The following is a 254,686-nucleotide window of genomic DNA, read 5'->3' as shown; positions in this document are numbered from 1 at the left end:
TTCCATTTGCATCTGAATGAAAATAAGCAGTCATTTAAAATACAGCCTATAGAACAGAGAAGAGTAATTGTGACAGTAATTGGAGGAAATATTTTTAATGAAGCATTACATGTAGAGACAAGTTGTTTGAAGAAGCCTATCACTGGAAATTCGGTATCGCCTTCTTGCAGGCTTCTTAAAGGTTAGGATTTATTAAACTATTTTCCAACAGAATCTAAGGAGAAACAAATGGTTTTCAACCATAACAACTAAAGTAATCACGAATAAGACCTCAAGTTACGTTGGATGATGGCTCTCGCTCTGAAGGCTGCTGCAAACACAATCTTATTCCAAAGCTGTTGCTTGTTTCTAAGAGATCAGGTCACACTGTTGAGTCCCCCAATTTATTTAAATCTGTTATTTTATTTCAAGTGCTAATTGTCTCTCACAACAAACAGAGACTCCTCTCAGCTGCAATTATTGGCACTACAATAGATAAACAGGGAAGCCTGAATGCGGAGCCGGAAGAGTTGCCTTGGTTACAAACCTGCGATGCTTTTGGTTATTACAGTTCTAGCCACGTTTTGAAATTTCCTAAAACACCCCAAGAGCAAAGTGTTGCATTATTTTTTTTTTCTTCTTTGTGGCCCATCTGAGTTAGTTTTAATCAATATGGAGGCCTAGTCTTACATGGGTATTTGTACGAGGCCTCTTCAATAAATAACCATACAAAACAAAGCTTTCATTTAGAACATTTGGATATATGTGTTCATCAACTTTCAGAATAATGAGAAGGAATCAGAATTATTGTTTCATGCTAGAGAAGCATATTATTATCTTTGCTGTATCCACAATTATACAATGCAGCCATTACACTGCATTATCCTCTCATCTCTCTCTTTTTAAAAGCAAAGAGAAAAATAAATCACCTTAGAGCCCATCACTGTTCAAGTCCCTAAACTGTATTTTCCCTCTTGAGTGCAGATTGGGTAGGGCTAGTGGGGCAGGCCAAAAGGTCTCTGCTAGTAATTGTTTTGTTTTCATGCTTCCCATTTATTTAAGAAATTGAGTTTTTTGGGGGTTTTTTTTGCGGTACGCGGGCCTCACTCTTGTGGCCTCTCCCGTTGCGGAGCACAGGCTCCGGACGCGCAGGCTCAGCGGCCATGGCTCACGGGCCCAGCCGCTCCACGGCATGTGGGATCTTCCCGGACCGGGGCACGAACCCATGTCCCCTGCATTGGCAGGTGGACTCTCAACCACTGCGCCACCAGGGAAGCCCCAAGAAATTGAGATTCTAAAAGTTAGGATGATTATTCGGATAATGATCTATTCATATAACTAACGGCTTAAAAAGCACATAAGAAAATCCATGCTGTCCTTCCTAGCTAGCTCATACTAGGTCCAATGGACCTCCTGTCCATTGTTGTTTAGCAGTCTGTATTAGTGGCTAGTATGAGCTCTCCCTTTGCTCATGCATGAATCTTGGTTACAGGAGGTATTTTTGTTTATTTCCAAAATATCAAGTGAGCCACCAGATGACTTACCTTTCACCCACCTCAATAAAGATATTCAGAAGTACAAATGACAACTACCACTTATTAAGGACTTAATACATGTTAAACCTTGTACTAGAACTTTTAACAAATGTATTATCTAATCATTACAAACATCCTATCACGCAGAAATTATTATCCTTATTTATAGATAAGGAAACTAAAGCTCACAATATGACTGAAAGAGATTTTTTTTTTAATCCAAAAATGTTTTTACTAACAGTGTAAACTGGAATGCTTTAGAGTCGGGATACTGGGCTAAAATCCTAGCTCTGCCGCTTGGGGCTGTGTGATTATTTCCAAGTTACTTAACTCATATCTGTCATAGACATTTTTATCTATAAAGTGGGTAAAATAAGAGAAATAGGGTTCTGCTGAGAACTAAGTGAGTTAATACATGTAAAGCCCTTAAAACATTGCCAGGAACATTGTAATTATCCAATGTTACCTCTTTAAATATTTGGAATATTGTATAATTTCCCAAGGTGATGATGTTTTAATGTTTCAATTATATTACTATCGTTATTTCTTATATGTACAATAAGTTTAATCATTTTTATCAGAGTCACTGAAGATTACAAAGTATCAGCGTGGGTATAAAGTATTTCTACACCGTGCTTAGCTGGATAAGCAATACAGATTTTAAATATAAGTGTATATTATTGTTTTGTTATTTATAGATTTACTACTATTTACCACTAGCTTTAACCTTTCTTTGTTACTATTATTATCTAGAGGCATCAAAGCTGATACTGTACAAAACTGTCACAAGGATGCCTTTCTATTCCGCTGTCCATCCTCCTGTAATTTCATTCATGCTCTCCTCTAATACCACCAGAATCTATCTATTTAGGTTTTCTTCTCCATCAAAACCTGTTTTAAAATCTTTCCATTCATAATGGTTATTAAACTACTATCTCCCAGATGTAAATCCATCCCTCTATATTATGAGATGTTAAGACTAGGACTTGGCAAAACTGTTTATCCTTTGTCTGTTACGCATAACCAATAGAGGGCAGGAGAGAGAGAGACAGGAGAGATGGAACATGGACTTGCTTTTTATATGCCAGGTGTTCATGTGTTGCCGGCAATAGCCTAGTGGACCCAGTCCCCAGCCTTCTTCATCACTCCCAGATACCTGAGAGGTGAAGCTGGGAAGTTCTCCCACTCAAGTTTCTGAGTCCTGCATCCATGGGGCCACTGCTCTGACTTCTATGTACCAGATGCTGCTAGACAGCTACCCGTACCAAGAAGTCTGAATTCCAACTCTGCATGGCCTCCTCCCTAAGCTTGTAGATTTAGATAACTCCAACCTTTTCCTTTTGTTCCTAAGGGGACTACTTCCTACAATTACTATCTTGGTGTAACATAAACATTCACCCTTTGCGTTTTCATTCTTCCAACATTTGCTTAAGCAATTCTTTATCTTAAACTTTATTGAAATACCTAATGCGGTTTCTAATTTCCTGTCTGGACGCTAACTGACCCCAAAATGCTATAAATAACTATTCAAAATGTTATATTCTTGGAAGTTTTGGAAATATATCAAGAAGGAAGAGAGAAGAAGAATTTTAGGTATCTATCAGTAGGTAGTAAAGACTTTTGTGGGGTTAGAAAAAGAGACGTTTTCCCTGCCTCTCTCCCCAAATAATTATACTCTACCAAGGCAGCCAGTTCTGCCCACAGGCAGGAGAAATTCTCTTACTTGGGGGAGAATCAGACTTTTTGTTCTGTTCAAGCCTTCAAACTATTGAATGAGACCCACCCATAGTAGGGACGGCAATCTGCTTTATTCAGTCTACCAATATAAATGTTAATCTCATCCAAAAACATCCTCATAGAAATACCCAGAATAATGTTTCACCAAATACCTGGGCACCCCATGAACCAGTCAAGTTGATACATAAGGTTAACTATCACATTTGCTAACAAAATAAGTGACTAGTTGAGATTTCATTGACAGTCAACTCAAATAGCTGTAACTGAGGAACTTTGAGGTAATTCAGTGTTCATCAGAGCTTCCTCCTTCCATCCTGCCCCTGTTTTGTGAACTGCATGTGTCTTTCCTGTTTGGGATTTTTGCCCTGTCGGCCAGAGCTTCCTGTATCTTTCTTGGCCGCTGGGATGGCTCTTCAGTCCTTGGGCCTCTATGGACCATGAGTGCAAGTCAGTACCAAAGCACTGAGAAAACGTATAAGGAACCAAGAAATATCTTGGGAAGAATGGACTAAATAAGGAGGTATAAGGCCCCCCAGGTTATCTTAAAAAATTATCTATATTTTCTTTTAAATGGACAGTGAATTTTAAATGTGTATGATCTTTTCCTAAGAGCTATACTAATCCAGTTAGGGTACTTCTCGAAAAAAATTAGACCAGGAATCAGCAAGATGGACTTCCTCTTCATTAGGAGTTTTTGATGATTCTTCCCTTTGTTAATTATGTCAACAGCAAGTAAAACACAGGGTCTAGTAGCACACGAAATTTTAAATTATTCAGAGACTGATTATATGGCTTGGGAATTACTGTATCTCTTTTCATATCTCACACTTCCCACAGCCATTAGCATCTCCAATAAGAGTGTGTATTTGAGGACTGAAATTCATAAAACGGGATCTTTTCAATCTGAAAGAGATTTTTAAAGGCTAACCATGCCTACTCCCTAACTATGCAGTGAGCCAATTGTCTTAAGAAGGGAAGGTAAATTGCCAAGGCATGTGAATAAATTAGTGGAAGGGATTAAAATTAGGCAATTTGTTACTTGTAAACTGACTTGCTTACACCTCTAAGGTGCTTCAAGAGAAGACTATGACAATAGAAATGAGAGTAAGGAATATGAAAGGATTTTAATTTTCTGTCTTACTCCTTCTTCTATGGAAAATTGGAAATTGACTTTAATGGATTGCTTCTGCTCCTGGAAGAGACATGTAACGTGTCCTAATCCAGGGTCTCAGACCTAACATATATGTATGGGGGTGTGTGTGTGGTGTATAATTTATTTATGTTTATATTTATATATATAAAATACAAAATTATACTATATATCTATAATACATAATATTTGTGTAATATATTATACACACACACACACTGTTGTTCTTTATCTTTGAAAATGCTAATGTCAACAGTTTTATTTTCCTTGCTTATGGTTACTGCGGAAAAGACTGAAGAATCCCCAGCTGGCCTGCCACACAGACACTTGTATAAAACGGCCTTTTCAGAGCAGTGATGTCCCTTGACTCCAGCACTGTCACTGACTGAAGCCGATGTCACTTAGTCTGTTTTCAACCACAGTGCCTGCAACACCCAGCAAGCCAGCAGGCCCATAACGGGGGCTTCCCAGGAAGGCTGTAGGAACCGGTAACATAACCTCTCAATTCACCCTGGCCATGCCTGTTATGCTTCAGATGTGCTCAAGGACAAGAAAATGAAAGAAGGAACAGAGAATAGGGCAGGAGGTCCACAATGAAGATATTTGTGCTTCTAAGAAGAGTTGGAAATTAACACTGCAATAGATGCACTGAATCTGAGTGGCTTTCTTTCCAGGTACAAGTATTAAAAATCATTACCCTGATTAAAATTTGTCCATGGCTACCCATAGCCTCCAAGCAGAATGCTGAACAAGGCCCTTTGTGATTTTTACCTCTGACAATTTATCCAATCATTTCTCACTGCATTTGCCCAGCACTACCCTCCTACCTCAAAACCCTGAATTGTGTAACAGAATGATACTTCAACACTTGCCATACCTTTCACCTTCCCATACATTTGCACGTGCTAATACCTTTGTCTGGGACATTATTTTACTCTCCATCACTTGCTACTCCAGCCTGCCATTCCCACCTCCAATACTCTCTCTGGCAGGAAGCCTTCCTCCCGCTGCTTTGTTGTGGGGGGTCTGCAGTAGCCAGTCTTTACAGTGGCCACCGATTATAGGACCTCCTGCTGTTCACACTCATGCGGTCTCCTCCTAAATTAAGTAAGCTTGACCTGTGTAACCTATAGGAATTGTCGAATGTGTGATTTTTTTATTGAAATATAGTTGATTTACAATGTTGTATTAATTTCTGCTGTACAGCAAAGTGACTCAGATATATATACATATATGTATATATATATGTATATATATACATTCTTTGTTTTAAATATTCTTTTCCGTTATGGTTTATCAAAGGATACTGATCCCTGTGCTATACAATAGGGTCTTGTTGTTCAGTCATTCTATATATAAAAGCTAACCCCAACCTCCAGTCCATCCCTCCCCCAGCCACCCCTCCTTGGCAACCCCAAGTCTGTTCTCTATGTCCATGAGTCTGTTTCTGTTTTGCAGATAGGTTCATTGTGTCATAGTTTAGATTCCACGTATAAGTGACATCATATGGTATTTGTCTTTCTCTTTCTGACTTACTTCACTTAGTATGATAATCTCTAATTGCATCCATGTTTCTGCAAATGGCATCATTTCCTTCTTTTTTACGGCTGAGTCAAATATGTGACTTTTGAGGCTATGTCATAATAAAAATAGTAAATCCTACCTTGCTTTCTCTTCTATCATTTACTCTGGGAGAAGCCCAGAAATCATTCAGTCAGCTCTATGGAGAGGTCAGTATGGTGAGGCCTTATGCCAACAGCTAGTATCAACTTGGCCACCAAGCAAGTGAGTCATCTTAGAAGTAGATCCCACAGCCCCAGTTGAGCTTTTAAGCGACTGCAGCCCTGGCTGACACCTTGACTGTAACCTCATGAGAGATCCCAAGACAGAATCATCCAGCTAAGCCACTCCCAAATTCCTGACGCATAGAAGCTCTGTAAGATAATAAATAGTTACTGTTGTTTTAAGCCTCTGTGTTCTGGAATATTCTATGCAGCGATATAATCGGGGTCTCTCACCTATGCCTATACATTCCCATAGTACCTTGTGATTCCCTCCATCAAAGCCTATTTCCCATTGTTTACTTGTCTGTCTTTCCCACTTAGCCTGAGGGCATCTTGAGAGAGGAGACAGCAATGCATGCTTTGATTTATAGAGTGTCAATGGTTCATCAAAGGGCAATTCCTGATAATTGTACAGGTTATGCAAGCACTCAAAGATGCCGCCAATGTCCGGGCGCGGAAATTCAGCCCTTGCTCACCCGGCAAGTGGAATGTCCTGCTGAGGGCTGCAGCCATGGGGGAGAGAGGAACTTTTTCCTTTGTACTCACTAAATCTTATCAAAGGGCCACCACTCTAATTCATCCACTGTGTCAGTCGGGGTCCATTCAGGACACAGAAACCATATATACTGTGAACAGGGAAAGTTTAATACACAGAATAATTAACTACCATAGAGGATTGGAGTAACAGGTTAGCTATCAAGGGTAAAGAGAAGTCGAAACAATACAGAGATCACTGATGTAGGCATCAGCTACTACCTCGACGACTGAGGCAAAGCACCCAAATAAGGAATGAACCTGGAAGAAAGACCCCTGTCCACCAGCGCTGACATACAGACTTTGCTGGAGAGAGCACTGCGGGGGTCCACGAAATGGCAGAGAAGTCTGCTGAGGCGCAGCCAGAGCAGACCTTGCTGGAAAGCCACCCTTTGGAGAAGTGGAGGGAGACACCGATGGGGAGGTGACTTACTGCCAGAAGAGAGCACACACCCGAACCGGGGCTTTCTCCTCCGTGTCTCTCTAGCACCCTCCACTGACAGGCTTAATTTAGTGCCAGCTGGGAAGGAAGAAATGTGCCAGAGTCGTTAGCAGGGCGAGGAAGAGTGGCTCCGTGGCTGAGAGGCCATAGATTGATAACTGGAACATCCAGCTAGACAGCAGCCTTCTTCTAACTTGTCCACCCATAGGGATGCCTTTTTCAGACTCTCATGAAGGCACTCTATGGCCCTAGTGGTTTTTGAAAGAGTCGTGGAAATATGCTTTGGGGTACCTGGCGTTCAAAGGTTGCTCTTAGTCTGGTTTGCTCTTAGCAACTGTTCTGCCCAGGTGGCTGCCTCTTGGAGAAAATCTGTGGGAGTGTAATATCTTAGTTATTTTCTATTGACCACGCCTTCAAACTGAACTTAGTAACCTCTTGGCACTCCTGCATGTCTCACGTCAGACTGAACTGACCTATGTGGCAACTGGTTCCCTATCCTAGTGGCTTCCTTTCCAACGACACAGCAGCCTGTGCTCTCTGAGCTTTGATGTCAACAGGACACCTGGACACCTTGTTATTACAAATGTAGACCTTGCAACTGACCTCATGTACATCAAGTAAGTGTGACAGACGAAAGGCGAAACCCTTCCCCATGCGGAATCTGTTGAGGATACAGGACTTCCGTCATTTTGAACCTGACTGGTTCTTAAAAGCAGTTTGGCTTATAACATCTGTCAGGAAAGGGTAATGTTTTGTGACATCAAATCACAATTGTACCTCCACTAATAAGGACATTATAGTAATTGATACCTGCCTAGATCTACACAGCATGAAACTATGGCTTGTCATTTCTTCCTATTTGTATTACTTTTCTCTAAAATGAAATAATAGCATTACTATAAACATCTAGCAGTCTGTTTATCCTGCTGATCTCAAGAAATACACTAATTATATGTTGAAGGAAAGGTTCTCTTTCTAATGTATTTAGGGCAGAATAAATGTCAGTTAGTTCAGTCAAAATTTATGGAGTCTGGCGAAGTTACAAAGAAAGAAGAAGAGATTATATCCTTGCCCAAAAGTAACGCACAATCTAATATTTCCTGTCATGGCTTTCTGTTGGATTCTGTATACTGCACTTTTTTTTTTACATTATTTCCCCTCTTTTCTATGATACTTTGATATTAAATGAAAGCAGAAAACTGGAGAGCTGCACCATTGACTATCCGGATTTTATGAAGCATTACTATCAACAACCATCTCCTTTATTTTAAGATATATATATCCCCATTTACTAAAGAAACTCAGAACAGGTAAACAGTTGGAAAGTAAACTTAAATCTAGTTCTATTAAAATGTCTTTGACAAGCAATTCTTTATATGATAAAAAAGTGTCACACAAAACAAATTTATACACAAGCTTTAAGTGTTTTGCTATATTTCTTGGAGAAACAGAGGAAAAAATAAGATTTGCAAGCAAATAAGATATAGTGGGCCTAATAACCATTACTTTTAAGAAAAGAAACACAGGCAGCTACTGTAAATCAAACTTACTCATCAATAATATCTTTCCACAGAATCTAGAGAATAAGCTTGGTTAGTACTAATCCAAAGATGTAGAAATGATGTCATTGAGAGAGGAAAGGGGTCAGAAGTATAATGATGATAATAAAAATGATAATTAATGCTAACATTCCCTGAACTCTTTCGCTGAGCCAGGCACCGTTCTAAGCCTCTAGATGGTATATTAGTCAGGGGTCTCCAGACAAAATAGAACCAATCTGTTTCTCTAGAGAACCCTGAAACAGGTATAGGTATAGATATAGATATATATTGATTGATACAGATATAAATACATATACAGAGGGAATTATTATATATATTATTTAATATAATAAATCTTTCTCCATGGGGCGGGGAGAGAGATTGATTATAGGAATTGGCTCAAGTGATTATGGAGGCTGAACAGTGTCATGCCCTGTTCTCTGCAAGCTGGAGACTTAGAAAAGCTAGGGTATAATTCAGTCCAAGGCCAAAGGCCTGAGAACCGGAAGTGCTGATGTTCAAAGGCAAGAGAAGATGGATGTCTCAGCTCAAGCAGAGTGAATGTGTCCTTCCTCCACCTTTCTGTTTTACTCGGGCCCTTAAGGGATGGGATGATGCCCCCCTCACATTGATTAGGACTTTCTTCTTTACTCAGTCTACCAATTCAAAGCTAGTCTCTTCCAGAAACACCCTACAAACACATGCAAGAATGATGTTTTACCTGCTATCTGGGCATCCCTTAGCCCAGCCAAGTTGACGTCAATCTGATAATGACTGACATCATTATCAGTCAACCTGACTCCCCCTTTAATCACGCTGCTCCACTGCATATTTCCCCAAATGAAAACAGAGACACACACACTAACACACATTCACATACTTATGGAAGAACACAAGATTTCCATTGGTTTTAACCTACAAAATATAGAACCCACTGTTGCCATAAGGTTTACTGAATAAATGGGAAGAAAAAGAAAACAAACATTTAAGGGACTCTGATCTGCCGAGCACCATGATGGGTGATTTGACATATACTATCTTGTTAAAAACCACATAGCTGTGCCGCCCGGCTTGTGGGATCTTAGTTCCCCCACTAGGGATCGAACCCGTGCCATCGGCAGTGAAAGCACGGAGTCCTAACCACTGGACCACCAGGGAATTCCTGGCATCTTTGTTTTTACCCTCTGTCAATCCTGCCTTCTAATGACAGTACCAGTGTTGGGGGGATACAAAAGGTGTTTTGGAAGCCCACGAATGAACATGTGTTTCGGTGTAGCAATTCAGAGTGGTTCGGGGTGAAGCAGAACAGAATCCCCTCAAAGAAGAGTCAGAGTTTTCTTTAGAATCATTTGCTTGTATATAATAGGAACTCACTCAAGCATGGTTAAGAAAATACAAAAAGAGGCTTGGTAGAAAGCCATAGGGGTCTCCCATGGAACTCAATGTCAAGAAGGACATCCAGGTCTCTTGCAGACAAGAACTGGGGAGTAAAAATGCTGCTAGAGTTTGCTCTTTCCTTCTCACCAAGGGTTCCTCTCATTCCCACTGCTCTCTTCAGTGATTCTCCTTGTCAGCCTCCTGGCCTCGTCTCCTTGCTCAGGTGCCTCTGGGCCACCCCAACCCTAAGATAAGCCCAGCAGTCTTGGGAGAAAGAAAATACTGGGCCTGTTCCAGCCTTTATAGCCAATTATCTATGACCTGAGAGGTCAGAGTCATAAAGTATAAATGTGAGACTGTAATGGCTCACCTGGGGCTAAGAAGTGTATGGGGGAGAGGGGAGCTCAAGGTTCTGCAGACAAATTAACCAACACCTATTTTTCATCAATATTCGAAGAAGGTTGCTGCTACTCTACTTCCCAAGGGAATGAGTAAGATAGTTGGTCTCTGTGTGCCTCAATTTCCTCATCTGTGAAATAGGGATAGTAAATATTTTTGTGTGAGGATTATGTGATTACATTTGCATGACATGCTTAGGATAGAATACACTTTACCTATTATTATTAACGTCTGTTGTTATTGTCTGCGTCAACTCCTAACACCTGTAAGTTCACTAACCAAGAGACTCAATACCATTCAGCACACTCTTTATTTTACTGGATAATTTCTCCTTTCCTATGTGAAATATCTAGTGTTACATAGATTTGGGGGTGAAAATACTGAAAGATTCCAGAATAAGAGGAATGGGAAGTTGAACTCTTTTAAAAACACATCATTTTAAGTCACTCACTCTTCTACACTCTTTAGGCATCAATGAAAATATTGGTGGTTGATAAACAATGGAAAGCTTTTGGGTTCCAAGGAGGAACATATAGAAAAATGAGTCTTGGGCAGTGGTCCTTAGGGCAGTTGGAACTACTGTAATGGAACTGGCCAGTCAGTTAGTTCCAGCAACCAATTTCACTGGCTTTTTCCATTTAATTGACTGGTAGCTTGACCACTGTTCAGGCATTATTGAACAAAGCAAAACAGAGTGACCCATTAAAATAGATCGCAATGAAAGGAACAGGGCTCTGCTGAGAGGTGGTTTTAAATAAGCTGCCCCATTTTGAATAGCAGAGGCTTTCCTTTCAAATCTTCCTTATTCAGAGTTATTTTGTGATTTCTGGTATAGATATAATTTTGGCACTCTTCTCTGTCCCCAGAAACAATCTCCCCTCCATTTCTGTGTAACACAGTTGACAATTATTCTAATTCTAGTCAGTCCCTTAATTCTTATTCTTTCTCTGAAACCTGACATTATACTCTGTTTTAAGAATTTAGATAACTTCCTGGTTTGTCCTATAAAAGGGAAAACTGCTTCTTTTTTTTTTTTCTTTCACTAGATTGGTGTCTCTACACCCCACCTCCCTGTATTAACTTATCATTCACTTTGTACTGCCTTCTCACTGTCAAAAAAAAAAGCAACTCCTTTTTTTTTTAGTCTTTTCCCTCTGTACTGTCACTTCAGATTCACAGTTGCTAAGTGTTCCAGGAGCCCACCAGAGGGACTTTCTAGTGGCGTGATCTGCAAACTTTGAAATAACACCCACCAGCAGAAGCACCATATGCTATGGAGTTACACAGTAAACTGACAGGAACATCTCATTTGTCATTTGAAATTCAGAAAATGTCAGCAATTTTCATACCCCGCAATTGCCTAAATGCCTCTCTGGTTAGCAAGGAGTAACGTTTGCTATAAATGCACGTGAAAACGTGAAATTTTATATTGTGCTTCTAGAGGAATAATAATAGCAAAGCCAGGATTAAGACTTACACAGCTCGATGAGCATATGGACAGACATATCAAATTTCCGCACTCACTTTATATCTTATGTGTGCATCTCTAGGTGAATGGTTTTGTACGTAAGGTTTATGACATTTGGACTCTTCACATTCTATAACATTGGTGATTCAAATGTGCCTTTTTATGACAAAATGTAATACCAAAGAATATTTTTTAATCCATTAAAGGCAAATTTAACGTAAAACACAAGCTGTCCCCTTTGTAATTAAGCTGAATTTGCATCCAGCTGCACTTAGCCAACAACAGACACAAGAGAGAAAACTACTTGGCAATTCTTCCTAATTAAAGGATATTAATTACTGCTAAATACCATACACTTTCTATGTCATAAAAGTTCATCTAAATCAATGTTATTATGGTACTAAAGAAATTAATAATGATTTCAAGTCTGGTAAGTGTGGTCAAACTGCCCATTAGTTCATACTTTTAAATGACTTCACAATGAAATATCTGAACTGGTTTCATATAAAGGCCAGAACGTCCATGGCCTCACACATTTAGCACATCTTTTATGTATTAATTATAGTACCTGGTGCTGTCTCTTCTTCATGCCTGATATTGATGATGCAATAGAAGCAGAAGCAGAGACTGTGTGAAGAGGAAGAATGAAACACAGTAAGACTAGGTGTTTCCTTCACTCTGAATTTGCCTTAGGCCAGCCTCACCTCTCTGGAGTAGAGGATGTTAGACGGCGTTCTCCACCATCTCCATGACCAATAGATCATGACCAGTAGGAACAGGGAAACTCACATTTACCGAGTCTCACAAGTTTTCTCATTTGATAAAACTGTCCTTCGGGGTAAGCATAAATATCCCTTTTTGCATATGAGCGTTTTAGTGCTCAGAAGTGGAAGTTGCCAAGTTTATACAATTATTAGCTGGCAGTGTTAAAGTCCAGGCTCTCTGACCTCAATTCACAGGTTCTTTCCACTAAATCATGCTCCCTGTTATGTAAAGGAAATCGGAAAACCTCATTTTGTTTTATGAGCCAATACTCTTCCTCCCCTTATCACCTGGTCACAAGTCCTGCTGTTTATTTGAATTTTGGCTCAAAAGGTGTCTCGTTAGGAAAGAACTCCAGACTTGTCTCTGCTCTGATGGAGTGACCTGGGAACGTCACTTTGTGCGTTTCAGCCTCAATGTCCTCACCTACAGAAAGACTAATGACCCTAAGTCTCTCCTAAGATTGTGGTGATGATCAAAGGTATTGAGAAAGAAGGTGTTTAGAAAAATATAAAGTGCAGTAAAGGTCAGGTACTTCGGTCAAGTGCTACACAGGAGGATGAATAGAGAGGGAGAGCAATTTGGACACTTTATAATGCATAATTGATAATCCACTCTTTATAATCCACTAATGGTTATGGGCAGGCAATTGCATAGCTGAGTTATTACAGTACTGAACTCTTGGGAATGTGAACTCAGGAATCAGACAGCCCAGAGTTCAAATCCAGGCTCCTCCAATTTCTGTTGGTTTGAGCTTAAGTATGTTACTTAACTTCTCAAACCATCACTATCTCGTCTGAAAAACAAAAAAATAAAGTACTGTCTTGTAACCAGGCCCGACTTCTTGGATACGTAACCTGAGTAGTTAGTTACACAGGACCCTGTGCTCAGCAGGGGCCCGCACTTGGTTTAATGCTCTGATGTCACTAACTTGAAATTAGTAATAATTTTCTGTTTTAGCTTGCGTTTTGTAAGTGCAGTCCAAGGTGACAATGGAGCGTGCCCGTGGGCAGAGGAGACACGCACAATGTGTGTGCTATTCAATGTGTGTGAATGCCCTGCTCCCCCACTGGTGTACCACAGTCAGGATCCCAGTGAGCACAGAATTCCAGTGGACCCACCACACATGAGAGTTCAGTGAGATTCAAAGCAAGTACACGGTGAGCATATTATGTCTATGACTGACTAAAAGTGGCAGTACTGACAGCCTGAGAGGGTATTCTTACTCTTCGAACCAGAACTTGTTTGAAATAAAAAGAAAGAATGTGTACTCTGGAGTCAGACTGCCTATGTCTAGGTAAAAATCCATGCTCTTCCTCTTTGTAGCTGTGTGATCTTGGTCCGGTCACTTAACTGTTCTGAGCCTCGGAAAATAACAGGCAGACATCACACGGTTGTTGTAGAGAATCAGTGAGTCACGTGTAGAATAAAGCCTATAGAACATGTAAATGCTCATTACATTTTTGCAACTATTAATTTCATTGTTGTTTTTGTTGTTGGAATACAGAGAAGAAATTAATTCAATCTTGGAGAAATCGAGAAAGGCTTTACAAGCTCTAATTTGAAAAGATGTGTGCACCTCAACGTTCATTGCAGCACTATTTACGATAGCCAAGACATGGAAGCAACCTAACTGTCCATCGACAGATGAATGGATAAAGAAGATGTGGTATATATATACAATGGAATATCACTCAACCATAAAAAAAGAATAAAATAATGTAATTTGCAGCAACATGAATGGACCTAGAGATTATCATACTAAGTGAAGTAAGTCACACAGAGAAAGACAAATATCATATGATATCATTTATATGTGGAATCTACAAAACCGTACAACTGAACTTATTTACAAAACGGAAACTGACTCATGGACATGGAAAACAAACTAATAGTTACCAAAGGGGAAAGAGTGGGGGGAGGGATAAATTGGGAGTATGGGATAAACAGATGCACACTACTTTATATAAAATAGATAAGCAACAAGGATTTACTGTATAGCATAGGGAACTAATTCAATATCTTGTAATAAACAATAATGGAAAAGAATTGAAAAAAGAAATATATACATATATATGCATAACTGAATCACTTTGCTGTACACCTGAAACTAACACAATATTATAAATCGACTATACTTCAATAAAAAAAAGGCTTTATAGAGGAAATAACATTTGAGCTGTCCCTTGTGAACTTCACGTTCATAAAGTTAGTAGAAATGAAAAGGCAGCTACATAGATGGCTTGAAAGGAAGGGCCTACACCATTCACTCACTGTCATGGGCCAGCCACATTCATCAGAGCCCTCTGGAAAGTTTCAAACAACTTCTGTGAAACTGTTTAGGCTAGCATGCTCTTCTCTTTACATGTTGATTTATGCTCTCAGGAAGACCCTTGTAAGAAAAAATAAAACTCTTTAAAAACACATAGCTGTCAGAAACAATCCGAGGTTCCCTCACTGGAAGCCTGCGTAAGAGAACCTCTCAGCAGAACACAATCCGAGGTTCCCTCCTGGAAGCCTGCGTAAGAGAACCTCTCAGCAGAACACAATCCGAGGTTCCCTCCTGGAAGCCTGCGTAAGAGAACCTCTCAGCAGAATACAATCCGAGGTTCCTTCCTGGAAGCCTGCGTAAGAGAACCTCTTACCAGAACACAATCCGAGGTTCCCTCCTGGAAGCCTGCATAAGAGAACCTCTCAGCAGAACACAGTTGCTTCTTAATGTGCAGGCACACACAGGGATCAATCAGCCCTTTCCTGCAGCTCTGGTCTGTTCATTTTATATACTTGCCCAGTCTGACAAGAAATCCAGGGAAGGGCTAAGGAGTGTTGTCAGCATAAAGATGGGAGGAAAGTGATGTACTAGGCTAATAAAAGGACTCACAAACGTCCCTGAAGTCATAAATCCTTCTCGCGGCTTTTAAAATCTGTTTCCTTTGTAGGATTGCGATGATGGAGCTTTGACAGCGTGCCCTTTCCATCCTCTCCCCTGCATGTCAGGAACCCCGAGCTCAGTGTGTAGAGAGAAAACAGAATGCAATACAACTTCCTGCCTTCACTGTTCTCTCCCTCCTTGTGGGTCTGTGGCAGCCTTGCTGATGAAGACAAGGCCCCTGCTGCCCGGGCTCCCCGACCCTCTCCTGCCTAGGCTGCCCTGCCCTGCCCTGCCCTCCCATAAATTCTCAGAGTTGCCCCTTTCCCACACATGCTCGGAGAACTATCTGATTTTCTGAGGCATTAGCCAAAACCCTGGCACTAGGATCTTAGTGTTTTTATTAATTAGGTGGTTTTCTTTTGGTTTTATGTCAGCTTCTTCAGGGGAAGCTGGCGTGAGAAATATTGCAAACCACGCACTGGATTTTGACGTACCCCAACATAGGATCCAGGATCCCACAAAGAGGTCATCTTTGCGCGTGAGCAGTGACCACAGTGTTGAAAACAAGTCAGAAAGAGGATGTGACTGGTGGCTGACCTATGAGCTGGAGGGACTCAGGCAGTCAGAGGCTTCTCACCCTCCTGTCCTGGGAATGCACTCGGTACATTCTGCCCCCCGTTCCTATAGCTGGGGCCATTTCAAGGACGCAACCTTGAGAGAGTGAAGTGGTGTTGAGACCGCCTGGACAGTACATGTGACTGAACCCCACTAAGGCCTCTATGTAAACTCCTAAGATTCTGGCCGGTGAGGGCAGAGATCTACTCATCTTGCAGCTGCCCGAAACAAGCCTGGTTGTAAGTGCCCTTGCTTGTGAAAGCTGCCACCTACCAGTCTGGACGGGGTCTGCCTCTTTCTTTTTTCTCTCCTTACCCTCCATGTCCAGGTTCAGATTTCCTCCCAGGAGACTCCTAAGACTGTGAACCAACACACAGACATAGTCAGTTTCCTCATTTCTATATTTGGGATAATTTGCTTTCCTGCACTTGGAAAATATAACTTGTGTTCCTATCAATTCAGGCAAAATGTAATGAGGAATATAAGTTGATAAATGCCACTATAAAAATGTACTATCCTCTATGACAAAGCGAGAGAGAGGCATGGACATATATATATACACTACCAAACGTAAGGTAGATAGCTAGTGGGAAGCAGCCACATAGCACAGGGAGATCAGCTCGGTGCCTTGTGATCGCCTGGAGGGGTGGGATAGGGAGGGTGGGAGGGAGGGAGCCGCAAGAGGGAAGAGGTATGGGAACATACGTATATGTATAACTGATTCACTTTGTTATAAAGCAGAAACTAACACACCATTGTAAAGCAATTATACCCCAATAAAGATGTTAAAAAAAAAAAAGTACTATCCTAAAGAAAACATTAATGTATTTTTATTGTCGGCGTTTTTATTTACTGTTACATAACTTTTCCTTCTACAGTGTAAATATTTCAAAGTTGCTGGAGATAGGAACAGAAGAGCCCTCCACGCAATAAAGATATTTAAAACAAAACCAATAGAAATTTAGCCTTCTGAAATAAATCTAAATGAGTTTTCCCTTCAACCAACTATGGCAAGCCGTGTGTTTATTCCAACTCTACGTCGGTACCCAAAATATTTGTGAGTGCGTGGTTCGCTATGTCACATTTTCCTCCATCAAGAGACAAGGCCCAGCAGCGTGGGTCCCAGGAAGATGCGGAGCAGAGCCTGAGCTGACCCAACTTTAGTGGGAGCAATAGATGAGCCCACGCTGCCATGCAGGCAGCATCCCCTAGGCTATGGGGAGGGATTCAATGCAGCCCTCAGAGCCACGGGACAACACTAGTCTCTCCACTTTACAGCCACTTTTCAACCTTTATTTTCCTTATGCAGCTTGAGCTGACATGTCATTCCCTACATGTCTGTCGTTGATACCAAATGACCGCAGGCCCTTTTAACAAATTAATTTTGCCCTTAGATGATGAGGGTCACTGCCACCGAGTCTTTAGCCACCGTTCCGGGGATGATGGACGCATTGGGTGTGTAGTCATGTGTCCTGGGGGTGGGCGGGAGAATTGTTCCTGGAGTCAGGCTAGACAAAGAGGGTTTCCACCTAGAGCTGCCCATAGCGCCTTAGGCACAAGACAGGTCAAGAGCGTGGTCAGGGAAAGGAGTGAAGGTTACAGCTAAGATTGTGGGCTCACTGTCGTGTCTAAATTACAAAATGAGATGCAAATGTGAGATTAAGTAATAAATTCAAAAACTAGGAGGATCAGAACTGGGTGGGGATGTGGAGTTAGAAGAGACCAGAATAAGGAGTCTGAGACTTAAAAGCAGTCAAATGGCAAGAAAGTATTTGAGGCATACTTTCTTAAGGAGCCACAGGATCCTGAAGACATTCAAAAGAATGCTCCGGAGGCTTTGAAGTCAATTCCGAAATAGCAATTCCAACAATGTTTTTATCAGTGACAAAGTGACATTGAAATAAGTGTATAAATATCCCGAGATGCCTACTTTGACGGAAAAAAGCACCATATTTGGGTGTGTGAATTCTGGCATATTTGTTAAACATCAGACATATCCCTTCAGAGTGACTCTTTAAATATGCAGTATTTTCAGATACAGGAAAAACCAACCTGGAACACTGGTGTGTTTTATTTTTTTATTGCTAGATGGCCTATCCTTTTCTTTGTTGTTTTTCTCAAAACACAGAGTCTTCGTATTTGAAAATATTTATGTGTATGCAAGAGGATAAGAGATTTCTGCGTATCGTTCCTTGAAAGTTTTGTTTCCTGCATTATTGCATTCTCACATATCTTTTTCCATGGGGCAGAATGACTGTTTTTCTTTACAAATCCATGGGGGCTCTACATGGCATGCCTCATGATAACTTTCTAGTTCTGAAAAGATTTAGGGGGAAACGATATTAACTTTACATGAGCAGATGAAGCGACGTGACTTTATTTGAAACCTTTATCAGTCTGACCCCCTGAGGAGAGGTACCTTGGTTTGCTAGGTTGTGGTACGTCTAATGACATATCTGATGACTGTGATTCAAGTTACAGCCTGCGTTTCTCCAGTTCGCTTTGAGATTTGGGCTAAGTCACTTCGCCTTCTGGAAATTTTGGTTTCTTCTCCCAGTGCTTCCCATCCATTTCACAAAGATTTTGTGAATATCAACATCAAAAGACTTTGAATTCTCCTAAAGAAAGGAAGGCCTCCAAGTATGGAGCCACAAGTAATCTGAAAAGCACCATTTCATGATTATCATATAAATAATCAGGGGGATTTTACCAAGAGAACAGTCACTTTGTACTAAATCTAGCTAAATAATGGAAAAAAAAATGCATGGAAGAGACAGAAACTTACATACGTCCTCAAGGTGTATATACAATAACACTTTGACTGGGGTGGGAATAAAAGTGAATCGATAGGCAAACTGCTTGTAGGAGGTATTTTACACAGCTGATGCGTGTGATTTTACATTATTGTCATCCTCGTTTGAGGACATCAGATTAGCGCAGAAGACAAAAATCTGACAAAATACTTAACGTCATTAGTCACCAGAGAAACGTAAATTAAACCACCATGAGATAACGACACATCCAGTAGAATGGATAAAAGCAAAAAGATAACGTCACCAAAGTTGGTAAAGACGTGAAGCCATCAGAACACAAAGAAGCTGCTGGTGGGTGTTAACTGGTATGTGACTCCTTTGGAAATGGGTGCGGCACTTTCTTATAAAGTTAAACACAGTCTACACAACGACCCCACAATTCCATTTCTTAGGTATTTACCTAATAAAAATGAAAACATATATCCACAAAAGGACCTAACACAAGGATGTTCATAGCAAATTGACTCATAATAGTCCTAAACTGGGAATAACCCAAACGCCTCTGCACAGGTGAATAAGCTGTGGTATGGTTATACAATTGAAAACTACTCAGCAGATAAAGAGGAGAAAACTCCTGATACGGCAACAATATGGATACATCTCATAGATATTATCTTGCGTGAAAGAAACCAGATAATGGAATGTGTCAGCTTGGCAATAACTATTCTGCTATTATATCCACAAACATTCTGTCCCATTTCCAGTCATAAAACGTATTTATTGTCACACACACACACATACAGATTGTAGCATGTAACAATGTAGAATCATTACATTAAGATTAAATCCATAAAAGTAATTTTAAAACTTTTGAGTGCTTTCTCTATGCCAGGCACTATGGTAGTTGTTTAATATGCATTGTATCATTTAATGGGTAAGGTACTATTATCACCATTTTATAGACAAGGAAACTGCGGCTTAGAGAGGGCAATGAAGTCACACAATAAAAATGAAGAGCTGGGACTCAAAATCACATCAATCTCAGTCCAAAACCTGTAGAAAAACCAGTGCCATCAGCTGGCCCTCCACTGTTTAGTACTAGCCTTGTATTTACAGAAATACAGAACCTAGTCTATCAGCCCTTATTAACCATGGTGACTTATCACGTTGTGAGAGAGAGAAAATGAGTCATGAAATGTAGACTGTCTACTGATAAATTTGTACATTTATCAGGATGTACTAGTCACAAAGAAAGAGAAAGTCCCACCCAATCTGGAAACAAAGAACACAGGTCACTGGCAAGAAAAGGTTCTGAAAGTGATGGCATAAGAGAATTGACTGTGGGAGTCAAATACAGCAACTGGATGCCACCCATGGGTTGCCGGTTTCTAGGTTGCATCCACCTACCTTAGTTCCTGGCCTTCTGCCTCCGCTGAGGTCACAGCTACATCAAATCATCTTCATTCTCACACCACACAGCTGAGTCAAACCATCTTTGTTCCCACATGGCATTCAAAGACTCAGACTTCGGTTCCTCTAGGAATTAAGGCAAGGTACAAGAAGCATTTAAATAGCCTCACCTCCATTCTTCCCACAACATACATACAAATGCATACATACATGCATATATACATATATATGTACGTACACACATATGGACATAAGTACATAAATCCATGTATACTTAGAGGGGCTTCATATTAGACATTCTTCCATGTACTCTGATGCTGACCAATGGGACTTTCCAAGTCCCTTGGCTGACCCCCATATCCTAGGATCTGGTGGCCCAGGGGCAACCACTGGCGTCCACCGTACAGCCTTGGGAGAAGCTCCCCTTGCCCTATGTATCAGGTCTCAGGAATGGGTTGCCACTTTGATTCCCCCCGCTTCCTTCTGCTCTTCCTGGTCCCCCTTCTTTGGTGACTAAAGCCTTATTTCTTAGCCTCATATAGTGGTTCAAGCCTTGCTATATACATGGGGAACCCCTAATTAGCCACGTTTTTCTGCCCACCTGGCCATAAAACCCCACAAACTAGGTTCCCTTCTATGGGTCTCTGTGCATGGAATGTACTCTTCTTTCGAGAGCAGTGGTGTTCTGGTTATGTTTTAAAATGGATTCTCCTAGGAAAACACCCTGATTTATAGTGTTTATCAACTCCTGTGGTATAAATACTTCCACCATGAACAAATTCAAGCCACCAACATGGTCTCAGTTGTCATAAAGTTGGGACAAAATAAACAGCAGCACTTAATATACAGTATTTCTACTATTCAGATACAACAGAATAAAGAACCTCAGGAGTATCAGTGATAGTAAAATGCTGTAAATAAACTGGGGAGGAATAAGTATTGAGGGTTTATTAACTTTATTTACAATATAATTTATTGGTTTTGGTAAGGTCATATAATTTAATTTTCTTACAATGGCTCTGCTTAACAACCTGCTTTCAAAAAACTCCTGAAATTTAAACAACTGACTCTCACAAGGAAATGCTAACTGGCTCCAGCACACCACTGCTTGAGGACACGGGTCCCCTTGTTACTCGTTACTGTTAAGTCCTACACTAGGGCACATGTAGGCATTTGGTAAACCTGTTACAATCAAAGAATTAAAGGAATACACTTCTAACACACTAAAAGGAGGCTTCTGTTTGATACGCTCTTTGGAAGTTGTATTAATAAACATTTCACATAAATAAATATTACAACTGAACATTTATTCACTCCATAAATATTCAGTGAGTAGCTACCACGTGCCTTACACTGTTCCAGAAGCTGGGATGGCAAGAGTGAACAAGACAGGGAGTGGCCAAGATGGCAGAGCAGAAAGAACCTGAGCTCACCGTCTCCCATGGGCACATCAAAATTACAACTATTTACAGAGGAACTACTGATGAGAAAAACCAGAAGACTAGCAGAAAAGATCTTCTACAACTAAAGACATAAAGAAGGAACCACACGGGGCTTCCCTGGTGGCGGAGTGGTTGAGAGTCCACCCGCCAATGCAGGGGACACGGGTTCGTGCCCCGGTCCGGGAAGATCCCACATGCTGCGGAGCGGCTGGGCGCGTGAGCCATGGCCCCTGAGCCTGTGCTCCGCAATGACGGGTGAGGCCACAACAGTGAGAGGCCCGCGTACCGCCAAAAAAAAAAAAAAAAAAAAAAGAAGGAACCACAACTAGACAGGTAGGAGGGGCAGAGCTGCAGTATAATCAAGACCCATACTCCCAGGTAGGCAACCTACACATGAGAGGATAATTACAATTGCAGAGGTTCGCCCCAAGGAGTGAGGGGTCTGAGCTCCACATCGGCTCCCCAGCCTACACGTCCTACACTGGGAAGACAAGCTGCCACAACATTTGGCTTTGAAGGCCAGCGGGGCTTTTGCGAGAACACGAGGGTTGTGGGAAATAGAGGCTCCATTCTTAAAGGGTGCACACAAAATCTCACACGCTCTGGGACTCAGGGCAGAAGCAGGAATTTGAAAGGATTATGGGTCAGATCCACCTGCTGATCTTGGAGAGCCTCCTGGAGAGGCAGGAGGTGACTGCAGCTCCCCCTGGGAAGACAGACACTGGCAATAGCCATTTTGGGAGCTCATTCTACCACGGGGACACTGGCAAGCACCACTTTGGAATCCTTCCTCCGGTTTATGAGCACTGGAACCTGGCCCTGTCCACCAGCCTATTGGCACTAGTACTGGGATGACTCAGGCCAAGCAACTAGCTGGGTGGAGACACAGCCCCACCTACCAGCAGGTCTGCTGCCGTAAGGCCCTCTGAGCCCACAGTCACCCTGGGACCCGGCCCTGTCCACCAGAGGGCCCAAAACCCAGACCTGTACTTCAGTGGGCCAGCACTAGCCACGGGACCAGCCTCTCCCACGAATGGGGATGCACCAGCCTCAAGTCATCCCCGGCCCAAGCCCCATCCACGAGAGGTTCAAAACACCAACTCCAGGACCCCCACGGCCCTGAAGCCAGAGACCCCAGGACGTACCAGTGAGCCAGCACAAGCCCAAGAATCTGGCCTCACCCACCAGTGGGTGGGCACCAGCTCCAGGACCACCACAGCCCTGCAGCCTGCCACACCGGGACCCAGAGCACACGCCAGCAGGCCGGCACCAGCTACAGGACAGCACGACCCCTCAGCCGGTCGCGCTGGGATCCGGCCGCACTCACCAGCAGGCTGATACCAGCCTTGGGACGCGCCGGATCCCACAGCCAGTAGCCTCATGACCCAACCCTGTCCACCAGTGTCGGACAGGCTGGCAGCCTCTGCACAAGGCAGCGCCTGGCAACCAACCGAACCGGGGGGCCTGCTACACCTACCAGGCTGCCCACAGTAGTCAGGCTGTCATACAGAAGGACCCACACAACCCAAATAACGGGCACCCCTAGAGCATACAGCTCTGGTGACCAGAGGGGACTGTGCTGCTGGGACATAAAGGACATCTCCTCCAAAAGGCCGCTTCTCCAAGGTCAGTAAATGTAACCAAGCTACCAGGTACACAGAAATAAAAACAGCAATGAAGAATACAATAACTGAAATGAAAAATGCACAAGAAGGAATTAACAGTAGACGAGATGATACAGAGGAACAGGTCAATGAGCTGTGCAAATCACTAAACAGAAAAAAAGAATAAGAAGAAATGAGGAGAGTTTGAGACCTCTGAGACAACATCAAGCATACTAACATTTGCATTAAAAGAGTCCCAGAAGGAGAAGAGAGAGAGAAAGGGGGCAGAGAACATATTCGAAGGCATAATCGCTGAAAACTTCCCAAACCTAGGAAAGGAAACAGACATCCAGGTCCAGAAAGCACAGAGAGTCCTAAACAGGATCAACCCAAAGAGAAACAAACCAAGACACGGTGTAATTAAAGTGGCAGAAATGAAGGATAAAGAGAGAATATCAAAAGCAGCAAGGGAAAAGAAACAAGTTACATACAAGGGGACTCCCATAAGGCTATCTGCTGACTTCTCAACAGAACATCCTCAGGCCAGAAGGGAGTGTCATGATATATTTAAAGTGATGAAAGGGAAAGACCTAGAATACCCTGCAAGGCTTTCATTCAGGTTTGATAGAGAGATCAAAAGTTTTATAGACAAGGAAAAGCTAAAAGAGTTCAGTATCACCAAACCAGCTTTACAAGAAATGTTAAAGGGACTTGTATAAGCAGCAAAAAAAGGCCACACCTATAAACATGAAAATTATGAAATTTATGAAAATTATGAAAGGAGAAATCGCATTGGTGAAGGCAAACATATTACTAGTAAAGGTAATAAATCAGCCATGTATAAAGCTAATAGGAGGGTTAAAGGACAAGAGTAAAAAAATCATCTGTATCCAGAATGAGTAGCTGAGAGATACACAGAACAGAAAGATTTAAAATATGACGTCAAAACAGTAAAGTTGGTGGGGAAGGAGTAAAAATGCAGGGTTATTAAAATCGTTTGAACTTAAGAAATCAGTAACTTAAAATAATCAGATAGACAGATACGTACATTGTGGGGAATATAGTCATGACTATGTCATATCTTTGTATGACGACATATGTTAACTAGACTTACTGTGGTGATCATTTTGAAATGTATAGAAATGTCGCATCACTACGTTGTGTAACAGGAAGTGACACAGTGTTGTAGGTCAATTATTCTTCAAAAACAAACAAACAAACTCACAGAAAAAGAGATCATATTTGTGGTTACCAAAGGTGGGTGGCAGGATGAGGGGGAACTGGATGAAGGTGGTCAAAAGGTACAGACTTCCAGCTATAAGATAAATAACTGCTAGGGATGTAACGTACATAATAAATATAATTAACACGGTTGTATGTTATATATGAAAGTTGTCAAGATAGTAAATCCTGAGTTCCCATCACAAGAAAAACAATTTTTTTCCTGTTTCTTTAATTTTGTATCCATATGAGATTACGGATGTTCACTAAATTTACTGTGGTAATCATTTCATGATGTAGGTAAGTCAAATCATTAGGCTGCACACCTTACACTTAGTGCTGTATGTCAATTATATCTCAATAAAACTGGAAGAAAAAAAAAAAGAGTGAACCAGACAGACAGGTACCTGCTCTCAAGAAGCTTAATTCCAGTGGAACAGCAATAAATATTTCAGCAAGTTTCCCTTTTCCTTTCCTACTATAATCCTCCTCCCTCCCCTCCTAACCAGAGAAGCTCTAGTGAGCTCAGGGGGCAGCTCTCTTCCATTTCATTTCAGTCTTTGTTAGTTTCCTTCTTTCTCCCTCCCACGACATCCATCCCATCCTATCTGACTCCAGTCCGGATAATTTATAACCTCTTACCTCTTCACTGCGTTTTTATTTTTCTCTTTCCAAACTTTTCAAGATATGTTCCTTTTATTGCCAAAACTCTCTTTAGGAAAGGAAACTAACAATTACTGAACATATTCTGTATACCAGGCACTTCTGTACCTCATTTAATTCTCATCATAGGTCAGATGATGTATTATTACCCCCATTCTTAGATGAGAAAACTGAACTTCTTTTTAATCTTTAAAGGTAGGGGACTTCCATGGTGGTCCAGTGGTTAAGACTCCATGCTCCCAATGCCAGGGGCCCAGGTTCGATCCCTGGTCAGGGAATTAGATCCCACATGCCGCAACGAAAAAGATCCCGCATGCTGCAACTAAAAGATCCCGCATACTGCAACTAACACCTGACACAGCCAAATAAATATTTTTTTTTAATCTTTAAAGGTAGGATTTAAGGCCAGATCTGACTGACTGCCAAGTTCACATTCTTTTCTTTACACAAACTTCCTCTTAGCTCTCCTATAATAACTCTACTAGATTATATATGTGTTTAGGTGTTCCTGCCATCTTATATTAGCTTATCCTTTAGATTATAAGCTTTAAAAGTATAAAAGAGTATTGTTCCTGTATGACCTAGAATAATGGGAGTTTAACAAATCTGGTTAACAGATTTTATGATGATGTTTTATTTATTGCTTTGCTTATAAAAGTAATACATGATCAACATTAAAAGATGAAAACCTAATACAATCACAAAGAAGAAAATAAATCATACAGGATCCCACTGCCCCAGGATATCCAATTATGGCTATTTTGTTATTTCCATGTTTTTTTCATTACGTATAGGCTTTGGAAGTATAACTGGCATCATACTGTACATATCCTTTCATATTGTTTTTTAATTGGATTTTTTATACTTGGCATCATTTCCCCATGCCATTTAATATTCTCCTACAATGATGATATTCTGCTATAGTTATCTAATCATTTTCCTATTATTGTTCCTTAAGATTTTTATTATAAATAGTGCTTGATGAACATTTTTATAGATATATTTGTGTATATCCTATTTTCCTAAAACTAAACTCCTGTATATGAAATTGCAACTCTTTGTGACTTTGTGTGTTATCAAATTGGCTTCCTATGAAATTGTGCCAACTCACCCTTCTACTAGCAGTAGATGGAGTGCCCAATTACCTACATGCTTGGCAGTGTTTGGTATTATTATGTTCATTGTTAATCATTAACAGGCTGATAAATAGAAAGCGATATGTCTTCTGTTTGCAGTTTCTTGGCTGAGTGAGTTTGAACAACTTTTCATAAATTTAGCCACCTACGATTTGCAAAATACCTATTTATGCCTTTTGCCTACTTTTCTGCTAGGATGTATTGTTTATTGCTTGGTAAGCTTTTTATATATCAAAGCTTTGATTCTTTTTTCCTTCTTGTGTTGCAAATGTTTTTTCTAGTTTCATTTACTTAAAAGAACTTTATTTTTAAATAGTTATAGACACTCAAGAAGTTGTAAAATATAGTACAGAGTTCCTGTGAACCCTTCATCAAGTTTCCTGCATTGATAACATCTTACTTTAACTGTAGTACATTACCAAAACCAAGAAATTAACACTGCAACAAAATAGTTAAAGAGATTTAACATTGGTACAAAGCAGTTAAACAGACTATAGACTTATATGGATTTCTTCATTTGTTTTACAGTCTATTAATGGAAATTTGAATGATAAATTTTAATGCATTCATTCTTTTTTTTCCTTTTTTTGCAGTACGCGGGCCTCTCACTGTTGTGGCCTCTCCGGTTGCGGAGCACAGGCTCCAGACGCGCAGGCTCAGCGGCCATGGCTCATGGGCCCAGCTGCTCCGCGGCATGTGGGATCTTCCCGGACCGGGGCAAGAACCCGTGTCCCCTGCGTCAGCAGGCGGACTCTCAACCACTGCGCCACCAGGGAAGCCCTAGAACACCTTGTCTAACAAGACCTGCCTTCAAGGGAAACTGGTTAACGAAAGCCTAACTTACTCAGGTATCATCAGAGCCTAACTGACCTGGGGAAGGGAAATATCCAACTCCAGCCCACCCTAGCCACCCTATGCCACCTAAGGTGGGGTGGAGGGGAATAAAACCTGAGAAACACTTGTGAAGTTCACAGTCCAGAGGCACAGGCTCACTAAAAGACTGAGACCCAACCACAGGACTACAGAACACTTCCCCTACCCACACTTCACCACACAACTAAAGGTCTACTTACAACAGTTCCCTTTACCTGGTACAGCACGTCTAGCTATCAAGAAAAAATGACAAGGCATACCAAAATGCAAAAAACACAATTTGAAGAAACAGATCAAACATCAGAACCAGACATGGCAGGGATGTTGGAATTATCAGATGGGGAATTTAAAACAGCTGTGATTAATATGGTAAGCGCACTGTAGATAAAGTAGAGAGCATGCAACAACAGATAGGCGATGTAAGCAGAGAGACGGAAATCCTAAGAAAGAACCAAAATGAAGTGCTAGATACAAAAAAACACTGTAACAGAAATAATGTCTTTGATGGACTTATTAATAGACTGGACGTGAATGAATAAGGAACCTGTGAGTTAAACAATATATCAATACTACCCTTGAAAACCAAAAAGCAAAGAAAACAAAGTCTGAATAAAACAGAATGAAATATCCAAGGACTGTGGGACAACTATAAAGGTGTACAATATTCATAATGGAAATGCCAGAGAAGAAAGAAACAGAAGAAATATTTTAAACAATGACTGAGAATTTCCTCAAATTATTATCAGGCCCCAAACCATAGGTCCAGGAAGCTCTGAAAACACCAAACAGGATAAATGCCAGAAAGACTACATCTAGGCATATCATTTCCAAACTACGGGAAATCAAAGATAAAAAATCCTGAAAGAAACCAAAGGGAAAAAAATCTTACTTATAGAGGCACAAAGATAAAAATTACATCTTTCTTCATTCTTGAGGTTACTAGTAGCCCATTATATTTATGTACCATAATTTTATGAATTCCTTATTGTTGGATTATTGTTGGAGATTCTTGGGGAAATACTAAATGGGCTTGAAAATTCTGGTGCCAAACATGCGAGCTTTCTTTTCTTCTTTTGGGAACAAATCTAATATTGTCAAGGATCACTATGCTCTTACACTAAGAAATCTGTAGGTTTGCACTGTTGGAAAATGAGTCACTGCTGTGAATCCTTTGATTAGAACCTGTGTACTTTATGAACTATGTTTCTTTTTTAAACATATATATACGAAGTTTTATGAGAAACTCACATTTTTATATCCTTAATATGTCAACAGGAAGATGTAAAAGAATTTTATTGTAGAATTTTATTTAATCACAGGAAAGGTAGCCCAGTCAAATCTGCAAATGTACAGCTGTGTGGCCATGGACGATTCTCATTCACTGCTATGTTCCCTCAGCCTCCGGGGGAACAATGTCCGCTCTGGGTGTCTGGACCCTTTGGACTTTTAAATCTCTCACCTTGAGGGAGACGGCTGAACACAGTGCAAGTAAGTGTGGGATATTATTTGGGTGCTGACTCTGATGGAAAACAAAGGGTACATGAGATCCTTTAATCAGCCTCTACCTCTTGAAATGCTGAACTCTCGATCTCATTATAATTAAAATAATCAAGGCTCAGTGTGGCCCGGGAAGTGGAGTGATTTCCAAAACTTGTAGAACCTAAAACATGAGCATTTAGGTCATTTTCTATTTTTTTTAAAGTATTGTAAACAATACTACAACAAATATTAAGACATAGTATTTATATCTTTAATATTTGTTCAGTTATTTCCTTAAGGATAAATTGCTGAAAGTGGGATTCCTAAGCCAAAAAGTATGCTTATTTACAGTCTTTTGGTACATATTGCCAAAACACCCTATTTAAAGGCCATACTAATTCATATTCCTACCAGTGGAACACTCATTTCCTACATCTTTACCAACACTGGGCATGGCCATTCTTTGTAACTTTTGAAGAATTAAATATCTGATATGAACCAGATCATGTTGCACCCCTACTTTAAAACCTCCAAAGGTTCTCTTTCGTGCATAGGACACATCCTCAAACTTGGTCTTAAAAATTATTGAGGGCCCCATACAGCTTTTGTTTGTGTGAATTATGTTTATTAATATTTGCTGTATTATAAATTGATATATTATTGTAAGTTAATATAAACAAAAATTTTAATTTTTTATTTAATTCATTAAAAATGATAAATCCATCACATGTTAACATAACATTTTAATGAAAGTATTTTTAAAAAAACGCTAGTGAGATACGTGGCATTGCTTTACATTTTTGCAAATCTCTTTAATTCCTGGCTTAAAAGAAGATGTTCTATTATAGTAGGAGCTGAAGTCTCATATCTACTTTGAGACTCATATCTACTTTAGTCTCATAACTATTCAATTTGTTGCAATATTGCACATCCTGTAGCCTCTGGAAAACTCCCCTGTACACTCATGAGAAAATGAGAGTGAAAAAAGTAAACAATGTCTTAGTGTTATTATGAATGTAGTTTTGGGCCCCCCCTGAAATGTTCTTAGAGACCTTAGCGGTCTCCAGACCATACTTTGAGAACCATAAAATGCAAAGGATAAAGGCTAACTCTTTAGCGTGCCATGAGAGTCCTTTCTTCATTCAACCTTAACCTTTCCTCGATGATCCTCTGTTGTGCTCATTCCTGCAGCCAGACAGAATTCTGACATTATGCATTTTCAGTTCTATATGCTTTCACATGTATTATTCAATTCCAAGAATGCCTGTCTCTGGTGGCTATACTGGGATTTGAGGGAGCTCAATAAATTATAACCTTGTCCAAGTTCTGAATAAACTGAGAGACAAAACAAAAAAGCAAACAGAGAGAACCAAGTTACCACCTTTATTACCAATGCAGCTGATTTTGAAGAGTGTAATTTACTAGATGGCGACAGTGGGCTTTCCCATATTCCACCCCCAGAACTTTACAGACCCACCAGCCAGAGACACATGGTGCTAGACAACAGCAGCTCTTCCCATATAGAGCCCCCTGCTCCATTATTATATGCTGAGAATGGAGAAAGGGCTCACTCCCAAGAGGAGAGGAGGAATGACTGGAGCTACAGTCAAATCCCCAGTTCCTTATCCAATAACCAACAATCAGGTAAATCACTCCATGTTTGCTGAAGAGGGATGACTCGGACGAGAAACCACAAGTGGTAGGCTAGCGGCTTACTTTTATACAAAAGAAAACAGGAATGGGGCTGAAGAGTATCTCCCACCCCACCTACACATACACACACACACACACACACCACAAAAACATTCTCTACCTATAAAATCCCTAGTCATACTCAAACATTACTTATTGTATGAAGCTTTATGTAACTTCCTGACATAGTCTCCCCTCTGCTTACATAACATTTTGTACATATAAATAAATTCAACAAGTGATAGTAAGACCATAACAGGCAAGGGACAAAGGATACAAATACAAATAAGGTACTACTTCTGCTTTCAAAAACTTAGGGAAACAGTATCTACAACAGCAGCTCCAATATAGCTCTCAGATTTTTATCCCCTACGTTCATTCTGTCGACAAATTTGGAAGCACGAAACACACAGGCATCCTTTTTCTATGGAATAATTTAGGCATGTCATCGCAGCATCTGAAATCTGTCTACATCATTTGACCCTCGCAAATCTGTACTTGACTTTCACGATGCCCCTGAAATCTTTCCAAACTACTCTCATTTCCTATCAAGATCGAGCCACACCAGTGCCACCAGTAATTATCCACCAAACCTAACAATTCATTTTTTGTCCTTCCCATTTCCCTAGTAATTTTATACTCGGATGGATGCCTTTGTGTGTTTGTGGGTTTTGAATTTATAGCTATAATGGTAGAAACCTGCAGTAACACAGCTCATTATATAAGGATTCAGAAACAACATGGGCCACATCCCAGATCTAAGACCCAGCAGTAAATATAATAAAAGCCTGATATAACATGTTTAACCTATAAGGAGGGCACTGTTTCTGTCCCTGAACAGCTCATTATAGAGATTCTACTGCCTTGCTATTCCTCCCCGACCCCATGGCAGCTTGCAGACTGCTTGAGAGCACTATCATTGGCTGGATGGTTAGATTAAATGACCTTTGTGGGTCTGTTTTTATCCCCTGAAATTCTATAATTCTAGTGAGTTTCCTTTCCTTGGAAGTATGGCACAAAGTTAACATTTTACCAAAGTGCCTGGTACATACTCTGTCACTGTAGTTAAAAGTACAAAGCAGAAACTAACACACCATTGTAAAGCAATTATACTCCAATAAAGATGTTAAAAAAAAAAGTACGGATGCTGGAGCCAAGAGTAACTGGCCTCCCATTCCAGCTCTGTGTGCGCCCTTAAAACAAATCACTTCATTTCTCTATGCCTCCATCAGCTAACTCATCTATACAATGATGAACGTAATCACACCTAACTCATAGGCATACTGTGAGGATCAAATAGTTCATACATGTAAAGCACTTTAGAATAGTGCCTACCACATACTAAGTGTACAATCAACTGTCAATTACTAGTCCGTACCAGCGAATACGTGTTCAAAGAATTCTACAATTCCATGAATTCCCAGTAACTTAAAATATACATTTATTAGGCACTCGGGAAATGCTGGAGAGCGATCTTGGGTCTGAATTTTATAGATTTATCCGAATCCTTCTAAATGCCTGTCTCATTAAAATGAAAAGGTTTTAAATTAGAAAGGCAGTTAGTCTTTTTTGAAAACGAATTCTCAGCATATATACCAGGCATATACATACTGAATCTACCAATAAAATCCTATTATAAGACCATGTTTGCATAATTCTTTTATATTATATTAAAAATACACACATCCATTTTTTTTAGAGTAGAATCAAGCATCTACAAAACTGTACTAGCTCTTCTTCACAAAATCTTGCTGTAGGTGTATCAAATGTTCTAATCAGTCCACCAGGTACAGACACTGGCTGCAGTTTAAAAGACATGATCGAAGAGCATATTAAATAGTTCCATAAAATATGGAAAGTGAAGCTAACTTTCAACCACGGAACGGCTAAAGCAGTGGGTAAACCTGGCACGTTTGCTCTTAAGTCATTTTAAAAGCATTAAAACATATTTCAAAGATTTCAAACATGCAATTATTTTTGCTGCCACTCAAAACATGAAATAAACACTGCTTTAAAAAGATACGTGCTTTTTTAACCCATCAAAACAAACAACTTTGAGTAAAAATTGCTTTCCCAAACTATTTTTCATACATTTGCAACTCATCCAGACAGTTTTAAGTCTGAAATTACAGAAACCGTTGGTAAAATGGATCATTGTTACAAAAAATTAAAATGCATTAAACTCAGGGTGTGGACCTTCTATGATAAACTCCCCTAAAAATATGTATCATGCATTTACTTTGGAATTCCAATCACTAGCCAAGCTGTACTTTTGTCTACCTAATGGTACTGATTTTTTTCAACTTATCTTGTGGATCAGCCTTATTTTATAATCATACCTTCCCTGTATTTATCCAAAGTGATAACTATCTTTTAAATTAATTTAACAAATAAATCTGGAGCACCTACTCTCTGTAAGGTACTTTGTTGGGTATTGTACGGGGTTTAAAGCCAGCTGCAACAGTGTTACCCCTGAGGGTTCCCACTCAGGGTGGGCAGAAAGGCAATGCTGACAAATAGACTGAATTCAAGACAATCTGCTCTGTCCCTGTCACTTTACAAGTTCCAGGCCATGGGTCACCATGAGGAAGGGAGAATCCACAGGCTAACCACACTTCTGTCCTAGACCATCCCTGCTTGACCTGTTTGCCGCACACCCCCAATTTCTTATTCCGTGACCTCTTACTTTAAAATCTGGCTCCCTATACCCACCCTAGGCTTGTGTGTTTGGTGACACACATTTAGAGCCTCTTTGCTCAGGTTTCTCTCCACTCTCAAGTCCCAGATTTGCAAAACTCCAGGTAAGAGACCTGCCAGTTCTGCTTTGTCCCTCCGGATCTACAGAGGATTGGTTCCCAGACCCCCGCAGAATACCAAAATCCGAGGATATTCAAGCCCCTTATGTAAAATGGTGTCGTGTTTGCATATAACCTACACACACCCTCCCGTATACTTTAAATCAGCCCTAGACTACTTATAATACTGAATACAATGTAAATGCTATGTAAATACAGGTATACCTCAGGTACCGTGGGTTCAGTTCCAGACCACCACAATAAAGCAAACACTGCAGTAAAGTGGACCACAAACATTTTTGGTTACCCATTGCATGTAAGTTATATTTACACCACACCGTTTATTAAGTGTGCAGTAATAGCATTAAGTCTAATATGGGGATATATGTATATGTATAGCTGATTCACTTTGTTATAAAGCAGAAACTGACACACCACTGTAAAGCAACAGTACTCCAATAAAGATGTTTATAAATAAATAAATAAATAAAAATACAACGTACATGCCTTAATTTAAAAATATTTTATTGCCAAACAATGCTAACCATCATCTGAGCCTTCAGCGAATCTTAATCTTTCTCTGGTGGAGGGTTTGAAATATTGCAAGAATTACCAAAATGTGACACAGAGACCCAAAGTGAGCAAAGGTTGTTGGAAAAATGGTGCCGATAGACTCTCTTGATACAGGGTTGCCACAAACCTTCAATTTGTGAAAAACACAGTATCTTTGAAGCACAATAAAGTGAAGTGTAATAAAACAAGGTATGCCTGTAGTTGCCAGTGCATGGCAAATTCAAGTTTTGCTTTTGGGAACTTTCTGGTACTTTTTTTCCTAACATTTTTGATCCACAGTTGGTTGAATCCAGGGAGGCAGAAGCCCTGGACACAGAGGACCAACTGTACTTAGCCTAGACCCCTCCCCACCCCTTACTTCTCCCTCCCCGCAAAACCTGCCTGCCATAAAAGGAAAAATAAAAAAACACACAAGGCAATAATTTTATTATAAGAATGATAGAAACCAGCCATTACAGTAGGTCATAAGAGTGAGACATGGCTTCTGATTTTGAATCTTCTGATGTTGCTTAGTGATGGTTTTCAAGGATCCCAGTAGGAGAAACTGGAGCAGAAGGGGCATGTTTATACTCAAAAAAATCAGATTTGTATTTACCAAAATAGTATATTTTCACACATGTGATCTTCCACCTTTTTTTGTAGTGTCATCACGGTAACAGAGAACTAGAGCTCTTTGAATGGCTTCTACATGCCAGGCACTTTCCAAGTTCAGATTCATTATTCCCCTCCATCTTCTGATGGGGAAGACGTTTCATCTAAGGGTGAGATAGTGAATAATACTAGATGCCTCAGGTGCTACAACTTCAACTCCCATTTCTTAGCACCTTCAGTTTTAGAGTTCAGATTTCAGAGTGAACCAGAATTTGTATTCATCCCAAACACAATTAACAACTCTTCCTCTTCAAATGTAATAGTCATATATAAATTTCAAATCCTTGGCCTCAGACAAAGGCAGCAGGTCAAAGAAGGTGGCATATCCATCCATAACTTCTATGGATCAACAGGGGCAGGTGCACAAACTGTCAGCAGGAGTTTTCCTGGACCCAGTTTGGCATAAAGAAAGCAGAGGAGGGCTTCCCTGGTGGCGTAGAGGTTGAGTCCGCCTGCCGATGCGGGGGACGCGGGTTCGTGCCCCGATCCGGGAAGATCCCACATGCCGCGGAGCGGCTGGGCCCGTGAGCCGTGGCCGCTGAGCCTGCGCGTCCAGAGCCTGTGCTCCGCAACGGGAGAGGTCACAACAGTGAGAGGTCCGCGTACCGCAAAAAAAAAAAAAAAAAAAATGGAAGACAGATATGTCCCAGGAAAAGATGTTTCCATACAGCAGATAAAAATTTGGGCCAAACATATTGCCATAAACTTAAAAACAAAGAAAAAGACCAAAATAAAGCTACCGTATCTATAAAGCAAGAGATCATATCAAATATACAAGATCTCAGGGAAGATGCGGCAAGATGACAGGAAGTGAAATGTGATTTGGCGGAGCCCAGGAAACAAATATTTCACCGGCAGCAACCAGATTCTGCTAAAAACGTGGAAAGAAACAAGAACGTCAGAAATGGAAAAAGAAGAAGTAGAAAATTCAAAGAAGTAGAAAAAAAGGAATCCAAAAGAATTAGAAAAAAATAATAGTGAGACAGGACTATTAAAAAGGTCTTAACATATGCAATAACTGGTATCCTGAAGAATAGGTAAAAACACAACAAGACAGGAAAAAAGTTAAAGATATACTTCAGAGTAACTTTCCAGAAATGTCACAAATCTACAGACTGAGAGGGCATGCTGAACCCTAGGAAAAACTGACACAAAACATTCAACACTGAATCACATTTTAGTAAAGTTACTGGAATTGAAAAGAAAAAAAAAAACAAACTTGTGCACTGAGGCAAAAAGTTTGAGTCGGAATGTTACTTTCTACAGCAATGTTTAACGCCAGAAGACATTGGAGCAGTGGTACAAAGTCCTCGGGGATATTAAAGCACATGATTTAAGAACTGTGCACAGTCAAATAGTCATGAAAGAGTAATGAAAATGAACATTTTTGAACTCGCAAAACTCAGGGAATATACCCCAAACCCTTCCTGAAGAAACTACTACAAGCCAAACTTTGAAGAGCCCAGATAAATGGAATACTGGTCCTAAGTACTGACCTCATTTAACTGTAGGACTAAAACTAAAACAATTTTGGCGATTATGGTCACAGAACAGAATTTAAATGTTATAAATGCTAATGATGTAGAAATAATACAGCAAAGGTCTGGAGGGGAAGAGGACAGATGGTGGGTGGTAATGTCAACGTGATGATTTTCTCGTCTGGTAGAGCAGAGGACTGAAAGATTATTGAAGCTGATAAATCACGTAATAGACCTGTAAGTACATCTCAAAGTCTAAAGAATATGATATGAAAAATTATGTAATCATCAAGAATCAGGTGACTTTGGGAGAAAGTGGAAAAAACTAATTTTACCATTACTCATGTCAGGAAGTCAACAGACAGCTGTCTAAAGAAATACAAGTTTAAGTATTTGCGGGGAGGGGCACTGTCATATATTGCTGGTGAGAAAGGACATCATAGGACATCTTTAGACCTGTTGTATGGGACCAACAGATAAGGGGCAACTTTGCAGAGTTTAGCTTTAGGGACTGGCTGGAAGTGAAAAAACAGTTGAGGAGAATGAGTCCTTCCCTACCACAAACCATCTCTCCAGTACCAACTTGTTATACTGTAGTTGACAACTATCATGACTAGTGACCATCCGACATCTTTGGAATACTATGTGCCACTTCTCCACATAAAGGCCAAAGTCGCTTTCCCAGTTTCCTTTACAGCTAGAACAGGCATGTGACTGAGGCTCCAACCATCAGACACAACCACACCAGAGTTTGACAACCAGGAGAGCATCTTTGGCCACTGGGATAAATGAGGGTCTCAGCTTTCAGGGGTGGCAAAGGCAGAGGTTCTGGGTTCAAGTGCCCAGAGGTGGTAGGAGTGAGCCTCCACTGGAGCGGTTCTAAAGTATGTCTTGGGTGTTATTCCAAGCTGGCTGTCTCTGTGCCTATCTGGCCTTCCTAGATATTCTGAAAGGTACTCAGTATGCTTTAAAAATACTTACTTTCTGGGCTTCCATGGTGGCACAGTGGTTAAGAATCCACCTGCCAATGCAGGGAACATGGGTTCGAGCCCTGGTCCGGGAAGATCCCACGTGCCACGGAGCAACTAAGCCCGTGTGCCACAACTACTGAGCCTGCACTCTAGAGCCTGCAAGCCACAACTACTGAAGCCCACGTGCTTAGAGCCCGTGCTCTGCAACAAGAGAAGCCACCGCAATGAGAAACCCACGCACCGCAACGAAGAGTAGCCCCTGCTCGCCGCAACTAGAGAAAAGCCCGCGCGCAGCAACAAAGACCCAACGCAGCCAAAAATAACATAAATAAAATAAATAAATACAATTAAAAAAAACCAAAACCTTACTTTCTGCTCAATCTAGGTAGCAGGGAGTTCTGTTATTTACAACTAAGAACAATGCCTGACTATGTATAGTACTGGCAGAACACACATTTGAAAAACAAAACAAACAAACAAGAAAAACCCAAAAACAAAAAAATTTAAAACACCCATTAACCTTGAAAAGACCAAGGACCTAATGTTTTCATTAGCTCCCAGTCTAGAGATCACGTATACACAGTAACTTCACACTAAGATACCAAGTATCTGTGATATGTCCCTCTCCTAGAACATTATATCTGTTTTAAATATAAGTTAAAGAACGGGCTCTGTTAAAATAGGTCTTGGTTTTAAGTGCAGGTATACGAGAAGCATCAAAAGTTAAAGCATTCCTAAGAGGTAAAATCAAATACCGCTGAATCTTACTATCTAGACTTGCTGAAATCCTTTGGAAGAGTTCATGGATGATGATTCTAAACTCATCTAAAAAGTTTAATGCTAATCTCCAAAGCTTGCTTTTAAGCCCAAAGTGTGATCAAGTTCACTGTCTACTGTGAAAGGATTAAGGAATAATGTTACTTCCATTGTTCCCTCTCTTGTTCTTGGCTATGAAAAGCAATCAAATATACACATTTATCCTGGAGTTTCATGATAAAGAAGGGCTGCTGCTGGTGGACTTTACCACTGAACGGATACAGTTACTTTGGAATCTAGGAGCTGCATACAATGGTTCTCAAAGTGGGGTTCCTGAATCAGAGCATCGACATCTCCTGGGAATTTCTGGAAAATGAAAATTTTACTGAATTGGAAGCTCTGGGGGTGGCGCCCAGAATTCTGTGTTATAAACTCTCCTGGTATTTCTTTTCTACGCTGAAGTTTGAGAACCACTTTCTTTGGCAGCACTACTAAACCACCCCAATCAAAGGAGAACTTACTTCTGAGGATGGAATAGCAAGATGTACCTTCTCAATTACACATTTCAGAGCATTAAAGGAGTTCTTCCCTAGAACTAGCTTAACTTCACATGTAGCATAAACTCATTTCTTCTTCATTGAGGGGATACAGGACTCTTGCTTACTAAGATCCCATAGGGAAGTTTCTTTTCCCGGGGACTGTTAGACATCAAGTACCCTTCAATCTTCTCCTCAGGCTAAATAACCTCAGTCCCTTTTACCTTTATTTAAGACTTTTTAAAAACTCATCATCCTTGTCAAGCTAGAGTAAAACATAACCTCATTTGACTGTTCAGTTTAATTGAAACACGTTTTCTATCACGGAAATTAACTCCAAAAAACCTAGGTTTCTTATATTCTACCTATGTTTTACAGTATGAGATGTACTTCTTAAAATAAAAAATCAAATTTTAGGTCTCTCCTTTCTACATATTCTGATTCCTCCTCTTCACCCCGTTCCTCTTCCTAAAAAAAGTTTTAGTTCATCGTAAGGTCACTAAGTATTTCATATATATTGGATTAAACATTCTAATCCTCATTTGCCCCATTAAATAAGAACTGACCAGATGGACATTCCTCTCTCTCTCCTGAGCAGGGTTTAGTTAATTAAAAATGATTATTTTTACTATGTATTTTATATATCAGCCAGATGTTACCTGCGGTCATTTCTGGAAAGGATCATTTGGTGGTGGTTATAAAATATATATTTTCCTTTGGGAAGCAAGACTCTTGAGCACGATCAGGAAAACAAATGGAGAAATGGATTTCACCTCACACCTTTTTCCTAGTGCCAAAATGGGCATAACGTTTCATTTCCTTTGAAAGTAGGATCTATTCAAATTCTTTCTTCTTCTGACTCTGCATCCTGGTCCTATTTATGTTGTGTCAAAAAAGGATCAAGTTGATGGAAGAAAAATTCGTGTTGGTTTTGTCTGTACTAGAAGTGTAAGTTGACTTTTCCAAAGAAACTGATTTGGTTTAAGACATATGTGTGTGACACAGCCACTGTTCTGCTCAATTAGGACGGAGACTCCATTGTGTCACTGTGAGGCTGCCCTTCCAGACAGATATTATAACAGTTCCTGTTTTTGCACAGGTCTCCTTAGAAGCTACAGTTCATGCAAACTAATTTGCCTATATTTCCCATTAGTGCTGGAACAATCCAGAATGAGGCAAAGATACTGTAATTACAAAATTGTTTTGTGATTACACTAGTCATTTCTCTCCATTGGTAGACCAACTAGAATTCAAATAAGTGCTCCCTCTTTTTTCTTAAAAACAAAACAAACAAAAATAACCCGCCAAGGGACTTCCCTGGTGGCGCAGTGGTTAGGAATCCGCCTGCCAATGCAGGGGACACGGGTTCGAGCCCTGGTCTGGGAAGATCTCACATGCCGTGGAGCAACTAAGCCCGTGCGACACGACTACTGAGCCTGCGCTCTGGAGCCCGTGAGCCACGGCTACTGAGCCCACGTGCTACAACTGCTGAAGCCCACGCACCTAGAGCCTGAGCTCCGCAACAAGAGAAGCCACTGCAACGAGAAGCACACGCACCGCAACGAAGAACAGCCCTCACTCGCTGCAACTAGAGAAAGCCCGCGCGCAGCAACAAAGACCCAACGCAGCCAAAAATAAATAAAATTTAAAAAATAATAACTCACAAAGCAACATTCAACTCTCTTTAAAAAAACAAAAAAAAGTCAATTCTTGAGATCCCCCCAAATTGTGAAAGTCTAACAGATTAAATTAACCAGACTATCGGTTAGATTTAGATGGTTGGTCTTCTCCAAGACACCATTTAGAAGATGACTAGAGACAAAAGTTGAGTCTTGAAAGTCTGAAATTCACATGACAACAAACATAATATTTGGTTTGGCACAGTGTATGAGCAAGTAAGACGCTTTTAATTCCAAAGCCTTGGCTCTGTCCTGTGAAATATGTCACGGCATGAGGTGGATCTAAGTTCTGGGCTCGGCTCTGACTTTCTGTGTGACCTTGCATAAGTGACATCCCCACTTTGAGTTTCTTTTCTCATGAAAACGTACAACTAGATATTCTCTAAAGTCTCTTTAGACCCCTAAACTATATGATTGGTTGTTTAAACACATCTTTAAGGCTTAAATATGCCTATTGAACAACTGCAGTAATTTCCGTGAGACGGGCTGGGGGTTGCTTTCATTAACTTAGAAGCTTTAAACACAGCACAGGGTGACTCATCTCCTGACTGTATAAAGCATCTGGTCCCCGTGTCCTGAAGTATCCAAATCGGCTTGTAGTGAATCATGGTCACCTCAGAAATGACCTCTTCCTCTTATGTTTTCATGGCAACCAACACTTACTACTGTCTTTCTGTTAAAGTCATCTGTGTTACATTTGATTTCGAGAGCCAAGTAAGGGGCAGACATTCCTGGTGAAGTGTCTGATAGTCCTTGGAATAAACTGTCCTCCCAAATATATGATTACTTACCTTTAGATCAGGCCATGTTCATCAGCCTCTAATAGGTCTCAGGGGCTCACTGGTCTTAATTCCCTGCGTGAATCTGTAATTGTCCGCAGGGGTCAATTTCAGTGGACGCCGCATATAAATCAGAACTGAAGATAATGATGCCTGTTCACTTGATCAACTGAAATGACCAGCTGGGTTTAATGGGAGGAAAACAGAAACCCCTGTGAAATTGGAATAGCTTCAAAGGTGATGGAATGTAATTACTTTTCTGAAAAGTTTCTTCTCCAAAGGTGACTGGCCATTGTGCTGGTGGGCACGTGGACCAGCATGTTATGAAGGTGGAAACGGCATTCAGAGCCGCTGACCACATCCAAAGGCCTGAGTCAAAAGTTCGCTTTCTGCTAGGGTGTGAGGGGAAAGCAGAATATCTTTTCTGCTCTTATTTTTAATCATTTCACTCACAGAGAGGTGCTCTGAGGGATGTGCCTAATTGACTACTGAGAGGCAAATTCTAATTTAGACTGCTGCAAAAGTGTTTTCTCTTTAGAGCCATGTACCATTTTCTTGGATGTGTTATCATTATCTTTAGGGTAAGAAAAATTGAACTCTGAGTGAATCTTGATATCATCTGCATCAACCCCTTTATTTTACAGATGAAGAAACTGAGGTCCAGAGATGTGAATAGACTGGACTAATGTCACAAAGCTAGAAAGAGGAAGAGGCTGGGCTAGAATTCAGCAGATGAGAAGATGAAACCAAAACCAACTCCTCAGTCCAGAGTTTTCCATTTATGAGTAGCTGGAGACTTGTTCAGGGAGGAAGAAAAAGATGCTCTCCGTGAAAATCACCATTTAAGAAAACTTAAGTTCTATAATGTGGGAGAGGTGCTAGCAAGCCAAAAAGGTGGAGGTGGGCAGTTGAGAGAGACAGTAAAGGAACTGGTAGCCCACAAAGCAGATGACCGTTCCCCATAGCTGACCGGGGGCTCTGTCTATGGGTCTTTGGGTGCCAGGGGACAGTTTTACGTACCTGGGGCGACTGCACAGACTCAGGAGCCAGACTGCCTGCCTCGGCTTGATTCTTGACTCTGCTAATTCTGAGCTCTGTGACCTTTGGCAAGTTGCTTAAGCTCTCTGTGCCTCAGTCCCTCATCTGTATAAAAGGATGATAACATCAGTACTGACTGTTGTGAGGATTAAAAACGTTACTGTACTAATCTTACTGTAACAGAGATTAAATAAGGGTGAAATAAATTGATATACATAAGGAGCTTAGCACATACTAAGTGCTGTTAGTGTCTGCTGTTTCTTCCCTATTCACTCTATCAGAGAAAGTTTCAGAATACAGACATAAGTTGTATGTGTTAATAATGTACTGAGGTGCTTTATCTGAGATAAATACCCAAGGACTCTACTAGAAAGTCATTGATAAAATCTCTTTATATGTTTAATGGATTAACTTTTCAATATGTATTACTACAATTGAAAGGTTTTTTAAAAATAAACAACTACAGGAATTTTTTTAATTAAAGAATTCAATGATATCCATAGTTTCACATAACAATGACAGAAATTTCATTAGCAAAACAATTAGTAGAAGGGCGTATCTGCTGCAAAAATTAAAGACGGATTTTCAGGGCAGGAAATTAGTGCCGAGTAAGTGAATCTTGAAGTCAGTGAGAAAACAAGAGCGGTTCAGGGGTGCTGCATTTTCTTTTGCTACAGCGTGGTTCCTGGGCAAGTCAACCTTTTGCTTCCTTAGAAGTTAATGTTGTCAAAGCTGTCATTAACAACTTACTCAGAGTTCTTAAGAGAACTCCTTCACAAAACTAACAATGGAGATCTTCTAGTAATCAAGACCATTTCAGACACGGCTGAAACGGGGACCATGTGTGTACACACCATGTGTGTGCCTGGCTTTTCCCTTTCATTCTTTGAGTTAAATTCAATGGAAATTTTAAGGGAAAAAAGTCAGTTACCTATTCCCTCATTTTTTTAATGAAATAGTTTTAGCAATCACGCAGAAAAATAGTAAAGGACTTTTCTGGAATTCGTCGCTGATTTAAGACATGGGAAGATCATGATAAGCTGCATATCTTCCAGTCACGTGATGGTAAATCTGTGGGGAAAGCAGAGTTTAATTAGTCATTAATTATTATATTACTATACATATCAATTAATAATTGCAGTATTACATAATAATTTTAGTTAACATTTCATTATAAAGCCCCACCTTATGTGCTCAGCAGAATCTCCATCCAACCTATTGAGGTGGAGGTTTGCTTGGAAGAAGGCAGAGGCTGTGTACAACGAGGTCATCAGATGAGTTTCCATCTCCAGTTCTCACAACCCAATAAGTGCCTTTTAATTTCTTTCTCAAAAATACTTGTCAGTTTGTTCCAAGGACAACGGGTTGCTCCTCACCTGCCTCTCGATGTCCACAAGCAGAGTGCTGGCACCTATTCGAAAGAGTTCTGGCTTCAGCCACTCATCCCCTAGCTCCTCCTTTATGAGAGAGAGCCATGCAAGGGAGTCCTTTGCGCTGCGGATGCCTCCTGCCGGCTTAAAGCCTACCTAAAAGGGGAGGTGGGAAAGAGAGCAATGCTTAGCATTGTTATTGGGTTGCTTTAAAAACTGGTCCTGTGTTAATACGGGGTCTCCATCCTCTCTTTTCTAAAGCCTATTTCGCGTGTCCCCCCCCCCCCCGCCTCCCCCCAGCCCCCACAAAAGACCTTAGAGCACTGACTCATGCCCATTTACACTACAAAACGACTTTTCCAAGATTAATGGGAAGAATGTCACTGCCTCTGAGACACTAATGAGAGTTAATAACCCTCATTAACATTTCACTTACTGGAAAGTCATAAACCTCAACCATCTAGACCATAGCTGTGAACCTGGGATAAACAAGAGAGGTGTCAATAAACAGGAAAACATATCACAAAAGCCCATTCATTCTCCGTTTCTACCAGGAGGCCAGAAGAAATGTACACCTTTCAGCCCTCCATCCTGAGCTGCAAAAGAGACATATGTGGGTTTAAAACAAGAGGAGAGACTCAGTGAGGCCACACTGAACAAATTAGCAGCAACCAGCAAGGAGAGGTGACAGTTACTTTAATCAACTTAACTGCAGGGACTCTTTTTCTAAGCTGTAAGTAGACCAAGTTACGTAGAGCAGCCAAACAGTTAAAAAAGCACAGGTGAAAAAGACGGTGTAGGGGACCCTTACACTTCAGTAGTCTATGAAGGTGACCACAAAACGGCACAATTCGGCCAATATCTGATGTTTGCAAATGATGTCCCCGGGTCCATTCGAAAATGATAAACGTGTCCTATATACAGTAAAACCTGCTTATTTGGATATGCTTGTCTCAAGAACTTGACTATCCGGTACAGTAAACACCCAAAGCCCAAGAACTAAAGCTCATGCCTTCGACCACTCAGAGTTTGGCTGCTCTGACAGGTGGCACCAGCAGGGGGCGATTGCTAACAGAATGCCAGAGAAGGGACACGATAAATGAATGGTCCCATTATCAACCTGTAAAAAATGATTAAACAGAAGCCTTGATTAAATAGAGTCGGGAGACCAGAAGCGGGGGTTCTAACTCCTGGATAACAGAGCCTGACAGGAAGAAGAAAGACTCCTTTTCTGCAAAGGACCCAGCCAATGAAAAGACCCGGACTCCTTGCTTAGTATACGCTGTCTTCCTTTTCCTCTCTATAAAGCACACTTCTTTCCTTGCCCTGCAGGGACTTGCATGTGGCTCGCCATGGTGGCTGATCTCAAATAAGCCCAGCTTTGGCGGAGAAATAGCTAGCGGTCTACTTGCTTTAGGTCAGCAAACCCAACCCAGAAACTCCTGATAACCTGGACTCCGCCACGTCCCTCACATCACATCCAGTGACCCACCAAGTCAAGTCCCTCCGATCCCACCCTCTGAACTCGTCTATCTCCACACGTACTTTCCTCTCTACTCTCCCTTCCACTGTTTTAGTTTAGACTCTCGTCAGCCCTCACTGGAACATCGGGAGAAGCCTCCTAACCGGTTTCCCTGCCTCGGACACACGTCACGCAGCTAAGCAACAGCCGTACAGAGATTCGAACCATATCTGCCTATCGCTCTGGAGCCCAAGTGACCCTGTAAGAGTGAGGGGAGGGACTTCCCTGGTGGTGCAGTGGTTAAGAATCCGCCTGCCAATGCAGGGGACATGGGTTTGATCCCTGGTCCGGGAAGATCCCACATGCTGCGGAGCAACTAAGCCCGTGTGCCACAACTACTGAGCCTGCGCTCTAGAGCCCGCGAGCCACAACTACTGAAGCCTGCGTGCCTGGAGCCTGTGCTCTGCAACAAGAGAAACCACCGCCATGAGAATCCCATGCACCGCAGCGAAGAGTAGCCCCCGCTCGCCGCAACTAGAGAAAGCCTGCATGCAGCAACGAAGACCCAATGCAGCCAAAAATTAAATAAATAATAAAATAAAATAAAATGATATTTCTTCAAAAGAACAATTAAAAAAAAAAAGAGTGAGGGGAGGTGTGGGGAGTAGGGGGAGATAGGTAGAGTCAGGTTATTTATTGAGATGAGGCAAAAAAAAGAATAAATTTTAGCTCATATTAGCATACACGTTAATCACAGGAGCATTTTCTGTCAATTAGGCAGTGCTGCATATAGATTTTTCTATACAATTCAGTTGTGTCAGCAAATCTATTTGGCAATGTTTCGAAAGACAGTTTCTAGCCTAAGTTTATCCTTTTTTTTTTTTAAGGGAGAGAATATGGAAAACATAAATCTGCAGTGAAATCAGCTATGAAATATCAAGCCTCTGCTTCTCAGGAGTGACACTAATCATGGTCTGGAAGGCGGCCTGTCACATTTTAAAACACCCCTTAAATCAATGATGTGGAAGCTTCACAGTCTAAGGGCTGCCCGGGCAGCTTGTCAACAATCCAAAAAAATGCCCCTGATTTGCAGATAGACACAGGTCCTATGTGAAATCAAATGTGATCAAGATGAATATGAATTGACTTGTACCTGTTTCTCAATAAAACCAGGATGAACTTTATTTATTAGCTGAGGAAAGGAGGGATACAATTAAAAAGAAAGTAATGAAAGACAGCAAAATGTTCCTCCCTCACTACCCTGATCTAGAACACTGAACACTTAAAACTTTTATTGAAATTCTTGTGTGAGGGCTCTTTTGAGAAGGGGCATGTTCACTTTTGTATCCCTAGCACTTAACATAGGTTAACATAGCACACAGGTAACGACTCAATGAATGTTTACTGAAAACAAAACAGGACTTGGGCCCCCACTGGAGAATCTTAGCCCCAACTATGGAGCTTATGAAACGTAGAGATGCCTGAACTGATCCAGGACTGCCGGGGTGAGGACCCAGGCATCTGGAAGTATAAAAAGCTTCCCATCTATTGGGATGTTCTTTGGCTGAGAGTCAGAACCACTGATCTAGTGAGTGGTGGTGGTCTCATTTGGGGGGCCCAAAGCTGGAGTTCTCGTTCTTACAGCTTTTCTTATATTTTTTTTTTTTTTTTTTTAATTTGGACCATTGCAGAAAGGCTACCAAGTAGAGGTTACTCAAGTTGGGTTAACTTTCACATGTAGGTCACCGTGTAGGTATTTATCCTATTTGTACTCTTCTAAGTATGAAGGTATTCTGAAGGAGCAAATGCTGCAAGGAGTTCCTTTCCTCTCAAACCCAGGTACCTTCTTAAAAAGGTCTCCGATTCCAAAATAAACTGAAATACAGTCACATATAAAGTCATCACAACCAGCTGGCAAAGGATTAAAGTTCTTTTTTTGGGTTTCTATTCAGCAGAAATCAAGAGATTGGTTTTAAAAGATGCCTTTCAGGAAGGGAAAGTCTCATTTAAAAATAAAAATTACCTTTCTCGCCAATGATGTTAAAAAAAAAAATCCTTTGAGATAATTTGCAGCTAAACAAGCAACTTGAAGTGAAAAGGAAAATCCAAACTCATCTAAAAAAAAAAAACACCTCATACGCACTTTTCCTTTCAAATTCATGTTTCAAAAATATGTATTATTTTTTGAAAAGCGAGCATATACCCTCCTCAGCTTAACAGTCTTCCAAAGAGCACCTCCAGCTGCCATAAAACGCAAAAGTGGATATTTAATTCAAGAGCTATATAACGTCTAGCTACCTTTTCCCTGCTGTTTCACAGCATTTCATTATTTTGTTTAATAAGTTCATCTCCTCGAGAATTTTCTCTTCACCTCATATTATTAAAAGTAATAAGTTTTTCTGGACCGGGGGTTTCCCAACAGAAAAACCAATTTATGTGTGTCCTTCAATAATGACAGGAAAAGATTATTTCCCATTATATTGCATACTTTTCATATCACCACCACAGCTTATCATTCAATAAATGTTACTCTGCAATTCTTTCCATTCCTCAAGAAGTTTAATTTCTGCATTAACCTGTTTTCTCTGGCCAACGCCTTACCAGAAAGTTTCTGTGTTGCAGCAGAACTAGTTCGTTAAGGAACCCATTTAGGAATCTCTCGTCAGTGATAAAACTGTCTTCGGTTAATAAAAGGACACAAAGTGAGTTTACACCTTGATCACACATCCTAACGCCCACACTCATACTCACTTTCTGTGAATCGCACAGTTTCCCCCCGAATGTATTCTTTGGTAGTGAAACGTAAATTAGATGTTTATCTTAATACAGGTAACGCACTCACACCATCTGCCTATAATGCCTATAAAGACAGTTATCACGGCTGTGACGAGTATTGTAAATAACATTATCTTTACTCCAAAGAAAGATTTGCTGGCAATAATATACCTTGTTTCCAGTTTTCCAGAAGAAATCCCTAATGGCCCGTAGCATGACTATAGCTACTGGGAAGGTGGCATTTACTGTTTCTTTTCCAGTAGAGGTCTTAATAAAATCTGATCCTAAAACAAAAGGAAGAAAAAAACTCCATGTTAATTAAAAAACTTATTTTTTATACTTTTGAGTCAGTGGAAGAAACGAGTTGTGTAAATTCTTTTTCCTGAGGAGCACGACTTTATTTTTCATCAATTATTTGAAAAACTAAAACCAAATCTCTCTTTAAAATCATTCTGTCCACATTTTTTTCCCCTGACCATACGATGGATTAAATTAGGCACCAAATGGATTCTCACTGATCCCTGGAGCTCTTGTCTCTATATTTCCATATCAGCAATTAAAACCAAGTTGGTTTATTTAACGCAAAACTGAGAGGAATAGAAACAATTTCATGCCCTGTGCTTAGCATCATATATCATAACATTTTACGACAAAACCGGAGGGCCTACTCATATTCTTACATGTGATAGAAAGTACACAGTACAGCTGTGACAACACAAGGAGAACCACCATTAGCTGATTCCTACTGCATTGTTCGTTAACGAAAGCTCTGCCTTCCAACCAGATTGTGACTTTCATGAAAGACACCATGCATTTTCAACTTGCAAATATTTTAAACACTTCCTGTCTCTCAAATGTATCTTAAACCTATTGATGTAGGTTTCTGCTGAATAGAAACCCAAAACAAAATAGCACAAGGAGACAAAGAGAGGATAATAGTTAAGAGTCACTGAGTGCTGTGCACTATGCACTATTCTATGTGCTTTGTAAGTACTGACTCAATCGATCCTCACAATAACTGTATAAGTACTAATATGATCCCCATTTTTAAAGAGGAAATTAAGGCACAGAAGTGTAAAGTAACTTGCCTGAGGTCACACAGGGCAGGGGGTAGGTAGAATTCTAACCAAAGCAATATAGCTTAACCCATGTGCTATAGAGTCTCTAAGAAACTTACTGAGGGTCACACAGTCAAGACAGCCAAACACAGACTCCATCCTTCAGGTGGTGAACCATCCTCACAATGCTCTGTGCAGACCACAGATCAGCAGCACAGGCACTACCAGGGAACGTGTTTAAAACGTAGACTCTCAGACTTCCCTGGTGGTGTAGTGGTTAAGAATCCACCTGCCAATGCAGGGGACACAGGTTCAATCCCCGGTCCAGGAAGATCCCACATGCCGCGGAGTGACTAAGCCCGTGCGCCACAACTACTGAGCCCACGTGCCACAACTACTGAAGCCTGCGTGCCTAGAGCCCATGCTCGGCAACGAGAAGGCACCGCTATGAGAAGCCCGTGCACTGCATCGACGAGTAGCCCTCGCTCACCGCAACTAGAGAAAGCCCGCGCACAACAACGAAGACCCATCGCAGCCAAAACTTAATAAGTAAATTAAATAAATTATTTTTAAAAGTTTGTTTAAAAAATAAATAAAACATAGACTCTCAGGCCCTACACCAGACCAACTGAATCATAATCTGAATAGAAACAAGGTTCCTAGGTGATTCCTGGGCCAGTGCATGGCCCTTGCGCACAAAATCTGTGGAACCCTACATAAGACTAATCTCTGAGATTCTCCCAGGTCTGTCAAAGAAATGTTCAAAAGAAGTGGAGACAAGAAGTGGCCAAAACTTTCCCCTCTGGTTTCAACTGCAAAAGACACGCCCAGGACTACCTTGTGGATAGAAAGGTTCAAATCAGCACGCCTTCAGCAAGCACACTGTGTGAAAGGCACAGTGGGAAATATAAACACAAAGCATTCAAGCCCTTTCCCTCAAAAGCATACATGCTATGAGCAGGTATAGAGGAAACATAAATCCTGCGTAATCACTTGGTGAGTCAGAAGTCAGGAGATCTGGATTCCCCCTCTGCCAGATACTGTATTTACCTTGCAAATTCCATCGCCTAACCTTTCTCATTTATAAAACATGTCTGGAAATTCTTACTTGCTTCATAGTGTTATACAAAGAATCAAAAGAGACAATCTCTGTGAAAAGACTGTGAAAACTGTCAAGTGTTAAACAAACAGAAATGGAGCGAAGACCTAGGTAGGGTTGCAATCTGTGTAAGAACCACAGGAATTCTGATCTATCCAAGCAGGTCACTGGAAGCCTTCTTTCCTTTGGGCCTGTAGGCCCGTTTGGGGAAATGGAGATGTGCCTGTCATGCCTGCATTCATTCAAGAAGTGTTCACTGAGCGCTTACTATGTGCTGGATTCTGTTCTACATGCTGGGAACAGATCATGACACAAAACCAAGTTCTTGCCATTGTGACTAGATTCTCTAGAAGAAAAAGACAATAAACAAAGAACTACATAACAAAGGCCAGGTGGAGTGAAGTGTGGTGAAGAAAAATAATGCAACATAATGAGAAAGAGAGTGACAGATTTGGGGAGAGGTAGCTGTATTTAAATAGTCACCATAAAGGCATCTCTGATGAGTAAAATTCAGAGACTGATGAAGGGAATCTGTGAAAAGAGCACCACAAGCAGGGAAACAGCAAGTGTGAAGGCCCTGAGGTAGGCATGTGCTAAGGTGATGAATGAGTGAATAAATGGGACTCCACGACCAACGCCTGGCCCCTACAACATAAGAAATAACAAGCAAAGAGAAGAAATGAAAGCCCGCAAACAGATGTAAGAGGTGAGAGGAACATTACTAAAAAATTCACACTGCAACCATGATGTGTTTTCCTAACAGGTGACACTGTCTTCTGGTTCACTAGAAGGCTTTTGGGTACAACACTGGATCTATTTGAATCCTTCTAAGCATCTCAGAAGAGAAGATTATTAAGACAGAAGACCAAGGCCATATTTAGAGGCCTAAAAAAAAGGTACGGTCACTTAAAAATCACACCATCTAAAGTTAACCAAAAGAGCCAAACTCCCTTACGGAGGAGACTGTCTTCCTAGTACACCTAGAAGAAAACACCTACCGTGGTAGCAATAGCAGCCCAGGAGCTGTAATGGTGGCCTACACATTGTTTGTGCCCCTTTCTTGACTGTATTGTTTGAAGACAGGTGCTATACCTTTCTTGTGCACTTCTGTATCCCCAGACCGTGACACACATGAGAAGCTTAATAAATTTTGGGTGGGTGGATGGGTGGGTAGCCACAGTTACCAATAAAAAGCAAATGATAATATTTTCCATGTTTAACTGACTAATGGGGAAAAGGAAGACAGTTTGGGGTTTCATTCCAGTCCCAGTAACAAAATTGGGCAGATGGCTTAGAAGAAAATATCATTTTATTTATTTATTTTAAGTTCAGAACAGATTCAGATCTACAGCAACATTACGAGGACATTACAGAGAGTTCCATATACCCCACACTCAGTTTCCCCTATTATTAGCAACTTATATCAGTATGGTACATTTGTTATAATTAATGAACCTATATTGATGTATTATTAAAACCGAAATAATATTTTATTTAGATAAATAATACTTTATTTAGATTTCCTTAGTTTTACTCAGGATCCAATTTCATCCAGGATACTATATTTGTCATGTCCCCATAGGTTCCTCCTGGCTGTGACAGCTTCTTAGACTTTCCTTATTTTGATGACCTTGACAATTTTAAGGAGTGCTTGTCAGGTATTTCATAAAATTTCTGTCAACTGGCATTGTCTGACATTTTCTCATGATTACACTGGGGTTACATGTTTTTTGGGGAAGAAAACCACAGAGGTAATGTGCCATTCTCATCACATCACATCAAGGGTACATATTAACAATATCACTTCCCACTGTTGAAGTTGACCTTGAACACTGGTGTAGGTGGTATTTGCTAGGTTTCTCCAGTGAAAAGTCACTCCTTTCCTCCTATTTTCCATACTGTACTCTTTGGAAAGAAGTCCTTAGTGTGTATCCCACACTTTAGGAATGGGAGCTGCAAGCCACTTCCTTCAGGGAGGTGGATATTTTTGCATGAGAGACTTGTCTCTTCTCCATTTATTCATTTATTTATAATCATTTATTTATATGAATATAGACTCAAAGATATTTATTCTTTACTTGGGTTTATCATCCAATATTACTTAATTTATTTTGTTGCCCAAATGGCTCTAGGTTTGGCCATTGGGAGTTCTTTCAGTTGCTTCCTGTTTTCCTTTGACACACCACCATAATGTGGATTTTTTGTTTTTTTAAGCACTTACTTTCTGGTACTACCAGATGCTCCAGGCTCATCTTATATGTTTTCCACCCCAGTCCAAGAATAAGCCATTTCTCCAAAGAGCCCTGGTTCCTTTTATTGGAAAATAGTGTTCGAAACTAAGATCTTGGTGGTAGGTGCTCATTGCTATTGCTAGGGATCTTGCTTTTAGGCCTTCTCAGCTGACTGAGCAAGGAAAAATGTGTGTGTATATTCTAACCCATTGATATATACATATATATTTACAATTCCATATTTAACTATCTACGTCTATATTGAACTAAAGACGAGTTATACTGATGTCTCCAACTCTGACCCATTACAAGGATTGTTCTAGGCCTCTCCCCTTGCTTATCTGTAAACTCCCACCCCAACAGTGAGAACCTGGCACCCACCATCCATGATCCATTTATTTAATTGTGCACATCCAGTATGCATGTATCGTGTTCTCTGAATTGTTAACCACACCATTAAGGAAAACCACTGCATCAACGACTGTCTAGTGCTAACGTGCAGTTTCACTGGCCTCTAAGCTTTATAGACTAAATTCATTTACAAAGATATGTAGCTCAGCACCTTTTCTCCCACCTCCTTCAGTGAGGCTGTTTTGTACATTTGTAATATAGTTTGATTCTTTGGCCACACTGTGCATTCCATCCTGGAATCCCCTGACCCCCTAAATGGCTGTATTCATTTGCATACATTAAGGTTCACTCGTAGTGAATCTTCTAGTGGTTTTGAAAAATGTACAGTGTTATATATCCATCTTTACAGTACCATACAGAATACTTCCACCACTCTAAAAAATCCCCTATGCTTCACATTTTCATTTCCCCCTTGCTCCAGCAATCACTGAACTTTTTACTAACTCAACAGTTTTGCCTTTTCCAGAATGTTATATAATTGGAATCACGCAGCCTTTCAGACTGGCTTCTTTCACTTAGCAACATGCACTTAACATTCACTTCTGTCTTTTCCTGGCTCATTTCTTTTTATCGATAAATAGTACTCCATTACATAACTGTTCCACCATTTGTTAATCTATTCACCTACTAAAGGCTATCTTGGTTGCTTCAGTTTTGGGCAAATACGAATAAAGTTGCTATAAACATTCATATGCAGGTTTTTGTGTGGGCATAAATTTTCAAATCAGTTGGGTAAATAACTAGGGGGGAAATTGCTAGATTTTACAGTAAGACCATATTTAGCTTTGAAAAAAGCTACCAGATTATCTTTCAATGTAGCTACACCATTTTGCATTCCCAACAGTAACAAATGAGAGTTCCTGTTGCTCTACATCTTCAGTAACAATTGGTGGTGTCAATTTTTGAACTTTAGGCAATCTAACGGGTATGCGTACAGGTCAAGTACAGATTATATTTTGTTAGATTAGATTATACCAACTATGTCAATTATGAATTACTATTGTAAATGGTAGTTTTCTTAAATTTCAAATTCTGTTTGCCCATTACAGTAAATAGGAAAGAAACAGACTTTTGTATATTAATCTTGTATCATGAAACCTTGGTAAACTCACTTAGTAAATTCAGGAGTTTGTTGTTTTGGAGAGATTTTCTCCATAGACAGGGAGGTCATCTACAGAGAAAAACAGTTTTATGTCTTTCTTTCTGTATTAATATCTTGTGGCTGTGGTAACTAATTATAACAAACTTGGTAGCTTAGAGAAAAAGAAATTTATTCTCTCACCGTTCTGGAGGCCAGAAGTCCAAAATCAAGGTGTGAGTATGACTGCCCTCCCTGTGGAGGCTCTCAGGAGAACATGTTCCTTGTCTCTGCAACTTCTTATGGCTGCCAGCATTCCTTGGCTGCATCACTCTAATCTCTGTCTCCACCTGCACATTGCCTTTCCTTCTGTGTGTGAGCTTAATATTCCTTTGCCTCTCTCTTATAAGGACGTATGTGGTGGCATTTTGAGTCTACTCGGATAAGCCGGAATAATAGCTTCATTTCAAAATCCTTAATTAAACACATCTGCAAAGGCTCTTTTTTTTCCCCAAAAAAAAAGGTAATATTCACAGGTTCTGGGGATTAGGATGTAAACCTATCTATGGGAGCCATTAGCAGTCTACCACACTTCCCAATCTTTATACATTGTATTTCCTTTTCTTGTCTTATTGCACCAGCTAGGACTTCCAGTAAAATGTTGAGTAGGAGTGGTGAGAAAGAACATCCTTCCCTGTTCTTAGAGGGGTCTTAGGGGAAAAGCATCCAGTTTCCCAGCATATTAGCTAAAGTCTGTTTGTAGGTATGTTTTATCAAGCTGAGGCAGTTCCCTCTATTCCTAGTTTGCTGAGAGATTTTATTATGAATAGGTGTTGGAATCTGTCAAATGCCAAACTTGTACCAATTGATATTGGCATACATTTTTTTCTTTTTTAGCTTGATATGGCGGATTACATTACATTGAACCAGCCTTGCATATCTGGAGTAAATCCCAGTTGGCTGTGGTATATTGTTCTTTTTATACATTGGGCTCATTTTGCTACTATGTTATTGAGGATTTTCACATCTATGTTCATGAGTAACAATTATCTATAGTTTTTCTTTCTTGTAATGTCTTTATCTAGTTTTAGTGCTAGGGTAATGATAGTCTCACAGAGTGAGTGCTCTCTCTTCTATTTTCTGGAAGAGACTGTGGAGAATTGGTATTATTTTCCTCCTTAAATGTTTGGTAGAATTCATCAGTTAAACCATCTAGAGCTAGTACTTTCCTTTTTGGAAGGTTTTAATTATTTTTCTTTAATAATTTATTAAAGTATTAAATATCATTATATTATTAAATAAATAAGCAAATTTATTATGTTATAACACTCTATAATTAAAACATTTTATAAAATAAATAAAATTAAAATAATATCATTAACAGACATAGGCCTATTCAGGCTATTTCTCTCTGTGGGAGTTTTGGTTGTTCGTATCTTTCAGGAAATTGATCCCTGTAACCTACATTATCAAACTGTGGGCAAAGAGTTGTTCATAGTATTCCTTTATTATTCTTTTAACGATCATAGGAACAGTTATGATCTCTCGTTTCTGATATTAGTATTCTCTCTTTGATTCTTTGGTTATTCTGACTAGAAGTTTATCAATTTGATTGATCTTTCCAAAGAACCAGCTTTTAGGGTTTTAAAATTTTCTCTATTGTTTTTGTTTTCAATTTCATTTAATTTCTGCTCTAATTTTGATTTCTGTTGTTCTGCTTGCCTGAGACATAAATTATGGTTCTTTCTCTATGTCCTAAGGTAGAAGCTGAGATTACTGATTTTTGATCATTCTTCTTTTCTAATATATGCATCTGTTATAAATTTCCTTCTAAGCTCTGCTTTTGCACAATTTCACAAATTTTGATGAGTTGTATTTTAATTTTCATTTAATTCAAAAGAAATTTTTAAAATTTTTCTTGAGAATGTCTTGAACTATGTATTATTTAGAAGTATGTTGTTTAATTTCCAACTATTTGGGAGATTTTCAGCTGTCTTTCTGTTATTGATTCCTAGTTTAGTTCCACTTCAGTCCAAGAACATACTTTGTATGGTGTCTATTCTTTTAAACATTGAAGTGTGTTTTAAGAGCCAGGATGTGTCCTTTCTTGGTGAATGTTCCATTAGAACTTGAAAATATGTATTCTGCTGCTGTTGGACCGAGTTCTCTATAAACATCAATTTGATTATGTTGATTAATAAGGCTACTCAGGTCAACTACATCCTAGCTGATACTTCTGCTTTCTTGAGCTATCAACTACTGAAAGAGGAGTCTTGAATTCCAGCTATAATAGCAGATTTGTCTATTTCTCTTTTCAGTTCTACCAGATTCTGCCTCATATTTTGATGCTCTGTTGTTAGGTGCATACATGTTTAGGATTGTTTAGGATGTCTTCTTGGAGAAATGAGCCCTTTATTATTATGCAATGTCCTTCTTTGTCCAACCCCTGAAAATGTTCCTTTTTCTGAAGTCTGCTTTGTCTGAAATTAATACCCCTACTTCTGCTTTACTCTGATGTTAGCATGGTGTATCTTTCTCCATCTCTTTACTCTGAACCTTCAAAGTCTTTATATTTAAAATGGCTTTCTTACAGATGACATATAATAGGGTCTTACTTTTTATAATTAATTATACCTTTTTCTATTTGTTGTATTTTTTATTAATTGTTACACCTTTTTCTACCTTCTCTGGTTTTAACTGAGCATTTTATATGATTCCATTTTATCTCCTCTCAGCATATCAATTATACTTCTTTTGTATACTTCTTTAGAGTTTTCAATATATATTTTTAACTAATCTACCTTCAAATAACACTATATTGCTACACAAGTACTGCAGTTACCTTTCAACCAAGTATTCCTAATTTCTCCCTCCTATCCCCTATAACACTGCTGTAAAATTCATCTTCACTTATCCATATGGTATAATCTTTAAACAGTTATCTTTTAGATCAACTGAGAAAGAAACATAATTTCTTTTTGTTCTTCACTTATCCGACAGCCTTCCTTTTTAATGTAAATCAGAGTTTCTGACCTATATAATTCTCCTCCTTCCAGAAGAACATTTTAACATTTCTTATAGGGCAGATCTGCTGGCAATGATTTCCCTCAGTTTTTAATATGTCTAAGCCCTTCACTTTTGAAGGGTAATTTCACTGAATATAGATTTTTAGGTTGGTGGGGTTTTTCCTTTGATACTTTAACTATTTCACTCTACTTGCTTCTTGCCGACACGGTTTCCAATGAGAAGTCCACTGGAATTGTTTTCTTTTCCTTTTCTCTGGCTCTTTTCTGAAATTTTCTATTTGTCTTTGGTTTTCTTCAGTTTGAATATTATATATCTAGATGTAGTGTTTTTTGTTTCTGTTTGTCTGTTTGTTTTTGATATTTATTCTGCTAAGTGTTTGAGCTTCCTGGATCTGCAGCTTGGTATCAGTCATTAATTTTGGAAAATTCTTGGCTATTATTACTTCAAATATGCTGTCTACTCAATTTTCTCTTTCTTCAAGTATTTCGGGTACATGTGCCACACATTTTGAAATTGTTCCACAGTTTTTGAATGTTCTGTTTTTTTTTCATCCATTCTTCTCTTCACATTTCAATTTAGGAGATTTCTTTTAACCTATCTTCATAGTCACTGATTCTTTCCACAGCCCTATCCAGTCTACTGATAAGGCATTCTTCACTTCTGTTTCAGTGTTTTTGATTTCTAGCATTTCCTTTTGAGTTTTTCTTAGGGTTTCCATCTCTCTGTTTATATTACGTATCATTCCTTCATGTTGTCTACTTTTCCCATTCAAATCATTAACATATTAGTCATAGTTACTTTAAATTTCTCTTTCTGATAATTCTAACATATCTGTCATATCTGACTGGTTCTGTTGTTTGTTTGTCTCTATAGATTCTGTTTTTTCTTGCCTTTTAGCATCTCTTGTAATTTTCCCTTTTTAAAATATATTTTTTTAAGTTTATTGATTTATTTACTTATTTATTTTTGGCTGCACTGGGTCTTCATTGCTGCGTGCAGGCTTTCTCTAGTTGCGGTGAGCAGGGGCTACTCTTTGTCTCAGTGTGCTGGCTTCTCATTGTGGTGGCTTCTCTTGTTGCGGAGCACGGCTCTAGGCACGCGGGCTTCAGTGGTTGTGGCATGCGGGCTCAGCAGTTGTGGCTCGTGGGCTCTAGAATGCAGGCTCAGTAGTTGTGGTGCACGGGCTTAGTTGCTCCACAGCATGTGGGACCTTCCTGGACCAGGGCTCGAACCAGTGTCCCCATGCAGGCGGATTCTTAACCACTGCGCCGCTGGGGAAGTCCTTCTCTTGTAATTTTCTGTTGAATGCCAGTCGTGACATCAGGTAATAGGAATTGAGATAGATAGGACTTCAGTGTGAGATTTTATGTTAATCTGGCTAAGAGTTGGGCTGTGTTTAATGTCTGTTGTAGCCACAGGTATTGGAGACTTCAAGTCCTATAACATCCTGGTTTTTGTCTCTCATGTTTACTTTAGGCTTCCTAAGTCTTCCTACTTAGAGACAGTCTATGTCTTTTAGCTCTGTCAGCCGTAATCCACTGGATTACTGGAGCCCTATTGCTGTGATGATAGTGTATGGGAGAGAGGAAGTATTTTATAGTCTTATTAAATTTTAGTCTTCAAGTGGGCCTTTGTCCTTGGGCTGTAACCTTCATAAGTATGTCTTGGCTTTTCTCCCCTACTTTGGTGAGGTAGGAAGACTAGAGTGAAATGCCCTCCCAGGTAGGATAAGGTTCTAATAAAGTCTTTTGCCCTGGAAAGTGGACCTTTGACAGGTTGAATGCTCTGGGCATATTTCATAATGATTATCTTCCCCTTCCCCTGCCACAGCCAAGAGAGGATCTTTCTTGGCTCTTCACTGTGAGAACCTGGGGTTCCTGGAGGGAAAAGCCACAAAAGTGTGGGGGCCACATGCAGCCTCCAGCACTTTGTCAAAATTACCGTGTAAGTGTTCCTACCAGTTTATGGCTCTAGCAGGTAAGCAGATCTCAGCTGTGACCCTCAGGATCTTCCTGTCTCTACAGATTTCAAGGTGGCAGTTTGCCCTGTGACTTAAGCTCCTTAATGGGTCTGAGAAAAGTCACTGATTTTCAGTTTACTTGGCTTTTTCTTGCTCCAAGGACAGTTATGACAGTTTCCAAGCTCTTCACATGCCAAAGCTGATACCAGAAGTCCTTAAATTTTAATGCAAGAAGTCCTTAAATCCATATGGAAATCACATATGGATAAAGATACAAATTATATACAGTATTTACAGTGTTTTGGACAGACGCCAAGTAAGTATTATAGTCAACAAGAAATGGAAAGGTTCAGATTCACTTTAGCAAAAACAAGGGAAGGTTTCATAGAACGGGGAATTTAGGAAAGACCTTGAAGGAGAGATAAAATGTGAAGATGAGAGAGCAGATGGAAGAAAACCACCATTAGAAGAAACACCAAAAGCATAGAAAGTGCAAGACACATCCCAACAATAATAAATGGATGCATCTAAGGAATCTCTGTGAGGGACAGGGAGCAGAGAGACAGGGAGTGGTGATATATGGGGTGTGTGTGTCAATGCGTGTCTTAAAAACTGACTGTAAAAATCCGTTGATCACCTGAGATCAGTGTTTAAGATACTAAACTGGGTGTCTGTGCTGGAGAGGTTGAGGAAGGACAATTGAGAATCAGAGACCACATAAGAGATTCAAATAGCAGGGAGGTAGGCACCCCTGGCTATCTCTTTAAATCCAGGAATAAGGCCGAGCTTTAATTACACAAAATGCTTTAGAAAGTACACTCGTATTTTACAACTGTCAAAAGAACAATGGATTTTCCAGTGGGACTAGATAGGCACACACTTTGTTTTACTTATTTTAATATTGCTTCCCTTGCCCCCTCTGCTAAAACAAAATTACCTTAGAGAAATAAATGCTAGATTTCGAATTACCAACACCACAGAGCACCACAGATTCTCCTCAGAGCTCATGTAAATCCAACATTAAACCAAGCTCACCTCTGCTCAGCCTGGGGAAAAAAACCTTATGAGAATATGAGAAAATATCTCACAATTAAAATAGCTGTCCATATAAATGTTCTTTCATCAGTGCCCATAATTTCAATGAAATAACTAAACTAGGAGATGAAAGGCCTGAAAAGTCAAAAGTAACACATTAAATAGACTAGTATTCAAATGTGATTGGTTGAAATTAAAATTAATAATAAATTTACAGTATGATATTATATTGTATTTTTTTATTTTCCAAATTTGAAATCTCTAGCACAAGACTTTTTTCGTGGTCTAAAGCAACTCAAAGCTTTTCTAAGGCCTATAATTGCAAGTCTCCATGGTACAGTTTCATTAAAAACTTTCATTAAGCAACAGCTGCCCTTGTATACGGTCTTCTAATCAATTCGGTCAAACAGAATGACTTCTAATCAGCTGTTGATAAAAATAGAAGATGAAATTCTAATTCTAATAGATTAACCACAAACTCAAGACAGTCTTCAAAATCCATCTAGCTCTATTCTCCAGTGGATTTAATGACTATTCAGCAACTCATTACTAAATAGAACAAGATGAACATTTTCCAGTTCATTAAAGAAATGTACTATGTATTTTTGCATTGTCCTCATGATTCGTTACAGGGAGTCTTAATTACAAGATAATGGATAATGGTTATTAAATGCAGACTGCAGTAATGAAGCTCTATTCATTTGCGAACCTCAGAGACTGCAAAGAGAAGAAAATAAAATTACCAGCTTCAAAAGATTAACGGATCAAATTATTATTCAATTTTGAAAATCTCATTCAGACTTCACAGAAACAAGAAGAGATTAAAAACTAGTATTAAGACCAAAGTAGTACATTAAAAAAAATAATATCTTAAGGCTATTACTGCCTAATAAGCTTCAGATGTGATTATTAGAAAAACATACAGCTAACAATGGGAAAACATACATTTTTATTTCCTGAACAAATCTTACTTATGAGATAGGAAGTAACTGGTAGGGTCTTAAAGGGTGTCTTGGTGAACATGGAAGATATATGCTACTAGGCTACAAAAGAACAGCACAATGGAAGGTATTATGAACATTTTATACCTCACTAATGAAAAAGAGGATTTAAACTCAACTGTCGCTTGAGAGAGCTTGTCATTAAGCAGAATTCATGCCAACCCTATAATAAGAGTTTCTGGGCACATTATTCATTAGCACCATGTTTTCTATTGCTCTGTAAGAAACCACCAATTCAAGTCAGCAAGCGAGTTTTGTATGGTAATTCTGACAGTAATTTATACTTGCAATCTGCAATGGGACACTTTAAAAAAAAACAAATGTACTGTACAGAAATATGAAGCCCCCAATTAAAACCATATTCTTAGATATTATATTCTTTCACTCATCGTAGGCTTGAAAATAATTTGGGGTGAGATAAAAAGACCCAGTCTATGGCTGAAGAACTGGCCAGAGGAAGGATGGAAGCAGAGGCCCCTGTGGAGATATCAACATGGTGCTTCCGCTCAGTCTGGAAGTACAGCACAAAGCCATCCTTATGTGATCCAGGGATACTGGCTAATCTTGTGAAAAGTGGCGGAAACGTTTTCCAGAAGAAAGACGAAAGCCTAAGAAGGAAAGAAAAAAATAGAAACACAAGCTCTCTCAGTTCTTTCCTTCAATCTGAAGAGTGAGCTCTGGAAATACTTCTCATTTGGTCCAGTCCATCAAGTGAAAAAAGCAACAGAGCATCACAGTTAAGCAGTAAGGCATGTTCAAGCAGAAGGGCAATCAGAAAGCAACCACAATCTCAGAGTTGGAAAATATCTCAAATACCCTAAAGGTAAGATTGGCTCATGATAACCACATTCCTTGCAGTTGCCTTCCTCTCAATAAAAACAAAAATGTGGCCATTTAAAACAATGCAGAACAGCATGATTCAAATGAAATGCAAGGTGGGAACTGACTATATAATCCTTGGTAATTGACAATAATGTCCCTAGGAGAATATTCTAAACAATTATGGTAACCATACAAAGATATATGGTAGAATGGCTTGACACAAACAAGAGTCCTTGAGCTATGTCTAATATGCCCGAAGTTTCCTTTCACTTCTAAAACTTAGGTTACTTGAAATGAGTTTTAGAACTAGAATAATGCTGGAGATGAGTAACCAATCAATGCAAATAACATCTATTTTATAGTGGATTTAAATTGTGTAATTTTTCAAACAACTCTAAATAGGTTTTTTTTCCAATTTGATAAAAGGATTATTTAACTCAGATGTTTATAAGACCATATTGTCAGCATTTTGGGCCAAGATGGGAAATGGGAAACAGCAGAATATCTCCTAAACCAACCTCTAAACCTCCTCCAATTCTACTACCGTATTAATGCTCCTGAGGATGTATCCACATACAGTCCAGAGTTCAGAAATGGGCTTCCTAAAACCACGCTGTCCTTCCTAGTTTTCACCACTCTCTTTCCTTCTCCCTCTTTTGAGTAAAGTTATCAAGGAAGGAGAGTTGGGAAAGTAAACCCTAGAAGATTATGTCATTAAAACAAAAGGTTCTGAAATTAGATAGTGGGGGTGGGTTACACAACTTTGTGAATACACTAAAAACCCCTGAACTGCACCCTTTCAAGGTGAATTTCATCTTACAGGAATTACATCTCAATTTAAAACAAAAAAAGAAAACGAAGGACGTGTGATAATGACTGAGAAAGGAGGAGAAAAAGGAAAACTAGTACAACTAAACTCTAGGTAAAATTATCAATCGGTTGACAAATTGAGCACATATAGTCATCTGTACCCTCACCCCTTTCCTGAACTCACATCTTAAGGCTACTCCCAGTCATCTCCGTAAGTAGTTTCCCACCAGCTCCCAAGTATGACATCCACAAACCAGGCCTCCTCTCTCATCGCCATTAATTACTGTAACATAACATTTAGCCATCACTGGTCTAAACAGATGTGGTTATCAATTGGTAATGCTTTACTCTGTAGATGAGGTTAACCAAATGAACGACATTCATTTTATTTAAGCATTAAACAACCTACAGCATCACAAATGAAGGAAAATACTTCAACACACTTATCATTATAGTTCCTGAAAAAATTTTTTTTAAAGAATGGTACCACCACTGAGAATTTCATGCGGGCCACAGAGAGAATTTTGTTTAAAAGACCTTTTACGACCAGCTCAGTGATGCCTACTGGGGTCACTGACTCTTATCCTGGACATAGTCTAGGACTGCTTTGTCCAATATAGCAGTCACTAACCAATGTGGTTACTGAGCACCAGAAAAGTGGTTAAGTCCAAACTGGGATGTGCCATGAGTTAAGTCCAAAAATACTCATGGGTTTTTGAAGAGTTAATACAAAAAATAAAATGTAAAATATCTCACCAATAATTTTCATATTGATTATACACTAAAATGATATATTGTGGATTTATTGGGTTAAATAAAATATATTTTTATAATTACTTTTACCTGTTTCATTTTATTTATTAGTGTGGCTATCAAATTTCTTAAAAAGTATTTATCTCTATAAGACAGCACTAGTCCACAGCTTCAACGAGACACCAAAATTTGTAATCACCTTGCGTAGGCTACAATTTGATATCCTTTTAAACTAACATTCTTTAAGTGTTGCTTTAAATTCATTTAGAAAAAAAGGCTCAATTCTGCCTAAAAGTAGAATAAGAAGATCCCTGGTAACAGCACTTAACTACATTCTCGCTTGTCCAAAAACTCTGGCTCTGCCCCTCCCGATTTGAATACTTCACTCAGCCAAACAAAAGCGCTGTAATTAACTTGGACCCATCCTCCTTAGAAAACAAAGATCTGTTTAGAGAACAAAAGAGCATGTCCCTAGAATGTCTTAGGCCCAATCCCAATCACATACTGTAGAGGAATTCTAGTAAACTCAATTTTCTCTGTCTTGAATGTTTTCAGTGTTATCAATGTCTTTTATGGATTAGCACCCCGGGAAACTGGCCAGCTGACTAGTCCCTTAATCCTGTCTGAAACTGGCCTTGTTTTTAGTTTTCAAACATACGGGAGTAACTCTAAAACTACACTTACAAACTCATGACAGTGCTCAGTCCAACCACTCTATCCCAACCCTTCGATAGCCATCCAACTAATGTTTACTGAGCACTTACTATGTGCTAGTACTGTTGTAAAACGGGGGACACAGCAGAGTACAAGACAAGGCTTTCCTTTATGGGGCTCTGCACCATTAGAGGCAACAACGACTTAGTTACATAAGTTATACCTGTTTTTCTCTTTCTCTTGGTCTGGCTACCTAAAAAAATGTTTTATCTGTCTCCATCACATTACCCTCTTTTTCAGAAAGCTGGTGGCATTGTGAGAAGAAAAAAAAAAAAAGGAGAGAGAGATTAATGACATTAGGCCAGTAGCCTATCTATGATCAAAAGAAGATGCCAAAACTATGCACAGGCATTGTCACTGTAGAGGTATAATAGTTTGGATAAAACAGTAAAATGTTTTAGACTCAATATAAGATGAAAACATCAATCTATAGATCAAGTTACCAATGCCAAATGCCTCAAAATCAAAATGCTTTCCTTTTGGGCCAGCTACAGCTGAACTTATGATGTAGGGATTTACTACGGTAAGTAAATGTCCTCTATTGATATAGTAGTTTTAAAGCCATCTTATCTTAAAATGACACAACCATACCTAACACATCTTTTTCTCCTTCCCATCTGCTGGGAGGGAGGAGGCAGATGCAACCTCAATACAGGGTAAAATGTGATTTGGTATCACTATACTTTGGCAAAGAAGAGTAAAATGAAGAAGTGTTTTAACAAAATAACAGCTGAATTTCATTCTGATTGCGCTTTCTATTGTCACTAACAAGTTTGGAATATATAGAATATATATTAACATTAAAAGTCAGGAACGCTTGTGTGGAATCTATTAACTCAAGAGAAAATTACTCAAACTGAAGAAAGAGCTGCTTAAAATGGACTTAGAAATACATTTTACTGAACAAAAGCAAGCTAGAAAATTAGGCTACTTTATCAGGATTAGAATGTGCTATGAATTTTAAACACAAAGCTTTTAAAAACAATGCAGAGGGCTTCCCTGGTGGCGCAGTGGTTGAGAGTCCGCCTGCCGATGCAGGGGACACGGGTTCGTGCCCCGGTCCGGGAAGATCCCACATGCCGCGGAGCGGCTGGGCCCGTGAGCCATGGCCACTGAGCCTGCGCGTCCGGAGCCTGTGCTCCGCAACGGGAGAGGCCACAACAGTGAGAGGTCCGCATACCGCAAAAACAAACAAACAAAAAAAACCAATGCAGAGCATATTTGAGATTATCATACCTCAATGTCGTCATAAATCTTTTTTTTTCTCCAACAATTGATGATAAGTATGTAGAGTGACTTTTTACAGTGACTTGTCTTTCATAAAAGAAGTTGTGTTAATTTTTCTAAGGAGTGTTATCTCTAGGTGACTGTTTCACTGTACCTGGAGATTCATCTGCTTCCCATTAGCAGATCCATAGATGGGTGAACCTTGAAAAGCTCTGAATGCAAAGTATTTACCACGTGGAGCTCTCTGGCCAGCCACCTGTGTTATGCAGTTAGCACTTACCAACCACTTACAAAGACAATGCCGCCTCTGTTCACAAATTGTTATCAAGTTTAAATTCTCGCTATTTTTCAACTAGTCACACCTTCATTTTTATCTTTATTCCTTTTCACCCAGCCACCACCAGAGACCTTGAGTCGTCAACAAAAGATATGCTGGTAAAAGAAAAAGTGACAGAGCCCAGCGGATCTCATCTGTGGGTGAGGGTATAATCGGAACGGGTCACCACAAACTTTTGTCAAGTCATATGCACCATCAGGATGTTAGGGTCATTCACAAATTCCTGAAAACACACCAGGCAGGGAAAAGGAGGAAGAAGAAGTCTGTGAACTGGGCAGGAAGAATGGTTCTGACCTAGACTGTACGAAAGTCATGAGTTAATACAGCGTGTCTGCATGCTGGATCCATTTTACATATTAACCAGAACTCATGTAAGGCCTCCCTGGATGCCAACTTTTTTTCCCCCTCAAGGCACTGCTTTGACAGTGAATAAATAAATATATATGCTCATATCCTGTATTCCCCTCATAGCAGAAGGGCTACGGGTTCCTTTTCCAAAACTCTCAAATAGAAATTGCATATAACCACATGGTAAGAATGTGTATTTCAGACAAATAGTTTACACCACACACTAAATACAGGGGCTTTATTTGTCTTTCACAAAACTTCCTATTACAAAACTAATAAGTCTGATTTAAGGCTGCTCCATTTTAGGAGATCTCCTCCCCCCAAAAGCAGAATATTAATAGTTTCTTAATAGGTATATGTTAGGTCTTCATCTACATTCCTTTTAGACCTATATTTAAAATTTTTGACACATATTTAATGTTTTTAACACTGCCTGTATAATTGCCTTGAGTGTAGCATTTATTTCCTCCCCCTAAAGTACGTTTTATCATAGATGAAATTTCTCCCAGGTATTTCAGGGGAGTTATTAAATGTCAAAATTCAAAGTGAATATATAGGTAACTTTAAAATGTAAAAACCTCAGTGAAGAAAAAATTTCAGCTGTTAAGTTGATTACCAAAAATGGGAAATGGGATTCACAGTGATAACCTATGAGGGAAAAAGGCATTTAGAAAACTGGGTTAGAGACAGCTAACAGTGTCAGCTTGTGCTGGAGATCCATTTACTTGTGTTTCTGTCACAAATATCATAAATTTATTCTTGAGAAAGAATAAGGTTCTCTGGGTTGACTTGGCCCAGGTTTTTATACTTAATACATGGAAACAAAAGAGCACAAAAATTTTTAAGTATGAGGAGCTAAAAAGTGTTGAAATATGGAATGAACAGGTAAGATGGGTTTAATTGTGGCATTTTTCATTTCAAAACCTTCAACTGCTTAAGGAGTAAAATCCTAGCATTTCCGCTCTCCAGGATCTGAATTTAGCCTAATAGTCCACTGTTTCCTTTGCTGCTCGCCCTAAAGTATCTTGGACTCCAGCTAATTCTGATGATGATAATATAACGACAAGAGGAGGAGGTCTTTTTTTTTTTTTTTCTGAGAACTTACTATGAGCTTGGATTCATGTATCTATTTTCAACTAATCACAATAACTTGAAAGACAGGTACTCTTACTATCTCCATTTACAAATGATGAAACCAAGTGATATAGATATTGAAGAAACTGTCTAAGACAACAGTTTTTAAGTCTCATAAACGGTGACTTCCCTGGCACAGTGGTTAAGAATCCGCCTGCCAATACAGATGACATGGCTTCAAGCCCTGGTCTGGGAAGATCCCACATGCCGCAGTGCAGCTAAGCCCATGCGCCACAACTACTGAGCCTGAGCTCTAGAGCCCATGAGCCACAACTACTGAGCCCACGCCTAGAGTCCATGCTCCACAACAAGAGAAGCCACCGCAATGAGAAGCCCACACACCATAACGAAGAGTAGCCCCCGCCTGCTGCAACTAGGGAAAGCCCGCGCGCAGCAACGAAGACCCAACGCAGCCATAAATAAATAAATAAATTTATTTTTTTTAAAGTCTCATAAATGGAATAACACAGCTTTTTCTAACTCAAAGTCCAGGTGTTTCACCACTACACACTTCTACCTCCTAAATCAGATTCATTATTGTTTTGCAGAAACACCCTCTACCTTATCAACTTTCTACTCTCCATCTTTTCTCTCTGTCAAAATCCTACCTGGCCCAGTTCAACCGTTTCCTTCAATATGAAATGGCACCGATACTGCTTTCTTCCCCTTTTGAATGTAAATGTGATGACTGGAGCTGTGGCAGCCATCTTTCAACCATGAGGGAAAAGCCAAGAGAATAACAGAGGCACCAATCTTGACAATGATGATGAACTAACAGCAGTGGCTGGCTACACCTCCAGACTTCTTGTTATATGAGAAAAATAATTCCTTATTTATTTGAGCCATCGTTGTCAAGTTCCGTGCTATTTGTAACACTCCATCCTAACTGATGCAGTCCCTAGACTATTTACTTTCCCTCTGCTGACCTAGAAATTCAATGGTGCACTACATCTTACATCTGTTAATGTTGCTCTCTCTGCAGTCGCTCTCTGCAGCCAAGGACACAAAGTATCACCCCCTACACACACTCTGCTCTGCGGGGCTGAGACCTCTAGGAAACTACCACCTATGCCTATCCGGGCCCCTAACTCTCCACTCTATCCGCACGGGCAAATCAGACAGAAGGAGTCAGAGCCCAGCTGAATAAAATGTGGAAGGAAAAGTAGCAGGTAAACAGGGATCCGAGAAAGCGGTCAGGAATTACTAAGAAAAGCTAAAAGGACAAAATCACAGAACAGCAGAGATTTCTGGTGGAGAAGCAACCACCTAAGAGGCTCGTGAACAAAGCCTCTGTACACCAATCCGTCTGAACAAGTTACTCAAGAAACAGACAGAAAGGAACTGTTTTATTAACAAAGGGAAAATACAAGGAGCTTGAGCAAGAGTAAAATATGGAGGAAGAAACTAAAATTCAAGTCTTTCAATCTCATTGGAGAAGATACTGGAAGTGAATAAGCTGAGAAATTTCCCTATGGGCCTGCCCCTCACTCTGCATCCAAGTGAACTACACACCCACTCATCATCGTGATATTGACCACATCTCGGTGGCACAGCGGTCAAATCATAAACTTAATAAATACAAAAGCTAAATGAATTCAGTGCTAGGCAAGCTTTACTAAAGCATAGTGTCTATACTGAACGTAACTAAACTCTTCCACAGCTGCCTACTTGTATAAATAAATGGGTTTTTATTTCTTTCATCTCCTTAATAAACACTTGCACAGCACTTACCATGTGCTGGGCATCGTCCTAAGAGCTTTATACGTCACCTGACATATCTTGAAAAATAAATCAGGTATCTGACACTTCAACCTTCAACTGAAGCCATCTTGCTGCGGAAGTTCAGGGGTCAAAGGAGGAGACGTGTTTGTAAAGCTAAAGTATCCAAGAAGAAATCCTGAGAAACCCCTGACGGCAGCACAAGCTTCTGCTTCTGGCTCCAAGGAACTTGCCTTGGCCTAGCCTGTCCCACCACAAGTACTCGTGAATGACTGCTGTGTTCTAGGCCATGCTCAGCGATGATTAATACCCTCCTTTCTGAGAAAGAGGCAGGCATATGTGCTGGGTGGTGTGTAAAAAGTGCTGGGGAGCACAGAGCAGTCAACAGGTGCAATCAGGGTGCAGCGGCGGATCTGCCATCCACAGGGGCTATAACGTGAGGAAGTGAAGGGCTGAGGTTTCTGTCCTTGGCCGGTGGTGAAGTCAGAGGAGCAGTGAATGGGGAGAGAGCCAGTTAGTTCCAGCACATTCTACATTAGGGCTCTCCACTAACTCACTGGTGAAATTTGCATGTTGTTTTTCTGATTTTAGTCCTAGTTTCATTCAGTTTAACTAAGCAAAATTACATTTTTTTTTTCTGCTCTCCGTTTCTAAGCTTTTTATTTAGTCAGAGCATTCACGTAAAATACCTTGACTGGCAACACTGTTGCAGCCTAAGGAGAAATTTTCTCTTTTCTTGAAGAGTTTCTGATTTTGGTTGGACAAATGTCCTGACATCTCTTCAGTGGGCGGTCCCACCACACACACACACACACACACACACACACACACACGTGCACGCGCACAGTGAAGAAGGGATTGGGGACTGTAACCTCTGGTTTCAACTCAGTGGATTTTTTTTTAAGTCAAATATTTTCAAAAAGTCCGCAACCAGCGCTCTTCTATTGACTGGTTTGGCACAAGTAATGTACACAGTTACTGAACCTGTGGCCTCCTTCAAATGGATTTAAATTTTCATAGGCTTAAACTAAAAAATGAGGCTCTAACAGGGGGATTTCAGACATTAGCCACATGAGCAGGGAGGGGGGTGATGTTTAAAGAGACTGCAAGGGAGGTTTTCTAAAACTGGACCACTTACACTGGAACGCTTATGCTCCCGCAGTTACATGTGCACTGAAATCTTCTCTCAGTGCCACAGAGTATAATCTTCTGTGTCTACAGGACCTCACAGAACCTAGTAAGCATTCACTGACTCTATTCTTTGGTTCAATATTAATAATGATACACAAGAAAAACTTTGCCACACTTAAGTTTTGTATGATGGGTCTAAACAAAAACGCAAAACTGTCCTTTTTGTGAACTTTCGAGGTCTTTGCTAAGCACGTGTGCACTGTGAATGGCTTACAGGGTACATATAATGCAATGTCCCCAAAGCTGTCTGACCATGAGACCCCTTCAGCAGAGTAGTTTTCAATGAAATAGTGTACCTCCCTAAATTCTAGCTTTACTTTCCTTATTTAGAACTCATTTGTTAGGGATTTATTGTGTCTTCCCCCAAATTCATATGTCAAAGTCCGAACCTAGCCCAGCATACTGGAATGTGGCTTAATTTGGAAACAGAATCACTGCAGATGTATCAATAATTAGTAACTGGAGGAGGGTGGACCCCTAATCCAATAAGACTAGCGACCTTGTAAAAAGAATGCCATGTGAAGATACACTGGGAAAATGCCATGTGAACATGAAGGCAGAGACTGGGGGGATGTTTCTACAAGCCAAGGAACTCCATCAGACCACCAGAAGCTAGGGGGAGGCATGGAACTGATTCTCCCTCTTCACCCTCAGGAGGAACCAACTCTGCTGAGACCCTGACCTCAGGCTTCTGGCCTCCAGAACTGTGAGACAATAGATTTCTATTATTTAAACCACTCAGTGTGTGGTACTATTACAGCAACCCTAGGAAACTGATATAAGAATCCATTAAAAAAAAAAAAAGATATCACATGCACAGGTGATAAGAAGTGGGTCTTGAACAGTTCAAAGACTAAACTTAGGTCACTTATGTTTCAGAACAAATCCAAACAACTCTCCAGGGTGTTTCACCAGGTAGGAGACAAATAAAGAGAAGAGAAAGGACGGCACAGCCAACAAAGCAGCACTGGGCTGTGCGGAGCATCAGATGCAGAGGAAGAGAAGACGAGGATGGGCTGCCCTGCCCAAGACAAGGTGGAATTTCAGGAGACGACAAGGAAAGAGTCACAGGCAGGGAGTAGCTAAGGAGGTAGGAGAAGGGGAGAAAAAGGCCACTCCCAGAGGGCAGCGGGCTCTGAAGAGCCAGGGTGTCCCCATGTCCTCTGCCATTGTTCTCGCTAGTTCCTGGTTGTGCATAAAAGCCACAATGAAGTCAAGGTTATATACACTGGGTCCTACCTGGTATTTCTTCCTCCAACTGGAATCTCTCTAGCAAATAATTCAGAGTTGATAACCTTGCTGTTATAAAGTGCCCAGTAACAATTATCCTACTTTTATTTGATTGGACCTATTTGGGGCACTAAGGAAAGGAATGCTTTGTCTGAAAAGTCCACACTGGGACTTCCTTTCTAAGCTCCCAAAGCACCTGAACTCTTCACAAGTCTCCAGCCAAATGCCTCCTCCCCCCATTTCTGACCCTGGGGTGCACGAGACACAGCATTCAGTGTTAGTATTTTCGTACTCATTATCTCGTCCTCTTCAGAAGACTCTTCCTCTAATACCATTTACTCTCTTCTTCTCCTTCCCCAGCTGCATTTTCCCTCTTCCTACCTACTAACACCGTTCAAACAGACCTAAATTCAGGCAAATCCTCTGGAAATTGGTGGGGTCCAGTAATCCCATATGGGTGTACAATTACCCGAACAATGATTGAATACATCTTTTTTTTCTTTACTTAAACAACTTTATTGGAGTATAATTGCTTTACATTGCTGTGTCAGTTTCCGCTGTATAACAAAGTGAATCAGCTATACATATACATATATCCTCATATCTCCTCCCTCTTGCCTCTCCCTCCCACCCTCCCTATCCCACCCCTCTAGGTGGTCACAGAGCACCGAGCTGATCTCCCTGTGCTATGCGGCTGCTTCCCACTAGCTATCCATTTCACATTTGGTAGTGTATATATGTCCGTGCCACTCTTTCACTTTGTCCCAGCTTACCCTTCCCCCTCCCCGTGTCCTCAAGTCTATTTTCTACATCTGTGATTTTATTCCTGTCCTGCCCCTAGGTTCTTCATGACCATTTTTAGATTCCATATATATGTGTCAGCATACAGTATTTGTTTTTCTCTTTCTGACTTACTTCACTCTGTATGACAGACTCTAGGTCCATCCACCTCACTACAAATAACTCAATTTCATTTCCTTTTATGGCTGAGTAATATTCCCTTGTACATATATGCCACATCTTCTTTATCCATTCATCTGTCGATGGACACTTAGGTTGCTTCCATGGCCTCACTATTGTAAACAGAGCTGCAATGAACGCTGTGGTACATGACTCTTTCTGAATTATGGTTTTCTCAGGGTATATGCCCAGTAGTGGGATTGCAGGGTCATATGGCAGTTCTATTTTTAGTTTCTAAAGGAACCTCCATACTGTTCTCCACAGTGGCTGTATCAATCTACATTCCCACCAACAGTGCAAGAGGGTTCCGATTTCTCCACACCCTCTCCACCATTTATGGTTTGTAGATATTTTGATGATGGCCATTCTGACCAGTGTGAGGTGATACCTCATGGTAGTTTTGATTTGCATTTCTCTAATGATTAATGATGTTGAGCATTCTTTCATGTGTTTGTTGGCAATCTGTATACCTTCTTTGGAGAAATGTCTCTTTAGCTCTTCTGCCCGTTTTTGGATTGGGTTGTTTGTTTTTTTGATATTGAGCTGCATGAGCTGCTTGTAAATTTCGGAGATTAATCCTTTGTCCGTTACTTCATTTGCAAATATTTTCTCCCATTCTGAGGGCTGTCTTTTCGTCTTGTTTATGGTTTCCTTTGCTGTACAAAAGCTTTTATGTTTCATTAGGTCCCATTTGTTTATTTTTGTTTTTATTTCCATTTCTCTACGAGGTGGGTCAAAAGGATCTTGCTGTGATTTATGTCATAGAGTGTTCTGCCTATGCTTTTCTCTAAGTGGTTTATAGTGTCTGGCCTTACATTTAGGTCTTTAATCCATTTTGAGTTTATTTTTGTGTATGGTGTTAGGGAGTGTTCTAGTTTCATTCTTTTCCATGTAGCTGTCCAGTTTTCCCAGCGCCACTTATTGAAGAGGCTGTCTTTTCTCCGTTGTATATTCTTGCCTCCTTTATCAAAGATAAGGTGACCATATGTGCATGGGTTTATCTCTGGGCTTTCTATCCTGTTCCATTGATCTATATTTCTGCTTTTGTGCCAGTACCATACTGTCTTGATTACTGTAGCTTTGTAGTCTGAAGTCAGGGAGCCTGATTCCTCCAGCTCCGTTTTTCCTTCTCAAGATTGCTTTGGCTATTCGGGGTCTTTTGTGTTTCCATGCAGATTGTGAAATTTTTTGTTCTAGTTCTGTGAAAAATGCCAGTGGTAGTTTGATAGGGATTGCACTGAATCTGTAGATTGCTTTGGGTAGTACAGTCATTTTCACAAGGTGGATTCTTCCAATCCAAGAACATGGTATATCTCTCCATCTGTTTGTATCATCTTTAATTTCTTTCATCAGTGTCTTATAGTTTTGTACATACAGGTCTTTTTTCTCCTTAGGTAGGTTTCTTCCTAGGTATTTTATTCTTTTTGTCGCCATGGTAAATGGGAGTGTTCCCTTAATTTCTTTCAGATTTTTCATCATTAGTGTACAGGAACGCAAGAGGTTTCTGTGCATTAATTTTGTATCCTGCTACTTTACCAAATCCATAGATTAGCTCTAGTAGTTTTCTGGTGGCATCTTTAGGATTCTCTATGTATAATATCATGTCATCTGCAAACAGTGACAGTTTTCCTTCTTCTTTTCCAATTTGGATTCCTTTTATTTCTTTTTCTTCTCTGACTGCTGTGGCTACAACTTCCAAAACTATGTTGAATAACAGCGGTGAGAGTGGACATCCTTGCCTTGTTCCTGATCTTAGTGGAAATGCTTTCAGTTTTTCACCACTGAGAACGATGTTGGCTGTGGGTTTGGCATATATGGCCTTTATTATGTTGAGGTAAGTTCCCTCTATGCCAACTTTCTGCAGGGTTTTTATCATAAATGGGTGTTGGATTTTGTCGAAAGCTTTTTCTGCATCTACTGAGATGATCATATGGTTTTTCTCCTTCAATTTGTTAATATGGTTTATCACATTGATTGATTTGTGTACACTGAAGAATCCTTGTATTCCTGGGATAAACCCCACTTGATCATGGTGTATGATCCTTTTAATGTGCTGTTGGATTCTGTTTGCTAGTATTTTGTTGAGGATTTTTACATCTATGTTCATCAGAGATATTGGCCTGTAGTTTTCTTTCTTTGTGACATCCTTGTCTGGTTTTGGTATCAGGGTGATGGTGGCCTCGTAGAATGAGTTTGGGAGTGTTCCTCCCTCTGCTATGTTTTGGAAGAGTTTGAGAAGGATAGGTGTTAGCTCTTCTCTAAATGTTTCATAGAATTCACCTGTGAAACCATCTGGTGCTGGGCTTTGGTTTGTTGGAAGATTTTTAATCAAGGTCTCAATTTCAGCTTGTGATTGGTCTGTTTATATTTTCTATTTTTTCCTGGTTCAGTCTCGGAAGGTTGTGCTTTTCTAAGAATTTGTCCATTTCTTCCAGGTTGTCCATTTTATTGGCATAGAGTTGCTTGTAGTAATCTCTCATGATCCTTTGTATTTCTGCAGTGTCAGTTGTTACTTCTCCTTTTTCATTTCTAATTCTGTTGATTTGAATCTTCGCCCTTTTTTTTCTTCATGAGTCTGGCTAATGGTTTATCGATTTGTTTATCTTCTCAAAGAACCAGCTTTTAGCTTTACTGATCTTTGCTATCATTTTCTTCATTTCTTTTTCATTTATTTCTGATCTGATCTTTATGATTTCTTTCCTTCTGCTAACTTTGGGGGTTCTTTTGTTCTTCTTTCTCTAATTGCTTTAGGTGTAAGGTTAGGTTGTTTATTTGAGATGTTTCTTATTTCTTGAGGTAGGATTGTATTGCTATAAACTTCTCTCTTAGAACTGATTTTGCTGCATCCCATGGGTTTTGGGTCGTCGTGTTTTCATTGTCATTTGTTTCTAGGTATTTTTTGATTTCCTCTTTGATTTCTTCAGTGATCTCTTGGTTATTTAGTAACGTATGGTTTAGCCTCCATGTGTTTGTATTTTCTACAGTTTTTTTTTCCTGTAACTGATATCTAGTCTCATAGCATTGTGGTTGGGAAATATACTTGATACGATTTCAATTTTCTTAAATTCACCAAGGCTTGATTTGTGACCCAAGATATGACCTATCCTGGAGAATGTTCCATGAGCACTTGAGAAGAAAGTGTATTCTGCTGTTTTTGGATGGAATGTCCTATGTTATTTATTTTCATTTTGGATGATCTGTCCATTGGTGAAGGTGGGGTGTTAAAGTCCCCTACTGTGATTGTGTTACTGTCGATTTCCCCTTTTATGGCTGTTAGCATTTGCCTGATGTATTGAGGAGCTCCTATGATGGGTGCATAAATATTTATAATTGTTATATCTTCTTCTTGGATTGATCCCTTGATCATTATGTGGTGTCCTTCTTTGTGTCTTGTAATAGTCTTTATTTTAAAGTCTATTTTGTCTGATATGAGAATTGCTACTCCAGCTTTCTTTTGGTTTCCATTTGCATGAAATATCTTTTTCCATCCCTTCACTTTCAGTCTGTATGTGTCCCTAGGTCTGAAGTGGGTCTCTTGTAGACAGCATATATACGGGTCTTGTTTTTGTATCCATTCAGCCAGTCTATGTCTTTTGGTTGGAGCATTTAAACCATTTACATTTAAGCTAATTACCAATATGTATGTTCCTATTCCCATTTTCTTAATTGTTTTGGGTTCATTATTGTAGGTCTTTTCCTTCTCTTGTGTTTCCTGCCTAGAGAAGTTCCTTTAGCATGTGCTGTAAAGCTGGTTTGGTGGTGCTGAATTCTCCTAGCGTTTCCTTGTCTATAAAGGTTTTAATTTCTCCATCGAATCTGAATGATATCCTTGCTGGGTAGAGTAATCTTAGTTGTAGGTTTTTCCCTTTCATCACTTTAAATATGTCCTGTCACTCCCTTCTGGCTTGCAGAGTTTCTGCTGAAAGATCAGCTGTTAACCTTGTATGTAATTTGTTGCTTTTCCCTTGCTGCTTTTAATATTTTTTCTTTGTATTTAATTTTTGATAGTTTGATTAATATGTGTCTTGGCATGTTTCTCCTTGGATTTATCCTGTATGGGACTCTGTGTGCTTCCTGGACTTGACTATTTTCTTTCCCATATTAGGGAGGTTTTCAACTATAATTTCTTCAAATATTTTCTCAGTCCCTTTCTTTTTCTCTTCGTCTGCTGGGACCATGAATGCATCCGTAAAAGCATCAAATACAGCATCACCCAAGACCGTAAGACTGTGGCTTCCCAACGTCTGTCTCCTTCTCCTTGTTTCTGAGGCTGAATCTCTTCCCTATCTGTGCATGAGCTGCTTTTTCTCTGAGTCAGTTGCTTGAATAAAAATCCCAAGCTTTTCCAGTCTAGCCCTCAAGGAACAACCAAGGAAAACAGTAGTGGAGAAGGGCGGGTTTAACTGAAAAGTATAGTGAATTATAAGGGAGTCCCTGATCACCTCATGGGAGTCCGGATGTTAAAAAGCAAAGCGGGAAGAGAGAACCCGCCATGCCTGGGTGTGTGCTTATGGACAGTAGATGAAAATGAGAAATGTACTTCAAAAATAATTTCAGCAGAAAAAATATATTTAATAACCACTCAATTTAGAAAATACCACCTCTAATGAAAATGTCTCAAAGTAGTAGTTTTAAGGATTTTCATTTTATATTTTTGAAAGGCTTTATAATAATGAACACGGTGAGATGAGAACACCTGGAATGGCAGAAGAAAATCTGCTTTTTAACTGTCTAAGTTATCTAATCTGCAATCCTACTCAGAAACCTCTACATCTGTGAATGTGACTACACATAATATTATAAACTCTGAGGTAATTTATGTGCTTTTCCTTTTTATTAAAAAATAAACAGGAAAATTTTAATTATTCACTAGAATGTTAACATAAAACCAGTGTGATAGCAGCTAACATTCTGCAAACAGCCTTTTGCTGGCTTCATGTGACATGGATGATCTAAATTCTTTCCCATTTCATTGACTGTTCAGTGCCTCCCCCATTGTCCCTGCCGAATTTAGCAGCTTTGTAACATAGGAAACTTAACTTTCGATGCCCTAGTTAATGATAAATTTTTTACAAAAAGCATATTATAACACTCAATCTTGGGTCACTAGGAAAGCAAAGCATCATCCTGATAACTGAAGTAAAAACATGAATTTCCTTTTCCTCCCGAATCACCAAAATAACTGTATTCATTCTCCATTTTGCTTTATGTGCTTTGTCTTGCTAATGTTTTTAAACCGAGAAATAGCCTCTCTTTTATCTTCATAGTCTTGCTCAGATTTCCTTAAAAATTCCTTTCCTTGTTACAAGAACAGAAAGGGTAGGGAAAAAGTGGTGAGACTACGGTGGGTTCTGCAACAAGCCGACAACAGAATGAACAGGTGGAGGTCTTGTAATGGGAAGCAGAGGCTCAGCTTCCTGGGCTGGAAAAAGCCTTGTTTCTCTTGAATTCCCTAACCTGATAAACTGCACCATGATGAGTTGTTTTGTCCTCTCCCTTCCCTGCTCAGCAGACAACCATTCACCAAGTACTATTCATTCTACCCCCTTAATACCCACCACGGCCGTCCACTCCTCTCCATCCCCACCGTACTGCCCTGGTTCAGCTCCTCGTCCTGGTCGGCCAGACCGCTACAACAGCTTCCTAACAGCTTCCCCGTCTCCAGCCCAAATCCACTGCCCCTAAAGTGGAAATCTGATCACTGCTCCAGTACCGCAGAGAGCAGTAAGGGAGGACGAGGAGTCTGGAGTAAGGATGTCTTATTGATCTCTATCCCTCGTGCCTGGCACATGGTGGAGGAATAAATGGATGAAGGAATTAAGCGATTGCTCATTTCCCGGCTATAAACTTTCAAAGGCTAAAAACTCTCCACACCCACAGATGGGAACACAAACTCCATAGCATGGCCATGAGCCCCAGACAGCTTACCTGCTTCCTCCTCCACTTCTCCCACCACTTCTCCACCCCAATCATACCAGCGTTCTCACCATGACATGCTCTTCACGGGTATAAAAGGGCACGTGCTTCTCTGCCTGAAACGCCCTTCCTCTACCTCTGCACCTAATGACTCCTCCACAAAGGCCACTTGCTTTGCAAACCCATCCATGAGTCCTCCAGAGGGTTCGCCAGGTTCCTGCAGCCCCAGCGCAAGTGTCCCTTTGGCCTCTGGGTTCCCGACAGGGCAAACCATAAACCCCATTTTCACCTCCTCACCAGACTAAAAGATTGTTAGTGTTTAAAGGGAAGGAGCTACATCTTACTTATTTTTCTCTCCCCTCTCTCTCGTCTCATCCTTCTCCAATGCCCAGAATAGCACTGATAAACATTAGATGTTCATGAAATACTTGCTGGATGAGCCCATTCGAGGGAAACAAACACCCTAGGTATTAGGATGACAGAAAACCTAGCCCTTCTCTTCCCAACTAGCCTTTCCCCCAGCCCCTCCGTCTTCACCACAGCTGTTACCACCCCTCACCCCCTCATTTCCTCCCATCCCCCCAGCACAGCTTGGAACTGTGGGGAGTCCCCATTCAAACCCTAAGCCTAATAACTTGCAGGTGGAAGGAGGAGAGACCTCAATACTATCAAGGCAGCAGAAGGATGAAAAATATTCCTAGAGACCTAATTAGAAATACAAATTCACGTCCTTCCAAAAAAAAAAAAACATTGCCACGTGTCAGGACGTACAGAACTACTGCTGCAGAGCTAAACTTCAGTTATTCTGTCTGCTAAACTCAGGCCTGGCAGAGAGACCAAATAACCACTTATGATCTTGTTTCTGTAGGAATATAGGTTCAGAGTTCCCAACAAGCCATCTGTAACTACAGGGACAATCAGCATGTTCATTGTGGAGTATCTCTGTTAAAGGTTTTTCCCCCTGAATTTGAAATTCTCTCTCTGAATAATTTCTAAACTATCAGGGTGAGTGGAAAAACTTCTTCTTGTCTTAACACCAGGAAACCTAGATTCCAGATCAGAGGCTCTCATTCCTGCCTACACAGTAGACACACCAGGAGAAGATTCTAAAAAGTACCGATTCTCTTAGTTCCATTCAAGACCATTAAAATCAGAACCTCTGGGTGGTAGGATCTTTTCACCAGTTTATGGAAGAAGCGCTTCAGGATATTCTGATTTGCAGCCCGGGTTGAGAACCTCGTTCTAGACCGTGTTTTGACTTATCTGTTCTGGGGTAAATTCCTTCCGAATCTGACTTTCCTGGATCTCGGTTTTCTCACCTATAAAATGAAAGCTTTGAGATGAACAAGATTCTTTATAAGCCTTCCCAGTTTTCAAAGCATTTAGAACTTTTATGAGTTAATTTTTTAATGTTTAGTTGCTCTATTTCTCTTGGCTTATCTGACAATGTACAAGTCAAGAAAAAACAGACAGGAATCTGCAAAGACCTTTTAGTGACTGAGACAGAAGGAGTTGCAGGCAAAATTCCAATTTGAAAAGTATGTTTCCCACATACTCAACTAGTTCCTGGGAGGACAAAAGTTACATATACAATCGCTCAATTTTATAGATTTTTTTTTTAGAGCCATTATGTTCAAATTTTTAAAAAGGAAAAGAAAAGAAAAAAGTTTCCATACTATAATATTTCACTCCCTCAGATATGTAGTTTTATCATGCTAACAATGACTTTTTTGCACATGCTTCCATTAAAGCCATGACTGCAGAATAAGCTGAGGATTTCAATAACGCCCCCTCGCTCCTGAAATCTTTTTGTTCAATAGCTCACTGAGCAATTTAACATACAGGGTCCCTAATTTCTTTATTCTAGGGATGGCATTATAACCTTTGTCTTGCTTCAACCAATTTTTCTCTTAGTTAATACATCTTTCCAAGTTTAAAATCTTTTTTTTCATTGATTTGGCTTATAAAGTAAACCTAGAAACTTGCAAATATTTTTTGAAAAACAAAGAAATGCAGAAGAAAAGAGAACATGGGAGAATTGCCTGCTCCATTTTACAATATTACAGCACATTGTGTAGTCCTGTGTCAGTATTTATTATCAGTCATTTAGTTTATGATACAGAATAACTCTGGACTACTGATGCTTGTAGTATTACTCACTCTGTGTCTTGGGCTGTTTGAAGATCTGTATTTTTATTACAAAGTCCAATAAAAATAAAGCGAAAAACCCATAGGTCCCAAAACTGATTCCTGGCTTGTGCTGTATGTCACTCCTTTCCAATCTAAAAAGTGTTTCCTTCTCCTGTTAGTCTCTGTCTCTTGCTCATAAGCAAATTTATCTCCTAATGCCTCATTCTTTATTTTAGCCATTAATCTCCCATTGAGAACCTTACCAAATGCTTTTTGCAGATAAAAATATTTAATGTCTACTAGATTTCCCCTATCCACAAAGCCATCCAACATTGCTTAGAGGGAAAAATCAATCTTTTGTACCTGAATTTAAGTTTGCTGGTTTGACTCAAAGTATTTTTCTCGAACTTCTTCAGGTCTTTACAGGAAATAATAGAACCACAGTGCAAGAACCCCACTTCTCTCGTTATGGGTTGAACTGTGCCCCCTAAAAATATATGCTGAAGTTCCAAACCCCAGTACCTCAGAAAGTGACCTATTTGAAAATAGCATCATTGCAAACACAATTACTTAAGTAAAGGTAAGGTCTTACTAAGTAAGGTGGGCCATTACATGGTGGATGTCTTTATAAGAAGAGAAGAGATGCAGAAATACACAGGGAGAAGATGACCATGTGATGATGGAAGCAGGGATTGGAGTGATGCATCTATAAGCCAAGGAATGCCAAGTATTGCCAGCCAACACCAGAAGCTTTCTAGCAAGAAAGGATTCTCCGCTACAGATTTCAGAGGCAGCACGGCCCTGTGGACACCTTGATTTTGGACGTCTACCCTCCAGAACCATGAGGATAAATGTCTGTTGTTTTAAGCCACCGAGTTTGAGGTACTTTGTTACGGCAATCCTAGAAAACCAACACCCTCCCTCTTTTCCCATTAACTCCATATTTGGGGTCCCTGTCTATCCTGGCTTGAAATCTACCCAGAAATTTCACACACACACACAACCTGTGTGTGTGCGTGCGTGTAAAATATTTTTCTCCTCTAGGATCAGACTCGACTCCAAAGGATCACATTTAATGTTTAGGTCCAAAGATTCACATAAAACGTTTCTTCTTCTAGGATCACACTTGACTCCAAAACAGAAAGCACCCCAATGGTTGCTGAGTATCATGTATCTAACACTGGCTCCATCAGGCTGTCGCCCAGCCTGTGCTTTGAACACCTCCTACCTCCTGACGTGGCCCATCCAAGTTCCAGAATACTTGAACTTTAACAAAACTCTGCTTTATACCAGGCCAAAATCCATCTTCCTATAACTTCTAAAAGATGGTCCCAGCCCTCCTACCTTGGAGTAATAGATAACAATCATGCTTTTTCATCATTTTTTGTGTATATATGTGTGTACAAGTATTTGAACACAATACCACAGCCCCAATGATCGTGCTTTTCCTAAATAAGGCGCCCCTATCTTTTGCATCACTCTTCATGGGAAGGTTTCAACTTCCCTCATCCCACGCTGGGACATCCCTCTACACACGCTCCAATACCATTCCCGTCCTCTGCACCCTTTCACCTCACCCCTCTGCTCCTTCATTCTTACACTGTCCTCAGCCTTGTCCTCTCTCCTTCTCCTTCCTCAGGTGGACAAGAAAAAGGTCCACTTCCACTGTCACTCCCTAGCTGTTCCCTGGGCACCCCAGGGAGGGGAATCTGAAAACAAACAAAAACCTTAGTACAGAACTCAAGTAGCAGTTGATAAGCATGACCCTGCTCACGTGCCAAGTGTATCATCATGGAACCATCAGCAGCGCAGGTGGACACAAAATTACAGTGGAAGCTGCCTGAGGTCAGGGTCCTCTTGCAACTTTCCTTTTCATTTCAACGAGGATTTGCTGTGGGCCCATCACAGGCGGGGCTCTAGGCTTGCTTTCAACTTGCTCTTTCATGTGTACTTCATGTCCACCACCCCCTAGAGTTTTTCTCCAAACGGTCTATTGTCTTATTTTTCTTGTCCTCAATAGAAAAGTACAGCTCAATATATAAATCTCATTCAGTGACTCCAGAAAGACATCTGTGCCTCCAAAGTTAAATACAGCTTAAACATATCTTACATGATTCAGATCAATTGCAGGGTGGAGAGCAGAACTGCACGATAACTAAAGCATGGAATTTGGAGTCCAGAGTCCTCCAGAATTCTGCCACGTCCTAAATGCGTGGCCTTGGTGTAGTCACTTAACTTCCGAGCTTCAGGTCTCCAGCCACTCAACGCTGATAAGGTACCTCCCCTACTTCCCTCTTAAAACAACTGCAAAAAGAATTCAGTAAACTACTAACTTCACATGATTTACTAACCTTCATTCACGAAATCATTCAACAAATATGTTTATCAAGTATCTACCTGGTACAAAGTACTGAGGGACCCATTCGAGGATTCCAATTTCCCAGCATTTAAGAGTTTGCTAAAAGATCAGTTAACTACCTGGCACAGACATTAAAGAGTAAGTAACAAAAGTTAACGTGTTAGGAATTAGACAAATGAATAACAGAATCTCAGAGACATGAGCAACTACCTATAGGTCTCACCTCTATGTCGTATACCAGAATTTCATTAAGAAAAATCCCTTATTCTTTTGCTGAGAAAATACAAATTTCTTTAAAAAAATGAATTTTACGCATGTTGTTTACAAAGGTATCTATTGATGTCCTTGTACCTGATAACCTAACCCATCAATGAGCGTCTTCTAGGCACTTGTTACGTGCAAGCCTTTGTGCCGGAAACTTCTCTAGGCAAAGCGAGGTCTGTAGAAGGCAGTCATGTGCTTTTGGAATAAGGTGGGTTACATTTAAAAAAAATTTCACACAGTAAAATTTTACACAGGCTAGTATACAACACACAAAAAACTAAGCTTTCAAGCTTTCCCTTTTTTTTTTCCCTCCAGAAGCCCAGCCATGAAGAGCCACAGAAAATGCTTTATGCTTAAATGTATAGACTTAACCTTTTATAAAAATGACATTCATAGACCAAAATGCACCATCAGTAGTTCCTGTACTGCTGGGAGGCCAGAAAACATGATAACTCCTCTCTTCTGCAGTTTTTTACTTTGCACTCAAGAAAGGATGGGGAGGGCGTGGGTGAGTGAAGGTAAATTTTCTGATATTTTTGCTTGGGGCCTTGAATTCAAATTGACTCCTTGAATGAGATGGCAAGTTAATTAGTTTTTACCCTGTGAGTGGTTTAATTTTCAGGGCTAGTTTAAGGAACTGTAAATAAATTTACTCTTTAAATTCTTTACCTCTTAACCTAATGCACATCTATATTCTTATGCTTTCCCCAGTGATAAACTTTCAACTGAAGGATAATTTTTCATAAATTAAATGCTTTCCTATGAAAGGCAAGATCTTACTTAAAAAACAAAAACAAACAAACAAAAAAAAACAGGCTGGAACACCCCAGGGGTCTGTATGTGCCATCTGGATCAATACTCCTTGAGAATACAAAGATTTGCAGCCTAAGATGAAGGACTCAGTGTGACTTCTGACAATCTTTAGAAAAATAAATCTACACGGTCTTTTATTCTACTATTTGGTTCATATTTTTAAATTTTTTTAATGTTTTTTAAAAAATCTTAGATGTTAATTTGCTATTAATCACAGCATTTTTTTAGGATTTTGGTTTCATTTAGTCATAGCAAGTCTCCCACTATTTTTCCCCTTTACTTTATTTACTTAATGGCTTCCCTCCTATTTTTGTCTATTTCTTTGCTTCATCTCATTGTTTCTGTATTACTTTGATCTTATTGGGTTGAATTTCGAGTATTCCCTCCCCTGGTTCCTACTTTTTTCATTTTTCATTTCCTATATGTTACAAAATTCCAGCCAAGTTCAAAACTCATTTTGCATTCCCTTCAAGGTCTGCTTTTCTCAAGCCCCATATTTTGATGTTAGTACTCTTCCCACAGATCTTCATCAGCAATTCAAACCTGATGACATTATGATTGCATCTTTAGTGCTTTTCTACTCCAACCTTATTTATCATGCCTGCATTATTTCCAAAGATAAGGTCTAGCATAACTTCAGAGCAGAGCTTGTTAGCTGTTGCATGTGTGCAAACAGTCCAGGCTACTGAAAGATAAAGCCACTTTTCTACATTCCGGCATTATTCTTAATGTGTGCATTTGCTGGGCTGAAATCCCTTAGCAGGTCAGCTTTTGACTTCTCTTTTCTATAAGCATGTTTCCCTTTCTATCTTACTTCCTATCACCTTGTTCTTGGCTTATTTGATGAAAAAAATATGGCTCTCGTTTCTCTTCCCTGATTATTTTCCCTTCAAACTGTTTATTCCCACCTCACCTTCTCCTTTATTTATATTTCTCTCACCACATTTCCACTAATGTAAAAGTAAGATCCATTTTCAATGACCAAAAAGCCAAGACAAAAAGTTCTCCTTGGTCTTTTCCTTGCTTCTAGAACTTTCTGAGAATCCTACAAAACTTTTACACATCATACCACTGCTTGGATTGCCTAAGCCATACTTTGTATATATAATCTCCTTGTCAAAGGTATACATTTTCTATCTTTTTTTCAATTAAAATTAAAACTCTCAAAATAACATGTCCAAACTCTACAAGGTGGTGGCACATCTGGGAAGATGAATCTAGACCTAATCTAATCTAATTTCACTTTGCCTATTTTCACTCCTCCTTACCTCTGTCCGTCTTTCTCACTGACTCACTGGTGTATTCCAAAATATTTCCTTAGGCTCTCCTAGATGTCAGGCAGGGTAGCAATCACAGGGGGATACAGATAAGTAAGATAATTCTTGGCCTCGAGGTTCATAGTTTTATAAAAAAAACTAAGAGGTAAAACAACTGATGGTGATACTAGATGACAAATGCTACTGGTATTTATATACCAGTATTAATTCTCCTGGTGTTATATACCTAAGAGAAGGACAGTATGAACAATTAATTCTGCCTTTAAAGGATAATAGAGAGATTTGACAGAGTAGGAAAATTTCACTTAAATCTTTAAAAACAGCTAACAGGAGGGGAGAAGGCTGTAACAGATACAGAAAATGATATAACAAAGACAGAAATACCTGGGATGTTTACAAATAGCAAAAATGACCGTACAGAATAGCAGCAAAGATATCCTTTTAACTGATGTTCTTATTTTACCAAAGAAGAGTACCTACCTCGTAAAGTTGTTGTGAAGGTTAAATGTAAATATATATGAAGCCCTTAAAATAGCACCTGTCACACGGTAAATGCCCAAGAAATGTTACCTATTATTACTGTTGTATTATACATTATATCACATATATTTCATCTATTCAAAATATTTTATTTACTTATTTTTTTCTGGTTCCTGGCTTGGTTCTGGATCATTGTGGCTGCTGAATAAGTGATCTTATACATGTCTGAAGAGCTGAGGTGGCTGCTACAGCTTCCATTGTAAAAGAATCAGGAGCAATGACAACCATAGCTAAGAACTGTGCCATGAGAAAAATAAACTGGGCCACATCTAATTGCGATTCTCAACGAATCAGATATTTTTTGCACCTTTCTTTTTTTTTTTTTTTTTTGTGGTACGCGGGCCTCCCACCGTTGTGGCCTCTCCCATTGCGGAGCACGGGCTCCGGACGCGCAGACTCAGCGGCCATGGCTCACGGGCCCAGTCGCTCCGCGGCATGTGGGATTATTCCCGGACCGGGGCACGAACCCGTGTCCCCTGCATCGGCAGGCAGACTCTCAACCACTGCGCCACCAGGGAAGCCCTGCACCTTTCTTTTTTAAGACAGAGTCAAAAGCCAGCAAAACAAGTTCATATGTAAGATTCAATGAACAATCCTACAAATACAGTAAGCTTTGGGATCAGTACAGAATGTAATCCAGCTCAGTAGCTTTTATCTCCTATAATTACACCAGAGGTCATATACATTACTTCATTTGAAGTTATAATCAGATTAATTTATTTGTTCAAGGTCACAAATTCTGCTAGATAGAGCAAGAGTCCAGGTCTTCTAACTCCTATGAACATGGCTCCTTCCCCTAAAACATTTTGAGAGATTCCTAAACAAGAATAAACCAAAAGTAGGCTACGAATCACTTATTTGAGCAAAAATATAAACACACCCTGGCTAAGATTTTACTTACAATGATGTATGATACTAGACTAATGTAGTTATATATTTCCACCTTTCTCTCTTTAGAGAACTGTGTTTGAGAGAATAATCGAAATGGCTATCAAAATTGTAAGATAAAAATTATTATGAACGTAAATGACAAACCCCTTTCCTTTGAGATTTATGATGCTAAATGAATGGGAAAACAAAAGCCATGAAGAATTCCAGACATGAGAGAAGAAATGTTACCAGACTTGCCCTCCTGCTATAAATAACTATATAACTCAGCAAAATATATAAGGCAACTATTTTTAGGCATTGGGAAATTGGCAGCTCAAGATACAGACCTTAAGATAATTAAGATATACAAATAAGCAGACAAGGACTTTAATCAGCTGTTACAAATATGTTCAAGGATTTTAAAGAAAGAATGATCTCAATGAGTGAAAAAATGGGAAATAGCAGAAAAACTAGAATTCTAAAAAAGAATAAATGGATTCTAAAACTAAAAATGTTCAGGAGCATAAATTTCAATGGATGGGCATAAAAGTAAATTTTAGGTGGAAAGTAAGGGTCAATGAACTTGAAGAAAGATCCACGTATATTAGCCACGCAGAAAAACAGAGGTGGGGGAGAAAGATTAAAATTTAAATGAATAGGCGCCAGTAAGCTGTGAGACAATATCTAACACTCAGGTGCTTGGGTCCTAGAAGGAAGGAGAGTGGGGCAGAGAAGTCCTAAAACAACAACCTACAAATCCAAGAAGCTCGGCAAACTACAAGCAGGATGAATACAAAGAAACCCACACTTAGGCACCTCACAGTCAAATTAGTGAAAAACAAAGATAAAGAGAAAATACTGACTGGGTATTTGATAAAACATTACTTATAGGAAAACAAGAAGAAACAGAATTCCAAGAAATGGAATGATATGGTTAAGCGCTGAAATAAAAATAAAACTGTAACCTGAAACTCTATATTCAGCAAACCATCCTAGAAAAATGGGAGTGAAATAAAGACATTTTCCAATGAACAAAATCTGAGAGAATTAATCACCAGCAGCCTACAGGAAGGATAAAAGATGGAAATGACATGTAAAAGACTAGTTTTACTTAGTTTTTTTCCTTTTAATTTCCTTAAAAGACAAATGACTGCCAAAACAAAAATCACATCATTTTGAGGAATAGTTTATAAATAGTCGGAAGAAGAAGTACATTAAAATAATTCAAAGGACTAATGAGGGTGTAAATGGAACTGCTGTAAGGTTTTTACATTTGTGCCATTTGAAGTGTAAAGTGGAATACAGGCACACCTTATTTTATTGTGCTTTGCTTTATTGCGCTTTGCATTATTACACTTTACAGATATTGCATTTTCTACAAATTGAAGGTGTGTGGCAACCCTGCAACAAGCAAGTCTGTTGGCACCATTTTTCCAACAGCAGTTGCTCACTCTGTGTCTCTGTGTCACATTTTGGTAATTATTGAAATATTTCAAAAATTTTCATTACTATTATATTTGTTACAGTGATCTGTGATCAGAAATCTTTGATGTTACTACTGCAAAAAAGCATTACAACTCTTTGAAGGCACAGATGATGGTTAGCATTTTTTGCAATAAAGTATTTTTTAACTAAGGTATGTATATTGTTTTTTTAGACATAATGCTATAGTACATTTAATAGATTATAGTACAGTGTAAACATAACTTTTATATGAACTGGGAAACCAAAAAATTCATGTGATTTGCTTTATTGCAATATTCGCTTCATTGCAGTGGTCTGGACCCAAACTTGCACTATCTCTATGGTACATCTGTAATGTTAATTCTAAGTAGACTGTGATAAGTTAAAAATGCATACTGTAATTTGCTAGAGCAACTACTAGAAAACTACAAAGAGGATGCAGATAAAAAACCAATAGAAAAAATAAAAATGAAGTGCTGTATCTGATGAACCCAAAAGGTGGCAGGAAAAGAGGAACAAAAATAGATCAGAACAAGGAGGAAGCAAATGGCAAGATGATAGTTAAATCCTATCATATCAATAATTATGTGAAATGTATATGGACAAAACATTTCAGTTAAAAAGCAGAGATTACCACAATCAATTTTTTAAAAATCTGTCTCTAAGGGATAACCTTAAATATACAACCACAGATGGGTTGAAAATAAAAGGATGGGAAAAAGATATACCATGCAAATGGTAAGCACAAGAAATCCGGTGTGGCTAGATTAATATTAGACAAAGTGGGGGCTTTCCTGGTGGCGCAGTGGTTGAGAGTCCGCCTGCTGATGCAGGGGACACGGGTTCGTGCCCTGGTCCAGGAAGATCCCACATGCCGCGGAGCGGCTAGACCCGTGAGCCATGGCCACTGAGCCTGCGCGTCCGGAGCCTGTGCTCCGCAACGGGAGAGGCCACAACCGTGAGAGGCCCGTGTACCGCAAAAAAAAAAAAATATATTAGACAAAGTGAACATTCAGACAAAGGTCTAGTACCAGAGATAACAAGGGACATGTCATAATGATGAATATGCTAATTCAACAGGTAAACATACCAATCCTAAAAGTGTCTATACTTAACAACAGAGCTCCAGAGCTCCATAATAAAGTTAGAAAAAGCTGACAAAACTAAAAGGATAAGTATGCAGATCCACAATCATATCTGGAAATTTTAACAGCCCTCTCAGCAATTAATAGAAAAAGTACACCAAAGTGAAACCAAGCAAATCAGATCTAAAAAGTGTGATCAACCAACTTGAACTCTTTGAAAAGACTAATAAAACTGGCAGACCCCTAGCAAGACTATTTTCTACCAAAATGAAACAAAGAACAATAACAACAACAGAAAACAAAAATGACCAATATCGGGAATAAAAAAGGAGACATAACCATAGACTCTACAGACATCAGACTAATAAGAGAATATTACAAACACTTCAGACCAATAAATTTAGCAACTCATATATGTGTATAATGAAAAGCCACTAAGCAAACTCCTTATACATAGAACGTGACAGATATCACAGCTATTACCTCGGGGGTGGGGGAGGGGGAACAAGCACAAAAGAGTACATACTATATAAGTATAATGTTCTAAAACTGGCAAGCTAATCTATAGTGATAAAATCAGATCAGTTATTGCACCTGGAGCAGAAGGTAAAAAGAGTGGGACTGCAATCATATCGTACACTTAACACTTGAACTTTATTGAATGTAAATTTACCTCAGTGAAGTTGATTTTGAAGAAAACAAAAACAGTTTTAAAAAATACTACAGAAATAGGATGAAACATGAGTTTAGACCATAAATTTTTGTAATTTAAAAAATCTTTCAAAACATACTTCGTTTATGTTATATACCTTCTTAACAAAATAGGAAGCATAAACTGTGGGCCAGGAAGTGCATGATACTTCACAAAGATGTGCCTTTAATTCATGATAAGATCTAGCACAGTGCCTTGGGAGACAGCTGGGTTATAACTGAAAAAGCAATACACCTGAAGCCAGAAGACCTGGGTTCAAATAATGACTTATGTGATGAGTTAGCTGTGAACCTTAGGCAAGTCTCTCCATCTTAAGTTTCTTCATCAACTACAGGGCTGGTGTGAAGGTGAAGAAATATTATTGTAACGTATCTAGTAAAACACCTCACAGACAAAGTTATATTACTCACAGTAATAGACACTGATTAGATGAAGAAATGAAGGAGATAAACAATGACATGGACATGGATACAAGCCAACAGGAACAGGGGAGAGCATGTTTCTAGTCACATTTCTGTTTGTGGCTGCAACGGGTGGGATGGAGGATGGAACAGAAGTGTCCAAGCACGAGGACCTAATACCATGTTCCTACCCTATGCAGTAGGTGCAGGGAGTAGGACAGGGTTGGCTGCTGGCCCAGAATGAATATACTTTCACTGTGACCTGGATCCCGGCATTCTGGGCTAACTCCCTTGTCCTGGTGAGGAGCGTGAAAAGGGAGGCTACTTGTCTACCTAAGACTCCAATGGGCTTTGCCCAGGTTCCTGAGAGTTGCAGCATCTTCTTTTACTGGGGGCCTCTGAAATGCCAACATAACTGATGACCCACTCTTTAAAGTGATCCACTCTTCCCTATCCTTGGGTTTTCAGAGATTTCGCTCTAAATAAAACAAGCAGAGCAGAGATCTTTTGGATACAGCGGCAGTGACCAGAGTAACAGCTTCATTAACGCCTAGTTGGCTGATAGAGTTCCAGGGAACGATGCTTCGTCTGAGTTTTCAAAAAGTGCACGAGTAGAAAAATCTATAGGGTGACCACAACAAAGGCCCAGATTTAAGACCTGAGAAGTCACTTATCTTCCAAACATGGAGCCACTAGCAGGGCACCTAAAAATCCAATACTGAGTTACAGTATAGTATCTGATGGAGGTTTTAACAGATCACTATGAGGGCATGCAGAGGGGATAATAAACCAAGTAGTGGGGGAGGAAGCAGTATTGGGGAAATATTCTCGAGAAGAGTGACAACTATGCTGAATCTAAAGATGTTCAAGAGTTATTTGGGCAAAAGGCATTCCAGGCAGGGACACAGCAGGTACAAAGACTCCAAAGGATTGGACGGTGCCTTGTGCAGAGCACAGCGGGTAATTCCATAGAGCTGGAGCACATGGTATGCAGGGAAAATGAGGCGATGGCAGAGGCACAGGCAGGGTCTTGAGAAAGACCCTTTTTATTTTTATTTTTTTGGTCGTGCCACACGGCTTGCAGGATCTTAGTTCCCCGATCAGGGATCGAACCTGGGCCCCTTGCAGTGGAAGTGTGGAGTCCTAACCACTGGACCACCAGGGAATTCCCTGGGAAGGTCCTTTTTTAAAGTCGGGCTGAAGGAATTTATATTGTATCTTGAAAATGAAGGGGAGCCACTGAAGGATTTTCAGCAAGCAGTACCATAACCAAATTGGCATTTTAAAGAGATCATTCTGGCAACAGTGTGGAGAACAGATTGAAAGGGGACAGAAGTAGAGACAGGGAAAACTAGTTAGGAGACCGGTGAAGTGATCCATGTGGGGAGTGACAGTGGTCTAAGAGAGCAGCACACAGAATGGAGCGAGGACGTATTAGATACGGTAAAAAAGTAGAACTCTCGAGACTCGTTCACTGATTCATATGAAGGTGAGAAAAGGCAATCCAGCAGGACTCCCAAGTTTCAGGCTAGGGCGTATGACTGGCTAGACATGCTGTTTGTAAAGATAAAGAATAAGTCAAGCTACATTTCAAAATATAAAAAACAAGGACACTGCCCTAAATTTAAGAAGAAAAAATTAACACAAACAAAGCACAGGCTGCCTTAGACAGTATGGAGATGGATCTCTGAGAAAAATCAAACCCTAAATTCACAGAGGGGAAGAAGTCAGTTAAGGAAATTTCTGTCTAACATATGTTGATGAATGAATAATCAAAGAATAACACAGAAAGCAATTCACTAACAAGAGAGCCATCTACTGCCTTACAAGGATAGTGCAATGATAAAATGCCACCAAAAGACATGGAAGAAAGCCAAGTTTGCGAACATTTCCCACTGCACACGTATTCATAAAGTATCTGACACCTCACCAAAACAAACTCCAAGTGGTCAGCACTTGCAGCTAATAGCCAAATGCTCTGACTCACTTATTTCTTCTAAAAACATCAATTCAGTATATATCATCATTTCAATATAAAACCTGGCTTACCTGCCATCATGGCTATCATACTGGCTTTATAGACATTCGTAAGAGTTCCAAGTTCTCCTGTTGCTAAGATGGTTTTCAGATGAGCCTCCCCACAGGCCTTGCGAAACTGACGAATCTCATCATACAGGGCTGGGGAAGGAAATAATTGAGGCAGTTACAAAGCAGGCAAGTGATAACGTAACTTGGCAGCCGTTCAGAGCTGGTAGAACCCATCTCAGATTTAGGAAACATAAACCATTTGTCACTTTCTAAAAATCACCCCAATTTAATATCACCTCAAGCATTCTGTTGCAGTTCACATCCTGTTACAAGGAATGCTTAGTTTGCTATCATGAAACTCTTTCTATGCCCTGGCCCAAGGTCCTGAGCCATGGAGCTTTTAAAATATCATTATAATGACATGGAAATTACAAATAGTTTTTACTGCTTCCATATGATGGTTACTTACAATAAAAAGAAATCCATCTGCCAGATACACAGGGGTATGCTACTTTGCAAACTGAAGAAAAAAATCCTCAGGTCCTTATTAATTCTCACATTCACACAAAGTAAGTTCTCTTGTTGGAATATAAAGCAGGCCCTTCCTGAGAGCTCTGCTAATGGTAACAAAGACGTAAGAGCTTGCCCCACTCTCTGCCAGGGTATGTGTCTATATATCGGACTAAAAAGTGTTCAACCTGGCCAGGCAGTGACGGATGTATGTACACAAATCCAGCTGTAGGGGAATTCAGAGATGCAGCTTTGAATCTACTAACCTCTGACCCCAATAGCACATTTGGCTTTCTAGAACTCCATATAGGACTCTGAAAACAGCTGGATTAAAAAAAAAAAAAATTAGTCTCAAGTCAGCAAACTCAGTCAAACCATGAAAGTTATAACAAGATAAACAAAACTTGTCTTCTCAATCCTAGAAAACTTGAACTTAACCTGAACCTCAACAGTGAAAACTGTACACAAATAAAGGCAAGGATTCTATTACAAGATGCACAGTAAAGTCCAGTGTTCGTTGCCTCCAAGAGGTACCCACAGGCTTTTAAAGAAAGAATTGAATAGTTTCACAAATCCCTAATAATCAATGGTTTTGAGTATTAGAGACCATCTGAGATGCCACACCTCCCACCTTACCCTGTGCATCCCACGTAAACTATGAGAAAATCATCTTACCCACACATCCAATATGACAACATGTGAGAATGGTATAAACAGCCAAAGAATATGTGGCAATAACAATTTATATTCTTTTAACTCAGAGCATGAATCTTGGATGGAATGACATTTATTGAGTTACCAAATCTAAAAAGAGAAAGTTGTCCACTAAGAACTAATGACAAGGAAATCTCTTGATCTAACAATTCAAGAAGGCTAGGGACTTCACTGGTGGTCAAATGGTAAGCCTCTGTGCTTCCACGGCAGGGGACAGGGGTTTGATCCCTGGTCGGGGAACTAAGATCCCACATGCTGTGCTGTGTGGCCAAAAGAAAAAAAAAAAAAAAAATCAAGGAAATCAAAAAATAACTAGAAACAAATGACAATGAAAACTCAGTGACCCAAAGCCTATGGGATGCAGCAAAAGCAGTTCTAAGAGGGAACTTTATAGCTATAAAAGCCTACCTCAAGAAACAAGAAAAATCTCAAATAAACAATCTAAACTTACACCTAAAGGAACTAGAGAAAGAAGAAAACACAAAACCCAAAGTTAGCAGAAAGAAAGAAATCATACAGATGAGAGCAGAAAAAAATGAAATAGAAACAAAGAAAATAATAGCAAAGATAAATAAAACTAAAAGCTGGTTCTTTGAGAAGATGAACAAAATTGATAAACCAATAGCCAGGCTCATCAAGAAAAAGAGGGACAGGACTCAAATTGATAAATTAGAAATGAAAAAGGAGAAGTTACAACAGACACCAAAGAAATACAAAGCGTCCTAAGAGACTACTACAAGCAACTCTATGCCAATAAAATGGACAACCTGGAAGAAATGGACAAATTCTTAGAAAGGTATAACCTTCCAAGGCTGAACCAGGAAGAAATAGAAAATATGAACAGACCAATCACAAGCACTGAAATTGAAACTGTGATTAAAAATCTTCCAACAAACAGAAGTCCAGGACCAGATGGCTTCACAGGTGAATTCTATCAAACATTTAGAGAAGCGCTAACACCCATCCTTCTCAAACTCTTCCAAAAAACTGCAGAGGAAGGAATACTCCCACACTCATTCTATGAGGCCACCATCACCCTGATACCAAAACCAGACGAAGATACTAAAAAAAAAGAAAATTACAGACTAATATCAGTGATGAATATAGATGCAAAAATTCTCAACAAAATACTAGCAAACAGAATCCAACAACACATTAAAAGGATCATACATCATGATCAAGTGGGATTTATCCCAGGAATGCAAGGACTCTTCAATATACACAAATCAATCAATGTGATACACCATATTAACAAATTGAAGAAGAAAAACCATATGATCATCTCAATAGATGCAGAAAAAGCTTTTGACAAAATTCAACACTGATTTATGATAAAAACTCTCCAGAAAAGTGGGCATAGAGGGAACCTACCTCAACATAATAAAGGCCATATACGACAAACCCACAGCCAACATCATTCTCAATGGTGAAAAACTGAAAGCATTTCCTCTAAGATCAGGAACAAGACAAGAATGTCCACTCTCATGACTATTATTCAACATAGTTTTGGAAGTCCTAGCCACGGCAATCAGAGAAGAAAAAGAAATAAAAGGAATACAAGTTGGAAAAGAAGAAGGAAAACTGTCACTGCAGATGACATGATACTATACATAGAGGATGCTACCAGAAAAATACTAGAGCTAATCGATGAATTTGGCAAAGTTGCAGGATACAAAATTAATGCACAGAAAGCTCTTGCATTCCTATACACTAATGATGAAAAATCTGAAAGAGAAATTAAGGAAACACTCCCATTTACCATGGCAACAAAAAGAATAAAATACCTAGGAAGAAACCTACCTAAGGAGACAAAAGACCTGTATGTACAAAAATTTTAAGACACTGATGAAAGAAATTAAACATGATACCAACAGATGGAGAGATACACCATGTTCCTGGATTGGAAGAATCAATATTGTGAAAATGACTATACTACCCAAAGCAATCTACAGATTCAATGCAATCCCTATCAAATTACCAGTGGCATTTTTTTACGGAACTAGAACAAAAAATCTTAAAATTTGTATGGAGACACAAAAGACCCCAAATAGCCAAAGCAGTCTTGAGGGAAAAAAACAGACTTGGAGGAATCAGACCCCTGACTTCAGACTATACTACAAAGCTACAGTAATCAAAACAATATGGTACTGGCACAAAAACAGAAACATAGATCAATGGAACAAGATAGAAAGCCCAGAGGTAAATCCACGCACTTATGGTCAACTAATCTATGACAAAGGAGCCAAGGATATACAATGGAGAAAAGACAGTCTCTTCAATAAGTGGCGCTGGGGAAACTGGAAAGCTACATGCCAAAGAATGAAATTAGAATACTCCCTACACCACACACAAAAATAAACTCAAAATGGATTAGAAACCTAAATGTAAGACCACACACTATAAAACTCTTAGAGGAAAATATAGGAAGAACACTCTTTTTTGGGGGGGTACGTGGGCCTTTCACTGTTGTGGACTCTCCCGTTGCAGAGCACAGGCTCCAGATGCGCAGGCTCAGTGGCCATGGCTCACGGACCTAGCCGCTCCGCGGCATGTGGGATCTTCTCGGACTGGGGCACAAACCCGTGTCCCCTGCATCGGCAGGCGGACTCTCAACCACTGTGCCACCAGGGAACCCCGAAGAACACTCTTTGACATTAATCACAGCAACATCTTTTTTGATCCACCTGCTAGAGTAATGGAAATAAAAACAAAAATAAACAAATGGGACCTACTGAAACTTAAAAGCTTTTGCACAGCAAAGGAAACCATAAACAAGATGAAAAGACAACCCTCAGAATGGGAGAAAATATTTGCAAATGAATCAACAGACAAAGGATTAATCTCCAAAATATATAAACAGCTCATGCAGCTCAATATTAAAAAAACAAACAACCCAATCCAAAAATGGGCAGAAGATCTAAATAGACACTTCTCCAAAGAAGACATACAGATGGCCAAGAAGCACATGAAAAGCTGCTCAACATCACTAATTATTAGAGAAATGATAATCAAAATTACAATGAGGTATCACCTCACACCAGTTAGAATGGGCTTCACCAGAAAATCTACAAACAACAAATGCTGGAGAGTGTATGGAGAAAAGGGAACCCTCTTGCACTGTTGGTGGGAATGTAAACTGATACAGCCACTATGGAGAACAGTATGGAGGTTCCTTAAAAAACTAAAAATAGAATTACCATATGATCCAGCAATCCCACTACTGGGCATATACCCAGAGAAAATCATAATTCAAAATGTCACATGCACCCCAATGTTCACTGCAGCACTATTTACAATAGCCAGGTCATGGAAGCAACCTAAATGCCCATCAACAGATGAATGGATAAAGCAGATGTAGTACATATATACAATGGAATATTACTCAGCCATTAAAAGTAACGAAATAGGGTCATTTGTTGAGACATGGATGGATCTAGAGACTGTCATACAGAGTGAAGTAAGTCAGAAAGAGAAAAACAAATATCGTATATTAACGCATATATGTGGAACCTAGAAAAATGGTACAGATGAACCGGTTTGCAGGGCAGAAATTGAGACACAGATGTAGAGAACAAATGTATGGACACCAAGGGGAGGAAGCGGCAGGGGGATGGGGGTGGTGGTGTGATGAATTGGGCGATTGGGATTGACATGTATACACTTGATATGTATAAAATTGATGACTAATAAGAACCTGCTGTACAAAAAAATAAATAAAATTAAAATTTTTTTTAAAAAGAAGAAGGCTAATGTGCAGTTAACTTATGATTTAATTAATGATTTTTCTTCCTAGTACAATGTTGCCATCAAAAGCAAGCTTAAGAGTGAAACCAACGTGGATTTAAAACCCAACTCCGTCACTTCCTGTGTGACCTCAGGCAAGTTATTTCTGCCAGCTCACTTCCATCCTTAAAGTGTCAATAACAATATTTACTTTATAGGGTTATATGAGGATTAAAAGAGAAGATATATATACAGTACTTCACACATTGCCTGTCTTACTGTAAGCACTCAAAAAGTTTAATCATCAAGCTCAGAATTCTAGTAAAATGAGTTTTCACTAAGTGTTGTGTGATAAAAGTCAAATCATGCTGCATGGCCTGACCCAGCCAACTCTTTGTACTGCACCGAAATTTTGTTATATGGATTAGTGCTTAAAACCAGTGAGCCATCAGATAAGGCTTGAAAATATTTTATCACAGCATTTGTTAAAGTGAACTTTGGCCTGTATAGCAAAATTCTTAAAACATTGATCCTGAGCATGATGATGAACAAAATTACCACCAGCCTTTTTCTGAAACATATTACCTTTTGACCCAGTGAATTTCTTCACCTACAGTTAAAGTTAACCAGAAAAAACAGATGTATTTTATGACTCAATTATCAGCCATCTGTAGTTTACGCTTTTTAATCCATGATCCAAACAGAATGAACCAAAAATGGTCACTTCAAGCTTAACTGGATTTAACAAATATGGAACTAGTGCCTTCTGATTCTTTAACTGCCAACTCCTCAAATCATTTTACTGACCTATTTCACCACATAACAGGATCAAGGTTTTCTGAGCAAATAACTTAAATCTTTAAAGATCAACATTGGGAAAGTTGTTATTTGTTTCTGTTACTATTCTGCCCAGAGTATACCAGGAAAATTACATCAAGAAGCACACACCAGGTCTGGCCTTTTTAAAGCGTTGCCTGGGCTCCATCAAATGAATGCTTCTCCTTGGTCCTTTGAATCTTACTGAGTGATGCAAAGATGAAGAACAGTTAGGGGTTTTCATCAGTACTGCAGCAACAGCAATGGCAGCCGATCCAAGAGTCCAGTGGCCACCAGCCAGCAGCACGGTACCCGTGCTGGCCGGTGGAAGCAACACCGGCAGTGGCCCTGTAAGCAGACTCTTCCTGTGGCACAGCTGGCTTATTCTCAGCTCCCCACTCTTTCTTGGTCCTGCTTGTTTTCTAAGCCTGGTTCTCCAGGCTTCCCACTGATTCAGTGAGTTACTCTACATCCTCCTAATAAATCCCCTTTCAGCTTAATCAGAATTGTTTTCACTAGTTTTTAACCCACAACTCCAGTATAACACATACAGAAGACTGGGGAAGTATGGTGTAGTGGGCAACAGTGTGGGTGCTCCGACGGCCTGGACTGAGATCCTAGTTCTAAACTAATTTGTTGTTTGATCTGCACAAAATTACTTAACCGTTGCCTTGGTTTTCTCATCTATAAAATGGGGATAATAGAGGTTCACATATTTTGTGGAGTTATTTCGAGCATTAAGTAGGTTACTATACATTAAAAGTTCTAAGGACAGTATCCAGCACCTAGTTAACAATCAGGGAACGTCAGTCACTTGTTCTCCTGCTGCTGGTAGTGGCGATGATGCTGTTACAGTTTCTGCTGAGTGCTTATCACGTTCAGAGCACAAAGGGACTGACAAAAGCAGAGGACACCATGATCTACGTTTCCTAAAGAACATACGATACGACCGCTTTGGGGCACTAGAAGAGAAGTGTAGTTTACTATATCACAAACGTCTTTTAGCTTTGTTTAACTCAGAGCCCATGCTCCTTTGGATAGCAGAGACTGCTGGTATAAGACAGTTTTGGCTACTTGCTAGTCATGGAAACTTGTAGGAATTACCATTTTTCTAAGCCTAAATTACTTAGGGGGCTTCAGTTTGCTCACATATTTTGGGGAAGATTAAACAGAATACATGTAGCTAGAAGAGTACCAGGCATTTGCTAAGCATTTAATTATTCCATACTAGTTTTCTATATTTTTCCTTATGTAGTTTCTGAAATCCAAAAATAACTTTAAAAAACAAATCAAAGCAAGTACTGTCCTAATACTTATAAAAATATACTTAGAATTTACAGATCTTACTTACCAAAAAAATAAATAAATAAACCATTTCACTCTAACACAAACCATGGAAGCCACAAGAAGCACAGGTAGCTTTGAACACCTGGCATTGCAGTAATAGTCACCCTGGAAACTAGATAAATGCCATATGCAAATCAAAGCAACTTGATGGCTGAAATGTAACCTAGTCAATCTCCAATCATAATGTCCTTTACCATACTCAACTTTCACTTTCCTTTCAATATGAATAAGCAAAACAATGGAAAAACTAATGGGTGGGTTTCCTCCTACATTTGCAGGAAAGGACAGCAGCAGGATGTAGATTTATATAATTGCTACAGGACTATATATGTGGAGGAAATTACAAGTGAAGTAATAAGTTCAAGAGATCCTCCTTCCAAAAAATTCCTCATTAGGAATCATTACCCAAAAGAATTAAAAATCCTCCAAGTTTTCAAAGCATCTTCCTTCAAAAATTCTCAAAGTGTTGTCTACACATTGAGGGACGCTCTTACCAGTGAGGGTTGGGAATTCTGGAAAACTTGGTAAGCACAGCCAGCCTGAGTACGCAGTACTGGGCCAGAGAGACAGCCTGCACCATCGAGAGTCTGTTACATACAAGGGAATTGAGCAAATACGTAACTATACTGATGAAAATGGGAGGAAAATTTCTCACTGACAAGAAAAAGAGGCCTAAATATAGAAAAGGAGAGGGCAAGAATAAACCACGTGCTGTTGGCTTGTAATGGAAGTTATCCACGCGAACTCACGTTTCTAAGACAGATAGATAGATAGATAGATAGACAGATGTATGCGTGTTTGTATGTGTATTGTATACATTCACATATTTTGTAGAGCTTTCCACTGAGAAGGCCTAGAAACAACAACCCTGTAGCAATGAGTACACCTGGCACCCAGATCTTGGTTTCTAAATACCAGTCTTCAATAAAAGGAAGCAGAGCTCCTTGGGAAAATGGCTGATTCCAAGCTTGGGGCAGAGAAAGCTGAAAATAAGCCGGAAATATCTTGTATAAGAATTACAAGGAAGGTCTTAGAGAAAAACGGAAACATGTCAAAAGGACAGAGGAGCCAGTCTGAAGCAGCTGCCACTTCCCATATCTGGGACAATTTGCGTACCAAAATAAATAATGACAGTAATGGATTAAACCAACTGAGTAAAATAGGCATCCATGAGTTCTTACAAAGAGGAAGAAAGGGAGGAAGGAGAAGGTAATGCTAACTAGTAAGTACAGAAGAAATGATGGAATTAGAAAATCACCATTTGGCAACTATCGGAGTAATAACTGAAGAATTATCAATGAACACTAAAACAACTGAGTAAAAGTTAGATAAGGAACAGGATATTAACATAGTCTCAAAATATCTCCATTCATAATGGATGCTAATTACCTATTAAAATACAAAATACTTATTAATTTTATAACAGAGAAACTTGGCAGAAACCATATTAGCCAAGTAAAAAAGTAACATCATCAATAATGGGACAAATCAACATGTTGGGACTCCTGAAATAATGCACTGAGAAGAACAGAGCAAAAGTTCAGTGTTATTCCTATCAAAAATACCTAACTTGAATCTAATCATGAGAAAACATGCAACACACCCGAACCGAGGTACACTTTACAAAATAATAGACCTCCATTCTTCAAACACAAGGAAGATTGAGGACTATTCCAGATTGAAGAAGCCTAAAGAGACATGTCACAATTGAATTTGGATCTAATTAAAACATTACTAGGATAATCTGCAAAACCTGAACGAAGTCCGTGGATTTAATGGTAGTATGATAGTGCTAATTTCCGGACTTTGATGGTGCACTGCGGCTTCGTATAAGAGCGTCCCTGTTTTTAGGAAATACACACTGAAGTATTTAATAGTAATGGATCAAGAGCTCTGCAACTTAATCTCAAATAATTCGAAGAAAAATTATCCCTAAATCTCTATCAATCTATCTATCTATCTATTGATATCTATCTGCCTACACACAATTAGAGAGAGAGAGAGGGACGGCAAAAAGATAAACGGGGTAGAATTTTATAATTGGGGAATCTGAGTGAAGAGTAAACAGGAGTTTTGTGTACTATTTCTGTAACTTTTCTGTAAGTTTTAAATTATTCAAAAACAAAAGTTAAAAAGTTACAACAAATGCTGTTGTAATTTATTTAGCATCCAGGTATTTTTCTCATGGGAGGGCTTTTGAAACTATCAACCATTCTACTGTTTTGTAAAAAAAAAAAATGCGTGATTATATGTGGCACATATTATTTTATAACCTGCTTTTTTTCCCTTTGCTATATCATAGACATCTTTCCAAATTAATAAATACAGGTCTGTAGCACAATTTTTAATGGCTGTACAATCTTCCATCGCATGGTCGTAAATAATGTATTCAATCATCTTTCTATTATTGGATATTTAAGGTTTCAGATTTTTTGCTCTTATAAACAATACTTCAGCCAACACCCTTATAGTTAAGTCTTTGCATACCTCATGACATATTCCTTAGAGCATTTATTAATTTTTCTGCTCACATACTCATAGTACATATTCATTGTTAAAAATTCAAACATTACAGAAACAGAAAATTTTCCACTTAAAAAAAAAAAAGAAAGAACAATTCTTTCACGTACCAGAAAAATAATAATTTGGAAGGCTATTATAAAAGATGACTGACAAATGAAAATGGAATTCAAATACCACGACTGCAAATTAGTCAGAATAATGCAAAATTTAACAAAACACACACAGCAGAGAAGTGGCTGGCATAGTGATGTCACATTAAAAAACCTGGTAATAAATGTTTTGACTTGTAACGAGGTTTCTCAGGAGTAGTGAGAGTGGGTATACGAGAAACCCAGGATGGATTACATTGTAGATGCTTAATCAATACAACGGCACAACCAGCAGAGGTGTGGTCTCCTGTCTGTTCCGTCTCATCCCTCCTACTGGTGTTACACTGAGGAAGAGAAACGGAGGTCATAGCCTGACCTTCAGCTTGTCACTGCCAGTGGGAACAACAAGCGGGGCTGTGCTCGTGGAGTGGTCCCTGGTAGGACTCAGAGAACTCAGCCACTCTGGGAATGGCCTGTGTGCATGACGATGCTGATCCAAGGGGTGGAGGGGCTCACGCTGCATCAGTTTTAAACAGCATCCAAAACAGGGCGACCACTGGCTCTACCTTCTGCCTCCCCGTGTTAGCAGGAACTCTCATCTAAAGCATTCTACGTTTCTCTACCTAAAATTATCCTCTTTCTTTCCAGCTCCCACCTAAAAGGAAAACAGATTCCTAATTTTGTGGCTGCTGGCAACCTGTTAAGTTTTCTGGGAAAAGCACTGCTGTAGATATAGAAAACTATGTTAGTGAAGCTTTCATGTATAGGAATTATGAACTGAGTAAGAATCCAAGTGTTTAAAGACAATATCTTCTATCTAAAAGCCATGAAATAGATTTCCCTTTACATTTCGTGCTATTCAAAGGCACTTAAAAAATAATTGTTAACGAACATATCTAAGCAATTATTTTTTGAGTACCGGAAAGATGTTCAACACTGCACATGAGTGGCCTGAAAATAACTCTTAAGATAATTATATGTACAGTCAAACACTTAATATAAAATTATACAGCAACCTTTTAATCTAAAAAAGCCACAAAATGTTCAAGAACAGTTTTCATCCACTAAGGCAACTAATTAATCTTGTAAGACTAAAACAGAGATGAGCTAAAACACGAGGTAGTAAAATAACCTGCAAGAGATAAAACACACATATTTTTGTCAATAGTATTTGGAGTTCTGAAGAATCATAGCATCAAAAAAATAATAATAAAATAAAAGCATACAGCTACCGTAAGTATCTCCAGATTTCTTCTTTTATAAACAACCCTCAAAACAGAAAGCACAGATTATGGGTTATGTGATTCCTCCCCAAAACGTGTCTATAGATTTAGAGATTGCTTTTCTCATAAGATACTATGATTAACAGTTCTCCAAAACAAAGAAAAATCCTAACTTCTTTTAAGAGATGTTCTTTCTACCACCCTTCTTTTGTAAAAATAAGCGAATAAGAAAAATAAATTGTTGCCCAGAGTCAAGATTTTCAAGATCTTCTTGCATGCAACACAATGATAGATACTGTGGCTTTGGCTGGAATATTTCATTCTCTCACCCTAAAGCTCCTGAGAGTCATTAGACACGTACTCCACAAACCAAATGTGGGAAAGCAAGTCAAAGCTGAAGGACTGAATGGGGTAAAAGAAGTACGTGAGGCTCTGGATACAGAAGACAAACAATATTTCCAGTTGTGATTCTGAACACACAATGCTGGAAAAATGTCACAGAAGTAGCCACCTCTGGAGTCATGTGTGCTGGTGCTCCAGTGTGGAGTGGGTTTCCAAAAACTAGCAAAGCCAGTTCTAGGTCCTAATAAGCTCAAGGTCCTGGAAGATTCTTGAATCTGATAGCATTTCCATGTCACTGGTAACGTATTAGGTAAATATATGCAGCAGACAGAGAGCGGTCATAAAAAAGTAAAAAATGAACACCTTTGTATATTTACAGAACATGGAATGCATTTAATTTTCAAAACCTGCTCAATAAGGTTTATAAGATGATGAACCTCTTCTGGTGAATTCTTTCTTCAAAGAACTGTTTATGGAACGCAACTGAGGTGTCAACTTCAATATCATCATTAAAAAATACCGTATTACAAGTCCTTATCATTGGAATAATACACACAGACAATGAAAACACCAAATATAAAATCACAGGCCATTGTAGCTCTAAAAGACTGCAGAAGTCCTTACGTCTTATCCCCTCACTGGTAGCTTATTTAAATGGAGGCAAAGAGAAGTGAAGTATTTGCCCAAGGACTCAGTGTAAATTGGCAAAATTATAAATACTAAAACCCGTGTGAGTTCCTCATTAAGTCAATGCATGTGCTGTGTCAATACTTCCCTTGACAACATACTATCCTCATCAGGAGGAAGAGGGGGAAGGAGAAGAAACCGCAGTTGGCAAGGAGGGATTCATCTGGGCCAAGCAACAGGATAACCAATTTATGCACATTATCTAATTTAATCCCTATTATGACCCCATGAAGTAGATACCGCTATTCCTATTTTACAGAGAAGGAACAGAAGGTACAGAGAAGTTAAGTAACTTGTCTAAGAGCAAATAGCTACTGACGATAGCACCAGGATTCCAACCAAGTTCTGTCTAATGCAAAGACCCTGCACAGACCAACTATTTCGGGTCTCCTAGAGTAACCCCCCTTCTTCCTCCACAATGTATCCCTTCTGGGTATGTTCTGGGTCTGTGACTCCAATGACAGTTGACCCATCTGGCCGGCTAGGTACCCCCCCCCCTCTCTCCCGGTACAGCACAGGAGAGCTGCTCTCTTCATCTCAGAGCACAGTCTTCCCAGGGAGAGGAGAACCATCCACCCAAGAGCACAGAAGTAGATGTCTTTCTGGCTAAACACACCATAGTAACACTGTTCCTTAAGCCTCCTGTTCACGGCTAACTGCAGAGCCAGGTTAAATAAATGGCAACACGTGGGAGATATGATTTGTACTAGTTAATCAATATGTAAATCCAGCAATGCTTCGATTACGCGGCACCTAAACTACGTAGAATCAAGAACTAGAAGCTTTGGGGGACTTCCCTGGCAGTCCAGTGGTTAAGATTCCACACTTCCAATGCAGGAGGCACAGGTTCAATCCTGGTCGGGGAATTAAGATCCCGCACGCCACTTGGCAGGGCCAAAAAAAAAAAGAAAAAAAAAAGAACCAGAAGTATATTAAAAACAAACAAACAAACAAACAAGATGCTCCAAGTTAGTGTTTCTCCTTAGGACTATGGGATGGCAGGGGAAGAAGGGGTGGAATTAAAATCACCTAGAGTGATTTTCAGTGTAGATTCTTACTCCTCCCTTACATCCAACCCCCAATCCTGATATTACACATACTCAGGGGAATGTGCTAAATTCTGTGAGGAAGGGAGCTGGGGCAAGTAATCAGAAAACATCTGTCAGATAATTCTGAGAACCAGCAATACATTCCACACCCTATCCAGTTAAAACCACTGTCCGGAGCGATAAGTTAGATGGTGCACGTTGCTGTACCCAGATGGAAAGGAGTGAGGGAAGGACAGTATAATGAGCTGACAGTAAAAAGCCTAACAGCAAAGGACCAGGCACGACAACAATAACAAAGATGTTTAAATAAAAAGATATACAAAATCCAAAAAAAAGCACAGCAGTCTGGACCATTAGCTATGGGGCAAGTCACCTTGGAGACTTCAGTATCCCCTAAGAACGTCACTGTATTCCAGGATAATATACAGGCAAACCTCAAGAGATACTGCGGGGCCAGTTCCAAACCACCACAATAAACCAAATATCAGAATAAAGCGAGTCACATGAATTTTTCAGTTTCCCAGTGCATATAAAAGTTATGCTTACACTATAATGTATTAAATGTGCAATAGCATTATGTCTAAAAGAACAATGTACTTACCTTAATTAAAAAATATTTTATTGCTAAGAAATGCTAACCACCATCTGAGCCTTCAGCAAGTCATAATCTTCTTGTAATGATAACATCAAAGATCACTGATCACAGATCACCATAATAAATATAATAATAATAATGGAAAAGTTTGAAATATTGAGCATTTCCAAAATGTGACAGAGATATGAAGTGAACAAATGCTGTTGGAAAAACGTTGCCTACAGACTTGCTTGACACGAGGTTATCCCGAACCTTCAATTTGCAAAAATCTGTGGTGTGCAACAGACAGAAGTGAAATAAAATGAGGTGCCTATAATCACTGATACAATAGTTCTGAATGATCTAGAAAAAACTGTATTTAATAGAAAGTGTAAATAAAGTGGGGGAAATGTAAATATTTTTTAATGCATTTCTTTCTAAAGTGGCTAAAACTCTGCTTTGGTCAAGATTCACTGAATTTGAATGTCTGCTTATGTGAAACTAATCGATGAAAAGCATCGTTTCATGGGGAATCATTTTGGTGGGGAAACGGAACACGGATTCCAGAGTCAGAGAGATGCGGGTTCCGTGCTCTGGAGGTTTGGTCCTCAGCACAGGGAACAGCCGAAATCAGTGAGGATAGGAGGTTTCCAAGGGAGAGTGTGCAGAGTCTGAGAAGTTTGAGAGTTTGCTGGGACAGAACTGGAGTGATGACAGAAGAAGCGGAGGAGCTTGCAAACAAGACGCAGCAGTATTCAGAAACACGGAGGAAAACCTGAAGAAAGCAGGGTCACCAAAGCCATGACAAGAGAGTGTTTCCAGGAGGAAACGGTCCATCGTGTCAGCTGCTGCTGCAGGACAAAGCTAAACGACTGAAGCGTATCTCCCGGGCATAGCAAAATAACAGGGCATTATTATCCTGGAAAGAACAGATTCAAGAGAAACAGGTACATACGGCTCTTTTAAGAATTTCAGCCACAAAGGGGAGAATGGAAAGGGAGACTCAGCTGGGGATGAGGAGGAATGGTGACATGTAGGCTTTTTTTTTTTTTACTGGATAAGAATGTTTGGATAGGGACTTCCCTGGTGGTGCAGTGGTTAAGAATCCGCCTGCCAATGCAGTGGACAAGGGTTCGAGCCCTGGACCGGGAAGATCCCACGTGCCGCGGAGTAACTAAGCCAGTGCGCCATAACTACTGAGCCTGTGCTCTAGAGCCAGCGAGCCGCAGCTACTGAGCCCGCGCTCCGCAACAAGAGAAGCCACCACAATGAGAAGCCCGCGCACCACAACGAAGCCGCGGAGTGGCTGGGCCCGTGAGCCATGGCCGCTGAGCCTGCACGTCCGGAGCCTGTGCTCCGCAACGGGAGAGGCCACAACGGTGAGAGGCCCGCGTACTGCAAAAAAAAAAAAAAAAAGGCCCAAGGCTGTGAAACTATGGGAGGAGGTGGGAGCCACAGCACGGCCCAGGGACTGGATTCAGGAGGAAGGAGAAGAGGAGCAGCAAGGGGAGTAGATCTGATGCAAGGACACCGAGAAGTTCCTGCGTAACAGATTCTATCTTTCCCGAGAAGCAGCAGGTAGGTTGTCTGCCAGTACTTAAGGAGCCTCAAGGTGGGTGGAAAAGTTAGAAGTTTGAGGGAGTAGATTTTAAATGGTCGCCAAGGAGAATCCAAGAAGAGGAATACGAGCCTTCTCCAGTCTCCCCTTTGAGTTCATACCCTAAACTATGGACCCTTGTGACCATGAGAAATGGTGAAGGTACACTCTGAATGGCCAGGTTTAGAAAACAAGATTCTTTCTTTTGTGCTTTAACCAGTGTCCTACACACCTCAGTGCACAGAGAAGAGGATCCTGGATTAGAAGGTGGAACAGCCTCACAGACACTTCCATCAGCAAATTCCAAGAAATCAATGTTAGGCTCATATTTTAGTAAAGAGCTAATATTAAAACACGACACCGAAAAATACAATACGTAATCAAATTGAGAACTGAAATTAAGATAAAACACTGCAGTGAAAAAAGGCCTAAGACATTTGCAGTTTTCTAGTTAGAATTAAATTTCTAGTATTAAATGTTCCTTTTCAATTTGTTTTGGGTCAAGAGGTTATTAACACCATAAAAAGAGTTAATAGAAAAGTATGGTCTGGGACAAAGATGTGTTATTATATTTTGCATGAATGTCTGTTATTGGGAAATTATCAGTTCTTAAAAACAACCATTTCTAGTTCATTAAGGGAAAGGCAATTACATCAAATCTCATCTCCTATAGTATTTTATTTTCCAATTAGTAGTATTCTAGAGACAAGAGCACAAGTTATAATATAAACTATACTTCTATATCTGTAACTACTTAATAAAAGATAAAGGACATACAGTTTTTTATCCAAATAAATGACATAGAGTTTATTTCTAGATTTGTTTTAAGTTATTATGCTTACTCATTTTTTTCTTACTCTAGGCCTTAAATCTTAACTGAAATCTATGACAAGGAACAGACAAGCAGAATTAATATACAGGGACAAGGGACATCTACTTAAAATAAGCCATTTAAGAATGATTGCAACTGCCCAAAGCACACATGAACTATAAGAAAAGGATCAAAAATCAAAAGCACAAAAAGATATTTGTGAACTGTCAAGAATTTAAACCTGGCAAGGCTTAAAAGATGTTGGTAAGTACAGATGGGAGTATCAGACAATGGGAATGGCCTGACATTTGTTTTCCTAGATCCTTCAGAATTGCTGTGTGACTGGATTCTCCTTGAATACAGGGATGCTCCCAGGGGCTACTGGAATCTCTGAGATGACCTGCCTCATAGCTGTCCAGACAGCTGTGCCTTTTGACTTCATAAATCTTTTTATTTAAACACTGTTGTTATTGTTGTTTTGCCTCAACCTTTGCTGTGAGGCTTTTTATGATCACATTCTGTTTGGCTCACGCAGCCCACTCTCTTTCCCTGCCAACTCCTTTCCATTAAGGCACAGAAATGTGCACCATCTAACATATTAAGAATGTATGGGGGGACTTCCCTGGAGGCACAGTGGTCGAGAATCTGCCTGCCAATGCAAGGGACACGGGTTTGAGCCCTGGTCCGGGAAGATCCCACATGCTGCAGAGCAACTAAGCCCATGTGCCACAACTAGTGAGCCTGCGCTCTAGAGCCCACGAGCCACAACTACTGAGACCGTGTGCCACAACTACTGAAACCCGCTCACCTAGAGCCCGTGCTCTGCAACAAGAGAAGCCATCACAGTGAGAAGCTCGCACACCACAATGAAGAGTAGCCCCCGCTTGCAGCAACTAGAGAAAGCCCGCATGCAGCAACAAAGCCCCAGAGCAGCCAAAAATAAATAAATTAAAAAAAAAAAAAAGAATGTATGGGAATGTAGCTAATATTCCAAGCCAAAAGACTACCTTTTCCAGCTTCACTTGCAGCCAAGCCTGGCTTAGGGCCAATGAGGTGTAAGCAAAGATGGTGTGTGAGATTTGGGGACACGACAAGCCCCTATTTCCTGTTGTCTGGGAGATGAATGTAAAAGCTGGAGCTTCAAAAGCCATCACAGACAATGGAGTGTCCTTGAGTATGAGGACAGAAGCCACACTCTTTGGAAGTGGAAGATAAAAGTAGTCCAGGTCTCCAAGAACTTTGTATTTCACAACACCCCTGAAACACCTACTTCCCAACTTCATGTGAGAGAGTAAATCCTTGAGCATTTAAACCACTGACTGAATCTTTGTTGCTCTATAACCAAAAGCAATTCTTAATGGATAAACAATGGAATTATAATTTACAGAAGATGAGATAGATGGATTGATGGATAGAGTCATAGATATCTATGAGATATTGGCAAGACCGATAAAAAATACATTAAATATAGTCCTATTTTTAATTTTAATTTTTTCACTTTTTAAAAATTTTGATTTTAAACTTAACAGAAGGATGGGAGTTGCACGTGTGCATATGAAGAGAAAAAAGTTTGCAGAGTTGTGCACTGCAGTGTTATCAAGGGTTATTTGTAGAGGATGAGATTATGTAGAACATCCACTTCTTTATTACTGGTCAGAACTTTTGTTTTTAACAGTGAGAAGGTATAACCTTTGTAATTAGAATAAAATACGCCAATTATTTGATAGTCACATATCGAAAGAGACAACACGTTATTCTGGCTTAATCCTATGACTGTGTTAAAAATTTTTACTTAAACTACTTGTTACAATGATTTTTCTGAAATACAGAATTGTACTTATTTTAGCTATCAACAATCTCTAAGTATACAAAATGCATTTAAGGCAGAGGTAAAATCAATTCCATCAAAAAAATAATAGCTTGTTACTGGAATGGGAAATGCCCTATTGTAACTGACACGATAGTAAATCATGAATCTCGAAGGTGAATATGTAATAATACCCAGAGGAGCTACGTTCAAGAACAGGAGTAAAAACAGACTCAGCAGACTAATTAATAATCCCACATCCTCCAAACCCACAAAGATTAACATAAAAAAGGGAAGCTTCCTCCATCATATTAAAATAAACTCTGCATAAAAGACTTGCCTGGAGTGATTTTTGTATTGAGTAGCAAAACAGTAGAGAATAGAATAAAAGTTAATAATCCACTGCATGGAAATAACTAATCGCCTAAAGGGATCTAAAAAGTTCATGCAGGTGGGCAGGATGAGCAATCTTGGTCGAGTTTTCTCCTCAATTCACCCTCTGATCGAGGGACTTGTAATCTAGAACAGTGACTTCCACACCATGCTACCTCTTATCAGATCCTTGCCATCTGACTGACCAGGGAAGAACCAAGTCTCCCTCTTGGGTAAGGATGTGTGTGCACTTACCTTCCCACTGGCCTGTCAGCACCAAGGTCCTGTTAATTACCACGTCAATTTCTGAAGCTCCATCTTCCACAGCCAATCTGATCTCTTCTAATCGTGTTTTTAAATGAGTCTGCCCAGCTGGAAAGCCAGTGGCCACTAGTAGCGAAAGAAGAAAACAAAAAAAGAAAGGAAGGAAGGTAGTGAGGGAGGGAGGGAAGGAGGGAGAGAGGGAGGGAGGGAGGGAGACAAATTTCAATTGGTCAGTATCTCAACAAAGAATTTCAGACCAAAAAAATTAGCATTTAGACCAAAGCATGAATGACACTTCAGAACTTCATGCCTACCTTGCAAAGTGAAGTGTAAAGAAACTGAGTGCAATTTTATATAGTACTGACGTTAGGATAAATATTAGTATTATATCCTTTGGAAGACCTGAAATTAAGTTGCTACAGAGATGCTCATGGGGGTGCTTTAAGTAAATAGCAATTAAGAAGATATGTCATCGTCAAAGTGAAAGTCATAAGATAGTAGCTACAGCCCTGTCTTGATGGACACTAGTTAATTCTGGATCCTACTCATGACCAAGTTGGCTATCACTGTCATGATTTACTCATTCACATTTAGAGCTGTTGTAACCAAACTGTAATATAGGTTCCTCCCACTGCCCATTTTAAAGTGAACAGCCAAGCAGATGAGAATAAAGGGGAGATGCTGCACGATGGAAAAGCGCCTAATTCGTCCACAAAACTGGGGCAGGGGTAAACTGGGAAGAGCAGGGCCACGCATAAATAAAAGGAAAATAAACACACAATGACACTTTGGAAAAAGTAGTAACATTTTTAACATGCTAATCATTAATTCCATTCCTGTGTCTAAAGATAACCTTTCATGTTTCCTTGATGTTATTAAATTCCTTGGGTCTGTTACCTTAGAGGAAAGCATGTTTCCCTGTTGTATAAAAGAAAAGCTGAATTGACTGAGGCTAATGAAAAATGAAGGTTGGTAAAGGTGTAGCTAGCTAACAAATACTCTGGGAATCTTCACAAATAGGTTGTATATAAATACTGTACAGTCTGTTTCTTTTGATGTATCCCTAATAAAATAATGATTTTCTTAGCTTCCTTCTTTAAAGCACCAGGATATTCCTCTAATACTTTTTAAAAGGAGAATCTAATTTTATATGTATCTATCCATATGTAAATACACACACACAAACATACAGGGAAGCTTTTAGTAAGACTTTTCCCTCCCTCATGCCTCGTTCTCCTACTTCATCTATCTTAAGTCAGTAATTTTTTTTTCTTTTTAATATTTATATATTTGGCTGTGCCAGATCTTTGCTGCCTTGTGTTGCAGCATGTGGGATCTAGTTCCCTGACCAGGGATCGAACCTGGGCCCCCTGCATTGGGAGCGCAGATTCTTACGCACTGGACCACCAGGTAAGTCCCTACATCTATCTTAAGTCAAAAGCTCTTGAACACACTCTCTTTTCTTTATCTTTCAGGCTTGGGAGTGGCTCTCATCATCTCCCACGTGGCCTGTGATGAGTCTAACTAACTCCATTTCACCCCTCTATAATTTGTCCACTACCATCCCCTACCTTAACTACGTCATGAAGCGGATCATGGTATGTCTCTGCTTAACATCTTTTGGTATCTTCCCCGTCACCAAAATAAAACCCAGATGCCACGGCCTGGTATGGTTTCCCCACGGGATCTGACCCCAATCTACCGCTCCAGCTTCAACTCCCAAGCGCTGCCTTTGTCCTACCTTAGGATCCAACAATTACAAACCCATTTCAGTTCCCTGAACTGTGCTTCTGCACCTTCACATGTGCTAGTTCCTCTGTCTAAAACGCCATTCCTTAGCTTATCAACTCTCTAAACTCTTCCTTAACCTTAAGACCCAATGCAGGGGTCTTAGTACCTCCTCTGTGAAGCATCCCCCTACCCACTGAGTGTCACCAACCTCTGCAGAATAAATCACTGCCCACTCGGGGTTACAACTGTGCCTTCTGCACATCTTTATTGTTATATTTTACATATAAATAATAGCACATGTCCTGTGTTACAATTTTTTTTTAAACTTGACTATTCCTCCTAAACAGCTAAGTTTCCTTTAAGGACAGAGATACAGTTCTATATTCTTAGGAATTAATACATATAATGTCTGCTACTCAACAGGCAATTAATAAATACGAAAATAATAGATAAATACAACCAATTAAATATATAAAACTAATTAAAATCATAGTATAAAACTACAGAGATACTACCCCAGAGTGTCTGAGTTGAAGAACGGGAAACATGTTGATTAAACGACAACAGAAGCCACAAATTTTACCTGATGCCACTGGGATATCACAGCCTGCAGCCTTTAGTGCTTTTACTGCATCACATACCCGGGCAGGATAAACACAAACGGCAGCTGTAGTAATGCCTATGAAGAAAGAAATCATAACAGCCTAGTTTATGTGAAGTTCAAGTCACACAGTATGCTTTTAATTATTATTTATACTTCAACATTGGCAGAAATCAAAATGAGAGAAAAAATAATTCCCCTACGATGCTGCAACAAATTAAAAGGTTTTTACTTTCCACATTCCCTTCTGGCTCTTGACAATGTGGATCATTTTCTCATCATCACCGTAACAGAATAAAATATATATATTTTTTAATTTTATTGTATTTTTTACTTGAAGTATAGTTGACTTACAACATTGTGCCCATCTCTGCTACACAGCAAAGTGACTCAGTTATACACATCTAGACATTCTTTTTTTTAATATTCTTTTCCATTATGGTTTATCACAGGATATTAAATATAGTTCCCTGTGTTATAAAGTAGGACCTTGTTGTTTATCCATCTTATATATAATAGTTTACATCTGTTAGTCCCAAACTCCCAATCCTTCCCTCCCCCATCCCCTCCCCCTTGGCACCCACAAGTCTGTGCTCTATGTCTGTGAGTCTGTTTCTGTCTCGTAGATAGGTTCATCTGTGCCATATTTTAGATTCCACATATAAGTGATGTCACGTAATATTTGTCTTTCTAACTTAGAATGATAACCTCTAGTTGCATCCATGTTGCTGCAAATGGCATTATTTTGTTTTTTTTTATGGCGAGTAGTGTTCCATTGTATATATGTACCACATCTTCTTTATCCATTCATCTGTCAATGGACATTTTGGTTGTTTCCATGTTTTGGTTATTGTAAATAGTGCTGCTATGAACATAGGGATGCATGAACCTTTTTGAATTATAGTTTTGTCTGGGTATATGCCCAGGAGTGGGATTGCTGGATCATACAGTAATTCTATTTTTAGTTTTCTGAGGAATCTCCACACTGTTTTCCATAGTGGCTGCACCAACTTACATTCCCACCAACAGTGTAGGAGGGTTCCCTTTTCTCCACACTCTCTCTAGCATTTGTTATGTGTAGACTTTTTGAAGAAGGCCATTCTGACTGGTGTGAGGTGATAACCTCATTGTAGTTCTGATTTGCATTTCTCTAATAATTAGTGATGGTGTCCATCTTTTCATGTGCCTACTGGCCACCTGTATGTCTTCTTTGGAGAAATGTCTATTAAGGTCTTCTGCCCATTTTTCAATTGGGTTGTTTGTTTTTCTGTTGTTGAGTTATATGAGCTGTTTGTATATCTTGGAGATTAAGCCCTTGTCTGTTGCATCATTTGCAAATATTTTCTCTCATTCCATAGCTTGTCTTTTTGTTTTTGTTTTTGTTGTTGTTTTTGTTTCTATGGTTTCTTTTGCTGTGCAAAAGCCTGCAAGTTTGATCAGGTCCCATTTGTCTATTTTTGTTTTTATTTCTATTGCCTTGAGAGACTGCCCTAAGAAAACATTGGTACAATTTATGTCAGAGAATATTTTGCCTATGCTCTCTTCTAGGAGTTTTATGGTGCCATGTTCTATGTTTAACTCTTTTTTTAAAAAAAATATGCAATGCTTCACGAATTGGCGTGTCATCCTTGCACAGGGGCCATCCTAATCTCTGTATTGTTCCAATTTTAGTATACGTGCTGCCAAAGCAAGCACTGGAATAAAATACTTTTGATACATTGTTCTTGGAGGTTAACATAGTGCCATTTGTAAAAAAATTCCTAAATAGTAAACTTGGTGGCCTTGATCCAATGAAACTGTTTTATTTCATGCAGATAATAAAATCCAGGTTTTTACAGCATTCAAACAGGACAGCAGATGAAGAAAAATGTAAGTGAACCTTACAGGGTAGTACAGGCAGACCCTGGAGATAGTGCGGGTTCAGTTCCAGACCACCGCAATAAAGCGAATATCGCAATAAAGTGAGTCACGGGAATTTTTTGGTTTCCTAGTGCATATAAAAGTTACGTTTATACTATACTGTAGTCTATTAACTGTGAAATAGCATTATGTCTAAAACAAGTACATACCTTAATTCAAAAATATTTTATTGCTAAAAAATGCCGAAGAATTACAATGGTAACATCAAATATCACTGATCACAGATCACCATAACAAATATAACAATGATGAAAAAGTCTGAGGGGCTTCCCTGGGGGCACAGTGGTTGGGAGTCCGCCTGCCAATGCAGGGGACACGGGTTCGTGCCCCGGTCCGGGAAGATCCCACATGCCGCGGAGCGGCTAGGCCCGTGGGCCATGGCCACTGAGCCTGCGCGTCTGGAGCCTGTGCTCCGCAACGGGAGAGGCCACAACAGTGAGAGGCCCGCATACCGCAAAAAAAAAAAAAAAAGAGTCTGAAATACTGCAAGAATTATCAAAATGTGACAGAGACATGAAGTGAGCAAATGCAGTTGGAAAAACAGCGCCGATAAACCTGCTCAACGCAGGGCTGCCACAAACCTTCAATTTGTAAAACACATAGTATCTGCAAAGTGCAATAAAACAAGTTACACCTGTTTAGCAAAACGACATTTACCTAATTCTATTCCCTCTTTTGCAGAAAATAATAAAATCTGGATCTGAAGCCCTCATTTTGAGGAATAAGATCTTAAATTGAAAAATCAAATAGCCACCCTAAAACAATAACATAAGACTCATATAAAGCTGTTGCTTTTAAGTGGTATAAATGGTAGGTGTTTTACTGTCAACTCAAAAGAAAAATACTACTTTTCAAAAGCTGTAGGTTTGTTTAGGTCTATAAGTTATCTACAAACTATTTGGGATAAAATACCTGCATTGGGCCAATGCAGCATCTCTAGCTGCATTCATTATAGACAGGCACCTGGGAACCATGAAGGATCCCTTCATGGTTTAGATCTGATTCCTAAAACAAGTCCATTGAGTAACAACACACATTGTCCTGGAAATACCATTTCACCTTCCAGGTCTCAAGTTTCCTCACTTAGAAACAAGGGCATCGACTCTTAAAATCTCCTTCATTTCTAAAATGTTAAGGTTCTAAACTTACGGCAACTTTAGAAAGTCTTTTCTTTCATGTATACGAAGAGAGTGAGTATAACTTTTTTTCAAAAGATCTAACCTAATATACAAGCTTGCAATACATCCCATTTGTATTTTATTCTCAAAAGCATTTCATTTACTCACAGAAAATACTTTATGTATGAGGTGTGATTATTAAGTAATGAGACTGGCTTTTTCATATGTGGCTAGGGAATCAGAATCAGTATTTGAGAGTCACTAGATAGAAAACTTCCAAAACTGAAGAACTAGAAAGAAAAATAAACTCAATACTTGCAACTTTAATCCATGATGGGAAAGAACTGACCTAAAAATGAGACTGAGATTCTTCCTCTGCTGTTTCTCAGAGAAGAATCTCAATTATTTCTCTATGTACACAATTCTATCATGGATTTTATTGCTACCATCATTTTAACAGCTGAATCTTAAGTCCTCTTAGATTTAGTAACTGTTATTGTAAAAACGGTAAACAACAGACAGACCACACATTACCTTTATCGTGCATATTTAAAGCTTTTAAGAGATCTTCCCGGATTGGATACTTGGCTTTATAACAGAGCCTTTGAATGTTGGAAGATGTGTCATCGCCTGAAAGTGTAGTAAGATCTATAAAGGTAACAGCTTTCAGCAGCCAAGCAGCCTGGTTTGAAGAAAAGTTAAAAACAAGGTTTAAAAAAATAATTAATCTCCAACCCAGTTAGTTAGTAAAGAACCATTAGGCACATATGGGTGCTAAAATCTCTTGTCTATGCTGTTCTAAGGCATATGTTCTGATATATGCTCAAGAGTGACCAAAAAGATGAAGGTTACATAGAATAAAATAAAAGGAGAAAATAGCTTATAAATGTTTTTTCTCCCATAGGTAACCCAAATTGAAATCCCTAATAGATCAAGTCTCCCCACATGTGACTTTTCCATTTCATTCACAAGGAGCCTCAGAGGGCCACCCGCTAGGGGAGAACTTAGGAACAAGAGTTTCTATCGTACATTTTACCTCCAGCCTGGGGTCTGGAATGAGACACTGTAAAAAGAGTCTCCATCTTCTTTGTTTTTTGTTTTTTTTTCAATTTAATCCAATTATAATTTTTAAACAATATTCATGTTTCACAACTCATTCTGATGAATTCCTTTTACCTTTTCAATCAGATTATTTCTAAGGATGAGCAAAATGTGACCTGTCATCCTAAAGGATTCAATCACTTGTGAAATAAACTCTGAATTCCTTTTAGTCCTGAGATGCATACATAGCTCATCTTTTGTTGGTACACACTGAAGAATATGCTGACCACAAGTACTTTATGAAACATCATTTTTCGAATTTTGAAAAATGATTTAGGAAAATTAATTAGTATGGTAAACATGATGGTCAAAAAAGGTCAACTCATACCTCAGGGCCTCAACAGCGGACACACCAGGTTTAGGTGTTATGGGTTTAAAATTAAAATAGAAGCCAACCAAAGAAGGTATGTCTAAGAAACTGAATAAATACATTGACAAAATATGCCATTTAATTCACTCATGAATAAAGATGCCTCAAATTCATTTGTGGCTTTGCCACTCAAGAGTGATAAGATTTTTAACTTGTTTGGATAAATGTGTTATCTTTCTCCAACCCATCATCATCATATATGAATTATTAAAATAAGTCATGGACAGCTGCAATCTTTTAAGTTTAGATGCATCTTGAGCAAAATTCAATCTCGTGGCCTTGAGGGAAGAGACCAGGGCTATAAATACAGGGAGAGAATTCTCAAGAAGAACCCTTACTTGCCACTCCTTTTTCACGGGTCTGCGGGCCTGGATTTGTTCTGCACGCCTCAGAACTGCCGGTTGATTCACTTGTATTTTGGAGATCCAGCTAAGGTCTAAAGGCAAAAGAAGAACACTTTAAAAGTTTTATTAAACATATTCACCTGCTTTTACATGGTCCTTGAAAGGACAGATTTATCACTAAGTAGCAAAGCTCTTTTACGCCTTATATTTCTTTTTTGCTGAATTACAAATAAATAGCCTCGTTGAAGGAAGCCCAGCCATGAAAAGGCCTACTTCGTGTAAAATCAAGTACATTTGGAACTAGGAGAACCTGTACTGATTCATTACACAGATATGTCTAACAACGGAGGAAAATGTGCTACTCATGCCACGGGCCTCACCTCTGCCAGCAGAGACTTATTTGTGAGTGTCCAGTCCAGGAGAATGAATGGTTAATAAACACATAGGTGAATTAATATTGGGGGTTAAAGGAATCCTTGCTGATAAAATTAATAACTACTAGATGCTGATAGGATACAGCCCATTCTTTCCTCAAAGGAGAATTTTTCAAAGTGTATTAGAAATTAGTGCACTGGGGCTTCCCTGGTGGCGCAGTGGTTAAGAATCCACCTGTCAAGGCAGGGGACATGGGTTCGAACCCTGGTCCGGGAAGATCCCACATGCCGCGGAGCAACTAAGCCCATGCGCCACAACTACTGAGCCTGCGCTCTAGAGCCTGTGAGCCACAGCTACTGAAGCCCGTGCGCCTGGAGCCCGTGCTCCGCAACAAGAGTAGCCACCGTAATGAAAAGCCCGAACACAGCAACGAAGAGTAGTCCCCGCTCGCTGCAACTAGAGAAAGCCCGCGCATAACAACAGACCCAACTCAGCCAAAAATAAATAAATAAATAAGTTTATTTTTTTTAAAAAAAGAAATTAATGCACTGACATAACAAAAGTCAGAAGAGGGAAAAGAAAAAACAAGCTGTTCTAAATTCTGGGAAACATCTCTTTTCTTCTGTTTTGAAATGCTCTCTCCTACCTGTATTCCACCCTCCATCCTCTTCTGGTTGACTGTAATTTCTATTTTAAACCCAACCTAAATGTTAACTTTTGTGAAACCACTGCCTGCTCCCCAGATAGAACTAACATTTGGGTAGACCTCTACTACAGAGCTAGAACTAACATTTGGGTAGACCTCTACTACAGAGCTTGTATTTCATCAAGGAGTCGTAAAATTGTCTCTTGTACTTACGACAATGTGAGCCATGATCGTATCCGTCTTTGCGTGTCTAACACCAAACATAGTGTCTGGCGCATGTGCATTTCAACTTCACCCACAGACATTCTATAACAAAAGTGGCCTCCTCATAGTAAACTGGACACACACCCATTTATCTTCTATAACTAAACTCATTTCTGTATCTCTCTAGCAACCTCATGTTCCTGAAGAATCATCTTAAAAGAGCCTTAAAAGACTGCTGTGGGGGGCTTCCCTGGTGGCATAGTGATTAAGAATCCGCCTGCCAATGCACGGGACACGGGTTCGAGCCCTGGTCCAGGAAGATCCCACATGCCGCAGAGCAACTAAGGCCGTGCGCCACAACTACTGAGCCCGCGCTCTAGAGCCCGTAAGCCACAGCTACTGAAGACCGCCTGCCTAGAGCCCGTGCTCCGCAACAAGAGAAGCCACTGCAATGAGAAGCCCGCGCACCGCAGCAAAGACCCAATGCAGCCAAAAATAAATAAATAATTTATTTAAAAAAAGAAAAAAAAAACTGCTGTGGGAAAGGTGATTCATTAGGAAACATGTCACAATTACACAATTCTTTATAACGTGATGGAGAAAACTGCTGAATGCATACTGTACTATGTAATAACACATATCATAATAGTAATAAAGTATTTGCATCCACCTCAAAGATAAGACCACCAAGAAAACCAGTTTCTACAAAAGACATTCTCTCATTTTCATTCAATTCTTCTTATCAATATTAACGGTATAGAAATTCCAAATTAGAGTCTGAGTGATTCATAATGATATTCTTGTATCACTGAAGAATGGGAGTTCCCTGGTGGCCTAGTGGTTAGGATTCCCAGCTTTCACTGCCATGGCCCAGGTTCAATCCCTGGTCAAGGAACTGAGATCCCACAAGCTGCACAGTGTGGCCAAAAAAGAAAAAGAATTTTAAAAATTAAAAATAAATATCACTGAAGAAGGAACAAAGTTTGAGCGCTTTTTTTTCTGGTTAAATTATTCTGTTAGTCAAAATCTTGTAACAAAACAGATTTTTAATGTTTCAATCCATCTGCTCCTTGAAGACACTGTATGTTTTCCAGCTTGTCTGCTGACCCAGCTTCACAGAGGAAATGGGAGTCTACGGTCAGGGACATGAAATCTGCCTCTTCTTCTCCACCCAAAGACTGATTTGGGTCTAGGTAGAGCCCAAGAGAGTCAGACCAGGCAGACATGCTAGACTCATCCCAATTTATCTAAGACCTGTAACAAGCCCTCTCTACCCAAAGACTGGAGAGGCTTTTTTTTTAAAAAAAAACTACTAATAATGGGGCTTCCCTGGTGGCGCAGTGGTTGAGAGTCCGCCTGCCTATGCAGGGGACACGGGTTCGCGGCCTGGTCCGGGAAGATCCTACATGCCGCGGAGTGGCTGCCCCCGTGAGCCATGGCCGCTGAGCCTGCGCGTCCGGAACCTGTTGCTCCGCAACGGGAGAGGCCACAACAGTGAGAGGCCCGCGTACCGCAAAAAAACAAAAAAACAAACCACTACTAATAATGGTGATTAGGTTCCTGGTAAAGATTGTTTCCCTGCCAACTGTCAAAATTACTGAAGTAAGGAGTGGCGTGAAATACAAGTCTGACCGCCAAGCCACTGCTGACAGTGGCCAAAAGAGGGAAGCCTAGGCGGTAGGGCAAGGCTTTGAGGGGTGGTCCTTAATCAGTCACATGACACCTCCTAGAAACTCCCCTCCCCACCCCCAGGCCCTGCTGCAGGAGGGAGGTCTCAGGCCATCCCCGGACTCTTCACCATCGGGCTCCATCCTCCCTCAAGTGCCATTTTCTCCCTCTCCACCCCACCTAACCCTGAGGCACAGCCTTCCTAAACTCCTGGGAGCTCACTGACACATCACATCGTGTTCTGTCTCTGGACCTGTGTGTGCTGTTTGCTCCCTCCGCCTAGAATGCCCTCCGTTATCCTGACAATTCATTTGCCACCTTCTCTGTGAACCTTCCCTGAACTACACAGGTTGAGCTATTCCTTTGCTTCTTTGTGCTTCCATGCTTTCAATACTTACAGTCCATCTTTAGTGCCTTCTGAATGGCACTGATTTGTCCAGATGTTCGTATTCCCAACAGATTTTTAAAACTCCAAGCAAGGTACCTGACACACGGGTGGCATTCAAGAAATAAACTAAGGGTTCCCAAAGACCAGAAATGATCTGGGCGACGTCTTTCCAAATTGCTTCTTCTTATTTTTGTTTTTTTTTTACTGCTTACTTTTTCCCCCCAGCCTGGTTGAGGTATAGTTGACAAATAAAAATAGTAAATATTTAAGGTGTATGTCATGATAAATGTACACACTGTGAAATAATCACCACAGTGTAGCTAATTAACATTATCTATTGCTTCACACATTTTCTGTATCCTTTTTTCTTTTTGTTTTTTATGTATGCTGAGAACATTTAATATCTACTCTCTTAGCAAATTTAAAGTATACAACAGAGCACTGTTAACTATAGTCACACTGCTATACAAAAGATCTCCAGGAACTCCTCATCTTGTATAATGAAACTCTGTACCCCAATTGCTTCTAATTAAAGGCTTTTGGATCTCCACAAGAGAAGCTGGGACAGAGACAGGAATGTAATACCTGAGGACATTCCCCTTAAAAACTAATTTTTAGTACAACTCCTCACCAAAGGTTAGAACCCACAAGGCCTGCTCTCACACGTTTCAGACACCACTTGACAGAGAGGTCCCTGCAAACCATCTCTGGGAGAATGTAACAGGATTACTTCTCCCACAGTATCACGGCTAAAAATATCTTTAGTGGTCATAAAATCATCCAGCCCCATAGTTAATCCAGCCACAGAATTTGCCTCTGTGATCTCCCATGGTAATGAATTATATAAGTGACTATCCCATTTTATTAGCACTTAATTTGCTACTCCTTAATTTCATCAAATAACCCTTGTTCTCCTCTTATGGGGTCTGGGGAAAAGAAAGGACTGACTGGCCTTTGTTATGTCCTTCACCATTTTTAATATTTTATTCGAGTACCCTTTAGCGTCTTTTTTTCCAGGAGAAGTGATTCTAAGGCACACAATCTCATCAGGATCATAGAAGCTTCTCTTATGGGGCCAGGAGGGGTTTCGAGTACACGGGCCTTTGGGGAGAACAGACGCGAAGCCACAATTGGAAGGTGATGATACTCCTTTCCGAAAACTCTCCCGACAAGAAAACCCCAGTGTTCCTCTTAGTATGCCATTTTGGCGGCTTTCAGGCCCTCCTTTCAGTTATAAATTTGTTCTCAAATACTCCTCTCACAATTTTTTATTATTCTTATTTTTCCTATTTAAGTCTCAGTGGGGACAGAGATCATTTTCCCTGCAAATGTACTTCATAGCCTTTCCATCACTTCCATTTGTCTGCAGGGACATTCCTGTACTTCTGTACAATATTCCTAAAACGTGTAATACCAATGACAACTCCACGAAAGGAGGTTTATGTTGTATTTTGATTTCACCTTTGTTCTCAAAGGAGAAAAATCAATTGTGATAATTCATTAGAGACTTGCCCAAATTTGGAAAAGAAAAACTAAACTTCCTGTGTTTTTACTTCTCATTCTTTCTGGGTTTTTACATTTAATTGTACCATCCAAATTTCTGCCTTAGTGTTGTCTCCAGTCATTTCTTCATATGCACTTGTGCGGTACATTTTTTTTTATTAATTTCTATTGGAGTATGGTTGCTTTACAAAGTTGTGTTAGCCTCCACTGCACAACACAATGAATCAGCCATACACACACAGATATCGACCTCCCTTTTGGACTTCCCTCCCATTTAGGTTACCACAGTGCATGAGGTAGAGTTCCCTGTGCTATACAGTACGTTCCCATCAGTTGTCTATTTTATACATAGTATCAATAATGTATATGTGTCAATCCCAGTCTCCCAATTCCTCCCACCCCACCCCTTTCTTGTGCAGTACATTTTTAATCCCAGAGTCTATTACTGAGAACCCCTTCCTACTGTAGGCACCCAGATGTCTATTATTTCTGTGTTGTTTATTTTCAGTTCTAATTTGCAACTTCCCAGGAATCAGTTACAAGTGCCTAGCACAGAAATAGGTGCTCAATAAACCCCTTGCATCACAGGAAATTTATCTTTTACCTCAGACACTGAAACTGGTGAAGTATCAACTTCATCATGTCTAGTCTTTCAAACTTAGCCCTGGTTATCTTTGTTTAAAAAAAAAAAAAAAGGAGCCCTGAAGGTCAATATATGCCCGATCCAGCCAAGCTAAGAAGATATTCAATTTACATAAGTGAGGAGACTCAGCCTTGCCCAGGTCCTAAGCCATAAAGATACAAGACAGAGACTGTGCTGGGAGCCTCATCCTTTCCAGCAGGTGGGGTCTGGAATCAGTCTTCTTCCCAAGGTCTAGTCTAGCATCCAGTAAACCCTGGGTGAGCCCTCCAGGCATCCATGTCCCCACTGGGCATTAGCCAACTCTTCTAACATTCTACTGTGTAAGCGCAGTCCCTAGAATCCAGACGGACAGTCCAGAAACTAAAACAGCAGCAACCTAGCAGCATATATGGCCACAGCCCGCAAAGCCCTGCTACTATGGTATCTCGCCACAGCAACTCTGCTCCTAAATCTCTAAGTCCCGACCCACATACATTCGCCAGCCAGACCATTCTTCAGGTAACCAACCCAAGTCCATGTGAGTGAGTTTACTACACCCTCTGAAATACTTCCGTTAGACCGCTGGCACCAAGCTGAAGGCCAACTTGATCTGCCGATTGGTTTCCTCTGCACCAGTCTTGTCTATCCTCTGCTTACACTCCTCTTCCATCAGGCGGTCTTGCATCCCCAGCTACACGGGTTATGCCACTCTCTCAGAATACCTCATCAGAGCGGAAGGTAGTTCGGGTTCACGTGACAAGGTGTGTGCATGCCTGCACCGGGCTTTGCACAGCAGTGTCACATCAGGATTTTAAAGCTTCCTCACTTTCTTTTTTTTTAACATCTTTATTGGGGTATAGTTGCTTTACAATGGTGTGTTAGTTTCTGCTTTATAACAAAGTGAATCAGTTATACATACACATATGTTCCCATACCTCTTCCCTCTTGCGTCTCCCTCCCTCCCACTCTCCCTATCCCACCCCTCCAGGCTGTCACAAAGCACCGAGCTGATCTCCCTGTGCCATGCGGCTGCTTCCCACTAGCTATCTACCTTACTACGTTTGTTAGTGTGTGTATGTCCATGACTCTCTCTCGCCCTGTCAAAGCTCACCCTTCCTCCTCCCCATATCCTCAAGTCCGTTCTCCCCTCACTTTCTTTTTATCCTTCATCCCTCCTTGAGACATCAGCCATTTCTCAACTATTGCTGCTCTTTGGTAACCAGCTGCCTACTTCTGTCAATCATGCTCCTCGATTTATTAGCTACTGTCAGCGGTGACTCTGGACAATGAAAGGAGAACCCAACCGTTTACTGTGGCACCTAAAACACTGTTTGGTCCAGTCCTCAGTTGGCTATTTCAGCTCCACTTGTTCCCAGGATGCCCATAACCACTTGGTTATCAGCCTCAAAAGCTTAGCAGCAGTTGGTGGCTGCAGTTACGCAGCTAGACGAGCATAAATCCTTGGTGGAACAAAGTGCCCACGTGCAAGTCCTACAACCTCTCCACTTAGCGTTTCCTCAGTACAGGCACTGTGCTAAACGGTGTGAGGAACGCAGTGGCAGTAAATAGGTTGTTCCTCTCCTGAAAAAGCTTGGGGAGGAAAGGAAGTGAATAATACAAAATGTAAGCCCACACATGAGAGCAAAAAGCAATGCTTTCAACCAGCGGCTCCCAACTGATCCCACAGGTTCCATCAGTTAGGAATCTTTCAGTTGAAAAATGATGAAAACTGACTTTGTTGACTGAAACAGAAAGGGAAGGATATTACGAACTCAGATAATGGAGAAGAGAAGAACAAGATCAGAAAACAGACAGGAACCAAAGAGAGCCAAAAGCTGGAAGAATAATGCCAGCGTTTAAGAGCAACAGTCTGGCCAAGATGCCACCAGCAGCTGCTGCCGGACACCACCGCCATCTTGAACTCACTCGGGGCCCCAAGTCCATATAAACACATCCGGTACTTGACCCATGCGTGACTGTGGGGCCCGGTAGGAGAGGAAAGATCTACTCCTTCCTCTGTAGTAGACCCAACCGAGTCTACATACTAGGAGATCTCCCAACAATAAGAGGATGTGAGTTGGTTGTTGAAGAGCAGAAAAGGATAAATGTCTATGACAATGATCAATAAGTTCGGGACATGCTAGATGGGAAAGCTTCTCTTGGAGATGCAGAAGGTACAGTAGCTTATTATAACTCTACGAGAAAGCCCACATTTAAGAAACCTCTGGAATTTTCTTTAATCCAGCACTTCTCAAACTTGACCACTAAATGTTTTTTCCCTATAACATACTTACCACACTGGCTGGACAATAAGGCAAGTTCAGATGAAGGGTAGGTTAGAGTAGGCTCATCCAGTTGGCCAGAAAAAAACCCTTCCTGGATAAGCGGAGATTTGAAATTGGCCCTGAAGTATGGCCCTCAACCATGGCATTTTTGGTTGTCACAGCTTCGGGTGGGAAACTGCCACTTGCATCTAGTGAGCAGAGGCCAAAAGTGCTGGTAAACTTCCTACAATGCACAGGACTGATGGTACCGCCTTCCACAATAAAGAATTATCTGAGCCCAAGTGTCAATAATGCCAAGGTTGAGAAACCCTGCCCGAGTGATGGGCAGGCTTCACGAAAAATATAGAGGAAGTACAAGAGGTTTGTGGGTAACAGGAATACCAGGAACAAATGCAGGTTGGCTCTATCTGATTGACAGTGGCTTACCTGTAAAGCTCCTTAAGTACCAGGCTAAGGAGTCTAGATCTGTGCTAGCCCATCAGTAGCCACTGGCCACATGCAACTCTTCAAGAACTTGAAATGTGGATCATCAAAATTGAGATGTGCTTTACGTACAAAATACACAGCAGATTTCAAAGATTTAGTACAAAAAAGGCATGTAAAGTATCATTTTAGCTATGTTTTGATACTACATACTGAATTGAAATAATATGTGGGACACATTTGGTTAAATAAAGTGTTATTAAAATTATGTTCACCTGTTTCTACTTTTTACAACATGCATACTAGAAGATTTTTGATTACTTTGTGTTGCACATTATATTTCTATTAGACAGCACTGCTCTAGACTTTATCCTAAAACTGATCAGAGCCACTGAAAATTTCCAAACTGGGCTGTAACAGAATTAAAGAAGTATTTACTAAAAATTAATCAGCATACAGTATATGTCCCATAGAAATGCTTACACGAGTATGCAAGTGCAAATATGAAAAGGTATTTATGGTAGTATTATTGCAAATGACACCAAGATCTATGATCAGCTCAATGAAACACAGCAAATCCATAATACAGAATATGATCCAGCCATTAAAAAGAATGAGGTAGATCAGTAAGTACTGTCACGGAAAACTGATTATGATTCATTACTAAGTGAAAATAAGTAACCTGCACAGCAGTGATTTTTTAAATTAAAAATGTTTAAAAAAAACCAAAAGTACAAAACATATATCTGTTGGTATATGTGCAAAAAAATAATAGAATGTATACCAAGTTGACAAAAGTGTTTCTCTTCAGAGGTAGAATTACATTAAGATTTCTACTTTCATTTACATAATACTTTAAACTTTTTACAAAGAGCATGCATTACCTTATGGAGCAGTAAAAACAAAATATACTTAACTCTTTGGAATTAAGAGGCACTGCCAAGTAGCAGTGTGCAGGACAGGTGGAAAGGGAGGGAGACGAGTAGGTAGACCAGTAAGACGGCAGCTGCTGTAGCCCAGGCATCAGCATGTGTAGTGTCTCCCTGGGGCATTTCACCCCACCAAACCTTTCACGACCAATCCTTAGCCACAGAGATCTTCCACAAGGCCAGCCTGACACAACGGCACAGTGCCAGGCAGAAATGACAATACCAGATGCCACTGTTACTGCTCCCATAGAAAAGATCACCAAAACCTTAGCACCATGGGCCACCAGACAGAAGCTGATTATTACATGAATCCTATATGATACCAAACATCACACCTGGGCAAGACGGGCCCACACTCTAGAGAGCCTGCTCTGCTCTGGCCCTGCCATAGCAGTGCCCTTCCCCGTAGGTAAGGAGTCTGTGGCGCCAAGAGTACAGACTTTCCCCAAGATCACATTCCCCTTCTGGTCCAGGCTCAAGGTGCACAGGACCCCAGCATTTCCAGGCTAAATGGCTCTAGGCCTACTTACAGAGTCTACGGGGGTCTCCATCCCAGAGTCAACAGCTTATACATAAGATAAGAGACAGACAAGGGACTTTCTTCATGGGAAGCTTGCTAAATGCAATTCTGGCTATGAATTACATTTATTCATTCAACTAACATCAAAGGAGTACCCACGATGGTGCCAGCACTGATGTAGGCTCTGCGGATTCAGCAGCGGATGAACAAACAAACCCTTACTCTCACAGAGCTTTTTCTAATGAGAAGAGACAGATAAACATATACATACATATTGGTCCTCACTAAGGGAACCACATCATCCTAGTTCACCCAGGACATGTCCAGTGTACACCCCCTGTCCCATCTGGTTTAGCATTTGTCCCGTATATTTTGTTTTTTAACAAACCTTAAAACAAACTAGCATGGGTTTGGTAGACTCCAGCTTCTACCACCATCACCAGTAAAAGTGTGTGAGAGACAAGAGCAGTGAAGAGATCTCAGTTGGACATGTGGGTCACTCTGTAGAGGCCAAAACTTCACTCTTTTCCCCACCCTTCTTCCAGCCATTACAAAACTAACACTACCAGCATTCTGGACATACGTTGATGAGGACAGGTACTTGCAATGCTGGCGGCGCCCTCCAGTCTTGGATGGTGGTGGGAGAAATATGCATGATGTTGTGCCTCTGAACATACCAGCTGCTTGGGCCCTGGCCTGAGCCCAAGCCTGCAAGAGACACAGACGCACCATGCCAGCAGTCAGCAGGGCATGAGAAGTAAGAGAACCTGTAGGTTAGGTGACCACGGCATATGTGTAGGGGACCTCTAGATTCCTGAAGGACAGCAAACTGAAAGCATTGCTTTTATCATTTTTATATTCTGTAAGCCTGAAAGTATGTATTTGGGGTTAGGTTTTTTTATTTTGGAAAAAAAAAAATCTATCAGCAACAATGAACTCAGAAAAGTATGTTTAGGGAATTCCCTGGCAGTCCAGTGGCTAGGACTCCACGTTTTCACTGCCGAGTGCCCGAGTTCAATCCCTGGTCAGGGAGCTAAGATCCCTCAAGCGTGGTGCAGCCAAAAAAAAAAAAAAGTTTAATGAAAAATTAAATTCTGGATTTCCATTTCTTGGAAAAGTATGATCTATAATTTACACAAAATGTTTTTGAACATCTATCATAGGCCAGCATATCTCTACAAGACCCAAATCTGCTAAATAACATTCACATTTACTTAAAAAATTAGCAGTTAAGAAGCCTGTGCTTAAAGATGGCAATTTAACAGAAGCCTCAGAAGATACAGTTACATAAAACTCTGAAGCATGACTTTTCATTGAGATAAAATGAGTACTCTAAATAGTGCCTGTTTTCACAACCAAAATTCTACTGTATGTACAAGAAGAAAAGCAGTAGTTATTAATTTGTTGGCTCCAGAAGCAGAAGAATTTCACAAACAACTAAACAATATAAGTTTTATATAAGTCATGGGTGCTTTAAAGAGAAAAATGAGTTAAATTAATTCAAATACTGGCTTATTTTTAAAAACCTAACATTAAATCAAAGAAAAAAATTTCAGAAATCTATTCGTTGAAGGTTAAACACCTGACATTATTGTGACTGCCAATGTAAATTCAGTTAAAGAGGTTAGCACTGAACAAATAATTACTTGATTTTGCAGAGATGACACAGATGCAAATTTTGTTGGAGTATAGCATCACAATAAAAACAATGTTCTTATTAAGAAACCCAGGGAGCAGAAATACACTTGAATCTGGTTGTGACAGACACCTAACTTATAATTTCATCCAAATAAGCTTCCATAGTCTAACAATCAAAACACAAGCTATAGCTGTCAAATTTTAAATATTTTATATATACACAGAATAAGTGAACTACCTGATCTTTGTGAGAAAGCTGATGTTCAATTAAAAATAAATACTTCTTCCTGGCAGTGTGCACTATCTCTTTGCTGGTTATCATCAGTTGATTATTAGGAACATTTGACTGTTTGAAGAGGAAGAACCATTTTGTCAATCAGCCTAAGCTGACATACACAACTCTTGAACTATTTTATAAATGAGACCTTTAAATGTTGGCTTTACTTTTTTTTTTCAATATCAGTTGAAAAATCTTTTTTTAAAAAAACTTATTAAATAAATAAAACACCCAAAGCCTCCAGCTTTTGAAACTTAGTGAACTACCACTATTGTTGACAACTGTTTGTAAATATTGCAAACAGGAAGACACTGAAATTTATCCCTCTACAAATGAGAGGACTTGGACAAATTAAATGAGATTTCAACTAGCGGTACAAGTTGAATTTTAAAATTCTAAAATTGTACTTTGGAATATCTCGACTTAGCTGTTTTGCTTACCATCTATCCCTATGTAACAAACCACCACAAAATGTCATGCCGAGAAACAGCAAGCCTTTTATTATTTACCCGGATTCTGTTGGTTGACTGGGGCTCAGCTGGGCAGTTCTACTGCTCTCACTTGACATCTCGTGTGGCGGCCCCAGATGATGATGAGATGGCTGCACTCACATGTCCGGTGCCTCAGAGGAGCGGCAGGAGACTGGGCTCTGCCGGGACACCTCCGTGTCGGTCCGAACGTCCCCCTCTCCACGTGTCATTTCCAACAGGGCAGCTGAACTTCTCACAGAGCAGCTGAGGGCTCCCCAATCATACAGCAGCTATTATCATTTCTGTCACCTTCTGTAGTTAGAGTGAGTCTCGGGTGAGCCCGAATCAGTGCAGCAGGGGACGACACAAAGACATCAATCCCGGAGACCTGGTCCATCTTTGGAGACTGGCTACTCTAAGCTCCTATTTTAAACTGCATACATTTACTTTCTGTACTGTAAAGAACTTAAGGGTTCTACACCTAATTCCAATGTGGGGAGAAGGGGTTTCCCACACTACCACAATGCTCCAGACACCAGCTGGATGTCCTACAATTCAAGTCAGTTCTGACACTATCTACCCAGAGATATTATCATCAGATTCCCCAGGTTAAGGGCTCAGCCCCACAAGACTGCCCCACCCCCTACCTCCCCCCCACTTTAGACCTAGATGCAAGTCCAGGTTACCACCTGTGTTTCTGACCTACCACTGGAGGTTCCAACAACCCCCTCCGTGGATTCGATTAATTTGCTAGACCAGTTCACAGGAATACTAGATTATCAGTTTATTATAAAAGGATATAACTGAAACAACTACATGAAAGAGATGCAAAGGGAAAGGCGGGGGAAAGGGCAAAGAGCTTCCAAGTCCTCTCTAAGAGAATGACTCCCTGAATACCACATGTTCACCAAGCCATAAGTTCTCCAAACCCTAACCCTTTTGGGGTTTTATGGAGGCTTCATTACACAGGCATGATTGATTACATCACTAGCCATGATATGCGATTGAACTCAACCTCCAGCCCCTCTCCCTAACCCACAGGTCAGTTAAGGGGTGGCAGAGAAAGTTCCAACAACCTCATCAGTGGCTGGTTCTCTAGGCAACCAGGCCCCACGCTTAGGTAAGGCCCAAAAACCACATCGTTGCCATAACCAGACACCTTTATAGCTCTCATCATAGGAAATCTGAAGGGTTTAGGAGCTCTGTGCCGAGGAAGGATGAACACTAAATATATATTTCTTACTGTAAATCACAATGTCACAGAAACGAAACTGAGAGGGCCTGTGACATTACAGTATATAGACTTAACAAAACCTTCAAAAGAATCATAAACTGAGACAGCTTATTTGACAAGTTTTGTCTTATAAAAATATATATTATTTTGCCTCAGAATGGAGCAAAGTACATTAACGGTGAAACTACCTGTGCTGAAATATTTACACATTTCAATACAAAAACCCATGAGAATTGAGAATACTCTCCATTTACAGAATGTGTTCTGTTTACCAAGTACCTTCAGCATTTGTAAATATTTTGTCAATTAAAAATATTATGTTCCACAAAGAAAAATCAATTGAAGGTGTCAAGGCTTTCAAAGTTAAGAAATATAAAATGAAAGTTTGAAAAAATTGAACATTTTAATACTTTAAGAAACTGAAAAAAACTATTCTTCAAAAAACTACCAATGGCATATCAGAGATGATACAGCTAAGAAACTAATTAAAGCTGAGTAATAATTCAACTTACGTTATTTTATAATGCTGAAAAATTAATAGGAATACATTTTTTATTTTGATGCACGTGAATATATTTTCCTTTAGGATGAATTTTTTACAAGTTTTTGAATAGTTATTTTCTCTTGAATAGAAGGCCCACCAAAAAATAAAAACAATTTGTTAATCAATAAATATTTTTCAATTATACCATTTTAAGTATTTATAGTGCCCCTTTTCACGATCAGAAGTATTTAGTTTGAATGCTAGGTCACCCCTATCAAAATCCAACTCAGGCCTTGTTTTGTGCCTCATGATATGATATAAAATGAAATAAACAGCACCACTTATGCAGTACTCTTATCAGAACTGTTAATCTGAATCTAATCAAGTTTTAGATATGTGATGGTTAATTTTATGTGTCAACTTGACTGGGCTGCAAGGTGCCCAGATATGTGGTTAAACATTATTTCTGGACGTGTCTTGTGAGGGTGTTTATGGATGGGCTCGACACTTAAAGACTGAGTAATGCATATTGCCCTCCCCAAGGTGGGTGGGCTCATCCAATCTATTGAAAACCTGAATAGAATAAAAGGCTGATTAACAAAGAATTCTCTTTCTCTACCTGACTGTCTTTGAGTTGAGACATCAGTATTCCCCTAGCTCTGGACTTGGACTTGGACTGGAAGTACACCATAAGCTCTCCTGGGTCTCCAGCTTGCCAACTGCAGGTACTGGACCTCTCAGCCTCTAAAATCACAAGAGCCAATCCTTATATTAAATCAATCAATCAATATCTCTCTCTCTCTCTCTATATATATATATATATGTATATATATGTGTGTGTGTGTATGTATGTATGTATATAACTATCTATCTATCGATCTATATATCTATCCATTTATCTATTATTGGTTCTTTTTTTCTAGAGAAGCCAGACTAACACAAGATATAACTTCCAAATTAAAGAAAATACATTAGATAGAGAAATAAGTTAAGCGACATCATGAGGAAATAATCAGATACATCTAGAAGTTGGGGCAATCTACAGGTCAGGTAACCCGGTATCATCGAACTCATGGCAGTTAAAAAAAAAGGGGGTGTTCCAGATTAAGGGAGACAAATACAACAATTGAATATAATGCACGGTCCTTCTTTGGATCCTCGCTTGAACAAACCAGCTATAAAATACCCTAAGGGGACAACCAAGGAAATTTAAATGTGTACTTGGTATTACAGGATATCAAGGAATTATTTTAAATTTGGTTATTGTCTGGACTTCCCTGGTGGTGCAGTGATTAAGAATCCGCCTGCCAATGCAGGGGACACAGGTTCAATCCCTTGTCTGGGAAGATCCCACATGCCACAGAGCAACTAAGCCCGTGCGCCACAACTACCGAGCTTGCACTCTAGAGCCCGCGAGCCACAACTACTGAAGCCCACGTGCCTAGAGCCCGCACTCCACAACAAGAGAAGCCACCGCAGTGAGAAGCCCGGGCACCGCAACAAAGGGTAGCCCCCGCTCGCCTCAACGAGAGAAAGCCCGCATGCAGCAACGAAAACCCAACGTAGCCAAAAATAAAAATAAATAAATAATGAGTAAATTTTTAAAAAATCTTGTTATTGTCACAATGGTATTATGGTATTGCAAGAAAATACCTTTATTTCTTAAAGATGCAAAAACTATAAATGAAATGTCACGATGTCTGTACTTTTAATTTAAAATGTTTCAGAAAAAAAACTGCCAAAGTACACAGCAAATTATTAGCAGCTCTTAAGTCTAGGTGATTGGTATATATGGGTGTTCTTTATATTAGACCTTCTACTTTTTGGAATGTTTGAAATCTTAAAAAAAAAAAAACTATATACAAAAACAAGCTAAATAAATAACACAATGAATAAGGGAAACCAATATAGTCAGCCTCCAAAATCACCCTCTGTGATTCTTATCTCCTGATATTCACGCTCCTTCCACAATGAATAGGACTGACCTGTGTGACCAATAAGATACTGTAGAAATATAAGTGTGTGACTTCCAACAATTGGTAATAAAACGCATTGAGGCTTTTGCCTTACTATCTAGGATCTAGGAGAAGTCAGAGGCCATGTCATAAGGACACTCGAGCAGCCCTAAGGAGAGGTCCACGTGGCCAAGAACTGAGGGCTTTCACCAGTTACCAACACTAACTGCAAACACTGGAGGGAGACGCTTTGGAAGTGGAACCCCAGGTCCAGTCAAACCTGCAGGTGGCTGCAGCCTGGGCTGATAACTCGACTGCAACCTCATGAGAGACCCCACGCCAGAACCACACAGCTAAACCACTCCCAAATTTCTGACCCACAGAAACTGTGTGACATGATAAATGTTTATTGTTGTTTCAGGTCATTAAGTTTTGCAGTAATTTACTTTATAGCAATAAATAACATACAGAAACCAATATGAAAAGCTTGTAATAGCAAACTGCTTCACAAGTACAAAGTGGCAGACTAAGAACTATTTTTTTCCTTCTCAAACTTTAAAATGTAAATATTTGACATTCCACTAATACAAATGTGTAAATCAAATTACACTGAAACTCACTTATATAGGTATCTAAAAACTAAACAATACATTTATGACTAGAACACTTTACTGTACATATTATGCCCTGCTAGCTCTGCAAGTTTGTGCCCTCCCTCTACCCTGATTCATATGTTGAAACCTAATTCCCAAAGTAATTGTATTTGGAGGTTGAGGCCCCTAGGAGGTGAACAGGTCATGAGGATGGAGCCCTCATGAATGGGATTACTGCCCTTATAAAAAAGGCCCCAGGGCTTCCCTGGTGGCGCAGTGGTTGAGAGTCCGCCTGCCGATGCAGGGGACACGGGTTCGTGCCCCGGTCCGGGAAGATCCCACATGCTGTGGAGTGGCTGGGCCCGTGAGCCATGGCCGCTGAGCCTGCGCGTCCGCAGCCTGTGCTCCGCAACGGGAGAGGCCACAACAGTGAGAGGCCCGCGTACCGGGGAAAAAAAAAACACTTTGATAAAAAAGGCCCCAGAGAGATCCCCTACCCCTTTCCCTTGTCAGGTTACAGTGAAAACACAGCCACCAACGAGGAAGCTGGTCCTCATCAAACATCGAATCTGCCGGCACCTTGACCTTGGACTTCCCAGCCTCCAGAACTGTGAGAAATAAGTTCCTGTTTCTTATAAGCTGCACATTCTATGATATTTCTGCTATAGCAGCCTGAATAGACTAAGACATACCTCAATTAAATGTTTTTTAAAACTACAGTGAAACTCTATAGGTTAAAATAGCATAGCAATGGGTGCCCCTGTTTTTAAATCCACCTCAATTTATTTACAAAGCTAACAAATTTTTCACTTTTCAAAATACCCTTAGCTTGATGTCCATCAGCTGTTTTTCTAAGCTCTCCTGCAAAGAGTTCTGTTAGCACTGAAAATATTATTTGCCATTATAAAACTGGTGTCAACCAATGACCGACCTCCCTGGGGAACAAACAGCTGCTATTTCCCTTGTACTCTTTCCTGCTATTGTTTAAACATGTTGAAATCTATGAAAAAAGCAGTACTTTTTACTCTGTTGGCATTTTTCTTAAACTCTTAGGGGAAGCATTATCAAAAGGTTTTTCAGAAACTGCGTATTTCTCCAGGTTTCCAGCAGGAAGCATTTCATTAACTAGTTCAAAGAACTGTTAACCTGCCAGGTTGGGACTGTATAGTTTTCCTCAGCAGTCCACTTATCAAAGCTGTTTGAGAAATGTCCTCTTGGCGGTTAAAATATCCAAGAGTTCCCACCCATTTCGTTTTTAATTTACTAGAGTTCCAAGTGAGTTTACTGTAAAACTTTTAACAGCACGGTGGTAACACGACTGAACCCACAGGCCATCTACTGAGGCCTTGTACTAGGCTGCCACGTTAGGAGCTTCAGAGGAGCACGAGGGGCACCAGCTCTGGATACACAGCACTGCCCTGGAAGAAAGGGATTCCAGATTCTGGTTCTGTGATATGGGCATTATTGGATTTGGAGTTGGAAAACCACGGACAACTGTTTATGGAGCACTGACTGTGCTGGGCACTTTTACAATGTTTTTATAGTACAGCTGGTGTGATGATATAGGTCTTCGCTGATTAACTTACCCACCAGGTTAGAAAGCCATCATTGCCAAGGAGGAAAGAACCAGCCAGCTTGGTGTGACAGTCATCATTCAATGGATCTGGGCAGGAGTGGTAAACAGAGGACATGACGGTACAGAAAAGGGCAGGACACTGGGTTCTGGCTCCAACTCCGTCACTACACTCCATCACTATGAGAAGGCTAGGCCGGCCAAGGAAGCTTTCAACAGTCCTACTTGCCCTGATAGATGAGCAGAAACTAACTGCAAGTCAAGGAGAGGGAAGACATTTCAAATGGGTATAATATGAATAAAGACCAATATAGGAATGGTGATGGTCTGTTCACAGAACCATAACAATGACCAAAAGTTGTGTCTGGGAATAAAGATATGGTGGCATAGATAAGGTGGTAGCAGGTCACAGAGAATCTTGAAATTCAGACAGAGGACCCCACATGTGAAATACTGGAGAACTCCTGTTAATTGATTTGATCAGTTGGTATGTAAGATAGAATGGAAAGGGGGGAAAACTTCGGCCCAGTTGCTGCCAATTCTGTATAACAAACATTTACTTTTTTCAAAACCTGGGAGGAAAAAAATAAGTTAGTTTAAAACAGTTGAAAGAAACAGTTAAAAGGAAAAAAAAAAACAGGGCCAAATGGGTAGGTTCTTTTGCCTTTGATATCAAATTACAATGTCAAATACAGAGGTAAATAAAATGGGGATATTAGAACACATATGCATTCTCTAAAGCAGACAGAGAACACCTGAAAACAGGTCATCGGGAAAATAAACAGGAATCTGAATTCAAGTCAGCTATAAACAGATTTAGTAAGTCCTATCACACCAGGTGCCAAAATTAGTTAGATAACTTGCAACCAAGAGATGTGAAAATAAGAGTAGAAATGAGGACCTTAAGCCTTCTTCTGCCTTTTTAATGAGTAAACAAGGGGCACGGTGCTATGGAAGTTTAAGAGAAAGTGAGGGTTTGCTGCTGGGGGAACTAAAAAAAAAGTCATGTTGGAAGAACTGCACCAACAGCTATGAAGAGGTAGAGATGGAGGTGGCGGGTAGCTGAGGAGGCAAAAAGCAGCATTGGAAGCAAGACTCTAAGGCGGAAGAACTCAAATTTAGTTCAGGAAAAATCCAACATTTTTTTCTTTTCTGAAGAATCAAGCACATATCAGAGAGAAACAGAAACAAAGCCTGAAAGATGAAGATTGGTAGATTGAGACAATTATATCTAACTCAACAGAAAACCGGGAGACATTTCAAAGTTTTAAACCTGGGAAGTGTCATTATAATCTGCCCTAGGATTCTAAAGGCAAATTCAAAAGTTCTTGCAAACCATTAGTTTGCCATCTGAATACTTAGGTACAAGTAACAGCTAATCTAAATTTCAGCATCTACTTAAAACTACTCTAATTGGTCATATTACCACTACAAAAAACAAACAAACCTCAAGTGACATCTAGAAGACAAAGTCAGCAAGCAACTTAAGACAAATTAACAAGAAAACTTATGACTAATGTAAACATTCAACTCTTCACAAAGTCCAACTTCTCACACCCAATGTGGTAAGTTTAGATCCTGACTCCTAAGCAAAAATTTCATTTAGAACCTCACTGCCTTTATTTACATATCTGAAGAAGACATGGTATTAATTAGTTAATATTACTAACCACCAAAAGAGGGATTCCCTTCAATCTACAAATCACCTTTGGTATTACATCCCTGGTGCCATTTTTCTGATTATATAGACGGTTGTCACAAATTGACAACTTACTTGCTCCCCTTTCCCAAGTAATACTGATATATCTACTCAAATTTATAAGCCTTCTGCCTAGAATACTATTCCCTCATTCTCACCTGGCAAGCTCCTTTCTCATCCTTCAGATATCAGTTTAATCATTCCCTATGAAGCTTTCCCTGACACCCCATATACATCAGGTGCCCCTAATCACGTGCTCTCTCAACACCCTGTACTACTTCTGCAGTCAAGATTATCATAGAGAAAACAGAAGGAACAGTGAAAGTTGAAAGCCAGAGCTACCACCAGCTCCCTTCCCTTCCTCTACCCTCAGAACACTAGCAGTGTAGCTTCTGTTCCCCCAGGCAGAAGACTGGAGGATTCAACTCTGCAGAAACGGACCAGGCCAAGAAGAAAGACCCAACGTTAATCAACAGCTGGGAGTCTTTCAATGAAATGCCCCAGCAGGACCATCCTATAGTTGAGAAGCCCCACTCATGCCCAAAAAGCATCTAATGAGCTTTTTACTGATACAAAAATTGGAGGAATTTTCCAAGGACAACACTCATTTCTCACATCAATTATAAGTAGTGGGGTGGAGAGGCCCCCAAGACCACCCTCAGGTTTGATAATTTACTAAAAGGACTTCTGGAACTCATTGAAAGCTAAAAAGCTGTCAATATTATACTCACAGTTATGGTTTATTACAGCAAAAGAATATGGATTAAAATCAGCCAAGGAAGAGACATACGAGGCAGAGTCCAGGAGAGTTCCAAACACAGAGATTCCAGCTGTCCCCTCTCAGTGGAATAACGAACAGCTTTAACTCCTCTTGGCAGCAATGCACGGTAATATGCAGAGTACTGCCAACAAAGGAAGCTCACCTGGGTCTCGGCATCCAGAGTTCTTATGAGGGTTTGGTCACAAAGACATGGTTACCGGTCCCCTGATACCCATGACCCAAAGCATTCACCATGAACCACACTGTTAGGTCATCTGGTGTGGCCCAAAACCACTCCTATCAGGCAGGACATTTCAAGGACTTAGAGATTACCTCCCAAAGCCAAAGGCAAAAACTAGAACTCTCTTTAGATAAGACTAAATTCTCTATAGTAATTCTCTAAGTTCCATCCCGTTACAGGCAGACCTCAGAGATCCTGCAGGTGCAGTTCCCGACCACTGCAATAAAGTGAATATCGCGATAAAGTCATACAATTTTTTGGTTTCCCAGTGTATATAAAAGTTATGCTTATACTGTACTGTAATCTATTAAGCGTGCAATAGCATTATTTCTAAAAAAAGATGTATATGTCTTAATTAAAAAATAATTATTGCTAAAAAACGCTAACCATCATCTGAGCCTTTGGTGAATCGTAATCTTTTTTGCTGGTGAAGGGTCCTGCCATGAAGCTGATGGCTGCTGACTGATCAGGGTCGTGGTTGCTGAAGGTTGCAGTGGCTGTGGGAATTTCTTAAAATAAGACCACAATGAAGTCTGCCGCATCAGTTGACTCTTCCTTTCACCAACGATTTCCCTGTAGCATGCAACGTTGTTTGACAGCATTTTACCCACAAAAGAACTTCTTTCAAAATTGGACTCCATCTTCTTAAACCCTGCCGTGCCTTTATCAACTAAGCTTATGTAATATTCTAGATCTTCTGTTGTCATTTCAAGACTCTTCACAGTATATTCACCAGGAGTGGATTCCATCTCAAGAAACCACTGTCTTCGCTCATCCATAAGAAGCAACTCCTCATTCGTTCAAGTATTATCATGAGACTGCAGCAATTCAGTCACATCTTCAGGCTCCACTTCTAATTCTAGTTCTCTTGCTATTTCCACCACATCTGCAGTTACTTCGCCCCCGTGAAGTCTCAGACCCCTCAAAGTCATCCATGGGGGTTGGAATCATCTTCTTCCAAACTCCTGTTTATGTTGATATTTTGACCTCTTCCCATGAATCATGAATGTTCTTAGTGACACCTAGAATGGTGAATACTTTCCAGAAGGTTTTCAATTTACTTTGCCCAGATCCATCATAGGAATCACATGGCAGCCTTACAAAATGTGTTTCTTGAATAATAAGAATTGAAAATCAAAATTACTCCTTAATCCATGTGCTGCAGGATGGATGTTGTTGTCAGCAGGCATGAAAACAACATTAATCTCATTGTACGCCTCCATCAGAGCTCTTGGGTGACCAGGTGCATTGTCAATGAGCAGTAATATTTTGAAAGGAATATTTTCTTCTTCTGAGCAGTAGGTCTCACTGTGGATTTAAAATAGTCAGTAAACCGTATTATAAACAGATGTGCTGTCATCCAGGCTTTGTAGTTTCATTTATAGAGCACAGGCAGAGTAGATTTTGCATAATTCTCAGGATTTCAGAATGGTAAATGAGCACTGGCTTCAAACTAAAGTCACCAGCTGCATTAGCTCCTAACAAGAGAGTTAATTAGCCTGCCCTTTGAAGCTCTGAAGCCAGGCACTGACTTTTCCTCTCTAGTTATGGAAGTCCTACATGGCACCTTCTTCCAAAATAGGGCTATTTCATCTACATTAAAAATCTGTTGTTTAGCGTAGCCACCTGCATTATTTGAGCTAGGCCTTCTGGATAACTTGCTGCAGCTTCTACATCAGCACTTGCTGCTTCACCTTGCACTTTGATGTTTTGGAGATGGATTCTTTCCTTAAACCTCATGAACCAACCTTTGCTAGCTTCAAACTTCTCTTCTGCAGCTTCCTCACCTCTCTCAGCCTTCACAGAATTGAAGAGAGCTAGGGCCTAGTTCTGGATTAGAATTTCACTTAAGGCAATGTTGTGGCTGGTTTGATCTTCTATCCAGACCACTACAATCTTCTCCATATCAGCAATAAGGCTGCTTCGCTGTCTTGTCATTTGTGTATTCACTGGAGTAGCACTTTTAAGTTCCTTTAAGAACTCTTCTTTTGCATTCACAACTTGATTGCTCGGTGCAAGAGGCCTAGCAGCATTCCCCTCTCACTAAGCTTAATCATTTCTAGCTTTTGATTTAAAATGAGAGATGTGCGACTCTTCCTTTCACTTGAACACTTACAGGCCATTGTAGAGTTATTAATTGGCCTGATTTCAATACTGTTGAGCCTCAGGGAATAGGAAGGCCTGAGAAGAGGGAGAGAGATGGGGGAACGGCAGGTCGGTAGAGCAGTCAGAACACACACAACGATTATTGATTAAGTTTGCCATCTTATATGAGTGTGGTTCGTGGCGCCCCAAAACAATTACAATAGTAACATCAAAGATCCCAAGTCACAGATTACCATAACAAATAAAATGACAATGAAAAAGTTTGAAATGTTGCGAGGGTTACCAAAACGTGACAGAGAGACAAGAAATGAGCAAATGCTGTTGGAAAAATGGTGAGGATAGACTTGCTCGACGCAGGGTTGCCACAAACCTTCAATTTGTAAAAAGCACAACCTCTGCCAAGTACACTAAAGTGCAATAAAACAAGGCATTCCCATATTTCATTTTCCCTCTATTTCAGAAATGTGATTAGAAAGTATACCATTGTACTCCTAAAAGGCGCAACATCTCCTTTCTATAGACCACCAGAACTTACATTTCACCATATCCCAGACGCTTTGCTTTGTAAGGATAGCAGAAAAAAATCTAAGAAGGAAGAAGACAAAAGTCCTTTACGTTTTCTTTTACATTCTACCTAGCCTATTTTTTGCCTTTAAAAAACAGACTCACTCTATCAGCCTAAATCAAGCATTGGTTCTTCAGTCTCTATACCTGTTACTTTGCCAGGCAAAACAAGTTAGGAACCTTTATGGGCTCATATATGCTTGTCGAATTTGGAAACCACCTGTCTTTCAGACAAATTAACACCTTAAATAAATTTGTTAACAGTTTCCCATATTACAAGACATTTCATTGCCAAGATCTTGGTTTTACCACTCTACTGTACACTCTCGTAAAGACACATCATCAAACTTACTAAACCACATTTGGATTTCCAAATACTTAGCCTTTCAATTCAATGTACTCTGAGAAAACTTCTGGACAGTTTCTCCAAGCCCCTAAGTGTGCCTAGTGTTCAGAAGCAATCATTAGACCTCGGAGAAATTCATCAAGCAGCTGGAAAACTTTGGCCCCCTATTGGTAAAGATCCATCTCTCAGTCCTTTGGGAAGATTTGATTAATTACTCTAGGAGCTAAGAGCCTCAGAGAAAACCTATTTAACTCTTTCCTCTCGATGACAGACTTGATTACAGACTTTCCTAAATTAAAATCTGAAAGCATCCCAAAATGCTCTGGGCATTTTATTTTTTTTAATAGAAAACATTATTCATAAAGCTGCTACCCATGCTGGACGTCGTGCTAGTCACACAAGCTAGAGTCTGCAAGGATCCTTACATGCTAGAACAGACCTGCACACAACTAATCCTATCAACATATCATAAGCATAATTTAAAGGCTACATAATAGAACTAAAAATAATAATAAAAACTACTTGATTTAAATGACTATGTTAATCTCCCCCCAAAAGAGAAAGAATAAATATGTTAATGGAAGTTTATGAGTTCATATTATTCCTGACACATCACCTTTTAGGCAAATACTTTTTAAATGACCTCTGGAGAATCACTACGATTTTGTTATTAAAATTTGTTTATTTTGATTTTGAAACCAATGTCCACTTTTACCAAAAAATATCGCCGTTCTCAAGTAATAGTGTATGAGCACTTGTCTGTGATTAGTTACCTAAAATAGTCATAGGATGGCACCAATGAGACTTATCCAATAAACACTCTACAGTCTGGCTATTTCTCAGTTTTCAAAAACGCTGATCACCAAAAATAAATAAATAAATAAATAAAATTTAAAAAATAAAAGAACTTAGGATGGATAAATTCCCACTGGGGGGAAAAGCCCCCGATGATAACTACCTTTAATATATTTCCATATAAAGGGAAGCAAATCACTATAAAGGTAGTACTGAGTACAAACTTCAACCCCATTACACTCTAGTACACACTGGGGCTCCAGCTGCCCTAGACCCTTTGAACTTCTCCCTCACAACCCCATGTTATATTCCAGTTGGCAAATATCCTTGTTCACAATCAGTTATTCTTCGGCGCTGAGGTCAGAACTTTCCAACATTCCTATTATATCCTGTGTAAAAAGAAGGGTAAGTAATCCTTATTGTAGCTCACAACGTTCCAGGCACCATGCCTGCTGCTCTACATGTAATGCCTCATTTAATCTTCACCCTGTGGCCTAGCTTTTATTCACATTTTTTTAGGTGTGAAAACTCAAAAATCATGGGTAGAAGAATCAGGATTTGAATCCCAGGCAGTCTGACTTCAAAGGCCAATTTCCTTTCAAAAAAGTGGCTATACTGGACTTCCCTGGCAGTCCAGTAGTTAGCACTCCACACTTCCACTGCAGGGGGCCCAGGTTTGATCACTGGTTGGGGAACTAAGATCCCACATGCCGTGCGGCACAGCCAGAAAAAAATAAATAAAAGGCTATACTTCCCAACATATGTATTTATTTGCAGAAAAGTTTAATCTGGGTGGTCTCGAACTACATACCCAAATTCTCAAACTGGGACACGAGATCAACCTTTGAACCCAAAGTGAACTAAGTTTTGAAAGAAAAATAAAAATTTTAAAAATAAACATTTATTGCATAGCTACTGTACGTACCATACATGCCGTCTATCATCTTCTCACTACCTTCTTATTTGCAGAAAATATCAAACGCTTTCCACGTCCCTACATACCACAGTCGCCCACTCTCCAGTAATGCCTTTATCTATGTTTAAATACATATATTTAAACACATGCAGAAGGAGCTTGGGATGTAGTTGTACCCCTAAAACAGCAGGCATCTAACATGTGCTAAAATATGGATAAAGAAGATGTAGCACATACATATAACGTAATATTAGTCATAAAAAGAAATGAAATTGAGTTATTTATAGTGAGGTGGATGGACCTAGAGTCTGTCATACAGAGTGAAGTAAGTTAGAAAGAGAAAAACAAATACCGTATGCTAACACATATATATGGAATGTAGAAAAAAAAAAGCAGGACAGGAATAAAGAGGCAGACGTAGAGAATGGACTTGAGGACACAGGGAGGGGGAAGGGTAAGCTGGGACGAAGTGAGAGAGTGGCACTGACATATATACACTACCAAATGTAAAATAGATAGCTAGTGGGAAGTAGCTGCATGGCACAGGGAGATCAGCTCGGTGCTTTGTGACCACCTAGAGGGCTGGGATAGGGAGGGTGGGAGGGAGACGCAAGAGGGAGGAGATATGGGGATATATGTATATGTATAGCTGATTCACTTTGTTATAAAGCAGAAACTAACACACCACTGTAAAGCAACTATACTCCAATAAAGATGTTAAAAAAATAAAATAAAATAAAACACCCTGACTGTTAGCAGACAGGGCTCCAGTTGACGCTGCCTTCCAAAACCAACAAACCAACCCCGTCACATTATGGAGCACCGTGACTGCCAACACTGCCTGGGAACCTCTGTTCAAAACTGAATTCCAGCGGCAATCACCACGTGCTGGGTGCTGATTCAAAACACTGCTTCCCACGGCAGCACCTGATAGCCTTCTGCAAGTTCGGGAAGAAGTTCTTTTGTGGCACAGGTTTTTAAAAAGGGGGCTGGTTTTGCCGGTGCTTTGAGGTGCTCTGTGACAAGTCATCAAAAACGTGAAAGCACCAGCACCCCTACTTTAAACAAGACGTGATTAGACTTGCCAACTCGGAAGTTAGGCTGAGTCAGCTCTACAAGAGCATCTCTGCAGCCACGCTCCTCGGGAAGCATTCCCCCTGGGGGTGCACCCCAGGAACACAGACCCCCTCCCCAATCCACCCCCCCACCCCCCCCCTACCCCGCCTGCTCCAGAACTGGAAGCACCTGTTGCAGTCATGTGACTGAGTCAGCTCTCCACAGGAGCTGGATCTGGTCCAAGTTTCGAAGACAAGGCTACTCCGGTCTGCAGGGGACGATTTAACAGCTACAGATCTAGAAGACTGAGAGACTTACGTAAGGTCAGCTATACCCAGCAGAGTGAACAGAAGTCAAAATGGCAAGATTTCAGGAAGAGCAAGAAGGCTCCCCACCACCCAATGTTCCCTCTGGTTAAACGTTTCAAATTGCACAGCTGTCATTCCTTGGTACTTATTAAAGGTAACTTTCCTAGGAAAAGTGGTTCGTTACACCATCAATCTCTCACACGTTGGTGGGAAGGGAATTTTCTGTTCTTCTCCCAGACAGCTCTTAAACAAGGGGAAAGGCACCCTCCAAACAGACAGCTCAGGGGAAAGCTCACAGCAAGAGGCAGGTGCCCCAGAGGCAGAATTTCCCCTGCTCTATAAGCAGTATCCGTAACACCAGTTGATTAAACCAGCTAAACCAGCTAAACACCAGCTAAACCCTTGATTACCCAGGGGTTAATGATCCAAACAGGATGCTCTAGGCCCCTGGCCGTTTCCTGTTCTCATTGCTTGCCCATGGCATGTCCACCATATAATCCAAATTATAAATATATAAAAAGTTGAATTTTAAAGTAATCATTTTCTGTCTCTTGTTTTTAAACCCCTATATAAGAAGAAGAATGAGTAAGAATTTTAAAATTATTAATTAAAATAACATTTGGAGATTATCTATAGATTTCCTGTCTACCTTCATTGGTTTCCAATTAAGACTGGTAATTAGCAGTTGGTCATATATGGAATGTGAGGTTTTATGAAGAATAACAAATGTAAGTATGAAAAATTAAAAATAAGTATATAAAGAGGCAAGGTAGCTCTCAGGTTAAGAGCAGTCTCCCAAGTCACACAGACTAGGGCTGAGTCCCAGCCCACCACTCTTGCCAGCTATACGATTATAGGCAAGATGCCTTACCTCTCAAAACCCAGCCCCCTCATTTTGTAAAATCAGGATAAAAATGGTACTGACTATATAAAATTGTGGGGAGGAAGAAAGTACAGGCTAATGCATGTACTTAGCTATATGATTTTGTATATTTTAAGGACTCAATCAATATTAACTTTCATTGTAATGGTATTCATAGTACCATCTTCACGAAAGCAAGAGCATCTCCCTTTCAAAATATTCTAAGCAAATCAAGTTTAACTTTGTCAGCATGATAATGATCAAGTAGTTCTGTAACAATACGGTTTTCTAGAGATATATATCAAAGTAGTAGGGGCAAAATGGTATGACGTCAGTTTGGATTTACTTTCAAATACTATAGCAAAAAGGGGGACTAGTAAAGCAAGTGTGGCAAACTATGACTGTTGAACCTAGGGGATAGGTATATGGTTCATTACCACAATCTCTCCATCTCTATGAATGTTTGAAAACCTTCATAATAAAAAGGTGAAAAACAGTCAATTGGTCTGTCAACAGATATTTATTAAGAACACTCCAGGAGCCCAACACAGAACTGGTGCCATGAGATTAACTATTGTTTTAAAAAAAAATCAGGCAAGCAGCAACTGTACCTTTCTGGCATGTCACCAAGAAGCATAGGCTAAGTAAAGAGAAGGGCTCTCGGGCTTCCCCCGTGGCGCAGTGGTTGAGAGTCCGCCTGCCGATGCAGGGGACACGGGTTCGTGCCCCGGTCCGGGAAGATCCCACATGCCGCGGAGCGCCTGGGCCCGTGAGCCATGGCCGCTGAGCCTGCGCGTCCGGAGCCTGTGCTCCGCAACGGGAGAGGCCACGGCAGTGAGAGGCCCGCGTACCGCAAAAAAAAAAACAACAATGGAGAAGGGCTCTGATCTGTGAATAGAGGTTTCACAGCATCACAGATGGCGTTTATGCACCCGACTCACTGGAGAGCCTTAGCCTTTCTTAACCACAGTTCCTCATCTGAACCAGAGAACAAATAAATCTGAATGACTACTTTCTCATTCCTCCCAGGAGAGAACTAGTACCCTTCCAAATACATCAGAGAAAAACTGTTTCATTATACATGATGGATGCCTTAGGGCATTAAGGCTTAATTCTCTTGCAGACCCCAACTGTGGAAGGCCGCTGGAACCTCCACTCAGAACCCTCTTGCTCTTAGTTTTCTCACAATTCTAGAAACCTCGATGCTCTTGTTTCTAGCCTAGTGCATATTCAAAACACCAAGTCAGAAGGTGGAGATCTCCATAGCAAAAGAGTGACATCCTGATCACACGAGAGGAATCAAAAACTTTATTAAAAATACACTCAGAGAACCAGAAAAAAGCAGAGCAGCCCAGGCACTTTAGAGAAAAGTGGCTCTAAAAGCCTCAGGAGTCCATTTATACCTTTTATTGCTAAAAGTTAATATTTACTGAGTACTTACGATACAGAGTACTTACAAGGACTTAACATGCTTGTAATGACGACCCTCCAAGTCGCCAAAAAACAATTAAATTTTACCCAGTGCACTCTACTTCACACAGAGACTAAGCCTTCAGAGTTCTGCCTTCTCCACGGTATGATAGTGGGCAAGTTTAAGTTCATTCTATTTATACATTTTTTTTAAATTTCTATGATGACTATATGCTACCTATTAGGCAAAAACATCTTTTAGGGCTTCCCTGGTGGCTTAGTGGTTGAGAGTCCGCCTGCCAATGCAGGGGACACGGGTTCGTGCCCCGGTCCGGGAAGATCCCACATGCCGCAGAGTGGCTGGGCCCGTGAGCCATGGCCGCTGAGCCTGTATGTCCAGAGCCTATTCTCCGCTATGGGAGAGGCCACAACAGTGAGAGGCCCGCGTACCGCAAAAAAAAAAAAAGATACTTAAGTTTAGGAAAATTTCATCCTAAATGGCATAAATTTTAAACATTTTTCATTCATACTTTGAAAGAGTAAAACCTCCACACTGATTCATTTTCCAAAGTTTTTAGATAGGTATGCCTCTTATGTAGGAGTTATCATCTTTGGTGTTAAGGATCAGGTAATCAACATGGTGAGAAGCAAAGTTACAGAGAAAAAAAAATCAAAATAATTTAAAAGACATCTACTAAACAAGAGAAATAAGAGAAGGTTTCAGGAGAGTGGAGGGATTTAAGCTTGACCTCCAAGGGGGAAGGTGTGGGTAACAGGAACAGGCCAAATGATCCAGGATCCTCAAAGAGAGAGAGCAAAATGTCTGGGCTTCGCACAACAGGCATTGTAAGTTGCTAGAAAAGGCACTGATGCTTCTTTATTCATTCACTTAACAAACACTAATACAAACAATTACGGGCACCATGAAAACTACTGTTCTATGTAATATGAGGGACACAGAGACCCAACAAACACAGATGCTACCCTCGAGCAGCTTATTATATAAAGCATCACCACAACATGCAAACACAGGACAGAAATCAGTAGGTGCCATAAGACAAGGCAAAGGACCTCAGGAGATGAGTAGTGAACAGTAAAGGAAATGAAGCAAGCCTTTAACAGAGGAGGTGAAACAATGAAAGCTGTATTTTCGGAAGATTACTGGAATAATGGCTACCATTTATTGGTCACTCATCAAGTTAAGTGTGATGTAACTATATTTCTCATTGAATATTCACACTAATTCTGCCACGAAGACATCAGGTCCATTTTATAGAAGAGGAAACTGAACCTCAGAGATTAAAGTACTTATCCAAGGTCACACAGCACATGTCAGGGCTAAGATTCAAACAGCTCTCTATGATTCCAAACTCAAGCTATTTCTACGATGCCGTACATAAAATCTTTAGAGTGAAAAGCATATTTACTTAATTCAACTATTTGACATGCAACTTTAACAGATTTTAACAGACATTTCCACTTCCAGTCTTGTAAGAATTCCTATGTGGCTAAACCCATTCATCACCTCCTGACAGAACTTTTTTTTTTTTTTTAATATATGGTTCAGTTACTTTAAATGATTCATTCTTTTTTTTTAACTTTTTATTTTATATTGGAGTATAGTTGATTAACAGTGTTGTGTTAGTTTCAGGTGTACAGCAAAGTGATTCAGTTATACATATACATGTATCTATTCTTTTTCAAATTCTTTTCCCATTTAGGTTGTTACATAATATTGAGCAGAGTTCCCTGAGCCATACAGTAGGTGACGGCACTATTTGATTGTCCCCCCAATTCAATTACGCCTTTCTACTAAAGACCGCAATTACATTAATTTGACTAAGTCAGATTTTATATTTTTCATGAAATGGAAATACATCTTAAAGGAGCCAAATAAAAAATAAAAATTAAAATTAAAAAAAAAAAAAAAAAAAAGGAGCCAAATAATCAAAATAGCAAATATGAGAAGATAAGCTGTTATTCTATTTGAACAAAAAACTATAAGGAAAAGTTTAATCAAATATGGATTTTCCTAGGGCAGAATGAGAAAGACCACTGTCATGACTTAGATATGCGATAGAATGAGCGAAGTGTAGGAACAGAAGAAAAGAGGAAGAGATGAATCTACAAGGTACTATTTATGAATGAAACACTAAGACTATGATCAATACTCTGCCATGCAGAGGAATGAATACAAAATAAAAGGCTCTGCTTGCGTGAAAGACCTGTGAAGTCCAGATGTACATTCATGAAACATCTAGAGAGAAAGAAAATACATAATAATGCATTTCATTATGTCCAATCATCACAGAATGTGGGGGTGGGGGGGGAGGGATAAAAACTGATCACTGGAACTTAGAGCCTTGAAAGCCCGGGAGGAATGTGATGACCAGAGAAGGAGGGAAAGGTATGAATTCCAAGCACAGAGACCATCGCAGACCTACAGTTGCACAGAATGGTAACTCTAAGCAATGACCCGAAGACTCAAAGAACTTCAGAACCAGAAGGACTCTCAGAGATCATGTGTCTGTATTTTGTTTTGTTTTCTTAATAGACTTCATTCTTTAGAGAAGTTTGAGGTTCCCAGCAAAACTGAGTGGAAGGTACAGAGACTTCCTATTTACCGCCACCCCCCCACCCCGGCCAGAGTGGCACATCTGTTACAACAAGATCAACGAACAGTCATGTCTGTTTCACCAATTTGGAAAGCACAAGCCAGGGCACTGGAGTCCCCTACCCAAGGTCACATGGCCAGATGCTGTCAGAGAAAGGACCAAAATGCCTGGGTCCCAATCCTGTATCCTTTCCTGATAAACCACAATGCACTGGGTGAAGCATACATGGCCAAGTACAGATCCCCGGACATTCACTCCACAGGATGCCTGATTTCACTTGACATGTAAACGTACTCTTGTCGGCACCAAAACAATTTAACTCTCTTTCAGAAGCAGAGAGAACTCTGCTTTTTCTCTGAGGCATCTTCCGTATTACTAGCACCAATGCCTAATGTCTAGACTCTACATGCTAATCACTAAGTCCCACAGCTTCTCTATTTTATGTAGTTACTGGCATAATATTACAACCAGTCAAACAATATCCATCTGCAGAATGAAACTGTGATTTTTTTCTTCCTGGGGCCAGATCCATGAGGTGTTTTCACTGATAAAACCCATACGAGATCTCTGCCTCATGCAAGAGATTTCCCACAGTATTTTTAAATGTTAGGAATAAATATCAATACAATGTTGACGGGTTCATTGTTTGAAACAGGGCAACGGCATATCCCAAGGATGAGCAAAGTCTGCTTTCCTTGGCAAGAGTAAAGCTCTGTGCTTTCCCAGTGACACTTCAAAGTTTGATGAAGACAAGTTTCTCAAGGGCGGGGCCTCCCACCTTCTGTGGCCCTCGTCTCTTTCACAAAGACGTGGATAGTGTCGAGTACGCACTAGGTACTCTACATATATGTGCTGGATGGAAGGGTTTGAGAGTATAATAATAATTACCTCCTGAAGAGTCAAAACTTTTTGAAAAAGGAAAATAAACTCTGCTTATAAAGATACAAGACTAAAATACATTTCTTGTTTCTTTGGAAAATTATCAGAAGCATTTCAGTTTCTCCCTAAATACGGAAGAAAAAAAAAATCTCCCCCCAAAACGCCAAAATATACGGAGCTGGAGCTACTTTGCCAAATACAAACATAGAGAGGATTGTCCCCTTCCTCCCTGAGTCCACAATACAAACTTAATAACCTCCAAGGAAATGTATGTTCTTTCTCCCACCAGAAAACTAACTAAATTACCCTTTCTGGTAGACAGTATCACATCTGCGGGTATTGGGATCTTTAGGGTCTGCTCCCTCCAGTCTCTGAGACCATGGAGAAGATACTCTCGGATAAGTTACCAAAATCATCATCAGGACCACTGTTGGACTATATTTTTCCATTTAGCCACGGCATTATTTGAATAAAGTATGCTCCATTTCAGATACAATGCACTTTTCAGATATATACACCTACTTAACTGCCTTACACTCCTGATTTTTCCGATATAAATTCACAATATGCTTTGCACGTTTGGTGACATATTTCGACTAGAAAATAAAAGGCTAAATTGTCCCCAGATTTGCTTAGAAGCTTTGGTAACCAAATACAAAAAACTATGACATATAAAAGATATTAACGTAAAGGTAAAAGTGACAGAGAAAGGATTTCTCAAAAAAGTAATCCAGTCGTCCCTCGGTATCCACAGGATTCGTCCCGGGAGTCCCACGGATACCAAAATCTACGGATGCTCAAATATCTTACAGAAAATGGCACAGTACAATCAGCCCTTCAGGGATGCGGAACCCGCGGATACAAGCCAACTGAATACAGTAACGGAAGATTCCCTGAAACTCTAACTGATCTGGGTCACTCTGGCTTACTGCAGGGTTCTCAATCTGCAGTGTTCATGAGAACCATCTGGGGAGCTTGTGAAATGTAGATTCCTGGGCTCCTCCTCTCATATGGGTAAGGAAAGCTATTGTGGAGCTCAGGAATCTGCATTTTTAACAAGCATCTCAGGTGATCCTGACTCAGGGCCAGAACCCAGCCGAGCTCCTACAAAGCTAGTGGTAAATGGAGGTAACGCAATGTATTGGAATAAATCAGCAAAGACAGAGCCTGAGCCTCAAGTCCAGTACTGCCTCTAGCCAGCCCTGTGACCATAGCTTTACCTTCCTTAGGTCCCCATTTACTCGTCTGTAATACAAGGTATTATCTGTGAGACTGATACCTAAGATGCCTTCCTGCTGTGAAACGGTGACATGTTTAAAAAAAAAAAAAAAGAGGTAGTTTTATAAATGCGGACACTATTTATTTCCCTAGGAAACAGTGTTTGACATATTCCTAAGTAATGTTTATACAAGGATCTCTAAATCAGAGATAATAGTCTGTAGACCTTAAACATGCCAGACATCTAGTTCAATGCCAAATGTTAGACACTGAATGAAATCACACACTTACACACACACAAACACACCTCTACCTTGTGGCTATGGGGCAGGAGTTGTGTCCACTAGGTGTTCAGTTGCAAAGCTTACCTGAATCTGAATTACAAGAGCAGTTAATTTGGATATTTTTACCAGACATTAAACACCACAATCTTGACATTATTAACCACATTCCAGGAGAACCAAAGCACCACTTAAGTAGCACCTTTTTAGGAAGTAATTACCAGAGGCTGCTCTTATCTCAGACTTTGCTTTAGGGGAAGTAGGCCTGACTCTACAAAGACAGAAGTTGCAGCCCGGGAGAGTCTCAACACTTACAAATCTGTATACTTTGCTGGAGCGGAGATGAAACATTTATCCCTCCCGTGTGACCACTTTGGTTTCCAGGGAAATGACTATTCATGGCTGAGGCAGGCAGAGGAGAGGTACATCCACAGATGCACACACACCACACACCAAAGTTAACTGAAAAATTTCAAAGTGCCTTTTTATGCCTTTAACTCAAAGATGAACACATTTCAAGGTGACACAATCCTCCAGTGACAGGCAGCGTTTTAAAAGGGCCAGCGCTCTCCACTTAAACAATTTCTAGTGACACGTCTAAATCGCATCCTCCAGGGCTCTCTCCACTGTCTCGCTGACTAGTCTTTCTTTCCCGGCAGAGGTATCCCATTTCAAATGAGCGCCTGAACTTCGTGTTCCCTCCTAACAATTAAAATCCACAGAGCTCAGACGCTTTAAAAAAATTTTTGTTTTTTTTTTAATTAGCAGGCACCATGGAAAACTTTTATTTATTTGATTATACAAACAAACCCAAATGATTATAGTTCTTTCTGTTTACCAAAACAGTATCAGAAAAATTAAACAGTCTCATCACTCATGCTTATAAGCAAATGGTAAAAGACTTCTAAGGTAAAAATCAAAGTTTGAGTTCAGAAAAGGATGCCCAATTTAAAACCTAAAAGCGTACACGATCGTTATATTGACTCTGTGGATGAATTTCATACATAGAATACGAAGGGTTTTTTTCTTCTTTCTTCACTAAAATATTACTGTTAGCCATTACAGAATGAGAAGATTACACTAGAAATCTGAAAATTGGGTTCCTATAGTTAATGAAACATGCCAGGCTGTTTTGGGTAAGTTCCTTTGCAGAAACTACTCCCTGTCAAAAACATCCTTTCCAAAAACCTCCCCTGGACTACCTGTAAATTCTTCCATCACTTTCCAATCTGATTACTTCTATATGGTCACCTGTATCCTCCTGTGATGATGTACATGACAGTGTCCCTTCGTTGATTGTGAGCTTCAGGAAAGCAGGGACCAGGCTATGGTCACTCTGGTATCCCAGCCATTACCACGAGCAACAAGTAACCAGTGCCAGGAACAGCAGGAACTCTACTTTGTTTTTGGGTTTTTTTTTTTAATGTGTATAAATTTATAATACATAAGAATAAATTTTTTAAATGCATTCTGGTCCCCTCCCCTCCTAAACAACTGTCCTAACCCCCCACAGCGGGAGGGTGGGAGTCATTTGAGCCAGGTCAGGAGGGGGACTAACTATGGCCCAGAGTGGGCTATGGGAGCCCAACAAGCTAGGGAGGCACTTAAGCACGGCGGGTAGGCCAGAGTCCAATCGCAACACAGAGGGTGTCTGCACGAAGGGAAGGGGTAGCCAGACATGGGAGTCGAGACAAGCAGGAAAAGGAGGCTATCTACGTGGATGGGCAGCCTGGCCCAGAGAGCCATAGACCTGCTGGGGGGTATCAATGTGGGCAGCAGCCTGACGCAAGCAGTTGGAGCCCAGGCTGGATGAAGGTACCCAACTCAGAGTGTCAGAACCTGAGTAAGTCCAGAAGAATGTCTACTGGCCGTGGAGTATGTACAGCCCAGCACGTGAAGGGTTTCAAATATGCAAAGAGAGAAAAATGGAACAAATCCGTGGTATTGTACTGGAATTGGAGGAATCAGTCTGACTCCTGGTTTTCACTATATAGAGAGATATAGACAGATGATAAGCAGACAGCTACAGAAGTAAACGTGTGGGTGTTGTGTGTGTGTACACATTCTCTAGCTCTACCAAGTAAGGGGATTCGGAGCAGAGACATTCCAGTCACCATACGCATACCTACCGCCCAGATCATGGCATCTAAATACCATTATCCTCCGAAAGAAACATTCCTTGGAGAAAGAGCTGACTCTAGTGCTGGGGCAGGGGAAGTATAAGATAAGCCTGGGACACCTTGTTAAGCCAAAAAAGAATGAAGTACTTCAAAAATAATGGTACACGTCAGAAAGAGAGAGAAGCTAGGATGAAGGGGCTCCCCTTAGCAAAATCTAAACAATTTGAATATTAAATAATAATAGTAACAATTACAACCCATTTGGAAAAAATAGGAAACCTCAAATATATACTAATATAGACAAACATAAATAAATTGAAAATCTGCAGAGAAACAGGGTACTTAAATAGTTTCAAAGTACCACCACACAAAATACACATGAATTACAAAGGTTAAAAGTAACTTTACAGTGGTGAAGCCTAGGAGACAGCACCTTAATCGAATAATCACAATGAACACTATCAATAATGAGACAAGTCAATATCATGTGCTACCTAACAGGATACAGTGAGAAGAACACAGCATCATTTCTGTGAAATTCCTGCCAGAGATGCAAAATCTGAATCTAACCACGGAAAAAACAGTGCAAACAGAAACGGAGGAACATCCTATAAAATAACTGGCCCGTATGCTGCAAAAGTCAATGAAACACTGAGCAGTCATTTCAGCCTGAAGGCTAAAAAGACAGACAATTAAAGGCAACATATGATTGTGAAACGGATCTTTTTGAAATAAAAAACATTGTTTGGACAACTGGCCAAACGTGAATGAAGTTGGTGGACTGGATGGTAATAATGTGTCCACGTTAAATGTCTCACTTTGAGGACTGCAGGGTTGTTGCAGCCTTTGAGGAAACTGTCCTTACCCATAGGAAATACTCAAGTATCCAGGGGTGGTGGTGCATCATGTCAGTCAACCGTGTTCCTCAGGTGGTTCAAAGGAAAAAGTTCTTTCTACTGCACTTATAACTTCCCTAAAAGTTTGACACTGCTTTAAAGTTAAAAAAAAAAAAATACAGCAAAAAACTTGTTATTCTGGTTTATAATCAATACAGGTTTCCCCTACTATCTGAAAGTAGAGAGCTCCTAGGAAACCTTTGGTCAGCCGAACTGGCACAAAGTGAAAAGTGTCACCCACTTTCCGAAAGTTCTCATTATGCCATTTCGCTTTTATGGAAGACCTATATTAGTAGGTCTAGTAACTTTTCGTAAAAGCAAAAATTCTTTTGAATTTCTTTCCTTTAGTGAAAACAGGTACTAATGCAGGCATTTCATAAGTGAAGTGGCGTAAGGTAACCAAGTGCAGTGGGATACCTGTACTCAGTGGAAGATAATAAATTCATGTATAAGATCAGAATTACATAAAAATAATTATTTTCATATTATCTTTCTTCCCTAGTACCTAGAATATTACACATACACACAGAGGCAGCTATGGCATAAAGCAAACAATAAAGAACTTGTAGTCAGATGTTCTGGATTTGAATCATTACCTATGAAGCGAAAATAACAACTTACCCCAAAGGATTACTGGGAGAATTAAAAGAGGTAATGTTTGCAAAAGTATCACAGTAAACCTAAAGAAATATACATATACTAAGTATTAAAGAGAAAAAACATTGGATTCAGATATAAAATCCACACTAATTTAAAATATGGCACAAATCAATTTTACAGTTAAGAAGAAATCTCCAGTTAACTCCACTTGGGAAATCCCCTGCAGAAATCTAATAATTTTTAATTCTATTCTTACCTAATCTTCAATGCCCTTCTGTCTCTCAAAAAATAAACAACAAAAGGGATTCTGGAAAGGTAATTCACGTTGTTTCTCACCTGAAATCTATAGACTCCTTAAACTGCCTTGTTTATAACTAAAGAGATTCCAGTTCTCAGGAAACTATAAAAAGAGGTCCCAAAATTAGAAATCCAAAAAAAACAAACCAAAAAAAGACAAAAAACAAAGACAAAAAAGTTACCTCAAATCAACAAAAGATAATTATCAAAATTTTTCTCCATCTTCCTTTCTTTCTCTCTCTCTCTCTCTCTCTCTTTCTTTTTCTTTCTACACCTAAAGATCACATCAAGAGACAGGAGTGTTTTTTAAACCCAGGAAGCCAAAGTAAGCCCAAAGACTAGAGTGTGAGAGCTGGGGTTTTCAAAAATACAGAGAGACAAGAAAAAGAAAACAAACCAACCGACAAAAAAAAAACCCTGACCGCTTGGAGCTCACTCCCAGGTCCCCACCCCATGATGCTCTGAGGCACATCAGCACACCTACCTGAAGAAATCCCAGAGGAAGGCTGGCTTTAAGATGCCAGCCCAGAAAATTTCTTATTCAGTTACATCTAAGCTTACTCTCATAATCCACCAAAGTTTGGATATTTCCATTCTCCCTCAGGATAAACTTCATCTTCCCCCAAACAAATTGCAATGGTTAAGATGTGGGTTATGCAACAAGACCTACTGTATAGCACAGGGAACTCTGCTCAATATTATGTAACAACCTAAATGGGAAAAGAATTTGAAAAAGAATAGATACATGTATATATATATATGTATATATATATAAAAAAACTGAATCACTTTGCTGTACACCTGAAACTAACACAACATTGTTAACCAACTATACTCCAATATAAAATAAAAAGTTAAAAAAAAAGATACAGGTTATGGTAATAAAACAAAAATCTTTCACACAGACACAGGCAAATCAAAGCTAAGAAATTCACAGTAAAATTATTCACTAGCTATCGACTTGCCTTCCCTTACATCACAGATCGAGTGCCCCAGGCAGCACATATAGACCAATTGCAGTGGTGAAGCACGTAGTGTTAGCACCAAACCATCTACGTGTGAATTCTGGCTCTGCCACGTTAGCTCTGCCTAACTGGCTTTTGGCAAGTTACTTCAAACTCTCTATACCTCAGTTTGCACATCTGTAGAACAGAGATCATAATAAAATCTTCACAGGGCTGTTGTGAAGACTAAATGAGATAATGCAAAAAGCACTCAGTATAGTACCTGGCACAAAACTAAAGCTCTATGGTAACCACCATCATTATACCCAGCAACTAGGCATAGTGTCTAGTGTTAAATAAAGAATTATTGTGCAAGCAAACCATGCTTTGCCTAACTTTAAAGTTTAAGATTCCAGTCAAAAAAAATTTTTTTTAACTTTTCTAAGATAACTTTGCAGTGGAAAAATCACCATCACCAAAATCAGAAGCATTCTACACCAAAGTTCTGCCTTAGCACAAGTGGCAGAAATGAGCTACTTACATTTTGATTCTCATCGAAGTTCTTAAAGGGAAAATAAAAGTTACAAGGCCAAGACGGCCAGAACTCTGTTATGGCAACTCATTTAAGGTACAGTTTAGGCACAACTATCTAATTTATTAAATAGACAAAAATAAATGCAAAGTAACTGCATATCACATTTGCACTTATTTTAACTGTAGTTTTGGCTTGATGCCCAGCTAGGGATCGGACCTAGCTCTGTGAAGACAGGGACTACCCTTGTCCATCTTGTATCCCCAGAGCCCAGGGTAATACTACCCAGTTGACGATCGGTACTCAATAACTACTTTTTGGATGAATAACAGTGCTTTGTAAAATACAAAATCCCGTCTTCCTTCTTGGTTTGGCAACTAATCCAGAACTGATCTCGTTTATCTGTATTTTAAGCAAATAAACTGCCCCTTCTGTTTGTTCTGACTTGGATTACAAAAAATGCCCCTACAGAGCAAAACATTCCTCAGTAATCATGGTCCCTGATCATTCCAACTGTGGATATATGCCTAAAACAATCTCTTTTTACTGCAACACAGGAAATTCGTAGAATTGTCCCCATCCCGTCCCAGTTAAAAATCAGTTTTCAGTTAGTTTTTTTGTTTTTCAGATATCTTTGTAAATTTCCTTTGTGAACACAAGACCTTACAGATATACAGACAGATACAAAGCAGAGACCCTTAGAAGTCACCTAATACAAACACCCCCATTTTCCAGATGCCTCCAAAGAAAATCACATTTGAAAGGAAGCCACACTGCCAACATCCTTCGTAAGCCTCTTGAGATCTCTCTTTAAAGACAGAAGTAAAAAAATTGAATTGTAACGTTATTCAGAAAAGAGGGAGAAGGTAGAGACTGCACAGCACCTGTCCATACACAAGGGCCCAGGTGGACACCCCAGTGCTCCCAAGCAAGGGGCAGTTCTAAATTCACTCCTGCATTCAGCAGGCATGTTTGTGGGCCTTCCGTGTGCCAGACACTATCCTAACTGCCTGGGATACATCAATGAAAAAAAGAAAGATCACTGCCCCTGCTGCACCTACATTTTAGGCAAAACTTAACAGGCATCTAGCAGGATAAGGAAAAGAACATCATCGGTCCATTTTAATAGAAGGCAAAGGGCCAGAAGCACTCCATAGAGCCCTAAAGATCTTTAAGCCAGTGGTTCTCAAATCTGAGTGCATTTCAGAACCACTTTAAAACCACCAGAATGCCAGGGCCCACCCCCAGAGTTTCTGACTCATTAAGAGATCAATGTGGCCTGAGAATTTGCATTTCTAATGAGCTGTCACCTAATGTTAATGCTGTACGTCCCAGAACCACACTCTGAGAACCGCTGATCTACTGTTCAAAGAAAGCAAGTAGCCTGGCCAAAGCCCCAGGCTGGAGCTAGACCAGATTTAGGGTTCTTTTTCCTTCTGATTCCAAACTGGTCAAGCCTTCTCCATAGGAGGACACAGCTGTCACCTAATGTTAATGCTGTAGGTCCCAGAACCACACTCTGAGAACCGCTGATCTACTGTTCAAAGAAAGCAAGTAGCCTGGCCAAAGCCCCAGGCTGGAGCTAGACCAGATTTAGGGTTCTTTTTCCTTCTGATTCCAAACTGGTCAAGCCTTCTCCATAGGAGGACACAGCTGTCACCTACTCACTTAATGGCAAACACTGCCCAAAGAAAAAGAGGTTTTTAGCTTTATGTATAAGTTGGAGAAAATCAGAAATTAATGTTTTAAGTAGAAAATATCTTAAACAGATAGGATTGATCACTAAACACTGACATAAAAATGAACATTAGAGGGTCTGTTCTTTCTTTCTCATGTCCAATGGGTCCATAAAAGAATGTTTTCCTTGAAGGTTTTATCATGAGGGTCAGATTCAGTCTCAAATGAACCTATTTATTAAAAAAAAAAAGTCTATTAACAAGAAATATACATGCACTACAATATAAATTAGTGACTGTATCAGTAATAATTTTAGTTTTTTTGTTCCAACTGTATTTTCTAAAATTTTTACAATAAACATGAATTCCTTCATAATAAGGGAATAAAAGTTTATTTCTTTAAAAAAGTTAGTGTTTATTTTAAAAGACTTTTAATTAGAAAACTCTATAAAAGGCATCAACTAATAAACTGCATAAATTAATACCGAATGATTTTTTTTCCTAGTACATAAATATTCCAAATAATTTATTTTAGGTCAAATCTCTGTCTGGATTAATGATTAATACCAGTGAAGGAAAAACACCCTAGAAATATATCTGATGTTATTTAAACAAAGAGAATAAAACAAAACTATGATCATTTAAATAGCTGCATAAAAATCACGTTTACTATTATTCTACACAGCAATTGATTTTTGTCTATACTGTTACTTTTCAACAAATGAATGGATGTGATTCTAATTCTTGCAAATAAAGTAAAAAAAAGTTCTATGTCAACTATACCTCAATAAGAAAAAGAAAGAAAAAGGTTTGTGTTTCTTGAAAGAAAAATAAACTGCTACGTTTTGGGGAAATAACAGTGCATCAAATGGCGAACAAAGTCACGCAGCCATACCCTGAAGATACCAAGATGACTAAGACCCACAGCCCATCCCTATCCCCCATCCATCATCTTTCTGGATCTTCCAATCTAGGGAACTCCTTTATTACTAAAGTCCACATTCCAAAGATAGAACTAGAGTTTAAAATATAACCTGCTAAAGGGCAGTGAGTAAAGGTGAATCAGTTCGGTGAGGAAATCACCTGCCTTTATAAAGACAAGCTCTTACCATTCGACAAAAGTTCTGGACCATCTCATGAAGCCTAGACTCTAGTTAGAACAGTCACTTTTAAAGAAAAAAGCGTACCCGTATGACTTACATACAATTTATAGCTAATTTTCTCAAAACTGGCCCCTAAAAACAGAATTCACCTTTTAACACTATTACTGTACATACTTACTTGGTACATTGTGAGTACCTAGTAAACTATTATATACTTACTATATACTCACAATGTGCCAAACAATTAACATCCTCTCATTTAATCTCCAAACCAATTTATGAGGTAAGTGCTATTAAAATCATTTTACAGATTAAGACATTTAAGCACAGAGTGATTAAGTTATTTGCCCAAAGTCACAGAGCTAAACTGAAGATCCAGGATACCGATATGCAAGCTATAATACTTAAACTGAGATCCTTAACCTTTGGCTCCATCATGGTTTTGCTATGTTTGAATTGCGGATTTTTCACATTTTGGGAAATCAAAACTAAGTTTTCTTGCCAGAAATATTTTAGAACATCAATGAAATGAAATAAATGAGGAAATAATCCAAGCACTTTTAGAAGTCGCTGTACTTCTAAAAATCACACAATTTACATTAAGTTACATAGTCCAGAGACAACTTTTCCAACAGCACGATCACTCTGGGGATACGGCTGTGTTAACAATTACCTATGGAAACCCGGCATTAAATCGCACAAGATAATTCTATTAGGAGCGTGGAAGGGAGGTTTTCATCTGGTTTGTCTGGGGGGTCTTTGGGGGTTTTTTGTTGTTGCTGTTCTTCGCAACCAGGTGAGCTAATGAGTTGGAAGATGAAAGTCTAATCCATTCCTATTCCTTCCGCTTATAAATATAAGGCTTGAGAGTCAAGGTTTGCGGGGTCCACGTGCGCAGGGGCTGTGTCTCCCAGGTGCGGCCCCCAAGCCTACGCCTCCCGCCCCGGGGAGCACGCGCCCAGGGACCCCTGGCCAGGGAACCGGGCGGCGCGAGGCTCGAAGAGACAGGGGACCGGAGCAACGGAGAGGGGAGAGAGCGACCGCGGGCCCTTACCGAGCTCCGTGCCTCGCTGGTGCGCCGACATGGTACGACCGCCACCGCAAGGTCCGGCCCCGCGCGCCCGCCAGCCCGCCTGCCCTAGCTCTGCCCTTCCTGCTTCCGCGCACGCCGCACGCCCCGCCCTCTCCGCTCTGGGGGCGGAGCCCCCAGCCGGGCCGCGGAGGCGGGATCCCGCGTCCTTTTCTCTGCCAGGAAAATCCGTTGCGCGCATTCCTCGGTCTTCTCCACCAGGTGCGGAACTCGCGTACTAACTCCCGCAAACCATGCTGCCAGAACTAGTGGTGAAACCCTTAAGTTACTGACTGTACTGAATAAAAGCATTTGGAGACTTTTCACCGTAGGATTACAGAACAAGAAGGGAGAGGATCCTTCCAATTACTGCCTGGGACCAGAGCTCGAGGATCCCACACCTGAAACGGGAGCGGTGATCCCTTAGCCTGGTAAGGGCGGCCAACCAGCAAACTGGGGCCCGGTGCCATGTGACTTCTACGCTTGGCTTCCTGAAGAGAAGCAACTCTGTGGCCAGAAAAACCAGGGGGCCTAGGAGTGGGAAGAACTGGGGTCTCAACTTTGCTCCGGCAGCGATTAATGTGACACTGGGCCATCAACTGCCCTTCTAAGCTTCATTTTCCTTATCTGTAAGAAAGCACCTTGACAACATCTTTTTTTTTTAAATTATTTATTTGTTTTTGGCTGTGTTGGGTCTTCGTTGCTGCGTGCAGGCTTTCTCTAGTTGCGGCAAATGGGGGCTACTCTTCGTTGCGGTGCATGGGCTTCTCATTGCGGTGGCTTCTTTTGTTGCAGAGCATGGCCACTAGGTGGGCAGGCTTCAGTAGTTGTGGCTCGCAGGCTCAGTAGTTATGGCGCACGGGCTTAGTTGCTCCGCGACATGTGGGATCTTCCCTGACCAGGGCTCGAACCTGTGTTCCCTGCGTTGGCAGGCGGATTCTTAACCACTGCGCCACCAGGGAAGTCCCTTAACAACATCTTGGAGCTCTAAAATTCTCATTCTGTGATACTAAGAATTTTTTCAGGCTTTTTTTGTGAGCAGGAGGTTAAAGTTATCTGGAGTCACTCAACACAGGCTACTAATCAACTCTGTACTCATGGTCAGAGACAGCTCCACTCTGCTGAAAGAAGGAACTCTCTTAGTTATGGCTTGTTTACCATGAGCCGGTTACTATGCTAGGTACTTTCAGAGAGATGATAGCATTTGAATCCCAGAACAATCCTGCCAAGTATGTACTGTATCTCCCTTGCTCTATACAGACACCAAAGTTATGAACAGAGGCATCCTGGTGTAATGGAGCAGACTCCAAACGGGTCCAACTCAATACACCAACAATTCCACCTAATGACTAGCTGGTTCCAGGAATGTTACTGCCTGTAAAATGGGGATGTTCAAAATAGATTTGACTTGCAAAGGTGCTGTACATGTGTAAAGCATCTCGTACAACACACATCATGGCACATAGTAGGTGCTCAACAAATGGAAGCTACGAATGTTACTGTCAGCTTCACACAGCAATTATAGGCTACATAGGAAAGGTAATCCCAGTCTTTTCCCCCCACACATAGCTGCCTCTCAGCCTTGTCAGCACAAAGCCATTGCCAAACATTTTGAAAGTGTCTACATCCCATTCATTTATATAATAGCATTTTACCTATTTCTGTCTTCACCCTGAAAGCCCCGAGCTGGCCTAGCATTCACAGCTAGACCACCGTGTTCCCCAGTAGAACGTAAAACAATTTCACAGAACACCAACATCAGCCAAGGCCGTTGTGCCCCTGATAAATCAACAAAAACAAGACCCCTTGTAATCACGTCTGAACACAAAAAATGAACATTGTCCAAACCACAAAAATGACCAAACAGCCCCCTAATCCTGGCTGTTATAAGTGACTGTCACTTCTTTACTTGTCAGTTTTAGCCTCACCCCATTCTTCTTGTATTTTAGATAAGAATTAAAATGCCCTGTCGGAATTATCACCCCTTCCTGCCAACATCAATGCAGAGCAATGGCCCACTTCCTTGAACTTTCCCCAAATCACCAAACACAAGCCCAAATCCTATGTCATTTCTGACACCCTCTAACTGAGACATCTCACAGTTCCCCTGGTGAGTATTCTCCCTTATTGCAGCAAGTCAGTAAACCCAAATTTATTCCTGGTGATCTTTGGCTGGAGAGGCCCGAAATCCCTAAAAGATACAAAGACAATAAATGGAATTCTATTTTTTAGAGGCAGATAACAACTCTAAGCCAGATTCCAAGCCATTCATTATGCATTCATGGATAATGTAAATGTATTAAAATAAACCAAAAAAAGCTGTGAGATCCTAACTTAGTTGGAAAACCAGAAGCAGGACAGCCTTCTCTAGCAAACATTTTTGCAATATATCTGACAAGAATTTCTCAAGGATTTTTTCTAAAACTGGCCTGTTGCACAGTGCTAATCTGGAATTAATCTCTACAGTTTGAACGTATGTCAAATTGGCAGCATTCAGAGACACTAGGGATGGAATGCAAAAAGTGAGGTTTTTTTTAATGAAATGTTGCTAAGTTTCACTTTGTGAACTTCCCTTTTAAATTTATTGCTTTCTGAAACTTCTAAAGTATCCATCCTTAAGGTAAGGCCTCTCAGCTCTTTGGACCACTACTACATTGGAATCTCCCAAAAGTTTTTTTCCTGAAACAGATTCTAGGCTTCACCACAGCTCTACTGAATCAGAATCTCTAGGACCGGGCTTCCCTGGCGGCGAAGTGGTTGAGAATCTGCCTGCCAATGCAGGGGTTACAGGTTCGACCCCTGGTCTGGGAAGATCCCTCATGCCGCGGATACAACTAGGCCCGTGAGCCACAACTACTGAGCCTGCACGTCTGTAGCCTGTGCTCCGCAACAACAGAGGCCGCGACAGTGAGAGGCCCATGCACCGCGATGAAGAGTGGCCCCTGGGCTTCCCTGGTGGTGCAGTGGTTGAGAGTCCGCCTGCTGATGCAGGGGATGCGGGTTCGTGCCCCGGTCCGGGAAGATCCCACATGCCGCAGAGCGGCTGGGTCCGTGAGCCATGGCCGCTGAGCCTGCGCGTCCGGAGACTGTGCTCCGCAACTGGGGAGGAAGAAGAGTGGCCCGCGCTTGCCACAACTAGAGAAAGCCCTCGCACAGAAACGAAGACCAAACACAGCCAAAAATAAATAAATAAATAAATAAATAAGAATCTCTAGGACCTTGGAATCTGTATTCTTAACAGATTTCCTCAGATGATGTTTATGCAAGCTAAATGCAAAGAATCACCAGCCTAGAGGCAGAGAAACTATGCATGCAATCTGGAGCTAAAGACCAAACTGGCTCTTACAAGAGTAAAACTGTCTTTATTGTATTTTTTTAACCCATTTTGCATGCCATTCCTTTTTGTGGATATATTTTTAAATAAAAAGTTACCGGATAAATTACTTATCTTCCCACCCCCACTTCTCCTTCAGTGAAAATTAAAGCTCTAAGAATATGTCATATTTATCTTGAAACTTCAAGAACATACCTGGCCTGGGAAACAGGAATAATCCAAAAGTTAAAGGCCAAAGGGTATGAACTATTGGGTTGGCCAAAATGTTCATTCAGTTTTTTCCGTAAGATGGCTCTAGTAGCACTTAATTGTCTTTAACTTAATGCAAAACAATTTTGTGGGACTTCCCTGGTGGCGCAGTGATTAAGAATCCGCCTGCCAATGCAGGGGACATGAGTGCGAGCCCTGGTCCGGGAAGATCCCACGTGCCCCGGAGCAACTAAGCCCGTGCACCACAACTACTGAGCCTGCACTCTAGAGCCCGTGAGCCACAACTACTAAGCCCGCGTGCCACAGCTACCGAAGCCTGCGCACCTAGAGCCCACACACTGCAACGAAGAGTAACCCCCGCTTGCCGCAACTAAAGAAAGCCCGCGCACAGCAACAAAGACCCAACGCAGCCAAAATTAATTTATTTTAAAAAAACAGGTTTTTTTAGGTTGTATGTGACAGCTGTCCTATCAGCATGCATTTAAAAAAAGACATCAAGGGACTTCCCTGGTGGCGCAGTGGTTGGGAGTCCGCCTGCCGATGCAGGGGACGCGGGATCGTGTCCCGGTCCAGGAGGATCCCACATGCTGCGGAGCGGCTGGGCCCGTGAGCCATGGCCGCTGGGCCTGCGCGTCTGGAGCCTGTGCTCCGCAATGGGAGAGGCCACAGTGGTGAGAGGCCCGCGTACTGCAAAAAAACAAACAAACAAAAAAGAAAAACAAAACAAAGGCATCAAAATTGGTGAACTTTTGTATACCCATTTTAATATTGAAGATGGAAGAAAAAAAGCAACATTTTCGGCATAATATGCTTTATTATTTCAAGAAAGGTAAAATGCAACTGAAATGCAAAAAAAGATTTGTGCAGTGTGTGGAGACGGTGCTGTGACTGATGGAACGTGTCAAAAGTAGTTTGTGAATTTCTCCCTGGTCTATGCTCCACAGTGGGGTAGACCAGTTGAAGTTGATAGTGATCAAATCGAGACATTAAATGAGAAAAATCAACCATGTGGGAGGTAGCTGGCATACTCAAAATATCCAAATCAAGCACTGAAAATCATTTGCACCAGCTTGGTTATGTTGATCGCTTTGATGTTCAGTTTCCATGTAAGTTAAGCAAAAAAAAACCTTCTTGACCATATTTCTGCATGCGATTCTCTACTTAAACGTAATGAAAATGTTCCATTTTTAAAACAAATTGTGACAGGCGATGAAAAGTGGATACTGTACAATTATGTGGAATGGAAGAGATCGTGGGGCAAGTGAAATGAAATACCACCAACCACACCAAAGGCCGGTCTTCATCCAAAGAAGGTGATATGGTGGGATTGGAAGGGAGTTTTCTATTATGAGCTGCTTCCGGAAAACCAAACGATTAATTCCAACAAGTACTAGTTAGACCAACTTAAAGCAGCACTCGACGAAAAGCGTCCAGAATTAGTCAACAGAAAACGCGTAATCTTCCATCAGGATAATGCAAGACCACATGTTTCTTTTTTTTTTGTTTTGCGGTACGCGGGCCTCTCACTGTTGTGGCCTCTCCCGTTGCAGAGCACAGGCTCCAGACGCGCAGGCTCAGCGGCCATGGCTCACGGGCCCAGCCGCTCCGCGGCATGTAGAGATCTTTCACAGACCAGGGCACGAACCCGTGTTCCCTGCATTAGCAGGCAGACTCTCAACCACTGCGCCACCAGGGAAGCCCGCTAGACCGCATGTTTCTTTGATATCAGGCAAAACCTGTTACAGCTTGGCTGAGAAGTTCTGATTCATCTGCCGTATTCACCAGATGTTGCATCTTCGGATTTCCATTTATTTCGGTCTTTACAAAATTCTCTTAATGAAAAAAACTCCAATTCCCTGGAAGACTGTAAAAGGCACCTGGAACAGTTCTTTGCTCAAAAAGATAAAAAGTTTTGGGAAGATGGAATTACAAAGTTGCCTGAAAAATGGCAGAAGGTAGTGGAACAAAAGGGTGAATACGTTGTTCAATGAAGTTCTTGGTGAAAATGAAGACTGTGTCTTTTATTTTTACTTAAAAACCGAAGGCACTTTTTGGCCAACCCAATACTTGTGTTCGCTTGTTCATACGCCCAGGGCCTACTACAGTACTTGTTAGATGAATGATCATATATTACTGTTTGTGCTACTTTCTTACAGTGCCCACTGTTTCAACAAGTCCAATTTTATTCGACTGTAGTCTTTATGATTTCTTAGAGCAGTCCTTCACAGGTTCCTTAGGTAAAAATTCACTTAATTATGGATTGTCAACAGTATTTCTAAATCGGATGGGGGAAAGTGTAGAAACAGGGAGGACTAGGGGAGAGTATGAATATTAGAATCAAAATATTTCAGAACTGCAGAGAGACTTCTAGAACATCTAGTTCCTACTTCATGGTGAAATAAGAAAAATAAGAATTATACTGAGTCTTTTATGAAGTTTTATTCAATTTAAAGAACAGTCCTGACACTATGCCCTTCACTACCAACTTGGATTTTAAAATGAACTTTCTTTCATGAATGTTGTGCTGGTAGATGTTTTCATAGCCTCACTTGGCAAAATTAGAGGCAGACCACTCAGTCTTGCCACCGACCCCCACCTAACCCCCCCTGCCTTTTTAATCTATTTTTCCACCAAATCCCAAAGTTGGGAAATCACTGATAAATACATAACACTAGCTAATATTAAGTGCTTCGTATGAGTTAAGCCCATTTCATCAATTATTTGATTCCTCCCCACCAAATCTGTTCAAACCCAGGCAATATAACCTACAGACCACACACTTACTGTCCCAACTATTTCTTTGAAGCCAAACTCATTAGACAAGTCATTTAACCTCTAAAATAGTTTCCCATATGTATAATGTAGATACTACCCATCTCCACTGGGTTATTGGAGAGATTAAAAAAATACTATTTCTACACACATCTGTAAACTTTAACCAGTTCTTTTCCACTTGACCAAGTTCCATTCTCTCATTAATTATATAAAGTGATTCAACCTATGAAGTATGGTTACTGTTCATTAGCTATCATTTAGATGCATACTCCGGCCTTGTTTCCACAGGTAAATTTGTTAATGCCTCATTTGTTTCTCCAAGAACTCTGTTAATTTTAAAGTCACACTGATCTAGGTGACACTGTCACACTGTGCATTCCTATAGCTAAGCAAAGAAAAGCTAAGCCTATCTGAGAATGTTCTTCCTCCAGTGATTCTTTTTCTTCAGGAATCCCCCTAGTGTGAGACCCACATGTAACTCAACAGAACCACTGTTTGTCCAAAAATATTCAGCTGTAAAACATAAGGTTCCTACAAGAGAAATATTTCCCCTTGGTCTGCATTTTCAATTCCCCATTCTGTTGCTCCATCCTGAACAGTTACATCCATTTGCCTCCACCTTCGTCTCAAAAACAGGCAGCTAAATTAATAATTCCATTGAATTTGAACTATTAAAACATGTAACCTTTAAGTTATTATGGTACATCTTTACTATTTTGTAGACATTAAGATGTTGAACTTTACTGACATGAAAAATTCTCAAGAGAATTGACTGCGCTCAATCCTGGTTTCTTAGAAGAAACCTCTAGATGACATGGAGACGCAATGATTCGTACGGTAAATTACTAAAACTTAGGCAGGATTTGAGCTACCATGACGTTAGGACATAGAGAGGAAGTGCCAGAGGAAGAATGGAATGGGAAGCAGGGTGGAGATGGGGAGACTGTATCACACAAGCTGAAGTGCTCCTAGGTTATTGGACCTCAAGTCCGATAAAGCTGTACATGAATTCACTGGAGAGGCAAGTGCTTTGAGTAGGTTCCGGCCACGTCTGACTCTTCAGTGGAGAGGACGGTCTGCTGCATAACTGAAAAATAATCTTACTGGTCTGGTAAGACCTGGTGCTCATTTAGGGACTTGTTTCAACATCTACTGAGCACTTATGATGTACCAGCCACCTTTCTAAGCAAAGCAATATTGGTGAAGACAAAAAATATACAAGGTAATTTCAGACTGGTAAGAACTCTGAATAAAATAGGGCAAAATAGCAAGTGACAAGAGGGTCACAGGACTTGAGACCTGAATCACAAGAAAGGGTCAGCCATGCATATATTTAAGTAAGAGTGGCTCCAGTAGCAGAAATAGCAAGCCAAGTGAAAAGGCCTTGTGAAATGAAGCCACTGAGGCTAGAGCAGGACAAGCAAGGGAAAAATGAAAAGTCATAAAGGCAGCAAGAGTCAGAAAATAGTAAAAACATGGTATAATAGGAAGACACTGTGGATTTAAACAGGACAGTCACTCAGCCTCTTCAAGCCCTAAAGCAATTACCTTTCCTACTGTGTAGAAAATGGATGGGATGAGGGCAGGGTGGGGGAGTAGGGGCAAGAGGGGACAGTTAGGAAGGCACTGCAGCTGTCTACGTGAGAAACAGAGGGAGCCTGGTCTAGGGTGTTAACAGTGGACATGAGGCAAGTACAGACTCAGGAGAACCCACAGGACTTACATATAGACTAAAAATAGGGATAGGAGACTCAAGGACTTTATGTCTTTCAGTTTAGGCAGTGCCCATTATCAGAATGGGTAACAAGTTGGGGAAATACGTTTGGTTGAGAAATTAAGATTTGTTTTCCACAGGTAAGTCTGAGATGCTTACTAAAGGTTAAGGTAGAACATCAACTATGCCATTAAACTCTGGTGCTCAGGGCAGCAGGCTGGATCTATGAATTTGAAAGATTTCAGAAGACACTGAATCCCACAATGAGTTTTCCCTTTGGAGAGCAGAGCTAGAAAGTATAGACCAGACCTGAAGCAGAAAAGGAGGAATTGGCAAATTCAGAAGCAGTCAGAAAGATTTAAGTAAAACCAGGAGTGTGATAGAAGCTGCAGAGAAGTGAAAAAAATAAAGTATTTCAAAAACAAGGAAGTAGACAACTATTTAATGCTGCTGAAGGTTTAGTAAGATGAGAAAAGTGACCACTGGGTTAGAAACACGCAGGACACTTGAGACTTTGACAAATGCAATTTTCGTAAATATATACTTTAACTTTTTGCTAAATTTCTACTATAGGATTCTACCATTAGACGGTCTGGTAAACAGACTAATGGCCCCCCAAAGATGTCCATATCCTAATCCCTGGAACCTGCGAATGTTGCCTTACATGGCAAAAGCGACTTTACAGACGGTAGTAAGTTAAGGATCTTGAACTGAGGAGTTTATCCAGGTGGGTCCAATGTAATCACAAACGTCCTTTTAATAAGTTAAAGAGGGTGGCAGGAGACTCAGAGATTTGAAGATGCTATGTTGCCAGCTTTGAAGACGGAGCCAAGGAATGCCAGTGGCCTCTGGAAGCTGGAAAAAGGAAATAGACTCTCTCCTAGTTTCCAGAAGGAATGCAGCTCTGCCAACACCTTGATTTTAGCTAACGATCATTAATCCAGCAAAAGCCAAAACCTAAAATGACTTGACTGGGTAACCAGAATCTAAAAACCTAAGAACTTGACAATACGGTCAACCAGAGATCTGACCAACATGAACTCGCTAATCACACAAGTATAAGTTATGGTATGACAGAGCTCCATGGCCTGAAATTCTTCAACTCGTAAACTTAAAACAACTTTTACAGATTTCAAGCTATATGCCACCCAGTGATGGTGTAAGTATGCATCTGTATTTTCTTTTTTTTTTACTCTGAGTTAACAGAATCATGCTCTTTTTTTGTTGTGGAGCATGGGCTCTAGAGCGCGGGCTCAGTAGTTGCGGCGCACGGGCTTAGTTGCTCTGCGGCATGTAGGATCTTCCTGGACCAGGGCTCAAACCCATGTCCCCTGCATCGGCAGATGGATTCTTAACCACTGCGCCACCAGGGAAGTCCCTGTATTTTCTTTTGACTTTTATGAAACCTGAATAGAAGAGACTTCCTTTGGTCATAAACTTCATAAATACCAAGCAATTTCAAAATGCCAACCTGGTGCATATAAATCTCAACTGTATTTAAGATAAGTCAGACTAGGATTAGAGTCTGTGGTACACTGACAATACTGCTGCTGGAAAGCAGAGAACCAGGCACGTAGCAAGTTGACAAGAAAATACGCTCATGCTGTGAGACCCTGTGTGAATTATCAGTCGGCTCTCCCCACGACACACCTCTCTTGGCCCTCTAAGGCAGTCACAGCCTACTGTGCTTTCTGCCAGTTTACCAGAAATCCTCAAAAACTTATTTTTTGGTTGGTTATTCCTTTTAAGGAAAGTTATCAAGGGTCATTCACAAGATAGGGAAAAAGCAATTTGGCAGAGATGTTATTTATTTCTCTAAAGTATTTACAAACTACTAGTTCAATATTCCTTCCATATTAAAAAATAAATGTGTCACAAATCTAAACTCAGTTGATTCATTTTATTAAAAGGTAAAAAAAAAAAAAAAGGCTTTCTGAATACCACCTGAACTTAAAAGGATAAAGTAAAACAAACATTGCAGGTCTACAATTACCCCATTTTTATAAAATCTTTCCTATCTATCTGCATATACACATTCAGAGGTACACTCATGTGTGTTAATGTTCACTCAATTTTAACAGAATTTTTTTGGGGGTAGTGGGATTTTGAGTGATTTTTCTGATATCTTTCTGCTATTTCTTTTCTTTTTTTTGCGTTACACGGGCCTCTCACCGCTGCAGCCTCTCCTGTTGCGGAGCACAGGCTCGATGCGCAGGCCCAGCGGCCATGGCTCACGGGCCCAGCCGCTCCGCGGCATGTGGGATCTTCCCGGACCGGGGCACGAACCCGCGTCCCCTGCATCGGCAGGCGGACTCTCAACCACTGCGCCACCAGGGAAGCCCTCTGCTATTTCTGAATTGCTTTTTTTTTTTTCTCTTTTAACCAGCAAGTATCATTTAAATAAGTCATTATTCTGAAAGTTTTTTTTAAAAGGCAGGTCAAGTACCCCTATCCAGTCTAGGAGGAAGAAAGGTATATACAACCCTACCAAAGCACATAAAAATTTCAAAAATCCAGTACAAGTAACTGAATTTCAAAATCAGGAAACAATTTATGTTCACTACAGAATCTTTAACCAGGTTGTCTTTCAATATAGTTATGACGTAAAAAAACTTTCTGGCAATTTCCATTTATAAAACTCAAACCTATCAATGCTTCCCAAGAAACAAACACAGTTTTGTTTTAGAGGCATTTTATTTAGACAACTAAAAACAATTAGATGTTCAGAAGCAGTGTACAATGAAAGAGAAATCAAACCAGTTACTTTATCATGTATTCCCCCTCTTCTTTATAACTAAAGCAAAAAAAAAATGGCTTTCTGCTTTAAGGGAAAAGTCAGAAAAATAGGTCAATATATTTTCCCTCTTCGTAATAACATAAACAGCTACAAGAAATCTACCTGTAGTAAGAGAAATTGGATGTTGGTTTGCACATATTCATGAAAAAGACAACAGACTATCGTACTACAAGAGTATCACTCCATCCGCCTTCAGCTGATACTCTTGTGTTTTCACTTACAGGTATCACCAAGTTGGTTAGTTCCAGCACTGGAGCTAATTCATATTCCTCATTATTTACTGCTCATGTTTGCCTTAAGCAGAGAGTAACTCTGGAGGCTGATGCTTTTCTCTGTTTGTTTTAGTCCATAAGTTGTGTACATCTGCCTGATGCTCAGGCCTTAACCTCAGGAGTTGAACTATAGATGGAATCTGAATTCTCTGAAGCAATTTCTTCTAGCTCCTCTTCCGCTGTCTCTGGAAAACTGATCTTTGGCTTTGCCAGCTCACCACTATCTTCTTCTATGAAAATAAAAGCAATGATGATTATGTGAATTATAATATCACTAGCAATTTCTAGCATTTAACAAGCAAGAAGAGTACACCGAGACTATGCCAAGCGATGAGCTACAAAACATAAGAGGAACAGCTTTCTTAATAATTGTGGTTCTAAAAAAGTATGTCTTTTAGATTCATACTTTTAAATCCATACTACAACTAGTCTGCGATCATTAACTAAGTATTTTTATTAAAAAACAGGTCTACTTTACTAGTAAGAATCACTAAGGAGTATTATTCAGAGATTAAATATATTTACTTATAAGTTCTTTATACTGTCCTCTAGCAAATTTTGAATTAGGAGTATTCCATTCACCAAATGATCTAGGGTAAAAATTTAGGAACAGAATATATTGTACAACAAAAAAATTTAAACCAAAGAACACAGTGGATGATTTATTAGTCATGGGCTTCTCCTTGCTGTAACCATATTATATACTTTAAAATCTATAAAGACAGAAATACTGAAAAAATTAACAATGCAAAATGATACAAAATCATGAATAAAAATTCTTACCAGGAAGCACACACTTCCAAAGGCCGTACGTTTTTCCTACCACAGTCTGCCATAGTCTCAATGTTCCATCTTCAGAACCACTAGCATAGAGTTCTCCATCAGGACTAAACCTCACACAGTGAATGGGACCAAAGTGTCCTTTGTAGGATTCTGAAAAAGAAGAGAAGGGCTTTTAGATAATTTAATACTTAAACATGACATTTAAGTATTGATACACTAGAGAAAATATTGTCTACATTATTGGGAAGATGTGAAATTCATGAGGGCAAAGTCAAAGAACTATACCTAATTAAAAATAAAGTGATTCTCATCACAAACTGGTTCATCATGTCTACCATATCTCTGTAAGATTACTCCTTTGCAATCCTGGCACACACTATGGTTTCAGACTGTCTCTAAAAAAAGAAAATACAAAAAACTGAGGCGTCATGTCCCAATAAAAATAAAGAAAGGGAGTGAATGAAAACCCCTCTAAAATCTACAGAAAGCAGATCTAAAGTCTGTGAATTCAATCCCCATTTCCAAATCCCAAACTCACTGTCTGTTTACTAGGGAACCAATTCTTATTATGACTATAGAGAGCCACCAGATGGAGCTCTTTTACACACTCTGCCTCTTCATTTCCCAGCCATCTACCTAGAGTGCACTAGTCGTTCTGTCACAAAGAACATGAAGATACAGGATCAATGCTGATCCTATATGGAGTTTAAAGAGAAAATGTACAGATTAGTAGTGGTGTTGTTCTGTTTAAGGCACATCCTTAGTTATGAACTTTTCTCATTTACTTTCTAATGCCTTATCACCTTATCAGTTTTCAAAGCTGTTTACTAGACAAGTGACCCTGTTCTGTCTCCATGTCTATTCAACTCAAGGACACTCACACACTAGCTTCCCCCAGAGAATATAATGATCATGTTACCATAAGTGTAAAAAATTATCATGAGAATAGAAAGAATATGAGATTTTGGAATAAGAATGTCTGGGTCCAAGGTTCAGTATTCACTAACTGTGACCTCAGATACCAAGCAAATAATTTACTTCTCTTTTTCAGAGCATACAACATGTGGCCAAAACATTCTAAAACTTTGAAAAGTGACATTAAATAAAAACAATGGAAAAGAATCTCTTATTTCAACGTCACTTATAGGGACTTCCCTGGTGGCGCAGTGGTTAAGAATCCGCCTAGCAATGCAGGGGACAGGGGTTCAATCCCTGGTCTGGGAGATCACACATGCTGTGGAGCAACTAAGCCTGTGCACCACAACTACTGAGCCTGCACTCTAGAGCCATGAGCCACAACTACTGAGCTCAAGTGCCACAACTACTGAAGCCTGCGTGCCCTAGAGCCCACACGCTGCAACTACTGAGCCCGTGCTCCGCAACAAGAAAAGCCACCGCAATGAGAAGGCCGCACACCACAACGAAGAGTAGCCCCTGCTCACCGCAACTAGAGAAAGCCCACACACAGCAACGAAGACCCAATGCAGCCAAAAATAAATAAAATTTTAAAAGTCACTTACATTCAAGCAACAAAGGATGAACCATAAACAATTAAAATAGATTCTATTTAGTCTATTCACCAAGGTTTGATTTACCCAACCCAAATCCATCAGTTTTCCCAAAGAAACAAAACATAAAATTGTCTTTTATTCTTTGTGTATAATTCTAACAAGTTTAAGTTCATTGGACGGTAAAGCAAGACAGCTAAAAGCAAAGTAGCAGCTAAAAAACTGGCTGAGGTGTTAATCACTGAAACATAACATTTCATCAAGGTACCTACATTTTAAGAAAAAGAGGACAACTCACCTAATTCTTCTCCACTATTATAATCATACTTATAAAGTTTAAAATCTTCACCCCCTGCAACAAGAAATTCTTTCTCAGGATGAAGAGATGCAGAATTGATGGTTGCAGGAGCTTCAAAAGACTTAATTGGGTCCAAACTAGAAAAAAAATTTAGATTTTATAAATTTTTATTATTTAATAAATAAGGAAACAATTATACATTTAAACTGTTCCTAAACTCTGAAACTCAAGGAATAATCCAATATTCATTTAGTCAAACACAGTGATGTTAAAAAAAAACCCCTCTAGGTGTGCAAAAAAGGGAACTCTCCTACACTGTTGGTGGGAATGTAACTTGGTGCAGTCACTATGGAAAACAGTGTGGAGATTCCTTAAAAAACTAAAAATACAGTTGCCATATGATCTAGCAATCTCACTCCTGGGCATATATCCAGACAAAACTATAATTCAGAAAGCTACATGCACCCCTATGTTCATAGCAGCACTAGTCACAATAGCCAAGACATGGAAACAACCTAAATGCCCATCGACAGATGAATGGATAAAGAAGATGTGGTACATATATACAGTGGAATACTACTCAGCCATATAAAAGAATGAAATGATGCTATTTGCAGCTACATGGATGGACCTAGAGATTATCATGCTAAGTAAGTCAGAAAGAGAAAGACAAATACCATATGATATCGCTTACATATGGAATCTACAATATGACACAAATGAAATTACGAAACAGAAACAGACTCACAGACACAACACAGACTGGTGGCTGTGGGGCGGGGAGGAAGGGATGGAGTGGGAGTCTGGGATTAGCAGATGCAAATTATTATATAGAGAATGGACAGCAACAAGGTCCTACTGTAGAGCACAGGGGACTATATTCAATATTCTGTGATAAACCATCATGGAAAAGAATATAAAGAAAGAATGTATGTGTATGTATAACTGAATCGCTTTGCTATACAGCAGAAATTAACGCAACCTTGTAAATCAACTACACTTCAATTTAAAAAAAAAAGAGTAAAAACACCTTTAAAAACCCCTCTAAATAATATTAGCAAAAAAATAAAAAATTCAGAAGGATACTATGCCCAAGTGAAGTTCATCTGCAAAATACAAAGATACTTCCACAGAGGGATATCCACACTTTGTGCAGTGAATGCCTTCCTGAAAATGACTGGGCTGGCTAATTAAAACAGTATGGCTAATATACTGGGATTTTTGCTTTGAAAAAAATTTAATTCTGCATTGTCTAATTTTTCTAGGACAAGCATGTATTATCTTTGTAAACAGAAAAGTTTTTACAGTAAGTAATTAATATAAAGGATTATTTGTATATTATTTTCAACTGCTGAGAATTTATAAGTTTCTGCAACAGGAAAAACCTTTAATACTGTGAAATACAGAACTGCTAAAAATGGATCCGTTTTTAACTATCAGGCTATAAAACAATAACTAAATCCGAGACTACAGCTACATAACAAAAATCAATGCAAAACAGTAGCATCACCTGAATATCAATGAGTTTGGACATCGGCCCTTTTCCAGTCTAACCCTAAAAATCCTGAAAGGTTTCCAACACACAACGTTAGAGTATTTCAACTCTGAAATGTTGCTATCCTATTCCCACATCACACACTACAAAGCATGAAAATTAAAGCTGACTTATGCAGGATCACTGAATAGCAACTTTCTGACTTAAATGTTAGAATATATTAACAGGCCAGCAAACCTCCACCACCACCATTTCAGGCAACGTTCTACAGCAGGGCTGCACGCTGCCCAAATCCAGAAACAATGAACGTAGTTGTACCATTTAATGGTTCTGAGCAATAACGTTATTATTATCAATAACATTACTATTATTATCAATTCACTGAGTGTGTATGAACTCTTTTACATTCTTAATTGCTCATGTCCATTATGACTGCCTTCTCTTTCCTTCTGCCATTCAGTGAAGCTTAGCTCTGCAGATGGCCCTTTAGAGGAAAGGTTAGGACTGCTGGTCAGAGTATAATGTGGTATATTCCTTATGGAAATCAAGTAAGTGGCATGTTTCCTAAGAACTTTAAACACATTGCCACCCTTTGTTTTGTTTCAAACTAGTTTATTTAGGGGTTCCATTTTCACTCCTCAATAGATTTTATGTATTTCTCACATGCTTCTTCACCCATTAGTTCATCTAATTCTGAAGGGTTTACAGTGTCGTCTTGATCTTCACAACAAGATTTATTGACAAGTCCTGGCTTTTCTGCAGGGGCTTCATTAATTTCACTTACTTCTCCTGATAGAGGAGAACAGAGTTCACTAGCAGTTTTCACACTTTCCAAAGCACCAAACTCATCTTGTTTGTTCAACCTTGTTCCAACTTCAGGCAGACTACACTAAACAACATCTCCCAAAGCTTCCTGTGAAAAACTGCTGATCCCCACTGTTCCAACACCATTTTCTGCTGTCATGTTTCTCTGTGAATCTACCCACTGGAGAGCAGATTGCACAGCGTGTGGAAGGCACTCACCCACGGCCGTGGCAGGCAGGGTGGGGCAGGTGACAAAGCAGCACGCAGGCTGCAGACTGCTCTGGCCATGACATTCCTAACCTCTGAACTGATGATTCTACTTACAGGATTCTCTTGTAAAGAAACATTCAAGAGATGAACCACAAATCTCACTGCAGTGTTAAAACAGGGGAACTGATACATGATTTAGTATAACCTATGATGCAAAACACCTAGTAAAACTGTTTGCAAAGAATTTTAATGGCTAAGAGTATTTTAGAATTAAAAAAATAGGGCTTCCCTGGTGGCGCAGTGGTTAAGAGTCCACCTGCCGATGCAGGGGACACGGGTTCGTGCCCCGGTCCAGGAAGATCCCACATGCCACAGAGCGGCTGGGCCCATGAGCCATGGCCGCTGAGCCTGCGCGTCCGGAGCCTGTGCTCCGCAACGGGAGAGGCCACAACAGTGAGAGGCCCGCGTACAGCAAAAAATATAAAAAATAAAAGTTATATTCATTAGGGTACTAGTAACTAAAGAAAAAACCCACAGTAATACACACACACACACGAAGAAAAAAGACTAGCAAAAAATATAGCTATCACGAACCTTCTGGCTGTACGATTGTAGGTTTTTAAAAATTATATTTTCTAAATTTTCAACATCAGCATTTAATACATTTACAGTCACAAAAATTGTCTGTTTTTTAAAAAATCATTAGGTCTATACCATACTTGGAAGCAGAAAAAAAAATCACTAGTTTCTCTGAAATTTTAAAGTGAAATAAATAGCAGAATCAAGATCACAGAGGTTTTACAGAGTAATGAACAATATAAACTACAGCACCAGTCTAGTGATCCTTTTAAGAAAAATACTGATTAAAAATTGGTGAATTTTACCAATAAATGTCCTAAATATCTGGAAATTAATTTGATTAATTCCTCTGATTAAAGTATACCAAATTCTTAAAAAACTCATTATTATTGGGTATGGAAACACTTCCCTCCATATTACATAATATAGGCCAAAATTTGCCTTTAAAACAGTTAAATACCTTAGCATATGCCTTCCAATTTTTAAGTACCTGAAACTGCCCCTGTATTACCAGAAAAGAAAATGAAGGTATTTCTTAGACATACCTTACTGCACTATGAAAAGCAATAGATCGTCCATAAGTTATTACCAATATCTCTCCCTCAGGAATATATTCCATACTGCTAACAGACATATTAAAATTTAGAGATTTCACTTCTGTCATAGTAGCATGATCCCAAAGGCTGAAGAAAAAAAAGAAAAAGAGGACAGTAAGGAGGTATTTACTCATTTAAGAAAAACGCTTACAGCTTAAATTACACCTGCAGGTTAACCAATGAAATAACCACAATTGTAAAACAACCTCTACTCCAACTCATAAATTACAGATGATACTGAGAAATTTTGGGATCCTATAAAACATCAAATTATTTGGTAGCTTGTCGATGAAATCAAAACTAATACCTTAAATATACTTCCCAAATGATTCAGCAAAACTGTGCTATTAGGACACTCCTAATCTAATCAATTTCAGCGTTGCTCTAAATAATGGTTCTTACACTTGATTTTTGTGAGTCTGATAGTTATCTTTCCACAGAAAAATACATTAGGTGTCAGCTCACAAAACTGTGTACAGAATTTCAGGGGTTTACTGACACCCTATGGCCAGCCTGCCCACTGACCCGGGTTAAGAGCATCTGCGTATAAAGGTGTCAGTAGTCTTAATGGTCTTGTGAATTCTGCTCTATGTTTATAACAGTAAATGGATAGCTTCAGAAAAATCTGACCCCTGCGCAGCCAAAGTTGTAATGTTCAGACACAATTCTTCCTACATAGTAGTTATAAAAAACTTTCAAATATAAGCTCTAAGGTCAAATATTTTTCAAACTTTAAATTATTAAAGAAAAATTACTTACCGAACAGTTTTATCATCAGCTGAAAGGATCTGTTTATCCTCACTGCACCATAGAGCCTTTTTAATACCAGAGGTATGACCACTGATTTCCTTAGGGTCTTAAGATAAAACAATTTAAAATACATTTGTTAATATTTGATTTTTAAAACTAAGCAATATTTGAACAACTATGTAAAAAGAAAAGAAAAACTATGTTTTAAATTAGACTGCAACTTTTCAAAGCCCACCACAATTTAAACTTGATGTTTACCTAGGATACATTTAGTTTTTCCACACTGAAACAAAAACTTATCTGCGTGACAAGGAACCCAAGAACCATACATGTGGATGGGACTGAATACACCACCCCCTCCAGCTTACTTTTCTGCTTTTGAAAGCACTGTTGTACTTCAGCGAAATAAAAGAATAACTAAGGTGGCATAATTTAATAAGAATATGGACCCAGGAACAAGACAGCCTGAGCTAATTCTAGTGCTAACACTAATGCTAGGACCCTCTTCCAAGTCACTGTTGGCAGAGAAAAGCAACAAAAAGGTGGGAACCGGTCTCTGTTCGAGACTTTCCAAAGACTTAAAAAACAAAAACAAAACCACTTGTTATCTCTGGGCAAAAGGAGAAGTTGGAGGCAATAACATTCAACACAACTTTGACTTTGGGCAAGTCACAACCTTTTGAAGACTACATTTCTTCACTTGGAAACTGGATTAACAATAGTTACTATACCCTGGATTTGAGTATAAGAATCAAATGAGAATATACATTCAAAGCTTCTTTTTTTGCCTTTTTCTTTTCCTTTTAAAAAAAAATACAGAGTTACTAGAGGTATTTCACATTAAATTCCCCCAAGCGACAATATCTCTATTCCCAAAGTTCTGTGTGTGGGAATTTGGAGGCTGGCCAGTGGTGGATATGTCCAAAGAGACAACACTACACCAGTACTATGATCCCAACTTACTCTTTGGCTGCATGATGTTTGAGTGGATAGCAAGAGCTGAATGCAAAACACAGACAGACACTGCTACCAAGACACAGATGAAAACCATGCACACGTTACAGCAGCCATCATCTAAAGTTTCTAATTGGGTTTCTGACAGACAGTAAAAGCTCAGTTAATTGTTCTTCTTTCCAATGCAAGACAGTGGAAGAGCCACTTTCAAAAGGCAGCTTTGAGAAAGGTAAAAGATGACGAAAGTTGTCTACCTGAGCCCTGAACTATCTTGCTGAGTCAGACAGATACGCTGATTCAGTGAGGTCAGAGTAGTTTGCTATGTTTTGGCATAAAGTTATTAGACAGAATGAAGAGAAAAATTACCAGGTGCCAAAGGACAATAATCCACAAAGGTAGTTTGTTTCCTCACCTTAGAAGTACTTTTAGAAAAGATATTTCAAGAACAACTGTTTAATTTCCAATGTAGCTTTGACTTTCTTACAAACTTCAAAAGTTTATTGACTTATGAATAAACAGTAGTACCCAAGATACAAAATTTAAGACCCTAACTAATATATAATAAATAAAACAAAATTCTTTTTGTCATATTTTGGTAGCTTTTAAAATACATAGTATGTGACTAGAACAGCACTGAAATACTACAAAATAGAGGTGAATATCTGACTAGGGAAGAAAAGGTATATCTTACAATTTCTGTGCAATGAGAGAATTCATAAAGGAAATGATAGGTTTTACCACCCAATTTTTAAAAATGTGCATACCATAAACCTTACTGACAAAATTTAAAAGCAAATGACTACTGAGAATAAAGAAACTTTAAAACGAGTAATAAAAAGATGTACAGGTGCTTGGTTCACAAAAGAAGAAGTACATTAAAATGGTATTCAACAGTATTTTAATCTCATGAATAATTTTTCAAGTGCACATTAACAAGACAATCATTTCTCTTCTATTAAATTGGCAAAGATAAAGCTAGTTATCAGTGTTTGCTAGAACAGGTTAGCTATAGATACATTTTTATACTTCACTGGAGGGCCCTTTGGTAGTATCTATCAATGGCTTCCAAGCATACCTCCTTTTTGTCCCAACAATTCTATTCTATGTAGGTATCCTACAGAAACAATTGTGGAAGTATATGCAACTATAAGGATGTTAAGCACAACACTGCTTATAATCTTTAAAATCTGTAAATAACCAAATAAGCCATAATAGGAGATTGGCTAGTTCACTTACCCACAGAATAGAGAGCCACACAGTCATTAGAAAGAATGAACAGAATATTTAAAGACATGAAAAAACTATTATTACAGATTCTTAAAATTCTTCTGAATAGCTAATATACCCAAAAGTGTGGTTCAAAAGTCTAAGTATGTATACACTGAGAATTCTTACCCTTCTCACCTTCTACAGATAATAACCACTCCTTCTAACCAAAAGGTAGTTAACACTGTTACACACCTTTTTAGACTCAGTATCATAATAAAAATTTACCATGATAATTTTTTAAATTGTAGGAAGGCTATACAAGCACAATGTAATAAATAAATCAATATTTCAAAAGATATCTGCATTAAAAAAAGAACTGGAAAAACATGAACCAAAAGCTAAAGACGTTATCAGCAATTAATAATACTGGATGATGGACTATATTTTAATTTTTTTCTTTGTGATTATCTTTATTTTCCTAATTTGAATACTAAATATGAATTCCTTTAATCAGGAAAAGTTACTTAAATTAAAAGAAAACAAAACCACAAATACGTATAAATTACACTTACCTGCTTCAGGTTTGTTCAAGTCATATATGCGTAACAGTTTATCCTGTCCCCCGGTTAACAAGTAATTACTATCCTGAAAACACACATAAGTAAGATCTTACTAGATTAACCATTTTAAAAGCTACATCTCTTTGAAACTTCTTCAACACCAAATAGAATCCAAATAAGGCTCACAGATGTCACAAGGAGATGCATACAGACCAATTACTCCTGAGAAAATACTGCAGAGCATTTATCTTTCTCATAATAGCCAAAGCCCTGTAAGCTTCCCAGTTCAAATGTCATACCACCTCCACATGGCGTCTCTTAGTCGGCCCTGATCCGGCTGCCTACTGAGGAGTACATTTGTGATGATCTCAAATTTATCCTCTCCCTTTTGAAAGTGGCTGGGTAACATTATTTGGGCTTTTCAGATGTTTGTTGCTATTGTTGAAGTATTGATACAAGAGTTCCAGGGTTCTTAAAAGCCTCATAGGATCAACTAAGAAGAAATACTCATTGAGTTGAACAACAAAGGGATCACGGGACCCACCCTCCACACAGTCGAAATCCACGTATAAGTTATAGTCAGCCCTCTATACATGTGGTTCCTCCCACATGCAGTTCCTCCACATGTGCAGATTCCACAACTGTGGACCATGTGATATTGCAGTATGCAGTATTTATCAGTGAAAAGATCCATGTTAAGTGGACCTAGACAGTTTAAACCTGTGTTATTCAAGAGTCAACTGTAAAGGTGTACAGTTTAATCTACAGTCAAATCAAATATAAGCCAATATACACCAAATATTCCCCCAGAAAACCAAATATACAAACCAATCAAATATAAAACCATTGTCATATCCTATAATAACAGCAATTTAACTTCCTAAAACAAATTACATTTTCTGATACCTGCGTAAAATCCACAGTCTTGACAATGTGTTTATGAGCCAGGGTCATCAATTCATCTCCTGAGACAGCATCCCACACTTTGCTAAAAATAAAAAGTAAAATTAAAAGATAAACATGTGGTAATTTTGACAATTAATTACCAAATAAGTTAGATATTTGAAATGTTATATAACTACATGATAAAGTAAAAACAATATAACAATCTAATTTTGACAATGGAAAATATCAAATTTTAAGTAAACAAGTTTCATGAAGCAATCCATTCTTACTTTCATTTTAGCCTGTAGCCATAATATCCTTTTAGCAAGACTGTAAACATTTTAACCAGTTCAGTTTCACCTTTCCAATATTTTTTCTCTATTCTTTACTCTCGTGTACATGAGAAACAAGAAATGAAAAACAAGAAGTCCTTTAAAAGAATTTTACAGGAGAACGAAAAGCCTTGACAGAAGTTACATGAAATTTTAAAACAAGACAGTAGAGAAGAAAATATTCTCCCCATCTCTTCCTCAAAGTTGACTCTTAAATTCTCAAATCCTACTCCAATTAACTTCCACACAAAGTAACAGCCTTTGATTATATAATGCTAATGTTGAGAAGATTTTAAATCTCTCAACTATTATTTTCCCTAACCCAACCCAAAATATGTATGTGATTACACACACATACGTATGTTTGTGTATATGTTGGAGGATAATGATGAAATAATAGTTCATAAAAATACTGTAAGGGGTTCCCCAAATAAAAAAGCTTAAACAGTAAAGAAGAAGAAAAAAAAACAATTCATTTTAGGTCAGAAGAGGTCATTGAAAAATAAACAAGAAAACTTTCCACGCAGGAAAAGAAACTGTTATGAGGAACAAGCTACGCTCCCTAAAGATTTCCATTTTAATGTAATTGACAGTTATTTTTAGGAAAAAAAGTGAACAATGAAATAGTAGAGAAAGAAAAACAGAGAAAAGCAAGGAGTATCTTTTCTTCATTTATTCATTAAACACACAAGAAATATATCAAGTATGTCACTCTAGACTCAGTACTAGGGCACAAAAGGGAGAAAAAAAATGATCCCAAAGAAAGTTCCTGCCTTAGTAGAGCATTAGCTTTAGCTGAGATGAAAAAAAAATCCATTAAATAATACATTTAAGAAATATAATTAAATGACAAACACACATGACTATAGAAACACAAAAAACACACCACTAATTAGGCCAGAAAGTCCAGAAACTCTAAGCATCAAAACCTGTAGCCTTAAAGAGCACGTAGAAATATGCCAGGGGAAAAAAAAGGGAAAGGCCATTGTAGATAAGCATTAATAGCATGTGCAACGGTAAAGAAACATGAACCATCTAACAGGAATAAATGCTGATGATACAATAGAAACCTTGCAAATTATATACTTGAGTCATGAGTAGCTGAGTAAATATGTTCTGAGAGAAACAATGTCAACTATGAGTGGTACTGCTACTAAACTCTCAAATATTAATTTCTCTTTGCACAGGAAACCTGTTCTAATCTCCCCCGTTTCCAATTCAACTCTCTTGGTCCAACCCTACTTCCCCAACCTCATTCTGTATTATTTCTCCTAATCTAGTCACACCAGATTATAGACCACTCCTCAAACAAGCCATGTATTTGCTTCCAGGCTCCTCTGTCTCTGCTCACATTGTTCTATTAAGCATGTATTTTACATTCTCAGCTATCACAGTTCTACTCACCCTCGGTTGATCACAAATGGTATCTTTTCACTAAACCTTCTATTTATCTCGCCTCCATTAACCATTCCTTTCTGTTTTTTCCACAAAGCTCAGCTTATACTGATTACTGTGTTTAACTTTGCTTTGCTTTTACTTTTGTTTACATATGCTTACTCTTAATCACAGGGAAATCAGTGATAAGAGTTCACAAAGATTAGACTGCTGCAATAACAGAAGGTGTCAAAAGTGAAGAAAACATCAAATGTACCTGAAACCTCTATCCTGTTCATATGATGCCATGCCTCAAAGGAACTCCGGGCAATGTCTTTAGAAATACTAATTTCAAGTATATTCAATCATCTTCCCCAAACTCCTCAAAATCTTAGTATGCTGCTTAGACCATGTCCATTCACTGGTGAGGAGGAAGGCACTGGAGTGACTGCAGGAGTATCATCCAGAAGCCCCACGCATCTAGTTGTTTTCCTCCTATTTAGAAACACTAGTAAAATTGAGTTCGGCACTCTCGACAGAGCATGTTCTAGTCACTTGTACTAGATCTACTTAAGCGCTCTCTGGACAGAGCACAGGCATCTTCTCTACTTTTGGCACTCTCCAGATGAAGACAGTAGAGGGACTGAGAAGAGGATCAGGAGACGTAGTGCTAACATTAGCTCTATGAATTAAAAGACATAAAGAGGATGGTGTTTCAGGGACAGTGTACACATCAGCTGACTTGACTGCCCGAATGACCTCAAGTTAACATTCTAAACTGACCCACGGACCGGCTCTGCTGAATATATTTTCTCCACAATAGGAACAAAATTATCCTTTAGATAAACATGAAATTAATGAATTTTCTGAGAAACCTAAGAATGAGGGAACAAAAACAATCACCCCAAAATAATTTATACCAACTACGATTAATCAGGTAAGCTGGGGAGCTCTTTAGTTGGGTCAAGTTCCATAACAGCAGACCCCATACAAGTCATTAAAAGAGAAGAATATAAACAAAGAATGCACATACTCCCACACCTCACAGACAGACACAGAGCAATTGAAGGGTAAGACTCAGCGTCCATTAACCAAGTACCTACTATGTAACAGACACTATGCTAGACTCCAGGCATGTAAGTGGAGAAAGATCTCTCTGATTTGCACAAAAATCAGACTTACACTCATTTTACAGATGTGAAAACCGAAGTTTAAGAAGCATCCCATGATCAAACTGAAAATACACAGCATGGCTAGCACATAAACTCAGGCCTGGCTAATGTAAATGCTTACATCTTTCTCACTGTATGATGGCACCTGAGAGCCTTAACTGAGGGGGGAAAAACCCAAAACTATTCCCTCTTGGTATTTAAATCTACTCAAACTTCCTTGCATGAAACCGAAAGGTTTCATGGCTTTAGCACAGAAGTTCCAAAATAACACATGATTTTGGTCTAGTAGGGGTGGTAGCTACCAGTGTTACCCTACACATGTAACACTTACATAGTTATTAGATTTTAGGCAATATTCTAAATATTAGAAACATATCAACTTATTCAATATTCACAACCAGAGGTAGGCACTATTACTATTCTCATTTTTATAGATGATGAAACTAAAAAAAAAAAGAGATTAAATAAAGTTCACAAGGTCACAGAGCTATTAAAGGATGGAGCCTGGGTTCAAACACAGACAATATGGCCCCATTAAAATTAATGCTTTTCGGCTTCCCTGGTGGCGCAGTGGTTGAGAGTCCACCTGCCGATGCAGGGGACACGGGTTCGTACCCCGGTCCGGGAACATCCCACATGCCGCGGAGCGGCTGGGCCCGTGAGCCATGGCCGCTGAGCCTGCGCGTCCAGAGCCTGTGCTCCGCAATGGGAGAGGCCACAACAGTGAGAGGCCCGCGTACCGCAAAACAAAAACAAAAAACAAAAGCTTGTCTCTTTTAATGCTAATGTCTATAGTGTCTAAGATCTTGTTACATTTATTACCTAATTATATTTAACTTAAAATACCACTTTATTAACTATTAACTTACCACCAAACTGGGACCTAGTTTCAATAATGACATTTGTAAAATCCACTTACCAAATATTTGAAATCTAGAGCTTTTAATTCCAATTTTCCATCTCTGTTATAAAATCAATGACATTCATTCCCAATGACAATGCTCCTACTGGACTGAGCAAAAAACAAACTTTGGAGGAGTTAAAGGGAAAAAAAAAAAAAGCTGAACTCATGGCAGACACAAATGTCTTAGAAGCAAAACCAAGATCTATAATTCGTCCATTCTTTATCCTTCTACTTTAGAAAAATTCCTTAAGTTATTTATTTGACAAACATAAAGTACTGAACAAACCAGGGATACAAAAAAATATAAAACATGGCCCCTGGCCTCAAAAAGCAATGACACTGAAGTCAATAAGTACTGTAAGAGCCAGAAGTTTTAACACAGGGAACAGTGTGAGCAAAAAGAAGGAATGGGCACCTTCACCTTCCAATACTCCTCAAGTCTTCCTCGTCTGAGAATCACTTTTACTTCCTATTTTTCACCTCCTATAATTAACAATCAAAGGAGTCTCTGTCACATTATAAGCACACATGCTGACATCTACAGCAACATTTGACCTGAAGCTGTTGACATTACAGGACTGACATAAAACCAAGCAGTTCCTTATTTTATCAGAATTTCATACAATCACAATAGGGCAGCGTGCAAAGCCTTACAATGGTTATTCATGAACATAATAACATCTATTCATTGAAGGCACAGAAAAAAAGTTCATACTGACATTTATAACTTTTCTTACTGCTCTCTCATGGTCTCAAATTTAATCCCACATAAGCATGGGATTATATCTCCCTCTCCTTATTTTAAAAATTTTATTTTTAAAAACTTACATATAGTAAAACTAACTCCAAGATATAGAGGTCTACGGGTTTCATCAAATATACAGTCATGTATCCACCACTCAATCAATCTGCCTTCATTTTTCATAATAAACTTTGTATGTTTAATTTGCTTAATACAAAGGAGCAACAAACACATTTACAATTGCTCCCTAGTGTGAAATTCTGTTAAAAAAAAAAAAAAAAATCAACAAGACCACTTTTACTCTCCAGAGCCTCAAATCTTTTAATAGAGTATTACATGTGCAACAGCCCTTGACATTGCCTTCCTTAGTTTAAGCATTTAAGTGCCTGCTAAATCACAAACACAATTAGGAACTAGAGGTACCGAAGTTATATATGACACATGTTCAGATGGGGAAAGTGGGTCACCGCAAATCACTTTAATAACATACACAAACGCCAAAAATCAGAATAGGTAGGGTGTATTCTGGCAGCAATATTAGTATAACTAGACTGTGGGGCATACGGTGTGCAGTGCCAGATGATGATAATGATGAACTAGGATGAGACCAAATTTTCAAGAGCCAACAAGTGAAATTTAACCTTTAGGCCAGTGGTTAAAGGCTGCACATCAGAATCACCTAGACCTTCAAGGAAAAGAACTGATGTTCGGGACAGCACCCCCAGACCAACTAAATCAGAATTTCTAGATACATGCATCTGAGTATTTTAAAAGCTTCTAATGTACACCCAACATCATGGACCACTGACAAAGCACAGGGAAGACAAGAGATCATAAGATGGAGAACTGACATGACGATATTTGTATCTGTGTTCACGAATACAACTGGCAGCACCAGGGAGGATGAACAGATGGGAAAGGACAAGTATTAGGGACCTAAACTAATACGGCAGTGGCCGAGGCATAACAAACAATGTGGTCAGGAAACATTCTGCTGGTAGAATCAACAAAGAAGATGATAATCTAGATGGAAGGGAAAAATCAAGAATGATTTAGATTTCAGCCTTAAAAAACTTAAAATATGAAAAATAGTTGAGTTGGGGAGTTTTAAATATGTCTAACAAAAATGAGAGTGAAATTGGGCTAAAAATGTGGGGTCATTAAGCACTAGGAAGTCATAGGAGTTAATGATACCACTCAGCCAGCACATGTGGAGCAGTATTTGGAAGCATGACCATCAACATTCATTATCTGAAGTGTCTGTTAATAATGCAGATTCCTGGGTCCCAATCCAGACATGCAGAATTTAGTCATTTAAGTCTCTGAACATTGTGAGAACTATTTAAGAGAAAGAAGCAGGCAGGATCAGGGTGGAATTTTGGTGAGATCAAACACTATGTGTTCTATATGGCAGGCAGTGAGAATTCTATGAATAACTTTGATTGAAGTTTTGATCATTTCAGAACACAATCCACAGACAACTCCAAAGGTGGCCATTTTTGGCGGCACTTACGCTGTGAAATCTGCAGCTGCTGTAGCTGCTTTGGTGGCGTCCTTATTTAGTGTTGCACCCCAAACAGCACCCTTATGACCCAAAAATGTTCCAATCCAGTCTCCTGTATCTCCCTGGCGTAGCATAGGTTTACCATCTAAAAGATATTTAAGAAGACATGTGATTTACAAGTTTAGATTACTTAAAATGTAAGATTCAAACATAAAATGATCATATTGAAAAGACCAGCCGAGGGTCGTCTGGTCTTTTCTCTCCTGCTTTTGTTGTCTAACTATTCTCACTCACAGGGATCACTAAGGAACGTCCAGAAATAAATTAACTGAAGAACCGAGCTGGACACTCTCTTTGGGAAGCATTTGTAATTCGGTGAGAAGACTACTGATCTGCATCAAAACAATCTACATTTGCGTCTTATTTTGGACAAACTTCTTAACAGTAAGTCTCAGCTTCCATTTGAAAAATGAAAAATGGAAACGAAAAATTCCATACAACAAACAGTATCCTATGAGATAACAGGAGTAGCAAGTCTTTGTAAACTAAGGTGTAAAACAAGGCCTGGCCTAGTTTCTGCATTCCCCGAATCCTTGAAAGATTATTTACGGTGTCTGCTGGCCGGGGCGTCTAAGCAAGTGCACAGTTCAGCTTCTCCAGAAATAGCAATAAAGCTAAAATGAGAGACCTTGGTTAGGGGCATTACTTAGCAAAGCCCCTCGGCGTCAGCTGAGGAAACCCTAACACTACTCCTCTCCCCATCAGCCCACCGTGGACCCTAACCTCAAAGGCTGCGAGAGCCGCAGTCCGCTCGGCAAAGGGGAGTGCCGGCCCCCACTCCCTTTCCGCCCAGTCCCAGCCGTCAGGGGCCCGATCAGCGGCCCTGCTCACCTTTGCAAGCGCTGATCAGGAAATAGCCGTAAGGCGTGATGCCACTGAAGGCCAGATCCACCACGGGCCGCGTGTGGCCCGAGCAGGTGAGCGGCGTCTGCCTCATCGCCATGGCGGCTGCGAGCCGTGCGATCCGGCGGGGGAGCCGAGGGTCGTCTGGTCTTTTCTCTCCTCCGTGGCACCGCCTCCGCCTCCTCAAGGCCCCCGCCCTGACTCTGGGGTTGGGCCGGGAAACGGGAAAAGGCCAATCCGGTGGGCCCGAGGTCAGAAAGGGGTTAGGGACGGGTCAGGGAGTCTGCGACGGACGAGCGACCGCCGTCGAGGGAGGGAAAGGGAGGGAGGGAGGAGAGTAGGGGAGGGGGAGAACCGCAGAATCCGCGGCCACGGCCCACACCGTCTACACCGGTACAGGCAGGAAGTGACGACACCAATCACGCAGAGCGTACGCCGGAAGTGACGATCCGGCGGGAAGGCGGGTTCGCCAGGTAGAAGAGGCTTAGTGGAGTCAGAAGGACGGCAGCGCGCAAGCGCGAGATCAGCGTTCGTAGAACACGTGACGCTGGACCTGCGCCCGCTACGTGCGGCGTCTGGCAGCGCTTTAGGCTCTGGATAAAAGTCCCGGTGAGCAACTTTGAGCGGCCGGTCGCGGCCTTGCTGTTCTCGGGCGCAGTTCGGGGCGGGGGGGGCGAAAGCGGGTCCTTCTCCGCTCAGACCCTGAACCTGGCGGCCCATGTGGATTACGCACCGAGCAGTCCAACCAGTTGGACTCTGCTTAGTATCAGAACATTTAAGCTGAACAACCAGAGTTGTTCCCAGCGGCGGCCCAAACCTGCAAACACTAAGAACTTTTTTTTCAATCTTTATTAACAATTATATAGGCAGCTCCTCCGGGATTGTCTATAAGGCCTTTAAGAAAGTACTTTCCCCAGCCACCCCTAATGCTGTGTAACATTCCTCCATTGCTAGTGTTTTAGAAGCGTTAAGTAACTTTCAAGACAGTTAAATTCAAATTACTTTTTGTTTTGAGGACTTCGGAGGACTCTAGAGCAGTGGTCCTCAAATTTTTGGATGAAATACCCACATCAATAAAACTTGAGCCCGCACTCCAAGTCTATGGATAATAATTTGTAAATTACGTTCATGTTAGTGCATAGACAAAAATAGAAATACTAGAAGAATCTAAAAACTAAATATAAATAGAAACGCTGGTATTATCTTCCTGCAGGCTGCCCACTTTGGATATCGCTGCGTTGTGTGGCATCCAGAACTGTTGATGGAGTGCTCATACAAAAGCTGTCCTGAGCAGGAAAGGTCCTTTCTCTGGGCAAGTTGTTTCTTTCCTTTGATGTTGGTTAGAAAGTCAATCGAAAACAGCAGAGATTTTTGTGGCCTATTCACTGCTTTATCCCCCAGGCCATAATGTCTTGGCATATAACACATATTTAATCCGCACAAAAGTCTCTCAGTGTTTTCTTCTGCATCATCTTTTGGTGACAAACATGTATCTTCATTGAAGATTCAAGTCTAATTACTTGAAGGAACACTTGAAGTACTTCCCCATTTTATTTCCTTAGCATTTTGTTCATTCATCTGTAGTAGAGCACTTACTGTATATGTTTTCCATTATCTTTTGTTCTCTCTGTGCCAACCTCACCCTGTGGTCCAGCCCACACACACACTCCATTCACATTTAAATTATGAGCTCCTTAATGGGAAAGGTTATGTCTTTGTCATCTTTGTACTCTTACTACCAGAAGAGTGGATGACATTTAGTGAATGCTCAACAAATGATTATTAAATAAATAGATGCATTACTGATGGAGGTAAATAAAGACACAAGTTAGAGCTAGTCAGTAAAATATTAATATATGTCCATTTGTTGCTTGTTGTGTGTAGGTAAGTTTTACAACTGAAAACTTCTTTGTCTCTAAAGAATGTATAGTTCCTACTCATTTGGATTCTGAGTTCTAAGAGTATTATTATCATGATCAATCGTGTGGCGTTCAAAATCAGTTTAACATTAAAAGACATTACTTCAATTAATATGATTAACCACATTAAAAGACTAAAAAAGAAAAATGATATCAATATGTATTTCATTGTATTGTATAAAAAATTTTAGACAGAATTTAATATGCATTCATTCATGATAAAAACTTAGATACCAGAACTAAAAGGGCCCTCCTTAACTTGATAGAATATTTAAAGAAGCAGCACACATAATGATGAAACACTTAATCACTCTCTATTAGGTCAGGTACAAAATAAGAATGATTACCACTATCACTCCAATACAGCATTGAACTAGATGTTTAGGTAACCCAATAAGGCATAAACGTTGCAAAGAAAATTACAAATCTGTGATTATTTAAAGATTATTTATGGAGATTACATATAAAGAAAAAAAAATATATATATATATATATTTTTTTTTTTTGCCGTACATGGGCCTCTCACTGTTGTGGCCTCTCCCGCTGCGGAGCACAGGCTCCGGACACACAGGCTCAGCGGCCATGGCTCACGGGCCTAGCCGCTCCGCGGCATGTGGGATCTTCCCGGACCGGGGCACGAACCCGTGTCCCCTGCATCGGCAGGTGGACTCTGAACCACTGCGCCACCAGGGAAGCCCTACATGGCATATTTTTAAATTACATTTTATGTTTGTTGCTCTGAGCTTTTTTTTTAAAATTTATATTCCACATTTAAGAGAAATCATACAGTGTCTTTCTCCATCTGACTTATTTCATTTAGCATAATACCCTCAAGGTCCACTTATGTTGTCACAAATGGCAGGATTTCATTCTTTTTTATGGCTGAACAATTTTCCATTTTATATATATATATATATATATATATATATAAATTTGGCACATTTTCTTTATCCATGCATCCATCAATGGACACTTAGGTTGTTTCCATATGTTGGCTACTTGTAAATAATGCTAAAATAAACATGGGAGGACAGATATCTCTTTGAAATACTGATTTTATTTCCTTTGGATATATACTCAGAAGTGGGACTGCTGGATGATATGGTAGTTCTGTTTTTAATTTTTTGAGGAACCTCCGTATTGTTTTCCATAGTAACTGCACCAATTTACATTTCCGACAACAGTGCACGTGGGTTCCCCTTTCTCCACACCTACACCAACACTTGTTATCTCTTCTTTTTGATAGTAGCCATTCTGACAGGTATAAAGTGATATCTCCTTGTGGTTTTGATTTGCATTTCCTTGATGATTAGTGATGTTGAGTACCTTTTCATGTACCTGTGGGGCATTGTATGTCTTTGTTGGAAAAATGTCTATTCAGTTCCTCTGCACATTTTAAAATTAGATTGTTTGAGTTTTTGCTATTGAGGTGTATGGGTTCTTCATATATTTTGGTATTAACCCCTTATCAGATATATGGTTTGCAAATATTTTCTCCCATTCATTTTGTTATTTCTTTTACTGTGCAGAAGCTTTTTAGTTTATGATTTTAGAATGAAATCCACTGCTTGTAGGGTATGAAATCTCAAATTATATTCCAAGTGAAGAGAAGGGAGACAGTTAATATGGATAATTTTGATATTGCTCCTACCTTAGTGTTTTGGACAAAAGATCAGCTGTGGTGGGTTTTTTTTTAATAACATCTTTACTGGAGTATAATTGCTTTACAATGTTGTGTTTCTGTTGTACAACAAAGTGAATCAGCTGTATGTATACATATATCCCCATACCCCCTCCCTCTCGCGTCTTCCTCCCACCCTCCCTATCCCACCCCCTGTGGTGGTTTTGTGGATGGAGACAGAGATAGAAAGTGATGGAGATAGAGATAGAGTTAGAGACAGTTTGATGGGATAAAAAAGATCCCCTTCCTCCACCATCACTTACACTTTTCTGAGAGGAAATATTACATTGTCAGAAAGAATCCATTTGAGGCTGGCATTTTCCCTAAGTGATTCATACAGAGCAATTCCTAACTAAAGCGATGGTTCTAGTAACATGGACATGCTCAGGAAAAAGCCAGAAGGTCCATATCTAGGAATTCAAAGGTTATTTTTTCCCAAAAAAAGTAGAGTCAAAGTCACATCAATATGAAGATTATACCTTCCTCATATAATGCTAGATTGTGTTGTCTTGGGAAGAAAACTCATGGAAGTGAGTTGCCTTTGTTCTTTTTTTTTTTTTTTTTTTTTTTTTTGCCACACCATGCGGCATGTGGAATTTCCCTGACCAGGGATCGAACCCGTGCCCCCTGCAGTGGAAGCCTGGAGTCTTAACCACTGGACCACCAGGGAAGTCCCCTTTGTTCTTTTATAAATCAAGTGGAAAATGGTAGGAGTGCCCCACTGATGAAGAGACCAATCTGGAATCAGAGCACTCACCATCTTTGCCCCACAAAACCAGAGCCCTCAGGGCCACTGGCAAACTCCTCTGTCCCTCTGGGAAACCTCAGGCCCAGGAAAACCCCATCACCTTGTGAACAAAGCCTGTGTGTTCAACCACACACAAGAACGTGGCTCCTTTCTCAAGTGGCGAGAAGTTGAATTTCCCTGAGAAAATGGGTGGAGACCCTTGATGGTGGAGGCTTGAGCAAGGTCTGCAGGAAGAGGGTTAGAGTTTGGGGAGATAGAGTTCAGAAACAAAGGACAACAATCTGAAGCCCTGAGGCTTTCCCTCTTCCTCTCTCCCTTGTGTGGTACAAGAGAAGGAATTAGGTAAAGCCACAACTTCTAGGTTTTTATACTTTGTACTGATTGGAAATGCTTATTTAAATCTTCTATAAAAAGAGCTGCTGAAACGGCCATTGTAGCTCAGTGTTTATTTAGAATATAGAGTGGTGGCCCTTAGAATGAGGGTCAGGCCAAATTAGGGTTGAGGGTGCACTTTTTTACCCAACGTGGCCCTCTAGGGTCAAGTCAGGAGATAGATACTACACAAGTTATTTAAGTAGAAAGAGCTTAATATAAGGAATAGTCATATAGATATAAAGGTGATAACAACTAAATGAGTAAAAAGAGAACTCTAAGGAGTCGTGGAAATAGCAACTTCTGGAAGCATGTACCATCCCTAGGCCTGAAGGAGCAAAGGGAACAAAGAGAAAAACTTAGAAATTTAGGGAGGGGTCCCTGGGGTGCTGAAACCCAGACCTCTGAGGAGGAGACACCGGATTGTTGGCCGCTGGTGTCTGTGCGGGGGTGGGGTAGGGATGAGGCTGGTTCTACAAGTGCTGAAAAAATTGCAAATTGGAGTCAGTGGTGGCTACAGATAAGGCATGATGTCTACAGGGGTGAAAAATGTGTGGCCTAAGCGATTTTCAGTAGAACCCCTATCAGACAGGAAGCCACCAAAAAGGCAAACGGGGAAGAGCAAATCCCTCTTCTTTACCAGTGTTGCAGTTTTCCTCTCATGCCCCTGCTGGAAGAACCTGGTGGAGGAAAGATGTGATTTGTAGTCTGGGTCCCAAGGTCACCAAAGGAGAGAATTAGAGGGTGGGGTGGAGCTGAGAGACATTATCTGGCCCAACAGGCAAACAAAATATATCTAAGTGTGTTTGTGTCATTAGTGATGAATCTAAAGGGAAATTGTAGCTGCTGCTTTTATTTTTTTAAATAAATTTATTAATTTTATTTATTTATTTTTGGCTGTGTTGGGTCTTCATTGCTGCGCATGGACTTTCTCTAGTTGCGGCGAGCTGGGGCTACTCTTTGTTGAGTTACGCAGGCTTCTTATTGGGGTGGCTTTTCTTGTTGCAGAACACAGGCTTTAGGCACGTGGGCTTCAGTAGTTGCAGCATATGGGCTCAGTAGTTGTGGCTCACGGGCTCTAGAGAGCAGGCTCAGTAGTTGTAGTGCAAGGGCTTAGTTGCTCCGCGGCATGTGGGATCTTCCTGGACCAGGGCTCGAACCCGTGTCCCCTGCATTGGCAGGCGGATTCTCAACCACTGCGCCACCAGGGAAGTCCCTGTAGCTGCTTCTTAAAACACTTTCTGATTCCCCCGCACATGCCCAATCAGCTGTATTTCCTGCTGACACCATCTGCCAAGATACCATTAGAGAATAATCTTTGATTCTTTTGTTTTTCATACTTTGTATTCAATTAATTATCAACTCGCGTCAATTCTACCGCTTCCGCAACTTCTCCACACCTCTACTGTCACTAACCTAGTTTAGGCGCACTTAATTTTTCACATGACCTAATGCAACTCCCTTCTTAGTGGTATTTTCTGTCTCTGGTTTCATCTCTCTTTAGTCTAGTGATTCTCACCCCAAGCTGTATAATAATACCATCTGGGAAACTATTTAAAAGATCTCATTCCCAAGGATCTTGATTTAATTGGTTTGGACTGGAGTTGGGGATCAGTATTTTTAAAGCTCCCTAGGTAGTTCTAAAGTGCAGCCAGGGCTTCCCTGGTGGCTCAGGTTAAGAATCCGCCTGCCAATGCAGGGGACATGGGTTCGAGCCCTGGTCTGGGAAGATCCCACATGCCGCGGAGCAACGAAGCCCGTGCACCACAACTACTGAGCCCGCGAGCCACAACTACTGAGCCTGCGAGCCTAGAGTCCGTGCTCCACAGCAAGAGAAGCCACTGCAATGAGAAGCCCACACACAGCAACGAAGAACCAACACAGCCAAAAATAAATAAATAAAATAAATAAATTAAAAGAAAATAAAGTGCAGCGAGCTTGGAGAACCATTATTACAGTCTGCTCTCCATATTAGTATCAAATTACTTTTTTTTTATTGTGTGCTATCCAAATCCAATAACATCAGTCCATTACCCCAAATTCCTCAATAGTTATCCCTATCAACAGACAACATATCCGACTGGCATACCCATGGTTCTTCTTGGTCCAGTTTCCACATACCTCTCCAACTCCTGTTCATTCTTCTCACTGAACTTAAATGTCTAACTTCACTTTCCAACAGTATTGAGCCACTCGCAGTTTCCTAAACATAAGATATTCTCTCACTTATCCATGCAATGCATAGTTTATTCCCTCCAGGAAAGGAACCTCCCCGAACAATAGCAAGTTTTAATCACATGGTTAAAAACACATAGTGTAACTTTAATGTTTTAAAGCACCCTTCAAACATTACTTTCTGAGATGTCAGTTATATGAACATTTGTGAATGCATAGAAAATGAGTTGAAAGAAATTCATTAAAATGTTAACTGTGTTGTCTGTAGGCAGCAGGGTTATAGATTTTACTTTCTTCTCTGTACCTTTCTGTAGTTTAGAAATTTTCTACAATGGCATGTGTTACACTTTTAAACAGAAAAAAAGTAATAGAATGTATTGGCAGAATCATTTATGTGTTTTAAAGCACTGTATATATCAAAATATCTGAATCTACTTGATTCTGAATTAAGAAAGAAGTGTTTGATTAATAAAATAGTATAATGAGGAATGCTAACATTTACTTAAAAGAGTTTTAACCCTGCCCTCCACTTCCTACACAAAAATGTATTTTTCCTTTATCCACTAGATGGCACACTCTTCCCATGTATTGCCCCATTTATAATGCTGAAGAAACTTTGAAGGCATTGTGCATGGTTTACATAAATATTTTTATTTTTAAACTGACACATTATAATATACTGTTTGTGTTTATAAGATATTTGAATACACACTAAGAAAATTGTGGGTTTTAATTATCTAAAATTTACATCAATTTCCTTATAAACACCTCACATTTATTTGTATTGTCCCAACCAATTCTGCTCCAATTAGCCCCATCTCACTACTTAAAAGGTGGCAGAAATTCCCTTCACCCTTGAATTCCTTTTGCTTTTCTTCTTGATTTACACCTTTAGGCTTGCAGATGATACCCAGAGGAATTATTTAGTCTAGCTGGTATTATCAAGACTAAGAGACCGCCACCAACATTCTGTGTATAGCAACTCTGCATTGGCAGAGACCTAAGAGTTGGGTCAAATTGAACCAAACTTCCCAAAGCCAGAGAGTGGAAGGAGAAAAGATATTCCTGTGGGGAATGTCCTGAAGGCACATATCTGTGTCAGGATGATTTAAAATCTTGTCTGAAATAATGTATTCAAGAGTATTAATGAATATTCCCAAGATTTTAGAGGATAGTAGATCATTAGGCAAAATCTAAAACATTAACTGTTGCCCATTTCTCACTGATGCTTGCATGTAGGGTATTACAGGCATCAAAGAAATCTCCGATTCTTTCCAGTTAGTTTCTCTTTCTCTAGCCCTTTCTTTCCAAAGTCCAGTTGCCTGGCAAAAGTGGTTCCGCTCTCTGACTCACTTTTCTTAGATGATGACTTATCTGCCTGGCACTACATTTTCAATTAACAATAAACAGCACTCAAGGAATGAGTCAAATTCAGTAGCCTTGGAGCTGTTTTTCTGCCCAATCAACTGGGCGTTTTGCTTTCGAACACGTGAGGTACACTTCTAATGTCTAAATTTAAGGGCTGAGCATTATATGTATTAGGAAAAATATATAAGCACATTATAGTTGTCATAATTTTTTCTGATTAAAAACTATACGTTCTTTATAAAATTTTTGAAAGACTCTAAAAGCTCAAAGAAGGAAAATTAAAATTGCTCATAATTTCCCCGTCCAGGGAAAGTGCCCTATAAGAGGCTATTTAAGCCACCTGTAAGGGTTTGCATTTAGAGAAGTGAGCCTAGTATCTCTGCATTCTCATCATTTTTCCCTAGTGAAATTTTATTACGTGGAGTTCTATTGCTATTGTGGATGATTTTAAAGACAGTAACAAAAATATAGTCTGTTCTGGTCTTAAACTAGATGTCAGCCTATATTTAAAAGCAAGCCACTTTTAAATTATGAACATTTTATTTTCTCTGCCTTACGTTTAAGGTTAAATATTCTTCATTTATGTTAACACTTGGGGCTTACAAATGAACTCTGAGGCATGCACTGTAGCTATTTGAATCGATCTTTCTTAGGATAACAGAAACTCTGAATGCTGCTCTTGCTATTCCACAATTTTCTGTAGGGCCTCAGCAAGTTAATTATCTTCTTTGTGTGCTTAATCCTCTTAGAGTGCAACCCTCATCACTTCTGCGTGCCATGCCATTCTGCGAGGATGAATGTTTCCCTTTATTCCCTGTGTATAGAAATGGGGAATAAAAGAGAGAGATTTAAAATAAGAGAACAGGGAGCCTCAGTTTTGCATCAACCTAAGAAATATGGATTCAATGTCCATGGAATTGAAAATGTCTGCTTCAGTTCTTTAGGACATTTCAGAGCATAATTTGAATTTTAAAATAAGATTAGAAATCAATATTCAAAATGAACATTGGTTGCTTTCAATTATTTTCCTCTTTTATTCAAACAAACAAACCTAAAAGTAACACCATCTGTGCCTATTAGTTGCTATTTGCTGTAAGTGAATTTCAAAATAAATGGAGCTATAGATTTCTTTCAAAACGTTTTATATTCATTCAAAGAACATATGTGGAACACAGAAATAGGTGAATAAAACACAGTCTTTACTTAGAGTCTAATGAAGGAGTCAGAAAAATGTAGAGTGAAATGTATCAAAAAATATCTGTTTAGTGCTGCTGTGGTCCAGGGGATGTCCTAAAGATTGGGGGTAGAGCAGTGAACAAAACATACAAACATTCTGCTTTCACTGCACTTACGTTTCAGCGGGTGCAGACAGAGAGTAGATAAATACAGGGGTCCCTTGGTGTCAGCAGGGGATGGGTTCCCGGACCCACCACAGATACCAAAATCGGCAGATGCTCAAGTCCCTTTTATAAAATAGCGCGGTATTTTTGTGCTATATAAATAGTTGTAAATCCAGTGTAAACGCTGTGTAAATAGTTGCGGGTGCAACGCAAATTTAAGTTTTGCTTTTTGGAACTTTCCCGGAATTTTGTTTTTCAAATGTTTTCCGTCCAAGCTTGGTTGAATCTGCAGATGCAGACCCTTGCGGGTATGGAGAGGCAGACTAATCAAATAACATGTATGGTGGGGCACGTGGTGTTGAGAGATATGGAGAAAAACAGTGGGATAGAGGGAGGGTCATTGATTAAGTCACATTTTAGCGAAGTCCCGAGGGAAATTAAGGAGTAGCCCTGTGGCTACCTGCATGAAGAGCATTTCAGGGGATGGGAGGGGCAAGGAGGCCACCGAGGCTTGAGTGGAGTGATCAAGGTGGAGGCGGCAGCAGGTAACCATAAGGGAGGTAGCAGGTTGCTGGCAGGGGCACAGGGGGAGGCCATGTAGGTCTTTGTGAGCATTGTAAGGACTTTGGCCATCACTTAGAACGAATTGAGTAGCCCACTGGAGAGTTTTGAATGAAAGAGTGAGAAGATCTGGGGTAACACAGGGACACAAATTAGGAGCATACTGCAATAACCCCCAGGAAAAAGGATGGAAACTTGTACTAGAGCGGGAGCAGTGAGGGTGAGAAGAGATGGTCAGAGTCTAGATATGCTTTGAAGGACACATAGCCAAAATATGCTGACGGATTGGTTGGAGGCTGTGAGAGAGTCAAGTTTTGTTTTTTAATAAAGACATATTGGGAATTCCCTGGTGCTCCAGTGGTTAGGACTCCACACTTCCATTTCAGGGGGCACAGGTTCCATCCCTAGTCAGGATCCCCGCAAGCCATGCAGTGTGGCCAAAAAACAAAAGAGACATATTCACATGTATGAAATGCCCCTATTCTGTTGTGTAAAAATACAACTTGCGTTATTCTTTGACCAGTGTTATTCCAGCAACTTCCCAGAAGTTAGTTTTCATTTTTCTAAAACCTAATTTCTTATGGTTTTATCACTCATTTGTCCTGCTAAGTCTTCCTACAGCAAAACTTTGCAATTCCAATGGAATACAATTGAGCACATGGGGATCTAAATTTTGTCTGAAAAGACGATATAATTTAAAATCCTGACTCATCAAATTATCCCTGGAAAGCAAATAAATCAATTCTCTTCTCATTTATACCCAACATTATATAATGAACATTGAGGGCTCCTCTTTTCACGCCTATTTCTACAATTTTCACAGAAGAGGACATGTATCCTTCTTTAATCTTATTACGGGAATCCATCACAACTGAAAATGCATTCAATCCTTCTCCAGTAAGCAACAACCTAGCCACTATAATAAACCCTCTGAGAAGCAAAAAATTTTTGTGCTTCTTTCGCTATGTAGTGAATGCTTTGCTCAGAGGAAAATTTTGTTACTATTTGGTTAATCCATAGATGGGCATGGCAGCATGTAGAGGAACCCATATTAGTTTCTCTGGGCTGCCAAAACAAAGTACCACAAACTGGGTAGATTAGAATAACAGACGTTTATTCTGTCACAATTCTGGAGGCCAGACATCCAAAATCAAGGTGTTGGCAGGGCTGTGCTCTCTCTCAAAGTTCTAGGGAAGAATCTGTTTTATTTTTTTTCTTAGCTTCTGGTGTTGCCAGCAATCCTCAGTGTTCCTTGGCTGTAAATGCATCACTCCAGTCCTTGCCTCTGTCCCCATGTGATGTTCTGTCTCTTGTGTTTTAGATTACTTCTGGTTTATTATAAAAGAATATAACTCAGGAACAACTGGCAAAAGAGATGCACAGGGCAAGGTGTGTGGGAAGGAATGTGGCACTTCCCTGCCCTCTCTGGGAGTGCCACTATCCTAGCACCTCCACGTGGTCACCAACCTGGAAGCTCCAGAGTCAAGATTTCTGGTCCAAGTAATACCATTTTTTAGTTAATGAGAAGCTGAGTTGATAATTTTATACTATGGCATAGCTCATGTAATTTCTTTAAAACCAAGATCACAGGGACTTCCCTGGTGGTCCAGTGGTAAAGAATCCACCTTCCAATGCAGGAGATGCGGGTTCGATCCCTGGTCGGGAAATGAATATCCCACATGCCACGGGGCAACTAAGCCTGTGCGCTTCAACTACTGAGCCCATGCGCCTCAACGAGAGAGCCCGCCTGTCGCAGACCACAGAGCCCAGCACCCTGGGGCCTGCGCACCACAACTAGAGAGAAAAAACCCGCACGCATAGCTAGAGAGAAGCCTGAGCACTGCAACAAAGAGCTTGTGTGCCACAACAAAAAAAAAAGATCCCAAACGCCACAAGGAAGACCTGATGCAGCCAAAAATAAAAAACAAAGCAAAACAAAAAAACCAAGGTCACAGATTCTGCCAAAAAGGGTTTATTTTCTTTCCAAGCCATAATATATGAAACACTCTGTATAACTGGTTAAGACTCCTGTATTCTTCAATCAGAAAAAGAACAAAAAGGCCTTGTTCTGTAATGACGATCAGGCTCCAACACTATTTCTATGAAAGATCCTACCAGATCTTTTGGATTAGTTCTCAAGTCCCCAAGTCATTCACCAGACCCTGGTACAGATCTGGGGATGAGCCAAGTGGAAGACCATCTTCATCTACTACATTTAATAAAAGTAATTCAAAACTTTGGTTGCATCATTCAAATGGTGCGATGTTCCAGACACTAGTGAACCAGAGTTTTGCATTACCTATACGAAGAGACAGTGCTTGTCTGGGGAGTACTATCTGGCAGACCCTCGCATGTAGGCAAACCTCGTCTAAACCATGCAGGAATGACTGGGGCCTCATTAACTCTTTCAATCGTGGCTCCAACAGCTGTTTGAGGCTTTCCTTCCTCATGCCATTATTGGTTTGGGAATTCATTGGGGCTTAAGCCTGCGGGTGGGGCCTCTCTGTGAGCAGAGGGTGCTGGGGATGGCAAAGACAAAGGGAGTGAGGTGGGGACTGGCACCTTATCACAGTTGTTCCTGAATGTCACCTTTTTAAACATTCAAAAGCCATCAGCAACTTTACTAGCTCTTTAAACGAGGGGCACTGGGACACATCACTTCTACTGCCACTGTCATACCTGGGCCCTCGGAGGTATAATGATTCATTTAAGAAGTACTTTCAGAGTACTTAAATTGACTCTTGACTGTCCTGGGGCTAAGGATTCAGTGTGAACAAGAGCTCCACTATTGTGGTGCTTACATTCTGTCAGGAGAGACAAACAACAAACGAGAATATATGTTAATTACATTATTTCCCCAAATGATAAGGACTGTGAAAGAAATGAACAGCGTGATGTCGTAGAGTTACTTCGGTTACGGGGTGGGTAGGGCTGAGGAGGCTTCTTGGAATCAGTCAACAGAGAGGTGACATTTGACATGAGACCCGAACGGTGATGAGGAACATGTCATGTTAACTTAATAAACAGTCATTTAAAGTCCAGTGCGCATAAACCTGGTATTAGGTCTTGGGAAAGGGGTACTGAGATTAAAATATAAAGATGAAGAAGACATGCTTCTTGCCATCTGGAGCCTAATATCTAATGCAGAAGACCGGTATAGTATATGTTAATAACCATAATTCACAGTAGAAGTGCTATAAGAGAGATGTAAACAAAATGCCAAAGTAGTACAGAAATAAAGGGATGGTTCTCATTAAAGTATTTGGAAGATTTGGGAGATGAGCTTCACAGATGAGGTGACAGCTGAGCTTGGCAATAACAATATGGCTTATAGTCATCAAGCCCTGTCTATGTGTCAACCCCTATGCTAATGGGATTTACAGGAATTCTCCCACTTAATCTCGCTAACCCTAAAAGGTAGATACTGTTAATCAGCCTCCTTTCATAATAAATACATGAAATGGGGTTTGAACCCAGTTCGTCTAAGTATAGAGCTCATTCTTATACAGATACTATGCACCTAAATAAGATAATCAGTTGGTTAGCTATGTTTTTCTCTTTTTAACTTATTCTTTTGGTGTTGTGTATCATCTAAACAATTCTTACCACATAATTCTGAGTCATAATATCATTCCCCAAATACATGAACATAATAAAAACATTTCAAACAATGAGGCAGAGTTGATAGCTCCCCAAACTGAAGAATGCACAAGTTATTAGGATAAAGTGCATCACAAATGTCTTGGTTTACTGTTTTCTAAACAGTTTAATTTTATTTATTTCACTTGAAATTGATGTTTAAAGTAAATGCTTATGTGTAAACAAAAAGGGAAGTTAATCACTTTTTAAATTCTTTCTGCAGACCATCAAGCTACAAACAGCAATTCTGTAAACCCACAAAGCCAGCAAAATATCCATAACCTGAGTAGGATGCCAGTGGATAGAAATGGGACTCTTACTGGAAACCTAATGTGTGGTCTTTAGACTTGCGTTATGCTTTCTTGGGAAAAAATTTCACAATTTGTATGGAAACACAAAAGACCCCGAATAGCCAAAGCAATCTTGAGAACGAAAAAAGGAGCTGGAGGAATCAGGCTCCCAGACTTCAGACTATACTACAAAGCGACAGTAATCAAGACAGTATGGTACTGGCACAAAAACAGAAAGATAGATCAATGGAACAGGATACAAAGCCCAGAGATAAACCCACACACATATGGTCACCTTATCTTTGATAAAGGAGGCAGGAATGTACAGTGGAGAAAGTACAGCCACTTCAATAAGTGGTGCTGGGAGAATTGGACAGGTACATGTAAAAGTATGAGATTAGAACACTCCCTAACACCATACACAAAAATAAACTCAAAATGGATTAAAGACCTAAATGTAAGGCCAGAAACGATCAAACTCTTAGAGGAAAACATAGGCAGAACACTCTATGACATAAATCACAGCAAGATCCTTTTTGACCCACCTCCTAGAGAAATGGAAATAAAAACAAAAATAAACAAATGGGACCTAATGAAACTTCAAAGCTTTTTCACAGCAAAGGAAACCATAAACAAGACGAAAAGACAACCCTCAGAATGGGAGAAAATATTTGCAAATGAAGCAATAGACAAAGGATTAATCTCGAAAACTTACTAGCAGCTCATGCAGCTCAATAACAAAAAAACAAACAACCCAATCCAAAAATGGGCAGAAGACCTAAATAGACATTTCTCCAAAGAAGATATACAGATTGCCAACAAACACATGAAAGAATGCTCAACATCATTAATCATTAGAGAAATGCAAATCAAAACCACAAAGAGATATCATCTCACACCAATCAGAATGGCCATCTTGAAAAAATCTAGAAACAATAAATGCTGGAGAGGGCGTGGAGAAAAGGAAACCCTCTTGCACTGCTGGTGGGAATGTAAATTGATACAGCCACTATGGAGAACAGTATGGAGATTCCTTAAAAAACTACAAAAAGAATTACCATATGACCCAGCAATCCCACTACTGGGCATATACCCTGAGAAAACCATAATTCAAAAAGAGTCATGTACCAAAATGTTCATTGCAGCTCTCTTGACAATAGCCAGGACATGGAAGCAGCCTAAGTGTCCATCATCGGATGAATGGATAAAGAAGATGTGGCACATATATACAATGGAATATTACTCAGCCATAAAAAGGAACGAAATTGAGTTATTTGTAGTGAGGTGGATGGACCTAGAGTCTCTCATACAGAGTGAAGTAACTCAGAAAGAGAAAGACAAATACCGTATGCTAACATATATATATGGAATCTAAGAAAAAAAAATGTCATGAAGAACCTAGGGGTAAGACGGGAATAAAGACAGACCTACTAGAGAATGGACTTGAGGATATGGGGAGGGGGAAGGGTAAGCTGTGACAAAGCGAGAGAGTGGCATGGACATATATACACTACCAAACATAAAATAGATAGCTAGTGGGAAGCAGGCGCATAGCACCGGGAGATCAGCTCGGTGCTTTGTGACCACCTAGAGCGGTGGGATAGGGAGGGTGGGAGGGAGGGAGATGCAAGAGGGAAGAGATTTGGGAACATATGTATATGTATAACTGAGTCACTTTGTTATAAAGCAGAAACTAACACACCATTGTAAAGCAATTATACTCCAATAAAGATTTTAAAAAAAAAAGATCTGTATTGGGTCTTTTTTTCATAGCAAAATTTTATATAATTCAAACTTTCCACGTAATTATTCAACTCTTTAATTGTGCATATATAAGTTTTTACAACATTTCTAGCCTCTCTAGCTTTCCATTAATTTTAACTGTGAAGAAAAATAAGCGAATATTAATTTTTCTAAGTCTAGCATTTTCCCATATGTTCCATTCTTTTTCTAGATATCAGAACTAATCTTATTGTCCTTAAGTTTAGCTCAGGACTGGGCTGTGATCCCCTGACTTGTCTGGCCAAGGAAACTCCAAATTCATTGGTTACCTTTCAAAAGATCAACTGATGTTCCTGCTAACATTTAGGAGTCTGTTAGTCTCCTGAGTCAAAAGGCATCCAACAGAGATAGAATTAACAGCAAACTTGATTTCTAAACCACAGCTTAATGCAAAAGAGAAAGTAAACAATTCCTAAGAATGTGAAGAAGCGCAAGTCCTTTGAGTAAAGGCTTATCCATACGACATTTTCTTCAAAGTCAAATTCTAACCTCTAAAGAGATACACTACCATCCTCTAGCAAAGCTACAATTCTCAAATTACACTGGCCTTTAGAATACTCACATCAATAAACCTGAACACCATAACTTCGTGAATGATTCAGTTGCTAACCTAATTAGTATATTGATTAAATCATTTGTTTTGATTGATTCTAATTCCTTTTTAGAGAGTATGCATTTCTTTTGAAACAATGGTGTAAGAGAAACATTAGATTATTTGCTGCCTGCAATCAAAAAGACCTACAGTGTTTGCTAAACTTATTGTAATATGCTATAGTGATTGGTTAGTCAGATAGTTTTTTAATGTATTTATCCATCTTATTTATAAAATACATCTATTATCACAATTTATTTTTTAATATTAGAAGCAGTAATGTTGCTCAGAAGTTTTAAAAAGTTGGAAAAGGGTTCCAGAGAACAACATAAATGGATCCTCATCTTTCTGAGTAGCTGGAAAATAAAGATACTAATTACCTGGGATACTGCATTGCCTCAAAGATCACTCTTATCTGTGACTCCAACTCAGTGATTTGTAATGCTGGAATATTTACGGGAGGTTAACACAATCAGCGGCTCGAATTTCGTATAATGACTCCCCCTTTCCATTTAAAGTAATCTTCTAAATATAAATGCATAATATCCTCACGTAAAGCTATAACCTACTAAATATAATTTTATAATTTATGAGTTAAATTTGATACTTTTATATTGCTTTAATGATTCAAGATCTTAGAAAATTTTAAGATCACTGTTTTGAACATTAATTCTAATTGAACAAAATGGTATATGGAATATATATCATCTCTTTCAAATAACTATTGTGTTAATCTAGGTGCTCTGAGAAGCAGATGCCAAGACAGCATTAAATAAGGAAATTATGGCCAGTGTAAAATGCTTGTGCTAAAAAACAATGGGGAGAGGTCAGATATGGTTGGGAGACAAGTCAGACCCTGATGCAAGTCTGATCCCAAATGAGGAAGAGAGAAGAAGAATGGGAAGAAGAAAGTTTGGCTGGGACCTTGTAGACTTCACCACAGTCAATGGAAGGTTCAGCAAAGCTGTGGGTGAGTCCTTGAACCAAAGTTGGCCGACATTGGGATGCTTTGCCTTTCTTTCTCTTTCTTTCTTTCTTTCTTTCTTTCTTTCTTTCTTTCTTTCTTTCTTTCTTTCTTTCTTTCTTTCTTTCTTTTTTTCTTTCTTTCTTCTTTCTTATTTTTTAAAATTGAAGTGTAGTTGATTTATAATATTGTGTTAGTTTCAGGTGTACAGCAAAGTGATTCAGTTATATACATATACCTATTTTTTCCAATTCTTTTCCTTTATAGGTTATTACAAGATATTGAGTATAGTTCCCTATGCTATGCAGTAAATCCTTGTTGTTTCTCTACTTTATATATAGTGGTGTGTATCTTAATCCCATACTTGTAATTTACCCTTACCCCTCTCTTTCCCCTTTGGTAACCATAAGTTTGTTTTCTGTGCCTGTGAGTCTATTTCTATCTTGTAAATAAATTCATTTGTATTACTTTTTAGTTTCCACATATAAGTGATATCGTATAATATTTTTCTTTCTCTGTCTGGCTTGCTTCACTTTGTGTGATAATCTCTAGCTTCATCCATGTTGCTGCAAATGGCATTATTTCATTCTTTTTTACAACTGAGTAATATTCCATTGTATACATGTACCACATCTTTATCCATTCATCTTTCAGTGGATACTTAGGTTGCTCCCATGTCCTGGCTTTTGTAAATAGTGGTGCTATTAACATTGGAGTGCATATATCTTTTCGAATGAGGGTTTTCATCTTTTCCAGATATCTACCCAGGGGCAGGATTGCTGGATCATATGGTAACTCTATTCTTAGTTTTTCAAGGAAACTCCATACTGCTTTCCATAGCAGCTGCACAAATTTACATGGAATGCTTTGTCTTCTTGAGCTGGTCTGCCTTAGTATTGCTACTGCACCTACTCATTGTCTGGAAGTCACCTGTGAGATGTATGTCCTCAGCTCAGATACTGAGGTGACTTTACAGTCCAATAGCTGGGACCTTCAGTTAATTACTTTCCCTACAGTAAGACATTTGTCAGGCACATTCCTGACACTGGTGGCTGACACAACCACCAAATCAGCAGCTCCAAATCTGGCCTCTTTCCTGCTCCTAAATTGTGAACTGTCTACTGGAAAGCTCCATCAGAATGACCTCTGACATCTCAAATTCAGTGATTCAGTGCATTCCAAAATGAACATTTAGTTCTGTCCTAACTCATACCACCATTCTCCCAAGTACCAACAGTAAACTTTACCTCTTCTTTCCTTTGCCTTCCACATCCAAATAACTAATGAATTCTCTCAATCCAATCTCTACCCTATTTTTCTTTCTCTTCTTTTTTCTGCAGGCTCCCAGTGTTACTGCTCAGGTTTAGACCTTCATCGTATTTATGGTACATTATGTGCACTCCTGGCCTCTCTACACACCTCTCTGCACACCTCCCAGAGCTCCTCTCTAATCCATTTAAAGTGCTGCTGCCAGGTTAATCTCTTTCAAAGGGCAGCTATTTTACTATTTCCATTCTAAAAATAAAAACCCTTCAGAGATATCTGCACACCCATGTCCACTGCAGCATTATTCACAAGAGCCAAGATATGGAAGCAACCTAAGTGTCCATTAGCAGATGGATGGATAAAAAAGATGTGGAATATTAATCAGCCATGAGAAAGAGGGGAGTCCTGCCAAGTGCAACAACATGGATGGAACTTGAGGGCATTACGCTACGTGAGATGTCAGACAGAGAAAGATAAATACTGTATGATCTCACATATGCGGAACAGGAAAAAACTGAACTTGTAAAAACAGAGAGTAGAATGCTGGTTACTAGGGCCCAGGGGTAGGGAGATATTTAAGTGTACAAACCCAAAACAAGTAGATAAATAAATCCTGGCGATCTAATGCACGACATAGTGATTATAGTCAACAATACTGTTTATAAACTTCAGAGTTGATAAGAGGCTAAATCTTAACCGTTTTCAACACACACAAAATAATAATAAGTATTTGACATGATAAAGGTGTTAACTAACATGATGGTGGTAATCATATTGCAATATATAAACTATCAAACCAACACACTGTACACCTCAAACTTACACGATGTTATATTTCAATTAAAGCTCAATGAAAACAAAAACCCCTTAAATGGCTCCCAATTTCTTACAGAATGAACTTCTATACTCACAGCCTCTCATTCAGGGCCTCCATGATCTGGCTTCACGATCTAGCTTTTCAATTTTTCCTCCTAAAATTCCTTTTATATACACTGTTCGTAGTCTTCCTGAGTTACAGCGGGGCCACAATTATACGCTGAACTTTCCTACCTTCATGAATTTTCCTCCTAGACTTGCTTTTATTTTCTCAGTAAGTCCTGTGTTGCTAAAAAACCATCCATCACAGCCCAGCTGAAATGTTACTTCCTCTACAGATCTTTCCCCAAATCCCTTAACTGGAAGTGCTCTATTTGCTGACATTTGCTGGTATATAAAATATGCCTCCAGTTTATAATGAAATTTGTGTTATGGGATGTGGGGATGAGTGCACATTATCAAACATGTATTGAAATTGATTTTGTGAGGAAAAATATATTATTTGGTTCATGCAAGTACCAATACTGTAATCCAGCAGGAAGGCATCAATTCTGGGTTTGCAGAACTCTTAACCCTGAAAGATGGCAATTGCAAATCTCAGAAGAAACGCTTTGATTCCCTGGAATACTGCCACATAGCAGGCAGCCACACAGCAAGTTTACTGGTAACTGGAGATCACATAATACAGTAAAGCAAATGCCACTACAGTATTTCAGCAAGTACTTTAACTAATACCGAGCCACAATATAGAGTAAATGTGGCTGGATTATTATACAGATAGCTGAAGTACATTTAGGAAAAAATCGTTGATTATGAACCAGAACAAAAGATAAACCACAATAATACAGCTGAACGAACTTCAATATCGTGTTTATATGTGAAATGTTTGTTGAATATTAGTACCTAGCAAAAAACAGTAAAAAAAGGAAATACATTCACTTGTACATGATATTACAGCAACACCATTGCTGCATTTAGCTATGGCTTATGCTAGGAATAAATTTAAATATGTAATGTTTGGGGAATAACTGAGACACTATATTGGATCAGCCTGCAGTCTGTGGTTTTAAATTTCTGCTAAGAAAGATGGCAATAGGATGCAAATGCAAAAACCATTGTTTTGTTTCCCTCTTCTGAACCCTCACAGCACAGTGCCAGGCATCTCTCGGTTCATGTGCCCATTTCAACCTGCTGCTGTATTTACACTGAACTCTACTGGACTAGGATTCTTGAGGGTAGGCTGTGTGCTAATTCAGCTTTATACCTTCACAGTTATTTGCTCATGGATGAATGAAAGAGATGAGATCGACTGAGTAGGCAGTCAGAAGAAATAGAAGGACAAGTAGAGGTTGATCAGACAGACAAGGGAGAAAAGGGAATCACAGGCTGAGAAGAGCACGTGGGGAAGACATCCTCGTGTGAGCAGGACATTCAGTATATGGAGGGAGGAACCGTGAGAAAAGCAGCTGAACAAGTAGAAGCCGAATCACAAAAACTTCCCACGTCACACTGAAGAGTTTGGACTGTATTCAGTAGGCCAAGGGAGATCATACAAGGAAATGGAAAGAAAAGATTTTTAGACAGATCTTTCTGGCAGAGCAGAGGTTGGCTGGGAGTGTGGGGAAGGGATAGACATGGTGACAGTGGGGACATGGAGACCAGTTAGGAGGAGGCTAGTACAGTATTTCAGACAAGACACGGTTAGGGTTTGTCTTAAAGCCAAAGCAATGGGAGTGAAGCAGTGGAAGGAATCTGATGAGTATCTAGAAGCTTTAAGCAAAGGGACTTTGTGATTGACTACACAGGCCGTGAAAGAGTGGGAAGATGAGTCTTAGGCATTTGGTGGTGATGCCATCCATGAGAGCAGTGTTTTAGGAAAGATAATGAATTCTGCTTTGGGACCTGAGTTGTGGGGAAATAATGGGACTCAAGCAAATCGAAGAAAGGTGATTCAAGAGATAGCTAGAGAGCCGAGGGAGAGCTGATTATTACATTGTACTTAACTGGGCTTTATCTTTCCATACCTTGGGCTATCATTCTTCCCTTCCAAGAATTTTCTCAGGCTTCCAGAATCTCTTAATATTCATATTCTGTGTAGAAGATTGCTTTCAGAATCCTCTATTTTTCCCCATATGTAAAGGCTCCTTGACCTGGTGTACGTTTCATGTGTTTCACTGATCTTATAGAGCCCATCCCCATCCCTTTTACCCCAAGGATAAAACTTAGAAAAAAACGGGTAGGCCACTAGGTCATTCTAAAAGGAGATTATTTTTCAACATATATTGAGCACATCTTGGACATTCCAGAATCCTTAATGGGTAGCACTTTTCCTATATATTTTTTGTATCAAATTGTGAACCAGCCTTTTTGGTGAGCATGAGTATAAAGCTTTATAAAATTGAATTTGTGAATTCCTGAGTACCAGTCAGAATCTCTGAAGATAGTATTTGCATAAGCAAAAGATGCCACCATGCTCCTTAAAAAAGAAAAAAACAATGAACCTCTGCATTTCTAAAGCAGTACATTATCTTTCACAACAGAGAGTTATTTCTAAGGACAGGACTAGAGGTTTGGGTAGCAGATTTAGTTGATGTTTAAAGTAAAAAAAAGAAAGAAAGAAAGAAAACATTCTTAACTGAATATTGACCTGTTTCTCCATTCAAAAGCAAATGTGGGAATTCCCTGGCAGTCTAGTGGTTAGGACTTGGCACTTTCACTGCTGGGGCCCGGGGTTCAATCCCTGATTAGGGAACTAAGATTCTACAAGCAGTGCACCACACACACACACACACACACACACACACACACACACACACACAAGCAAATTTGCCTGCAGAAAAAAGAGAAATATTACGTATGATAAACTCACAACCAACATAAAAAAGCTCACTGTCTCAAGAAATGTACTTTATCTTTTAAAGGATAAATTTATCTTTATGGGGGTCATACATTTTTTACATGAGTAAAAATTTCAGGAGATTGCACCCAATCCTGTCCCTTACCAGCACAAACTTGAAAAGTACCTTGTTCCTTATTCAAACTTGTTTCTAATGAAAACGAACTCTTGTACAAGGCACCTTTCTGTAGTGCTCAAATATCAATCATAACCCCCCTGAAGTCGCCATGCAACATGCTGAATCTTTCTTGCTTATTAAAGAGTAAAATTTAAATGCCCTCATTTCAATCTTAATACTTGGGATCCTGAAATGGTCAAGATCACTTACAAGTTTCAAAACCCAAGGGGCTAAAATGGCCAACAAGCATGTATGTGAGAATCATTGATTTTTACCAGTGATGTGAAATCACCTCTAGGCCACATAGTCTCGGATAGAACTAAATTGGAGCATTAATTTCTCTTAAAGCAGAAAGTGAGAAGCTTTCAGCTGCAGGAGAATTTCCAAATTTCAGACAACACAGACTTACATTGGAATGTATCCCAAGACCTTGGAACCGATACTCAAATTATCTATGACACACAGGCCAGAATTTAAGCACTTGAGTTCTCAGCACAGAGATCATCTTATGTAGATGACAAACAAATTCACAGCCGCCAAGTTTTATGATTCAGTCAGGAGACAATTTATTGAAACTTTCCGCATGATCTCAGTATCCTTGGACTTTACTGCGAAAAGCTGGGAAGTTGGAGAAATAGTAAGTTGTGGAATAATTTAAAATATGAAATATTAAAAGTCTACTATTTTTAAAAAATATTTATTTATTTACTTACTTATTTTGGCTGTGCAGGGTCTTAGATGCAGCATGCGGGATCTTTAGTGCGGCATGTTTAGTTGCAGCCCATGGGTTCTCAGTTGTGGCATGCATGTGGGTTCTAATTCCCCGACCAAGGATCAAACCCGGGCCCCCTGCATTGGGAGCGCCGAGTCTTACCCATTGGTCCACCAGGGAATTCCCCCTAAAATTTTACCTTTCAAACACCAGGATAGTAACTTGAATTCTTTGAATTCCAATCCTGAGCTGTGCAAATAAAGTTTAGTGACTTTATTCTCTTGGTTTTGACTCCTGGGTAATCACAGATGTCCAAAGGAGAGTTTGGCTACACTGTGTTTCCATAGACTATTGCATAGTATTTTTCACTTGTTCTGAACGGTGAACATTTTTTTTCTTACAAACATTACTGGTCACTTTGACAATGATAGAAGAAATTCTCTATTTCAGAGGCTTGTTAGGAAAAGAAGTCCCACAAATGCTTAGCATCTTCTATGTTCCAGGCAATCGTACTGGCTATTTTCATTTTTGCTTAATTGAAATGACTCAATTTCATTTTATGAAATTCATTTTATGAATTCAATTTATGTCAGCTCTAAATATGAGAAGTATATTAGTTTTCTATTGCTGCTGTAACAAATTAAACAAATTACGACAAATACCACGCATTTATTAGCTTATTGTTGTGTCGAAGTCTGGACAGTCTGGGCATGGTGTGCCTGGATTCTCTGCTTAGAGTCTTGCATGGCTAAGATCAAGGTGTTGGCAAGGCTGTGTTCTCAACTGGATGTCATGATCCTTTTTCCAAGCAGAATTCAGTTCCTGTGGCTGTAGAAATGAGGCTTGCACTTCCTTGCTGGCTGTCAGAAGGGAGCTTCTCTTAGCTCATAGAGACCTCCTACATTCTTTGCCACGTGGCCCTCTCCTTCTTCAAAGCCACCAATGGAGAATCTCCCTTGTGTCGAATACTCCTCACACTTCAAATATCTGAAGGACCAACCTAGTCCCTCTTTCAGCTTCACTTAATTAGGTTAGGCCAAACTTGGATAATCTCCCTATTTTTTTTTCTCCCTATTTTAAGGTCACCTGATTTCAGATCTTAACTGCATCTGCAAAATCCCTTCACAATAGCACTTAGCTTAATGTTTGATTGAATAACTGGGGGAAGGTGGGTGTACACCAGTGGGTAGGGAGTCTTGGGGACAGTCTTAGAATTCTGCTTATCAGTCTCACAAGTCTGTAATCAAAATGTCAGCTAGGCTGTGTTCTCATCTGGAGGCTTGACTGGGGAAGTAAGTGCTTCCAAGTTGATTCAGGTTGTTGGCAGAATTCATATACTTGTAACTGTGTGATTGAGGACCTTGGATTTTTGTTGGTTGTTGGCTGACAGTCACTCCCAGCAGCGACCCACAGCTCCCTGCCATGTAACCATCTCCATAGGCAGTTCACACTTGGCTATTTGCTTCTTGAAGACCAGTAAGAGAGTATCTTTGTCTAGTCTACTAAGACAGAATCTTATATGATGTAATCTAATCATGGGAGTGACATCCTATTATCTTTGCCATATTCTTTTAGTTAGAGCAAGTTGCAGTTTCCATTCTGCAGCCAAAGGAAGGAAATTATACAAGGGTGTATGACTCATTGAGGGTCACCTTACGTTGTATCTGCTACAAAAAGTCTGTGCTCAGAGCAACTTTGGAAGAAGTTCAGATCAAAGTGGCTTCCAGGTTTTTAAAGAACAGGGCCTTGTTGAATGTGCAGTAGCTGCCATCAGATGTAAACCCACATGGTTAAATGGGTATCCTGTTTTCAAACTCCAGACCTGATATCAGATTTTCTTGGGTGAATCCCAGTTCTTCCATGGATTAACTGTGCAACTTTACCTCTCTATGCCTCAGTTTCTTCCTCTACAAAACGAAGATGACAGTACACCGCCCACCAAGGATCATTATGAGGATTAAGGAGACGTCATTTAAAATGGATCCTGATATACAGTAAGTGCTCAGTAAGCATTAGACATTATTTTATATTCCTGCTCTCCCTCTGGATGATTATATTGCATCTTTCATTCATGAATTTATCTAAATCTATTCTTGAACCTACGTATTGTTCTTTTTTTTAATTTTTATTTTATTTGACTTTTTAAAATTTTGGCTGTGTTGGGTCTTCATTCCTGTGCACAGGCTTTCTCTAGTTGTGGCAAATGGGGGCTACTCTTTGTTGTGGTGCATGGGCTTCTCATTGCGGTGGCTTCTCTTGTTGCAGAGCATGGCCACTAGGTGGGCAGGCTTCAGTAGTTGTGGCTCGCAGGCTCAGTAGTTGTGGTGCACTGGCTTAGTTGCTCCACAGCATGTGTGATCTTCCCAGACCAGGAATCAAAACTGTGTCCCCTGCATTGGCAGGCAGATTCTTAACTACTGTGCCACCGGGGAAGTCCCTTATGTATTGTTCTTGATATATCCTTTCCAGTCTTTTCAACTTTAAGAGCTCCTCTTTACTTCTTTTCATGCATTTGGTGAGGTAGTCCACATTCATTCTCCGTTCACATATTATGATGCTGATTATGCCTTCTCAAACACTTTTAATTTTCAAACTATTAATAAGTCTCTTGAGGGAAGTGAATCTTAATGTAAATTTCCTTTCACATATTTTAATTTTATGTGTCTTGTTCTTTAGTTGAGATTCAGTGGTAGACTATGGTTAAATGGTGATTAAATCTGGTGAGTGTTGGTCGTTAAAAAAAAATATATATATACAGTTTGTAGTGGTGGGTGAGGAGATATATATGGGGGTGATCATTGATCACAAAAACAAACGTCCTGGGAATTTACACAGTCTGTATGTTGGAGGGAAGCTGAATCAATTTTACTGAATTAAATTGAGTAGCACTAGTTCTGTGCTCGGCTCTACACCAAGCTCTATACAAGAGCAAAAATGAGATAAACCTTGTTTTCTATTCTGAGGTTTACAGTGTTGCTAGGGAAACAAAGCTCATGCATATTAGACAGACATACTGTAAGATGGGATAGGATTACATTAAAATTAGATAGATGAGTATATAAGTGATGTCAGATCTCAAAGGAGGGAGGATGGATTAGAGAGAGCTTGCTAGAGAGGCTTTGGATTATAAGTAGAATTTGGGGAGGTAGAAAGTAACGAAACACACCTTCAGGGATGGGAGATATTCTGAGCACTAGTTTGCCATTAGAACTGACCCTTATCTCTTACAAGACAACAAGGAGAGCAGAATAGGGATTTATGTTAGGAAGAGAGTAGCAGAGCTTTTGCTCTATCTGATCTTTATGAGGTGATCATTGCTCTTATTTTGTGACAGTAGACCTTAGGGTAATGGGGGTTAAAACACCTATTTGAAACATGAAAATGCCAAAATGTGAAGTGACGTGCTCAATGTCATACTACAGGATGTTAAGGTAGGATTCAGTTGTCTAATTTCTTTGTTCATTTGTTGTTTGAAACAGAAAGCCCTACTGTGAATCTTTTCCATATTTTATAACTTAAAAAAAATTGTGGCTAGCCTTGCATGTAATTGCAAATGAATACCAGAGACAACAAAACAGGGTATTATAATTAAAAGATGTCATAAAGTGTAAAATGCTTCATCTTGTCTTACAATTATGTAAGTTGAAAAAGTACTTTCCAGTCCACACTTTCTTTAGATTCCTACAGCAAATCTTTCAAAAGAAAGCATGGTTTATAGGTAGCTACTTTCTATTGTAATAACCTATCTAAAAAGTTATATTTCACTATATGTAATAGAAGAATGTATTTTAAGTGGCTATTTATAAATTGCAATTGCACTAAACCATAAGGCAATATTATTCATTGAGAAAGCTAGTAGTTGAATGTTATTATCCAATTGTTTATGACCTTATCATTTTTCAGAGCCTCTCAGAAACCAGTTTTCTACAATGAGCTATTGGAGCAAGGACAAAGACGGTTAGAAATTCCTATAAGCTGAAATCTACTTCTCCCAGCTATAAATTCTTTGTCTAGTAAATACTAGCTCATCTTGTGCTCATAAAGTAGGGCACTACACTTCTTTTCAGCTATTTTAGTACATCTTGAATGTGCTTCCTCTCCAACTGAAAAAAGATTTGTGCTCATAAATTCTCCCTGAATTCCTGAGAGCCCCAGTAAGCACTGCCTACAGAGAATCTATTCCAGTAGATAGACCTGGGATCAATATTGATTGTGACATTAAATACATGGGTTTGATCTTCCCTTTTCAACACTCAAGACTACAAGAAATGCAATCTCAAAGAGACAGAACAGGAAAAATAAGTGTGGGAGTAGGGAATCCAGGTTTATGTCGTGTGCCAGAAAATAGACTAGTTGTCGTTTGAAGTGTCTATTTCTAAGTCAGGCAGCAAAGAGGAGTGGAGCCTCCCAATTCACTTTAAATGTAGCTAGAACCTGAGGGTTGCCCGGCTTTGTGTGTGTGTGTGTGTGTGTGTGTGTGTGTGTGTGCACTATCCAAGGGCACCTGCTAAGGGGGCAAGTGGGGTTAAATCCAGCTCTCAGTTGGTTTAGCAATCTCTGTGCCTATGTGAGAATATACCTGCTTGGATGAAGGGGGTGTCTTTTTCTCATTCACACAACTGCTCTCGTGTGGAGTGGTTGTGGCCCTACTAAATACCACCCCAGTGGCCTGCAAAGCAAATGCACTAACCGTGCCTGGGGAATCTTGAACCACTGGGATAAATGTCTTCATTCTGCTTATTCTAGTTAAACATGTGCCTTCCCTTCTCTGTGTGAAGACCATGTTAAGCAGAAATTCTCAACTTATGCTGAAGACAACTTTCAACTCTCTTCAACAATGAAGAAAGGAAAAAATATTCCACCTTCATAAAAAGTTACTGTTTGTGTTAATCCTCCCTTTCTGTAATGAAATTTTAAAAACTATTTAGCTCCGAGACAAAACAGAATGTCACTAGTTTCTTACGTGGATCCTTATCACCTGCTAAACAGCTCTATCATGGGACTTCCAAACGCACTTTGTCATTCCATAGTTGACATTTTTTTTTAACATCTTTATTGGAGTGTAATTGCTTTACAGTGGTGTGTTAGTTTCTGCTTTATAACAAAGTGAATCAGTTATACAAATACATATATCCCCATATCTCTTCCCTCTTGCGTCTCCCTCCCTCCCACCCTCCCTATCCCACCCCTCTAGGTGGTCACAAAGCACCGAGCTGATCTCCCTGTGTGATGCAGCTGCTTCCCACTAGCTATCTACCTTACGTTTTGTAGTGTATATATGTCCATGCTACTCTCTCACTTTGTCCCAGTTTACCCTTCCCCCTCCCCATATCCTCAAGTCCATTCTCTAGTAGGTCTGCGTCTTTATTCCTATCTTGCCCCTAGGTTCTTCATGACCATTTTTTTTATAGATTCCATATATATGTGTTAGCATATGGTATTTGTTCTTCTCTTTCTGACTTACTTCACTCTGTATGAAAGACTCTAGGTCCATCCACCTCACTACAAATAACTCCATTTCATTTCTTTTTATGGCTGAGTAATATTCCGTTGTATATATGTGCCACATCTTATTTATCCATTCATCTGTCAATGGACACTTAGGTTGCTTCCATATCCTGGCTATTGTAAATAGAGCTGCAATGAACATTGTGGTACATGACTCTCTTTGAATTATGGTTTTCTCAGGGTATATGCCCAGTAGTGGGATTGCTGGGTCATATGGTAGCTCTATTTTTAGTTTTTTAAGGAACCTCCATACTGTTCTCCATAGTGGCTGTATCAATTTACGTTCCCACCAGCAGTGCAAGAGTGTTCCCTTTCCTCCACATCCTCTCCAGCATTTATTGTTTGTATATTTTTTGCTGATGGCCATTCTGATTGGTGTGAGATGATATCTCATTGTGGTTTTGATTTGCATTTCTCTAATGATTAGTGATGTTGAGCATTCTTTCATGTGTTTGTTGGCAATCTGTATATCTTCTTTGGAGAAATGTCTATTTAGGTCTTCTGCCCATTTTTGGATTGGGTTGTTTGTTTTTTTGATATTGAGCTGCATGAGCTGCTTGTAAATTTTGGAGATTAATCCTCTGTCAGTTGCTTCATTTGCAAATATTTTCTCCCATTCTGAGGGTTGTCTTTTTGTCTTGTTTATGGTTTCCTTTGCTGTGCAAAAGCTTTGAAGTTTCATTAGGTCCCATTTGTTTATTTTTGTTTTTATTTCCATTTCTCTAGGAGGCGGGTCAAAAAGGATCTTGCTGTGATTTATGTCAGAGTGTTCTGCCTATATTTTCCTCTAAGAGTTTGACAGTGTCTGGCCTTACATTTAGATCCTTAATCCATGTTGAGTTTATTTTTGTGTATGGTGTTAGGGAGTGTTCTAATTTCATTCTTTTACATGTAGCTGCATAGTTGACATTTTTATTCAAACTCAGAAAGCTCTCCTTTATCTTCATTGCCTTTCAAAATTCCCCTTCCCCTATCATTCAAAGCTCAGGACAAATTCTACCTTATCCAAGGACCATTTCATTTTCTCTCTTCTATGCTAGAATATTCCTCCACCCTATCTCTTCATCTCCATATTATACAACTGACTGATACAACCCAAGGCCCAGGCTATAGCAAAAGAGCACATAATTCAGAGCAAGTCAGCTTGGATGTAGTGGGTGCAGCATTGGCAGCCTCAGTAGGAGGAGAGATTGGGAGGAGAGACGAAGCTGGCGGCAGCAACAACATCAGAGAAATGCCATGGGAATGAGGAGATGAAGCGTGTATCATAAGGAACAGTGTTGCTTTAGTCTATTCTCTCAGCAGAGACTACTGCCATTAGAGGTACCCATAGGCCAATATGGAGAGTTCTTGGGTCCTCTGATACTGCCTGGGAGAGGATAAGAGCTCAGGGAAACAGGAGGATAGCTTTCATCTGGTGGGTACTCATCCAGAGCCTCTTTATAGTGCGTGCTATTCTGTTACTCTGTTGCTCATAGCTCTCTGATTGTCTGGCCTCAGGCTGATGAATGAGGAATCATGTAAGATTCCAACACCGCCCACACCCTCAAATTGCCTTTGTGCAACTCTGCCACCCCCTCAAGCTTTATTTACTGCTTTACTTTATTTCCTGCTTTTTTTTTTAAACTGCATGTTTACTTCCTTCTCGGTCTTTCCACTCCCCCTTTTATGGCATGATATTATTCCTTTTCTCTGATATTAGGATTAGTCCTTCAGTGTGAGGAAAATATTGGTCAAATGGTCCTGCTCTGTGAGTAGAGTAGTAAGTACGTAGCTGGGCACCAAACAGGCCCAAGCACACCAAATTATCCTACCCACTCTCTTTGGAATATGCCCTTAGATGTTCTCTGGTGTCTCCGCTCATACAAGTCCAACTACCTTGACGAGTTTTCCCATTCTGCTGCCCTCTTAAAATCAAACCCATCCTTTAATATTCAAGTCAAATGCTAATTCTTTCTTAAAGTATTTCCTGAAATATAATATTTTACTTCCTCTTAGCATACATCTTACAGTTTTTAAAAATTTATTTATTTTATTATTTATTTATTTAGGCTGTGTTGGGTCTTTTGTTGCTACGCACGGGCTTTCTCTAGTTGCGGTGAGCGGGGGCTACTCTTCATTGCAGTGCACGGGCTTCTCATTGCGATGGCTTCTCTTGTTGCGGAGCATGGGCTCTAGGCGCATGGGCTTCAGTAGTTGTGGCACACGGGCTCTAGAGCGCAGGCTCAGCAGTTGTGGTGTACGGGCTTAGTTGCTCCGTAGCATGTGGGATCTTCCCAGACCAGGGCTCGAACCCGTGTCCCCTGCATTGGCAGGTGGATTCTTAACCACTGCGCCACCAGGGAAGCCCATCTTACAGATTTAGAAACAACTTGAGGCTGGATGAGTGTATGGAAGGCCAGATGGATGAGAGCCAGGATGCCAGTTCCCAGGCAGCAAGTAGGGATCTAAAGGTTGGGGAGATATCCAGACCACCTCCAGCACGTTAAAGCTAAGAATGGTGAGCAAGTGGGATGGCAGGTCAGGATCCAAGAATTGAAGCCAAAATTGTGGATATAAGTAGGGCATTGGGGCCAATGTAAAGAATCTGTGGATGATCCAGGACTTTGGAAAAAAAAATTTTTTTGAAGTTCATATCTAGCTTTTGATGAAATGTTCTTACTTCCCAAAGAATTGGTGTTTGTGAGATAGTTCCAGAATTTTCTGTTCTTAGTTTGCTCTTCTCTTATAATGTTCACCACGCTGTACCCTGTACCTTGAAAGTACTCATCTCCCTTACTAGCCTGTAAGCCTCTTGAGGGCAGACACTGTGGTTTACTCTTGTTCACCTCACCTGCATTGTCTAGGGAGTGCTTTTTACATAGGAATGTCAATATCTCTTGATACTGACATTGAAATATCTCTTGAATTGTAGTTTTGAAGATGAATTGAATTTGTGGAGACTACCATGAATTTAATTTTACACATGTCGAGATTATGGCATTCAGAGGGAAATATCCAGCAAGCTGGAGTCGAAAGACTCGTTATATAGAAGGAGTGGATGGATGGACAGATATATTTAGGCGCTTTCCATATACGGATGAAAACCTAAGAAGTGTGTGAAGAGTTAAAAGAGCTCTAAGTTGAAAACTGAATAGAGGAGGATACAAACTTATTTATCCAGCCAACATTTACTAACCTTTTAAGGTGTTCCAAGTACTTAGGTAGGCACGATTATAGAAATATACTTAATGGAGTAAGATAGTCTCTACCATCAAGGATCTTCAGTCCTCCAGTGCTGGCAACACACTAGTGAGAAGATGACTGTAAATATCAATATATTAAGTGGAGAAAGAAGAATATGCAAGAAAGTGCATGTGACTAACAAGGATAAAAAATGCTTTTAAAAATGAAACCAAAAGACTATTTTATTTGGTTGTAATGAGATCATTGGTCATCTTCAAAAATTCTGCTTCAGAGCAGAAGTGAGGCAAATCTGCATTAATGTTTGTCATACTTGTTATGTGATGACATAAAAATACATATACATTTTAGTAAGTCCTGTATTGTTATTAGGTGCAATGCCTCCTAGGAAAATTCACATATTTCCACGTTTCTTATTCTTCAAAGGGCATTGTTTTTTCCACTAAATGTGACGATCTGAATAATCTAAATGTTTTAGTTGACCTTCATTTATAAACATAGGACTTAATTGGCCATATTAGTCCAAACCCCAAGGCTCCAGAATCCTATGTGAGTGAATTGTTTGGAGAAAGACGAAAGAGTGGTGGTAAAAAGTGTAATGAGGTTACCCACATGGACCCAATTTACTCTCTTCATAATAATGTACTTTTCAGCTTCAATATATTTTTAGACATCTAGAGAAGATTATTCAGTAAGATCACTTCAAGGCAACCGCCATATTTAAAGATTTGAATTAAACATTGATGACCCATTTTGCTCACTGAAGTTTTGTTCCAGTGTTACTTGTGCCACTGCTGGTAGTTTACAGTTTCACATTGTTTGAAATAAAAAGGAAGTTCTCCATTTCAGCTAAAACAAATTCTACAACCTCTCACCAGGAAAAGAAAGTTGCCTTTCCCATAAATTAGTAAATATTTAGAAAGGTATGGAGCCCACATGCAAAAAGTGTTGCAACCTATTGAGAAAAATACAATGAGCCAGTTGCAGAGACTTGACACCTGCCAGGTGTTGCTCAGAGATTATGCATCACTGTGGGTGTGAAAGTACATAGCAGAGACTGGTATACCACACATGCCTTGCAAATGATAGTGCAAGTCTAAATTGTTTTATTTTTTAGTATATAACTGGATAAAGATTCTGCTGACAGGTATCATTAATCAGTGGTTATTTATTTATTGATAAATCAATTATAGATAGAACTGAGAGGATTATCCATGAGGTCTTAATGTCAGTAGCTTCAGAGGTTCTAAGACCAGTGTCTTCCTTAGGGTGAAGGGGGAAATTAAGTTGTTCATTTTCCCAGGGCTTCTTGATCTGGATTTCTGGTCTGGGTAAAATTAGTGGTGAGAGGTCTTTTTTCATTTCTTTATTAATTGGTATTCACTATTTTCATAAAACACATTTAAAAAATATTAGACACATGAAATTAAAATATGTGATATATAATGTAATTAAGATTCTGATGCTTTCCCTCAAATATCTATCATAACTGATTAGCACGTGATTTGACAAATATTTAGAAATTATGAGCAGCATTTCTTAATGGAAATCTCACTAACTCCATTTTATTTGAATTTGAGCAGTGGACACCTAGCGTGAGCCTTTAATCAGGAATAAATAATAAATAAATAATAATATATACATGTGATTTCACAAGTATATATCAACTATTTTAGTGGTCATAAATGAGGTTAATAGTAAGATAAAGCAAATTCAAATATTCATTAAGTGAGGGACTCATTTAACAAATCGAATGACCCCTCTTTGCTGGGTATTATTCTAAATGCTGGGAATAGAGCTGAGGAAGGGTCGGGAATCTACTCAACTTTCAAGCTAATAAGCTAGCCTGTTATTGTGTCTGGACGCTGACAAGAGACATGAGACTCTTGGGTCAGAGATGAAGGACTATGTTACTCATGGCACAGCGGGCAGCAGGAGCTTTCTGTTTGCTTCTGTCAGTTTCTCATGACCCCCAGTTTCCACAGGATGACACAGGCGGGCCTACGTGGTTGCCTACACAGGCGCTGGGTTGCATTACAGGAGAGGAACACTGTGCTTGGAGAATCCATCACTTTCAGAACGAACAAGTCTGTTCTTTGTCTGGAGGGAGGTGTTACTTGCTACAAATATAACCCAGAAAAATGACCCAGGTAAAGACCAGTGAAGACCAGTGAAGACCTGGTATTCTTGGCATACTTAGCAAGACTATGCAGGGACTCTTAGGGCCCATTAGCAGATTGCCTCTCCTAACAAATCCCTAGATCCTTGCCCTTACAGAGCTTATATTCTATTATTAGGCTTCTTAGTGGTTTAAGGGATTTCATCCTTGGCTGTTTTATTCCTTCTGAACTACTGTCAACATTACCTTGAACTTGCACTTTGTCTTTTCCCCAATTTTACTCCTTATACACACTGTTGCTTCGTGTTCCATCGCTATTTATATCTTCCTTGTTAAGTCTCATGCATGAGTCAAATTTTGCCCATATCCTAGGAGCCACACTACTATCAAAGACTGGACTGAGTTCCTCAAGACATTTCTAGGCAATTTCCTCAAAGCCTCTCTATCCATTCAGGGTATCTCTCTTGGCCTAAAGCAATTGCCCCATGTAGGCCTGAAGCCTCAGGTCATTCAAAGTTTTGTCCAGGCCACCCTGAGCTGGGCCTCAAGACTCTGAGCCTCTCTGTCTGGTATGTCCAGCTAGCTGCTACATATTTGTGGTAGGAGAGAGAGGGCTGTCTGTCTACTTACTTTATCCCTTTATGTTTTCCTATTCTCAGCTCTGGTTCTTTATAGCATGATCATGCTCTGAAATTTTTCATTGAGTGGTTACTAGTGTTAGAAAGAAACGATCTGTCTGCTTTACAGTTGCTCTGCTCTGAAGAATCTGAAGCACTCAAGCCTACTTCCAAGAAGGAGTATAAGGAGGCCTAAATTCACCTCTGCTCTCTCATGATGTAGACAGGGTGTTCTGGGGTGGAGCAGTAGTGCTGAGCGATAGAAAACAAGTGTGGCTTCTCAGAAGGGTGACTTGAAGATGCCCATATAAGGTTTATTCTATATCTTCTAGTAACATGGTATCATATAAAAATAAAGAAATATTTTGCACTATCCTCTGATGTCCAGTGGTGTTCATTCTGGCAAAGTACTTCATCTGAATACTGTTCCAGGTAGTGCTGGGTGCAATAGACAGGTTACCCATCATAGTACATCATCCATCAGAGACTAGGTACTCATCATAGTCTGGTGGTGATGAACATAGTTCAGAAGGAGAAGAGAGGGAGAAGCATCAGAGAAAATAGAAGTGTCAGAGATTGTAGTTATGTGGGTAGACCTGTACTGTATGTTTAAATCAGCAACAGTTAATTTATATGTGTGACTTTGTATGTCTGTACATGACTCATGGTTTAAAGGTGGTTATGCATTGCAAGTATATCTATGTATACACACATGTACATGACTGAGATAACTAATTTATAGTATATTAGCTCCAAGATACTATCATGGTTTTAGAAAGCTGAAGCAGTCATTTCCTTACCAGTTTTATTATGTCATATAGAAATATATGTTCTGTGTGGGAGAGAAAAAAATGTTGTACAGGCAAAAGAATTTGTATGAGAAAGACAGAATATTTGAAAGAGACTTAAAATCTATGACTAAATGAGAGAAGGAAATGACATTTCGAATACAATGCCCCTGTCAGGATATGCTAGAGAAAATTTATGTCACTGACAAGCCAAAGAAGGAGGCATTTGTATGCTCCTGACGGTTGGTACAATATGTATGTGGAAATGAATTTAAGTGTGGGGAAAAAAAGGAAAAAGAAAACTGAAAGAAAATAGACTATAGAGAAAGAACAACCAATCGAAACAAATGTTTAGCCATATGTAACGGTTCTTAAACATTATCGCTTAAGATTCTCAGTGATGGATCTGTGCTGACATGGTGTCTGAGATTTCAGACCAAGTACTCAGGTTCACTTTGGGTTAAAACCAATACCCCAGACTTGAGTCAAGAGCTCACCTCTATTGTGGCAACTCAGGTGTTAGCCTCATGGAGTATGAGAGTGTAAGTTGATCAGGAAGAAATCCTAGTTTCAGAATAGAATGGCAAAGTTATAAAGCCCCCATGGAGATGATGCTATAGTCAGAATTGCAAATATTGGCTGAATAGATGGTTTGGACACAGAGTTTCAAGCCAAGAATCTGGATAAGTGCTATTATGAGTTAACTAAATCAAGGAAATCTAAAAATGTTTCATAAAGTTGCAGGATGGGAATTAATTTTTATACTACCTTCCACAGATGCCCACTTTCTTAAGAAATTGATCTTTTTTGGTGGTTGTGGGGGAAATGAACCACCTCTGGGATTTATGTGACTGTGCAGCTTGCAGTGAAATAGGCTTTGAACCACTGGTAGGAGGAACTCCCTCCCAGAATCCAGAGAAATTCGAGAGGGGTTAGAGAAGTATGAGTCATGTTTGGCACATACCGAAAAGTGCTGCTAGGGAGGTGGGTTTGGGAGGCCAAGGAATTAGGGAGACTAAGTGAGAGTCTACATATTCAGCATTGGGGATTATTTGGCTAACACATACTGAGCTCAGGTAGACTTTTCATAAATACTTGATGGATGAACCCATTGTTTCAGTCTAAGTATTTTGTATCCCTCATGAACTATGGAAACTAAACTGGATTTGGTATGTTAATGTCATTGATATTTATGTATTATAACACTGAGCAAACAAGTGAGCAACTATTGTTAGTAAAATATCAAACTCTTTCTAATTGACAGGGATAGAAAGAAATATGAGAAATGATCCTGTCATTAAAGGCTCTTACTTTGCGAGACAAGACATACCCATAAAGGGAGAACTAGTAAAGCAAGAAAATACCAGATTAGTTGTGACTACATTTGTTTCCTTACTCTCCCCAGAGACTTGGAAGGCAAAGCTTTAGCCCTTTGAGCTAGTTTCTCTTTTTCTTTATCCCTCTCCTCTCATCCTTTTACCATCCTCAACACTAAGTGTTGAGTTGAAAAATTTAGATCATTTGTAATTTCCTATCATAATTTAACTTATCTGAGAAACACAGTGTAGGCAATAATTGTGGAAGGTGGTAGTTGCTGGGCCCTTTACAGAGAGAGTGGGACTCAGATAACTGGAAGTATGTGGGATGGATATTGCAGGAAGGAGGGAGAGTCTGAGTGGGCCACGTCTGAGGAATGAATGAGTAGATCTGTTTTGCTGAAATGGGTAGGACAGGATACTCTGGGAGAGAAAAAAAACGTTGGAGGGATATGGGGCAGTCGGCAGATTATAAAAGATCTTTAATAGGAACTAATTTAACCTATGAGCAATGAAAAGTCAATGCAAGTTTGTACATATGTGTGTAATTTATACCACGTAGGATTTAGGAAGAATTCTGGACTGATGTATAGGATGGACTGAAGAAGTGAGGGGGTAAGAGGTAGACAGTCTGTACAGTGACCCTTACAAGGGCTAGAAATAAATGAATTAATCATCTTATTTAACTTACCCATTTTCTGATAATGTGAGAATGTGGTGTGTGTGTGTGTGTGTGTGTGTGTGTGTGTGTCGCGTGGAGGGCGAGGAAGTTTGGCACAGAGGTTCCCTTAGGTCACAAGCTAATTAATAGCAGAGACAGACTAGAACCCAAGTATCCTCACTCACAATTTAGGACTGTTTACGCCGTATCGTGGTTAGGAATCTGTTGCAGCATCCAGAGCTAACAAATGAATGCCTGAATTAGATACTGCCATTTGAAATTGAGATGAAAAAGACATTTGAGAGGAAGTGTGAAGTAAGAACCAATGAAGACGTGATTGGTGATTGGACAGTGTATTTGTTTCCCATTGCTGCTCTAACAAATTACCACAGACTTGATGGTTTAGAAGAACACAAATGTATTATCTTACCATTCTGGAAGGTCAGAAGTCTGAAATGGGTTCCCCTGGACTAAAATCAAGGTGTTGGCAGGGCTGTATTCCTTCTGGAGGCTCCAGGGAAGGATCTGTTTCCTTATCTTTTCCAGCTTCTAGACGTTGCCTGCCTTTCTTGGCTTGTGGACTCTTTCTACCCTCAAAGCCAGAAATCACCTGTTGAATCTTTCTGAGGCTGCATCACTCTAACACTGACTCTTCTATCTCCATCTTCCACACTTAAAGGACTCCTGTATTACATTGGGCCCACCCATACAAATCGGTATGATCTCCTTATTTTACAGACAGCAGATTAACAACCTTAATTCCATTTCCAACCCTAATTTCCCCTTGCCATGTAACATAACATATTCACAGTTTCCAGGGATTAGGACATGAACATCTTTGGGGAGTGGGAGAGAGAGGTGCCATTATTCCGCCCACCATAGATAGATTACATGAAGGTAAAAAATCAAGGATAATTCCAAGGTTTTGAACCTGGGAAACTGTAAAGACAATGATACCAATGACAGAAATAAGAACGCCAAGAGGGGAAACTGACATGTGGGCAAAGCATCTTGAGAAATGTTGAGTTTTAATTAATGACGCTATACTCAGAGGAGATTTCCCAACAGGCAATTATTGGGATCTCAGTGTCAGAAAAGTTGCTATGTGGCTATGGTAAGACCGTTTCCATGTTCTTAATTTTTCTATTTGTATATTTCAGTATATACAATAATTTTTACCATAAACATTTAAACATAAGTGTGTATGGATTTTTCATGCACTATAGAAACTCATATTACTATTAATGTGTCTTACTATTTCAGAATTTGGTTATTTTGCCTTTAAAATAATTATTCCATATACACATAGTTTTATATTCTAAAAAAGCTGGAAACAAGGCTTTCTCACATCACCAGTATTTTAACAGAGTTCTATGCATCTTCAGATGAAAATCCTTCTATCAGTACATGGTAGGTACAATATTCAATATCCAGAGGCAATTTCCTTTGTAAGCCAAAATCATAGCAACTGGTCATGATTCAAAATATTTTCAGATTGGGCTTCCCTGGTGGCGCAGTGGTCGAGAATCTGCCTGCCAATGCAGGGGACATGGGTTTGAGCCCTGGTCTGGGAAGATCCCACATGATGCGGGGCAACTAAGCCCGTGCGCCACAACTACTGAGCCTACGCTCTAGAGCCCGTGCTCTGCAATAAGAGAGGCCGCGACAGTGAGAGGCCCGCGCACCACGATGAAGAGTGGCCCCTGCTCGCCGCAACTAGAGAAAGCCCTCGCACAGAAATGAAGACCCAACACACCCAAAAATAAATAAATAAAAATTTAAAAATATATATTTTCAGATAGTTGCACATATCACCAACAGGTACCACTGTGAATTATTCCAAATAACATTCCAAAATCAATGCCAACATCTTATCATTCTGAGAAATCTATTTCCTTAAGTATTTTCCTTCACAAGTTTATTCTGTAATTGGTCAAAACATTGCTGATAGGGTAACAAAAAATAACCAGATAGCAAGACTTATATGATATAGTAATTAAAACAGCATCGTATTCACACAAGAAATGATAAATAGACCAAGGGGAAAGAATCAATAAACCAGAAACAGCCAAAAATCTATACAGGGAACTTGATGTATAACAGTTATTAATCAGTTGAGGAAAGGGTTCTGGGATAAGTGCCCATTTAAGGAAAAGGAGAAAAATATTTCTCTACTTCACACAATACAAAAAAATCAATAAATTTCAGGTGGATTATATGACAAGTGAAACCTTAAAATGTTTAGAAAAAATGTAGCAGAATTTGTTCATGTCACTAAAAGCACCAGCCATAAGAATAGATTGTTAATTTTTTTTAAGTAATTAATTAATTTACTTTTGGCTGCATTGAGTCTTCGTTGGTGCACGGGCTTTCTCTAGTTGCGGTGAGCGGGGGCTACTCTTCGTTGCAGCGCGCGGGCTTCTCATTGCGGTGACTTCTCCTGTTGCAGAGCTTGGGCTCTAGGCGTGTAGGCTTCAGTAGTTGTGGCACTCAGGCTCAGTAGTTGTGGCTCGTGGGCTCTAGAGAGCAGGCTCAGTAGTTGTGGTGCACGGGCTTAGGTGCTCTGCGGCATGTGGGATCTTCCTGGACTAGGGCTTGAACCTGCGTCCCCTGCATTGGCAGGTGGATTCTCAACCACTGCGCCACCAGGGAAGTCCCTAGATTGTTAAAGTTGATGATATAAAAGTTGAAAACCTGCATCTGACAAAGATGTTATTTAAAAACTTGAAAAGCAAACCAAAATTGGGAAAGATGTTTGAAATACATATATTAACTAATAGACGATTACAATCCAAAATAGTGATACATGAAGAGTTCCTGAAAACCAGTATGAATACGATAAATAACCCAATAGGAAAATAAGCAACAGATAGGGAAAAAGTATTACAGAAACAACACCCAAAATACAATGAACACAAAGATGCTCAATCACACCTGAATTCAAAAAAATAAAATTAAAATACAATGAGCTATTATTTCACTGTTATCACATTAGCAAAAATTTGAGGTGATTGACAATACCAAGAGATGGCCATGGTGGAAGGAATTAGTATCCTGAGACACTTCAGCAAAGATGTAAATTGATACAAATGTTTTGGAAATTATTTAAACTGACCATAACCTCTAACCCAGAAACTTTCAACTTCAAGTAGGTATACCTCTAGATAAACTTCGGTAAACACACCCATAAAAGCATGTTCAAGGATGGTTTCTCCAGTGTTTTTTCTAGCAGTAAATATTTGGAAACAGCTTGAATTTTCATCACTAGAACAATGGGTAAATTAATTGTGCTATTTTAACACAGTGGAGTACTATACAGAATTTAAATGGATGAAGTAGGTCTGTATGTTTACTGGACATTTAAAATTTTTAAATACCATGCCAAGTAAAAAAAAGTGAGGTTTGAAAGCTATTTTTTATTATACCATTGATGTAAAATGTCAGAAACATTCAAAACAGATTCATGTTTTATTTATGGATATGCACATAAGTCGTGAAATGATCAAAATCTGCATGGGAATGATGCTCACCAACTTCATGATAGTGGTTATTTCTGGGTAAGGTGGAAAATGTGAAGACCAAGGATTTCAACTTATTTTGTAGCCTTTTGTTTCTTAAAAAAATTTGGTGTAAAACAACATATTTAAAAATTTTGGAGCTATCTGAATGGGCGTCTACTACATATTCTCTATGCAATATGTAGGGTTTTTTCATTCTATGTATTTTCTAACAGTTTTGCTGAAATATAATTCACATACCATAATATATTCACCAATTTAAATCATGCAATTCAATGGTTTTTAGTATATTCAGAGAGTTGCACAATTGTCACCATAATCAATTTTTAGAACATTTCCATCACTCCAAAAAGAAACCATGAACCCATTAGCAGTCACTCCCCATTTCCTCCAAACCCTCCACAGCCCTAGGCAAGCACTAATCTTTTTTTTTTGTCTCTGTAGATATGCCTATTTTGGACGTTTCATAGAAATGGAATTATATGTGATGTTTTGTGATTAGCTTCTTTCACGTAGCATAATGTTTTCAAGGTTCATCCATGTTGTAGCTTATATCAGTACTTCATTTCTTTTTATGGTTAAATAATATTCCGTTGTTTGGATAGAGCATATTTTGTCTATCTGTTCATCAGTTGATGGACATTTGGATTGTTTCACTTTTTGGCCATTATGAATAATGCTGCTATGAACATTTGTGTAAAAGTTCTTTTGTGGACATATGTTCACACTGCCTAGAAGTGGAAGAGCAGAGAGGCTAATGGGTGCTCTCCCTTAATCATTTAAAAAAGAAAGATCATAAAATCTGGAACAGAAACTTCTAGCAAAACAGTTTGTTCCATAAATACATACGAAGTTAAAAAGCAAGTATTGATCTCTATTACAGACTGTTGTAATTCAATCATTTAAAATTTTAATGAAATTTGATTATTAGGTCAAGGATCAGATCAATACATTCTTCTATTCCATGAATAGGGTAACAGTGCCAGAAAATGATATGATGGTGAAAAACTTATTTACAAAGAGCTGTGAATTCATAGTGGGTATGCATTGGGAGAATTAATCAAATCTTTGTTTCCTGAAGTATTGTCATTCTCATTCATTTCAAATACTGCACCTCGTTTAAGGGAAAAGTGTGTCTTTTTTTTTTTTTTTTTTTTTTTCCAGTGAGAAAGGAGAATAAAAAAAGTGTTCATGGTGGTGTGATGAATTGGGCGATTGAGATTGACATGTATACAGTGATGTGTATAAAATTGATGACTAATAAGAACCTGCTGTATAAAAATATATATATTATATTATTCAAGTCATCCAAAAAAAAAGATTACATCATCTCGGTGTGCAGTACTATATTAGAGATAATAGTTCCCACATCATTAAATATCGCTGGTGATGTAGCTACCATTAAAAATTCTAACAATGTGGGCTTCCTTGGTGGCGCAGTGGTTGAGAGTCCGCCTGCCGATGCAGGCGACACGGGTTCGTGCCCCAGTCTGGGAAGATCCCACATGCCGCGGAGCGGCTGGGCCCGTGAGCCATGGCCGCTGAGCTTGCGCATCCGGAGCCTGTGCTCTGCAATGGGAGAGGCCACAACAGTGAGAGGCCCGCATACCGCAAAAAAAAAAAAAAAAAAAAAAAAAAATTCTAACGATGTGATCATAGGCTTCCTCAATGAAGAATCCAGCCTGGGATATAAATTCACTGAAATTATGATATGCTCGGGTAGGAGATTTTGCAAGCAAATGAGGCAACAGCTTTTGGAGGCATCTTCAAAAGGCCATTGGTGAGAAAGAACACATATTTCAACCCTCTTTTAATCCTGTGTATTAAAATGTTTAAATTAAAATGTATCTTAATGTCAGCATAATCAATAATACAATTGTATTCTTTCCATTTAATCCCCTCTCCCCCACAACTAAAAGATTTGCTAGCAGGTCTTTATTTTGCACATAGAACCTGTTACCAATTCCAAAGGGACCTAATAACTTTAGTAAAAAGGGAGTAGTCCCATCATCATCAGAATGCTTTGTCAGGGCTTCCCTGGTGGCGCAGTGGTTGAGAGTCCGCCTGCCGATATAGGGGACGTGGGTTCGTGCCCCGGTCCGGGAAGATCCCACATGCCGCAGAGCGTCTAGGCCCATGAGCCATGGCCGCCGAGCCTGCACGTCCGGAGCCTGTGCTCCGCAATGGGAGAGGCCACAGTAGTGAGAGGCCCGTGTACGGCAAAAAAAAAAAAAAAAAAAAAAAAAGCTTTGTCAGGTGTCCTCTTGCATGTGGTACTCTACAGGTATTATACAAAGACCTTTTCTTAATAGTTTATAATATAAGCTATAACATAATAACAACTAGTAATTACTGCTTATCAAGTGCGTATTATATACCACATGGTTTTAAATGCATTAGCCTCACAACACACCTGTTAGGTAGTGATGTATGGTGAAGAATTTGACCGGTCTTGGTCCCTGATTCCTACAAGGAAGACTCTAAATCCTCTGAATTTCCTGAGTGATAGGAGTGTCCTTGTTATTCATGATGGGCCTTTGGAGCACACCTGAGTTTATGCTAATCAAGTGACTCAGGAAGGGGGCTGTTCACAACAGAAAGACCAACCACGTGATGAAAGGGTTGGGGCGTTGAGCCGTGTGATATCAGCCTGACCTACTGGGAAGGGGTGGGAGGGGTCTGGAGACTGAGCTCAATCCTGTGGCCAATAATTCCATCAATCATGCCTGTGTAATCAACTTCAATAAAAAACTCTGAAGCTCAAAAAAAATTAAACAAAAAAAAAGTGTTCATAGTGAGAAAATCTAATTAGTGAACACACAAAAAAAGACATAATTCCTTTAGGAGCTATGTTGAAAGCAGTACATAATATATCTATATTTTATACATTTGGACATGTCCTAAGTATCATCAATTTAATTCATATAATACATGAAAATATCAGTAATAACTTCAATGATTATAACTAAGGAAGGGAAAAAAACATTGTCAAATTTTTCTCTTTAAGTCTTTTTCTGTCCTCCTCATTAATTTCAATTTTGGTCAGACTTATTTGCAAATTTAAGGAAGAACCAGCCTCCAGCCTACATGACTTTGACAAAAGAAAGGGCACATGCAAATCTCCTAGGACTAGAGCAGTGACTATGCATGACCAAGAGCATTACTGGCCATTCACTCACTCAACAAATATTATCGCGTCCTGCCATAGGCCAGGCACATGGTGTAAAAAAGAAGTAGATAAGTAAACGGATCGTAACAATGCAGAGTGATAAAGGCTAAAGTTTAAGTCTCTATAGAGTTTTAAGGGGGAATAGGGGTACCAAAGCTCAATTCTAGTCCTGAAAGGCTTCTTAGAAAAGATAACCCTTTTTAAAAAAATTTTTATTTGAGTACAGTTGATTTACAATGTTGTGCTAGTTTCAGGTGCACAGCAAAAGGAATCAGTTTTATGTATACATATATCCACTCTTTTTAGGAAAAGATGACTCTTGAGCTGGGCCCCAAAGAATAAATTTCAGAGACAGAACTACGTAAAGCGTTTGGGGAAGTGAATTACACACAGAAACAGTATCATATATCCAAATGCAAAAGAGAACAGCACATTTGGAGAAATGCTCATAATTCAGTATATTTGAACTTGAGGGCCTGTGTGTGGTGACAGAAGACTGGTGGGAGAGGACATTGGCAATCCGGCTGTTCAGGAATTGCCTTGCTTGTGCCATGCTAAGGAATTTGAGCTTCCTTTTGAGGACAGTATGGAGGTACTAAAGATCTTAAAGTAAGGCATTAATATGAGTAATGTGATTTAGAAGTCTAGGCCTCAACAGCGTATGACTAAAAATAAGATCATATTTACTTTCAGTGATCAGATCATGTCCATCATAATGACAAGCATTTATATGGCATTCCCTCTGTGGCAGCTGCTGTTCTTGGTATACACCGTTTATTCATCTGTTTAACCCAGGCTTCTCTATTTTGAGCCCACCTGTTGCCTCTGACATTCATGAGGTATCTGCCTTGCCAGGCAGAGCTTCCTTCTGTTCACTGCCTTTGCAACTCCAAGAATTAAGCACAACTTCTGCACAAATCCCACCTCTTGTCCCCCTTCTCTGATCAGGTAAACACCTTGACTAAATCCACGTGCCAGGGGCAGGTCATCAATTTCCACCAAAACCATTTCATATCTCCTTTTTTGGGAGACAGAGATCGACTGCTTTCTAGCCCAAGAGATAGGAAACTTCTCTCTTCTCACATCTTCAGCTGTCACTGGTTCTCCGATTCTCAGTTATGGACATGGGATTTACTTAGTGGATAGGTGATTGACATGGTGAATATGTAGCCCCTTCAGGGAGTACACCATTCCCAACTGCTGCTCTCATGATCCCAAGAGCGTGATCACAAAATTTAGCCTCATCCAACTACCACAGTTAAAATGGAGTTTGATTCTGATGTGATTTCTAGTTTCTCCTCACTAAGGGACAAAAGAAACATGGTCAAACGTGGTTAAAGAATTATTTCTGTTTTAGTGTAATAGGGAAGAGCTTGGGTTTCCAAGTCAGACTTTAAGACCTGGCTCTGTTACTTACTAGACTATGTGACTTTGATAATTTAATTAACTCCCCTAAGACAGGTTCTTCATCTGTAAAATGGGATAAACAGTAATACCTATATTTAAGACTGTTGTGAGAATAGAATGAGATAAAAAATATAGAGTTCCAGCACAGTGCCTGGCATATAATAATAAATAGTAGAAATTATTATTATTATTACTGTAGCTATTTATAATTTTGTTTCTTCCTTTTCTGCTGATTATTCTGTTTCACATGGTTCCACATTATTATTTTCCTAATATAAAAACTTTTATACAATAGCAAATAATTTTCAATATCTTCTGCCTCTGTAATTGTTCAGAAAGTTAATTACTTTCACTTGCTTTTTTCAATCATGTTTTCTGAAAAATTTCTGGTTTTAATTATTACATAGGAAAGCATCTGATTCTACTTATTTAAACCTGACAGACTGAACTTTTTTTTTTTATTATGACTGGATTTCAAAGTGTTACTTCTTCTGGGTATCTAATTTTAAGTCTTTTCTCTCTCAAAGTAAAGTGTAGTACTCTCTCTTAACACAGTTTCAGAAATTAATAAGCGTTCTATGTTTAGCATAGCTTATCTTCACATTTTTCTTCCATTCATACTCCACAGCTTAATTGGTAGGTTTTGTGGAGGGTTCTGCAGCCAGATGCTGCTGGTAATAAGTCATGGTTCTTCCTCTCAAAGAACTCATGCTTTTCTGCAGAAGATGGACATGCGAAGGATTATAGAAATACAATCTTGTAAGTGCGATAATAGAAGTTATGTTTGGTTTAGGCAAAATTGGTAGCACAATACATTTAGCAATAAACCACCTGCAGCAGAGATGGAGGGGTGAGGAAAGCTTCAAAGAGAGGGTTATGTTTACACAAGGTCTTGGCAAACAGAGACACTATAACTATGAAGAGAGGGAAGGAATAATTCCATTTAAAAGGGTGTGTGTGTGTGTGTGTGCGCGCTTATGAAGGTATGGAGGCATGAAAAAATACGATGTCTCTCAGGAAACTGAATATTTGGGGGAATCAATGGAGAAAAAATATAATAGAGAAGAAGGCAAGGGCCGTATCATGGAGGGCGTATTATATTTGATGACAGAGACTGGACTCCACTCTATAGGCAATGAAGGAAGATGTTTCAAGTATGATAGTCACGTGATTGTAGTTGTATTTTGAGGACAGTCATTCGGGCAGCAGTTCACAGGATGGTTTGGAGCGAAACTGGAGATAATTTGACCTGTAAGGAGACCTTTGCAATGATCTAGGAAAGAAATATAGGCCTGAAAGACGTTAGTGGTAAGGGGGATGAAAAGGATCTGGCAAACATGAGTGTGTTTTAAGAAGAAATTGATAGGACCTATTGACCTAGTGGATGTGGGTGAAAGGGAGCAACTGTCAATGATTTAGGAAGAAGGATGACGTCCTGTAGGACGTATAGACAGAAATGCTGGCTTATAGGTGTGGAACTCAGTAGAAAAGTTTGGGCTAGAAGTCAAAGTATTAGGAGTTGTGATCAGGAAATGAAGAATTATAACAGAAGAGAAACAGGTGCAACACTCTGCAGACATGACAGTCTCCAGGTAGAAAGAGGAGGTAGACTGTTGAAGACTGCAGGGAAGCTACTGGCTAGGTAATATAAAGCCCGTGGGAGAAAATAGCAGTATCATCACAGTTTTCAAGGAGGAAGTGGTCTTCTGACTGAGCACTAGAAACTCTGAATAGCTTATCCTTGGAAGGAAAAACACTGCCAGTGCAAATACCTACTTATTTTTTTATCCTCTCACTTTATTGCTTTGACTGCTCGTGCCTAATCACGCACATTGTGGTTGAACAATAAGCGACAAACAATAATGACGATGCCTGTAAAACTAGAGAACAGAGAGTTTTCTCGCAAATCAAAGAAATAAAATGGCATTTTCCTCTATACCAGCAAAATGATAAGTAGAAGAAAGCCCATAAGATTTGTCATTTACTGTGTCATGAAACCTTTCGATTTCTATAAAATCCAAGCACATAATCCTCATAAAAAAAGTTAATTGAAAACTACCTCAGTGTGCCTGATATTGAGTTAGCACTATTCTCTCAGTATATAATAATAATTTTTGTTTATTTACCATCAGAAGTTATCTTGCAAGTTCCATTTAACTCCAAATAGAAAAATTTCCTGTTCTAGTTCACTTTCTTATAACTAAATATCAAAATACAATTTAAAATATTTAACAGATTATAGAATTAAAATGTTGCTTTTTAAAAGGAAAAAATACCTTACCTAATTAAGAATTATTGAATCAAAACAAAGAAGTATAAGCAAGGGACATTTCTTACTTAGTCATTATTACCATATTAAATAACACACCAACATTGCTCCGTGCTGAGAATTTGTTCTGACCAATTTTCTGAGTAGTAAAGCATTAGCTGGACCTTAAGTTTGAGTCCTGATTCTGTTGCTAATATTTTTAGTAATATTGGAAGAAAAATTAATTAAAATACCTAGGCTTTTGTCTTAAAAAATGTGATAAAGATAACTTTCCCAGTATATGTTGTAAGGGGATAAAGATAACTTTCCCAGTATATGTTGTAAGGGTAAAGTGACACCACAGAAAAGACTCAGAAAAAAATTGGGTTTCTATAATTACACGTTGTTATTAATTTCACTTTCAAATTTGCAAATATTTCCAAATAACTTTAAAGAGAAAAAAATTAACTTGTGACCTGCTAATACTCAAAACCCAAACAAAATAATTATCTAAAATAATATGCAGTATTAGCATAATTTATAAAATACAAAGTGCACAATTTAATTTTAGATATCAGAGGATGTTGATGTTTCCAGTTAAAGCTTTAATCTAGACTTTTTTTTTTTTTTTTTTTTTTTTGCGGTACGCGGACCTCTCACTGCTGTGGCCTCTCCCGTTGCGGAGCACAGGCTCCGGACGCGCAGGCTCAGCGGCCATGGCTCACGGGCCCAGCCGCTCTGCGGCATGTAGGATCTTCCCGGACCGGGGCACGAACCCGTGTCCCCTGCATCAGCAGGCGGACTGTCAACCACTGCGTCACCAGGGAGGCCCTAATCTAGAGTAATCTTCAGGGTTTGGCCATAACATATCATAAAGAATAGAGAATTTCCATGGGAATGAACCTTGAAAATAGAACCAAGTCCTCTTTCCAGTCTATGGAGATTAAAAACGGGACATGTCTTTAATCTAGGTAGGGATTGTGTGACTACTACAACGCAGCAGAAGTGATGTTATGACAACTGCTGGGCCTAAGCCTTAAGATATGGACAGTTTCAGCTTTCTATTGGAATATTAGCTTCTGGAACCCAATCGCCATGCTATGAAGAAGCCCAAACAGTCCTGTGTAGAGGCCCACATGGAGAACCTCATGCATAGAGGACCCAAAGTACCCAGCCAATAGCCCCAGTTGAGTTTGCATCAGAGCTAGTACACTTGCCAGCTAAGTAAAGGAGTCATGTTGGAAGTGGATTCTGCCCCAGTTAAGCTACCCAAACTAATGCTGTGGTGGACAAAAGCAAGGCCCTGCCCAAACTGTAGACTCATGAGCAAAAAAATGATTATTGTTCTTTTAAGTTGCTACATTTTTGGTGGTCTGTTATCCAGTAATAGATGACTAGAATATAGCCTTAGAAATATCATAGTGTAAGTGAAGAAGATTCCATAAATAAAATATTTATATTGCCGTTTCAAAGACACATGATGTTAAAACAAATTCTTTTTGCTTTTTTTTTTTTTGCGGTACGCGGACCTCTCCCATTGCGGAGTACAGGCTCCGGACGCGCAGGCTCAGCGGCCATGGCTCACGGGCCCAGGCGCTCTGCGGCATGTGGGATCTTCCCGGACCGGGGCGCGAACCCGCGTCCCCTGCATCGGCAGGCGGACTCCCAACCACTGCGCCACCAGGGAAGCCCCTTTTTGCTTTTTTTTTAATGGTTAAAATAGTTCTCTCATACTATGCATAATAAGAGTAGAGTTACTACTTTTAATGTTCAGACTGAATAAAGTGGAAAGCTGGAACTCTGGCTAAATACAAAAGGTATAAGAAATTAAAACACTGAATTCAGAGTACAGCACTGGCAGATACAATGTTTCCAAATATGCTAGCTGTATTAATTTAATTCCACTGGCTATGTACTTTCTCTGACACTACAGTAATGGCTTGACATGGGCCAGTTTTCATTCTCAAGTTCCTAGTTGGAACCCACTAGGATCACAGACTGGGCAAAATGACAAAGAAATTAAATATAACTTTACCTCAATGAATTACTATTTCCATCTAAACAATAGTTACTGTTTCTTGGCTACTAAAATTAGATTAATATACCTTTGATGGACAGAACTGTAGCCATTGTTGACAAATAGAAAACTATCGTAATAATTCTTTTAATTTTTAAATTAAAAACAGTAATTTAAAAATTCTGTTATCCATGCAAATATATTGTTTATTTAAATTGGGGACTTGAGAGATGGCGAGGAGGCAGTGTATGTAGTTGTTACTATATCGTGACAACCCTATTCCCCTTCATGATTGATTGCTCTAGGGGAGGGTATGTGAACCAGGTCTGGCCAAAAAGACATGGGGAAAGTTAGCTGGGGAAGTTTAGAAGAGATTTCCTTTCCTATTAACAGAGGCCCTTAAGGAGAATACCTCCTTTCTTACTGTTTTTAAACTTTTTTGTGTGACTACATGATGCTAAAGAAAATTCTTTAACCATCTTGCAATCGCAAAATTGGCAGAAGGTAAAGATGGAAAGAACCCATGCTGTTTATGATTTTACTGAAAGTCTTCCTCTATTTTTGAACTGCCTACCTCCAGACAGCTTTTTGAGTGAAATAACTTAACGTCTCACGATTGCTTAAGTAAATTGTAATAGGATATTTTAATGCTTGCAGCCAAAAGCAATCCTAATCAATTCAGTAGTGCTATAAACAGCCTCCACTGTGTCTGAAAAATAGCTTGTGTTTAAAAACTTCGATTATTGCTCCTGTAAGTAAAATATAAGGTAAAATATAAAGATAAATATGTCAAAATCACCATTGATTCCCACTGGCTCTTCATAATCCTTCCTCACTCTGAAATCTCCAACTATTTTGTCCTTTTATTATTATTTTTTGACAACAATCACAAATGCTTTAAATTTGAATCATTTGGGCACATGATTTATATTGATTACAGGATTAAAATCTTTCTTTTGTACCACTAATTGCCTTATATCCAGTAGATACTCAACAACTACTTGTTGAATAAATTAATGATTACATCAGTGTATTTAAATTACATAAATATGCAAAAAGCAGACATCATAATTTCCAAGGAGGACTGTATTCTCAATGTGTGTGTGTGCAACGTAACAAAATGACACAATAATTAATAAATTTTCTGGTAGTTTTATTTCTGTTTATATTTTTGTTTACCATTGACTAAATTCTAATTTTGACTTCAAGATGGAAGCTACATAAGAAAATTTAAAGGCATTTGTATATCTCAACTAGGATTCTTCTTAGGAAATAGAGTAGAGGTCAGCCTAGTCTGGTGAAGTCTGATCGAAGATGGACAACCAGGTTTCTGCCAAGGTGCCCCCCTAAGCTTCTATTCAGCGGGCCTCTCACTGTTGTGGCATCTCCCGTTGCAGAGCACAGGCTCCGGACGCGCAGGCTCAGCGGCCATGGTTCACGGGCCCAGCCTCTCCGCAGCATGTGGGATCTTCCCGGACTGGGGCACGAACCCGTGTCCCCTGCATCGACAGGCGGACTCTCAACCACTGCGCCACCAGGGAAGCCCAATTTAAGTTCACTGCTTTTGGTTACAATAATTGCAGAGACATTTTGACTACAAAATCATGATCAAATAATTCTAGACTCTTCCAGCTTTTCTGTATTAGGGAAGAAGTGTTATCTAATAAGCAAGTGTTCAATCTCAAAATCTCAAGTATTGTGAAGCAATGAGATGCAAGATTGCTGAAGGGAAATCAGACTTTAGTACGGCTGAGGATAGCTGGCCATACAGATCCAGGCACATGGGCCCTGGGTGAGGGAAGAAGTATCCACAGGACAAGCTTTTGGAGTTGGTTGGGATGGATAAGTCAAAGGATGTGGGCACCAAAAGTTAGGTCTTGCGGGGAAAGGAAAGAAGAACTGAGCATCAATTGTATTTTTAAAGTTTTCTTCAGGACCAGCCACAAGAGAGGGAAATGGGAAAGAAAATTTGTATGGGTCATGTTTATCTCTCATTTTATTCAAAGAGCCTTCTTTGGAGCTAAATATTGCAACTTTCTACCTGTGTAAATTTGGATAGATTACTTCCCTCCCTTTCTGAGTTTTTGCTTCCTCAATTGTAAAGTGGGGAAAGCAATACTTACTTGAGTTCTTGAGAAGATTACGTGCAATATATATGGGGTGTGTGCGTGTGTGTGTGTGTGTGTGTGTGTGTGTGTGTGTGTGTTTGTAAAATTACTTAGCATAGAGCCTGGGACATAATACTCACCGACCCCACCCCTCTATGGAATGTTAGATTTATTCAGCAAATGGTAATTGAGTGCCTAGCAGCTGCTCTGCTTTGGGCACTGGTAATGCAGATGTGGGCAAGATGAAGCCTACATTCTAGGGGATGAATGCAAAGAAGTGTGGTTATTAGAAATGACTGACCAGCTTTAGCATCTAAAAACATACTTAAAATACAGGTTCTTGCTGTTTAGAAACGTATGTATAATATGAAATAAACATATAAAAGGTTGGCAAGTATTTATAAGGGAAAATACATACTAAATTTTAATGCACAATTGATTTGTTCTGTTTAATTTAGAATTTCCTTTTAAAACATTTGCATTTCTGGATTGTAGTGGACACGAGAGTATGATCTCCTGGAGGATTTTGTAAAGAAGGCAGAGGAAAAGTTGAATAGAACACAGAAATGGAAGGACAACATAGAGGATTTAGATCCAAACAGGGTTAGGAAAAACAACAGAGACTGAAGTCAGTAGGTGTAATGAGGCAGAAAAAAGAAATATTGTATTGCTTGGCAGTCAATCATAAAAGAACAAAATAAAAGTAGTCTCTTTAAATTATGTAAATATTAAACAACAAAGCAGCAGCTGGAGGCTAACTAGGAAGAAATAGCCAAGGCAGAAGCTAAAGAAGGCTGAACAGTCGATAATATAAAATACTTTTTATGCTATTTAGGAGTTTGTTTTTTTTTCTTAATCAGATCCAGTAAGATAAAATGTAAACGGGACATGCATATATTTACCAGGAAATCATTTATTGAAAGCTGGGGAATTGACAAAAGAGCATAAATAGTTAGTAGCACTAGTTGCATTCAGAAAAGTGGAAAGGATTTTCTATTCGCATTCCAATCCCTTCCAAGAGACTATGTATATACCTGTCTGAATGCATATCTTAAAAAAATAAAAAATCTATAAAAGACCATTAATCTAGGGGCTTCCCTGGTGGCGCAGTGGTTGAGAGTCTGCCTGTTGATGCAGGGGACACGGGCCCATGCCCCGGTCCGGGAAGATCCCACATGCCGCGGAGCGGCTGGGCCTGTGAGCCATGGCCGCTGAGTCTGCGCGTCCGGAGCCTGTGCTCCACAACGGGAGAGGCCACAGCAGTGAGAGGCCCGCGTACCGCAAAAAAAAAAAAAAAAAAAAAAAAGACCATTAATCTGAGGCCATATGTAAAATATTTTGGTATTACAGATTCGTTAAGAGAAATATTTTTATTTTCATTTATGTCACAGACCTACATGTTTTCTCAGTAAATTAATTTTTGAGTCAGAGCAGATCCGAAAGGCTGCAGTTGTTTAGAGCTTTCAAAACATCTGGGAAGTTATTCTGGCAAGTAGAGTCCAATCCATTAGCAAAGCAGATGTTTTCCACTGTGGCTGGAAAAAACAACTTTCTTATACGTACTGCATATGTTCCAAAATCCACTTCAGAAACAAGATTCCACCTCATAAAGGGTCTTGGGACCACAGTGGTCCCTTAGACTCTGCCAATAAAGGTATGGCCAAGGCCATTTAGGTGTTTGAAAGTCAGTAGTTTAGAGTAATCTTTTTATCTCATGTTTTATAAAACAAGAGGAAAAAGTTATACCACTCTAAGTTGCTTCTCTAAGCCCTCATTTAAAAAGTTGGATTAAAACCAATGGGCAATCTTTGGCAGGACCCCTGGGAGCTAAAAGCAGGGAAGGACAAGAGGTCACGAGAGAGAATAGTGGCCTGAGAGTTGTTCTGGCCTTTCCTCCCAGAGAAAGTGAAAGGAAGCTTCTTCTCACTGACTCTTAGGAAGGAATATCAGAAGCTCTAGGAGATGGGTCTTGTCAAACAGCCAGAAACGGGCTTCTCTGGTGGCGCAGTGGCGCCGATGCAGGGGACACGGGTTCGTGCCCCGGTCCGGGAGGATCCCACATGCCGCGGAGCGGCTGGGCCCGTGAGCCATGGCCACTGAGCCTGCGTGTCCGGAGCCTGTGCTCCGCAACGGGAGAGGCCATAGCAGTGAGAGACCTGCGTACCGCAAAAAAAAGAAAAAAAAAAAAAAACACAGCCAGAAACTACTGTGACCCAGAAATACAGGAAATTCAAAAACTCGTTTTGGGAAAAATTTTCCTTCTACAGATGCATCTTACGTTCTCATATACAGATGATTTCTCACTATTAGATGGCATAAATCACGTGTTCTAGATATTTTTTGCCTTTGTAAAAATAGATATAAAAGGTTAATAGAAAGCATTTTGCATTGGCCTTTTGCAAATTAATTATTTTTAGCTAAAAAAGTTCCATATTCTTAGCCAATGCAATATTTTCCTGGTTTGACAATTCAGTTTTAGCTTATTTTTAATCAAGAACAAGCAGAAATAAGGAAAAATAGAATGAAGGTATTACTTATTTTTTATTGTATCAAATAATGTGAGAATAATTCTTACAAAGAATAGGATGGAGGAATCCTTGCTGATTAAACTGATTAAATTGGTTTAAAATCATCAGCATTGTCAATATTTGAAAATTTTCCTTATATATAAAGAAAGAAGTACTTGGGTTGTCCCAGATCACTGCTGAGTATTCTAAACTATTTTATAATTTCAAAAGCACAGCCTGTAAAGATAAAGGGGGCAAATCATTATTTGGCTTCAGAGATATGGAGATTTCTGCTATTTCTAGAGGAAGGTTGCCTGCTGTCATGAAATGTTTTAGGTCTCTTTATAATGAGGTGCTATCATGGTATTGGCTACAGTACTAACAAAGGTTCTTTATTTGCACTCTGTTCATCTTTGCTTGGTGCATACACCTGCCAAAATAAAGACTATTATGAATGATAGGATTTGGATTCACATGTGTCAGGGAAATGTGAACAGAGTCAATTACTGATACTAGGCAGACACGTCTTATTTTCAGCATCTTATTAACATTATAAGCTGCTTCACTTATGATATCATAGCCATCTCTGTTTACTCTCATTCCTGTCTGAAACTAGCTCATCAGGAATTTTAGAGAGAGAGCCTTTGAACCTGAAACACTTTAATTATCACCTTGCTCCGGGGAATTGAAAGCTAGAAAGATATCATGCTTTGGAGAGGAAAATAAAGATCTCTCTGTGAAGATTATTTGCGTTTGTCTAAGAGATAAACACTATTCATCCATTGTCTGGAGGGCTGTCCAGAATAGAAATGAGCAAAGAGCACAGATTAGCTAAGTAGATAGCTTTCTAATTCCTTTTGAGACATGTCTTCCAAGTAGCGCTTTACTTTGTTTGAAGTGCTGTGATTTTCCAAATTTGGGTATATACCAACTTTGGTAACTGTGAAAACACATCCCAAAGCCAGAAAAGAAATGAGTTTTGTATTGCTATTTTCCATAGCCAATCTCTCCTCCATCTCATAGCCCTACTAGGAGATCGTTGAAAACTGACATTGTGTGGCTAGGAAAAGGAGCAACTAGAGATGGAAAAGTTGTTCAAAGGTGTGAAAAAGATAGGAATATGTGTCACTGAAGGATGTGTGCCAATAAAGGGCTCCATAAGGTAAGAATAGAGGGAAAAGGAGGGTCTAGTGTAATTTCTGGGATTGGTATGTGTCCACTCCACTTGGTCATAGAGGAGGAGGAAAGGAGAAGTTTAGGAAAGAGGAAAAGTGTCTCAAGGAATAATTAGCAGAGAAAGAATCGCAGGAAACAACACTAATGATTAAACAGTTTAGGACATGTGAAAGAAACATTATGGCTTGTCTATAACTGCCTGCACTTAAATTAATTTTTTCCTGCGCAAGGAGGGGTAGAGTACAAAAGGGAAAAGGCAATGGAGAAAAAGGATGTGAACCTAGATGACCCTGACTCTTTCCTAACCTAAGAAAAGAAAGTAAAAATATGTTCTTAGGCCAAATCTAAAGACAAGAAAAACTTCAGCTTCCTCATAAAAACAGGACGCATCACTGACTAGGATGTGAAAAGATGAAAAGCTCATGAATCATAAGGAAACTCAAAGAGGCCCCTGGACTTCTATTTATATACCTCTTTAAAAGTGTATTAAATTATTTTTCCAACTAATGTTATCAACTGAAATCTTCCATCTGGCTGCACTGAGAAAGAATTTCAAAGTTGTGGAATAGTAGAATCAGAGCTGGAAGTAACCTGAGTGTCTTTTCTGCCAACCCCCTCATTTTTCTTTTAGCAATTCTGGGGTGTGATGTAAACAGACTGTAGCGAGACCACATGCACCAGACTTGCTCATTAAAAACACAAAACGGGGCTTCCCTGGTGGCGCAGTGGTTGAGAGTCCGCCTGCTGATGCAGGGGACACGGGTCCGTGCCCCGGTCCAGGAAGATCCCACATGCCATGGAGCGGCTGGGCCCATGAGCCATGGCCACTGAGCCTGCGCATCCGGAGCCTGTGCTCCGCAACGGGAGAGGCCACAACAGTGAGAGGCCCGCGAACCGCAAAAAAAAAACAAACCACAAAACGGCTTCTGACACCCCTGTGTTCCTTTCCAGCTACTATCTGTCCCTCTTTCTTCCTAGTGAACCGCCTTGCAGTAGCAGTCTTCATTTGCTCTCTCCACTTCTTTGCCTTCCTTTCCCCTCCCCAGGCCACAGAGCTGCCCCTCCGTTGAAACCATACTCACTCAAGGCCCCTCACAAAACTCACTCTTCCATCTGTGCAAAGAGGGCTTCAGGGCGAGATGGCTGGACTTGAATCTTGCTTCTGTCATTTACTTTCTGTGTAACCCTGGGCAACTTCACCTGTCTGTGCCTCATTTTCTCATCTATAAAGAGGGGATAATCATCATCGTCATCACCCCTGCTTCACGAGGTTGTTTTGAGAATTGAATGAGTCAAGCCGTGTGAACTGCTTAAAAGGGTCTCTGGCATGTTATAATCCCTTAATAAAATAAATCTGAGTTTTCTTAGCTATCATTATCTTTTTTTTTTTTTTGGCTGCATTGGGTCTTTGTTGCTGCACGCGGCCTTTCTCTAGTTGTGGTGAGCGGCACTACTCTTCGTTGAGGTGCGCAGGCTTCTCACGGTGGTGGCTTCTCTTGTTGCAAAGCACCGACTCTAGGAGCGCAGGCTTCAGTGGTTGCAGCGTGTGGGCTCTAGGGCACACCGGCTTCAGTAGTTGTGGCGCACGGGCTCAGTAGTTGTGGCTCGCGACTCTAGAGCGCTGGCTCAGTAGCTGTGGCTCATGGGCTTAGCTGCTCTGCGGCATGTGGGATCTTCCACGGCCTGGGATGGAACCCGTGTCCCCTGCATTGGCGGGCGGATTCTTTAACCACTGCGCCACCGGGGAAGTCCCATTATCTTTCTTGATAGCTTTGTAGTCTTACTGTTAACCAGTTCCCTCCTTCCAAGCTTCCTTCCATCCCTCCCTCTTTCCTTCTTTCCCTACTTCCCTTTTTTACAAGTATTTGCATGTCTCTTTATCCTGTACCAGGACATTGGGGCTACAGTAATGAGCAAGACAGCACATGCTAATTTTCATGGGCTTAAACTCCTAGTTTTCCTCTTACCACTCTATTAGCTGCTTCTTAGTTTTCAGTGGACGTTCCTTTTCCTCCCTCTGCCTCTCGACCTCTTAAATTATCCTCGAATTTCGTCTTCTTATCCTAACATGTTTTCCTGAAGATAAAGACATCCATCCATAAAGGCTATTCCAAACCTGTCTTCTGTCTTGCCTTTTCTTCTAGGTCAACCCTTCCAACTACATATTAGTTGTCTTCCCCTATTACAGAGAGACTTCAATCCCAAGATGTACAACCCAGGATAGATTATCTCCCCAGCGCAGCCTCCTTTCACCATTCCTGGTTTTACCGTGTGGTCCACGGCACCACCACCCATCTGGACACTTACATCGGGATCCTCTGCGTTCACCTACTTCCCCCACTTCAATCACATCACAATTCTACTTGCTTCGCAAGTGTGGTCTCTCTTCTCTATTCCCACTTGCTTCATTCAGGCCTTCTTCATTTTCCTCTTTGTAGAAGACCAGCCTTCTCAATGATCTCTACTTCCTGTCTTCTGTTCCACCCATCTAGGCTTACACATTTTCTAAGACAAAAACCTGATCATTAGTTCAATCGTGTATTCATTCACTCATTTACTCACTTGCTCTCTCACTTATTTACTTAATAATGTTGAATGAAAACCCACTGTGTGCTGAGCACAGATCATTTTATTTCTCTCTAAATTCCTTCCAAGGTGCCTTGACTCCCTTTAATTACCCTGGTGTCTCTGTACATTCTGAGTCCTCCCTCTGCCTCCACACACGCCTTGTTCCCTTGACAAGCCACTACATGCTCTTCATAACTCAGCTCAAATTTCTCCTCATTCATTCATTTATTCATTCACTCATTCAACTCTGTCCAGTGCTGGGGCTAGAGCAGTAAATACAACTGATAAATCCCTGCTCTCACAGAATTTACATGAGGGAAACAGACAATAAATAATTGGACAAGATGATTGCAGATTGTGATAAGGGCTGAGAAAAAAAAGACAGGCAACAGGGAGAAGGAGAGAAAGAGTTGAGTTTCTGTGTGTGTGTGTGTGTGTGTGTCTGGGGGTACAGTTTTGTTTTTTTTAATTGAAGTATAGTTGATTTACAATGTTGTGTTAGTTTCAGGTGTACAGCAAAGTGATTCAGCTTTATATAATACATTTTTTATATCCTTTTCCATTATAGGTTATTACAAGGTATTGAATATAATTCCCTGTGCTATACAGTAGGCTCTTGTTGGTTAACCATTTTATATATAGTAGTGTGTGTATGTTAATGCCAAAGTCTTAATTTATCCTTCCCCTTGGGTGGTACAGTTGTGTTGTGTTTTTTTTTTTTTTCCCCGGTACGCGGGCCTCCCACTGTTGGGGCCTCCCCCGTCGTGGAGCACAGGCTCCTGATGCGCAGGCTCAGCGGCCATGGCTCACGGGCCCAGCCGCTCCGCGGCATGTGGGATCCTCCCGGACCGGGGCACGAACCCATGTCCCCTGCATCGGCAGGCGGACTCTCAACCACTGCACCACCAGGGAAGCCCGGGTGATACAGTTTTAAATAGGGTGATTGGTCAGAGAAATCTTTTCCGATGAGGTAGCATTTGAGCTGAGAGCTGAATGAAGTAAGAGAGTGAGCCCTGTCGATATCTGGAAGAAGAGCGTTAGGGGTCAGGGAACAGCCAGTGCTAGGGCTGCGGTGGAAGCAGGCCAGGGTGCTCGAGGAACAGCAAGGAGGTTGGAAGGTGATCAGCGAAGGGCAGTCAAGTGAGTCCCTGTGATGCCAGCCTGATTTTGCACAGCAGAGTTGAGCATTCATTTCTCTGTGGCTCAGATAGTGCTTGGTATTACATTGTGCTGTTACAACATGGCATATGGTTGTCTCTATTTATTTCTGTCTGTTTAATTGCTAATACTGCAAGCCCTCAAGGGTGGGGACCATTTTTTACTCCTTTTTATATCCCCAAAGCCCATCCCTGTGCTTGGCAGGTGCTTGAACCTTTGCTGAATGAATGAATCAGAGGCCTTTAGATGCTTTCTCACTAGTGAGCCATCTGATTGGGTTTCTGGGTTCTTACTGCTTTCAATACTTTTCTTTCATGTCACTCTCTTAGCACCTGGTATTGATCTTTCACTTGCTTTGGCTACTTTCCTCTTGGAAACTTGAATCACGGACATTCCTGCATTGATTTCCAGTCATGACTCTCCACTCCTCCCCAGGTTTCTTTGTCTTGCAGTGATAAGTGTGCCTTGTGTGGGCAACACCAAGGAAGCGCTGTACATATTGGAGCTGTGGAAAGCTCACAGCAGGAGCACTAATAAATGAAGATAAATGTACAGAGTGGCGTCAGAATACAGAAGGACTTGCAAGTTGAGTAAAGAAGAAAAATACAGGCAAGTGACTGTGATGATTTAGAAATGTCACCCTGAGATCGTACTTTAAGGTTTTATAAATACCTTAATCTTTATTGTCATCACTTATTTTTTGTGCAAGAGTAAATAAACTTTAGCCCTTAGCTTATTTGCATATGACCAAAAGGTCATATATGCATATATTAGAATAGCGTGCTTTCACAAGATGTCCGTTTCTGAAAGTAGGTGACATCTATAAAATGAGACATTGTATTTCTTTTTTTTTTTTAGAACAGGAAGTTAGAGTTGCTTTGTTAAGGATAAAAATCTCAAAAATTGTGAATACAGGTGACAATCATTAGCAAACCAAAGCCTCTAACTTGTTGAAATAGGTGTTGTCAAGAATGCAAGCAAAATGCACATATCACAGAATAACTCTAGCGCTCCTTATGTATAATCTACTTACTCTATTTCATACATGATTATAATAACTTGGCTATCTATTTTTTTTCAGGTCATAGCCGATTAAACATAATAAAGTATCTGGGCAGGAAGGTGGTAGAGGAAGTCACAGCAACAAAATGGATGGAAGGCACACAGGAGGCAGAAGACATCAAGCCCTCAAAACGATAGCCATTTAGAGTCTCAAATGCAAGGCAAGCAAGGCAGTTACTCCTTGTGGCACCATCATACAGGTGCATAACAGCTTTATCTGCAAGGTCAAGTCAAAAGTTTTTTAAAAAGTTGTTTGTTTTTTCAAATTTCATTTGGTGACAAAGCCTGACGACTTGTGCTTGTTTGATAGCAAATCGAATCTGAGGGGCTATGAGGCTACTTATGAACTTCATTCTAATTTGTGTGAATATGATTTGCTGCAGAAATAATGTGTTAATTACAGACCCTGCTGGGTTGCTATGAATACGTATGTGGTATAAGCATCACGTTACCTTCACAAGATGCAAACATCTGGTTGCAAGGGTTTGGGTAAGGAATTGTGTACTTCTGTAGTACAACCCTTAATGTGCACAATGATAACTATGGTTAGTAAGATAAACACTGCTTAATAAGAAAGTGTGGAAAATGCTTTGAAAGCTTTGCATTAAAAAAAAGTGTTCATTAAAGGAAAGGAAAGTGTATTCGGAAAACCAACACGCGTTTAGAGATTTCTCTCTGTGTGTGTGTGTGTGTGCGTGTGCGTGTGTGTGTGCGCGTGTGTGTGTGTATCCAAGTTCTTTAAGATGAAATTAGACTTGGAATCTGGGGCATATTTTTGCTGTTGTCTTGCCAAAACTTGGATTTAAGCACTGTTATCAGGACAATTATCTTTAAGGTTGCTGGAGTTTTCTTGAGCACCAGGGCTATTGGAGTGAGAAAGCTAATGAGAGATGCGAATTTGCTTCTTAAAACCTTTAAATTTGTAATAGGAGTTCTCTTTTGTTTTGTTTTATTCCCTTCCCACCTCCCCCGCCCCAGGATTCTACTGTCAATGGAGAAAAAACTGGGGTGCCAACTTAAGGAAACAGAGTCTGCATTTGCAATTCCAATGCGGTCCCCAAAGGGAATTGTTAAATAGCCTGAGGGTTATTTTAGCTCAGTTAACTAAAGATACTTTAGACTTTAGGGATGGAAATTTTAAAACTCTAGCTGAATTCTAGACAGAGTAAAGAATTCAGAAACACAAAATTCACAAAATATTACAATGTTAAATTTTCTCTGCCACAAAATAATACAGGTCCATGGTTAAAAATTCAAATATTATAGAATTATATTAACCGAAATAGTGAAAAGAACTCCTGCCTCCACTGTCATCTCTCTCCCTATAAAAGAAACTGTTAAAATATGGCTTGTATTTCTCTAGCTGTTATTCTTTCTTTACATAAATTCATTCCTACTACAGAGTGTATTGCAACTCACCTTTCCCCTCACCCCACTTAACAACTATATATCTTGATGTCCATCCAAGTTAGTGGTTAATATAACCACCTCATTCTTTTTCATCATGAGATAGAATTCCATTTTATGGCTTTACTGTAATTTAAAATTAACCAGTTTCTGAAGGTTTACTTTTCCTCATGGTTATTTTATTTTTCTCCTTTGATTTTCATCTGCTTTCCTGGTTAGGCACACGTAGAAAAATAAAAAGCTTAAATTTGATTAGAAAAAGCTGTAAATGGTGAGATAACTGTTTTCAAATGGCAAATTTCCAGTTCTGTGGAACGAGCAGTACAGTTATCTCAAAAAGATGAAACAAGCGATGTCTCTTCTGAATTTTAAAGAATATTCAGGTGTTACTAGTAAAGGAATGAGTAACTCTCAGGTGTGAGAATTAAATTTTCCTCAGCTGTACCGAGGCATTAGAATTTCTGGAGGAAATAAGCCTTATTGTAAAAATCAACTTTCACACTTAAAATTAGGGACAGAGTATCTGTGGTCCTGCTTGGAAAGGAGTGTTTTATGTACAGAGCTCACCAGACATTCAAAGGTCAGGGATAATAGGTGATGAGGCATTCTGATGACCTGTGTCCAGGTAAATGAGAGAAGGGTAACTGGATCGCTTTCACCACAAATCAGAGTAACAATTGCTCTGTCCCTCCTCTGTCATTGTATGCAATTCAACAATCTTTTCCTCCGCAGGAGCAAGGAGTGTAATTAAGGTGAACACCTGTGACACACATTACATTACTATTGCAATTTATCTATAAAGACTCTCTGTTCCATTTCCCTTCCTGCCCCTCAGAAGTAACCACTATTCTTAATTTTATGATAAACGTTCCTTTGTTTACATACTAGTTTTAGCAAATACATACGTGTTCCCAAATAATATATCATTTAGTTTTGCTTGTTCCTGAGCTTTGTAAAAAGGGCAACTTACTGCACATAATTTTCTGTGATCTTAGAAACTTTATGTTTCTAAGAGTAATTTATTCTGCTGAATGTGGTGGTTGCTTCCTGACATTCACTGCTATAGAATATTTCATGATCTGACTATATCAAAATTTATTTTTCTTTTTTTTCAGTTCGAAGTATTTTAAAATTTTCATTCACGATTTCCTCTTTGATCCATGGTTATTTGGAAGTCTAAATCCCACTTATTTAAGTGAATCTTTAGAAATTAAAAGGTACTGTTATTTAAATTTTAAGTTAGATCTTAACAAAGAAAATTAGTCTGAAATATATTTCTAAATCTATTGCCTTGCAAGCAGAGATTACAAGGTCTAGATCAGGGATCAACAAACCCAGCCACCACCTGTTTTTCTACAGCTTGTGAGCTAAGAATGGTTGGCACGTTTTAAATGGTTGAAAAACACAAATACTTTGAGGTATGTATAAATTAAATAAAATTCAAATTCAGAGTGCCTAAATAAAGTTTTATTGAAATACGGCTATGGTCATTTGCTTAATTACAATCCTTGTTCCTGCAGGAGGAGAAGATAATTGAATTGCATAAGCATATTGACTATGACAGCTTTCAAGTTACAGGGGCAGACTTGAGTGGTTGCAATAGAGACCATTGACCTGCAAAGCTAAGGTATTTACTATCTAGTGCTTTACAGAAAAAGTTTTTCAACCCTCGGTCTAAATAATCCAAATTATTTTAAATATGTTAAGGTACACTGGTGAATTTATGTAAATATTTCTTACGGGTTTGATGAGAATGTGTACTCTCCTATTGCTGTATGTCGACACTGTAATATCTAAATATTGTATACCGTATATCTATATCTATGTACATGGAGTTGTCAGTAACTTATCAATAGGTGAGAGAGTATTGAAGTAGCCCCACCATAATGGTGGATTTATCAATTTCTCCTTGTAGATTTGATCATTATGTGGTGCCCTTTCTATCCCCAATAATGCTTTTTTATCTTAAAGTCCATTGTGATTGTGTGATTTTAATGTAGCTACACCAGTCTTCTTTTCATTATTATATACCTGATATATCTTATGGTTTCCATGTCCTTATGTTTGTAAATAGCATATAGCTATGTTTTTAAAAACTACTTTGACTCTTTTAGCTGTAGAGTTTAATCCATTTATGTTGTGATTACTTACATATTTGAATGTTTTTCCCTTTGGTCTTTCCTTTCTATTTGGCCCTCTTTTTCTACAATTCTTTCTTGTATTTTTAAATTTTTTCTTTGCTCGGGGTAAATAGGTGGAGATACTGTTATGTTTATTTGTTTATTTCTTATTGCCTTTCTCTTCCTCTGCTGTTTTGGAATTTCTGCATTCTGTGTCTATTCTTTCAGAGTCTTTAAGATACTGTAGAACATAACCACCAAAGCCATGTTCTCAAATTCCAACTTCGTCACACAGTCGTTAGATGACTTGTGGCTCATGTTTTTGTGTCTTTTATTTTCCCTCATGTATAAAATGGAAACTATCAGAAGATTGTTGTAAGAATGTAAATGAGTTGATACATATACAGCATTAAAACATTGTAAATATCATATGGGTAGTTTCTCTTGAAATTCTATCTTGAATGCTTTTCTTACAGATGTTTAAAATTAATACTTTAACCCCTTCAAAACAATACAAGGACCGCAGAACAGTTTAACTCTGATCGTCCTCCAGCTGATTTATGTTACGCCCAATATTTTAATTGTGCTTTTTAACTCCACAAATTTGACATTATTATTATTATTTACAGACCAATTTTCTATAGATTACCCCAAATGTTTATCAATTTATTTGCTCACCATTTTTTCCTTGCATCTCAGTATTTCTTATTGGGTCACTTCCCTCATCCAAAAGTGTGTTTTAGGAGTTCGTCTAGTGAAGGTGGTAAAAAGCAAAGCTTTTATTTTTCTAAAAATGTCTTATTTCCATTTTTGTTCTGGAAATCTAATTTTTCTGGACACAAAATTATAGGTTGACAGTTATTTTTCTCAACATTTAGAAGATATTCTAGTGTCTCTGGCTGCCATTACTGCTGTTTAAAATTCTTTGGTCTACTTGCTTTTCTTCTTGCAATGCTTTTTTTTTTTTGGTACGTGGGCCTTTCACTATTGTGACCTCTGCCGTTGCGGAGCGCAGGCTCAGCGGCCATGGCTCATGGGCCCAGCCGCTCCACGGCAAGTGGGATCTTCCCAGACCGGGGCACGAACCCGTGTCCCCTGCATTGGCAGGCGGACTCTCAAACACTGCGCCACCAGGGAAGCCCTCGCAATGCTTTTAATATGGCCTTTACCTCTGGTGTTTTGCAACTTCATTCTCGTGTATCTTGGTTTGGTTTTCTTTTCATGTATATTATTTGATACATGTATATGTTGTTCTTTCTCTTTCTGGTTTTCTTTTTAGGTATTCTACTTGATACGTGTATATGCCAGTACTTCCTCTCTTGGTGGATTCTTGGTGGATTCATGTCTTATATTAATCTTGAAACACTGTCAGCTATATACTATAACCTATATCTAATCTAAGAGAGTATAACCAGTCTCTTCACCTCTAGCCTCTAACCTATTCTTTTTGGTGTCTCATTCTGGGATTCTGATTAGATAAATGTTACATCTTCACATTCTATCTTCCATAACTCTTTAAAAAAATATATTTATTTATTTATTTATTTATTTATTTTTGGCTGCATTGGGTCTTGGTTGCTGTGCGCGGGCTTTCTCTAGTTGCAGTGAGCGGGGGCTACTTTTCAGTGTGGTGCAGTGTGGTGCATGGGCTTCTCATCGCAGTGGCTTCTCTTGTTGCGGAGCACGGGCTCTAGGCACGTGGGCTCAGTAGTTGTGGCTCGCGGGCTCTAGAGCACAGGCTCAGTAGTTGTGGCGCACGGGCTTAGTTGTTCTGCGGCATGTGGGATCTTCCTGGACCAGGTCTGGAACCCGTGTACCCTGCATTGGCAGGCGGATTCTTAACCACTGTGCCACCAGGGAAGTCCCCAAAATGTGATTTTATCCTCGTGAATATTCCACATGAGCTTGAGAAGAATGTGTATTCTGCTGATTTCAACTATGTCCTTACTGATTCTCTACCTACTGGATCTACCCATTTCTGACAGGGGGGTGTTGTCATTTACTTGTTTTTGACTAATAAAGTTCCTTGTAGATAAGTAGGGGTTACACTTGGAAAGACTCTTTGTTAAAAATATTTC

General features: G+C 39.6%; 2 protein-coding genes, 2 non-coding genes and 1 pseudogene across 9 annotated transcripts; all 5 read right to left on the bottom strand.

The window, feature by feature from the left end:
• Positions 1-22,106: 22,106 nt before the first annotated feature.
• DERA (deoxyribose-phosphate aldolase) lies at positions 22,107-160,146 on the bottom strand. 4 transcript variants are annotated; one of them, XR_002645153.3, is made up of 11 exons: positions 160,034-160,146; positions 116,963-117,060; positions 115,688-115,835; positions 112,098-112,193; positions 109,775-109,909; positions 91,357-91,485; positions 47,503-47,615; positions 43,101-43,250; positions 42,656-42,795; positions 41,707-41,829; positions 22,107-40,868 (listed from the first exon to the last, which is right to left on the bottom strand). XR_002645153.3 is itself a non-coding variant. In XM_022577677.2 (9 exons), the coding sequence occupies exons 1-9, from the start codon at positions 160,062-160,064 to the stop codon at positions 42,739-42,741; spliced, it is 957 nt and encodes a 318-aa protein (XP_022433385.1). In that variant the 5' UTR covers positions 160,065-160,146; the 3' UTR covers positions 41,845-42,738. The 4 variants fall into 4 exon arrangements, 2 of the variants coding, with proteins under 2 accessions (XP_089776479.1, XP_022433385.1); XR_016394877.1 differs by having other exon boundaries at positions 22,107-41,829; XM_022577677.2 differs by lacking the exons at positions 22,107-40,868; positions 41,707-41,829 and having other exon boundaries at positions 41,845-42,795.
• LOC115802883 (U6 spliceosomal RNA) lies at positions 113,707-113,810 on the bottom strand. Its single transcript, XR_004023462.2, has one exon. It is a non-coding gene; the product is annotated as a U6 spliceosomal RNA (small nuclear RNA).
• Positions 160,147-170,216: 10,070 nt separating the features above from the next.
• Positions 170,217-189,136, bottom strand: LOC111176806 (serine-threonine kinase receptor-associated protein). 3 transcript variants are annotated; one of them, XM_022577676.3, is made up of 9 exons: positions 188,701-189,135; positions 187,819-187,954; positions 181,803-181,884; positions 180,909-180,981; positions 178,183-178,279; positions 177,373-177,510; positions 173,740-173,876; positions 171,934-172,083; positions 170,217-171,377 (listed from the first exon to the last, which is right to left on the bottom strand). In XM_022577676.3, the coding sequence occupies exons 1-9, from the start codon at positions 188,810-188,812 to the stop codon at positions 171,253-171,255; spliced, it is 1,050 nt and encodes a 349-aa protein (XP_022433384.1). In that variant the 5' UTR covers positions 188,813-189,135; the 3' UTR covers positions 170,217-171,252. The 3 variants fall into 3 exon arrangements, with proteins under 3 accessions (XP_022433384.1, XP_022433383.1, XP_089776480.1); XM_022577675.3 differs by having other exon boundaries at positions 170,217-171,380; positions 188,701-189,134; XM_089920354.1 differs by lacking the exon at positions 177,373-177,510 and having other exon boundaries at positions 170,217-171,380; positions 188,701-189,136.
• Positions 173,883-177,365, bottom strand: LOC111176807 (glycine cleavage system H protein, mitochondrial pseudogene; annotated as a pseudogene).
• On the bottom strand, positions 179,054-179,238 carry LOC115802891 (small nucleolar RNA SNORA23). The gene has a single exon (XR_004023469.2). It is a non-coding gene; the product is annotated as a small nucleolar RNA SNORA23 (small nucleolar RNA).
• Positions 189,137-254,686: the final 65,550 nt, after the last annotated feature.

The sequence above is a fragment of the Delphinapterus leucas genome, chromosome 11, assembly GCF_059928025.1.
Source record: "Delphinapterus leucas isolate spDelLeu-1000000601 "Yukka" chromosome 11, BTC_Dleu_Yukka2, whole genome shotgun sequence".
Classification (NCBI taxonomy): domain Eukaryota; kingdom Metazoa; phylum Chordata; class Mammalia; order Artiodactyla; family Monodontidae; genus Delphinapterus; species Delphinapterus leucas.
This window is presented reverse-complemented; position numbering and strand designations above follow the sequence as displayed.

Coding starts and splice junctions, on each gene's coding strand:
- DERA (XM_022577677.2), bottom strand. CDS start 160,064: ATGTCGGCGCACCAGCGAGGCACGGAGCTCG. Junction 91,486..109,774: donor GCTGACAGGCCAGTGGGAAG/GTAAGTGCACAC, acceptor TTCCTTCCCCAG/CCCTGTATGATGAGATTCGT. Junction 42,796..43,100: donor TTGTGGACATCGAGAGGCAG/GTGAGGAGCAAC, acceptor CTTTCCCCACAG/ATTTACCATCACGTGACTGG.
- LOC111176806 (XM_022577675.3), bottom strand. CDS start 188,812: ATGGCGATGAGGCAGACGCCGCTCACCTGCTCGGGCCACACGCGGCCC. Junction 181,885..187,818: donor GCAGCTGCAGATTTCACAGC/GTAAGTGCCGCC, acceptor TTTTATTTTTAG/CAAAGTGTGGGATGCTGTCT. Junction 171,381..171,933: donor TTGGAAGTGTGTGCTTCCTG/GTAAGAATTTTT, acceptor TTATTTTCATAG/AAGAAGATAGTGGTGAGCTG.